The 288358-nt window shown below is 41.7% G+C and overlaps 2 protein-coding genes and 1 long non-coding RNA gene across 9 annotated transcripts in view; 1 reads left to right on the forward strand and 2 right to left on the reverse strand.

The window, feature by feature from the left end:
• Window positions 1–1573: 1573 nt before the first annotated feature.
• FBXW8 (F-box and WD repeat domain containing 8) lies at window positions 1574–190591 on the reverse strand. Of its 3 annotated transcripts, none has more exons than XM_029619164.1 (11): window positions 189923–190588; window positions 172278–172382; window positions 149355–149519; window positions 139005–139093; window positions 100765–100922; window positions 67432–67628; window positions 64819–65028; window positions 36609–36736; window positions 28975–29151; window positions 12876–12992; window positions 1574–2591 (listed from the first exon to the last, which is right to left on the reverse strand). In XM_029619164.1, the coding sequence occupies exons 1-11, from the start codon at window positions 190358–190360 to the stop codon at window positions 2447–2449; spliced, it is 1929 nt and encodes a 642-aa protein (XP_029475024.1). In that variant the 5' UTR covers window positions 190361–190588; the 3' UTR covers window positions 1574–2446. The 3 variants fall into 3 exon arrangements, with proteins under 3 accessions (XP_029475024.1, XP_029475025.1, XP_029475027.1); XM_029619165.1 differs by lacking the exon at window positions 1574–2591 and adding an exon at window positions 5830–6707 and having other exon boundaries at window positions 189923–190589; XM_029619167.1 differs by lacking the exons at window positions 1574–2591; window positions 12876–12992 and adding an exon at window positions 32938–32987 and having other exon boundaries at window positions 29015–29151; window positions 189923–190591.
• A 7943-nt stretch (window positions 190592–198534) lies between these two features.
• On the forward strand, window positions 198535–215505 carry LOC115100601. 2 transcript variants are annotated; one of them, XR_003859144.1, is made up of 2 exons: window positions 198535–198740; window positions 214913–215505. It is a non-coding gene; the product is annotated as an uncharacterized LOC115100601 (long non-coding RNA). The 2 variants fall into 2 exon arrangements; XR_003859145.1 differs by lacking the exon at window positions 198535–198740 and adding an exon at window positions 199181–199289.
• Window positions 215506–222870: 7365 nt separating this feature from the next.
• RNFT2 (ring finger protein, transmembrane 2) overlaps window positions 222871–288358 on the reverse strand; it is a 65687-nt gene continuing 199 nt past the window's right edge. Inside the window, exons 1-10 of one of the 4 annotated variants that reach the window (XM_029571145.1) lie at window positions 288260–288358; window positions 285190–285258; window positions 283056–283552; window positions 272851–272927; window positions 265599–265699; window positions 263299–263452; window positions 231423–231572; window positions 229525–229590; window positions 227266–227367; window positions 222871–224130 (exon numbers count right to left, since the gene is read on the reverse strand). The exon at window positions 288260–288358 is cut by the window's right edge and continues 162 nt beyond it. In XM_029571145.1, the coding sequence (XP_029427005.1) occupies window positions 223996–224130; window positions 227266–227367; window positions 229525–229590; window positions 231423–231572; window positions 263299–263452; window positions 265599–265699; window positions 272851–272927; window positions 283056–283552; window positions 285190–285258; window positions 288260–288358 (1450 nt within the window). In that variant the 3' untranslated portion in view covers window positions 222871–223995. Of the gene's footprint in view, window positions 224131–227265; window positions 228640–229524; window positions 229591–231422; window positions 231573–263298; window positions 263453–265598; window positions 265700–272850; window positions 272928–283055; window positions 283553–285189; window positions 285259–288259 lie in introns of all 4 variants that reach the window. The other 3 variants (XR_003851922.1, XR_003851921.1, XM_029571146.1) reach the window with 3 other exon arrangements.

Below are 288358 nucleotides of genomic sequence, written 5' to 3' on the forward strand. Positions count from 1 at the left end.
GCCAAATATGGGAATATTCAGCAGCATAGCCATGCTGTTTAATATCCCATGTAAGTAAGATGGATAAGTCTTACCCGGTTAATTTACCTAAATAAATTGCTTTGAATATTGAAGCCATAGTATACTTGCTATGATATTTTTATTTCATTAGACAATATTTTGAATGTCCTTATTTCATGTAAAATCTTATTACAAATGCATAATTTTTAAATTGTGTGTGGATAGTAGGGCTAGGGGATGCAAGCCTATAAGCTTTGCATTAGGTGTCTAATACCCTTGCAACAGCCCTAGCACCATGTGGGAAAGCTGTATATAATGATGCCGCAGTGCTGGCTTAGGAGGGCACTCACTGGATAAGCACAAGAGAAGCAGCATAACAGCAACTACCTTTGTGTGTGCTTGAGCCGCTGGCTGGCAGTGTGGCAGTCTCATTACTTGGCAACTAGTTCAAGAGCTGATTGGTTGGAAAAAGATTTTAACACCAGACCAGGAATCCAGACAGAGTTATAATCAAATTTGTAGGGAGCCCAACCAATTGCACGGATTGAAGGGAGGACTACAGCTCAGTTTGCTCACCCTTGGTCTAGGATGTGCTCTTCTTCATTTGTTAGGAAAAATGTGAAATTTATGTTGGAGATTTTTGTCTCAATTTTAGCAGATTCCAGGTCACATGATATACCTTTCAACAATTAGCTTGGTGTGCTTTTGGGGGCTGTTAAAGCACATGCACAGAGAGCACAGGAGTGACTCACAGATAGCACATGGGCCGGTTTTGAAAAAAAACCTCCTGGGCTGATATTTATCTGCAATCAGCCCCTAGTAATGATGCAGCCAGTAGTATGCTGCTCTATGGGTGAGGTGGGGAAAACATCTTTTGTATTTAATCTTACAAAAGAAACCAAGATTTGTCCACGAGGTATGTCAAAGTTATAACTTTCCTCTATTGTCTGACCTCCGACGACTTCTACCTCCAATTCAACAAGCATAAGCTTTCCCTTTTGACATTACATGATCTCAGTACTTAACATAAATAAAATTATCATGGATTTACTGAACAGGATTTTTTGGAAATATTTCAGGGGGTCAATCCTGCCCTAAGGATGTATATATAATACCTATGTACGTGGGCTGCCCTGGCATCTCAAGTGGTACATGCTCGCCCTTGCCATTTGGAAGGTCTCTGCTTCGATCCCCACGTTGGGTGTTCTACTCCCTGGGCCAGCTGAGGATGCTACAGAGATAGAATTCACCTCGCTAGGGGCAGAGGTGGCATTATGGCGATTGCTTAAGGGTAATAACTGGTGACCAGACTCAGAGCCCATGATTGGAAGGTTCCAGAAGTGGCCAGGGCCGTCACTACAATGACCAAACATCGATAAGTGGGAGGGAGGACGTGGTTAGAATATGCAATAAGGGAAAAACATCCTTGGCAGGGTTTTGACTGAACTGGAAATACTAAGGAAGGGGAGAAAACTGTCAGGTCAACCCCTCCCCCCCACACACAAAATATACCAATGAACACTGGCTGCCAGTGAATACCCACCTCAAAAAAAACAAAATCAAAACTAAAACATAGAATTTTGAGAATTTAAATTATTAAAAACTGCAGTAGTTGCCAGTGAAACAATGGCTCATTTCACTGATGCACAAAATACATCTCCATAAACAAACTATTTAAACAAAATAGTCTTCATATTAAATCTATTAGCAGCAGAACTCTTCGTGCATTCCACTTTATGAAAATATGCCTTTAGAAATAATATGGAGATGGCAATTGTTAGTTTGGTTTCTAAGCTTGGTTACAATTTAGAGTAACAAGTCAGACCTGTTGTATTTATGGTAGAACCAGATGTGCAGTACACAATTAGCAGTTCTTCCAGTGGTTCATTCCATTTGTTCTTCTTTCTTGGTTTATGGAGGCAGGAATGACGACTCTGAAGATATCAAGCGGTAGGTGACTTACCATCATTCATCCTTTGCAGGATATTATTTCTCTCCTCTCCTAAGCACACTGTTCACCATCTCTCAGGTACTCTGTGGTCTTTCTGCGACTCATCTTCTGCATTGCAGCACATTATACCGAATTCCTTCTCAGACGCATTTGCATACACTGCCTCAACTGCATGCAAATGCATCTCTTATGTTCATTATGGACATCCTGAAAACCTAACAGGCTGCAGCACTCAAGGACAGGAGTTGACTATCCCTGTTAACAATTCACACTGAGGTCCTTCCATAAGCCATGTGAATCTATATTTGCTTATCCAGTCTTATTCAGCAGCATCCATAAGCAAGCGTATAAATAGTAATTGACATATCCGGATATGTCTAGCCATTGTCAAACTGCACAAGTCTAACTTCTACATCCCATGACTCCTCTTCCACTGCTGCTATACATGTGCACAAAGATGCAAGGGAACATCTGCCATGTGTGGCAGAAGACGTTCTAAACGCTGTCATATGGAACCACCAAACCAATATTATAGTTGTAACCAGTCACGCCATTGTAAGTGGAACGACAGATCGGAAGGATGCTCTCCACAGTCAACTGGTCCACTGTAAACTCATAGGCATAGATTATTCCACGATGTCTGGGAAGATGCAGAAAAAAAATAGGTCATTAATATATTGCACAATGTCATGTCAGACAGTTCTAGTATATAATTATTTGTTTAAACTGGTATTGCTTTTCCAATACACAGTGGCTATAGAAAGTCTAACATTTGTCTCATTGTTTGTGTCAGTGTATCATACTTGCATGCATTTAAATGAGGATGGTTTTTTCAATTCCACAACTTTCAGCGCCAACAATTTTTTTTTTTTTTTTTTTTATTGAGGGACAAAGCATATACATATCAAAAAAGCAAACAAATCCAATAACTGCATAAGTTTCTACTCCCCTTAAGTCAATACTTGGTGGAAGCACCTTTGATAGCAATTACAGGTAACAGTCTGTAGGGATAGGTCTCTACCAACTTTGTACACCTAGATTTGTCAATATTAAATTACTCCTCTATAAAAAAAAAAAAAAAACTGTTCAAGCTCTGTCAAATTCTTTGGGGAGCCTTGGACAGTAATCCAAGTCAGGTCACAGATTTTCAATTGTATTGTGGTCAAGGCTCTTACAGGGCCACTCCAGGACATTTACCTTTTTATTCTATAGCCATTCCAGTGCAGCTCTGGCTGGGTGCTTCGGGTTACTGTCATACTGACTGGTGAACCTCTCTCCCATTTTCAGTTTTCTTGCAGACAGAAGTAGGTTTTCCTCAAGGACTTTCCTATACTTTTCTCCATTCATTGTACCTTCTATCCTGACAAATGCCCAGTCCCTTCTGATGAGAAATATCCCTATAACAGGCTGCTGCCACAACCATGTTTCATAGTAGAGATCGTGTTCCCTGAGTGTTGTGCTGGGTTTGCACCAAACATATTACTTTGTTTTCAAGTCTGTAAGGTTGCTGCAAGGGGTTTTCTATGGAGATGGGTCAATTGATGGCTGTGACGAAGCAGAAAGATCAAATCTGTGAACAAGGTGTTGAAATGCTAAAAGTATACTAAACTTTATCTAAAATATAAATATATGTCAAAAGTCAGCATTAATTTTTGCTTCTGCCTTCTGGGTGTCATCTTATAAGAAACCATATGACTTGCAAAACTGTAGTCTTATTAGCATATACGAGATAAAATAATACCAACCCATTGGAAAATGTTATGCAAAACAGACTAATCCATTGGTGTGTAGGCTTGGGGGAGGAGACATGTTAATTCACAAGTGGATTGTGATACATTACAGGACGACCTTATGAGACTGGAAGATTGGGCATCCAAATGGCAGATGAAATTTAATATGGGCAAGTGCAAGGTGTTGCATATAGGGAAAAATAACCCTTGCTGTAGTTACACGATGTTAGGTTCCATATTAGGAACTACCACCCAGGAAAAAGATCTAGGCATCATAGTGGATAATACTTTGAAATCATCAGCTCAGTGTGCTGAAGCAGTCAAAAAAGCAAACCGAATGTTAGGAATTATTAGGAAGGGAATGGTTAATAACATGGAAAATGTCATAATGCCTCTGTATCGCACCTTGAATACTGTGTACAATTCTTGTCTCCGCATCTCAAAAAAGATATAGTTGCAATGGAGAAGGTACAGAGAAGGGCAACCAAAATGATAAAGGGGATGGAACAGCTCCCCTATGAGGAAAGGCTAAAGAGGTTAGAGCTGTTCAGCTTGGAGAAGAGACGGCTGAGGGGGGATATGATAGAGAAACGGAAACAGAGAGTAGGATTAAATGGGCAATTTTCTCAGTGGAAGTGAGTGGACAGTGGAGTGCCTCAGGGATCTGTATTGGGACTCTTACTGTTCAATATATTTATAAATGATCTGGAAAGAAATACGACGAGTGAGATAATCAAATTTGCAGATGACACAAAATTGTTCAGAGTAGTTAAATCACAAGCAGATTGTGATAAATTGCAGGAAGACCTTGTGAGACTGGAAAATTGGGCATCCAAATGGCAGATGAAATTTAATGTGGATAAGTGCAAGGTAATGCATATAGGGAAAAATAACCCATGCTATAATTACATAATGTTGGGTTCCATATTAGGTGCTACAACCCAAGAAAGATCTAGGTGTCATAGTGGATAACACATTGAAATCGTCGGTGCAGTGTGCTGCGGCAGTCAAAAAAGCAAACAGAATGTTGGGAATTATTAGAAAAGGAATGGTGAATAAAACGGAAAATGTCATAATGCCTCTGTATCGCTCCATGGTGAGACCGCACCTTGAATACTGTGTACAATTCTGGTTGCCACATCTCAAAAAAGCTATAATTGCGATGGAGAAGGTACAGAGAAGGGCTACCAAAAAGATAAGGGGAATAGAACAACTCCCCTATGAGGAAAGACTAAAGAGGTTAGGACTTTTCAGCTTGGAGAAGAGACGACTGAGGGGGGATATGATAGAGGTGTTTAAAATCATGAGAGGTCTAGAACGGGTAGATGTGAATCGGTTATTTACTCTTTCGGATAGTAGAAAGACTAGGGGGCACTCCATGAAGTTAGCATGGGGCACATTTAAAACTAATCAGAGAAAGTTCTTTTTTACTCAACGCACAATTAAACTCTGGAATTTGTTGCCAGAGAATGTGGTTAGTGCAGTTAGTATAGCTGTGTTTAAAAAAGGATTGGATAAGTTCTTGGAGGAGAAGTCCATTACCTGCTATTAAGTTCACTTAGAGAATAGCCACTGCCATTAGCAATGGTTACATGGAATAGACTTAGTTTTTGGGTACTTGCCAGGTTCTTATGGCCTGGATTGGCCACTGTTGGAAACAGGATGCTGGGCTTGATGGACCCTTGGTCTGACCCAGTATGGCATTTTCTTATGTTCTTATGTTTTTGAGACATGCCACCTTATTTAGCCAACATGATCTTAGAGTATTATTCTAACTCATTGCCTGCATCCGGCTTATAAACAATTGTGGTTGTAACTTTCATCATCAAGGCCCATCTCCAGGAGACCCAGCACTGGGCTTTCTCTGTTGCACTCGTTTTATGGAACACCTTGCCAAGTGATCTTTAGCTAGTTAGTGACTATGGTCTTTTCTCTAAAAAGCTGAAATCATTACAGTTTTAGGATGCATTCCCCCAAACATAAGCAATGCAGCATTTCTATCCTGGTTAAGGTTCTTTGCTATAAGTAATTATTAGATCCCTGGGCTGATTTCTTGGTTTTTGTGTTTTAATTGTATTTGTTTTTATCTAATCCACCTAGCACAGCTGGTCTGGTATTGATGGAATATTAATATTTTGTAATAAATACATTCCCAATTTTATTCTGTATGTTTATCTTGATTAGATTATAAACTCTACTAAAAAGGGACTTTCTCTTCTGTGTGTTTGTACAGTGCTACATATGTCACATAGCATTGTAGAACTGATAAATTCCGGTAGTAGTAAGACTGATCAAACTGTGCAAATGACAGCAGTATCCTAAGCATTCCACAAATCTGGCCTGTATGGAAGGGTGGCAAGAAGGAAGCCATTACTGAAGATAACCTACCTTGAATCCCATTTTGAAGTATGCACAGGAATACTAGAGGGATACTCTAGCCTTGTTGTAAAACGTTTTGTCTGACAAAACTAAAATATAATTTAAAAAAAAATTTTAATCTGCTTCTTAGCCTAGTCCAGGGTTGCAGACTTTAATGTGTGATGTGTGGAATCAGGCTTACTCATAATAAAGATTTAACACAAGCAGAGCCAATTCACTTCTTGTGTGCTTTTGAAGGCAATTGGTTAGGACTGCTACAGAAGCACAAGGGGGAGGAGGGAGACACATAACAAGCTATTTCATGTTTTTATTTAGCTTTCCTTATATTCCGCAACCTCCATGATGTGTTTGGTGTAGGCTATATAACAAAACATACAAAATATCTTATATAATACATGAATAAAACATTACATACATTTACAGATTTTCTTTTATATTGCCTATAATCAGAAAAACTGTGTTAAGCAGTTTACAACAAAATATAAAATTTAATACAAATTGTAAAACAGTAAAAACCTGACTAGTTAAAAGCAGCATTAAAATAGAAGATGTTAACCTTATTTCTTCATCATTTTTTAAGGAATTCTAGAATATATTTTTCACTTGGAGTTGGTACAGATGTTGGTTTAATGCATGGTATTTCCAGGCTATAAAGCAAGCAACAAAAGGTGAACATTTGAAAGCTGATGTAGACTTTCTCTAGCCACTGTATATTTTATTCACTGAAATGTTTAATGAAATTCAATGTATAGGACTCTTATGGCTTCCACTGTTGTAAATATAAACATTTACATGTATCTTTCAAATAAAAGTAGCAATCACTTAACTTCTGCTTTTTTATATATCTCTTGAAATGTAACCCAAAAATACTGGACTTGCAACTTATTGAACATACAATTAGTAATGTGTGCAAGACTCCCAACATCTCTGAATCTATCTTTCCTGCTATGATTGCAAGCTTTAGACTATCATCTTTTCCTTCTAATATCACAATTTTCTAGCATTTTCCTTGTTTATTTTCCTCTGTTATATTCTGAGACGAATGCTGTCAAAAATCTCTAAAGATTCAGTCGGATTCTCAATTAGTAGAATTCTAAATACGTACAATGAGAAATACATCAGATAGCTAATTTAGAATATTACCCAGGGCTGGCTTGTCCCAATAGGCGAACAAGGCAGTCGCCTAGGGTGCCAGTCACTAGGGGCGGCAAAGAGCAGCCATGTGGGGCTGCGAGTGGAGCCCATCCCACTCACAGCCGAGAGACGAAGGAACTCTGTGGGCTGCAAGTAGTACCCATTAGGGATGTGAATCGTTTTTCAACGATTAAAATTATCGTCCGATAATGTTTATATCGTCTTAAATCGTTATAGAACACGATACAATAGAAATTCTAACGATTTATCGTTAAAAATCGTTAAATCGTGTTAGTGCGCACTAACTCGAGTTATTGCGCACTAACTCCCCGTTAGTGCGCACTAACTCGATTTAGTGCGCACTAACTGAAAATGATACAAATAAACACTTTCCAGGTCACTGAAGGTCAGTTAGGAATGAATATGTGTTCCTATTGGCTGGCTGCCCTCTTATCTATTGATGTTACCAAGGTTACCACTGAGGTGATGGTTGGGGGGATGGGAAATGGAACTGGAAACTAACGAACACCAACAGAAAATGAAACAAAGTGTTCACACTTCCCAGGTCAGTAAAGGTCACTTAGGAATGAATATGTATGTATGTATTCCTATTGGCTGGCTGTGCTCTTATCTATTGATGTTACCAATATGGTTGGGGGGATGTGAAATGGAAACAGTTGGAAGCTTGACAAAAAAAGTAATGTAATGATCAGCACTCACCTGACTAGAACTTGTTTGTTTATTATTTTTGTTAGCAGGCACCTGAAATGCTAGTGCATGTTGAATTTGCCAATCACTGTGCATTTTAGAAAGGTGGTCCTGGCTGGAACTGTAGACAGTTCAAATATATGTAATTGATTGTTGGTAAGTGTATTTTTTAAGTAGCCACACTGGCACCAGTATGTTTACTTTTCCTCCTACTTAACTCACTAGCTCAGCTTTGTAAGAAGGGCTTCTCTGCTTGTGTGTTGTTTTTGTTTGGTGTGAGGAGAGCAGAAACATCAGATCTTTATTCAATCTACTACAGTCATCTCTTACAGTGCCCTATCCCTATTAATACCAGGAGTGTTGTGATCTTCCTGCACACAGTGCCCTAACCCTGATACCAGTCTGAGACAGCTCCCTCCCTGCATTACTAGTGAGAGGCTGGCTTCACAGACAGGGGGGAGCTGCCTGACCCTCACTCCTGACTTCCCCCATGTCCCAGCTAGTGAATGGTGTGTGGGTGAGGGGGGGGGGAGGATGGTGAAGTCTGAGACAGCTCCCTCCCTGCATTACTAGTGAGAGGCTGGCTTCACAGACAGGGGGGGAGCTGCCTGACCCTCACTCCTGACTTCCCCCATGTCCCAGCTAGTGAATGGTGTGTGGGTGAGGGGGGGGGAGGATGGTGAAGTCTGAGACAGCTCCCTCCCTGCATTACTAGTGAGAGGCTGGCTTCACAGACAGGGGGGAGCTGCCTGACCCTCACTCCTGACTTCCCCCATGTCCCAGCTAGTGAATGGTGTGTGGGTGAGGGGGGGGGGGAGGATGGTGAAGTCTGAGACAGCTCCCTCCCTGCATTACTAGTGAGAGGCTGGCTTCACAGACAGGGGGGGAGCTGCCTGACCCTCACTCCTGACTTCCCCCATGTCCCAGCTAGTGAATGGTGTGTGGGTGAGGGGGGGGGGGGGTGGATGGTGAAGTCTGAGACAGCTCCCTCCCTGCATTACTAGTGAGAGGCTGGCTTCACAGACAGGGGGGAGCTGCCTGACCCTCACTCCTGACTTCCCCCATGTCCCAGCTAGTGAATGGTGTGTGGGTGAGGGGGGGGGGAGGATGGTGAAGTCTGAGACAGCTCCCTCCCTGCATTACTAGTGAGAGGCTGGCTTCACAGACAGGGGGGAGCTGCCTGACCCTCACTCCTGACTTCCCCCATGTCCCAGCTAGTGAATGGTGTGTGGGTGAGGGGGGGGGGAGGATGGTGAAGTCTGAGACAGCTCCCTCCCTGCATTACTAGTGAGAGGCTGGCTTCACAGACAGGGGGGAGCTGCCTGACCCTCACTCCTGACTTCCCCCATGTCCCAGCTAGTGAATGGTGTGTGGGTGAGGGGGGGAGAGGATGGTGAAGTCTGAGACAGCTCCCTCCCTGCATTACTAGTGAGAGGCTGGCTTCACAGACAGGGGGGAGCTGCCTGACCCTCACTCCTGACTTCCCCCATGTCCCAGCTAGTGAATGGTGTGTGGGTGAGGGGGGGGGGGGAGGATGGTGAAGTCTGAGACAGCTCCCTCCCTGCATTACTAGTGAGAGGCTGGCTTCACAGACAGGGGGGAGCTGCCTGACCCTCACTCCTGACTTCCCCCATGTCCCAGCTAGTGAATGGTGTGTGGGTGGGGGGGGGGGGGGGGGAGGATGGTGAAGTCTGAGACAGCTCCCTCCCTGCATTACTAGTGAGAGGCTGGCTTCACAGACAGGGGGGAGCTGCCTGACCCTCACTCCTGACTTCCCCCATGTCCCAGCTAGTGAATGGTGTGTGGGTGAGGGGGGGGGGGAGGATGGTGAAGTCTGAGACAGCTCCCTCCCTGCATTACTAGTGAGAGGCTGGCTTCACAGACAGGGGGGAGCTGCCTGACCCTCACTCCTGATTTCCCCCATGTCCCAGCTAGTGAATGGTGTGTGGGTGAGGGGGGGGGGGGGGGGGGAGGATGGTGAAGTCTGAGACAGCTCCCTCCCTGCATTACTAGTGAAAGGCTGGCTTCACAGACAGGGGGGAGCTGCCTGACCCTCACTCCTGACTTCCCCCATGTCCCAGCTAGTGAATGGTGTGTGGGTGAGGGGGGGGGGGAGGATGGTGAAGTCTGAGACAGCTCCCTCCCTGCATTACTAGTGAGAGGCTGGCTTCACAGACAGGGGGGAGCTGCCTGACCCTCACTCCTCCGGGGTATTGTGATCTTCCTGCACACAGTGCCCTATCCCTGATACCAGGGGTGTTGTGATCTTCCTGCATGCAGTGCCCTATCCCTATTAATACCAGGAGTGTTGTGATCTTCCTGCATGCAGTGCCCTATCCCTATTAATACCAGGAGTGTTGTGATCTTCCTGCATGCAGTGCCCTATCCCTGATACCGGGATGTGTGCAAGAAGATCACAACACCCCGGTATCAGGAATAGGGCACTGTGTGCAGGAAGATCACAACACCCCCAGTATCAGGAATAGGGCACTGTGTGCAGGAAGATCACAACACCCCTGGTATTAGGGATAGGGCACTGTGTGCAGGAAGATCACAACACTCCTGGTATTAATAGGGATAGGGCACTGTGTGCAGGAAGATCACAATACCCCTGGTATCAGGGTTAGGGCACAAGTTCTAGTCACATTGACTGATCACATTACTTGTTTTGTCAAGCTACCAACTGTTTCCATTTCCCATCCCCCATATACTGTCAGTAGGAAACTTGGTAACATGAATAAATAAGAGGGCAGCCAATAGGAATACATATTCATTCCTAAACTGACCTTAACTGACCTGAAAAGTGTCAAATTGTATCATTTTCAGTTAGTGCGCACTAACTCCTGTTAGTGCGCACTAACTCGAGTTAGTGCGCACTAATCGGAAAAAACGATTTTTAACGATTTTTTAACTAAAAAATCGTGCCTAAGACGATTTTCTTGCCCTGCCACACGATTTCTATCGTTAAGACGATATGGAAAACGATTCACATCCCTAGTACCCATCTTGCTTGTGGCCAAGAGAAGGGGTGTGTGTGTGTGTAGGGGTGTGTGTGTATGCGTATACGTATATGCGCGCGTGCGTGTGCGTGTGTGCGTGTGCGCGTGCGCGTGTAAGAGAATGGGCTAATCTGAGTGAATAAAGTTGGAGCCGGGGCCTGGACCTGGGGAGTGGGGTCGCAAGGCAGAAGGTTCGCCTAGGGCACCTAATACTCTTACACTAGCCCTGCTATTACCAAGGGAAGCAATTTAGATCTAAATAAGAACTGAGGGAGCAGAGGCTTCCTCTTCAGCAGGTAAACAAATGGAGCTCAGTAGTGACTGCCTGCTTTTACTACTGGATCTGAAGGAAAGACAGCACATGGGAACTTGGTAGTACAGGGTCACACACTAATCTATACCACTCACATTTTCATTAGCGTGCCTTGCTGTAAACCGTTGTGATGGTTATCTAACTTAACGACGGTATAGAAAAGTTTTTAAATAAAAATAAATAAATCCATACTGCCTCATTTAGTAAGTATTTCAAAAGCTAGTACAAGAGGAGCCAAATAATGTCCAAACTATTGTAAAACACGAAGAAATGCAGGCAGACTGATCTACTGCAATTCTGAAGCATCAGATTTCTAAGAAGGTTAGGCTAAGTTTCTGTTTATGGGCATAAGGGACCGAGCACAATGCTGGAGGCGCCGCACACCGAAGGAATGTAACAAAGGGGCATGCTCCTTTGTGCGCCCCTGCGTCTGCTTTTTTGTCATTTAGTAATATCTCTGGGCTTAATTTCTTTTCAATTTTTCAATACTCTCTTTCCCTATTATACCTCCTATTTATCAGTAACTTACTAACAATTCTTTTCACTACTTCTCATTATGTACATTCACATTGCTATAGGTAATGGTAAATATGGCGATCTTACTAACCATCGCTGCAGACCTCCTACAACTGGTAAATCTTCTTTGATTACTATCACACCCACCTTTCAAGGCTACCATATTAATGATTGCTTCTATCTCTTATAATTTCAATGCACAATCCATAAGAAAAAAAGGTACCAATTATGATTTAATCTCTTCTCATTCACCAGATGCTGTTATGATCACTGAAACATGGCTTTTTGAATATAATACAAGCCGTTAGGCCCGTTCAAACGGGCGAGATTCCGGTCAGAGTCTCTTCTTCTGCACAACTTTACCCTTCCCACTTACTCACTCACATCCTCTTCCCTTTGCCTTCCATCCCCTCTCATCTTCCCTTTCCTTCCCCTCTCCCCTCATCTACAACCCCTTCCCTCTCCCTCAGCCCTCCTCCACTCCCTCTTTCTCTTCTACAGGGCCGGCTGTTGTCCCTTTGCCTGACGGTTAAAGTGGGCAAGATTTAGCTCTGCTCCGGCCATCCCAACTCCCTCCCCAGTGGCGGACGGACAGGCTCGGCGACTTTGCTGCCCTTTCCTCCTCCTGTCCCTATGCGACGGTCCGGCTGTCCCTACTCCCTACCCCATTCCCCGGCGGCAGAGGGATGGGCTCAGGCTGTTTCTCGGAGCGCTGGCTCGTCTGCCCTTTCCGCCTCCCCTCTGCGACACCCTGGTCCGATCTCTCTTCCTTGCGCGTAACGTCAGCACGTCGCTCAGAGCTCTCTGTTCTGCGCATGCGCAGTAGAGCTGCTCTCTACTGCGCATTTGCGGGCCGTCGGTCAGAGCCCATTTTTATTTCTATTTCAATTGTATCTGCTGTTTCTTAATGAAAGGTAATGTTGTCTTTATTTTATTACATTATGTATGTTCTGCCTGTAAACTGCCTAGATCTCTACATAGTGTGTAAATGGTATACAAAAGCTCTTAAATAAATAAATAAGTTGAAATTGAAAGAAAGAAATCTAATTTGCCTTTAAGTTGCAAGCATTTGAGACTACCAAGATCCCATTTTAGGGTAAACATAAATGCATTTTCTGCATGATTGCTGGCCCTGATTAGTTTACCTGCAATGAGCAGTTAGGTCATCGTCCATGATGCTGGCACCACGGGGTTTTTTTTCATCTGGGACATTTGCTGTGATCAAGCTGTGCGCATTGAACCAGATGTGCCGAACAGGGTGTCTACAAAAGAGGAACACAAATGCTATAAAATGAATACTTTACAGTCATATCTTTCAGGTACAAGATAGACTTGTTCTTTAGCTCAAGAAACAAAAAACTATACTTATAAGCAAACTCTCAGTTAAATATTTAAGATGTATATGCTGCATTTCTTTACAATTAGCCAATCTGAAGTGGATCACAATAATCAAGGAGAAACTAACACATTCCAAAGAGCCTTGGTTCTATTTTATTTCATGTGTTGCTGGGACATGGCATGGAATCACTGTGTGTATATTTTTTGCCTCAATTAGGTGCCTACATGAGAGAGAGCATTTGGTTAATTGGTTGCCTCTCTCTCTCTCACCTTTTCATAACTTACAATACAATCTCTCATGCACACATTTTTTTTCCCACAAAGCTTCCCCATTAATTACTTTCAAACACTGCAAACTACAAAAGTGATATCCCTGCTGGAAGTCTCTCTGTGCTACCAAAATTTCAAACCATTATTTGTAGCCGTTTCTGAGTTATAAGAAAGGGGACACACACACAGACCCACCAAAACCACAACATACACAGATATTGTGTGTCTGATAGCCTCCCTTCTATCTGAACAGAGGCTTAACAAGCACATAAATACATCAAGAAACCAAAATAAAAAGCGCCCAAAAAACATTAATGTGCATTTTTTAAATTTCTACTTTACCCATAATCCATTCCTCCTTATAACACCTCTTGTTACACATCACAAGCCTGACAATACAAACCTTGAATAAACAGAGCCAAAATACAACTAAATAAAAAAAAACACATAGCAAATATCACAGATCCTCCCAGTAACTAATTAATATCAAAAACCCAAAGGACCACTCATGCCTCAAGTACTTCTTAGATCAAGGCTTTCCAATCTTTTAGCCAGTGTAACCCCATTTTAGCACTTAAAAATTCACATGACTCAAGTGGATGACTAAAGCAGTCCCCTGACAATCACTCAACTCACCCTCCATGCTGATTCCCTCTCAACCTCCACCCTCTCTCCCTCCGGAAGACCCCACTCTCTCAACCTCCAGCTGATCCCCTTTCACATCCCCCAGCTTCTCTCACTTTCCTATCCCATCCTCTCACCTCACCCCAGCCCTTTTCACGTCACCCAGTGAGCCCATCTCACCCACAAACACTTCTTATAACCCTAACTGATCCTTTGTCATTCCATCCTCCATTCAATCTCATCTCCATCCTCCCTCCAATTCTTCTATCACACACCTGTAGCTGATCCCCTCTCAAACCCAGGTCTTCTTTTGTGTCTCCCAGTCAACCTATCATTCCCCCTTCTCTCACTCTCCACAGCCAACACCTGTCGTCCTGGTTCCAACCCTCAAAACCCTCCTGCATCTGACCCTTTTCTTCAAACAGCCCATCCTCCGAACATCCCGCTGGCCAGGGTCAACAGCCACAATATAGCAACATAACAGAATTTGCAAAGTCAAGTACATAGCCTCAAAGGTCTGTTTGAGCATGGACTCTTATCTCCCGGTCCTGTGCCTCCTTAAGTACCGCTCAACCTTCCACCAGAATGGTGGTTCTCAGTCACTTAACACACCAAGGCATTCATCAGGGAAACCAGAATTTTTCTTTCACCCATGGCTTCAGCTAATCCAACTTGGCTAGAGAATGTGCCCTCTTTAAAATTAGCTTCAGAGATCCAGTCCAAGTCAATCAAATCTTGTACCATCTGGTGCAAATAAAAGAAACACCAAGACATCTCAGACCGATCATAATAGAGCCCTCCTTGGGAGCTCCTAATTCTTCCTCATCATCCGCAATTTACAAAGTGCGAAATGAATGGGAAATCAGGAACGTCAGCTCATCTCTATGAAAAAGACTCAACAAGGAGATGTGATCCTTCCCCTCTGAGGGAACCTCACCCTCCTCCAATTCCACTTCATTATCCCCTTGAGGAAAACTCTTAAAGCCCTCCAGGGAATCCTTTGAGGGAGAGCCATCCTCTGTGGGACTCCCTCCACTACCCGAGACCTCCTTTTACTATGGACTCCTTGCCCCGAGAGTGCTGGAAGGGCAAGAGTACGGTAGGCAAAAATGGTCATGATCCCCCACCCGCCCTCCCCCAGGGCTAGGGTTCTGCCCTTGCAGAAAACTGTATTCCCTTCAAAATCTCCTGGGAAATCACTGTCCATGGAAAAGAAGAGAAATCCAGGTAGCAGGAGCTGAGCCCAAAGCATCCTGCATGTGCACAACTCTAGGCCCTGCTGGGAGTTCCCTACCCTGTGTTCCAGGCTGCAAGAGGGGTGCCTGCCCTTCAATTCTGAGCTGCAAAATGGCTGCTGGGGCAGTCAGGGAGGATCGAGCTGCCTCTCCAAAGCCCGAGTCCCTGCCAAATCCAAACCCCTCTGCTGGTACAAAATCGCAGCTAGACAACTCTCCACGGGCCGAAGAACACTTGTGGCACACTGTAGGAACCGCTCCATTGGAAACTTTTGCAAGTGGCACACTGAGCAAATTGCAGTTTTCCCTGCCAGTGACATCTTATCCCACACGATGCTGTGTCCATAGGTGCAGGAAAACCCTGATGCCCAAAAATAACTCCCCCTCTCATCGCCACACTGCCTCCCGCAGCTAAACCCCAGTTCTCTTGCCCTGCTGCTGCGGCCCCTTTGCTGAACAGGTCCTCCATTGGCTGTTTGCTCACTATTTAATCTTTTTTATTTTGTTCAAAATAATTCAAAATCAGCCATAAACATAATGAGACATCCCCCTAAACAGCCCACAGGAACAAAAATCAGGGAGGAATGAAACGAGGGGAGGAGAAGGAGAGAGGGAGAAGGGGAAGACAGAGGAGTTCCAAAGCCTGCCCCCCCCCCCCCGGAAGCCCATTGAGAGAGCCATGGTTATCACTTCAGAAGCTCTGATACTTTCCCACTGTGTTGGCCCTTCAGAAAGGGGATAAGAGATAGGGCTCCTGCTCAGCTGAGGGAGGGAGAGACCAGTCTTTCACCTCAGGAGCCTGAACCATCATGTACAGCCTTCCACACAAGAGAATGCTTGCCTACCATCTGCTAGAGACAGAGAATACTGGCAGGCTGGTGTCAGCATGGTTGCATATAAAAGGGTGACCATCAGCGAGCCTCTTGATCTGTCTCCATCTGCTGGTTGGTGTGCATAACCTGTTGCAGAGGAACCTGTGGAAATGGTCTGCTTCAAAGTTACCTGTCCAGTATGTGGGTAAACTTATGCAAGTATGTCCTGTCTCCATGTAAGTTTACCAGGCCTAAGTGGAGGTGTTCCTGGGAGTGGAGCTGGGGAAGGGTTTGGACTTTATGTGCATAGTTTTAGATTTTCAAACGTATGCTGTTATTTTCCTGAAACTTTCCTGTGCAGGTCATTTTTGTGTGATAATTTTCAAAGGCAAAGTATTTTTCTTTTGAAAATTAGTGCAATTATGTGGCTGTTACAAAATTAACCCCTAAAAGCTCTGGCTCTTGTTTAAGATAAGCAAAGAATTTTAAAAAGGAAGCAGTTAACCACTTTTACTGCCTTGAACAAAGATTTCAAACAAGCCGGTACTAAGACAGCTTCTCTGCTAAGTAATCTTTTGATGGGGAAAAATTGTAAGTTTAATTCATGACAGAATTGTTAATCAATGCAGGAGCATCAGCTGAAGGGATGCCCTGTCCCATCTGCTGTAACTGTGGAATTTTGTACTAACTGCAATTTGGCAATAGTTTTCTTTGGCAACTCTCCATAGAGAGAATTAGAATAGTTTAGATGTGGTAATACTATAGATTGCATCATAATTTTAAAAATCAACAGGCTGGAGAACCTCCCTCTTCCCCTCCCTCCCCCAAGAACTAGGATTAGTGTACATAAAAAAAGGCCTAATTTTCTGTCTAGCTAGGTGCCGACATATAAGGGAGTGCTATGCATTAGAGGAGTCTGATGGACACCCATGTGGTCTAAGAGACAAGACCAAAGACCAAAAGCCTGCAGCACCACTGAAGTGCATGGAAAGCAAAGCTGCTTGCCTGTAACAGGTGTCCCTGAAGACAGCAGTTTACGAGCCACAAAGATGGGTGATGTCATCTAATGGTACCAACATGGAACATTTTTCCAAAAGCTTTCCACTGAAGACTTAAGACTCCTTTGAGCAGCAGTTCCCGTGGTGTGCCTCGGTTTTGCAATTAAGCTAATAAGCTCAATTCCAGAATGGGAGGAGGCAGGGTGTGTGTGACTGGTTAACAGCTGTCTTCAGAGAACACCCAAGACAGGCAAGCAGCTTTTTCTTCTCTAAGGACAAGTAGCTCACCTAGCCACACAGAAGGGACTCCCTAGCTAAGGGCTATCTTCAACAATAAAAGGAGAAACAACTAAACCATCAACAGCGCAGAACTGTTACTGGTAGAATGTAAACCTTTCCCCCCCCCCCCCCAACAGAAAAGAATCCAAAACAATATAAATGGGCCCTACAGGACTGGAGTAGGGTGAGTGAGAACTTCCTCTTCAATCAGCTCAGTCCCCCTTCTTTCTGGGAAGTTATCACTCACTCTCCTCTTCTTAGCGAAAAGAGAGGGAAGAAGGCTGAGCTGACAGAAGATATGTCACTGCATATGGAATACATAAAATACTTCACCACGGTGTTACCATGTGTAGCTGATCTGATGCCTGGTCACATGCTGCCTCACAAACCACAATGCTGGATATTTTTCAGCCAATTTGCATTATTTATAAGGCACACGCTGTTGAACAAGATAAGGGAGACAAAAGCAGATGATGTACACAATGTACAGGCAGAGAGGGTAGGAAGCCTGTACTCAAAAATAGTATGCAAAGTAGGCATACTACAATGCTTCCGAGAAATTCTCTTCTACAAGCTAATATGACTGCATGAATGATCATTAGATTATCCAGCATGGCACTAACAGATGGTAAAATAAAGCAGCTCTGCCTTTTTTCCACAGAAGTATGACGGGATCGTACATTCTTTGTTTTTCTCAGACTGGAAGATGCACCTTCATTTCCTACACAGTTCAAAAACATTGTCACTGACTGTACCACCATCTAGTGGAAAAACAGTACAGGAGCTGTGAAAGTCGTTTCAATCTTGCCAACTCAAAAAGCCATTTAGCCCAAGGGTTCTCGAACATTTTAACAGTGAACTCCCAATATTACAATCTAAATCTTTGAGCCCCCTACTCAGGTCTGTTGCTCACCTCTCAAGCTCTGTGTCAAAGGCAGGCAGGCTGCCATTCTCCCTCTGACAGGGGTCTCTCAACCTTCTGTCTGGCCCTCATGTCCATTTCCATAATCCTTTCATCTCCCCCTCTTCTCATAAAAACATCCATCTCTCCTGGGTGCTCAATGCAACACGCAAATGAGCTGCCACACTAAAAGGGACGCACAATGAATACATTTGTGCTGTGTGAGAAGTGGCTGTGTGTCCACAGCAGAATGGCCAGAGCTCACTCCCCATCCCCTGGCAGGGCTGGCAGTGAAAGGACCAATCCCCTTTCAGGACAGCCTTCTGAAGGGGGATTGGTCCATTCACTGACATGTGATCGTGAATGCACCAGTGGGCGGTAAGTGAAGCAGTGAATAAATTAATATTAAGTGCCCTGTGTGTGCAGGTTACCAAAAAGGATGCTCAATTTATGTTTCTGTTTTATCCTGCAGCAGCTAATTTACTGGCACAATATACACAGCCCTGAGTGAGTATATTGTGAGTGTATATTATGCATCCCAAATTTTTTTATTTTTATTTGTTTTTTTGTTGTTTTTTTTAAGGTCAAGACTTTTTTTTTTTTTTTTTGCACAGTGTTGCTTTCTGTTTTTGTTTTTAAGTTGAGTCCATGTCTTGTGGAAAGACTTTATGCCTGCTCTGGGCAGGTGTAAAATTTGATGGGTTAAAAAGGGCGCCTTGGGACACAGAGATTTTTTTTCATCGCGGGGTTATAGTTAATAGCCTCATCTACAAGGAATTTACAACATTTGATGAGCGCTATTAGCTACAAATGAGTTTGGACATGCTGATCCTCTTATTGCATCAGGGGTTATGGACACACGTCCAAGCGCTCGATAACCTATGCGATAGGCTCAGTGCACAATATTGCATCGGCCTGAAGAATTGCCATTCTAGATCAAGACCAAAGTCCCATCAAGCTGATCTGAATTTACAAAAATGTCAAATTAGAGAAGGGTTTTTTTTCTCTCTAAATACTGATAATGCAATGGGACATACCTTTTAAACATATTACTGTGTAATGTATGCTTGATTGGGCAGGATGAGTTAATGAAACAGAGAGGTAGTTGGTGGTATGTGTTTATATGTTGTATATAATGTTTGTGTAAAGGCTGTTTTATACAGATTAGTATTTTTATTACTCATCATAAATTATTGTGGAAATGAATACTGAAAACTGCCTTGGTGGCTTTGGCTGATTTGTGCAGTATAAACATTTTTTTAAAATAAATAAATAAAATAAAATAAGCATCCTGTTTCCAAAAGTGGTCAATCTAGGTCACCTGGCAGGATCACAAAAGTTTGATAGATTCCACGCTGCTTATCCCATGTCCTTCTCTGTAACTTGATTCTGCTATGTCTTTTTTGAGATGTGGTGACCACAACTGCACACATTACTCAAGGTGTGGTTGCACCATAGAGCAGATACAGAGGCATTATGATATGCTCTGTTTTTTTCTCCATTTTCCTAATTAATTCCTAGCATTCTATTTGCTTTCTTAGCTACTGCTACACACTGAGCAGAGGATTTCAACATATCCACGATGACACCTAGATCCTTTTCCTGGGTGGTGAGTCCCAATGTGGACCTTGCATTGTGTAGCTATAATATTTAGGTTGCTCTTCCCGTCATGCATCACTTTGCACTTGTCCACATTAAATGTCATCTGCCATTTGGATGCCCAGTCTCCCAGGCTTGCAAGATCCTCTTGAAATTTCTCACAATCCTGTTGTGATTTAACAACTTTGAATAATTTTGTATCATCAGCAAATTTGATCTCCCATCTCTTGGCCACTTATGAATATGTTAAAAAGCAGCAGCCTCTGTCTCGTTTACATGAAATAATTACATAAATCCTAGGTCCCAGTGGACAACAAGGATTTTGCCTTAATCTGTTTTTCCTGGTCAAATCACTGAAAACCAATCAAATAAATTAAATACCACTCCTCAACCTTTCAATTTCTGAGTGTTTTCATTAATGCCTCCTCTCTTGCTAACCCTTCCATCTCCCAAATCTCACAGCACTTCATTCTTCCATCACCACATCTTTCCCAGTTCTCTCTCATTCCAATTAATTGTTTCTACAGCCCTACTAAACGCACACTTCATTACCTCATTTCTTCTGCCCTGTATCGGTCTCATATACTCACTCATTCACTCCCATTTCCCATGCCTTTTGCCAACTATTTTAAGCCAGATCCAGAGAGAATGCACTGGATCCACTTTCAGCCACCTGGTAAAATGATTTCTACCAGGAACAGACTGACAGTAATCTGAGCCCCTGGGCATTAAGGGTCATTAGCCCCTAATCACTCATCTAAGACTAGGGATGAGTGGGCCCCCCACTACTGCTATGGGCCCTCAAGCACTGCTCTATTGTCTGACTGGTCAGCCTGCCCCTGAGCTTCTACTAATTGCCATGGAAACTCATTCAACTTTTGCCAGAGCCTGTGCCATCCCCATCCTTCCAGGAGTCCACTCTGTGCAGCAGTCCCCGGCTCTCAGGATGGTCTAGGGGTAGGTCTCCCAAAGAAATGCCACCCCCAACCACCAAAAAGCCCCAGGGAGGAAAAGGCCAATGAGGCACACAGTTTTAAAGGCTTCAAAAATTCACTCAAAAGTACTTGTCCAAGCAAGCCAGGCCAGGCCTCTGTACATAGTTCCTGTGCCAGCTAGATGGAAGACACCTGCTGGGCCCATCTTGACAACAGAGTTCCTGTTCTGGCTTGCTGATGTGGATGGTCTATTGTCTGTGTTATTCTGATGCTTACTTGTTATGCCATCCTCTATGCTCTGTCCATAGTCCTGCCTCCTAGATGTAGTCTCCAGTCACTGTACTGCTGGTGTCTCTTCTCATCTCATCCTGCTGCTGGTTCCATGCTGGTGGTCTCTTCTCATCCTGCTGCTGGCTCCATGCTAGTGGTCTCTTCTCATCTTGCTGCTGGCTCCATGCTGGTGGTCTCTTCTCATCTCATCCTGCTGCTGCTGCCTCCATGCTGTCTTCTCCGGCCCTGATCCTGCTGCCTCTATGCTGCGCTCTCCCATTCTTGGTCCTACTGAACTTTGCTGTCGTGGCCTTTAGGTTGTCCATTTGAATGCCCTCTTTCAACATGGACTGTCTGAGCCTTCTCTTGCCATCACATAGTTGTGCTGGTATCAGCTCTAACATTAGAACAGTACTGTTGCGATTGGGTTGCCACTTCCACTTTCTAGGTTCTTTGCAGTATTCATGATTTTGCAAAAGGATAGGATCCTAATACTGTATGTGTCATGTTGCTATTTGTAAAAATGAATGTACATGTCTCCACTAAATATGCTGGTCATTTCAATTACAATGTCATGTGCTATTTGATATCTTGTCCTTGCAGAATGTGATTACCAAAGATATTGAATTGCGTTGATTCTGGTGATTACAAATGTTTAATAAATTGGTCACATACTTTGAAACTTCAGTTTCTCGTTGTGTCGTTTCATTGTGTGGTTTTTGTCTTAAGGGTTTACTAAGTTAAAGGTTTGGGACCCACAAGACCTTGCGTGCTAGAGTGCCATTGGCCATTCCAACTAGGTACATTTCTCACATGCAAGACCATAAAACTGAAAGTTCATTGTATGCTCCCAAGGAAGACAGCAAGAGCAAAACAGGAAACTCCTTACTGTGGAGCTTCACAAGTGGCTCTGTTGCCTTTTCAAGAGATCATTCTCTTAGCTAACTCTTGGATACATGCACATGTATGTGAGATGGGCACGACCTAGCTATTGTTCACCTCCATATGCTGTCCAGTGGAAGAACTATGGCTATGGCTAGAGGTCCTACAATAATGTCTTTACTCTGTTGGTAACCAATTTGTTGTAAAGCTATGTTAATATCATAGTGCATCTATAACAAACCATTGACCTCTTCCATTGTGAATATCTATCACCTCTGACCAAACAATGGGCCTTCTCTCTCTGGGTCTAGCACTGAATGCTGTTATCACATAAGTCTTTAGTCAGATACTTACTTGAAAAGTACATAAAGCACAAGTCTTGTTCATTTCTAGGGAGCAGAAATGTGCAACTGCAGATGCCAGGCACAGAAAGTATATAGTGTAAAAGTAATTCTTGTGTGGTGTTAGGTGAAGTGACACTAATCACCCCACAAGAGATTACTTGGAGCCCCTTACTTGTGTCCTCAATTCCACTTAAAAGGCACTAAATAAAAAAGCTTTTTAGCTATGAGTTTAAAAAAAGATGTCATCTACTTGCAGCCTGCTAGAACACTGTGTCATCCCAGAAAGTAGCATCTATGTAAAGCTCATAGAGGCTGCTGTGTGACAACTGAGGAGCAGTCATGGAGGTGTGGAGGATAGAGAACCCCCCACTGCCCAAACGCAGACAGTGATGAAACCTGCTGTTGCTTGGGACCAGGTAGACTTCAACAGACTGGCTCCCACCCCTGCACTGCCTTGGGTTGTTGATCTGTACATATCTATTAGTTAAGGATGTTCTCACACAATTGTTGCAATAAAGGGGTTACATGTTCCCAAGGCAGAACACCAAGATAAGGCAGGCAGCAGAATTCTGAAGTACCCTTAAATAAGAAACAGGAAAACCAACATAAAGAGCATTACAATAATCAATTGTAGTAAGAACAAATGCTTGCACCACTGTGGAAATCTTTTTTTTTTTTTTTTTTTATCAAGAATGTATTTCAGGTGCTGAAATAAACGTAACTTAAAATAACCGGACCTTAATACCAATTGAATTGCTTTCATGTATTTATTTAGATTTATATTCCGCTTTTCGCACTTTTTTTTTTCAGCGCTTCAAAGTGGATTACATTCAGGTACTGTAGGTATTTCCCTATCCCCAGCAGGCCCACAATCCAAGCTTGCACCTGAGGCAATGAAGGGCAAAGTGACCTGGTCAGGACAGCAGGACTCGAACCCTGGTCTACTGGTTCGCAGCCCACTGCTCCAACCAATAGGCTACTCCTCCACTCCTAGGCAGTACATCTTTCAAAAAGGTACAGAAACCTCCAGATACCGCACAACAAGGCGCTTGCCATCCAAAGAGCGCAAGAGGCGATACTCCGGCGCATCCCTGACCAGTTCAGAGAGGACAAAGGAACTCCCTTTGTCAGATGATCACCCTGGAACCACCACCGGAGGTGGAAACAGATTTCCATCAGCAAGTGGAGCCGAACTGCATAGTCCTGAGATTGCGGGTTCCAACAAGATACCAGAGTGCGCTGAAGAGGACGCATATGCACCCTTGCTCACGTACCACTTAAAGAGTAGCCGCCCTCAAGCCGAACACCTGTAGGTAAGACCACACCATCGGTCGTATGGTGTTCATCAACTGACACTTGAGAAATCAATTTCTGGATCCAAACATCTGGTAGGAAAAACTCTGTCCTGTCCCATGTCGAACCGGACTCCCAGATATTCCAAGGACTGGGATTGCTGAAGATTGCTTTCGGTCAGGTTCACCACCCAGCTGAGTCCCTGCAATAAGGAGATTACCTTGTGTGTCACCAGGCGGCTCTCTGCCGGAGACTTGGCTCGAATCAGCCAGTCATCCAAATATGGGTGCAACAGCATTACTTCTTTTTGCAACGCCACCGCTACTACCACCATAACCTTGGAAAATGTTCTGAGAGCGGTGGCTAGACAAAACGGCAGCGCCCAAAACTGATAATGGCACCCCAACACCGCAAAGCATAGAAAGCGTATAGAAAGTGCTGGTGTTCCAATCAGATGGGAATATGAAAGTAAGCCTCTGACACATCCAAGGAGGTCAGAAATTCCCCCCGACTGCACTGCCATTATCACAGAGCACAAGGTTTCCATGCAAAAATGAGTTACCTTAAAATGACAGTTGACCCTCTTGAGATACAGGATGGGATGAAAGGAGCCTTCCTTCTTAGGCACAACAAAATAAATGGAATATTGCCCCATACTTTCTTGAGACGTGGGCACCAGAACAGCAGCCCTTAGTCTGAGAAGCCTTTGAAGCATGAACTCTTCTGCGGGGAGTGGCATGGGGACACCATGAACTTGTCCCGAGGAATACCGCGAAATTCCAGTGCATATCCTTCTCTTCCAGAACCCACTGGTCCAACATGATCTCAAACCACCTCTGATGAGAATGAGAAAGAGAAAGAGAAAGAGAAAGAGAAAGAGAAAGAGAAAGAGAGAGAGAGAGAGAGAGAGAGAGAGAGAGATATATCCCCCTATTTCCTGCTCCAGAAGGTGGGTCGGCAAACCTTCACTGGAAGGCTTGGGAAGGTCCGCCACCCGAGCCCGCTCCTCTCTTTGACTGCCAGGGATGAATGGACCTGAGACCTACCAAAAGGCCGAGGCCGCTGAAAAGTCATTCCTCTGTAAGGATGAAAATGCCTGGAACCCCAGCGACGACCCCTCATACCAATTGGTGCTTAAAAGAAAGGTGAGAATCAAAGTTTAGGTTTCTAACAATATCTGCAGATTGAAATGTATTCCCATTCATAGAAAAAGGATAATCTTTTAAAAATCCAAATCAAAGCTGTAATATTATGATAAACTTAAAATTTCAGTTTTTGAAAGATTCAATAAATTATTAGCGCACATCTAGGAGTTAATTAATAGATAAACTCTCTGTGATATTTTCTAATAAAAGTAGTAAATTATTCTTTATAGGAAAAAATAGCTGAATATCATCAGCTAGATTTTAAATTTGATTCAATGATGATCTAAGAGGAAACAGAGAGGGTTCAAACAGATATTAAACTGTGCAGTGGATAATACTGAACCCTGTGGAACATCAGACTGAGAGACAAACCAGACAGATGGATTGCCATCAAAACAAACCTGTTGGACCCTACCGCTTAAGCAGGATTCAATTTATTTATTTATTTATTTTAGTTTTTTCTATACCGGCATTCGTGAGGGTATCACATCAATACATATACAATACATAAACACCACCAGCAATTCGCACCAAAAACAATTGGTCCAGTAACAGTAGATGGCAACAGTATCAGACTGATAATATGCTCAAAAACACAGCTATAACCACTCTTCCTGAATCAAGTTACCGTAAGAGAAAATCTGTCACAGACACAAGCAAATTTTCTGTGCTTTTATTCTTGTAGAAACTACACTGATATGGATGAAATACCCTATTAGTGGTCAAAAAATCATCAAGCTGAGTATAGACAGCTTTTTCAAGCAGTTTCCCTTTTCAGTGTAGATTTTCCATCACTGATGTGATACTGACTAATGGACATGGAGACGTTGCTTTGAAGGTTGGAGAGCAGTCTCCAGAAGCCTCCTTTCATAGCCATGCACATAAGGCATTGATGACAATGCTTCAACTTCAATTGATCACAGGGCCATTGCCCCTTAGTTCCATGCTCAAGCACTCAGTCTAATGTTCAGTGTGAGCTGAAAGAGTGAGATCTCTTTTCTCTGGGGCCTTTCGTTTGGGTTTGACACCACAGGATTGATGCCTCTTCCTGCAATATCTTGCTACTCAATCATCCTGCTGTTATGGCCTTTGGACTTGTTTGGTGAATCCAATCTTCTTTTTCAGTTCAAGGTAAGACTGCAGCTCCCCTTGAGGATCCTGAGCAGGTTTGGTGATGGTATGTGATGGCCATCTTCTGTCTGAACTTGGGACAAGTGTTGAAGTTGCCGCTCTACTTTTTGAACATTGTGAAGAAAACTAACAAAGCAAAATTAAACTTAGCAGACAATCAAAGAAGAAAACCGGGCTGAGAGATCTGGCAGAGATCACAGTCTAAAGTGGGCCCAGTGACAGACTGATGAAAAACAAGAACATTTCAAAAGTGACAAAGACCTGTCTAGAGAACCAGAAGTGGTTCAAAAGAGTTATACTGTATGAGGCAAAATAAAGAAAAATGATGAAAAGTCAATAAAATACCTGAAAGGCTCAGCTAGCAGGGAACACCGCTCTGGTTTAAAAAACAATGTCTGTACTGCTATACAGAAAAAGATGAACTAAGGCAGGTTTGCAAGGACACAGCAAGATGAAAACTATTGCGCATGCCCAGGAGAATTTCTAAGAATTTTCCCCAAAAAATCCAGTTTAAAACAGTTTAATTTGAACAAGCCTATTGGTATGATATACTGATTTCAATGCCTTTTTCTTTAGGTTTATTATTAGATACCTTATTTTAAGTATTTCAATCATTTTATATTTTTAGGTCTCTTATTTTATTGTATTTTAATTGGGTATGTTTTATTGTGTGTATATTTATTTAGATATTTTATATACTGTCATTCCATGTAAAGATCACAATGGTTTACATCAGTAACATTCATAGCTATATAATCAACAAATAAAGACAGGCTACAGAGATAGTATTCATCAACAGGCATCAAATGAAATATTCCGTTACATATTAAAGGTCTAGGACATCAGGTGAGAAATACAGAACATTAATACAACAAATTTTATATATTAGTCAGTACGTTATGTTGAAGTTCTTACATTCACTCGTTACATTTATACTTCAAAAAAGTCATAGAATTAGAAAAGGCACAGAGAAGGATGATCACAATGATAAAGAAGATGGAATGATTCTCCTATGAGGAAAGGCTAATGGCTCTCCAGTTTGGAGAAGAGAAACCTGAGGAAGATGTGATAGAGGTCTGTAAAAAAAAAAAATAATAATAAGAGTGGAGTGGAATGGGTAAATGCGAATTGGTTGTTTACTCTTTCCAAAAGTACAAAGACTAGGAGACATTCAATGAAGTTACTAGGTGATACATTTAAGACAAATAGGAGAAAATATATTTTTACTGAAAACATAATTAAACTCTGGAATTCGCTGCCAGAGAATGTGGTGAAAGCTGTTACTGTAGCTAGTTTAAAAAAGTTTTAGATAAATTTCTAGAAGAAAAATCCATAAACCATTATTAATGTGGACATTGGGATAAGCAGTGGATTTCCCTATCAGCATGGAACCTATTGACCTTTTGGGATCCTGCCAGGTTCTTGTAAGATTGGCCACTGTTGGAAACAGGACACTAGGCTTGATGGACCTTTGGTCTGACCTAGCATGGCAAATCTTGTGTTCTTATTCTGTTTCTGAAAGTGGCTAATCCGGGTCATTAGGAAGTACCTATCAGATCCCAATAAGTAAATCAAGTTCTTTGCTGCAGGGATAAGTGGTGGCTTTCTGAGTCCACCTGGCTTTTAATTGTTTATGGACTGTTTGTTCAGAGACTTGCTCAAACTCTTATTATAATTAGCTCCGGCAACAAACTCAACAGATTAATTGTGCATTGAGTGAAAGAATATTTTTTCCAATTTTTTTTTTAAACCTGTGACCTACTAGTTCCATAAAGTGTCTCCTTAGGCCTAGTACTATATGGAAGAGTGAATAACCATTATCTATCTACCTATTTGGCCTCACGCATGATAACCTCTATCCTATTTATTTATTTAATAAACATATATATCACATAAAAAGTAAGAATACAATGAAAGAGGTTCACAACATAACATTTATAATTTAAAACAACAAAACACAAAGATTAAATACAAAATATCATAAAAATAAAATTAAAACTAAAATCTAAAATAACTATATAACTCCAAAACAAAAACACCTCATCTTCAAAGGAAATCTTCACTTACTCATAATATACCCAGGTATAAATCATCTCACCTTTGGAAACAAAAGTGTCTTCACGTGCTTCTAAATTTCAGAAAATTCAGTTCTGCTCTAACAGACCCTGGCATCACATTGCAAACCTGCAGAGCTACCTATGAAAAATGCTTGCGCTGCATACTGCTTCAGTCATACCTTTGGAGATAATGCTGCTATGAGGAAAAAAAATCACTCTGACAACCTTAATTCCCAACCTGGTCTATATCATATAAGCCTATCCTGAGGTATTTAGGATCATTGCCCTTCATCGATTGAAACACGATAATGAGCAGCTTAAATTTATGGAGTGGAGTTCTGAAAGCAGAGATGCTCTTTCCAGCTTAAATGTGGTAAAGAACACGCCGAGAAACGCCATGCTGTTTAAAAAAACGCACACATATAGCCCTTGATGAAGGACATGATTAAGTCCAAAACACGGTACGGTGTTGGGCAAGATTTGAGCGGACAACAAGTGAGCTTGCGTGTGTTATGAACAATGAAATGGAGAATATGAAATAAGATTACAACTTCAGATATATTTCGGCAGAATGGTGGATTTCTATTTACAAAACAGCATGCTTTGATGAGATAAGTATTATATTGAATATTAAGAAAAATTTTATGAAGAGAATTCACGTTAATATTATTTTTCACGATTATAATTTATACAAAAAAATCCTAAAAAATATATGGACTGACCGATGATTATATGTAAGGTTGAGTGATTATGGTTTAATTACCACACTATGACACCTAGTATGATGGTCAATATATTGTTGCTCAATTGCGTCAAATGTGATGTATGAAATAGGAAGGAGGTCAACTTAATCTATATTGTTCGGTTCCATGACCTTTTCCGAATTAGAATTGATCTTTGTTAAGCATTAATTTTGGTTCCCCTATTATATGCTGCCATATTATAATACACCAAATTCATTGGTTAGACTACCCAGCAACTTCACATACAACATATTGCAATAATCCAATACTAAAGAGCCCTACACTGTTTAGCTTTTCTTCATAAGGGAGCTTTCCCATCCCCTTTTATCATTTTTATTGCCCTTCTCTTAATGCCACATTGTTCAATGGTGCTTTAAAATAATATTACCTGGCATGTATCTCCCAGAGCTTGGTGCCCATTCGCTGATCCCATACACAGACAAGTCCTTCTTCTCCTCCGCTGACTATCTTCCAGTCGTCCATGTAAGCAGCTGAGACACCGAGCTGGTGGGCATAGAGGGAACACACAGGCTTGCTGCTGCTGCGTAAGTCATAAACTCTCACTCTGAATGGAGAAAAATTTGTCTGAATGATTAAGATAAGACAACGTACAAATTATTGACAAGGAAAAACAGTAACTTGCTTAGTTCCACAATGAGGAAATGTGATTTATCACTTGGGTCTTTGAACATCAAGGCTCTCCGCTATAAACATGAAGATATGTGATCATTTCATGTTGGCTAGTTTCCTTTTTTTTTTTTGACAGAAATCTTCACATGCTTATGACAATGGGGCCTATATAATAGCCCATGCTGAGCCTACCGTGGGTTTTTCGGTGCTAACCTTACTCAGGCATGTAATATGAGGTTTTAAAGTAAAAAAAATCCTGCTCTAAGGAACAGGTGGAATGCATAGTACAAGTGCATGCAAATCACATGTAAACAAAGCTATTATAGCTATTACAGGGCAATGCAGAAAGCAGGGATACATTTTAGAACGTGTTTTTTAATGTGAAAAAATTTAATGCCTGAGTCAGGCCAGGAGTAACATTTAAGTCACATTTCTGGTGGCCAGTTTAGTCTATTGTGTTGCTGTGTATAGGTGCTTCTCTGCAGCAAACATGGATTAAGTGTGTGTGTGGGGGTGGGGGTTGCTTTTTACTGGTTTGGTACATTTTACAGCTGAGTCAAAGAATTAGGCAGAAGCTATAGAACAAAGAGAGAGGGAAGAAAGAGAGAAAGACAACGCTTTATCGCCCAAGAATGAAATGAAAATCTGAGAGGAGCAGTTAGGGGCGGGGAATGTTGTATGGAAGAGATATTGTTTTAACTTCATTTGTCTCTTCTCAGATCAGTGTGAACCCCAAGGAAGATGAATGTCAGGAAAAATACACACTTGGCCATCTGTCTGTTTTTTTTTTAATTAATATGTTCAAATTTTATATGTGCTTTTAGTACACGCTATGGGCCATGTGCTTGGTTTTTAAAATGTTTTTAATATGTTCTGATTTTAAATATGGTTTTAATAAAGTGACATTTTATTGGCAGACAGGTCGCGTTTTTCATTTTATCACATATCTGTTAACCTTGGGGTACCTGTGTCAGGTTTTGCATCCTTGGAAGAGAGATCTGCAAAACCGGTCTTAGATATCTCTGTACAAGGATGCAGAACCCAGGCCGCCTGTGAAACACAGGCCTGGAAACCTCTTGTCTGAGGATGGGCCCATAATGCTTATCATGGGCTGACCATCTTCATGTCTGACGTTTCCAAACTGTCCTGCAAATTATAGGCCAAAAGGAAGAAAGAAAAAAATGACAAGTACAATTTTCATAATGTTTAGTTAACTTCAAAATTAATTGCACAAGTAAAAGTTCAAGATGGACTTTTTTAAATTTTTTTTTTATTTAAGGGTTTTATATACCGGCATTAGTGTGCAAACATCATGTCGGTTTACATTGGAACTAAGAAAGGACGGAAAGGAAATACAATGAACAGGGGTAAAAGGGAAGGGACATAGCAAAGGCTGTAGAGGAGATAAGGCAAAGATGCAAGAAAACGGTAAACAGTAAAACGGTAGTGAACTATGTACAGAATGGAGTAAAAAATATATACACTAGATACAGGGCCTCCTGACCCCCCCAAGCTGGCCAAAAGTTCCTTTTGGGCCCAACGAGGGTCCCGTAGTGAACCCGCGGGGAATCACGTGACGCCGCGTCACTCCGACGTGGCGCCGACGTCACGTGCTCCTCGCAAAGGAGTTCAGAAATGGCATCCTGACTCCCCGCTGGATCACCAGGGAGTTGTGGTAAGTCTTGGGGGGGGGATTAAGGAGGGTGAGGGGTTTAAATTTTTATTTAGGATCAACAATCGCGATTTCCAACGTATTCAACATAGCTATGTTGAATACGTTGGAAATCCGATCGTTTTCGCCTCATCCCTTTTTTAAGTTAAAAAAAAAAAAAAGTTGCGTTTTACATTAAGTTCAAAACGAATGCACACCCCTACTAACTGCCCCCTCTAGCTCCCGCACACCACTCAATGCCTGCCTTCATCTCCCCTCCCTGGCTACACTCCTCCTATCCTCTCGTCCGCCTGTCACACTCCATTCTCCCTACAGCCATGAACATCCACTCCACTCTTTCAGGAACCTAAACACAAAAGTGGACAAAAAGACAAACAATCAAAGACCAACAATTAGATCCACTCTAAAGATTCACTCAAGAACACAGACAAAGAAAAGGATGGGAATCAGCAAGTGAAAAACAAGCAGCATACAAGACACCACTCAGCAATTGCAAAGCACCAATACCAAGAAAATCTCCAATGACTAGTCCAGAGCCCGCCTAACACATCCTGCACTGACAAAATGGCCCTGGAAGAGGTTGCCTTTTACTTCCCTAAAAGGAGGAATATCCAAAAAAACAGATGGATATCTGTGTATCACCCAGTCATACCACAGGTCAGGCTAGGTCACTTCTGCCAACCAAAAGGGAACAACGTAGCATTTTTTAAACTAGCGCCAATTTTTACTGAATTTTTCTATATGTTGGTTTTAATGCCAGTTTTGGAGTGTTTTTTGGGATTATCATGGATTTTTAGCATCAGTTTGATTTGCATACTATTAGTTTACTACATCATTCAGGGCCATGTGTTTTTATTTTAGATTTATATTCCACTTTTTTCAGCACTTCAAAGTAGATTACATTCAGGTACTGTAGGTATTTCCCTATCCCCATAGGGCTTACAATCTAAGTCTGTAGGACTGAGGCAATGGAGGGTAAAGTAACTTGCCCAAGGTCACAAGGAGCGACAGTGGGACTCAAAACCCTGGTCTCCTTGTTTATAGCCCACTGCTCTAACCACTAGGCTATACCCCAGCACAAGGGAGAATGGTACCCCACAATCCCCCAATCAATTGAAGCAAATCCTGGGTGGAACGTCACTACTCACACCTATGCCAGCTCTTTAGCTTGTAGCAGGTCACATCCTCCCTCTGACTCCATCCTCTCCTCAAGTGTAGTAGGAAAGATTAGTACTAAAGTTTTGTGCTGATTCTGGCACAGGCTTGGTTTTTGTTTTTTTTACATTGTCCCTATCGTTAATTACGTGAATTTCTGTGTAATAGGTACATCATTAAGTACAGACTGTTTTTCCCTATTAAAAAAAACCCCCAAAAAACTAGTAAAGAAATCAAGTCAACAGTGACCGCAGGGCAGAGTTAAGATTATTCAGTCTTAACCAATGGCAGTGCATCTCTAAAAACACACTGACATCAGAGTGTGCTCTGACCTTCCTGAGACTTCAGATGACTAAGGAATGAAAAAAAAAAAAAAAAGGATTTTAAGGGTTAGTGGCATCAAGGGCACATGAAAAGCAAGGGTCGGGAGCACTGGGTACCTTACTATCTATGGCACACATTTAAATGAAACTGAACGATTAAAACGTTTCTTGGCAGGAGAGACACACAGACACGATGATGATCCTATAAAGTTAGTTTCCTATGGGCCTGAATTCATCATCTTCGCAACAGCTCCAAAACCTCTGGCTCTGACAGTCCGCAGCCATTATCCTTCGATCTCCTGAGCCAAACAGAGCCACTCCCTCGTGGTTTCCATTTTATTTTTCTAAACAAGTTTCTGTCATTTACAGAGGTATTTAAGAAGTCCTCATGGACCTTTTTCTCTAAGCATAGTCTAGACATATTATTAACCTTATCTCCCTTCCCCCTTTGATTATAACAGCATTTATTTCTGAAGGGAAAAAAGTTATGAAACTGTACCACCAAGCAGTACTGACTTCCACAACACAGTAATTAAGCAGGATACATTTTTTAATAGCTTCAAAAACTTACCTTTTCTTCTAAAAGTAACCAAAAAGGTTTCAGGTGTTGATAATTTTCTCCTAACAGGTGGATGACGGAAACAAAAAAAAAACAAAAAACCTACAAGTTTTTTTCGTATTGCCAACTTAGAAATTACTTTTTCCAAGGTGAAGTCACCAGTTCAGATTTTTAACATCTAAACGCATGCCTTTTTCCACTTACTCTTAAAAATAAAAAATAAAAAGCAGTGCTCCGTATTTTCTCCACTAAGTATCCTGCCTGCTTATACTGACTTTATGCTGGAAGGAAAGAAAGAAAGAAAAAAAAAAGAAGTCAATTATTTTTGCAACCTGCTCCACTGGTGGGACCGCGGCCTGGGATTTGGCAGTGTTAAGTGTCCGCCTCACAATCTGATAGTGCAGCACAGAACCAGACCAGCACCTGCAGCCTGATCCGAGGCATGGCTAAGGGACAGCTATTAGGAACTGGATTTGTGCCATATCACATGTCTCGGGGGGGGGCACTGGATCAGACATCACAGACTACTAGCCAAAAAAAAGGGCAAAAACTGGACTCTGCGGGCATGGCGGGCACTCTAAAGCGAAAGCTGCTAATCAGCTAAATGGAAGCTGGATTCTGTTCATCTGGAAGTACTTTTTTAGTTTTGTTGCCTGAGGGACACTATATTGTTCTGAAATACACTATCAGTATTATTTGGCATGTAGTCTCGACCCCCCCCCCCCCCACCCACACACACACACACACACACACACACACCCCCCTTTCTCGTTCGCCAAGATTTATCCCAGAGGTTGTTTTTATTTAATCCCAAAAAGTGAAGTCAGCAATGCCAAGCAAATTGTCAGGAAAAGAAAGTCCCCCACTGGCGTAAATACATTCAAAAGTAGTCTCCCTAGTTTGTGCACCAACTATGTCCAACGAATGGCAAAATAAAGTCTACCCAGAGAATGCTCCAAAAGCAAAGCAAAACCTGCAACTGTGCCCAGTTACTACCCAGTACCCTGCTTTTGTTGACAGACCACAAAGGTTGTATTGACAGGTCAGAAAAAGAGACCTTAAAGTTTATTTATAAAGCTTTCTTTCAGTCTGGGAGTTGGGGACCTGCAGAGTCAGCAAAAAAATCCAAGGATCATTTCCTACTCGGTACTGTCTTTCTAAAAGTAGATTTAATCAAAGAGTGCTAATATTAACCTAAATGGCTTCTTACAATGCTGAAATCTGGATTCCAATAAAAACGACAATCATTCTCCCTCAAAACAACTCCCTAGTTTTACAAAGCTCAAAATTTGAGGGCTTCCTTCTGGACAGGAATCAGACAGCACCAGTAAGAACAAACTACTCTCTGGCTGTTACCAGAACACAGCCCAGAAAGTAAAAAACTCCAGGGCTCTAACCCTGGCACTGCCTTTTAAGACTCAGTTCACAAAAGGAGGGTAATTTTCACAAGCTTTTCTGCAAGTAAATGATGCTTTACCAATGGGAAGGGTTTAGTATAAAACTGGCCACGTGATATGCAGGTAAACTTACTCATATGTCCTGTGTGTGTCAAAGTCTACCTGGATCAAGCAAAGGCATTCCTGTTGGGGAAGGGTTTGGACATATGTGCAATATTTTGGGATTTTCAAAAGTGTGGGCATACATTTTCCGAAATGTTTCTTGGGCACAAAGGACCAGATATAATCCTGTGTGGATAGTTTTAGTTGGATAATTTTCAAAGCAAACGTGTGTATATGTTGGCTATGAAAATTGATGTAACTCTTTCTTTAAACAGTCTTTTAGTCCGCTCCTTCCATTAATCAGATGCTTTGTATGCAAATGTATACAAAGCAGCTCATTATTAGCTGCCCATTTTCAAAATTCTCCCAGGTCATCCCGCCCACCCTTTTAATCACCCTGGACTTGTCGTGGTAGTCTAGTGGGGGCCCAGAGCATCCTCTAGGCTCCAAACCCAGAGGTGGCCATTTTCAAACGGTGCTGGGCCAGTTGATAGCTTGCGTTTGCCCCTATCACTTGACAGGCCAGTTGGCACCATTTTGAAAAATGGCCACCACCAGGTGTACTCCAGGCTCCCACTAGACCAGGGGTGGGCAATTCCGGTCCTCGAGGGCTGCAAACCAGTCGGGTTTTCAGGATATCCTTAATGAATATGCATGAGAGAGACCTGCATACACACTGCCTCAGTTGTATGCAAATCTATTTCATGCATATTCATTAGGAGTATCCTGAAAACCCGACTGGTTTGCAGCCCTCGAGGACCGGACTTGCCCACCCCTGCAGTAGACTATCAGGGCAAGTTTAGCAAGTCCAGAGGGTTCAGGAGTGTGGGCTAGAGTGGAAGGCAGTGGATAATATTGAAAAAAATGGATAGCTTTGGGGGTGGGGTCTATGCTACAAATTTAAGGTCTGTAAAGTTTATTTGATGGACTTTGGCTGCCTCATGGAGAGATAGGGAGGATGGGGAGCCAAGAGTAAGCAAGAGAGAGAGACACTTTATAAGGCTCTCATATAAGTCAAAATATTTATACCATTGTAGGAGGGTCAACTAGTAACTTGAGGTGAGGTTTTGGTGGTGGCCTAGAGTTTGGGGGTCAGTTTTACATGCACAGTCAGACGTACGAACGAGCACAGTACACATCAGTAAACATTTGATGTCATTTGGAATGAGGAAAGGTTCACAAAGATGAGATTTCTACAATGTACTCTTGCCCTTTATCAAGCAAGGGCAAATCCCGTTTCAGGCATAAATCACAGCTTAATGCCAGAAAAAGGTGTAATTATTTCCGGTGTTAAGACGTGCAAAAGCGTGTGTTATGCTATCGCATGAAACGTTAAAACACCCCTCTTTTTCATAAACCCCACCCAAACTCCTCCCCTTTGACTAAACTTTCAAAATTTGCATATGAACTGTGCGATGTGAAAAATAACACCCTAACGCAATTTGAAAAATGACCAGTTAGACTGTAAGCCCTCTGGGGATAAGGAAATAACTACAGTACCTGAATATAATCCAATTTGAAGGGCTATGAATTGTGGAACATAAAATTTTGTATTTTACCTTCAATTAGCCATTCATAGAAACAGAACAGGCAAATCTACATGGGCACTTTTAACACATGTATGTAGTAGGCGATTTTCAAATATGAAATCTGCATGCTAAAGAATCTATATATATTGAGAACACTGCAGGCTTTTCAAAATTACCCCTTCAAAGTGCTGTATGACTGGTGCGAATGCATCTTTAGGAGTCTGTACCATCATGTTCATTATATTCTAGATCCCAGAACGTGTTATGATGTTCATATATCAGCTCTAAGAGTCATAACTCCTACAGCTTCTACAAAATAATCCCATAACTATCACAGCCTTGTAAAGAATCACTGCCTTGTCCATTTGTGCTTTTAAACTCATGTTTACAGAGCAGTAATGTAACCGCGTGGTCCCAACACTGACAAAGCTCAGATGAGATCATCATACAACACCATTAACATGCTAACATTCGGGTGCAGATCAAATACAGAAGTACATTTTTTAAAATCATTTAGGAGAAATAAGTGCACCCTGAATACAGAGTGGGAAAGTACTAATTGATTAATGTCTTCATGATCTACGAACTGTCACGCAAGATTCATGAAGAGTGACCAACAATATGAAAAGCAGACTATCAGCTCGTTTGCACGCACCTCCTGTCCTTATTGCCAGTGACCAGCATGTTCGGAGGACTGTCCTTCAGGCTGATGCATGTGAAGTCTCCAGCCGAGTTGCCCAGTGTCACTGAACACTGACTGGTGTGTAGGTTGTACACTTGTATCTGAAATCAGAAGAAACAGATAAACGGGATACAGCAGCAGGTCCCCTCCTATCAGTGTGGATCTACTAATGGGTTCTGGAAGATTTCAAGTGGCTTACAAATAAAAGCACCATTTTGGTCATTGGGAGGACAGGTTTCAAAGCCATTTACCCAGGTAAATAATGATTTTCCCAAGCAAACCGGCTTCTAAACGTGTCCTCAATTCAAAGCAGCTGAAAGTACACGAGATTCTGAGGCACATGTACTTTAAAGCAGGACTGAGGCATGGCATTCCTGTGGTGTGTTTAGGGTGGAGGTTAGACAATAGAGTTCATAGATTGGCCTGTCAAAATATATGCACGCTGTTTTCTAACAAAATCTGCTCATCTCTTGAACCCATGGGCAATTTTCTAAGGGGAAGTATGCAAGTCTTTTCTCTTTGAAAATTAGGTACTAGGTTCAGAAGTACAAAAGTACCTGTTTGAAAATTGCCCCTAAACAAAAAAGAGATGCAATGCATAAAGCAGACCAAGGAACTTATAAATATATCTAAAGGTACATTGAAAAATATCTTTAAACACACATTTCATTCTGAAGCCACTATATTTTGTGGAACTGCATGTATTTTAATCTACAACAGGGTCCAAAATGAAGAAGTGGAATAAAGCAGTGCAGCTTTGAAGGCAGAGACTACACCCCAGATTACTATGAAGGAAGCCGTTTCTATTCTCTGTAAAAGGCCCAGGCAGGGAGGTAAGGCGATGTCTGTGGGCGTGGTGGCACAAAGGTGCAGGCACATCTGGCTCAGGCCGGTCATCACTGGAGGAAAGGATGTCTCATGGACTGCTATGACACAGGCACCTGCTGGCTGAGCTTAGCGTGGCACTGCAAATGTTATGCAAGAAACTCTCTTGGCCTCATCACCTTTGGCAGAGGAGATGAGGATGTACAGAGTAAAAAGTGCTGAATTCAAGAAGAAACATAACATGGTGCAACAGTAGTTACAGGCATTAATTAATATTGCTCTGGATATAGTACGAGATGCTTGGCTTTGAAGTCCTGAAAAGTCACTCATTATTCAAATTTTCAAGGCAAAATACGCTTCACAAGAAAAACAAAAATTTGGAGCTAATTTTTCACCTATAAAGTTTGAAAGTTTTATAAGTTTTGGTCAACAGAGGCTACGTCATGTCACAGAATACTATGCAGCATATTGTCATTATTCTAAGTCACATAAGAAGAAAAAGATCATGCTACATACAACTTGTCTTCCTAAATCCTATTAGCAAAAGAAAAGAAATAATACAAAGGGGCTCACTACAGGCTGTGATAAGAAAATCACCAAGGGCGCAATTTTCAAACGACCAGCACTGCTGTAAGGTCTGTGCAGACTTTCTCTTTGAAAAGCACCCCTAACATCTGCGCCTCCTTTTTCTGATCACAGCTGTGTGCAGTGTGGGTACAGGTGCAAGCCTTATGGTGCTAGGTGTGCACTTTTACCCGCATACAGGGTGGGCAATTTTCAGACAGGTGATTTATGCTTTCTCCCTGTGGAAACCCCTTTGAAAGTTTCCCTCCAAACGTGCAGCCATGTTAGGGATGAGAGCAGTACAATACTGTACATGTAGGCGTTTACATAAGTGTTATGAGATAAGACCAATGCTCACTCGAAAGTGTATGAGTGACTGCCAACACCTTTCTCCCCACTAGAAGTGCTCTTGCCTTTCCGTAGTTTGAACCACACAGGATTCTGTGGTCTCCTCGACAGGGAGAAAGGTGTCAGCAGCTATCCATGCATCTTGAGAGAACACAGAGTAAAGACCACAATTAATTATCTTGCTTCTTTCAAAAATTTAGTCACACTCTGCTTTGGTTGGCATAGTTTGTAGCAAGGATTGGTTCTTCCTATAATGCAGTGTTCCCATCTGTTAGCATTGGGTCTGAGTCCCAGTTCTGATGAAAGACTTGAACCCATTACTCAGTACTACTAAGTCAAACTGATACTTCAAGCCTAGAAACAGTTGCTTACATGTCCACTCTTAGGATAACCTGACTTACTTGGTGGTAATGATCCCAGAAATCCCCAAGAGAGTTTTGTTTTGGGAGGTTTTCTGGCCCAGCAGTTTTCTCCTCCTCCTTTGGACCTGCAGCTCAATCGAAACCAGCCTCTAATGCGGTGAGAGCCTTCATTCAATTGTACTTTGGGTTCTTCCCCTATTTTATACTCCCCTTTCAATTTTATCCAGCCAACGCAGCAATAATCTGGGACCAGAGGTTACAAAGCACAGTTCAATCCAGAACGCAGGTAAGGTGAACCTTAAGCTTGGCCACTAGGTGCCACCATTAAGTGATAGCCCAGACTCCTTCCCCGCAGGGGCTTCCATAGCATTTCCAGATCCAGCCAGCCTGGAGAACACGATCTGGGTCTGATAATCAAACCCCAAGCTCTTTATGCAGCAGTACACAGCACGTGCCATTGAGCCATAGGACTGGCCCAAGGGTTAGAACTGGTGAACGTTTAAAATGCTATAAATTACAGAATGTTTTGATTCTATAATATATTACTCAAGAGCAGTCACAACCCTCCCCCCCTATTTAGTATGAGCATTTTACTTCCATTATCTTCAGCTTATATCAGAAGGAAAACCAAAGAGTTGACATGACGGCTTGTGTTAAAGGGCAAGTAAGGCATGAAGTCTCGGGATGCTTTATAATCCTATAATGCACATAGAGAGGTGATGCCCCTGTTACATAACATTCTCGGGTCGTTGCCTGCAGTTATAATCTCATAATGGACACCAAAGGTTACTGACCTTATGGATACATAATTGGTCCTCCCAAATCCCTGGCTACCCAGCAGGCTACTGTTCCAATGAGGCAATCATGCTCGTCTCTACTGTGGTTTTTAATTTTAAGAAGGGAGGTGAAGGCGATACACAATACGTTTATGTATTATTCATAATATAATCTAACTTTAAAATACATTTTTTTTTTCTTTACAGAGCTAGTTTTATGGCCTCATCCAAAGCAGTTGAAATGAAGGGTTGTTGTGATGCAAAAGTTTCAGTCTCCTGTCCTAGAAGGTCTGTGTGATTCAAATCGATGCTTTCATGGTCCAGAAAGCAAAGGCCAACAAGCCCACAGAACACTCCCTGATGCTGGCAGACTGGTTGCCAATTTCCATACAGTCCTCTGTCAGTCTAAGGATTCTTGTTATTACCAGGAAATGGAGGGGAAGAAACTATATGACATTAAACAAATACTAGCCCCAAGGTGTGACCAACCAATCAGATCAGTAGGTTAGTAAACCCACCACCTGTTATGTTAGGTCACACCATGGAGCCAATAATTTTTAATCTTATATAGTTGTTATATGCGTGTGCATATATCGTTGCCTTGCACTTGGAAATGCCATCTGAACCATTCCAATATTCATCAAGAAATTTGCAGACTCCTCAGAACAAATTAATATGCTCTATTGGAGATGGTTCTAGCAGTATGAGTGCGATTTTTTTGTGCCCATTTTAGGCAAGCAAGATCAATCTTTTTGCTTTGCTCATCTTATAGTTCTTTCCTCCAAGCTTGTATGAGATTCTTGTAGCACAAAAAAAAGTTACCTTCAAATATTTAAATGAATAAAATAAGCTATCAACTATAGTTTCTCCTACATAAGTGGTCAAAGCTGCTGGATGGAAATCAAATGTTCTCTACAACATGTCACAATTCAATGAACCACAAATACCCTGCCATTCTATTTGGTTAAAGACCACAGAGATTACAGAAGACATTATCCATCCCAGAGGCATCACTTTGTATGTTACAAGTCCCTTAATGACCCTTCCCATTTTTCTCTCGCTCTGCCTTCACTCTTAATAAGACTGAGCAAATGGGACTTTGTTTTATTGGATTGCCCCAGACTAAAGATATTAATAATTCATGTAGCAAAGGTTTCTTTTGTTTAAGGCCGTGCATTACATTAATTTTTCTTTTTCGTGCACTGCTTGGCTGAATCTGGCAGCGTTCACTGATGATAGTGACATGTCAAAAGACAGAAAAAATGACTGCAGTCTAACATAAGGAACAAAAAGGCAGCTGTTGCCATCAGTCCATTTTTCAGAGGTTTCCAAAGTTTTTCTTTTTGGAACCTGATGAAGATCTGTGAAAAAAAAAAGGATCAGTGCAAATTAAAATTAAGCCCCCTGAAAAATTGCTTCTTTGAAGACTGTTATAAATATTTCAGGCTCTGCTTTCCATTTGGTTGTTCATTAGGATTTATATTCTGATGATGCTTGATAATCTTCCTCTGAGTCCTCTGTAGTCATACCACCTTAGGTACTAACCCTATGATCTCTTAGAAACTAAGCCGATTTGGACCTTGGATAAAAAAAAAAAAAAACCACATAAGGAACACTGAATAATGCAAGAAGGGGCAGGGGTTGAATCTAGTGATTGCCTGAGGTTATCTTGTGATGAATTGGCCAACATTATTTAAGAATCTGCTGGCCAGTGTCACACATTCTCTTGTTTCAGAGGCTACCCTGCTGCCAAGACATTGAACTGTATTACAGTGAATCCAGTTGCAGACATGGAAACTGACAGAGCATGGATCATGACTTAAAAAGAAGTGACTCAAGAAAATACCTGGATTGTGCCTCTCCCCATGTGATCATAGAAAACCATTCCCTTAGGTCAAAAAAAGAATCAGATAATGAAGCCAGATTGATATGGAATATTATTAAGAAGTTATGATTGCTTGATGCATTGAGCTTGTTAAACAAAGGGGCCAGTTATTGCACATTTTATTCTTTGATGTGGAAGTTCTATTTCTCAATAGATTTGTGGATTGTCTCAGATGCCTGAGTCAACCTGTTGAGATCTTGTTCATTTGGGAATAAATTATCTGACCACGCCATGGTGTTGCTTATTGCTCAAAGGCTGATATGATCCCAAAACAAAATAAAGCAATCAATAGAGCTTTATTAAAAGATTCCATGATTATTGAAAAACTAAATTGGCAGGAATATATAATTATACAGGTGAAATGAATATCTTTACAGTATGGGATGCTGAAAAAGCAGCGTTAATGAGTGTTATTGCATTAATCTCTGTTCCTAAGAAATAACAGAATAATAAAACTGCTCTTGAAAAGGAAGAAAGTCATTTTCAATGGTGTGCATTTCAAGTTATGCCTGGATGTTATACACTGTGCAGCAGGAGCCACACCGTTTATAAAGTACTGCATATGTCTGCCCTGAAAGTACATGTGTACATTTCAGTATGCATGCATTGTTTTGCTGCAGGAAACCACTAACAGGATCATTCATCAAAATGCATTATGGGGATAATGCATTAACACCATAACGCATGCAATAATAGCACTAGCGCACGTCACAAATGCAAATTTTGGGAAGGGGCAGGATTAGGGAGGAGTTTGGGCAGGATTTTTGAAAATGAGGGGCAATATCGCACCATGCAATAGCATAATGCAAGCTTTCGCACGGTTTTAACGCCAGAAATAACTACACTTTTTTTCCTGGCATTAAGCTGTGCAATATGACCAAAAAGGCCGTAACGTAATTGGTGATAAAATTTTCAGATTGCATTTTGGCCATTTCTGGGCTTGGGAGGGAAGAGGGGCGAGAGAGGAGATGAGAGAGAGAACCTCTGGGGAAGCCCATAGAAGGGGCAGCCAATAACTCGAGGTGAGGTGCTGGTGGTTTAGGATCCAGGTTTTCACGCATAGTGAGACATACAAACAGCACAGTAAACATCGGTGAAGATTTGACGTCATTTGGAGTGAGGAAAGTCTCACAAAGATTAAATTTTGTACTATGTTATCTCGCCCTAGTTTGATGGTACCCTGTTAGAGAGTCCATCAAGCTAGGGTGAGATAACATAGTACAAAAATGTGAAGCACTATGTTACCGCGTGGTGCGGTAACTAAAAAAAATTACCTTAAACATGCCTCTTTTCCTTATCGCAGGCGTTAGGCCTGCGATATTATAGCATTTTGATTAATCTAGGGGATAGTTTGTACACCTATTTATAAAAGTATGCATACAGTAATCTTGTGTACAAAATAATTGTATCGTGCACATTAAAACCCTCATTTTATGCACGGAGGCAGGTATTTTATTAAGTTAGCTGCTGTATGCTCATCTCTCTTATTAGAAAATTTACCTACACATGTACGTCTAAGCACAGGTTCACCGACCTCCTAAACTGGTAGCCTTCTGAATATTCACTTGGCTCACACAAAAGCTACTTCTATCCATATATGACAAATTTTTCCGGCATAAACCCCACATAAGTCTTTGAAAATTCACACTGAAATATGTAGCCTGGATATACAAGAGAAGTAAAGATATTACAAAGCCTAGTTTGTATTAAAAGTGATATTAGTACCATAGAATTCTTTCAGAGTCCATTAGAAGAAGCTAACCAAGAGATACTTCAATGAATATAACAATAAGGATAGCAAGTTATTTTGGCAACGTGAGAAAAAATGGAAAACAAAAAAAACAGAGGCTTATAAATCTGTTGAAGCTGCGGAGATTTTGCAGAATTTTGCACAGAATTATATAGTTCACGAAGTAAAAATCAGTGATTGGATAAATGTGATTTACCAGACAGGATAACTGAGCAAGGCAGAACATAAACTAGGCTTATTTATAGATTTGGAATTAAATTTAAAGACCCACATTACAAAAAAAGTTAATGAAGGCTTTGGTAAACTAAGGATGCTTAAAACATTTGAAGCCATTACTCTCTAGTGACAATTTTAGTATTGTACTTCAGGTCATGCTGTTTAGAGGAATTGATTATTATAACTCTACAATGCTACACCTCCCTAAAACATCGATTCAGCCATTACAGGTATTACAGAATGCCGCAGCCCGGGTTTTAACGAATACCAGTCGAAGAGAACACATTACCCCAGTTTTACAAAGCCTTCACTGGTTACCAGTAGAATTTAGAATAAAACATAAAATGTTGTGTATTATTCATAAAATTCTATATGGAAAGACAGACAGACTGATTAAATTCAACTATTAGACTCAATGTACCCCAACGGGAATTGAGATCTGCCAAAGGCTTGCTTACCATTTCTACTGTAAGATCCGCACATCTCAGCGAGGTTAGAGACCGTGCGATATCAATCGCTGGTCCAAAATTATGGAATACCTTACCACAAAAACTTGAGACTTCAGTCGAATCTGAGAACATTTAAAAAGGATTTAAAGATTTGGTGTTTTCAGCAAGCTTATGGGATTAATTCACAAGGTGCAGCTTAAATTTCAGACAGAGTCAAATGATCTGATATTGGGATACTTTGTTTTATTGCTTCTTTTTACTGTTTCTATTTAAGCAATGATTTTTAGCTACTTTTAGTCAGATTTTATTTGAATTGATTGATTTAATGTATTTTTTATTCTAATGTATTTTGATTTTTATTGTTTTTATAGTATTAATGTGTAAACCGTAGAGACAGAGACATGGTTCTCTCTATAACGGTATAAATAAATAAATAGCTCTTTAGACTAGAAGAATTGTATAAAGCAATATCTACCTTGAGCAATGGGAACACAATGGGATCAGAATTTCTTCTGGCTGAACTTTATAAGTTGCATGAAAAAAGTAGTATTAATTTGTTAGAAACTGTTGAATCATATATTGCGATGCCTGTTTGATTCCATTTATAGAGCTACTATTTCAATATTACTTAAAGAAGGCCGTGATTCTATGCAGTTTGCAACCTATCATCTGATACTGTTACTTAATATTGATATTGACATACTGCAACAATGGACAAACTCACTAGGGATATTAAGAAAAAGAGTTTATATCATATGGGATCCATTCTTTGCTTATTTCAAGTCATATGTCAAGCTAATTATCAATTAGTTGTATTCTCATTTGCTTTCTAACATGTAGGATCTGATCATGGCTGTGACCTAGGCATCGTAATTGACAGCAACCTGTCAATGAAAAAACATATTAAACAAAAAATGGTTATTTCAAGTTAAATATCTTAAAATATTTAAAAAGTCTCTTCTCCTACATGATGACTTTAGGACAGTGTTACAAACTTTAATTTTTAGCGATTTTGATTATTGCAATGCACTATTTTTAGGTTTACCCACAAGCATAATCCATCCACTTCAGCAGCTAAAATACTATCAGGTGATAAAAAAAATATGACCATATTACACCTATATTAAAGTCACTACACTGGCTACCAATTAAATTTAGGTCACAATACAAAGTACTTACCATCATTCACAACATGAATGGCCGAATGCATCATTACACCTATATGTTCCGACTAGGAATTTAAGATCTGCCAATAAAGGCCTACTCCTAGTTCCAAGAAAACAAACCGGTAACCGATCCAAGATGGCTGACAGCAACAAACACAAAAGGTGGAATCGGTATAAAATGGACTTTATTTTATTTATCTGCTGAAATTATCTCTTGTCATTGTTTCCTGAGTGGAGGGGATGCTGCCCTGCCCAGCCTAATTCCTGCTCTCCTTCTGGGCTCTGACGTCGGAGGGCGGAGCCTGCCAGACGCCTACAACAGCGGCGTCCTAAGGGGAGAAATCTATTGCTGAACTTGCTTTGTTGTGGGTAGCAGCAGTCCGCTGCTTGGAGGTACTTTATCTGCTGAAATGATCTCTTGTCATTGTTTCCTGAGCGGAGGGGACGCTGCCCTGCCCAGCCTAATTCCTGCTCTTCTTCCGGGCTCTGACGTCGGAGGGCGGAGCCTGCCAGACGCCTACAACAACAGCGTCTGTACGGCGCACTCGCCGTCGGCGCGCTGCCAAGACGCGTGCCTAAGAGGCGCACGGCTTTGCCGGGCTTCGACCGGGGTTCGATGAGGACTTTATTCAGTTCGGCAATCAACGGAACCTGGATTAAAGTGATGATGTCTCAAAAAGATCATAACAACTAAAGGTACCTGGTTTATGTTTTATATGTTGGCCCTAACCTATCTTGGTAATGCCACACACCAAGAGGAAGGGGAAAACAGTGACTTCCACTCCAGTTATTAACGAAAATCAGCCTCGTATCTCAGATCTTTTTGTGCGAGCCCTTGAATTAACACCAGGTGATGATGCCGCTGGAATATTAGCCCAGGAGCAGGGACTGAATTCCCTGGCATATGAGACATCCTTGAGCCCTGGTGCCCCAACAACACCAGAACCACCAACCGGGAAGGTTGGTGGAGAATTTGTTCTTGAAGAATCTAACTTGAACTTGGTCTCTTCCCTGGCTATTCAGAAGGGGGAGGGAAACATATACTCCCCCCCAGTTGAAACCTGATTTTTTGGTCATAAAAGACCAAGAGAGGGAACTTAGTACGGAAATGTTTGCTAAGGAGAAGGGGGTAGGAGGGAATAAGGAAAAAATTATGTTTAATGAACCTGTAATTGCATCTACTAAGTTTACATTGGAGGGTATAGGTAATATGATATTCACCATGCAGAAATCAATTAATGATCTGACCTCCCTAGTACAAGAAACTTTGAGTAATAATAAAGTGTTACAAACAAAAATTGAAAAATTGGATGGAGCAGTAGAAAATTTGGGAACTAAAACTACTGAATTAGAAAAAGTACAATTGAATTTAATCAAATCTGAGAAAATCCATTCTGACAAATTAGAACAACTTGAAAATCAGATTCGGAGAGTAAATTTGAGAATCTTGAATTTTCCAAAAACTCACTTACTATCACCTAAAGAATTGTTTAAAAGTTATTTTAAAAATATTCTAAAATTTACAGATTTAACAATCCCAATAATATCTAGGATATATTATATAACTCAAAAAGAAAAGCAAGTGAAAGATTCGGTAGAACAGAGTGAAGATATAAATTTATCAGAATTGTTGGAAAAATCTTCTGATATGCAGATAAATACCCGAGCTACTCTAATTGTCTCTTTTGCAGACATTTCTCAGAGGGACTCTATTCTTAGATTGTATTTTAGGCATCAAAACTCCAATTTTCATGGTCAACCAATTAGAGTGTTTCCTGACGTAGCTTATAATACACAATTAAGGAGGAAGGAATTTCTAACTTTAAGGGAGAAAGTCGTAGTGCGTGGTAATAAATTCATTTTACGGTTTCCTTGCCAATGTATTATAATACATCAGGACACGCGATATGTTTTTAATCAATCTGAACAATTGCGTGTGTTCCTTGATACTTGACCCCGTAGACCATGTAGACCACTATTGTACAATAGGGGAATTAAGGATAATTTTGGCTCATATTACTATAAGGTTAATATTTCTTGAAAATAACTGCTCTATATTATTAATCCAGGTTTTGTAATTACTAATAATGATGTTCTTTAGGTTTTTCACAGAATGTATTAATGTAAATCTTGTTAGGACTAGTCTTGAGAAGATGTATTATGTTTACAAACTGTGTAATATCCTTTATGAAAAATGAAAAGTTGAATAAACACATAAATTTAAAAAAAAATGGACTTTATTGAATCTTGCCCGACTCTGGCCGAGTTTCGCTCAACGAGCTGCCTCAGGGGCTTAAGAGCCACTTGAATTGGCTCAGATTAGCACGGACATCTCATATGTCATAATTAGAGAAGCATTTATCAGCGAACTATTGGATCTGTTTTAAAACAGATACTTTCAACAGCAGACCACTGTAAGAGCAATGATATCCCAATTCTACTCGCCGCTCTCTGCACAGCATTATGTTGAGCGGCGAGTAGAATTGGGATATCATTGCTCTTACAGTGGTCTGCTGTTGAAAGTATCTGTTTTAAAACAGATCCAATAGTTCGCTGATAAATGCTTCTCTAATTATGACATATGAGATGTCCGTGCTAATCTGAGCCAATTCAAGTGGCTCTTAAGCCCCTGAGGCAGCTCGTTGAGCGAAACTCGGCCAGAGTCGGGCAAGATTCAATAAAGTCCATTTTATACCGATTCCACCTTTTGTGTTTGTTGCCACTCCTAGTTCCAACAGTGCATGGCGCTCATTTAAGTAAAGTCAGAGAAAGGGCACTCTTAATTGCTGGACCAAAACTTTGGAACACAATACCAGTTGATCTACGTGTACAGAAAGATAGCAAGCAATTTAAGACATGGCAATTTACTTTAGCATATGCTAACCAAGACAAACAGAAAATGCAGTTCGGAAGAGACAACAGAAAATTTTTATTGTAGCTATTTTGTTTTAAATGTAAATTAATCATTTTGTATTTGAATGTATGCGATTTTATGTTTTATACAATGTTTTTATTGCAAACTACCATGATTTTTAGAACAACGGTATATATATATATATATATATATGACCGGGGGTCTACATATTCTGAACTATAGTTTATCATCTATGTAATTTTTTTTTTGTTTGCATGCAGGTTTACTGCTGAGGAGTTAAGAAAAGTTGACATTTGATTTAATTAAGGTGGAATGTATTAGAAAAATTAAAATCATTTCCATTTTATTTAAGCCTGGTAAAATAAATTTACTAGACAGCTTTTTTGTTGTAAGGCAAGTGCAATCTATGCTGTGAGGTGATTTTTTAACTGGTATGTTTTCCTGCATTTCTTCACCTCTTTCTTTATGTTACTGTGTGACACAATACCAATATTTTCTTGTTTGGAGAAAGATTTTAATTAAAAAGTATTGATAAAAAATTGGTCTGCCTCTAATGTGGATGGCTGTCCAGTGGGAATTAAATGAAGACCATCAACTCATTTCACACAGGCCAATGGACAGCTTACAGAAGTCAGTAATGACTTGCAGTCCGCTAACGATGGCACTCACTAGACTGTAGCAATATGGTAAATGTACTGCCCCTATCATTTTACAGATGAGCTAAGATTTAAAAGGAGTAAATGAGAAAGAATCAGAGTGATAGAAAGTAAAATGAGAAGTAAATCATACACAAAACAGCCAGTAAAAAAAAACAACAAAAAAGCAGTTTAATATACATGAATAATGGATGTTTGATTTAAAAGCAGTTTACTCCAATATGATGTAATTTTTGACAATAAGCCAGCGAGACTATCTTGCAAGCTCTTGCCAGATATAAGTCATTGTGAGGGACTGGGTAATAGAATTATGCCTGCAAACACTGGGCAAATTGACTTTCCTGCTTTCCCAAAGGTGAATGGATTCTGGCACAGGCAAACTTTCCATCTCAGGTATAAGAGTTATATTGCACAATGATTATACTACAACAGATCTTCAGACAATGAAAGAGCACAGGGAGAGTAATTTTCAAAGGGACTTCTGCAAGTAAAACAGTGTTTAATGCACAGAAATGACCATTTATAAACCTGCCCACCTGATGTGTGGGTAAAACTTAGGATATGTCATGGTCACATGTAAGCTTGGGTTGGGGCGGGGGGGGGATTTTAAAAAGTAGTGTGTAAAATTTCATTAAAAATTTCTGCAGACGATTTAGCAGTCTAACTTGTGAGATAGATTTGGTGGCATAATTTCCAAAGCAGACACATGTGATGAAGTCTGATTTAAAAACTAGTTTAATTTTTGTGTGTATTGTTTTTTTGTGTGTGATGTTACAAAATTATCACCGATAATAACCAGTGCAATTTAAATACTTTATTCCATTAACTATTTACACCAGCCAAATATTTACCCAAGAACTTAAGTACATAAGAATTGCCTTGCTGAGTAAGACCAAGATCCTTCAAGCTTAGTATCCTGTCTGTGACAGTGGCCAGTCCAGGTCAAATACCTGACAGATCCCATGAAGTAGATCTATTTCCTATTACTCGTTCCCTAAGATTAGCAATAGCTTTCTTTAGTCTACCTGGCTAACAATGTATTATGGACTTTTCCTCTAGAACTTGTCCAAATCTCTTTTAAACCTGCTATGCTAATTGCCTTGACTTCATCCTCTGGCAACAGATTTGCAGGTTGATTGTGCATTAAAGGCCTGATTTTAAAAGGGTTACGCATGTGGCTGGGCCTTTTGCATGTCGCGTGCATTTTAGAACAGGGCCGGCCACACGTGTAATCCCCGTTACACACCGACATGCCGGGTCAGGAGGTGGGCTGGGACAGCGTTATTAGCCGCTGTCCTGGGGAAGCATGCACCGGCAGCTGGCCAGCATGCAGAGATTACTTCTGCTCCTGGGGAGCAGTAAGAATTAAAATTAAAAAATTAGGGATAGGTAGGGTAGGGTTAGGGATAGGAAAGTTCCTTCCCGGTCTGCTCCTTAATTGGAGCGGACTGGCAGGGAACTGGTGGAGGCCCGATTGAGTCACCGTGCATAACATGCATGTGCATGTTATAAATTCGGCGCGTCCGTGTGCTCACGCCGGGACCCACGCGCATGCAGATCTTCAAATCGACCCAAGTGAAAAAATACTTTATACGATTTGTTTAAATCTGCTGGTTGTTAGTTTAATGGAGTGTTCCCGTGTTTTATTATTTGAAAGGGTAAATAGCCGTCCTTTATTCGCCTGTTCTACAGCACTCACAATTTAATAAACTTCTATCATGCCCCCTTCTCAGCTGATACTTTTCTAAGCTGAAGAGACCTAACCTGCATAGTCTCTCATCATTGGGAGACCATTCCATTACAATTTCTGTCTCCTTCCTCTGCACTTTTTATAGTTCTGCTGTCTTTATTTGAGATGGGGCAATCAGAATTGCACTCAATATTCAACGTGCAGTCTCACTATGGATAGATACAGAGGCAATATGATATTCTCAGTTTTATTTTCCATTCCCTTTCAGATCATTCCCTAATAATCTATTTGCTTTTTTGACTGTCGCTGCACACCAAGCTGAGGATTTCAATGTATTGTCTACAAGAACTCCAAGGTCCTTTCCATGGTTGGTGACTCCCAATACAGAACACAGCATTATGTACCTGTAGTTGGGATTATTTATGCCTATACAGTGGGCCCTCGGGTTACAAAAGGCTCAGGTACAACCAACATTTAAGGTTTCAGGTTACAAACAAATTTTGAGTTATGAACAGATTTCGAGTTACAACCAAAAATTCCACCGGGGGGGGGGGGGAGGGAGAAGAGAGAGAGAGACTAACCAAAATGCCCTCATGCTAGACAGGCATTTATATCTCTAAGGGAGGCCCACCTAGTAACTCGAGGTGAGGTTTAGGTATTAGTGTAGGGGTTAGGGGCCACTTTGACATTCAGAGTGAGATGTACAAACAGAACAATGTTCTCTTGTGAAGATTTGATGACCTTCGGAGTGAGGAAACTTAGCCAAAGATGAGATTTGTGCAATGTTCTCTCAACCTAACTTGATGTTACCCAGGTAGAGAGAGTCCATATGCAGATATCGTAAAGGAACTGGTGGAGGAGGTGAAATTGTTGTTTCTGGTAGGCTAGGCACATTTTATAGTTTTTTGGTGAGTACACTAGGAAATTATTGGTGTTTCTGGTAATTTATACAACCATTTTGTTATTATAGAAATGATTAGGGTAAGGGGTGCTTTTGGGAGGTTTGGAACGCATTATTGGGTTTCCCATCATTTCCTATGGAAAAAATAGTCTTGACTTACAACCAACTTGGGTTACAACCAGCCCTCTGGAAACCAATTGAGTTTGTAAGTCAAGGGACCACTGTATTTACTTTTCCACATTCAATCTTATCTGCCATTCAGATGCCCAGTCTTCCAAGGTCCTTCTTTAATTTCTCACAATCCACTGCTGTTTTAACAACTTTGAATAACTGTCTCATTGCAAATCGTTACCTTTTCCAGATTTTTTATGAATATGTTAAATAGCACAGGTCCAAGTAGCAATCCCTGAGGTACTCCATTAATGACCTTTCTCCATTTAAAAAACTGACCATTTAGTCCTACCCGCTAGTTTCTGTGTTTTGACCAGTTTCCAATCCACAGTAGGACACTGCTTCTATCCCATGACTTTGTAATTGCCTGAGGAGTCTCATGGGAAACTGGCAGATGCCTTCTGAAAAGCTAAATACATGATATCAACCAGATCATTTTTATCTACATGCTTTATTTACACCTTCAAAAAAATCTAAAAGATTGGTAAGAAAAGACTTACCTTTTCTAAAACCATGTTGACTGTTCCACATGAAGCCATGTCTATTTATGTGGCCAGTCATTTTGTTTTTAAGAATGGCTTCTAGTATTTTGCTTGGCACCAACGTCATGCTCACCAGTGAATGTTTCCTGGATCACCCCTGGAGCCCTTTTATCTCATTTGCCACCTTCCAGTCTTCGGGTAATGCGGCTGTTTTAAATAGGTTATAAACTACTAGTAATAGATTTGCGATTTCATGCTTTAGTTCTTTAAAACTGCGGTGAATGCATCCAGTCCTGGTTACTTGAAAGATTTAATTTTATTTTTGCTAATTCCATAGGTACTATTTTTATTTATTTATTTTAAGATAAACATATTATGAATACTTCTGAAAGATGTGCAAATGTACAGCAGGTAAGACATTGGCACTACGGCTCCCAAGTTTCTAATTTGTGCTAATTCAGCCAAGGGCTTCCAGGCATCCTGAATTCAAAGTAAATCTCAAAATTAGAACTTGCCAGCTTGACTAGATCATTGTCACTTCTCTGATCACAAGGTCTGTGTCCAAAAATCATGTATTTAAAAAATGGAAGTCAAAAAAATCTAATTTTTATAAACCAAAATTTTTTTTTTAGACTAAAGTAGGATTTCTATAACAAATACCATACTAGAAATACAGTAGGGGACACGATGGCAATTGCTAAAAACAGGTTTGATACAGGGGGCTTCACAGTATATTTTATATTATATATATATACATATACATATGTATATTTAGTTACTCCAATAATAATTAAGCAGTACACAAATTGTTTAAAGTGCTCAAGTAATTAATACATACTATTACAAAAAAAGAGCACTCATGAAGTTAATTATCAGTTATTAAAGAAGTTGATTTTGTACAAAGTGTTTCTATTAACTCATATCAGCATGATTTCACAACAAGTCAAAAAGTGATTTATACAAAACATCAGCACTCTAACACAGACACCATATAATATCTAATCAGGGTTACTTAAACATAGTGACCCTTATGTATGAAAAATACTCAAAACGTCTTTCAAAGTCTATCCCAATGAGGTCGAACAGACATCGGAAATGAGCCCAATGCACAGATGCTCTCATCTAGAGCTTGCCAACTAGCTGCCAAACCAGCCTTTTCCATATCCAACTATAATAAAGAGGAAGGTTGCCCTGCACCTGCATTGAGGGTATGCAAATTGAAGTCTACTCCTCTTGCTCTCTATACTCTTCATCTCAATCCCTCTCTCTCCATGTACTCTCCAGCTTCGCCCCTCTCTCTCTGTATTGTCCAATCCGTTGTCTACTACTATATAGGGAAATTGAGCATTGCCCTCTCTGGCTGTACTATCCAACTCTGCCCCCCCCCCCCCCCCCTCTCTCTGAATTTTCCAATACCCTCTCTCTACTTCCACACTGTATACCAAAGCTCAGCCTGCACTCTCTACTACCAAACATCTCAATTATCCACTTCCTATATTTCACAGTATTTCCCTGTTCTTGGACAGGCTTTTAAGACTAGTAAAAAAAAAAAATATATATATATATTTATTTATTAAATTTATATACCGGAAGTTCCTGTATAGTATACATATCACCCCGGTTTACAAGGAACCGTAACTATCGCTTCATTTAGCGATTTACATTGAACATAATTAATCTGAGAAACAGAATAGGATATAATCTTGCTAAACAGTTAACAAATAACATGCAGGTTAATAAGTAAATAAGTAATTAAATAAGAAAGTAAATAAATAACATTGAACTTAACATTGCATATATATATATATAAATCAAAAACTAAGGCAACGTATGATATATTATATGTGCTTACTGTATAACAAAAAATACACAAAACTAAAAGTATTTGGGAAAGAAAAGCACTATTGCTTCTTATTGAAGTAATTCAAAAAATTACATTATTCAATTAAAAATTATTTATGCTTTATTGAAAATATAACATTATGTTAATTTAAACTCCTCTTGTAAAATCTACGTATTTCTAATACAAAAGTTTTGGACTACTCAATTTAGATCACACTAGCAATATCCACAAACATACAATCTGAAGTTTGAGGGTGAACTTCAGATTGTATGTTTGTGGATATTGCTAGTGTATATATGTATGTATATATATATATATATATATATATATATATATATATATACACATCCATATATACACACACAAGTATATATGAATGTGTGTATATATGTATTAACTTTTTTTTTTTTTTTTTTTTTACTTAGGAGACCACTCTGTAAACAACTAATCACTTCATCTGAATATTCTTAATATAATCTTGCTTCTCCATCATTTCCATTTCTTCATACGGTTTCATGGTTTCCCGATAATGCCAAGCAATAGGCTCAGAGCAACATCAAAATGACCACGGTCAAAAAAAGGAAAACATGATGAAAGGCAGGAGTGAGCAGACTTTTTGAGCCCTGCTCAGGCCTGGATTTGCCAATAGGCATTCTAGGCCTGTGCCTAAGGTGGCAAAAATTCAAGGGGGGGGGGGGGCAGCAGGCCAGTTGAAGATTTGTTACCTACCATCTGTGTTTACATAGTAACATAGTAATGACGGCAGAAAACGACCACAATGGTCCATCTAGTCTGCCCAGCATGCTTCCCAGTAGTAGTAACTGCCGCTCCGTGCCGGTTTAGCTTTTTTATTTATTCCCATCCTCTAGCCTTTTAGGGATCCACAGTGTTTATCCCATGCCCCTTTGAAATCCTTCACAGTTTTAGTTTTCACCACTTCCTCCAGAAGGACATTCCAGGCATCTACCACCCTCTCAGTGAAGAAATATTTCCTTACACTGGTTCTAAGTCTTCCTCCCTGGAGTTTCAAATCTTGACCCCTAGTTCTACTAAATTGTTTGCAATGGAAAAGGTTTGTTTGTTGACAACCATGGATCGTTAAAACCTTTCAAGTATCTGAAGATCTGTATCATATCACCCCTGGCTCCTCCTCTCCTCCAGGGTATACATATTCAGGTTCTTCAACCTCTCCTCATAAGTAATTCGATGGAGACCACCCACCATTTTAGTCGCCCTTCTCTGAACCATCTCCATCCTGTCTCTGTCTCCTTTGAGATATGATCTCCAGAATTGAACACAGTACTCCAGGTGAGGCCTCACCAAGGACCTGTACAAGGGGATTATCACTTCCCTTTTCTTACCAGATATTCCTCTCTCTATGCAGCCCAGCATTCTTCTGGCTTTGGCTATCGCGGTGTCACACTGCTTCGTTGACTTCAGGTCCTTAGACACCATCACCCCAAGGTCTCTTTCCTGCTCTGTGCACTTAAGCCCTTCACCCCCCCATCGCATATAGTTCTTTTGGATTACCAAACCCCAGATGCATGACTGTATTTCTTGGCATTGAATCCCAGCTGCCATATGTTCGACCCCTGTTCCAGCTTCCTTAAATCCAATCTCATTTTCTGTACTCCTTCCGGCGTGTCCACTCTGTTGTAGATCTTAGTATCATCTGCAAATAGACAAACTTTACCTTCTAACCCTTCCGCAATGTTGCTCACGAAGATGTTGAACAGAAATGGTCCTAACACCGATCCCTGTGGCACTCCACTTAACACCATTCTCTCTTCAGAGTAGGTTCCATTTACCATCACCCGTTGTCTTCTGTCTGTCAACCAGTTTGTAATCCACACCAACACCTTGGAGCTGACTCCCAAGCTTCTCATTTTGTTGATGAGTCTTCCTTGTGCCAGCCAAAATTTTTTAAGAGCTGAGAAAAATGCCATCTGCCCAACTTTATTTTAGCTTTTTTACTCTTTTCACTCATCTTTTTTTATTTTATGTTTTTTATTTGCTTTTTTAATTTTTGTTCACTTTTTGCCTTCCCCTCATTCTCTCTGGCCTCTTTGTCCATTCCCCTTCCCTACCTCACCACTTCTTTTCCGCCGGGTGGGCAACGGGTGTGATCTCTCTCACCCTGATTAGGGACCCGGAAACAGCAAGTATCCCACCCGGGCTGAGCTCAGAGAGGCGGGTCTTCCTGAGTTGTGGAACATTGCAATGGCTGCTCCTATGTCCAGTTCTGCCAGCAAGTAAGCGACTCCCTGTCACAGCAGAAGCAGCTCCTCCCCCTGGCCCACTGAGAGAAGTGTGGCTAAGCTATGGCGAGCTTGCAACGATCTCGCGACGTTCTAGCGGTTCCCTCGCTCCTTAGCTTGCAGTACGCCCTCCACGGTACTGAGAACTGACAGCACAGCCATTTTTTTTCCTTGATCGGACAGTTAGTCGGCCCTCCTTCAGGATTGTTCAGCCCGTCAGTTTGCTCATCCCTATCCTAACTGGATCTTAGATTTATATTTTAAGAGGGAAGGGGAGTAGGAGGTGTTTAAAAAGCTAAAGGTAGTATTACATAGACTGAGGGAGCGAGGGAAACCTCTTGTGCTTTACTTGTTTTGTTGTTGCCATGTATTTGCCATTCCAAGGAGATTGTACTCTATCACCACTAATAAGCAGGCATTTAAGAGCAACACCCACTTAAGGTGATTTTACAATAATATATGAAATAAGCAGTAGTAGTAATGAAAATCATTAAAGCACCTACATGCAGTCTCGGTGCTCTCAAAAATGAGGAAAGGTGCATGGGGGATAGGAGACAGGGTTTTTGGATGTTCAAGGACTCTGTAATCTTAAACAAGGCACATTATCACCCTTTCCTTTGGCGGCAGTTATATAGAATGCAGACACAAATCCATGGATGCAACAATATTACTAGAAAGTATTCAGGTATTTTTGCTGAAAAAAGTGACAAATGCAACTTATTACAAACATTTAAAAAGAAAAGATATTTAGACTGCATTATAAATTAGCAGAATTAGATTTATGATTACAATAGGATTAGTTCTCATTTTGTGTACAGAAGGCATGAAAAAATGCTGGTGCAAACAAGGAGGAAGAAAAAGCCACCTATGAATTAACATTCACTAAGTACAGATCTCAGATTATAAATGCAAAAAACATTTATTCGCAAATCCATTCACTCTACAAGCACAAAAGAGGGTTTGGTTTTTTTCCGGTGACAAAACTGACAAATTAAGATATAAACACCTGAATTGCTACCTTCTGAATCAGTTATTCATCCAAATGCCCTTTGCATCCTTCTTTCAAAAAAAAAAAAAAAAAAAAAAAAAAAATCATGATTCTCTGCCTTACCTATGCCAGGAGATTTATCTATAGACAATGTTGATCACTCATGGTCTTTTTTTTTTTTTTTTTAAATCACATTTCAGTTGAAAACAAACCAAATTGTTAAAAAAAAAAAAATGAATCAAACAAATAACATGGGCACTCAGGGCTGTTGCCACTGCAGCTCCACATTTGCCACCCCCCCCCCCCACCCCCTTCCCATTCCCACCCAGAACCAGGTCTCTAGTAATAACAACTGAAACGTGAGTTTTATTTGGAATGAAAAGACTGCAGCTTTATTAAAAAAAACTTAGATGCAACACAACTGAAAATGTAGATGCTGAGCTTCAACTGGTATACCCCTCCCATCATGTCCTCCCCCCACCAAGTCAGCCCAAATTCACTTCTCAAGCCTACAGAGTTCCTACCAGGGCCATGCAGCTGAACTCTCATGGTTTGATCATCAACCCCTTGTTGTGTGATGGGGCCAAACCTGCCCCAGGCAGACATTACCCAAGGCCTGCCAGGGCAGCAAGCTTCTCCCAGGGGAGCTTGCATACCATGTGTTCTGAGTCAAACTCTAACCCTAGCAAAGTCAGTCTTGTGGAAGGGGGTTGCGATTAGTGTGCAGCTAGGGGGATGCCAAACTTGCGTGTCATCTGCTAAAAGAGAAAACAACATTGTTACAACTCTGAGAACCACTCTGGCCCATGAACAGAAATCCAAGTAATGGACAATATTGTCCATTCCTCTGTGGTGGGCCACTACCCAGTACAAGATCGAGCTAAACTTCTTGAAATATGTGCATGAGATGGAACAGCCCATTGGCACTGATTTGTCAAATTAGCAAGAACTGTTGAATTTAAAGCCCAGGAGAGGAAAACAGTTCGGGTAGACTGGGAGCAAGAGAAAGGCCAACTTGATGTTGGCCTTGGCCATCAGGAAACTAGTGCTGCACTCTCTCAAGATGAGCAATACACTGTTGAAGGAAGCAAACATCCCATTGGATTAAACTGTCATATAGATATTTAGGTCTTCAAGTCTCATCTCATGTGTCTTTCGATGCAGATTCCACACAATTTCAATTACATTTCTATGGACTGCTTCTATCCTGTCCCTATCTTTTTTGAAATACGGTCTCCAGAATGGAACACAGTACTCCAGGTGAGGTCTCACCACTGATCTGTACAGGGGGTGTGATCACTTCCCTATTCCTGTGGGTTATGCCTTTTTCTATGCAGCAGAGCATTCCTGTGGCCTAAGTCATTCGAATCAGCAGGCTATAACTATTTTCAAATAAATAAATCTGAAACTATCACCTCTAGGTCTCTCTCCCTTGTCCCAGATCATCTGAACTTGCACCCCATGTTCAACTGCTTTGGATAACTACTCCCCAAATGCATCACTCTGTACATCTTGTCAAACCTTTGACCATTCCTCAAGTTTTCACTTCTCATTCTCTTTCAAGTGTGTCAACTCTGTTGCAGATCTTCCAACCTCTCCACAATATCACTTACAAAGATGAACAGAACCAGACCCAGAACCAACCCTGGAGGAGAGTCCACTTATCACCTCTCAGAGTGAGTTCCATTTACACTACCTGCTGTTGTCTATCAGTCCACTAATTTTTAATTCATTCCACTACATTGTGACCCACTCTCAGGCTGCTAATTTTTTTTCATGAGTTTCCTATTTAAAAAATCTATAGCCTGCAAAAATCCAAAGTTCAAGTGGGGTATATCATAACATTCATAAATTCATAATGAAAAACAGACAACCAAGCTTTCTCAAAGCGAGCCCACCATTACTATATAGCAGCATAAGCATACCATTATGTATCTAATGATAATAGTTTTAAATGATTTAAAAGACCATAATAGAATTCGCATGAGGCGGCAGCACTGCACATACTTGGGACTTGCAATGTCAATTGCCTGTCTAAAACAGAATGTTTTAAGCTGCTTCTTAAAAGATTTTGTACAGGTAAATCAGCCATAAATTTTATGGAAGAGAATTCCATAAAAAAAAAAAAAAGGTTCTGCCACTGAACAAGGCTTCCCATGTCTCAGAAAAATGGGACAGATGAGGGGAAGAGACATCCAAAAGAGCATGATCAACAAACCTCGATACTCACTGCAGATAATAAATAAGTGAAATGGTGCAAATCCACAGGGAGGCAGAAATGCCCAACAGCTTGTGAATCAACAAGACTACTTTAACTTTTATCCCCTACTGTGTCAGGATCCAACAAAAGGAAACACAGAATAGGTTTCATATAATCTTTCAGTAAAGATTTGAGAGACAGAATTCTGCACAATCTGTAGGGCTTGTAGCACGTTTGCTGATAATCTTAGACAGATCAAATTACAATAGTCGAGGCCTGCTAAAACTAACGCTTTTATAACAGCTCAAAAATCATTCAGGTTAAGTAAAGGTTTCAAATTACCTAACAAACAATTTACAAAATGACTTGAGTCCAGGGAGATAAATCTGATTCAAGTGAAACGCCCAGATTCCTCATCTGAGTTGCAATATTTGAACCAATGCCCTCAAAAAAAGAAAGTAGAGGGACAGTCTCTGGGTGGAAGCTTAGCATGATCATCTCACTTTTTTTCAACATTCAAAGCTAGCCAATTATGAAAGAGCCATTGTTTGACTGCGAATACACAAATGGACAACATAGTGAAAGCTGATGACCAGTTTGTCATTGCTGGAAAATAGAACTGTATGTCACCCACATGCAGTCTGTATTCTATGCCTAGCCCCAATAGCAGCTTGCATATGGGAGTCATATAAATAGCAGGCAGAGCCATGGCTTGCCTATGGCCAATATGGCTTCAGCCTTAGGCACTGCTATCTACAGGGCACCATAGCGCCGCCAGGGCAGAAGAGAAGATGCTGCCAGCTGCAGCCATCAAAAGCAGCGTGGTCCCACCGAAATTGGAAACATGGCTGGCTGGGCCTAGGAAGAAAAGTAAACCTGCACAGTGAGGCCTTAGAAAAAAAAAAAAAAAAGAGTAGCAGCAGGGCTTAGGAAGAGGAGGAGCTGCACTGTGTTGTGCTGCCCAACCGAAGTGGCAGTGTGGCTAACGGGACCTAAGAAGAGGAGGAGATTCGCAGAAGGCCCTGCAGGAAAGAAAACATGGACACAGCAGGCTTGCCTTTCTTGGCCTGAAGTAGTAGTCCTGCCGGCTGCAAGGGAGGGGGGGGGGGGGGGTATTTGCTGAAGGAGACTACTGCTGCTGCATTGAGAGAATGACAGAAGGGGGGATGAGCAAAAGGGTGTGAGAGAGCGTGTGTGTGTGTGTGTGTGTGTGTGTGTGTATAAGAGTGCGAGATTGCATGCCTGTGTGAGAGTAAGAGTACACATGTGTGAGAGTACATGTGTGTGTGAAAGAGAGCAAGTAGCTCATTTAAAACAAATCAAAGATATTTCTTTTTCACTCAGCGCAAAGTTAAACTCTGGAATTCATTGCCAGGGGATGTGGTTTCAGCAGTTAGTGTTACTGGGTTTAAAAAAGGTTTGGATAAATCCTAGAGGTTACACCTATAAACTTCTTTGATGGTAATTAGTAAACAATAGTAGCTTGTGATCTATCTAATGTCTGGGTACTTGCCAGGTAGATTGTATTACACACGCCTCTCTCAGGATTGGCTATTGTTGGAAACAGGATACCGGGCTTGAAGGACCTTTGGTCTGACCCAGTGTGGCATTTCTTATGTTCTCAGATAATTCCATCTTTTCACACTTACCTCACTTGTCAGTAGGTTGGATTATAATGCTATTAACACTCTTCCACACCCTGCCCTGCCTAATTCAGTGCCTTCTCTTTGTTCTGTATCCCCCCCCCCCCCCAATACCTCCTGCATTACACTTCATCCTCATGCATCAATAAATTGGTTAGTCTATAACAGCGCTTCTCAATTGGTGTGTTGCGACACACCACTGCCTCGTTGCACTTTCCTTCTCCCTTTTTCCAGCCCCCGTGGGCCAATTGGAAGCCTCCTTTCTTCCTACCCCCACTGCCCAATGGGAAGCCTCCTTCATTTTGCCTGCCCATGCGCAGGCCAATCGGAAGCCTCCTCCCTTCTATCTGCCAGTGGGAGTAGGAAGAAGGGAGGAAGCCTTTGATTGGCCGGTGAGGTAAGCATCACATAGCCCGGGGGTGGGGGTGGGAGGAATGGCAGTGTTGAACCCCGACCAAGCAAGGCCGCCACGGGAGCCCATCCCCGTGGCAGCGAAGAGGAAAACCCGACCCCGACCGAGGCTACCATGGGAACCCATCCTCGTGGCAGCAAAAAAAGAAGGCCCGCCGGAGTAAAGCTGCGGCGGAACTGGAGCCCATCCCTGCAGTGAAGGAAGAAAACGTTTTTGGTGTGAAGGCGTGAATGGGTGAGAGCTTGTGCGATTGAGAGAGACGTGTGTGTGTGTGTGCGCAATTGAGAGAGACGTGTGTGTGTGAGTGTGTGAGATTGAGAGAGATGTGTGTGTGAGTGTGAGAGAGAGTGTGTGTGTGTGTGTGTGTCTGGTTGTGGGCGCTAAGGAAGAGGACTGTGAGGACAGAGCTTCAGCAGCCCTTGCTGCTTCTGGTGAGTGCTATTGGCCTGGAAGGGAAAGGAGTAGGAGAGTTGCTGGAGAGGGTAAGTAAAGGTGGCTTTTTAAAATTTATTTTTCTTGATTGACTGCCATTTTAATTATTGGGTATTATGCAATGTCTGCTGTTTTGAAATATTTTATTGACATTTGGACATGTTTTAATAATGTTTATGAGTTTTTAATTGTTGAATATTATTCTGTTCAGCAGCTGTTTTATAACATTTTTAGTATAGCTTTACAATTATTTCTGTGTGGGGCTCTATAGCAGCTTGGCTTATTCTGTTTTCCCAATAGGAAATGTATTAATGTTTAGGGCCTGGTTTAATAGTTGTATTTCTTAGATAGGGTTGTTACTGTGAGTGTGTTCCATAGTACAGGTGTAACTTTGTGCGGGTTAGTTTGTGTGCATTATTGCAAATCCTGAGAGTCTGCGAGGTGCTATATTTCTCTTTCCATTTCTCCAGGTTTGCACTGCATGCAGAGTGGCTTTTTTGGTTTTCCATTCCAGTTTCTGTCTCCATATTTATAATTTGTGGTTTTTCTGTTCTTGGTGAAGGGTGTGTGACCGAGGTGAGGTATTTAACTAGCATGTAGGCATTTGTATCAATCTTATTTGTTGTGTTTTCTTAATAGGATATGCATTAGTGGTAAATTACTGTCTTTTCCTAAGGAAGGCTATTGTGCCTGGTAGTAAAGGGAGTTTGTTTTGCTTTTACTGAGATGTCATCAGAACATCTTTTTTGTATGGTGAGTTGTATAGGGTAATGCCCTAGATCTGCTCTGCTCTCATTGCTGGGGGTTGAGGGCATTCCTGTGGATGCAGAGTGCATGTTTACATTTAGCCCCGTGATGGTCATATGTTCAGTGTGTCACGCATGTGAGAACCATCTGTCAGGTGTGTTCCGACCAAAAAAGGGTTGAGAACCACTGGTCTATAAGGTACACCCGCATCTTTTCATATAGTGCTGCAAAGTGGGGGTTGGAGGTACAGTCAAAATTAGAGGCTGAACACTTCCTTAAAGTGGTGCATTTTAAGCTGTTTCTTAAAGGGGGTAAAGTTGGGGTTTTTTCTGAGCTGTTCAGGTAAGGCAGGCCTGAAACTGCAAACATTTTCTCTTGAAGTTCTGCAAGCTGAATTGTTCATATGCTGACCAACAATTCTCTCTGATGGTCCTTGTTTCTTTTCTATATGAATTATGTTCCTTCTTTGTCTTTTTCCTTCAAAGTGGATATTTTAATACTTTCTCTTCCATCTCTTCTCCTTGTCTCCTCTTCAGAATCTAGCTACCTGCTCACCTATTCCTATTTCTCCTTCTCTCTCTCTCTTCTCTTTCATGTTTTCTATTCTATTCTTCTCCCCATATCTTCCTGGATCCCTTCCACCCATCAAATCTAAAATCTTCTCACCTTCTTTCCTCTCCCCCTTACTCCCACCAATTTCCTTTCTTTCCCCTCCATCCTCATTCTTTTCACATTTGCCCTAGCCAAAATACTTTATCCCTCAGTCCCTAATTCCCTATCCCTTTTCTTTCCATCGTGGACCATTTTCCCCCTCTCCTTAATCCCCATGTCCTCTCTCCCTCTCTCTGTCCCCTCAATTCCCAGAATGCTCTCCTCATATTCCTTCCACCTCTGGAAGGCGCTTCCCATTTTCTCACCCCACCCCACGAAGGCTCTCTCTGCATTCTCCTCCTCCCACTGAAAGTTCTCCCCTCGTTCCTATCCTCCTAAAGTTCTCCCTTCCCTAGTTCCCCCAATCCTCTCTGCCCTGCAATTCCCAATGCGGCCTGGCCTCATCCTGATCCTCTCCGCTTGTTAGAAGAAGCTGTGCTTAAGAGTGTTAACTTCCTGAGTTGTGTGGGTCCACTCTATTAATATGAGTTGCGTGAATCCCATAGATCTTATGCCTCATACCACGAGACTGGTCCCTCACAGCACAGGACGTTGATGCTGCATTAAGCACGACTTCTACTGACAGCTGGCTGGGGGTGGGATGGGGAGTGGAAAGGATAAGTCAGACTCTGCTTAGTCTCCATGGACCAGCTCAACTGCGAGATGTTGCCCTCTTCGAGCTGCTGCTGTACACAGTGGGTTGTGCCAAACCTTCTTTTATTACTAACGCGCTCTATCCCTTTCTTTATCTCTATATCTCTCTATATCTAGTACAGCACATAGCATGAATGACAGACGTACACGGAGGGTCATATTTAATTGACCTTTTCTGATAATTGGTGAGTGTAATGTTGAAGGCTACAGCAGAAAATAATGTGCTTTAAAGGGGTTAAAGACCTAAAATTAGTTTCACCCTTAAGATGACGAGATCTTTTATCCAAAATAAACTTAGTAAAATAAAAAAGCAAAATGCTATAAACAGATTATGATTTTCTGGGTTATATCAGAAATCAGCGTAGCACTGAAAAGAGAGGAGAATGATTTTTAACAGAGCAAAACTGTTTCCTTGGCATTTCCATGGAAATCATCTTCTGTGCATGAGCTTTGTTCCAAAGCAGCATTAAAGTAGTACAGGAGCTTAAGCAATATAGAGATGCAGGTACCTGGGCAGAAATCAGTAAAAACAGCATTGATCCTTGTTTAAAGAGCTTTACATCATATACAGAAATAGTGCTTTAAACTTGTGGCCAGCAGGACCAGCCAATCCCAAGCCACTTCCCATTTGCGTGTAGGGAATAATTATCTTAATAGACATTAGTAATTAATTTCTAGTGTGATGTCAGCTGGTAGAGCAATGCCAAGCAGCCATATTTGTCAAACACACCCTAGCCATCTGGATTACTTCACTCCCATCTCCCTGATTAGGATGCGTGCTTGATGTCCTGTGTAATACAATCTACCATCAAATGCAAATACTTCAGAACTAAATAAGGAAATGCAACTCTAAGCAATGAAGGATACCGATTGCTTTACGTGGATTCTAGAACTTACCCTATGGTTAACATAAAGTATACTAATAATGTACATAAAGCATGATTATCTGTATACCCTGAAACTCCACTGTAATGCATTCTCACATAAATTTCATGATTCTTACATCAGTAAACCGAGAGTTTATCAAAGAGGAACCTGAGCACTACAATCAATTGACCACTATCTGCAGTTATCACTAACCCAAGATTTAACTGTGTTAATGGGGCCTGTGAAGCAGTTTAATATGATAAGCAAGATAACTTTTTTAAATTATTTAATATAGCCACCCCAAACGTTTTTTTTCCCAGTGGAACGAGACGTGGAACCAAACTTCAATCTTTACAAATATATCTTAAATACCTTGTTTCCTTCGTTCATTAACCAGCCAAAGCTTTTGACGCCAAAGGCTGCTTGATTGGCCGAGACATCCAAACACGTGACTGGATGGCCATACACAGAGTGAAGAACCGTGTCCGACTCCCCTGCTTTCAGGACATACACGATTTCTTCAGCCGCAGCAACAGTGACAGGGTGCGTGCCTGTGTCTGGAACCACGTGAAGGAAATTCACCTACAGCAGCACACAAAACTATTATTCAAAGATGTTTTTGTTTTCATTTTAAATGCAAAGAACAATTATTTTCAAATCTTTCTAGAGGTGCGCTGATGAAACTTGGAGTTGTCATTTTGGGTTTGGAGCTCTCACTTACATAGTTAAAGTTTGGAGAGGAAGGTAGAAGCATGTATACAACTATCCAGCTCATCTTATACATCAGCATTTCTCAAATTTCTTATGCTGTGCGACCATTTTCCTTCTCAACAATACTTTTAACCCCCCTCTCCTCCATCCCCCCAAAATGGTAAAATTAACTAAATAAGTTTCAGGATAGCATGCTGCAATTAAAGTTATGCCAAATCAAACATCTCGCATTCCCCCCCCCCCCCCCCCCCTCCCCGACTACAATCCATCCTGTCCTTCACAGCCCAGTTTGACAACCAGTGCTGTACACAACCATCTGGCAGATCTGTGGAGAAGTGCAGAGGAATTAATGAATCTGTAAGGTGCTGGTGTAGTTGGCATTTGATACGTGTTATAATTACTGTGCTGCACTACAAACCCCGACTACCTGATGCTACCACTGGCTATACCAGTGACAGTATAACATGCCACTGACCACAGGGTGCTACATCATGGTCTGCATCCTGTTCATTACAGTACCAAACTCAGCACTGTCCTATGACCTGTTGGCACCTCCCAGCATGGTTGCTAGCATCCTGCTTCTCTCTCCTACATCCTGCTATTCTGACTAAAGGCCCACAGCAACTCACCAGCTTTATAGGCCCAACACCCAGGATTTCCTGTGCGGCAGACCGATGACATCAGCCCTGCTCTACCTTAAAAGGAAGCACACACTCTTCTGGGCAAGTTCCTGAGCAACAGGTTCTGTTTCTTCGTTCTCTTGCATCTGGCTGCTTCTGATTCTGACTACCGTTTGAAACCCGGCCTGGTTCCTGACCATGCTTCAGTCTGCTGCCTGCCCTGGTCCTTGCTTGTTTCCTGCTTCTGAATGGCTCCGCTTGCCTCTGTCTTGTCTGCCTGACCACGTCTCTGTCTCACAATTTTGTACTGTGCCTTGGCCCTGTCAGTCAGCAGTCCCAGGTCCACTCTTCCAAACCCATGATAGAAAGCAGCAGTGCTACAGCAGTGGAGTTGGGAATGTGTGAGATACAGATGTTATACAGTAACACTGTCTTTTGTGCGAACGCATGCATGTTGCTAAGAGTTCCTAAAGTATTAGTAGACAATTTAGTGCAATTAACAGGTACATTTGTGTGGGATGTTATGCGCAGAAATGTTATAAATAAGCTGCCTGTGATGTATCTGTGCATTTGAATTTATTAAAAACTTATATTCTGCACTTTAACAGGAGGAAACCATTGCAAGGCGATTTACTTAATAACTCATAAAAACCATCAGTAAAATCAAGGACAAAAACAAACATAAATATTGCCATAGTTTTACCTTCCAATGTTCAGGATACCACCTGGTGGCCACAGACATGACAATGTGACAACATTGTCATGTCTGTGGCCACCAGATGGTATCCTGAACATTGGAAGGTAAAACTATGGCAATATATTATGTTTGCTTTTGTCCTTGATTTTACTGATGGTTTATTATGTTGTTTGCTTTTGTCCTTGATTTTACTGATGGTTTTTATGAGTTATTAAGTGTTGGTCAGTCACATTGTCATGTCTGTGGCCACCAGGTAGCACCCTGAACATTGGAAGGCAGACTAGGGTGATTCTTTTTGAGTTGGGGAATTGTTCCTAGATGCATACCCCTCTTCCACCAACAGACAGCAGCATCATATTATACAGCAAATCACAACAGAGATATGTATACTGCCACCCAGTGAGAGCCTAAAATAGTCCTAATATAACCAGAATTTTCTGGCAGCATGGAGCAGCAGGTATAGGAGTAGCTTCTCTTTTCTCTTCTCTTCCACCCTCTTCGGTTGCTGCAGGACCTAGTAGACCCTGCAGTCCCATCCTGCGATGGGTGCTGGTGAGGCAACACAGTTCTAGAAAACAAATTAACCTCTTACTCACTTCTCTTTTCCTTCCTGCCTCCCTCCTCTAGCACCTCACAAAACCCACAAAACATTTCCTGAAGCCAGCTCCTTTAGTAGCATTTGCAACAAAACCACAAACATTCAAACTTTCTGAATCTCTGGAATTTGTCTGAAGGTTTGCCACACTCAGAAGTCTGTTGAAAGAACACGGATTGCGATGAGTATTATGTTCTTTGAAAGATTTGCACATCTCTGTTGGGCAGGCCACAAGTTTAGCATGGTACCAACACAGCTATAGCATTCTCTTCACTTGGTTGGCGTGCGCTACCATATTTATACTGAACTTGATCAATTAACCATGATTATGCTTGAAGTAGTTGTCTGGGTCAGTGACTAACCAGCTTTTGGACTTCAAAGTGTGCCAAGGATCGCCAGTATCCGTTATCATCAGGGCACTCCACTCTGACTTGGAAGCTGGATGCGCTTGCAACGGTGGCAGCATTACAGTCAAGTGCCAAAGCCTGTATTCTTTGGTTGTGCTGGTAGTGATGGATCGGTTCCCTCCCAACTAATAAACTCCATATGTCAATACTGCCTGCACAGAGAAACAGAAATAGTGATCGTTTATTTATTAATTTACAATCTTCATTGGGTAAGGTTACCCTTAGCACTTCAAAGTTAGCACATCGGCTCTCCCCTACTCCCTTTCAAAACTGGAGGGTGACAAGACACTTATGATAGCAGGCGCACATGAATGGGAATGACAGGAAACCAGAACAAATTATGATAGCAGAATGACTAACAGGAATACTAGAGGAATTTAACCGGGCCATCCTTAAAATCTTAAATTACAAATAAACAGGTGTTTCCAGAGTTGCTTGTCATCAGACAGGAGTATTACCTCATACAAATTTAGGTGGGAAAATTGCTTGCCCAAAACAACAATCAATGAAAGTGCTGAAGATTAAAGTGACACAGATAATGTTCACCCAATGGACCATTATGGTTGTTATCAGGTATTTAATGCTGCATTAAGATAATTCAAGTCAATACTCAAACAATTCACAAGCATCTATAAGAAGTGATAACCACTAATCTACTAAATGGTTCTAGAGTGAAACACTTGTGACATTATAAACCAAAACAATGAAGGCTGATTATTTTTGGTTACCAAAATAACCTGATAACCCTTTCATGGTTAGTCTTTAAAAGGTAATGGGGATGATAAAGAAAGTGAGCAGCAATACTGAGCATTCAGTGCTTTTCCATGGACAGCAGGATAATCAGCCACAAATTTGATGGTACAAATGCAGGGTCTCTTCGCAAGCTGTGGGAAAGCCTAGAAGCTTTACTTGAGCTGCACAGGACTTATCACCTTATCCTAGAAGCCTGGATATAGTAAGACACCTTTCACTTTCAACATCCAGGTTGTGAGAACTACATACAGATGTTGGGGTGAAAACTGAAATCTGTATAAACAAATTTAGGGAAACCGCAAAAACTTTCATCATACCCAAGTGCCAGTTCCCCGCAATCTCGTCATAGTGGCGCGTGATCAGATATTGGCAGGGGACCCTAGAAAAGTCTTCCTGCTGGACTAATAAATAATTGAGGTGAGATTGTATGTTATGTGCTCAGGATATACGAGTAAATTCCTTATCGAGAGGATGAAGGGCTCTCCAGGCATCTATCACAGCCAAACATTTACAAAGATAAGTTATACCTTTACATGGCCTTATGCCAGATTGAGGCGCTGGTGATGTTTTATCTAACTGGCTATCATGAATATAGTTAAAATGCCCCCTCCCAACTATCAAAGTATTATTGGTATAAGCCAATAATAACCTAGCAAGCTTCACAAAAAATGAATGTTCGTAATTGTTAGGAGCATACACCATACTAAGCACTATAGGCTTGCCATATAAAGTGCTTTCCACAACTAAATAATGCCCCTCTGCATCGGCTTTCAGGTTAGAGCATTGAAAAGCTACCCGGGCCTGAAGAAAGTTCCAAAACAAAAAAAAGTTTAGATAGGAAAGATTTAAGGGTCGGGGTGGAGAGGGGAAGAGGTAGGAAGAGTAGTGTTAGGGATAGGCAAGTTCCCTCCCGGTCCGCTCCTTAATTGGAGCGGACTGGGAGGGCAGGGGGGGAGGCCTGATTGCTTTGCCCCGGGTAATTTGCTAAAGTTCACACCCCCCCCCCCCGCACATGCTCGCAAGGCCAACAGATTTTATAACATGCGTGTGCCAGCGCGCACATAAGATTGGCGAGTCCATGTGCACGTGCCGGGAACTGCAAGCACATGGACGAGCGCACACTGCTTTGAAAATCTACCCCATGCTCTCTGATTCTGAAGAATGCATATACCCATATAGAGAGACTTCTCAGTCATCTGTTTTGCTGCCCTGCCCTCTTCATCTCCCAATCCCCAACACCCTAGTGTATTTAAATGGAGCTCTTCATGGGCTTCTCTTTTTTTCCCCCAACAATAACTGCGTGCCTGAACATCACTTACAAGAGACTGGTGTACTGAGGTTAAAATAAGGTTACCAGATTTCTGTTGAGTGGATCTGGGACACATGTTTCCTACAATACCTATGGCAGGCGAGCAGTTCATTTTAGGCATTCAGTAGACTGTCTCAATAGAACATTGTAGAAATCTACTCTCAAAATATACCCAGCAGCATATTCTTTAAGTTTTTTGTTAACACAAATTACAGTATTTCAGACCCAATACAAAAGCCTCAGGACTAGTGAATATGTCCTGCCTACAAGACAAGTAAGAACATAAGAAATTGCCATGCTGGGTCAGACCAAGGGTCCATCAAGCCCAGCATCCTGTTTCCAACAGAGGCCAAGCCAGGCCATAAGAACCTGGCAATTACCCAAACACTAAGAAGATCCCATGCTACTGATGCAATTAATAGCAGTGGCTATTCCAAGTAAACTTGATTAATAGCAGCTAATGGACTTCTCCTCCAAGAACTTATCCAAACCTTTTTTGAACCCAGCTACACTAACTGCACTAACCACATCCTCTGGCAACAAATTCCAGAGCTTTATTGTACGTTGCGTGAAAAATAATTTTCTTCGATTAGTCTTAAATGTGCTACTTGCTAACTTCATGGAATGCCCCCTAGTCCTTCTATTATTCAAAAGTGTAAATAACCTATTCAAATCTACCTGTTCAAGACCTCTCGTGTCTTGATGTTCAAGTCCTGATGTTACATTTACCCAATCAATATTGGGGTAATTGAAATCTCCCATTATTATTGCACTGCCAAATTGGTTAGCTTCCCTGATTTCTCTTAGCATTTCATCATCTGTCTGACCACTTTGTCCAGGTGGATGGTAGTATACTCCTATCACTGTACTCTTACTCAACACACATGGGATTTCTACCCATATAGATTCTACTGAGCATGTAGTCTCTTGTATGATCTTTATCCTATTGGACTCTATACCCTCCCGGACATAAAGTGCCACACCCCCACCAAGTTGATCCTCCCTATCTTTGCAATATAATTTGTACCCTGATATAGCACTGTCCCATTGATTATCCTCCTTCCACGAAGTCTCTGCGATGCCAATTATGTCAATCTCATCATTTGCTGCTATACACTAACTGTCCCGTCTTACTTCTTAGACTTCTGGCATACAGACATTTCAAAGTGTGTTTTTTGTTTGTATTAACAACCTGCTTTTCAGTTGTTAGGGATAATTTGGAAATCATTAGCTTCGGTGATTTTTTACATATAGGCACATGGACTATGTTTGCTTTTAATGGAACCTCTCAGTTGGGATGCCATAACTCTCCTGTTTCATTAGTATCCTTCAAGGATACATTTCTCCGAACCATGCACTGCTGAGTAACTGTCTGCTTTCCCCCTTGTTCTAGTTTAAAAACTGCTCTATCTCCTTTTTGAAAGCTAGTGTCAGCAGCTTAGTTCCACACTCTGGTTAAGGTGGAGCCCATCCTTTTGGAAAAGTCTCCCCTTTCCCCAAAAGTTTCCCCAGTTCCTTACAAAGCTGAATCCCTTTCTCTGCACCATAGTCTCATCCATGCATTGTAACTCTGGAGTTCTGCCTGCCTCTGGGGACCTGCACATGGAACAGGAAGCATTTCTGAGAATGCTACCCTGGAGGTTCTGGATTTCAGCTTCCTACCTAAAATCCTAAAATTTGGCTTCCAGAACCTCTCCCTCACATTTTCCTATGTCGTTGGTGCCCACATGTACCACGACAGCCGGCTCCTCCCCAGCACTGTCTATAATCCTATCTAGGTGATGCATGAGGTCTGCCACCTTTGCACCAGGCAGACAAGTTACCAGGCGGTCCTTATGTCCACCAGCCTCCCAGCTATCTATATTTCTAATAATCGAATCACCAACTATGATGGCCAGCCTAACCCTTCCCTCCTGGGCAGTAGCCCTGGGAGACTTGTCCTCAGTGCTAGAGGACAATACATCACCTGGAGAGCAGGTCCTTGCTACAGGATCACTTCCTGCTACACCAGGGTGATGTTCTCCTACTGGGAGACCTTTATGATCCAAGGCAGCACTGGGGCTGCCAGACTATGCACTAGAAAAAAGTCAGAATCACCAACAAAATCCCTCTGTTTCTAGCATGTAAATTATGTGTGAAAGAAATGTGCAGGTCCTGAAGCTTTATATTGGATTCCAGGATATTTTACACTAATCAATTATTCATATTTTCTATCAGACAGTAAGTTTAAAAACTTTGCTTCTGGCTTGGTTTTCTGGCTCAGTGTATCTTTTTATCGTTCTCTGGCCTTGGCTCTCATTTTTTGTTTTTTTTCTCTCTCTGGTGTCCTTTATTTTTTTTCCTTTTCTGTTTCAGTTCTCTTATCTTTCTTTGAACTTTTCCTTCAGAATAGATATTTTAATACTTTGTCTTCCTGCACTTTTCCTGTCTGTTCTCCTTTCCCTATTCCTCCTCTTTTCTCTCGTATTTCTCTTAAGCTCCATTTCTCATCCATTCCCTCCTATATACCTTCTTGGATTCATCTCTTGCTGCCCCCTCCCCCCCCCAATCATCTTCATCCCTGGTCCTCTCTACCTATATTTATCCATCTTGAGTCCTTTCTCCCTTTCCCTCCACCCAATAACCAGACCTCCCTCCTCATTTAAATAATAGTACAGAAAACGAAGACCCTTCACATTTTTCTCACTTAAGGCCAGATTCATTAAGGCATTTCTCCCATTTTGTGTCTGTGGGAAAAACCCTTAGTAAATCAGATACTTAGTGATTTCCTTCTGGCAGAAAGTATCAAACTGTACAGAAAATGTTTACCTTCTTCATTTGAGAATCAATTAGTCTCTCTCTCTGATTCACATGCAGTCTCATATACACTCACTCACTCTTCCACAATATGCAATTACACACATAGGTTCTAAGGCAGATACCAACCTACACCAGCTCACAACACACACGGGCTCACACACGGGCTCACACACTGTGTCCCAGGGCCTGGGCCTCTTCTTCAGCTGCCAGCAGGATGAGGTCCGCTGGCAGCCCCTGGATCCTCTCTCGCTCTACTTCGCAGTGGCAGTCTGCCAGATCGTGGCGTGTGCGGCAGCAGAAGTCATGTTTAACTGGGGCAAGTCTTGTGATAAGAGCTGCGAGACTGACCCCGTGGCAGCAGGAGATAACGTTTGATTGAACATGATTCCAGTTACCAGGTCCTACCCCTTCCCCTCTACTTACCCCTCCTTCTTCCTCCTTCCCCCTCCCTCTTCTCCTCCTCCTTCCCCCTCCTCTTTCCTTCCTCCTCCTGCTTTCTCCCCGTTTACAGCTGTTTATTCACCTCTTTCTCACAGCGCAGGAATAATATGCACTGATTGGGAAACAAACAGTGAAGTGCAATCTTCAAGTTGAGACCCAACTTACCTGGCAGGCTCGCGGAGCTCTGCAATAATCAGTGCTGTGCTGCCTCCCCCAAGCCTGTCACGTGCTGCACTGCCACCTGTGAACCTGGCCCATGCTTCCATGATCACGGAATCCTACAGTTAAAGCCTCTCCTCTTCTGGCAGGCTCACAGAGTCATTATTGCGGCAAAGCTGCCTGCGTTTGAGGTCGGAGCATCGGTGAGGCCCGGAAGCGAAAAATTCTGTGAGGTAAATATGAAAATCTGCACGAAGGGGGAAATGTGTGGAAATTCTGCATTCCACAGTAGCACAGAATTCCCCCAAGACTATCTTTATGGTCAGCACTCTCTCATCCAGTTATTAAATCACCCTCCCAATTCCTCTGGGAGTTGACCCCTTACTGCTGATGCAAGAACAAGGTAGTCTTATAACACCCGAATCTCCACTCTCGCAAACTGATGGCATAGATGTTAAACGCTCAGTAGTCTTCTCTTTAACTGTCCTTAGAGATTAAAGTAATCATTTTGACTAGGAAGCCATCTACCAGGAGGTTATATGGGTTTAAATAGAGGAGATTGTCATCCTGGCGCCAAGCGTGCTCTCTGGACTCTTAACCTGTTCTTTCAAAGATTTGTTTAAGTACTTATTTGCCCTCTCCACACTGGGTCTCTGCACTTCATCAGTGAAAGTGCACTATAATGCCATCGCCACTTTCCACTTCCAAGTAGTTGGGAAAACTGAAGTTGGTGTGGCATATAAAGCCTCCAGTTTTGAAACCTCCTGTGCCATAGATTCTCAATATTGTCCTAGTACAACTGATAACTGAGCTGTTGGAGTCAGCCTTCTTGAAGTTTCTTAGTTGATATTACTTTGACTAAAAGAGTCAAAGTATAAGTGTTAGTCTCATACTGTCTTTATCTGTAATTCTTTTAAAACAGAATAGTGCTCTGCACCCATCCTAAGTTTCTTCCTAAGATTGTTTCTGCTTTTTACCTTCATCAAGCCATTGTTTTGCTCATGTTTTTCCAAAAGCCATATGTGCATAAAAGACAGAAGGCCCTTTATTTGCTGGATTTTGAAAGACTTGGCCTATTACTTGATGAGAACGCAACCGTGTCATCTGGCTTCTCAACTGATCTCAATAGAATGGGAATAGCAGTTGCCAATATACTTTATCCAACTGGTTAGCCATCTGGCTGGACAATCTTTCAAGAAACGACTAACTTTGGGCAAGCAGTTTTGCACAGCCTGTTCACCCCGTAGAATGCTCTTCACAGGGGGAGCCAGGTTGCTTATATTGATTAGTGTCTCTGTTTGCAATGCTCAGTTTGAGATTCCCCATGTGTCATGGCTAATTCAGCCCTGCTTGTCGACAGAGAAAGCAAGTTTGCTTATCTTGTGCTTGCACAAGATAGGCTATGCCAACTTAACAGTGGCACAAGGGCTCACTACCTCACATCAGGACAGACTGTGAAGGCCATGAGCTCCTTTGACTCACTGGCACTTCAGCTTCTGCACCTACTGGCTGGCAAATCTAGTTTGCAGGCTCTGTACAAACTCTATGCCAATGGATGGACTCTGTTCGGTTGCAGAGCATAGCTCCTCAGCCTCTAGTTCTCATGCAGACTCCTTCTGTGCAGCAACTTCCATCTGGGGGCAGTTGGCATTCACCTTTCCCCTCTACCCCACTACAACGGTAACCCCTAGACCTGGAAGGGATTCCTGAACCAGTGTCAGATCATTTTTGAACCACAAGTGGCAAGTTTCCCCTCAGATTGGACAAGAGTCTCCTTCCTCAATGGATAGGCCTTGGCCTGGGCATCTGTGCTGTGGAAATGCAATGACTCCATGCTAAACAAACTGGCTGAGTTCCTGGTACACTTCCATTGAGGTTTTGAGGAATTGGAATGCTCTTTCTCTGCTTCAGCCGACCTTTTATGTCTCCGCCAGGGTTCACAAATGGTGGGCCAGTACGTTCTGGACTCTGGCGGCAGAACTGCGCTGGAATGAAGAAAATTTAACAGTGGTATTCTGTCAAGGCTTAACTACCCAAATCAAAGCAAAGCTTGCTGGGAGGGAGATTCCCAACATCTATGGATGCACTGATCAGCCTCTGCACGCAGATCGCAATCCATTTCCAGAAGAGATCGTGGGAGCAAGGCCAATCTCGATCAGCACTATACTTGGCTTCCAGGTTCTAGCACCCTCTACTGGTCCCAATCAAAGTGCCTAGTCCTTTGGCTACTCCAGACGAGCCCATGCAAAAAGGCCGTTCCCACCTGATAGAGGATGAGAGATGTCAATGCCAGAACCTGTGCCTATATTGCGCCACCTCTGGATCAAGTTTTTCAACTGTGTCAATGTGGGCTGTGCCCCTCTCTGACACCTTCGTGACAGGTCTCCTGCGTTCCAGCAGTGCTAGTTGCTTCAGTGTTTCTGCTTCCATTGCTTGTGTTCCTGCCAGGGCACCAGTTTGTGTCTGTGTTGCCCTGCTCTTGATATCATCTCCTGTCTCCCATATCTTACCTTCTCCTTGTCTGTGTCCCTATGTTCTCCCTATAGCTTGTCTCTCTCGCAACCTCGACATTGGACCAAATCTGGACTTTGCCTTTGTCTTCCGCCTTGGACCGGACTTTGGCCTCATTTGCCCTCAGTCTGCCCTGACTTTGGATGGAACCTCAACTTCACTCTGCTCACTGTGTACCTCGATCTCTACTTCGCCTACTCTGCTTGCCACCATCTTCACTTCAAACCAGGAAGGTCCTGCCAGCCACCAGAACCTGTGTGCTCAATCCAAGGTTGAGGTGGTTAGCTAGGCAGAAGACCTACTTCCATGGCATATCAGCCAACACCTGTTAAGATCTATCTTGTGCCAAGACAGAAGCAAATGGAGATTGCAAAAAATTCTACATTATAGTCCTGATGCAGCGGAATTTGCAAAACATGGCCATGTCAGCATTTGTTGGATAAGTTAAGTACTATCGCGGCTGCTCACTTGCTGCTCATTAGCGGAAACTATTCTGTAATTATAAGAGACAATAAGCATGTTTGAGGCACCTTAGTATGGCAGATGAACATTATAATGGAAACATTTTTATGAGCGATTTTGATAAAGCAATATTTTTGGCAATCAATTTGCAATACGAAAGGGGTTTTTTTTGCCATCATGTCAGCCTGCCTGCATGCTTGAAGCATAAACATTATGGAAGTTGTATTCCACAACTCTTCAAAAAAAGTTTAAAAACATGGCTCTTCAAAAAAGCTTTTCAAAGTGAGAGTGGGAAATAGGTGGTACTAATAAGAAAAGGATTCCTACAAACAGACAAAACAAAAAAAGTCACCAGATAACATTTATTTATTTAATTCTTTTCTATGCTGGCCTTCATGGTCATAACCATATCAGATCGGTTTACATAGAACAAGGGGGTATAACTTTAACAAATCATTTAACAACAGGGAGCAAAAATGTTACAATCAACAGGGTTGAATAACTTGGAGGCTAGAATAGCCGGAAAATAGGATAGGGGTACAGAGTTTAATAAAGAACAATTGAGAATTAGGAGATTAAACGTATTAGGTACTTATAAAATTCTGAGGGTTTCGGGACATATAAAATAAAAAGAACATATGCGTTTTTATTTTAACATACTTAAATATTAACTTAAAGAATTACAGTATATATCATGTATGGATATTCCATAAATGGATTTACAATCCACCTCATATCGCGTATATTTTTCGAATCGTGTAACTGAACAATTTTTGGCACCTACTAGTTAATTTATAATCCATTCCGAAATTATTTACGTGCCTATTTGTAAACCATTGTAACATAAGAACATAAGAAAATGCCATACTGGGTCAGACCAAGGGTCCATCAAGCCCAGCATCCTGTTTCCAACAGTGGCCAATCCAGGCCATAAGAACCTGGCAAGTACCCAAAAACTAAGTCTATTCCATGTTACCATTGCTAATGGCAGTGGCTATGGTATATCACTGAATGACAGTATAGAAAAGTTTTTAAATAAATAAAAAAATAAATAAACAAACAACAGCTGTTTGAGGTTTTCGCTTTCAGAAAAGTAACTGATAATTTAAACAATATATACAAATTCTAAAAATAAAGTTGAACAATTATTTATGAATACTAAGGTCTGCCCACTTTGTGAAAGAAAAAAAAAGACATTAGGTAAAAAGAGCACTGAAATAATTCACATTAACAATTATTTTTTGATTTATAAAGGTATAAACAACTACCAGTGTGTTGTGCTTGTTGGAAAAGCTAAAATATAAGGGTCAACTGAGAATCCTCAACAGGCCTCATCAGAATAAAACAGAAGGCTCCAGGAGCCCAGCACCTGCTGTAAAATAATAAAACTTAATAAAATGAAGAAAAAGTTATTTTAAGGATGTAAGGAAAATAATGGAAGATGACAACAACTGTAGCAAAAAATCTGAGAAGACATGAAACACATCCTATTAGGTCTGAGGACAAAAAAGGACAACTAAGGGCTGTACAGCAGCAACAGGGTGGCAAATCTCACAGAATTCAAGTAAAGCCTTCTGGGCTTTTCTATAGCTTGCCAAAAAAACATTCCACGACGGTACCCACTTGTGTAGCTGATTCATCCTGCTCGTCTACTGAGAATATGACATTCTGACTGTACAACAGTTGCATTGAACAAAATGCAATTAATATATTTAAATAAGATAAAGGTGGTGTCTGAAGTTGTCCCTTATTGTCTAAGGAATGGCACAATATGTCTTAACAGAGTTGCTTAACAGATTCACAGCATTTTCAAAACTTTTCCTTGGTTTGCAAGGATCTCTTTATCCCACATACCCAAAGCTAAGTGGCATGGTAACAGTTCTTTGATATAGATTGATTGTCAAAGCATTCAATTACATGCGCATTTGAATGTAAAACTATAGAAAATATTTCCAGACAGAAGTTAAGACGCTCAGATTGCATAATATATGAAAGGTCTTTTTTTTTTCTTTTTCTTTTTTTTTTTTTTTTTTAAGGGGCAGAGATATTTATTTTTAATTTATATACTGTGATCAGCATGGTTTTAGACTGATCATAAGAAATTTCCACGTCTCAATGTCTCATATTTCTCCCCCCTCTTTTTTTTTTTTTTTTAATTTATTGAATTTTGTGCCTGGAAAAGATGCTAGATTGGTAATACAGAAAACCAAAGCCCTGCAATTATGTACGGAACAGGCAGCAGCCGTGTACCTTTCCCTTCACACATTTCCCCGCCATTTAACAGGTCTAGCATGGGCAGCATCAAGCAATACAACCTTCCCCACATTGTCCTTCTGATATGCCTCAGCCCTGCCCTAGAGGGAACACATCTAAGAAGGAGAGGAATTCGGCCTTCCATGCTTGTGTAATCTTTGATCTCACTGCTAAGATATTATTGTTGTCTATTTAATATTTATGTTCTTATGTTCAGAAACCCTGTTTTATGTAACGCCTGTTTAATGTAACGCCTTAGCCGCGACAGTTTTGTTCTATGGAAACCGACTTGATTTGATATTTGTATCGAGAATGTCGGTATATAAAAATCCTAAATAAATAAATAAATAAGATACCTCATCCTTTTGGTTGCAAATTATAAATAACCTCACCACTGAGAGCCATGGCAGACTAATATTCTTAAAATAAAGATGGAACAGAAAGTGTGGAGGATTAATGGAGTAGCCTTTCAGGGAAGATGGAAAAAAATCATAAATGCAATTTAAAACTCCATGGGGTAAGCACAGAAGATCCCTAAATTGGGAAGAAGAGATGGGAAAAGGCAGATTAAGAGAAGTTTATGGCAAGAACTGTGGATTGTGCAGTTTATACATTTTTTAAATAAATGATATTGTAACAGGAAATAAAGTAGACAGACTGGACAGGCCTTTCGCTCTTGATTTCCCATCAGATACTGTTTCTATGAGCACTCTTAGGAATCCCCAGTTTCTTTTGACTCTTTGATAAGACTATTTGTTAACTTCAAAATACACAATTTGCTGAATCCTGAAAGCCATTTTATTTAGATAATACAAAGTCACATATTGCTTTAATGTCTTCATTTACAGATATTTCCCTTCAGATTCCTTGCTCCCATTTTTGCCTTATTCTAGGTTTTTTCTCTCCCTCGCACCACATTTACCCCGGCTCATCGAGTGTCATTCCTTTCCCTCGCTTTTAATGCACGACTGTTTTATTCCAATGTTTCTCCATATTTGCTGGTCTCTTTACCCCGCCATTTCTTTCATAATTTTTTCTTGGCCTCACTCTCCCTATTTACCACCGCCCCCTTATCTACGTCTTCTCCCCACACCTTCCTCCCCCTGTCCTTTTTCAGCGGTTCCAGATGTCCTCCATTAAAGGTGAATTTTAAAAGCCCAGTGCGCGCATCAATTGGGGGATGCGCACAAGCCGTGCCTCCTGAATTTTAAAAGCCACTCAGATACTCCAGCATCTCCCACGGTGCACACATCTCAAAACTTTTCAAAAAGGGGCGAGGCCATGAGCATGGTCTAGGCGTGACATGGGCATTCTGGGGCATGGCCAAGAGATATGCATGTAAATATTTATGCGCCTGGGCACATGCCCAGGTCCAGTGGCGCGTAAGTTTACTTCTGCTATGAAGGAGGTATAAGTTTAAAAAATAAATAAATAAAACCTAGCCATAATTGTGGTGATTTAAGGGTATAGGTTAACTGGGGGGGGGGGGGTAAGCTATTAAACCAGGGGGGGCTTTGGTGATGAACTGGTTGAACTGGCAATGGCGTGGCCGCACGCCCCTTTTAAAATTCCCCGACTTATGTGGTAGAGTTGGGATATATGCGCCTATGCACGCATCCACTTAAAATTTGGCGTGCATGGCTAGGCTATTTTAGAACATGCATGCATATGTTATAAAATGATCGCGTATCTTGACGAGTCCCTGCGTGCCTGTTTGAAAGTTACCGTCCTATTGAGTGGTGCCAGCAATAAAGGAGAGAGTCTTGAAAGTCTTGTGGGTCTATAAAAAGAGAAGACAGGAGGACAGAAACAGAGGTAGGGAAGGAGCATGCTAGCTACAAAGAGAGGAAACTGCGAGACACACAGTCAGATGAATAAACCAAGAAACACAGGGTCAAATCTAGCAAATTGCCAGTTATTTGGGAATATTTATGTTTAAAAATAATTTTCCTGTGATATTAAATCAAGAAACGGTACAAAACTTCTAGACCCTATTTAGCTGTACAAATCTACACATGTAACACTCAAATGCATTCTTTAAAGCTAGGACTCTAACCTGGATAAAATGAGTTTTATAAATTAAAATTATGGTTGCATTTCCAGAGACTTACCTTGATGCTAAATGTAAAAAATACAGATGTCAAGAACTCTAAGCCTTAAAAAGGTAATTTTTAAACAGCCTGGATAAGAAAGTTGGCTAAAATGCATGTAAAATAACCAATTTTCAAACTGGATTATACAAGTAAGTCTAATATTTTATTTATTTTATTTAGCACTTTTCTATACCGACCTTCATGGTTAAAATGACCATATCAGATCGGTTTACATCGAACTGGGAAAACTGTAACAGAAAACTTTTATATACACAGAAGAATCAAAGTTACATTCAACAAGGAGAGTAAACTTGTTTACTCTCCTTGTTGAATGTAATAATAATATAATAATAACATGATAATATGAAAATTATCCCACCAAACTTACTCTCAAACCTATTATGCATGTGGAAAATTTTGGGGAAACTGTACATGCATATTTTTGAAAATCAAAAAGTATGCATGGAAGTCCAAACCTTTCCCCAACTCCATTTCTGGAAACACCTTGACTCAATCCAGGTAACATTTATACACATTGTAATATTGGTTGCTTGTGGGGCATCCCACAACCGGCCGCACTGACCCCTAAGCACCGCAGCCTGGACACACTGCCATACTGCTCCTTTTCTGGGCTCTCCTAGGCATGCACTGCATGCCACCATTTAAAGGCTTCAAGGCGGGAAATCCTCTTCCTGGTGCTCAGTGATGACATCATGTGGCTGGGTATGTAAACCCCAGCCGCACTACAAGCCGATGTCTCAGCAATAGGTCCTCCTACAGCCTTGCTATCCTCTAGCCTCACCTTGTGGTGCCTAGTGATCGCCTCACCTTGCCTTATTTGCTCCCAGTGTGTTTTGGGTCCCTTTGTGCTTCTGCCCTTGTCTTGTCTAACTTCGGATTTTGACCTTGGTCCCTGACTACACTGCCTGATCTCCACCTGCCCTGACCTCTGCCTGGACCTCAATGCCGCTTGTTCATTGTCCACCTGATCTTGGCTTGATACCCAGCTTCATCTGATCACTCCTTATTGGACTCTCGCCTAAGCCTTATGGGCCCCTGGAGCTCAAGGTCTCAACCTGTGGGGAACAAGGTTCGTATATGTGAAGCCCTAGACTTAGTCCTAAGTAAGAGTATGTCCACCTGCCATTGGCCAGTGGATTTGCAAGCCACTCTGTGACAGACCATGAGACACATACAGCAGACGTGTGTGTGTATGTTTACCCACATACAAGGCAGACAATTTTGAAAAAGGTCATTTCTGTGGCTAAAAATGTTTAACTGCAGAAATGCCTTGACAACTATCCTCTAAAATATATAGGTAGGTTTTCAGATACACAGACTATTTAAGGTTTGAGAAGAGCACATAAAGGCAGCTTTGGAGGGACACCTAAACCAGCTGTAGCATGCTCCTCCCCCTTCCTCAAGAAGACTGAAAGCGTAGTAATGAAACAGTATACTGTGCAAATGGTATTTAAATGAGTTTAAACTGATTTATGTCCACTTTTGTAAAGGATTATTTGATATCTAGAAAGCACTGCCACTGCAAAGTAATGAACACGATTCTGGAGCCCTCTCTGCTTAATGGCACTCCCATGGAATATTTATATTCCTCAGCCTGGGAATGAGGCACATAATGGATACCATTTTCTTTTTATTAGCAATGCATATTTAAATTAATCTGCTATTTGCCTAAACAATTAGCTGCCTCAGTTTGTGTGCACAAAGCCAAAACTACAATTAGGCTTCCATCAAAAAGATAAGTCCTGAGAAAAGCTGTCCCAGTGGAGCCATCAGGGCTCGGAGCACAACTTTCCAAAATTACTTCTTTGCATAATGGTAATTATGTTAATAGCTTGAAAGGTAAATAACTGCTGAACTGGTTTCTAAAAACAGAAGGACAGCCCTCTCTATCTTCTCTCCACACGCATAATGCAGTGTATTCCACTTCTAAATACTCAGACACCCAAAGTACCAAAGATTTAATATGTTTGTTTAAAAAATAATGTTTTCCATTGTTTTCCTTCTCTTTTCTCTTATAAAAATGTAATTTTCTAGTGAATTCAGAGCTCATGAAAATGCCAGAATGACAGCGCTGAAAACCGTAAGGGTAGCAGTGTGGAAGGGTTTCCATATTGCTCTGCCAGGGTGCATCAACCTTGCCATGGAGAAAGTATCTCTAACAGTGGGAGGGTAATTGAATTTCCATGCCTATTCAATCTTTGGTACAACTGCCATCAAAAATGACAATTCATGATGGTGGTTTTAGGGATGTGAAAAGAAGAGATGACAAAGGGTAAAAAGCTCATGCTGTGGAAAGGTGAGTTATCAGTGGTGTGCCATAGGGATCAGTTCTTGATTCAGTTTGGTTCAACATTTTTGTAAATATCATCACAGAAGGACTTGTCAGGAAAGATTTGTGGATGATACCAAAAACTGCAACAGGGTAGATACCTGGAAGGTGTAGAAAACATGAGAAAGATCCAGTGAAGCTTGAGGAATGGTCTAGAGTCTAGCAGATAAAATGTAATGCTAAAAAAATGCAAAACCATGCATTTGTGTTGCAAAAAAAAAAAAAGTAAACAAACACAAGGACAGAGTACGCAGCGGTCTAAATGTAAGGTCTGCTAAGAAATCCAATACCAAATTAAAACTCCATAGGGGCACCGGAAACTGCAAAGGAGGACAAAGATGTTTCACTCCTTTCAGGAAACGGGCCACATCAGGATGAGCCGACAGGGAACCACCATTCACCTGACCACTGAAACAGGCAAGAGCCGCTACTTGTACCTTTTAGGAATTGAGGGCCACACCTTTATTCAAGCCATCCTGTACAAATTCCAAAATGAGCGGGATCTTGACCAAAGGAAGACAGACTACCTTGATCCTCACACCAGGCCTCAAACACTTGCCAAACCCACACACAGGCCAAAGAAGGTGGAGGACTTTCTAGCTCTTAGCAAGGTGGAAATCACTGCCACAGAGTATCCACATTTCAGCAAGCAAGTCCTTTCAAGGGCCCTACCGTAAGACAAAAGAGAGTCAGATATTCATGAAGAACAGGTCCTGCGGCAGCAGGTCCCTGTATGCTGGAAGATGAAGAGGAGAGTCCACCATAGATCCGCATACCACAGTCTCCTGGGCCAAAACTGGAGGGACCAAGAGCACCATCCCTCTGTGGCACTCCATCCTTTGAACCAATCTGCCCAACATAGGCCAAGGAGGAAAGGCGTACAGCAACTTGTCTTCTTGCCACTCCTGCACTAGGGAATCGATCTCCAATGACTTCAGATCTCTCCTGTGGCTGAAGAATCACTGAACTTTCACATTATGCAAAGTCACCAGCAGGTCTAGGAATGGGAGACTCAGAGATCCAGAATCAGCTGAAACACCTTGTCTGACAACGCCCACTCTCCTGGGTCTAGACTCTCCCTGCTAATAAAGTCTGCTCTTACATTGTCTTTTCCAGCTATGTGCAAGACAGATTATCTGAAGATGCACTTCTGTCCATTCCATAAATTGATCCATTTCCTGCAACACTTGTTGGCTCTTAGTATCTCCCTGCTGATTGATGCAAGCCACAGTCATTGCATTCTCAGACATAATCCAGACCGATCGACCCTGCAGCCTGTCGCTGAACTGTAAACATGCCAAATGAACCACCCTGGCTTCCAGCCTATTAATATTCCAGAGACACTCTTCTGCATTCCTGTGCCCTTGCATAGTCAGCTCCTGACAGTGAGCTCCCCAACCAAGGAGGCTCGCATCGGTTGTCAGTACTAGCCAGTCCGTTGGTGTTATGGAAATTCCCATAACACCACCTGCCAATGGACCATGCAGGATGGTCCATTGGCAGGTGGAGCTGAATCAAATAGTCCTGAGACTGCGGGTTCCACCAAGACAGAAGGGAGTGCTGAAGAGGACGCATATGTGCCCTTGCCCATGGTATCACTTCCAGGGTTGCCGCCATTAAGCAAGTACTCACAGGTAGGATCACACAGTCAGGCGCAGAGTGTTCAGCAACAGAAGGAGATGTGCCAGTAATTTCTGAATTCAAGCTTCCGGCAGGAAAACCTTGCCCTGCTTCATGTTGAACTAAACCCAGAGGTATTCCAATGACTGAGCAGGTTGAAGACTGCTCTTGGCCAGGTTCACCACTCAGCTGAGCTCCTGCAATAAGGAAATCACCTTGCAAGTAACCAGGCGGCTCTCTCCTCCAGCAACTTGGCTCAAATCAGTCAGTCATCCAAATATGGATGTAGTAGGATCCCATCCTCTCTCAACCCTGCTGCAACTACTACCATTACCTTGGAAAAGGTCCTGGGAGCGGTGGCAAGACCAATGGGCAGTGCCTGAAACTGAAAGTGGCATTCCAGAACTGAAAACCATAGAAAGCATTGATGTTCTAGTCTGATGGAAATGTGAAGATAAGCCTAGGACAGATCCAGAAAGGTCAGAAATTCCACCGACTGCATGGCCATTATCACCGAGCGCAAGGTTTCCATGTGAAAATGTTACACTCGCAGATGACAGTTGACACCTTTGAGATTCAGGATGGGACGAAAAGAGCTCTTGGGCACACAAAATAAATGGAATATCACCATATACTTTCTTGAGATGTGGGCACCACATGCCTCAGACTGAGGAGCCTTGCCAATGTATCCTGTACTATCTGCTTCTTCTGCTGGGAGTGGCAGGGAGACTCCATGAATACGTCCTGAGGAACACTGAGAAACTCCATCGCATATCCTTCTTGTATCACCTCCAGGACCCATTGATCCAATGTGATTTCGACCCACCTCTGATAAAAGAGAGAGAGAGGGGCATTCCCAGGAGTGGGTCAGCAAACCTTCATTGGGAGGCTTGGGAGGTTCCACTACCTGAGCCTGTGCCCCCTTCTGGGTTGTCTGAGACAAAAGGACTACGGCCTACCGAAGGGTAGAGTCCTCTGAAAAGGTCGCTCCTTTATAGGGTCAAAAACGCTACCTTTCAGCTGCTTAATCAGCTAAGTCCATGCAGGCTGAAAACCAGCTACCGGATTCAAGGCACTCATCTGAGGGACCACAGAAAACACCTCAGGAATTCTCAACTGGGGGAGGGACCATTTGGTAAATTAATTTTTTTTATTTTGCGATTTTTTTAAAATCCACATTGTTCATGTGTGGCCCACACACACACACACATATGGGGGCATTTTTGCATGAGCAACACTTTTAAAATCGACCTGTAAGTCAATTTGATTAATAGCAGTTTATGGCCTTTTCCCACCAGGAACTTATCCAAACCTTTTTTAAACCCAGCTACACTAACTGCCCTAACCACATCCTCTGAAAACGAATTCTAGAGCTTAATTGTGCATTGAATGAAAAATAATTTTCTCCCATTTGTTTTAAATGTGCAACTTGCTAACTTCTTGGAGTGCCCCCCTAGTCCTTCTATTATCTGAAAGAGCAAATAATAGATTCATATTTACTCATTCTAGTCCTCTCATGATTTCATAGATTTCTATCATATCCCCTTCTCAGCCATCGCTTCTCCAAGCTTAACAGCCCTAATCTCTTTAGCCTTTTCTCATATGGGAGCCATTGAATTCCCTTTATCAGTTTGGTCTCCTGGAGGAGACGTTTAAGGACTTCTCTAGGAACTTGTCCAAAACTTTTCTAAACCTAGCTATGCTAATTGCCTTAACCAATTCCTCCTGCAATGAATTCCAGAGTCAGAGAATTTTTACTCCGGTTTTGGCACAGGTTTTGCAGCACTAACCTTACTCAGGCATGTAATATGGGGTTTTAGGGCAGAAAAAAAATCCCACACTATGAAACCTGCAATACGCTTAGATGGGTGCACAGAAATTACATGTAAAAGATGGCATTAGCTATTACAGGGCAATGTAAATAGCTGTGTTAGTGGGGAGACATCTTAGTGCTTTGTTTTTTAGCAAGAGAAATTTAACACCTGTGTCAGGGCAGGTTTCAAAGTTATGACATGTTTCTGGTGGCCATTTTTGTCCATTGTGGTGCTGTATGTGGATGCTTCTTTGAGCTTTTCTGTGGCAAACATGGATTACCCTTTTTTTTTTTTTTTTTTTTTGGTTAATGCTTTGGTACATTTTGCAGGTGGGCCAAAGAATAAGAGCAACAGAAGCTTTACAGCAAAGAACAGAGAGGTAGGAAGACAGGCATGGCTACAAACTAGAAAAATCTAAGATGTGAACGGATGACCATATTTATATTGAAGCCTCAAAATTATTATAAAATGTTCAAGTCATTAGAAGCAAGAGATATATTTGTTACTTAAAGGAGACAGGCCATCACTAACTCAAATTTACCTAAAACTGGGTGAAGCATCATCACTGCTGTAAATTGATCTATTTACATAAACAATATTAAAGGAAGACTGAAAAATCAGAATTCTGAATCAAAATCACAAACATTTCCCATTAATCAAAGCAATATAACACAAACTGGTAGCTCACATGTGACTTGGACATAGTACAGCAGTGTCTGGGTGGACTGGGACCATTGGAACCTCAAAGTGTACTGGGTTTGCCTCGTATGAAAGCCTTGCCATGGGAGTAACTCCTACTGCTGCTGCTATTAGGCCTGGCATTCCCAGCATTGACAGTGCTGATGTCAGATGATTCTGAATTATTTCCCCTGCTGACGCCATGATGCCCCAGGCTTTCTGATTCAGAGAGACAGGCCTTTGCCCAACATAATGTGTAAGCACAGACATAATAAATGCTAATTGGAGCGATAAGCAGAGATGGAATTTAATCACAAAGCCAACTGACTTTAGCTCAGTAGTGATATTTGCTCACACTGTTCACATAACACAAAAAAAGCTGCAAAGAGCAGTTGAATACTCTCTCTCTCAAATGATGAACAAAATCAAAACAGAGAGGCAATTGGTCCGATGTCATGCAGATCCCTTCCCATGCATGCTCAAAAGCATTTTCTGGAAATTTCTTCAGATGTTACAACCCCATGTGCGTGCCTCCAAGGATGGCTTATCAAAAATGTATTCATCATCTTCCTTTTTTTCAGGCCGTCCTAAACCTGTACTGGTGACCCCACTCATTTGGGTTTTCAGAATATCCACAATGATTATATACATGACAAATGTGCATATTTTGGAGACCCATTATATACAAATTTATTTTATGCATATTCATTGTGTATATTCTAGAAGCCTGACTGACTGTGGGACTACCTGGGCATCCCTGCATAATGTTCAAACTGTGTATTAAAATGAGCAATACAAAGAAAACCATATGCAGCGGGCAGTAATCGATGCCTGCTGCACACGATATAAAAACAGTACATACGGTTTTCAATTTTTATTATTCCTCCCCTCCAAATTACAATACCCATCTAGTGGAAATGACAATACCCATCTCCCTTCCCCCCCCCAACCCAACCACAATATCAAACCAAGCAATTAACCAGACAGTCCTGCTTTACCTGCTCCATTCCCTACACTCACGTCGAGCTTCTGGTTCTTGTCTTCTGCGCTATTTGAAGACTTATCACTTAAACGCCAATGCCTACTGCTGTCAAATTTTCCTTTATGCCCATTCTAGTAAGAAACCCTTACACACAGGCGGTGCTGAAAAAGGGTAAAGTAATGCAGGTGTTCCCGATATTTCAGTTATCTTACAAGTATCATGCAAAAAAACAAACTATCACTGATTACAAAAACAACAAATCTATTTGGACTTGAGGTTGCCAAACTGTCAGGCCCAATGATCTTGAAGGTACTTTGCTTGTTAACAGCTTCAAATAAAATCTTCCATCAAGCCTTATCTGACAGCTCTTTACACTCAGTCTACCAACCTTGTGAAGTTGCTCTGAATCTAAACAAATGTTCTAGATATTTGCTATTACCAGTACTTGATTTAGGAAGTATGGCAATTTCTTATGTTCTTAAGCTGCTTTTGAATGGAATTTAATTCTCCAGTTTTAAGAATCCCTCTAGTACTAAACATTTTGTTGATCCCAAACTTTAAGAAGGCACGGAGAAGAGAGTTCTGGAAGAAGTAAACTTTTCACCCACACAATCAGGGAACATGGAGGGAGTTCAAATAAACTGCTCGTCCCAGTAGCTGTGGCTTATAGCCAATGTCATGCAAGCATGGAGCAGATGGAGTCCTGGCAAGGTCCATGCTATCCATGCATTAGTAGCATCTGCTCATTACACAGAATGCTCGCCTGCTTTATCTAATGCTTCAGGAAAAGCATTTTTGATTTGATTCATTTCTGTGTGGTAACAGGCAACACAATTAGTGGTAAAATCAAACTGGAGCCATGCCAGTGCTGACAACAGGCAAACAAGGCAGACGAAATATTAAGCCACTAGGTTGGAATTCAAAAAAAAAAAAAAATCACAACTGTGGATTAAGTTGCCAAATCTCACTGCCCCAGGTGTGTGCATGGTGTTCATACTGGGTTTGGAGGAGCAAAGAGGATGCTGCCTTTTTTCCCTTCCTGCCCAGAATAATTTTCACTTCGTCCGCCTTGTTTGCGATTCCTCTGTGGCGGTACCCATGCTGATATTTGCTAGCATTGGCAGCTGCAACTGTACAGCTGAAGTTTGCAAGGCCATTTCATTACTCTGATATCCCACAGATACACATAAACTATAATCTCCCAGTAAAATGACCCCTGGCCTGTCATATTGAGCCTTAGAAACCTGCTGTGCGATATTGATGGAGTGTGAAAGCCAGAATATTTCTCTCACCACCGTCTTAAAAAGAAATTCAGTTTTCTCAAGATAATAATCGAGCGTTTGTACTTTTTATTACATTTGTTTTTTTAAAACTTCAAAAAGATTCTATTAGTGAATCTGGAGATGATTATAGATTTAAACCTTTCCACTGAACTAAGAGGTGACTTCGGAGGTCAAAGTTGGTGATCAAGTAATGGGTGCTCTAAATGAGAGCACACTGAGGGCTGGGAGAGTGATTAACATCCAAATCTGATCTGAGACGGGGAGGGAGGAATCAGAACCAGGGATTAGACAGGTGAGCAATTAGGGTTGAGATCAGAGAGAGAAAAGGAAAGGGAAAGAAAACAAGTTAGGAGCCAGTCAGAATATAAATAGTTTTCTCTATTGCACTTATCAGGAATTTTTGATACTGGGAATTGAAATATTGTAAACTCCATCCACAAGCAGAACAAAAAAAAAAACAAAAAACACAGAAATGAAAACAATCAGAAACGTAAAGAAATAAAGCAAGCTCCACAAAGTTTGTAGAAAATTATAATCATATGGCATGAAATTCAGAAAATTAAGTGTCCAAAATTACTGGGATAGTCAGTATAATGTAGTGAAACCCATAATAAATAATGAATAGCAGTGAACTTATGGCTTGAGTCACCCAAAATATTTTTGGTTTGTAGACTGCGAACAGTGGGAGTCAATTGAGTTTTACAAAGTTTCAACTTGTGTAAAATTAGACATGTTACTCAAGCATCTCTCCCCAGCAAAAAAAAACCAAAAAAACACGACACCAAATCTGGAAAACACATGAAAGCTATTCAGACTGAGGAGAAAAGGCCACTACGGCCACTTTATTAATGCCCTCAATTTGAGCCACAAAACTGCGCCCTTATATTTGGACACGCATTTTTCCCCTGATCCAGTCATTTCTATGAAAGCAGTTTTGATCTTTATAAAGCCTTCCTCTAATTTTTCCTATTACTTTTCCCTTTCAGTGATCCGCTCTCGTTTCTTACTCTATCAGAAAGCCTATAGTTCAGATTGTTAACATATTCCGATATAACTAAATATTATTTTAACTCTCCCTCACCTACATGCCAACAATTCTTAATTGTGAAATGTTGCCGTTAGCCCTGCTTTTAAGGGACCTCTCCTTTCAAAACCTTTTAGAATGATGAAAAGCATATGAAAATGAAGTTAAGGATCACTTAACATAGGGCTTTTTGTAACTGCATTCTTCTTCTAAACTCTTCTTCGCCAACCTCATCTTCCTTAAGCAGCTAAGAAACGCCATGCTAGGTCAGACCAAAGTCCATGGAACCCAGCATCCTGTCTTCGACAGTGGCCGGTCTAGATTGCCATTACATGGCAGATCTCATAAAGGAGATCTATTTCCTGTTATTCACTCCCAGGGACAGCAAGAGCTATCCTAATACAGGACCCAGTATTATACACCTATACTTTTCCAAATTACAATGTCATCTGCCATTCAGTTGCCCAGTCCCCTAGTCTCACAAAGTCCTTCTGCAGTTCTTCATAATCTGTTGCTGTTTTACCAACTTTGAATAATTTGGTGTGATCTGAAAATTTGATCAACTCACTCATCGTTCCCTTTTCCAAATTATTTTTGAATATGTTAAACTTTCACATGAACCATGACATCTTCAACTACAACTTTACTTACACTACCTTGTAGCCATCTTGGTGATTTTCTTCCCTCTTATGTCCCATTGATGCATATTCTTTTCTCTACTGACACTATGTATCCCTTACCCTTTCAAGAATTACTTTTTACACTCCTTACATGCAAAATGCCAACAATAGTATTATATACTCTCCCAAGATCAAAATCATAATCCCTTTTTAATAATTAAAAACAATTCCTATAGACTGTATCTGTAGAACTTCAAGTTCCCATTCTTTATCAGTAACATGCATTCAAAGGCACACTTACTAGAAATAATTTACTTCACATATGTATAGAATATTCTTCCAAACACATACATAAGAAATCACAACGTAGTAACAATTCTAAACAAATATATATATTTTGATTTTGGAGGGAGGGAGGGAGGAAGGAGCTTGTGGTTCTGGAGTTGTGTAGCAGAGGTGAGAGATCCCAGTTTCCCACCCATTTCCTCATCCTCCACCCTACCTTCTGATAGCACAATTTGAACATAAGGGTATCAGTCCATAATATCATAGAAAAGAGTGAAGAACACACCTTTCAAATCCCATTTACTCAATACTATATAGCTATACATGCCCCCCACCAAGAACAATTTTGTTTTTTTAAACATGGGACACACTTTTTATTTGATTCACAGGAGCTATCAAATATTTCCTAAGTCTTGAATCTGGGTGAATTGAGCCCATACAGAATACAATGTTGAATAATATACATGTTAGGACTAAAAATATTATGTTTAACTATGACCCCAATTTCCCTAAAATTTATGAATGTTTTATTTTTTAAAAATTACAAAAACTGATGTAAATAAAATGACATCTCACTTGAGGAACAATATCATTTGTAATAAGATGTTTTCACTCTGTGCACATGGACTTTTTTTTTTTTTTAATGTGATTACTGCTCCATCACACCTTTAAGATGCTCGGGGCCAAGCACACCAGAGACATGGGAGCCTTTCTACTGGCAATCAAGAAGTGCAGCCAGTAGGAAATGTTTGCTTATTTTCCAATGATAAAAAAAAAATAGTATTATTCACAATTGAAAATAGTGTCACTATTTATCAGTATTCTCATAATGGTAGTAGTTGGAATGGAATCTTAAAGAAGAAACTTACATACCATAATTAATTTTCAGCACAAATTTTCCATTAACCATCATATATTTGGGCAGAATGTGTTTAGTAGGTACACATTATTCAGTGTGCTCCGCACATCTAATCGTTGCCACAATGTTTAATCATTGGTCATTTTTTGATTTTTTTTTAAGTGATGCAATATTGAAGTAATTGTGAGTAATAATAAAATATTTTTCACAAATTCATAAAATTGCTCCGCAGTCTTAATACTGATATCTTAACTTAACTTGCATGTTGTCAGCCCAAAGAACTGATTGTCAAGTTTGAGATGCAAAGACGCCCGACACGGTCCGTATTTTGGAAAGCGGGATTCCTTCTTCACGGGGCTAATTACTGTTCCGGTGTTCTTCCGGCTTTGTGAAAGTCAACTTCTAGACATGTTCACGTCTTACTGCAATGTACACTAAATACATTCTGCCCAAATATGATGGTCATTGGAAAATTTGTGCTGAAAATTAATGGTATGTAGGTTTCTTCTTTAAGATAAACAAAAATAGCATGCCATAAATAATAATCACAGGGGAATCGGCAACAAAACTTCACATTCGCTCTTCCGTCAAAACAAAAGATGTCTGTAAAAAGTGTTAAATCTGAAGAATTGTGTTCAAAAAACAGCGAGTTTTTTTGTAAGGTGCCGCATCAGCAAGCCTGATGACATGATTGTGATGTCTACTAGAACCATCCAGACTGTTAATCATTTGCAGCTAGATGACAAAACAGGAGTTGTCATCTAGCCGCAAATGATTAACAGTCTGGACGGTTCTAGACATCACAGAACATGTAGTCAGGCTTGCTGATGCGGCACCTTACAAAAAAACTCGCTGTTTTGACGGAAGAGCGAATGTGAAGTTTTGTTGCCGATTCCCCTGTTTGACATTGATTTGATTTATGGGATCGAGGTTATGTGCTCTTTTTGGTGTATATAAATAATAATTTAACGGAACAGTGTGTCAACTTGGGTATTTTTTTTCAGGCAATAGTAGATATAAACACAAAAAAGGAAAATTATCTCCCCTAATCTTTACCAAAAAGATTTTGAAATGTGTATTAAAGTATGTTCACTAGGATATAATGACCTTCATATATGGCATCATTGTAAAATGTGCTGTATGAAGACACAATATATTAACTCTGCTGTCATGTATAATCATTGGTCATTATTTTTTGTTTAAATAATATCCGTGCAACCAATGTGCTGAGCGAAACAATTCTGTGTAAATTCTTCAAAAATGAATGTGGCTACAAATGCTTAGTTCTTATTCTAAATTTTAAACATTTATAAAGTAATAAAGTTTATAAATAATAATCTGTCATGTATTTAAGTTTTTAGATCCCTTTGCTGCTGTCTCCTGATTTATATCGTTTACTTCTATGTACTTTGTGTACGACGCTTCTGTACTTATAATGGAAGACTTTTTCAATAAGAGAATTTTTAAAAAATGTTTAAAATGTAGTGAATCTTTCCAGTAATGCTAGATATTACTGGAGGGATTTTGAAGTTCACAATTTTAGATCTTTGCGAGTTGTCTCTTTACATGCTTTTAAAAATATTTAAAGTCTGCGAACTGCAAATACTTCTGCAGTTAAACTTAACTGCTACAGAATTATTTTCCTGACACATATACTTTCTCTCATCTGGCTGTAAGGAAAAATGGGAGAAAAATATTCTTTTCTGTTAGAAAAAAGAAGCTTAAAAAGTGTTTTCAATAAGAAATGTATTATCTTTATAGTTCAATATCTCTCTTTCCAGTGACTTCCTTTCTTATTTGAATACAAGGAAAGAGGAGCTCCAGACTCCCAACCATCCTTTTTTAATAATTGTTTTAAAACAAGTTGTTTTTAAGTCTAACTCCTGCTTAGTGCTGAAATAGTGACAGGCTGGTTTATAATTTGTGGAATAAAACAGGGCCACGTTTTGGTATTATAGGAAGCCTCAGGGGCAGATTTTCAAAGGGGTACTACCCCCCGAAAACCTGCCCCAAGTTCCCCCTGCGTGCGCCGAGCTTATGTTGAATAGGCTCAGCGGTGCGCGCAAGTCCCGGGGCAGTGGTTCCGGCCCGGGGGCATTTTGGGGGCGTGGCCGAGACATTCGAAACTGCTCCCGGGCTTGCGCAGGCGTAACTCTTCAAACAAAGGTGGGGGGGGGGGGGTGGAAGGAAAGTTCCCTCCGAGGCCGCTCCAATTTCAGAGCAGCCTCGGAGGGAATGGAGGCAGGCTGTGCGGCTCGGCGCGAAAAAAGGCTGCCGATTTTGCACAGCCTTGCGCGCACCGACCCCGGATTTTAAAGGCTACGCGTGCATCTATTAAAATCCGGCGTACTCTTGTTCGCGCCTGGTGTGCAAACAAAAGTACGCGCGGGCGTACTTTATTAAAATCTACCCCTCTGTGTATGACGAGAGCAGACATCAAAACCTAATGCAATGGAGCTGCCCTACCATGTGTATCCTGGCAGGCTGTAAGCATATCATACACCGGGACCTACACTAGTGCTAGAATCCAAATCAACGAATTAAAAATAAAAGGCAGATGCTTCTCATGGGCTCCTTTCCCTCTCTTAAAAGAAAAGGGTACAGAGGGCTGGAGTGGAGAGAGTCTTGACTGATAGAGACGCGCACACACACACACACACACACACACACACACACACACACACACATATACAACCGCCACAACCTCCACGGAACATCTCTTCCCAAGCTTTGTTCCAAAGTATATTTTCTCACTGCCTAGGCTTTCTATTATATGCATTTGATTTTCAATAAAGCTATAGCAACCATCTTCCCTCCACCCCCTCCACTTGTCAACCTCCCTATCCCAGATTGGCCTATTACCCCAAAAATCCAGTTCCGATTAGTTTGACACACTACATTTCCCCTTGCTTAAGTTGTATCTAAGTTTATCTCCTCCTTGTTCTATGTAAGACAATTTTTGTTACTGTCTGTTTATGGTTGTAATGTAAACCGGAGTGATAATTAACTCTGTTAATTGAACTTCAGTATAGAAAAGTTATAAATAAATAAATAAATACATATATGCACACACTTTAAATAGTTACATTTCCTAAGAATGCATGGGTACAAAAGTGCATATTAATTTTATTGATCATAAATAGCATAATACAGAGTTCTTTCTAGACATTTCCACACAATTGCATGAAAGTAGGTATTCATTCGCTAAAATACTATCAGCAATATTGGAATTAAATCCACCATGATTTGGAAAATCAAAGGCCCTCAAATTTTGCCCAGAATGACCACTGTATACACTATAGTATATGCACGACTCCAAACATTTTCCTTATATTATCAGCAACAGAGATATGATACAGGCCTTCAGATATCTGAAAGGTATTAACGATGCACAAACTTCAAACCTTTTCTGTTGGAAAGGAAACAGTAGTACTAGGTGGGGAAGACTCAGAACCAATATCGGCAAATATTTCTTCATGGAAAGGGTGGTGGATGCCTGGAATGCTCTCCCAGAAGAGGTGGTGAAGATGAGAATGAATTCAAAAGAGCATGAGAAAAACCACTGTGGATGTCTAAAGGCATACAGAAAGGGATGGTGTGACATTTATGCATGGAGGTAACCTGCACGAAGTGGCAGTTACTATCCTTAACAGAACACATGGTGTAGGAAATTATTTTAAGGAGTTATTTTTTTTAGTTTCCCCAAAAGACTTTGTACTGTGCAGGTGGTGTTAATAGCGGAACAAAGCAATCACCAATAAACTAATAAGTGTGGATCAATATATAGTTCACAGCTTAGTATAAGGATTGTTAAGACATTTTTAAACACTATACTGCTGCATATTGTTTTTTTCTTCTCTAGTCTGCCTAGTAATAACTAGCTCAGATAAGAACAATGGACATCTGTTCTTCTACCTGATAAGGCCAGTGAAGGACAGAGCTTGAAGAGTCAGGCACAGGATGTCTCTAATAAGACAGAGCCCAACTATAAATCTTGTTGAAACTGTGAGTTTTAATTAGAATGGCTTTGTAAAACCTGGATTAAAGCCTGAAAATGAGACTATAAGAAACTAGCAACTGACAATACTCTTTAGAAGAGAAGGGCCATCAGCCACATTGTGGCGTCTTCAGGCCTGTGTCCCTCGATCTGGTCACAGATACGTTGACTCACAACAGAGGGACTATGAGGGAGGTATCTTCTTGCACAAAATCTTTATCTTCTGTTATTATTATAACACTATTTGCTTTTTTACTGATTCATGCAATTTTGCTGTGATGCTGTGTGATTTTATTTGTCTTTGCTGATTTTTTACCATATATTACAATATTTAGTAAACTGAATATTTGCTTTTACATATCAGTGTTGTGTGTTCTATGATGTAATTACCGCTTACACATGGGGGTAACCTGCATGGAGCGGTATTTACTACCTTTAACAGAACACATGGGGTAACCTACACAGAGCAGCAGGTGCTACCATAAGCAAATTGCTGGGTGGACTGGATGGCCCACCTGGTTTTTATTTGCTATCATTACTATATTATGATGTTATAAATGTTAGAACTTTCAAGATTACTTTAGAACTTTTAGTGCACACTAATAAAGTACTATTCAAGTTACCAGTGTTTCTCCCAATAAAGGAGTCTGAACGCTTCAACCTGACAAAGGACTTCATGTACCAGAATTCCCTGCTTCATGACGGGTTTACTTACAGTCTGCAATACAGCTGTAATTAGGACATTGAGAAACTCTCTGTCAGCACATTGCACATTTTCATTTTTTGGCTTCGCTGTTCTTATTCTCTGATAAGCTTTCACTGCTGTAACCTAGATTAGAACAATGGATGTATTATGTGATGGGCTGTATTACTGCAGACTCGCAAATTCCTTTCCAGAACTGCAAGTCCCAGCAGCCTCTCCTGCAGAACATGGGAGAAGTTTCACGAAAGTTCCAGGGTGTCTAGGGAGGGGGTCAGTAGCCCCTTCAGCCGGAATATGCTTGCTCAGCAATGCTTAGAACGCATGTGTAAAAGATAAGAACTGTAAAGTGCATAAGAGTCTGCTCCTGGAGGGGAGGGGCATGCAGTTGTACTGAGCCTTTGTCTTAGCTGCATCTTGCTGGCAATAAAAGTCTATCTTTACGGATCAGTTGTCTGGACCTCCTTACTGACTAAAAAGAGACGGTTACATTTGGCGAGCCAGCCAGGAGGTGTGATGGTGTGATACTTTTCATAGAGAATGATAAGTATCAAAGGGAGGAATGAAGGAGTCTGAAAGCTTCAACCTGACAAAGGACTTCATGTACCAGAATTCCCTGCTTCATGATGGGTTTACTTACAGTCTGCAATACAGCTGTAATTAGGACATTGAGAAACTCTGTCAGCACATTGCACATTTTCATTTTTTTGGCTTTGCTGTTCTTATTCTCTGATAAGCTTTCACTGCTGTAACCTAGATTAGAACAATGGATGTATTATGTGATGGGCTGTATTACTGCAGACTCGCGAATTCCTTTCCAGAACTGCAAGTCCCAGCAGCCTCTCCTGCAGAACATGGGAGAAGTTTCACGAAAGTTCCAGGGTGTCTAGGGAGGGGGTCAGTAGCCCCTTCAGCCGGAATATGCTTGCTCAGCAATGCTTAGAACGCATGTGTAAAAGATAAGAACTGTAAAGTGCATAAAGGTTTGCTCCGAAGGGGGCGTGGCATGCAGTTGTACTAAGCCTTTGTCTTAGCTGCATCTTGCTGGCAATAAAAGTCTATCTTTACGGATCAGTTGTCTGGCGAGTTTTGACCTGGTAGTTTCCTCCTGCTCCTTTATACTTCAGTTGAATTGGAACCAGTGCTGGGATCTGCCACCATGAGTCTTCATTTGCAACTACAGTACCTGGAGATTTTTCCATATTTTATATTCCCTTCATATCAAAGGACACAGTCTGGCCACTGCAGCGACTATCCTGGGTCAGGGACCATACACCACAGCCCCTTTCGGAACCCTACAGCCATAAATCCTGAATCTGGCCACTAGGTGTCATCCACAGCCCATTCGGGGAGCAGAACACCTGGCTGGGGTTTGAACCAAAGACCTTCCCCACATGGCAGTGTACGGTACTTGGCCACTGAGCCACTGGCAGGGCTGACTCTTGTGAGGCATGGGGGCCCCATCCTCCCTAGGTTGAGGAGTAAGGAAAATTCTATACACAACGCCCCCAAAGATCAAGGAACAGGGGAAGGGGGAAACCTTTACATTGATAGCCAGTGCCTTAAAAACTGCCCTTTAATAGGCATGGTTGCTTTGGTAACTACTATGGCTACAATACTAGGTAGCTCTTTTTTCTTTTTTTTTACCTATTTCATTGGGGATGGTGCCTCTAAGAGGCAGAAGCTTGAGAGGGTTGGCAGGAGGAGCAGTGAGGAGAACATGCGGTCATTAGCAGTCATGAAACTCAGAACTGTTGGCTGGGTTGCCACACCCAGTGGGAGAGAGAAAGGCAGAGACACCGAGCTTTAGAGCTGACCATTGAATCTGGAAGCATGATGGACAGCTCCCACCACAATCAGTCCCATCCTGCTAGCTTTTTGGAAGTGATGATGGAGGTGGGGCTACTGTGGCAACAATTGCTCCAGTTTCCACCACCTTCCCAAGCACGGTTCTGGCCTTCAAGCCAACCTAGCATATGCAGATTTTGCTAATAGTGATACTTGCACAATTAAAAAAACAAACAAAAAAGGGCTTTAAAGGAGAAGAAACAAAAGTGCTTAAAAGGAGCACTTATTAAATACATTTAATATTCTGCCTTTTTCTAAAGTCATGTTATGTTCCAATACCCATATTTCAACAAACCATGTGTGTCCATCTTGCAGGATATAGACAAACACTTTAAAAACCTCCAGAAGGAGAAAAAGTAAATTGGTTTTACTAATATTTTTCAAGCAGGGCTGAAAGCACTGTGGCAGTAATTCGATCCAGCTATCTGTGGGCACAATATCGACAGTAAAAGATGATCAATCAACTTTAAACACTGAATGAATGTCAAAGGTCCTGAAACTCACACTACTGCAAATAGGTAGTACCGCATCAGTGGTACTAACATAAATGTTCAACAGCACCAAAAATTCAGGCATGTGCATGATTTTTTATTACCTTACATTGCATTTAATTAAATAAAAGCTATAAAACACTTCATAATCTATGTATTTCAGAAACCAATATGCTGCCATCTCTGGAATATCTAAACTGCTTGACAGCTTGCTTTTTTTTTTTTTTTTTTTTTTTTTTTTTTTAAATCGGAAAAAGAAATAATAAAAAGGAATACCCTTTCCTACTACCACCCACCAAATTCTGAGGAAACGGCCAGTTTACAGGACTGGGAAGCATATCTACAAAGCTTTTCACCTCTATGCTGCTGGTCTGCTTCTGGCTCAGACTGGTAGCAGAGTCTCTTATTTTTCTTGTCTCTACAACTTGATTAGATTGTAAGCTCCATGGAGATGGGACTGTCTCTTATGATGCCATGTGAATCTAACAGCGATAGTAGTGATCATTCATCATTACCACCAGATAGCTGTTCAGTGGCCCATGTGATTCTAACTGGTGCTCTCAGTTCAGCTTCTCTGAACAGGTATTCATTCATAGCAGCAGTATGGCTACATTTGGACCAAACAGCAATGTAGTTAGTAGTCTCATAGGTAAAATAAGGCTTAGGGAGGTAAAGAAGCTGGCCAAAAGTGATGTGAAGTTAGCAGCAGAGTTGGGACGACAGCCCATGAGTACAGATGTGCTATTTTTCACTTCTCCCTTGAATTCTCTCTCCCCTAATAAAAATCACTAAGACTGAAACCTATGGACTCCCCTGAGAGAGTTTGCCCTATGATCTTTAAATCATGTGGGCTCAGTTTTCTGATTAAAATGACTTTTTCTGTACACAAATCCTGAACAGTGAAAATAATACCAAGCTCAGCATGCATGCTTTCCTGTGTAGTCCTCATTAGATAATTAGCTGGTATCAAACTGAGCTTTGGAGTCTATTCTCACTAGGCAACATTCAACGGGGTAAAAAAAATGATCTTAGCCAGTAAACCATGCAGATAAGTCTTAAAATTCATAATGCTAACAGGTGCACACATAGGTAACCCAAAGATAGAATTTTAAGTGACAACTCTGATGGAGTACTAAAAACACCATTACTAGCAAAAAAATGTTCTTTATAAAAGTCTGTGAATTTAAGTAAACCTGAATGCTCCTGTGGTAACGTATCAGAAATCACAGGAATGGATGTAAACCACAAATAATTTGAACCAAACCAGAGTGAACTTAGTGAAGGAGATTTTTAACAGAAGATGAGAATAAAAAGCATGTTTTTTTCTTCTAGAAATGTACAAAGCACATGAAATCTAAAATAAGGCGATGCATGTGCAAGACATAAAAGAATCAATATAGTTAATACAGGTAATTTAATATTTTGAGCATTCTTTCTAGTATTTCTGCCTTAAATGGAAGTGAAAGACAAGAAGATTACAATAGTTTTCCTAGAAACAAAGTGGTAGCCTACAGTGGATATGACCATAAAAAGAGCTACCTTATTGCTCTTTTTATCCATGCCAGATTCTCACATTTTTCTCTATTCAGTTGCTTATTATGGCTTTAAGTGCCCTGAGAAAAAGAAAACTTAAGTGTATTAATATTTTACAGCAAACAATTTATTTGCTTAAGATGGTTCGGCTGGACTGGAGCCTGGCACTAAAATTCTGGGCAGCAAAGCTAGGGGAATTAAACACCAATTGTAATGGGTGCAATGTTCAAATGTCTGCTAATGTATTTAGGGTCACTGGCCAACTTTTTCACATAAAGGCAAGCAGGCGTGTGTATAGAGGATTACAGAAAGAAAAAAAAAAAAAAAGCCAGCCACAGCTGCTGCATCTTTGAAAAGCCCTGCATTTGTTTTGTTGGTTTTTTTTTTTTTTTTTTAAATAGGGAGAAGGGTTGTGGTTAGTTACCGTCCTCGTAAGCTGCTACGGCCAGAGAGCTGTTTATTCTCACAAAGGAAACATGTGGCCAGCATCCAAGCTCGACAGCGTCCCGTGTTGGTTCCAGGATGGGGGCAGTATAATTCCAGGTGCGAGTGTCCCACAGCCGCACATCCCCCGATGTATATCTGGAAGAGAAGCGCATTGCTCACTCGAAATGAACAAAAAAAAAACAGAGGTATCAGAAGAAAAATTTAAATATGCTTTGTTTAGATCTGTTTGCTACTAAAAATGAACAAAATAATGCTGACGTAAATGACAGCGGAGGCGTTTATATCCTAATGTTGGCTTGATTGGTAAACCCCTTGAAATTATGCTAGTTCAGGAGTAGTTCAATTCAGGTGACCTGAAACATCAACTTAACTGAAGAGCGCTTTCCTGCGTCCCGTTTGCCCATCTGCCCACTATTGTCCTGGTGGGTCTATCAGGAAGTTGCTACTGGAGGGCAAGCTCTGGCCCCAATATAATAAGGTGCATGTAGTGTGCACACAGTTTTTCTCTTGATGTAACAAGGCCAATATTCAAAATAATTCAGACAGATAACTCACAAGTTATCTATCTAAATGGCAAGTTTTGCAATATTCAGCCACTTATCTGGATTAAAAAAAAAAAATAAGATAAATTTAGCCAAATAAAAATTCAGACATTACCTGGCTATAATTTAGTTGGATTAAAAAAAAAAAGTGTTCTGGTGGCGTTTTAGGAAAGATTTGTGTCATCTGGCTAACAGCCAATTTTCATCTATAACCAGTTAAATTAGACAAATAACTTTAGATCTGTTCTGAAGCAAGTCGAAAGGTATTTGGCCTTGTGTGACTGGATAAGCTGCCACTTAATTGGATATCTTCAAAAGATGTCCAGTTAAATGGCGATCCTACAGTGTTTAAAAAAACCCACAAACCTCAGACCTCTGGCCCAATTCCCACACTAATCACCAATAAATCATTAAATCCCAACTTCCAGAACCCCCCCCCCCCCCCCCCCAACCTCAATTTCTCCAACATGGAAAACCTGTTTTAATACTGCTGGCCAAACAACCCCCCTCACAGTGGAATTAAAAAAAAAAAAGAAAAAAAAAAAAAGGGGCTCCTTGGTCCCCCATCCCCACGCTACTCACCCCTTCCCCTCTCCCCCACCCAGTACCTCAACTGCTTCATCGTTCTTAGCCACACAGCAGGATGCAATCTCGGGCTCTTCTAGCACAGGTCTCAACAAGCATGCTGAAAGCATAAGCTATCAGCATAACTGATCACCATTTAACTGGATATCTTTTTAAGATATCCGGTTAAGTGGAAAAACACAAGGCCGGATAATTTTAGACCTATGGGCATATTCAAAATCTGTCCAGTCATGTCTAAAAGTTATCTGGCTACATGTAGCCAGATAACTTTAGGCAAGTATATTCAGCGGGTCGTTCATCCCAATGAATATACAGGACAAGTTAGCCAGCTAACTTTAGCTGCATAACTTGTCTATTAACTGGCTTAATGAATATTGGCACACAAAGCATGATTTACAAACATGAGTAAAACTGTGGGCAGAGATTAGCATTCCTCCTTACAAATCCCATATTAATCAAGCCATTAGTTAGCACTCCCCAATACAGACAGGCTTTACATGTTTACTTAACACTAGAAATTTAACCCCTGGGTCAGAGGTGGAATAAAGTTTCTAGGGCTAGTGTTAGTCCATGGGGCTGAACCCAGAGTTCGTGCTATTAGGGCTTTCTATTTGGCCTGTATGCACATAACGTAGTACAGTCAAGTGGATGTCAACCCTCACATAGATATCCAAACATAGCAAATGAAGATGTGAGGAGCAGCTTTAAATCCAAACTATCAAGTTGAGATATCAGGTGCTCAAATATTAATCAAAGATCACAGTTTCCTTATTTCAGTATTGCATATTTATTGGTAATTTAATAAATTGTAATTCCAACGATGTCACTGTCAATTCAAACTTTCAAAAGCTGTGGTCCCCTGACACAGCCATGTTTTGCCTGTCGGCTTCTTCGGGAGGGATTAAGTGTAGATGACTGAATAAGCTACCTTTCTAGTGATATTCAGTCTGATTGCTCACACATAAGTTTGAAAATTGTATGTAGTAACCAACTGACAAGTCTTCAACCTTAGGTCATTGTTTAAACTAGTCATGTTAAGATAATTGGTTAAGAATAATTTTATGCCGATTTTAGCTTATATTAATGTAGGTAATTAATCTTAGCACTTATTTATATTGTTCTGATATTTTTAGCATTATCTTAGAATTATACATTGTTTATTTAATTGTTTTACTGTGTTTATTGAATGTGTTTTATTGTTTTATGTTTATTTATTGTAAACCGATGTGATGGATTTCTAATACATCAGTATATAAAAAGTAATAAATTATAAATAGAGAGTCATTCACACTACACAGTGCCTGAACGATGAAAATTGTTCAGTAATATGAAGTTATATCTTTTGGAAAAGTCCATATATCAAGGCCAATGAGATCCAGTATATGAGATAATTCGCCAACACTGAGTATGGCTTCTACCAGAGGGGCTAATTAAACCAAGCTGTCAGGGGAGCTACTAAAACATGCAAAAGCTGTTTATAATATTTACTAAAGAGTCCGTCTAACCTGGGAGATTTTCCCCCTTTTAAAGATTTAATAACCATTAATACTTCTGAGGTGGTTATAGGGCTATCTAGGTAGAATTGTTGATCCCAAGGTAGGGAAAGTAAGGTCAATGTGTTCAGCTACTCATCAATACTGTCCAGGCATATAGAATTAGTACTATACAGGGTTATATAAAAAGACAGGTAAAACTTTGGTGAATCTCTGTAGATTGGATAACTATCACACCCTGTTCATTTTTAATTTTAGTGATGGAGTTCTGTGTTTATAGAGCCTTTAACCATCTGGCTAAGTAGTGGCCCGCCCGGTTTCCCCCCTCAAAAAGCATCTTTTGAAGCATATTGAGCTTGTGAGCGATTAGGGAGTCATCTAGCTTTTGTAGTTTGGTTCGCACTTTCAATAACTTCTTATAGCAAGCATTGTATTGTGTCAGCATGTGGGTACTCACTAGCTGCTTTATCTCATTGCTTAACATAACTCATCTCTGGTCTTTGGCCTGCTTAATATGAGCTGCTTGGGATATAAATAAGCCTCTGGCTACTGCTTTAGAACATCCCCAAATTATCGCAGGTGAGATGTCAGAGTGACTGTATTTGTCAAAGTATTCTGTTAGTTGGGCAGTAATTAGCTGACCAAAGGATTTACCCGTTCCTCTCCACTCATTTTATAGACTTCTATCATATCTCCTTCAGCCATCTCTTCTCCAAATGTAAAAGCCCTAACCTCTTTAGCCTTTCCTTACACGGGAATCATTCCAGCCCATTTATCATTTTAGTCACTCTTCTCTGTACCTTTTTGAATTCTGCTATACCTTTTTAGAGATGAGGTGACCAGAACTGCACACAATACTAAAGATGTGTTCTCAACATGGAGCAATACAGAGGCATTATGACACCATCTATTTTATTCTTCATTCCGCTCTTAATTCCTAGCATTCTATTTGTCTTCTTGGCAACCGCCATACACGGAGCACAGGATTTCAACATATTATCCATGATGATGTGTAGATCTTTTTCCTGGATGGTAACACTCAATGTGGAACTTTGCATCATGTAGCTATAATTTGGGTTGCTCTTCCCTAAATGCATCATTTTTGCATGTCCACATTAAATGTTATCTGCCATTTGGATGTCCAGTCTTCTAGTCTTGCAAGATCATTTGATAATTAAATACAATCAACTTGTGAATTAACACTTTGAATACATTTGTATCAGTAAATTTGATCACATCATTTGTTGTTCCCACCTCTAGGTCATTTATACAGTAAATATGTTAAAAAGCAGTGGTCCCAATACAAATCCCTGAGCACTCCATTATTCAACTCTCTCATTGAGAAAATTGACCATTTAGCCCTACTCTCTGCTCTCTATCTTCTAACCAGTTCCCAGTCCTCAACAGGACATTGCGTCCTATCCCATTACTTTTTAAATTCCTTAAGAGTCTCTTGTGAGGTACTTTGTCAAACGCTTTTTGAAAATCCTGGTACACTGGTTCACCTTTACCCACATTTTATTTTATGTCTTCAAAAAAATGTAATACATTGGTAAGGCTAAAGCCTTGTTGGCTTTATCTCATTAAATTATGACTATCTATATAATTCAGTAATTTTGTTCTTTATAATAGTTTCAACTGTTTTCCCATCACTGGGGTTACATTAACCATCCTCCAATTTTCAGGTACTGTAGCTGATTTTAATGAGTTTATAGATTGCTACTAGTAGGTCTGCAATTTCATTATTTTTAGCACTCTGGGGTGAATACTTTCTTGTCCAGGTGATTTGCTACTCTTTGGTTTTTCAATTTGCCCATTTATCTCTTCCAGTCCCTCTGAAATATTACCTTCAAATATCACTTTTGGCATGGGTATCTGCCTCACATCTTCCTCATTAAAGACCAAAGCAAAGAATTCATTTAACTTCTCTACTATGGCCTTGTCCTCCCTAATTTCCCTTTTACCCAACAATAATATAATGGTCTGCGACTCCCTCGTATGCTTTTTGCTTTGAATATACCTGAAAAAGATTTTATTATGAGATTTTGCTTCCATGCCAAACTTCTTTTCAAATTCCCCCTTTGTCCTCCTTATCAATGCTTTGCTTCTAAGTTTGCCAGTGCTTATATTGTTTCCCGTTTTCTTCATTTGGATCCCTTTTCCATTTTTTGAAAGATTAGCTTTTGGCTAGAATAGCCTCTCACACCTCACCTTTTAACCATGCTGACAGCAATTTGGTCTTTTTTAATGCATTGAATACATTAGATCTGGGCTTTCAAAATGGTATTTTTAAACATCCATGCCAGATATAAACTCTTAACCGTTGTAGTTGACTCCTTTCAGCTTTTCTTAACTATTTTTCTCATAGTCTCCTTTTTGAAAGCTAAATATCACAGTAGATTTCCTTAGTGTTCTCTCTCCAGTTATCAAGTCAGATTTGATCATGTAATCATCATTAATGCCAAGTGGCCCCAATTTTGTTACATCTCATAACAAATCATGCATGCCACTAAAGGATTAAAACTAAAATAGTTCCCCCTCTTGTCAGCTCTTGTACCAGCTGCTCCATGTAGCAATCACTTATTTAAACTAGAAACTTTACTTGATATGAAATTTACCCAGTCAATACCAGCATAACAAATAAAATTAGCAACACAGTTATAATAAGTGATCATCCCTAATTTATGCTAACATTTGATTATCTGTCTGTTCATTCTGATCAGGTGGATGATAGTACATCCCCACTGCTACTGTATTCCCCTTCACAAATGGGAACTTCTAGCCAAAACGATTCTACAGTGTATTTTGTTTCTTGCAGAACTTTTATCCTATTTGACTCTATGCCCTCTAACATATAGTATCACTCTTCCACCAATTTAATCCATCTTATCCTTTGTACCCTAGTATCACAGTGTCGCACTGGTTATGCTTCTACTAGATCTCTGAAATGCCAATATTTAGCTCTTCATTCTAACTCCCTTTGTGCACCCCTTAGTGTTAACCATTCCCTTGTTTACAATTTCCATGTTTATTATTGTTCAATGTATTGACAAAGGAAAAGCTTGATTTCCTGCATTTTTTGTTGGAATGTAAACTGATGTGATATGTAAAATCAAACACCGGTATATAAAAATAGATAAATAACTCTCCCATCTTATTTTTCAGTTGTGCAGAATTTGTATACATACCTTTCAAAGTACGTTTTCTGTTTCTAACAACAACCTGATTATCAGTTGACAGAGGTCATTTGGAATCTTTCTGCTCTGTCTCTTTACTTAAAGGTACCCAGGCTACTTAGCATTTATTGCAACCTCCTTGTCAGGATGCCTTATTTTCCCTATTGTATTAGTAACCTTCAAATATACATCATTCCGAACCATGCACTTATGGGCAACTGTCGATTGGATGTTACCAAAATTCATTGGCACAGGATTGGTGGACTTCTGATATGGCTTCATCTTAGCTGGTAGTATATACATATTCTCAGGAAGATGCTGGCATGAGTCAGAAGACATGTATCAAACAATATTGAGTCTAATCGCTGGATACAAAGTTGATCAAGGCCACAGACTCAGCAAGCTGTGTTGGCTGTACCAGCAAAATTGTAAGGTTAAGACAGATAGCTTGATATGAAGAATAGCAGTTTCTTCTCCTCTGTGTAGTTTTTACAGGCATTAAAATTGCAGGGGCCATCACATGACTGGACTTCCATCTTGTGTTGCTCAGGCCTGCAAAGTTTGGTTCAGTTGCACACTCGCTTTTAGGGTGACATACAGTAGGTTGAAGTCAGAAAGAGGAAGTTTGGATGAAAGAGGTGGAGAGAGAAAGTCATGACTGGCCCTCCATTTCATGTTATTTAAACATTCTCTGTTGAATATAATTGAGGCCCACTAGCTTAGAGTATGGACTGGCAAACCTGGAGACCCCCCTTCTGGTCCCCTTTTTAGTACTGGGTGATCTTGAGGAAGTCATTTATCCTTGACACACTCAAACACAGACTATAGGCTCTTTACAGCTGTGACCTGATATTTATGGGGTAGACATTCAAAAGCCATTTAAATGAAAAACGTTATCCATCTAAATGGCTTAGCCACGATATTCGGCAATTTATCTGGCTAAATTCTAGCCAGATAACTTTACCCTACTAAAATTTAGCTGAAAATGTCAGGGGCATTTCTGGGGCGGGCAGTAGGCATTCCAGGGAGAAGCGGAGCGGAGTTAGCCAGTGAACCTAACCAGCTAACTCTGGCCATGCTGCAGGCAGGTCTAAAGTTAACTGCATATACCTAACGGGGGCTAACTTTTAAGACAGCTGAGTATATTCACAAATTGACGAATGATCCTTTTAAAAACGAAACTCTCTCAGAATCTCGTTGTGAAGAAGTCGTTCTATTCTTTCAGAACAAAGTTGATATTCTTATAAGGTCTTTGGATCAAACTCCAAAACAGAAAATTAATATGATCAAAAGAGAATTACCACCATGGTCAGATTTCAATACTGCCTCTGAAAAGGAAATAGAAAGCCTGCTAGGGAAACTAAATCCTGCCAATCTTCCCTTAGATGTAATTAATACAGTCACTCTTAAACAATGCTCTGAAATTATAACCCCGTTTCTAACTTTGGTAGTAAATCAATCCCATGTAAAAGGGAAACTGCACCCAATGTTAAAAAATGCAATTGTAAAACCAATATCGAAACAAAAGGATCTAGTAACACGACTTAAAAAATTACAGGCCAATCTCAAATCTGCCGTTCTTAGCTAAATTAATCGAAAAAGTAGTCAAACAATTAAGTGAATATCTAGAATCGAATGAGATTTTAGAGAAATTACATAGCACCGAAATTCTTTTACTTTCATTATCTGACAATATTCTCAGAGATTTCAACAACGGACAAAGTTATTTACTTGTCCTTTTAGATTTATCTGCCGCCTTTGATACAGTGGATCATCAAATTCTTCTTGATAGACTGCAGGATATAGGTTTAACTAAAACCACTTTGAAGTGGTTTACATCCTTTTTAGAGAATCGGAATTTTACAGTAAAAATTAATGATACCGTTTTTGAGAAAGTATACTAAAAACAGGAGTGCCAGAGGGCTCTGCATTATCAGCTACTTTTTACTATTTATTTACTCCCACTGTGTCATCTTTTATCTGGTCTTAGCCTAAATTATTTTTATTTATGCAGACAATATCCAGATTTTATTCCCAATAGAAAACGGTTTAGAATCTACTTTTAAACTAGTAGACATGTATCTTAAAATTATTAGACAACTACTAATCAAATGAAATTAACTTTAAACTTAGAGAAGTCTGTTTTTATGATTTTAGACTGGAAAAATGTGAAGTCAGAAAAGAAAGTTGTTACCCTCAATGATATAACCAGTTACAAATTAGTGGACACAACTAGGAATTTAGGAATAATCATGGATTATGAACTAAATTTTAGAGCTCATATCTCTAAGAAAGTTAAAGAAGGGTTTAGTAAATTGATGTTAAAACATTTGAAGCCATTCCTTTCAAATAAAAATTTCATAACAATACTCCAAGCTCTATTAACCGGATTAGACTATTGCAATTCCACAATGCTAGGACTCCCAAAAGTGACAATGCGCCCTTTACAAGTCCTACAAAATACTGCAGCTCGCATTCTTTCAAATACCAGAAAAAAGGATCACATCACTCCAATTTTAAAGGACTTACATTGGTTGCCAGTAGAAAGTAGAACAACATATAAAACCTTATGCATTATCCACAAAATATTATATGTGATATGTCTGCCTGGTTAAATTCTACAATAAAACTGCATATCCCTCAGCATAATCTCAGGTCCGCCAATAAAGCCCTTCTGACAGTACCAACAGTAAGGTCTGCACACTTAAGTGAAGTAAGGGCCCGTGCAATTTCTATCGCTGGGCCGTCCCTCTGGAACAAACTGCCTCAGGAACCATGACTACAAGATAATTTGAAGAGATTCAGGAAAGATCTAAAAACATGGCTTTTTAAACAAGCTTTTGAAATTGTCACTGAAGCATAATCCAGATTTTTACATGATCCATTCTTCCCCTTTTTAGTCTGTTCTTCTCTATTTTAATATTAATTTTAGTCCTATTTTAGAAAGTTTTGATAGAATTTTATTTCTGGATATTTTAAGATGTATTGTTATTTTCTTTTTATCATGTTCTTAAAATGTGATTATTGTAAACCGTAGAGATAGAACTTGTTTCTGTACAACGGTATATAAAAACTGTATAAATAAATTAAAACATTCAGCAGCATTGCCGTTCTGCTGAATATCCCAGTTAATTTAGCTGGATAGGTGCTCCGGCTAACTTATCTAGCCACTCAGTGGCTGAATATGGACCCCCATGTGAATTATTTGTACATGGAAATTATTGAAAAAAAAATTCCCTGTTCCCCCAGTTCTAGCTTTTTGATAACCACCTAACTCAAAACAAAAACTTATAAGTAGTAAGCTCCAAACCAAAACCAAATAGAATAAACTGGCACAAAATCCTGCAAAATACCACAATGCCGACTATTCTAGCATATAACACAGGACCCTACAGCTACCCCCATAAGGGAATGACATTATAAAAAATAAAAAAAATAAATAAATAAAAGTTCACATTCATGATTCTCTATGAATGCTGTAATCATAATCCAATACAAAAATGTGATGAAGGATAAACATTGGTAAAGCAAGCTACACATTAAGAACAGGAATCAATTTTCATAGGCATAAAACAGAACACTACTGAGAAAAACTAAAATCACAGCTCAATAGGTGAACACTTCTCAAAAAGGAAAAACATTCCCTTAACATGCTCACAATCAGGTTACTTATAAACTTCAGTAACAAGAATGAAAAACATTTGAAATTAGGATGATCCAATACTTTGAAACCTACCTACATAGGTAGTTTAAGAAAAAGAAACTTACGAAATTTGAATCAAAGGGGAGCTTGAGACCCCGACTACATTCTCCTAGTGGGGAGAAAGGAAAGAAAAGGCAGAAAAAGTAAATAAGGAAAGATGCGCTTCCTTCTGGAGGTTAATCCGGCCCTATTAATCCCTGTATTCCCAGGTGGGAATCTGGCCTGGTCTAGCAGGACTCAAAGAAAGGAAATTAACAGGTAAAATTTTATATTTCTTTGCTTCCTGCTAGATAAGTTTGGACCAACGGGAGGTACATAAGCTGTACTGTACCTAAGTTGGGCAGGCAGAAGACAAGATTGCCTTAAGGAACCCTGCCACCCATCCTCTTCTTTCTACCTTTGAAGGTAGGGAGAAAGATTGACTACTTCAAGTGAAAAGATGAAACAACCTTTGGTATAAAAGTTGGTACCAACCGTAGGGTAACAGCCTCTAGGAGGACAAGCATGGATTCCTGCATGAGAGTGCCTGAAGCTCTGAAATACGCTTAGCAGAATAGTTGGCTACAAGAAAACCTGTCTTTAGGGAAAGGTCCTTCAAAGAACAATGTCTTAATGATTCAAATGGGGATCTTACTAGGGCTTCCAACATCAGGTTAAGATACCACTGCAGGACTACCAGTCTGGAGGGTGAATCTGCTTCACTACCCATAGATATCTTACTACATCTGGGTGAACCACTATCTGCTCCCCCTTTGACTATTGTAACAAGAGAAGACTGCCACCTGTACTTTGAGGGAGTTAAGGGCTAGTCCCTTATCCAGCTTCTGCTGCAAGATTCTAGCAATGTCTGCCTTAAACAAAGATATCTTGAACTTGCAGCAAAAACTCTCAAACATGCACCAAATCCGTATATGTACTATGGAAATTGATGTATTACACAACCAAATTGTAATAGATATGACGAAGGGATCATAGCTTCTTCTACATAGGCACTCTTTTTCAAGGGCCAGGTCATAAGTGACAATGGACCAGGATTTTCCATCATGATCGGACCCTGTCGTAGGACCTCATACTCTCTGGGAAAGGGCAGGGGAAGGCCAGTCAGGAGTCTCACTAAGTTCACATACCAAGGTTGTCTCAGCCAGTCAGGAGCAATCAGGATCACTGTCAAGGGGTAATCTTATATCCTCTTTAAGGTCCTGCTTATGACTGACCCCGAGATGGAACTCATACAGGAGGGAGTCCTTTGCCCAGAGTCTGATCAGTGCATCTAGGCCCCTGGACTGTCTTTCCCTTTATCTGGTGAAGAATCTGCTGGCTTTGGCATTTGCCATCAGATTATGAACAGGGTTCCCTATCTGTCCACTACTAGTTAGAATGTTTCCTTGCTGAATTCCCATTCCCAGGGGTCCAACCTGTTTCTGCTGAAAAAGTCTACCTGAATATTCTCGCTTCCCGCAAAATGGGTCACAGTTGACACAGATTTCATTCTGTCTAGCTGAATAGGTGCTTCGCCTCCTCCAATAAGGTAATGCTATGGGTTACTCCCTGCTTGTTTATGCTTGTTACTGCTGTGGCATTGCCTGACAACAATCTGATGGCCATTCTCTGGATCATGGAGAGAAAGTGCTTCAGCCTGAATGCCTTGCTTTATAGACCAAGAAGATTCCTCTGGTATCCATTCTCCCTGAACTGATTCTGCCAGTGTGCCCTCCCACCACCACCACCTATGTAAGCCGACATCAGAGGTCACCGAGATCCACTCAAATGGATCTAGCTTTATCCCTTTGCAGGTTTTTGGGATCTTCTCATCAGACCAGCCCTTGCTGCACCAGACGAGGTAGAAAGAGACCCACCTTGTATTTCTATAGGATAGGGGACATTGGGAAAGGAAGGAATGATGCAGGGGGTTCATATGTGCCCCAGCCCTCGGGACTTGGGTCTACGATTAATGTCATCAGCCTCAGAAGCTGCAGATAATCCCAAACCCTGGCGACATCCTAGGCCCAGAAGACCTATGTTGAGGAGGTGACCTTGAATATTCTCGTGTGTCAATGACACCCTTCTTTACCCGATATTGAAAATGGCCTAGAAATCTAGGTCTTGCAAGGTAGATAAGATACTCTTCATGTAATTAATGACCCAACCTAGGTATTCCAAAAAGTGGATCAGGGGAAGGTCCTGTCAGGCAAATCTGATTGATTTTTTTTTTTGGTTGAGTGACTAAAGAATTAGCTCGAGGAAGAGCGCTCAATGTGATCTACTTGGATTTCAGCAAAGCTTTTGATAAGGTCCCATATAAGAGTCTTATGAATAAAATAAAAAGCTTAGGAATAAGCGCCAAGGTGTGACATGGATTACAAACTGGTTGAGGGATAGAAGACAGCATGTGATGGTAAATGGAACAAACTCTGAAGACAGAACAGTGTTAATTGGAGTGCTACAAGGATCGGTGTTGGGACCGGTTCTGTTCAATATCTTTGTGAGTGACATTGCGGAAGAAATAGAAGTTAAAGTTTGTCTATTTGTGAATGATACAAAGATCTGCAATAAAGTGGGCACACCAGAAGGAGTAGAAAGAATGAGATGTGATTTAAGGAAGCTTGAACAGTGGTCGAAGATAAGACAGCTGGGATTCAATGCCAAGAAGTGCAGAGTCCTGCATCTGGGGTGCAGTAATCCAAAAGAGCTGTATGTGATGGGGGGTGAAATGTTATTGTGCATAGACCAAGACCGACCTTGGAGTGATTGTATCTAGTGATCTGAAGACAGTAAAGCAATGTGACAAGGCAATAACTAAAGTCAAAGAATGCTGGTCTGAATAGAGAGGGATAACCAGTAAGAAAAAGGAGGTGATAATCCCCTTGTACAGGTCCTTGGTGAGGCCTGTATAAGGGCATTATCATCTCCTTGTACAGGCCTGGACATGTTCAAGGGAGTGATAATCCCTGGAGTACTGTGTTCAGTTCTGGAGACCATATCTTAAAAGGGACAGAGACAAGATGGAGGCTGTCCAGAAAAGGACAACCAAAATGGTGGGAGGGTCTCCATCAGATGACTTATGATGAGAGGTTGAAGGATTTAAATATGTATATCCTGGAGGAGAAGAGGTGCAGGGGAGATATGGTTCAGACCTTCAGATACTGGAAAGGTTTTAATGATGCATAATCAACAAACCTTTTCTGTTGGAAAGAAATCAGTAGAACTAGGGGTCACAAAATGGAAACTCCAGGGAGGACAACTCAGAACAGTCAGGAAATATTACTTCATGAAGAGGGTGGTGGATGCCTGGAATACCCTTCTGGAGGAGGAGGTGAAGACAAAAAGAGTGAAAGAATTCAAAGGGGCAAGGGATAAACTTTGTAGATCTCTAAAAGCTAGAGGATGGAAATGAAGAAAAAAGTGCATGGGGTAACTTGCTGTAGTAGCAATTACTACCCTTAACCAATAAGCCTTCATACTGTTGATATGGGGAATTGGATTCAGACAGCAACCAAAAAGATCCTGACTTTTACGGTCTGGGAAACAAATAAGCATGGGGGTAACTTGCTGATGTGGCTGTTACCACCCTTAACAAATAAGCCTGACACATTTGATCCAACTCCAACATTTCTTTCTGCTTCAACGGAGCAGTAAGCAATAAAACAAACACAAAAAAAATGAAAGGTAGGCAAAAGAGTTTAGGGGGTGAGGAGGAGAGGGAAAGAGGGAGGGAGTATGGGTAGGGTGGTAGGGAACTCAGGGAGGCCAGATTGTGTTGCCGCGTGTAATCTTACAAAATTGAGCCCCCCCCCCCCATGCGTGCCACCTGCACATACATGCGTGGACTATAAAATCTGGTGTGCATGTGTGCATGGTCATGGGATTTTATAAAATGTGTGCGCTGGCACACGCATATTATAAAATCGGCGCGTCCATGTGTGCGCGCTGGGAAGTGTGTGCACCTTTTAAAATCTACCCCTAAATGTTCAGTAGAATCTTTATGGATGGAAATTCCATGTGTGATGAGAAGAATATAGTGGTGGGGGGGGGTATACTACCATACACCTGGCCAAAATGAATAGATGTACAACGAAATAACAGAAATTAGGGAAGCTAATAAATTTGGCAGCTCAGTAATCGGCGATTCCAATTACTCAATATTAACTGAGTAAATCCCAACCAAAGTTTCTAGATGAAATAATTCACTGTTTCATGGAGCAGCTGGTCTGGGAAGCGAGAGGGGGAGCCATTTTAGATCTAATTCTTAGTGGAATACAGGATGTGATGCAAGAGGTAACAGTAGTGGGGACCACTCAGCAATAGTGATAACACGATCAAATTTGACTTAATGACCGGGAGGACTCAACTCCTTCCAGTTACACCCCTGAAATGCCCCTGACTCAGCCAAATTATAGCTGGATAAAATGTTATCTGGCTGAAATTTAGCCAGATAAGTGTCCAAATATTAATTTAGCCAGATAACTTCTGAGTAAACCAGCCAAATGCTTTAAAATATGGACCTTTGTCTGCTCATATTTGAAAACTGCCCCCATATTGGTTAAAACATAAGGGAATTTGGCACTCACTAACTTCATAGAGACACTGCATTCATAGCTAACATATCTTTTGGGCAAAACCATGGTTACCATCTTATGGCTTTTGGAAAAAAGTGCATTTGGATCTGGCCAATGGAGAAATGTGCATTCGTGGAAGCAATATCATGGAATATAATGCTAGCGATTAATTGCACTTATTCTTCAGGCATCTAAACTACATTCCAGCTGACAAATAAGTATTCACCTGAGCAGCAACATCATTTATAACATAAACATTGGTTTGGTTAAAAAATAAAAAGTATATTGCTCAAGTTTTGGCTTTAATTCAGAACATGCAGATTTGTTAGTTTGACATTTTTCCTAGACAAGTATGGAGATATGCCATTTATTAGAGGGAAGCTGACTGATCCAGGAAGAAGATTAATACTGAAATTATCAGTCATCAAGAACCTTAGGTGACTCTTAGGTATAAGCTGATTGAGGTTGAATGCATAAGATTCTTCAAGATGAATAGGTGAATTTCTCAGATGTCAGAGCTGACATCTGCAATAACAGTGACAAGCTGGATATGAGAATGTTCTACATGTTTAAGTCATGTATTTATCCTGTTTTATTGATTTTACTTTATTTGCTTTTAACACTTTTCTATACCGACCTTCATGAAAAAATTCACATCAGATCGGTTTACATATAACAGGGGGATAACATTGATCAACCATTTAACAAGAAGCAAAAGTTACATATAACAAGGAGGTAGAACTTGGTGTGTCTAATGATTGTTTATTTAATATTTGTTTTTTTTTAATTTCATGTTCTTTGATTTTATTGTGAATGGATTTTTTTATGCCGCTTAGGGTTTTGTATAAGAGGCTTAAAAGAGATCTTAAATAAAATATTACCATTGATATGAGTTTCTTTAAGGTTTCTAAGGGCCACAGCTAGTTGAAGAAGCAAGGTAATCTGCAATCTCTCAAGAATTAATCAGAACCCTGAACTGGCAAACTCTTCCACTTCTAACCCCCGTATTTTTAAGAAAAAATTAAAAAAAAAAAGACTTGGTTGTTCCAGCAAGCCTATACTTAATGGCTATTTTCATACCTTTTAATGTTACATATGATTATATACTATTCACAAAAGCAAAGCACCTTTCTACACAGCTCACATTTTTTATCTTTTTAGATTTTAGCATTCACTTTTTAGAAATTTTTATTGTATATTTTAGTTGAATGTTTTCTTAATTCTTGATGTAACTGATTGTTTGTCTTTTAACTGTCTCTTATGTATTACATTGTAAACCGATGTGATGTTCCTGATGAACGTCTGTATATAAAAGCAAATAAATAAAATAAAATATTCTGTCACATTGTTCCCCTTCCTACCTGAGGCAGAGGTATGTGAGTGCTGCTGAGGATAGCCAGAAAGCACAAGCACATTTGGATACAACCTTGAGAGTTTTCCTCACTGCTTCCCCCCCCCCCCCCATCCCATCCCCCATCTATGCCCTGCATGATATATGTTTAGGTATTCCTGAGATTTGCGGTGTAGTCAAATGGTAAGACATTTTCTGTACCTGGTACAACATGTTTTGGAGCTACTCATCCCTGTGCTTGTATGGCAAGTTTAATCTCCACATATAACTAGGTTTGTGGGAACTGTAGGGAGGGCTTTGGTTGGCTGTAAATGGCCAATCATGCAAGAGCTGGGCTTGGGTGGATCATCTGAAGACATCTGTCACCTTCTCTTGGACAGTTGTAAGTTAAAAGTACATGCTTTACCCAGAGATTGCGTAAGATGTAAAAATTTGTTTTAAGAATATATGTGACTTGTAATAAAGCTATAGTCAGACTTCCAACATAGTTCCAATACTTATTTTTAACTAAACATCTAGCATGCAGGACACAGATGAGGAGAAGCAGTAAGGGAAGGTCACACTATTGTGTCCAAATACCTTATTCTGTATTTATGCTCAAAGGGAGAATGCAAAATTGCATTCCACTTCAGCTGTCACCCTTCTGCTGCCTCAAAAGCTTTGCAGAAGTGATAGTAGATGTGGGAGTTGAACATTGCTCTAATGGAGTGATGCTGAAGAGGCATATAGCCCATATTATTACAAAGATGAGAATACTGGAAACTAGATGCTATGTAAATTCTAATCTCAAAAAGCACATTGGGTGACAGTAGCCAGAACAAATGTTGAATGGAGGGGAAAGACTGCTCTCTCTCTCCAGAGCCCCAGATGTCTTCATCGATGCCTAATGACAATTACACTCAACCAATTAAGAAATTGCTATGACAATTGCATTGTTAGTAAGCTTTTGGACTGCAATGTCAATGGCTGTATAAATTAGTGTTGTGCAAAATACAAATGACAAATATTCAAAGGAAAAACTGGAAGAGAAGCATTATTATTTATTTTTTAAGTGCTAGTGGTGTTGATTTAACCCTTTGAAACCTGCAAGTTCTGAGCTCTAACCAACCAGTTAAAAAAACTATATAAAGTATATAATTATTCTCATTTTATTTGGAGGATATCTTTCTGAATTAGACATAAATGAAACTCCAAAGACTGAATTAGATATAACTGAAGATAGTATCATTATACATACTCATATTTCTAATACAAATAAACCCCATATACCTATGTAAATCCATAACTTTAAAGATAGAGGAGGAACATCAAAAGTGGAATTATAACCAAATTATTATTTTAACATTCAATAACAGAGCTTAGACAAAACGTTTAAAACACAACTGACAAATTGTAACAAATTTTACCACCAATAACTACAGATAACAAGAAACATTCAAGCCTCTAACGAACGCCAGTATTGAAAGGTTAGAAGAGACAAGTAAAGTAGGAACATTCTCTGAAGAACATCTATTTAAATTATGAAAAACTGCATCAAAAAAATAAATGTCTATTACTTGCCTTACATTTTCCTGGGTAAACGGGAGAATTCTCTATCCATATGTACCATAATGATGAAAATAAATAAATGTCTTCTACAGGCATTAGTCAATTATCAGAATATACTCACACTTTCTAATAAAGAAATTATCTTTATTTTGAATTAATCTTAAAACCCAGTTTCAGTTGGGCTCCAACACAACACTGGCTAGCAAAGTGGCTTTCTTCATAAAGTTGCAATAAATCTGCAGATAAAAAGATCTTCTGGATTTTCTGCTCTCACAGGATTACATGTACTGTAGCCATCCATGACAAATCTTCTGTTACATGTATAAGTAAATAAAGCAAGTCAGCTTGCCTGAAAACAGATCTCCGAAGACAGGTGGATGACTTAGCCATAATGTGTGGGTGACACCATCCAACACCAACATGGCCCCAGTTCTCAGAGATCAGTAAAAGTCTTCTGAGCAAGCGCAGGATCTCCCTCACTACATTGTAAGCCTCTCAGTCTCTTCCAGACCTTAAGTTTTAGCAAAATAGCCAACTCTTCAGGGCGGCAGGTGGATATTAAATAAAGCTAATTTGCTGTCTACGAAGAACCCTATTTACAGGTAAGCAAATTTGCTTTCTCCATCAACAAGCAGGGATGAATTAGCCATAATGCACGGGGAGTCCAAAGCTGAGGGTTTAATTGCAAAACAATTACTGAAATAGAACAGAGTTTGGTAATTCGCTGGATTTAAATTTTGCACATAAATAAATAGGTAACCCAGATCCCATCATGGAAAGTAGGCTACCGGGTGATCAGGCTGCACAAAATTGCTTGTCAAAAGTTACTGTTCCTTCAAGACATGTTGTCAAGACAATAGTGGGATATACAGGCGTGAATTAAAGACAGCATCTTTATTTAAAAACCTTGTAGCCTGCAACTTCCCACATCCTTCAGCATGGAGTACATAAAAACAATTATAATTTCATTAGTAACAAATTAAACTAGTTATATATACACTGGCAATATAAAATCCTGATTAGTTAAAATACTCTCTAAAAAAACAAGGTTTTAACTCCCTTCCTAAATGCCTTCTGATCAATCTTAGTTTTAAGATTCCCCTGGGCAACTGTTCCACAGTGTAGGTGACACAAAAAAAAAAAAGCCTTACCGCGTTATTTGGAGATGATAATCACAAGTTGGAACTGATAACAGTTTTCTTCCTGCAGATCTTAATGAACACTCAGGTTCATACCAATGAAGTTTATTAAGAATTGTACACTTATTCTCAGAATACAATAATTTGTATTACATAACTAATAATTCAAACAGACCTATATTTTACTGGAAACCAATGTAGACCCCACAGAATAGGGGAAATATCACCCCAGCCACACAGTAGCCTGGCTGCAGCATATTTTACTAAATGTAAATTAGTAAATTAATGTAAATTAATTTATTATGTCTCAATATTTTATACATTAATAGTTATTTTATTTAGCAATTTATATATTGTTTTTTACCTTTATTTTGATATTATTGCTTATTGTATTTTCTTACTGTTAATATATTGTACACCGTTATGATGGTTTTACTAATGTGACTGTATTTAAAAAACCAATAAACCATAAAAAAACCATAAACCATCTGCATAAATGAAATAAACAATCCCCTGGAACTTAAGGAGAAAACCCAAAGAAGCTAAATAAACATTAAATAAAACGGGGGAAATGCAGAATCCTGAAGAACCCCAGAACAAAGGGATCTTCAGGATGAACATGTACTCCCCAGCTGCACCCATTGTCTTCTCCCAAAATGAACGATTCAAACCACTTTAAAATCACCCCTCCGACACCAATCTGGTGTGTCTGATGGTGTTGAAGGCTGTAGAAATATCTAACTGTACTAATATTCCAGAGCCCCCCTTTTCAAAGCTACTGTACAGGAAATATAATAAAGATAACAATTCAGTACTGCATCCCCTATGAAAACTGTCATACAAAATGGTCTTATCTTCTAAGTAATCATTCAGTTGAGATAAGATGAATTTCTCAAGCACCTTTGCCAATGTGGGGTAGTTAGATATTCAGCAAAAGTAAGCTAATACATCGGGTGGTAAATTTCTATCTTTCTGAAATGGTCTTTCAGTGTCTAATTTCAATTGATCAGAAACCACCCCCTCCAATAAATTCTTATTCACTGTTCGAATTATAGAAAAAGAGGTTATATCCATACCATTAATAATCGTAAAATGACAAGGGTTCAGCTGACAGTATAGTGAAAGCAATTGCCCCACCACTGCAGCCAGTTCTTTTAAGGATACTGGCCTAAATATACTCCACTTAGGGGCGGATTTTAAAAGGCCCACGCGCGCCGGCGCGCCTAAAGCCCCGGGACACGCGTAAGTCCCGGGGCTTTCGAAAAGGGGAGGGAGGGGGCGTGTCCGGGGTGTTCCCGAAATGATGTGGTGTTTCGGGGGCGGGCCCTGGGGTGTGGTGCCGGCCCGGGGGCGTGGTCGAGGCCTCCGGACCAGCCCCCGGGACCGGAGGACGGAGCGGGGCTGCCGGCCGACACGCGCAAAGGTGGGGGGTGGGCGAAGAAAAGTTCCCTCCGAGGCCGCTCCGAAATCGGAGCGGCCTCGGAGGGAACAGGCAGGCCGCGCTGGGCTCGGCGTGCGCAGGTTGCACAAATGTACACCCCCTTGCGCGTGCCGACCCCGGATTTTATAAGGTACGCGCTCACGCAAGTATTTAAAATCTGCCCCTTAGTGTCTACTACCCCCCTCCAAAATGTTTTCACAAAACCCATTAACTAGAGCTACAATGTGTGTATCTTCAATGAAAGTGGCCCCAAGAATGAGCTACTGGAGTCGCCATGGCTCTCACTTTCAGGCCGATACAGTACAGTGTGCTCCGACGGAGCGCACTGTTAACCTGCCCTTGGACGCACGTTTTCCCTTACCCCTTATTCAGTAAGAGGAGGAAAACGCGTGTCCAACCCGCGGCACCTAATAGCGCCCTCAACATGCAAATGCATGTTGATGGCCCTATTAGGTATGCCCACGCGATACAATAAGTAAAATGTGCAGCCAAGCCACACATTTTACTTTAAGAAATTAGCGTCTACCCAAAGGTAGGTGCTAGTTTCTGCCGGCACCGGGAAAGTGCACAGAAAAGCAGTAAAAACTGCTTTTCTGTGCACCCTCCGACTTAATATCATGGCGATATTAAGTCTGAGGTCCCGAAGAGTAAAAAAAAGTTGAAAAAGAAAAAAAGAAAAAAAATTTTTTAATGGGCCAGCGGCTGTCAGGCGGAAAACCGGATGCTCAATTTTGCCGGCATCCGGTTTCCAAGCCCGTGGCTGTCAGCGGGCTCGAGAACAGACGCCAGCAAAATTGAGCGTCGGCTGTCAAACCCGCTGACAGCCGCCGCTCCAGGCTAAAAGGAGGCGCTAGGGACGCGCTGGTGTCCCTAGCACCTCATTTTGCCCGTTTCTACCGCGCCACCTAATTTAAATACTGTATCGCACGCACAGGCCACTTGCCTGTGCGCGCGCCTGGAGAGCGGGCATTCGTCCGCTCTCCCGCTGACTTTAGTGAATCGGCCCATTAATGAGCTTTAATAGAGCCTGTAATCTCCAAGCCAGCCAGCATGTAAGTGCACTATAAAATCAACCGGCCAATTAGAGTTCTTTAGGCAACCGCCCTTCCCAATCTATTGAGATCATAGGATTTGGAAAGTTGATAAGCTCAGTTGAAGCTGTCCTTCTCATTTATTTAAAACTAGCCGTTAAGCCTGTAACAACGGGCTACATTTAAAAAAAATTTCTGTCCATTTCCTTCCCACTCCCTCTCACCTCCCCCCTCCCTCCCCTCAGTCACTCCCCCCTCCCCTCAGTCACTCCCCTCGCCTCACACCCCCCCCCCCTCTCAATCCCCTCCCCTTTCAGCTAATCCACAACCTCTTCCCTCGGATGGCGCAGACGGAAGATCTCCGGGGGGGGGGGGGGGGGGGGGGGTGGTCCATCCCTCGCACGCGCTGCCGCCACTACCACTGCTCCTCCCAGCGCCATTTTTTTCAGGCACGCTCGGCTCTGACAGACGTGCGCGGTAGAGCTGCTCTCTACTGCGCATTTGCGGCACGTCGGTCAGGGCTCCCTTATCTAGTAGATTACTTATGAACTGCTTTCCCCTGCTCCAATCAGCACATATGTTAATGATCGATTTAGCTATTCCCTCCGATACAGTAACATGGGCCCAGATTATCGCCTTTTTAACCAGCTTATTTGCCGCATCTTTAACCTGCAAATTTACCGCCTACCCTGACCCTGGTGTTAGTGTGGTGTTCGGTCAGCTTCGTACCAGACAGCGCCATGGACAACATATATATTATTGCTCTGGCGCTATTTTTCATTCAGTTGAGAAGCAGAATGAGAAATGCTCGGCAGATTGGAGAGGCGAACAGGGGAGCCCAGCAGCAAGGAGAACCCAGCAGCAAGACCGGAGGAGGTATGTGATATGTTTCAGTTGAACTGTACCATCCATCCATCCATCTCTGGGCGCCTCTGAGGCTCCGGACATGGACGCCTTTATGGACGCTGGAGAGCTGGGCGTCCACTAGGCGCCTTGAGCGCCCGGCTGGACGTCCAAGCCGCCACTTTGGATGTCCGGCTGGGCGCTCAAGGTCCATGAACGGACGCCGCGACCTCGGACGTTCATGGACCTTGAGCGCCCGGCCGGATGTCCAAAGGCAGCAGGAAGGTCCACCAACGGCATCCAAGCCACGAGAAAAGAACCATCCACTACCTGATGGAATGACATTTCAAATGACATTTGAAATGACAGGTACCGGCGCACCCGGGATACTGTATAGGCGCTGTATACCGCTCTATACAGTAAAATGGATTGCACAAGCCTACCGCTTCATGGACGCGCTTTGGACGCCGCTTGCATTTGCATCTCATTTGAATACTGAATCGAGCGGCTTGTGAACCAAATTGTGCGTGCGGCAAACGAGCGGGCGCCTGGCACTGCTGCACTGTTTCTTACGTGTCCTTACTGTTTCGGCCCGTTAGCTGGATAAGGCTAAATATTTCCTCTTAGCGAGTTAAAGGAGAGATTTACCAAGCTGCAATATTTTATTGCTGGGTGGAGTACCTGCAATATAGGGCCTATCCCTGACAAAATATGATGCCATGATTTTTACTGCAGGACAAATATGAGACCAAAAAAAAAAAAAATAGTGCCACAGTATGGGGCCTGCCTGCACAATGGTGGCCCACCTCAGCCGGGCCGCTATTGTGTTAATCAGGAAGAGTAATTCGTAAAGCTCTCAGCTCCTGCAGTTTGCATGAGCTCTGAAACTGCATGACCTCATCCCCCCCCTCAATACCCCCTCCTTACAGGGGGGATGCGTGCAAAGGGCAAAAGTTCTGCACTTCGCACAGAACTCTCTACACTGAGTGAACCCTGGACAGCAGGAACCATCCAGACAGCTTTAGAGCCTAGTAGCCCTGGGTAGGGTTACATAAGGAAAAGATTTTAAATTGTTGACTTGATTATGGTAGAGATTACGATTATACTTTTGCATTCTGTTTCAAGATTAATTTAGCTGTTCTGCAGTGTCAAACACTCATTTTAGTTAAAACAGCCTCTTTGTAACCCAAATTGAATCTGTTACGTCCCTCCCCAGTCTCCCCTCACTCATCAACCTCATGCTCAGTTTTTCTGAAAGAGATTGCTTCTGGGGCAAAGATTTAATTTCTGGCTCATTCACCAGATAAACTGGTATCTCTTTGTTTGTGTCTCTGTCTGTCTTGATGTAAGCTCCAAGGAGCAGGGACAGTCTTTTATAGATGTCTGTAAAGCACTGTATATGCCTGGTAACACTTTACAAATATAATAACTGTGAAGGAAATGGCAGGAAAGAGTATCACTACTGAGGAGTGTGGAGAATTTGGGGGAGCAAGGGTTCTAGTTGTCAGTGAGGATGGAGTTTAGGGAAAGTGCATCTAGAGACTCAGTCCCTATTGTGGTGATAAATGAACAGAAACAGGCAGCTCAGAATAAGGGTTCAAAGCTTTTTCTAGAAAAAAAGTGAACAAACAGAATTAAAAGCAGCTGTTGATTTAAATTACATTCTTTCAAAAGCTGTGGATTTGATATTTGCATTTAACAACTAACAATTGTTAGTAGAGGCTAGCACAGCTTTAGATACCTCTGTGAATAAAAAGCATCTACTCCTGGGTATTTCATAAAAGCTTTTTGTAAACTAATAGCTTAATGGTCAGACAAGTTGATATGCTGGGTCTCCCAGTGAGAAAAGGAGTCAAGTTTCTCCTCGGTTTTACCTGAGAATTTTCTTCTTCACAGGTGGCAGTGACAGTAAAGCGAGTGTGCCGTGTAACTGGACCCTCCTCCGTTTTTGTAACTTGATCTTTTTGAACATTATGATGTCACGGTTCTCTTTCTCTCTCATTTGACACCCAAGTTTCATCCTGCTCCGTTAGGCTTTCAGATCAATCAGAACCAGGGCTGGGATCTGGTGCCATGAGCTTTTCCTTGACACTACCCAGGGATTCCCCTCCTCCACTTCATATCCCCTCACTGAAGCAACAAGTCTTTGGTTGAGGATCAGCAGTAGGGCTCACTCTGGAACCTGCTATCACGGGCCCTAAAGCCAGCCACTAGGTGTCACCATTGCACTATGTTTATGATTCCCACCCATAGGCTGTGAACTCTGCCTCTGAATGATGCCATGTTTCTAATATAAACAAGCTAAGAGGTGACAAGAGCAAGATGATCTTCATATAAGATTAGCAAGTCCAAAAAGAATACAATGCTGCAGGTATTTTAAGAGACAAGTTTTCATAATTTGTTTTATCTGTAAAGTCTATATTTCCTTGCCAAGGGTGCTCTCTGGGATGAGCCCTATCGTTCTTCTTTTGCTGGCAGGACCTGGCCTCCCTATTAGCAACTATTCTTCAAGGCAGGACCTATAGATCTTCTTTCACCAACAGGGCTTGACCTCCCCATCAGTGGCTGCTCTATGTGATAGTGCCAAGCAATTCTGGGGTGAGAAGCACAATCGGTGAGAGGTGTTCAGCTTGGAGGTGTTCAGCTTGGAGAAGAGACGGCTGAGGGGGGATATGATAGAGGTCTTTAAGATCATGAGAGGTCTTGAACAAGTAGATGTGACTCAGTTATTTACACTTTCAAGTAATAGAAGGACTAGGGGGCACTCCATGAAGTTAGCAAGTAACACATTTAAGACTAATCGGAGAAAATTCTTTTTCACTCAACGCACAATAAAGCTCTGGAATTTGTTGCCAGAGGATGTGGTTAGTGCAGTTAGTGTAGCTGGGTTCAAAAAAGGTTTGGATAAGTTCTTGGAGGAGAAGTCCATTAATGGCTATTAATCAATTATACTTAGGGAATAGCCACTGCTATTAATTGCATCAGTAGCATGGGATCTTCTTAGTGTTTGGGTAATTGCCAGGTTCTTATGGCCTGGTTTGGCCTCTGTTGGAAACAGGATGCTGGGCTTGATGGACCCTTGGTCTGACCCAGCATGGCAATTTCTTATGTTCTTATGGGAATCCCACAGTCATGTGAATAAATGCACCATGCAACTCACTTCCTGCCAGGAGACAAGCTTGCTGGGCAGAGAAATATTGCAATTACTGCAGGGGTTTTTTGTTTTAATTGGGGGGGGGGGCACTTTCTGCCACCTCAAAATTTTGCTGCCTGAGGAGACTGCATCACCCTGCCTCATTGTACAGCCGCCACTGCATGAGAAAGTGCATGAAAATCTCTCATATGCATATTCATTGTGGATATCCTGAAAACCAGCCCTGTTTGTAGCTCTTGAGGATCAGAGTTGGCCACCCCTGACCTAAACCTTTAGGTCATTTGCAACTTGATGCATACAGTTTACTCATTGATATATATTTATTTTTTTTATTTTATTTACTTTTTTTTTTTTTTTTTTACTGAACTTGGAAGGAAGATATTTCAAATAAAATGTTAGCAATACAATCTTCCATAGATAATGGTTCCCTGTGCCATTACCAGAACAAAGAGCATTATAATTTCAAAATCTGCTTTGTAGTTATTCAAAATAAGGATATCAGCAGAACCACCTATATATCATTTACCAGTTCAAAATCTTTCAACACTGAACATTTTTAGAGATATATTTAAAGATGTTATTTATACCCTGTGGGAAGAAACTATTAAAGGTTCCTGATTAGATATGGATTATAAACATCCAATTTAAAAAATGAAAGTGTTTTAGGACATGTACACCTGAACTGTGGCTTTTCATATTAATATAAACTGTTACCATTTTATGTTCATTAAAGTACACACATTTCTATTGCAAAGCAAGTTTATAACAGTGTTTTGTTTTATAACTCATACCTTTCTCATTTATTTTTTTCCCTTGCTGGCAGAAAATTTCCTGAGACTGAACCCCCTTAACACCCTCTTTGTACCAGCAGGGGTCATCACAGTACCAACCATTACCCTCTTTAACCCCCAGGACCTGATCAAATCATTTCCTTAATATCAATGAGCCCCACCAGACAGGATCAAGTCAACTGCACTGGGGCCCAGCTACATAGCCGACTCAATTGGATTGTATAAAAATCACCTTTATAAGTCAAATGGCCCTGCCAAAGCAGTGTACATTTCAGCATTTAAGTCATTTTTATTTTTTTATTGAACATATTATATTCCGCAAAACCAACATGTTCAGCAAGGATTACAACTTTACAATCATAAAATAAGCTCATAAAACATATACAAATATTTTACCTATAAATATTTAGGGAAACCAAACAAAATTATAATAGCTTTAATTTCAATGTAAGCATATCCCTTCCCATATTCCACCGCCTAGGACTCACCTGGTCCAGTGGAGAACAGATTGTATAATTCAGGATTAAAACATTACCAAGGGAAAACTATGGGGAAAAAATCTTCTGTTCTCTGCTCAGGCTTTGAATAGTTTCTGGATACAGACAAATCACTGAGATAGGATTTTAGAGAGTGCTCAGAAGGGGCCAGTAATCGTGGTTCATGTGGTTACCAATGGCATACAAAGGTACAAGGAAATGATTATGGAGGTTAAGGGGAAATTAATACTTACCTGAATTTCCTTTTCTTTAGTATAGACAGGCGATTCCAAAACCAGTGGGATGCACCTCTACCAGCAGATGGCGACAGAGCAAAGCTGACATCACGGTATATATACCCTTGCGGTGACATCAGCCTGCCAGTATTCTCTGTAAAAGCCAACTGTAGACAAACTAACAAAACTTGATTATTAACAAATAACCATTCTAGCACACACAAAATTTTCAAATGACTACAAAACAGCTAATGCATGGTTAATCCTATTCAAATAAAATAATGCGGCTTGTCATAAAAAAAAAAACCAACCAGCAAGCTGCGTTATTTTATCAAACATTTAGGAGTTACAGCTAAATGATCCCGGGGGTATTGGGGAACTAACACATTCTGATGTCCCCAGGATGCTTCTTAAAAAGCATGCAGCAGCCCTAATCGCCTCACCCCCCCCCCCCCTTTCCCAATGTGGCAAACGCACCTGGGGGTCTGTAGAGGCAGCTTAGAAGTAGTCGCACAATAATGCCCCATCCACTTTCCAAACCCCTCCCTTTAGTCAACATTTGTCCCCCAAACAAAGACCCCCACTCCCTGGATACAAACACCCTCTGCCCCCCCCCCCCCCCTTACATCCTGATAGTCTAGTGGACCACTTCCACCATGCTCCCATACATAGAAAATTGACCCTGGTGCTCTACTTGGCCCCTTACCTAAGAAATTTAGTCCCCAATATTCCAGCAATGGCCCGGAGCACCTCTTAGGCTCTGGGCCGGTCGATAGCGTTTTCTAAAATGATAGAGGCAAAAGCCAGCCAGTACCCATGTGATACTTTGCCACCCCCCCCCCCCCCCCCAGTGGGATAAAAAACCTGCTATTGTTCTCCATAGACAGCAATCATTTTCACCTTATAATCTAGATAGCAACGCCGGACACAAATTTGTGGTCTTGACAAACATTGTATCCAGCCATGAGGCCTAACACAGGTCACCAAATGTCTTCCAGCCCACGTTATTATCCACCCGAGAATCTGCATACTTATGCCAACTAATAAAATCATTGCATCTGAACCCCACCAATCCTATTCCAGTGGACTGTGGTGATATCCAATCAGTATCAACTTTTGGAGTCCATGCATATACATAAAGAAAAGACTTTGGACTTACAGATTCTGTGCAAACTATACACACACACACCTTCGCACCCAAGACTTTTCACGAGATTGAGCTCAAGCCTAAGCTTCGAATCCAAGCTCTTAGCTCAGCCCAGTCTAACTCCATTAACTCTGGAGTACTTGTCAATCTCATCCTTTGACAGGCCTTTGCAGGCTAAGCCACTCTTCACTTCTGTCCTCTGCTTGCACAACTTACAGAGCTTGTTGTAAGATTCAGGTCTGCTGCCCTGAAGCTCTGGTGTTAAACTATATGCCCGCCAGGTTCCAGCTTGCTTTCCCTCCCCATTCTAAGACCAGTCTCTGGTCCTGATTCTCCAGAAGGATGACCCGATTGCAGTGGAGAGTGGGAGAACCTGAGATTGTCCATGAGACATCTCCATGTATTCTTGATCAGTATAAAATTAACTAGCTAAATTACTACTTAGATAACCACAACTACTGCAGAACTCAGCTGCTACAATCTTAACCAGTCATTCATACTTTGATTATATCACACATGTATTTAAGCAACTACACTGGTTACCAACTGCATATAGAGTTCAATATAAAATTTTGATAGTAAATTATAAAACTATCAATACTGGTGCTTTATGGTCCTTTATTGTGGAATATCATGCCAGAACAACTGCAAGTTGCAGCCAACAAAAAAATATTTTTTAAACATCTTAAAACTTGTTTGTTTTTTTTTCAAAAGGTCTTTTGTTTAGAAACTAATGAGTAGGAAAGGTCAAACATTTTTTTGAAGGTAAAGATACTATGAGCTATTCTTAATGTGTGCTTTGGATGCATCATCTTGTATATAAAAACATTTGAAACTTTATGTATTCTGTGCCGATTTTAATTCGTTGTATATTTTAATTCTGTGAACCTCTGCAACCTTTGGAGCATGTGGTACATAAATAAGTTTTCAATAAATACTTTAATTCTATAGTTAATTAGAAACCCGACTGAGATGTGCAAGTTAACTTTGGGCTAAACATAAGGTCTATTTCAGACTCCTCCAACAAGAATGATTTATTTTGTTTAAACCACAAAATTTAAAACAATCTCTCTCATATATAAAACCACTGTATATTTTGTGTTGCTATACTAAAAATTATCTATCAAGAAAGAGGTAGGCCTTCTGCTTTCTTAACATGAACTTGGACCCTATTTTATCTGATTTAAATGTCAGATAACCATGTCAGACTAAAATGATCAATGGTCTTTGCTCTAAAACATATTGGAACAGATTTAAGATTTATACATGTATACCTTAGAACAGCAGCTCTCAACCAGTGTGTCTCCAAGCACACGCAGGTATGTCTTCACACTTCCCGGTGCCTTGCTGGCCCAGCTGCTCCCCCACATCCCCCCACAGTGAGAGGCAAACTTTTCCTCCGCGCAGGTGGAACATGGCAGGAGAGCTGGAGCCTGCAGCACTAGCAGCATGGTCTCTTCTTCCCGCCCCCGCCGCCTGGAAGAGAAAGTGGTATGCAGTGGCTGTGCGCATGGGAAGAAGAGACCATGCTAAGGTACAAGCGCGGGCTGCATCAGTGCGGCCCAGAGCAATGTCAGCCCCCACAGCCAATGGGACTTATTTCTCGAGGCCGCGAGGGTTGTAAGAAGAGGAGGCTGTTGCTGCCGCTAGCTGCTCTTCGGTGGTGGGGGAGGGGAGAGAGAGTGAGAGTGAGTATGTGTGTGTGAGACTAAGAACCTGTTTGTGTGAAAAAGCATGTATATGTAATTGACATCCTTTGTGAGTGAGAGAGACAGCATATATGTAAGTGTGTGATTGAGAATGTGTAAATGAGAGAGAATGTGTGTGTGTGATCAAGAGCCTATGTAAGTGAGAGAGAGAGAGACCTTGTGTGTGACAGAAAGAGAAGAAAGTTGCTAGCAAACCCCCACCCCTTTCCCCTCCTGTTAATTCACAACAATTTCAGGGCACCTGCAAATCCAATGTTCCCAGGTATGGAGAGCAGAGCATTTTGTTATCCTTATTTTTAATTATTGGGTCTTTATGTCTATTTTGAAATACTGTATTGGGGTCTATAAATGTTTATATAAGAACATAAGAAATTGCCATGCTGGGTCAGACTAAGGGTCCATCAAGCCCAGCATCCTGTTTCCAACAGAGGCCAAACCAGGCCACAAGAACCTGGCAATTACCCAAACACTAAGAAGATCCCATGCCAATGATGCAATTAATAGCAGTGGCTATTCCCTAAGTAAAATTGATTAATAGCCATTAATGGACTTCTCCTCCAAGAACTTATCCAAACCTTTTTTGAACCCATCTACACTAACTGCACTAACCACATCCTCTGGCAACAAATTCCAGAGCTTTATTGTGCGTTGAGTGAAAAAGAATTTTCTCCGATTAGTCTTAAATGTGCTAATTGGGTATTCCATTCATCAGCTGTTTTGAAATAATCTGCTCTTTTTATTATGGTTTTACTGCTATTGATTTTATATTTCTTGATTTGTTTTATGAGAACTGGTACTGTTTCTCTTTTTCCTTTGTTACACTGCATACAGTCTCTGGCTTATTGTGGTTTCCAGTTCAGTTTTGGTCTGCATGTTTCTAGTTATGCTTTATAGTCTCTTTATTTTTTGTTAGGTGAGGGTCTGCACATGTGATTCAGGTGAGGTTTTCTGCTGGCATGTAATTTCTATATAGGGCACTACTACAGCAGTCTGGTTTGTTCCATTTTCCTAATAGGAGGGATATTGCAGTTTTAAGGCCTGGTGTAATATTTTCAGTGTTGCTTTTTTTTTTTTTTTTAAGGTAAGGTAGTTACTATTTGAATGCTGGAAGTTGGTACTGTTCTGGTATGGTAGGTTTACTATTTATGTAATTTCAGTTCAGAGAGAGTACTTATCTTACCCTTTATTTATTTAATTTTTTTCTATACCAAATTTATGACAAAAATCATATCATGTCGGTTTACATCGAACATGGGTGAGTTACATCGAACAGGGGGTAAATAAAAACTTAATCATTAAGCAGAGAGGAGATTAACAAGGGAAAAGGGTTACCAGGGCAAGGAAGATATGGGAGGTAGGGGAGTGGAAGGAACGAACAACTAAATGACAAAGGTTACAAAATTGATATACTTATGTGATAATTACTGTAAAGGAGGGTGACTAGAGCTAGGGAAATAAGAAGAAGGGGTGGAGTGAGAAGGGAGGAACACAAGAATGATAATAATTACAGCAATATACTTAAATGATAACTACATTGTGATTCAATGAATGAATGTACCGCAACATTTTAAGGAAAGACTTATTTGAATAGCAAGGTCTTAAGTTTTTTCTTAAAGGTCAGAGGGCAGTGTTCCTGGCGTAGATCTGGAGGTAAGGCGTTCCACTGAGATGGCCCAGCTGTGGAGAAGGCACGTTTCCTTGTGGAGGAGTGAAGAGTGGATTTGGTGGGGGTAGCTTGGCGAGTATTTTTATAGGCAGCTCTAACTGGTCTATTAGAGGTGTAGAGACGAAGCGGGATTTTTAGCTCGAGCAAGTGCTGATTATGTATGGTCTTGTGGATAATAATGAGGGACTTATGAAGGATTCTGAACCTTATGGGAAGCCAATGGAGATTCCCTTGTGTCCTTAACAATAAAAGTAATAAAGGGCCTTTTTTTTTTTTTTTTTTTTTTTTAATTTCCGCTGTGGATGGTAATGGCTAGTGTGTCTCACAGGTTGTGTGTCTCAAGTTGTCTGTCAGGTGGGTCACAATGAGAAACAGGTGTGATGGGGGAGATAGACATTTAAATACCTATAGGGTACCAATACACAGAGGTGGGCCTCTTTCAACAGAAAGAAGGCTCTGAAAAAAGGGATCATGGGAAGAGAGTGAAAGGAGCAATCTCAGGAAATAGTTCTTTACAGAGAGGGTAGCGGATGCATGAACAGTCTTCCAGTGGAGGTGTGGAAATAAAAAAAAAAAAAGCTATCTGAAAGCATGGCATAAGCACAGGCAATTTCTGAGGAACAGGTAGGAATTATAGAGGAGAGTAGTTGGCATACATGAGCACATTTCTATGTTTCTATGTGAAAGTACAATACATCAAACTCAGAATAAATCAGTTAAATACAATTACCGAAACACAATCATAAGTTAATACACAATTACAAAATAATAAACACTATCCTAAAACCCAACAAGATGCTACTCCCTATTCACAGACTAAGGAAGGGAAAAGGTGAGTTCACAATAAAATTAATTTAAGAAAAACTTATAAATTATGAAACTAACAGATTTAAAACAAATTGAAGAAAGTATTTTTTCACTTCATGCACCATCAAGCTGTGGAATTTGTTCCCAGAGGATGTGGCCAAGGCATCTAGCATAGCTGGGTTTTAAAAAGGTGTAGATAAGTTCCTGGTGGAAATGGCCAGCCAGGTAGATCTACGAAAGTGCAACAAGAAGGGGTCATGGGATGAGGGTGAAAGGGGGTAGGACTCGGGAGTAATCTTAGAAAATATTTCTTTACAGAGATGGTAGTAGATGCATGGAATGGCCTTCCCAGCAGAGGTGGCGGAGGCAAAAATGGTATCTGAATTCAAGAAAAGCATGGGATGTAAACACAGGGGATCTCCGAGAGAGTGATGGGAATTGTAAAGACTAGATAAAATAGACTGATGGGCAGACTAAATGGGCCATATGGTCTCTCTCTGCCATCACGTTTCTATGGTTCAGAAATGAATGTACTCTTTTTTTGGCTCGATGAAATAAGCCATATGTTAAAACTGTGCGCTGAAAGTCAGCACAGTTTCTTATTGCATATAATAAAATGATCTTAAATTACTGATGCACTAAGTTAATGTATGCTAATGTATCAGGAGTTTAAAAAAAGAAAAAAGTAATAACTAGAAAATGTGCTCAGAAGACATACTTAGCAAGCATAAATTACTTATGCATATAAAATATGTTTTCTCCAGACAAATAAGTACCTTCTGTGTGTAAAACATGGGTAGGCAATTCCGGTCATGGAGGGCCATAAATAGGTTGGGTTTTCAGGATATCCCCAATGAATATGCATAAGAGATTTGCATGCACGTTGTCTCAGTTGTATGCAAATCTATTTCATGTGTGCTCATTAAGGATATCCTGAAAACCTGACCAGTTTGTAGCCTACGAGGACCACCCAGGCTATAAAAGCATGCTTTATATGCATAAAACAATTTGTGCAGATAAAATAAATTCTGTGCACAAAGCATTTTCTGTGTGCATAAAATGTGCTTTATGCACATAAATTCCAAATACAGGACCTCAGCACCATGAACTCAGACTTCAGCCCCTCAGCCTAACATTAGCCAGAGTAACTTCTCCAGCACTGACCAACAGTTAAATTTCCAGCAGTAAAATACTATGCAGTAAGACTATACGTCTCTCTGTATCAGACGGTAATAGCCAACGTCTTCATTAACATGGGATTTAAATGGAGGCATATACAGTTTTACACTGACTTAACATGCATTTTTTTTATATGCAAACATCCTTTCTGAATAGAGTGTACACACAATCTAAGGTACCTTATTACATCGAGCCCCTTGGGATCTGCCAGGTACTCGTGGCCTGGGGTGGCTCCTGTCAGAGATAGGATGTTGGGCTCAACGGACCTTTGGTCTGACTCAGCACAGCATGTCTTTTGTTCTTATGAATCATTACAGACTATCAACCCCATCAGACTACCGACAAAAAAAAAAAAAAAAAAGAAAATCACAGTTGTAAGCAATTGAGTACATGCCAGTTTTGACACAAAATGCATGCTTAAGAAGAAAAGTAAACGGTCATATGTCTTTAAGAAGATCCTTGGAGAGAGGTAACTGTAGAAAGGCTGCTGTATACAACATTGATTGGGAATGAGGTAACCACAGACACCGCTGTCTCAAATGAAAAGGGATTCAAGGTCTAACCCAGAAAACAAGCATCGTAACTGCGTGATAAAACTTTAATGATAAATAGAAGATGCTCCACACACAGCCAAGGCTCAATTAGCTAATCTCTGGCCATAAATGTACAGCGCTCACAGAAAGCAGAGATGTTAGGAGCCTGCTCTGACACAGCTCAGGTTGCACTGGATCAATACTTGAGATTGATTCATCTTCAGGGAGTCTCAAAAGGCAGATGCAGAGAGGCATATCTGTGATATAGTGATAGTATATATTAACTGGCTTGAATCCAAACTATTTGAGACTGCCAGTAAGCATGTACAGTACCATCAAGTAACTCTATACACTTTCTCTGAAGAAAAACAATTGGTAAGCTCAGCAGTTAGAGGAGGAATAAGCATGTCCGGGTATGCACAGGTGAGGCAGGTGGAGGAAGAGGGGATAGGAGAAGGGAGGGAGAAGAACATTCAAGCCTTTCCTTTTAACTAGCTACAATATTGGTTGACATAAATAGCAGCAAATCATTTGCTGGGAAAAGTTTTCCAGTTGTTAGGTACTGTTGCTTCAAGTAACTGAATCTCATAGAAAGATGACTCCGTTTTTCATAGCTTTTGATAGAAATAAAAGGAAACTCAATAACAAACTTTACCCAGACGGCTTTCCCAATGTCTCTCTCATTGTTATAGGATACAAGATTGTCAAATACTGCATAAGATCAAATCCCATCAGCTAAAAGCTGTCTCCACAATATTAATGGATCTAAACTTATCATCTAATCCATGCAAGATATCTGCAAAGCAGCAACATAGCCTTCAATACACACTTTTACTCAATATTGCTGTCTTGAGCAGGAGCCTCATGAAGGCAATAAATGTTGACAACATCTGTTTATAACATTATTAAATAATTGCCCCACTTCCCATGTAATAGCCATGGGATGCAAAAAAAAAAAGGGGCAAAACATTAAGTAACCTGGTGAGCCCCCTTTTGTGTGGCTAGTTTGTTATGCTTGTCCATTGAAAAAGCAAAGTTGCTTACCTGTAACAAGTGTTCTCCATGGACCTTAGAACAACCAACCACACAATCCCTCCCTCCTCAGAAAGTTAAACACAAGCTAGAAGAAAGACTGAGGGAGGGTGAGTGGCAACGCTGGCACAGGGAACACATGCACATGCCCAGCACGAACTCAAAGTAGTTTCTGGGTGGGAGAAAATGGAGGCCGACTTGGATGATGTCACCCACTGTTTGCTCTGCTGTCCATGGAGAACACCTGCTATAAGTAAGCAACTTTGCTATATCAAATTGGTTAGTTATGTTACAATACTAAACTTTTGAGTTTAAAATGCATTTTTGTTCTATTTTCTTCTAAGCACAATAACAAAAACTGCCATAGTGGCTCAGATCAAGGGTCCAGTATCCTGTTTCCAGCAACGACCAAATCCAGGGCACAAGCACTTGGGCAGATCCCAAAGAGTTCCCCAAATCTACCTGCTTAATAACTTTTTATGGGCTTTTCCTCCAGGAACTTGTAGCATTTTGTAACCCAGCCACATTGTTTATCATATCTTCCAGCAATAAATAAATTTCCAGCAAAAGGCTAGCTCAAAATGTTTTTAAGGGGGTGTTGTAATACAGCCATCCAAGATGGATGCTTGAGGATCGTGCTCCTCACCCCGGGTTCTCGGCCTTCCACCCAGAGTAGCAAAAGTGCATTTTTTCTGGTCAAGACAGGAGCCCAACATCACATTAACCATCGTGATGACCTCCAAGTGGAAAATGACAGACTCGAAACATTATGGCTTCAGCAAGCAACCGCTTGAGTTTGTTCACCCCGACGACGGACAGGCTGAAGAACTCACTGCGAGCCCCAGACCACCGATGGCACACAGACCACATCCGCCGAATCAGGTTTACCTGATTTTCCCCAACAGACACGAGATTCGGGGGTGGTTCATGGAATTCAGAGCAGATCTGAAACAGCACAAATCTGAAATCATGGATTCCATTGCTGAAATCCACGAAGATTTGGCAGCCATGGACGGCAGAACTGATGACCTGGACTCGCACTTAGAGAGCAACTCGGCATTCATTTCTAACTTGGCGGCCCAGCAGCATAAACTGCAAAAAACTAACACTGAAACACAAGAGAAAATTAAGGACCTTGAAAACCGGTCTCGCCGGTGCAACATAAGAGTGCGCAGGGTTCCAGACACAGAAGCATACAAGGATGCACTGAGCGTGGCAGAAAGGATGTGTCTATTTTTTCTTAATGACAGCCCTTTAGGAGGAGATGACACCACAGCACGGCTACAGACCATTAAAATTGTGTGCGCCCATATGGCCTTAGGCCCGAGATCCAAAAGCAGACCCAGAGACATTGTGATTTGCCTGCACAACTTCCAGCAAAAGGCTCAAACAACTGAAACAGCAAGAAAGCAACCCGACTGGTCCTGGGAGGGCCACAAGATTGCGATATCAAGATCTCGCTCCTTCTACTATTCGCAAACGCAACGAGCTGACAGAGGTCAATTGTACATTGTGCTCTACCAACATTAAGTATCGCTGGACATTCCCTTTAGATGGAGTATCCCACAAGGTGAAAACAGTGAAGGAAGTAGCAGACTCCTTTAGATAAGCAGGCGTGCCGGTGAATTTCAGTATACCTAAGGCTACGGAACCTGCGCTGACCTTCGAGAATCTTCCAAAATGGCAACAAGCAACTAAAGGAGGCCGAAGGTTGTAACGCCATTCTGAAGATCAGCGATCCATTCTTTCCAGCCAAGGAGGTCATTTTTCCAGCACTGTGTGTGTCAAGTTCCAGTTAACTCCTATAGTCGCAGTGAGTTTATGACCATTGGGAGCGAGACATTTCTGTTTTAGATCTTATCAGCACTTAAATATGCTTTTATGTTTTAAGTCACATAGGTTATCTATGATTTTTCTTTTGAAGTCTGATACACTTTGGCTGTTTTTGACCGATGGAAGCTCTTTGTATTCAGATGCATGCTTCAGTATATTTTTATTTTCTACAATATTGCACTCTTGGAACAGCAGATTACGGTTAACTTCTGTGCTTCCCATACCTTTCCGGTTACGAGCTTATGGCAAGGCATGGCGATGGTGGTATCAGTCTATTGGGCGCAGTAGTCACATATCCCCCCTGCCTATCTCTTGTAGGCAAATAATGGCTTTTTGCCTGGTCGGGAGAGTGGTGTCTTTAAAACATGGGCCAGTAAAGGCTTTCATATTCTCTCCCAGTGGGTAGATGATGAGACTAAGGTTTTTTACTCTTTTCAGCAGCTACAAACACGCTGAGAGATTCCCCAAAAACAGTTTTTCGCATATTTACAAGGTCATCACTATTGCTCTCAAATCTGCAAGGGTGAGTTGAGCTCATTATCTATGACTGATGCGGAAGACTCCTTTTTTGACACCCCTCCAAAGTTTAATAAAATTGCAGTCTAGATCATGCAACTGAAGCCCACTCTCCCTGACCCACATCTTATTTGCCTGACCGACGGGTAGAAGACCGATCCAGAAGAACCCATCTCAGTTGAAATATTAAAGAGAGCCTTTTTAGGAATTTGGCGGCAACTGCCATCAGCAGCTATGCGAGAGATTAAATTCAAATTGCTACATAATTTGTCTATAACACATGCAACTTTGGGACTTGGATCACTGTCTTAAATGTAATGTTCATGTGGGGACTGTCACATGTTTACCGGCTGTCCCAAGTTGAATAGTTACTGGACACAAATCCAGGGACTTGTAGAAAAAATACTTGGTAGACCAGTTTCCTGGTCGGGGGCTTTATTTTATTTACATCTGCCCAGCGATGGTGCTGCACTCCCTAGAGGGTGTGGACAATTCCCCTCTATTGCATTGACACTGGCTAAGAAACAGATCCTACTTCAGTGGAATTCAGACTCTCTGCCTTTGGTCTATAACTGGTGACTGTCTATGCAACAAGTCCAGCTGGAATTACTACGACAAAAGTCAATAAAGCACCTTAAGCGCCTGCTACTGTTGAAGGACTACTTTCTCATGTGGAAGAAAGTTACCAGTTCATTAAAAAAAAAAAAAAAAAAAAAAAAGTTCTATTATCTCAGCCCAGAATGAATGTGCCTATGTATGGTGTGTGATGTGTGTGTGTGTGTGTGGGGGGGGGGGAGGAAGAGATGCATATTAACTTATTAGAAAATGAAACCCAAGAGACGATTGTCATTTTTACACTCAGTCCTGTCTTTAATGATGACTTTTCTATTTTATCATGTTCATCACTTGCCATTGTTCAATATTCTCTCTGGTTTCAACAAAAAAAAAAAAAAAAAAGTTTTAAATAAATAAATAAAAATAAGATGACACCAAAATCAGAGGGTTTTTTTTTTTGGTATTGCGAGTTGTATGGGGAAATATTCTCATTCTGCTCTGCACCCACTGTTGGAGGGTGGGAGATTCCTGTAGATGCAGAATATGTTTACATTTACCCCCATGTTTTCAGAGTGTCATGCATCAGATGTGTCCTGATAGAAAAAAAGGTTGAAAATCACTGGTCTAGTCAACTATCCCTGGAGTCAAGTATACCAGTTAAGCAGCAGCCTCTACTTCAAGCAGGCCAACAAGTAGGATTTAAGCTCAAGGATTTAACTTGAGTCTTCAGCTGATATCACTACCAGTGTATAAGAAAGAAATTCATTCCTATCACAGTATTTGTATAACAAAAATTCATTTGGAGACTCTGTCCTGGTGATGCCAATCAACTTTTCAGAAAATCCATCATGAATATTTATGAAATACATTTTCATACTGGCTTTGGGAAAACCAGAACAGGTTTGGGAAGCCCTGCACAAACCAAAAAGAAAAAACTCCGGAGAGGCAACATCCTGTAATTTATCAAGCAACTGATCTACAATCTATTGACTCCCATCACTGAAAAGCTAAACGAACTGTAAATAGACAAGAGAAACAGTAACTTTGCATTAACACATTTCTCTATCATGTAATTATATTAAAAGCACGATGCACACATGCCTTACAGCAAGCTGCTGCATCCAAACAAGGTCACAATAAAAAAAAAAAAGTGTTACTTATGCCACATTACTTACCCAGCAATAACAACGCCATCAAAAGAATGGACATCACAGAGAACTTTCCCCAATTCATACTGCAGCTGGCTCACAGCACCAATTCGGTTCTGCATAAACACACAAGCAACATGTTGAGTTATTAGGGGCACCTCACAGTACCACATTGCAGACACTTCTTTCTCTGCATCCTTCTGTGTTTACCCCAAAGATCTTCTGCTTTTTCACAGAATGAATTTTAACTTTTATAGTGGAAACTAATGGTGAAGTGAGGCTTCAAACAAACCTGCATCTAGTTTTTACAGTATTTTTCTAACATTAACATCCTATTATGTATAGCAAATACTGCTGGCATATTCAGTCAAAGATCTTACATGACTTCTGGTCCTCATTTTACATATGTGCAGTACATAAACATATTTTTAAATTGTAGTAATGCAAATTGTAACACTGTACATATGAAAAACTGTCTCATGGCATTCTATTACAACGAGGGTAGCAATGCTTTTACGTTCAAGATCTCTGTGGCACGTGAGATGCAGAAATCCAAAGGCCAGTATATATTTGGAGGTGAAGAACTAGCAGCCACTAGACCTGGGTGGATATTCAGCATGTATAACCTTTAAGCAGTGTGTCAAAACAGTTGGGAAAGCTAGCAGGTTAGTGCAATGTTTCTAGCTAGTATCGATGATACTTTCTTTATCCCTCAGATACTGCTGATTATGTCAGACATGTCCCTATTCCCCCCTTCTCCTTCCCCAATCACTGTCTCCCACAAAGCCACTGATGCTGCCATGGCTTTATCAGAGTGAGCCTTGACATAAGCTGCCAGATTCAAATCCACCTCGGCATAACAGAAGGAGATGCAATCTTCTAGCCAGTTAAAATCATCTGTTTGTTTCCTTAGATGGGGATTGTTATTGCCAAAGAGTTGGGTGGACTTTAAGAGCTTCAGTCTTTTCCAGGTAGAAGGCCAAGAAAAACTGTGCAGTGCTTCTTCATCTAAGTTGACATGCGGCCTGGGAAAAATGTTGGAAAGAACCGACCGATTAAGATGAAAATTCCAATACCACCTTAGGCAGAAACTTAGGATGAACATAAGAACATAAGAAATTGCCATGCTGGGTCAGACCAAGGGTCCATCAAGCCCAGCATCCTGTTTCCAACAGAGGCCAAACCAGGCCACAAGAACCTGGCAATTACCCAGACACCTAGAAGTTCCCATGCTACTGATGCAATTAATAGCAGTGACTATTCCCTAAGTAAACTTGATTAATAGCAGTTAATAGCAGTTAATGGACTTCTCTTCCAAGGAGCACCCTATCATGACAAAACTTAATATAAGGTAGATAAGTTACTAAAGCCTGAAGCTCACTGTCCCCATGCATCCAAGTGACCACCACCAAACACACAAACTTCCACGTAAGGTTCTTCAGATCACAGGAATGCAATGGTTCAAAGGGAGCTTTCATCAGCTGGGACAAAACCAGATTCAGGTCCCAAGACTCAGTGGGAGGCCAGATGGAAGGCTTCAAATGAAACAGACCCCGCATAATCCACACAACCAAAAGCTGTACAGAGATGAGGTTACTTTCTACATGGAGATGAAGAGCGCCAATTGCACCAAGGTGGATCCTAACAGAGTTCATCTTGACACCAGACTCAGACAAATGTAGAAGGTAAATCGAGCAGCTTTGCAGAAGAAGAGATCTAGGGCCTTTTGCTCATACCATTATGGCAAACCTCCTTGATTTAAATCCAAAGGCTTTTCTGCTGCAGTGGGGAAACTCATTTGCTTGCTATTGGACTGGAGGCCAAAGCTATGTTGAGCAGCTGGGCTGAGGATCTTATGACTTTAAGCTAACACCCATTTTGTTTAGTGTTCCACATTTGGAAAGTGATAACGCTAAGTGCAGCTAAATTTGCATATTCTAGCCATTGTGCTGCAGTGTTTAGTTCTGGGTCCTCTTTCTTTTTATTTTTTAAAGTTTGTTCTGCACAGTGATAAGTGTTGCACAAGAGCGTGCTGTTATGATCGCTCATAAGGGACAAAGTTATCTATAAGCAATAGCGATTGAGAACTCAGATGTGCAGAGCTGTGCTGGAAAGTATTTGCTGTTTGATAGTACAATATTCTTCCAAGACATTAGGGAATTTGCTGCTTTTCCCCTAGTGCTTTCCTGGGGACTAGAATGCAAGCGATATGGCCGATAGTCCGCTCCTCTTCGTGGCTACAGTGCTCCGCTGGAGATTGTATAAGCTGGAGACACAAAAAAATATTTAGAGTATCCAGATTGTGGAGGTTACAGCTCCCAACAACTCGCCATTGATCTTGGGAGACTTCGAGAGTTGGACAGACAGGGCTGTGTCTGGCGTGGAGGAAAGAGAGTCCACCTCAGTGCTGGAGTACACAGATGTCTGTTCATCCTGGAAGTCAGAGATTGTTGCTATGAAGTTGATTTGGGGGGTGGTGGGGAATTCTTTGGGTATTGTGGCTAGCTGAGGGTGTGAGAGTGTGTATGAATGGGGTTGAATGTTGGAAAGTATGAAAATGGTGTTCTAAAGGGGATTGATGAGCTGAGTGGTGTACAGATCTGACTATGCTATTGTCTTCTTGAATTCCCAAATGTACTGTCTGTGTGGAGATTACTTCTTTTGCTGCCCAATGAGGGGGGGGGGACGGGGACTTAAGCCTGGGGAGTCCTCCCAACAAGAGCTAATATTCGTTGTAAATGGAGATGTTCTTTTTTGCACTCTGGCTGAGGTTAATATAAGCTCTTTAAATATTAATGTACTGCATTCGCCAATTAAGAGGAAGAAGGTCCTTATGGAATTTTAAAAGTGTAAAACATATCGCTTTTTTGCAGGAGACCCACTTGGAAGATAGTGAACATGTCAAACTGAGAAGAGAGTGGGTGGGACAGTGTTACTTTGCTTTGTTTTCTGCTAGACAAAGGGGGGTGGCTATTCTAATTCATAAAAACCTTCCTTTTGTGCTAGACCATCAGATTAAAGATTTGGGGGGTAGGTATATAGTTCTAGCTGGGACTTTGTATGGGAAAAGAGTACTATTAGTAAATGTGTATGCACTGAATGTGTATGTTCATAAGTTTTTCCTCTTCCTTAATCACCATTTTGTTTTTCTTCCAGGGATGTTTGGTGTATATGGGGAATGATTTTACCATCGTTAGTAACTCCTTAGACTGTCAACCAGCTATTAAAAAATCTGATATAGGAATAGGTTTTTTATGCCAGGAATTACGCTTATTGATGTTCTGCGCATGTTACATCTAGAAGATAAAGACTTTTTTACTCGCAATCTCATAATGTATATTCTAGGCTGAATTATTTGTTGTTCACTGAAACGGGGTTTGATAAACTGCAATCATGTGACATGGTGGAAGTCCCATTCTCAGATCATTCTACGGTAACAGCTAAATTTCTCTTTTCTGAGAGGGGTGGGGACTCCACCTCTGTGGAAAATGTTTGATGATATTTTTACAAAGAATTTGCCACCTTCTTGAGGGGGCAGTGGAAGGAGAGCAGAGGGTTTAATTACTCAGAGGACATCAGTCCTGTTTTATTTTAGAATGCAGTAAAGGTGGTCCTGCGGGGGCAGATAATTGCATATCAGGTGAAAAAAAAAAGAAGGAAAGAGTCAAGTGGATATTAGAACTCTCAAAACAGTTATTGGGGCTTAAATCTGTTCATATTCAGCAAACGACTCGAACTATTAAGCAGCAGTTATATAGGGTGCATAGAGACTTGAATGTGTTTCTAGAATCTAAAGTTAAGCAAAATCTTTTGTTTTTTCAGTATAAACTGTTTCAGTGGGAAAGTAAGACGGGAAGGCAGTTGGCTAATTTAGTGCATAATGCTAAGGCTAATACATTTATTAATCTATTATCCTATCAAGGTCAGCAATGTAAAGATACACTTGCCAATCTGGCAGGATTTAAATCTTTATGAATAGCTCTATACGAGTGCACAACATTTGGTGGATACCCAGCTGTCCTTTTTTCAGGGCTTGGAATTCCCAAAGTTGTCTCAATAGATAAAATGGGTCTAGAGGCTCCTATTCAAGAGGTGGAAATTCATGAGGTTATTAGGCTTCCGAAATTGAGTACACTGGGCCCAGATGGTTTTGGTGAGGGAATGTTATAATATTTTGGGGGGGGGGGGGGGGGGGAGATTGTATCTGTGCAGATATAGAGATAGTCTGGTTTGCCGACTCTACAACACGCAACATATACCGTATTTTTCGCTCCATAAGACGCACCTATGATTCAGAGGGGGAAAATTAAAAAAAAAAAAAAATTTGTGCTAAACCGGCTCTGTCCCCTGGCGTCTGTGCATCTTATGGAGCAAATTAGGGGAGTGCATAACATTTTTTTTTCTCCCCATTTTGTTTTCGGGTCTGGGGAGGGCCATTTCAGTCCGTTTCCCAGATCAGAAAACTTTTGTCTTTCTATTTCTGTGGGACCCACCCCCAAAAAAAAAAACCCATCCCAACCCTTTAAATTAATTAACACCCCCCACCCTCCAAGACCTGCCAAAAGTCCCTGGTGGTTCAGCGGGGGTCCAGGAGCGATCTCCTGGACTTGGGCCGTTGGCTGCCAGTAATCAAAATGGTGCAGAGGGCCCTTTGCCCTTACTATGTCACAGGGGCTACCGCTGCCATTGGTCGACCCCAGTGACATAGTAAGGGCAAAGGGCCGTCGGCGCCATTTTGATTAATGGCAGCCGACGGCCCAAATCCAGGAGATCGCTCCCGGACCCCCGCTGGACCACCAGGGACTTTTGGCAGGTCTTGGGGGGTGTAGTAAATTAATTTGCAGGTCGGGGAGGGGGGGTAGATTTTTATTTTATTTTTTTTTTTATATTCGCTCCATAAGAGACACAGACATTTTCCCCCCACTTTTGGGGGGAAAAAGTGCTTCTTATGGAGCAAAAAAATACGGTAATTGTCCATGTGAGAAGCAATCCGTGTCTAGATGTAAACCGCATAATTCTAGAAATGAAAAAAGAAAAAACAAACTATACGCACTAAATGAACGGTATGGTAAGCGACACAGCTCAATTCCAACGCAATGTCACACGAAATAATTAAATCGAAATGAAAATAAATCGAAATCTATGAAAATTCAATTTAACAATGCAATCAGAAACATTGAAATGGAATCGTAAAATATTTAGTCCAAGCCAGTAAGCCCGTTAAAACGGGCGAGATTTTGTGTCCCCTCTCCTCCTACGTCTTTGCTCTGCTCCGCTCCCCCCCCCCACCCCAGCACACAAAGGGCCAGAGGCGGTGGCAGGAGCTGCAGCGGTAGCCGAGGGGGATCTCGTGAGGCGTAATGGTCCTGCCATCCCAACTCCCTCCCCCCTTCTCTGGTGGCGGAGGGACAGGCTCAGACCCCTTTCGCTCTATCCTTACAGGCCCCAACTCCTTTGCTCTCCCATTCCCCTCTACATTGAACCCCTTCCACTGTAACCTATAAGTGGAGAGCTGTTGGGGGGGGGGGGGGGGGGGTGTAAGAGAATCTCTGGCATTCATACAGCACTGGCATTGCTGTATGAATGCATCAGAGGCACCACAATGCTCATCAGAGCCCCTAACATTGTTTTTTTTACAGTATAGAGACATGCCACTATAATGACTGTCTATTGTCAGGTAAAATGAGAAAGCTTCTCTTAATCATCCATTCTTCCTAGCAGTGTCTCATTACAAGTCCCTTTGTGTTATATCTCTTGTACTCATTTGAAGTTGGTTGCTGTCCCATTTTCATACCCATAACTTCTTGCCAACCAGAATTTTAATCAGAAAATAGAGGTAAAAGAAAAAGACACTTACTGTTAACTGATTAACAATAAGCATATGATTTTAATTCCTTTACTCTTTTTTTCTCTCTGTTCCACATTTTACAGGTCAGTACCCTAGAAAAACAGAACTTAGCAGGTTATGAATAGGGCTGTACAGGGAAAAATGTTTCTTTTTTTTTTTGTTTGCTTTGTTTTAGCATGCATTAAATTTTGAAATAATATGCACTAAAACGAAACAAAACGAACAAAAATGCATATCCCTAATTATGAGTAGTGGCCATCATGGTTCCAGAATCAGTATGAGACACGCACAGGCACACTAACAAAGCCCTGAAGAATCCGTAATCCGCAGCCCCTTGAGAGCAATGCTACTTTTGTTCAGTGAGCTAAAGTCAGTTTTCAGACAAATAAATAGCATCTGTCACTAATCAGATTAAGAAACTACTGGGGGAAAAAAACCAAAAAAAAAAACAGGTTCACAAATTCACTGCTGGCAAGTAAAAACTGCAAACCAATTACACTAACACCTGTCTTGTTTATCAATCTAGAACAACCTTGCTAAGCAAGAAATGTCGCTCTCTCTACCATAAATCCTTTAAACAGATAAAGTAGTTCTAAAGCAGTATACATGTACGTAGACTCCGGTAATCTACCCTTATTCTGACCATGAGACAAATGAAGAACTCGAAACTCACTTAGGAAGTATTAATCATATCTCTGTCACTCACTCTGTAATTTTTGACAAGACAAAATCATCCTGTGTGCTCAATTTACCTGCTCCATGCAAGACTGTTGTTCACTGTGCAGATAAACCAATTCCACCTCAAAAGGTGGCTGACCTTCATCTTCCTAGGAGGCCAAAGTAATAAGATATTACGGCGTTAGCGCACATTTTTGGTGCACTAAAATTACTATCTGGTAATGAGCATGCAATGTCTGGAACCCAGGTATGTGTTATGGATGAAGTTTTACATTTGAATTTTCATTGAAAGCAAATAAGCCAATTTTATTTTTTTTTTCCCAACTTTTATTGCATAGCATTGATGAGCCAATACAATCATCGATCTTCAAGACACTGGATGTAAATTCTTTATATACATCTATTCCACAAGAGAGTGCCTTGATTATAAAAGTTGTAATATGCTCAAAGCCTGCACCAAGTTCCATCAGAATTCAAAGTACAGATTGCATCTGTAACCCTTTAGAGGAACTATTTTCTTTTTCAGGTTACTTATTACCAACAAGTTTCTGGAACAGCAATGTGCACCTTCATTTATACATGGCCCAATATGAAGCCAGCTGGGTTCACCTTTCATTAATCATATGTGTTTTTGGAAATGTTTTACAGATTTTATTTATTTTTATACTGGCAGGTACAGTGACAGAACTGAGTTTTCATAAATGATTCAATAACTGTAATAAGAACACTCTATTCACTCTCAACTATAATTTTTCTAGCATTTCATTTTTAGACATCTTTGTGACCAAAACATTAGAAGGAGATTCTATGACTAAAGGTTTATCATTAGCCTACTGAATTTTTTATTTTTTTTATTTTTCGAGTTTGCATCCATTGCCTTTGAAAAAAAGTTTGCCTTTTCCACAATTCTTAAGATGTATTTATAAACAATAAGAAAGAATCATGAGTGAAGTGAGAAATTAATAGCTAGGGGTTATCCCTATGCCTGTGTAAAAGCAGCTTATAAGAGAGCATTATTTAGTGACAGATCAGTGTTGTTAACTCCACTAATGAAGAAAATTTCAGATACAGTTATGAACCCTGCCCGCGGGTCTCCCCGCGAGCAGGCACTCACCCGTTGCTGTTTGCTGCTTCACCCGACGCGGCATGGACGCCGCCGTCGGGCCTGCCCACTTCCTGCGGCCCAGAGGCCGCCCATCAAGCCGCCCTTCGCCGCTGTCGGAGCCGCGGACTTGTCTGTCTTCCTCTTCGCAGCCAATGCCGCTCCAGACGTCATTGTGGTCTTCGCGGCACAGAGGCCGCATCCCCGGGATGGAGTGGCAGCTGGAGCCGCCCCCGGAGCCTCCCGCACTGGCTGGAGCCGCTGCCGTCATCAGGCCTGCTCCTCAGGCCCAGCCCTGCATCTCTCACGCTGTACGTCTGTGCAGGCCGCTGTCTGCAGTCCTGCACAGCTCTCCTACTGCTTCCCTTAGGCGCCAGCGAGCGTCTCTTCATGTCATTTATAGGGCCAGATGCAGGAAGTGTGCTGGCTCCACCTAAGGATGGATTTCCTGCCTAGCCCTATAAAAGGGCTGTCTTCACAGTATGTCTTGCCTTGTATCGGCGTTACCTCACTCTGGAGGCTCTTGCCTGCCAGAACTCAGTCAGGTCTTCTTTGTGGAGCTCCTCTTCGTTTCGTCTCGCCATGTCAAGTTATGTCTTCATGCTATGTCTTCGTGCCTGAGGTCCTCGTCCAGGTGTCCTGCCCTCTTTGGTGTTCACGTCTGTGCTCCTGAGCCTTTTGGTCCTGCTCCCTCGGACGACGTCTTTCCCGGGTTGAAGAGGCCTGCAGGTGGACTGGTGTCCTGAGCTCCTGAGCAGTCTTGTCCTGCCAGAGGTGTTGGTGCTTCGGATGACATCGGCTCCGGAGTCCCACCTCGATTGGATCCTTCCTGCGCTTGTCCTGCTCCCAGCGTGGTCCGGGACCAGCCTCCTCGGGCTGTGTAGGGCGCCCTGAAAGACAGTGCCAATGTCCTCCTGCCTTGCGTCTTGTCTTGTTTGGATTTCAAGTTCCTCGTCATGTTTGTGATGCCGTCGCATCAATCCTAGTCTGCTATGTCTTCGTGTCAAGGCCCGTCTGCCCTCGACCTCAGGCCAGGCCTGCTGCTCCATGCCGATTTAAGCGGCAGGTCCAAAAGGGCTCGGAATGGTCGGAGGACCATTCACATTCCAACATCATTCTGTTGTTGGCCTTGGGAGCTTGCAGGCCTGGCAAAGGGTCAGACCGTCTGCCATAGCGGAACACGCTGTCACCCCTCGGTTCGGTCCTGGAGCCATCTGGGGCCGGGCTGAGGCCCATGGGCACACTAAACACCCCGCTACGTAACAGTGATGTGTTATACAGTATTCAATATCAAATGATTAATAAATGTATTTGTCGACATTAGGAAATTGTTTCTTTACGTCCGTGTTTTGAAAATAAAGAAAGAATGACCTATTCTCATTCTAAAAATATGAGTGTGTGTCTCCTCCTTTATCATCAGTAATTGAAAAATCATTTTGAACATTGTCAGGAATAAAAAAAAAAAATTGGCCATCACAAATGGACATTGACACATAATTAAACAATTTACACAATTAAAAGTGTTTGTTCATCCAGTGACTTCAAGAGAACAAGCTATGGTTTTATACTTCATGTTATTCTATGTTCGTCATATATGTGATCATTTGTCCATATGATATGGTTTACGTAGGCAAAACTAAAAGAAAGTTAGGGACCCATTTCTACGAGCACAGAAGTTGCTTAAAAAAACAAGTTAGATGCACCTTTAACACCACACCACACCTTTGAGATGTTTTGTTGTTGATCACATCCCTCTTAATCAGAGGTGGTGACAGAGAAAAATTATTGTATCAGTTTGAGCAAAAATGGCTATACGAACGCAGTACAATGGAACCTTGGGTTTAAAAGCTAGTGTGGATTGGATTATCTTTTTATGACATTCGTGTAAGACAAGACTCCTTGATTGAACATCTTACCAATCAATCAAGCGTTTTTGAATTTTGATTTAACAAGCTAGTCTCTTACACATTCAAATTTTGGTCAATTCATTGGTTCTTTCTTTTATATATATATATATATATATATATATATATATATATATATATATATATATATATATATATATATATATATATATATAAAATAGTACATCCAGATTTGTGCCTTTATATTAGTAAAATTTAGTAGGCCAAGTTAAGTCATCATGGAAGCTTTTGGTGTTTTGAATTTAAATCAATCTAGTATTTTAATAATTTGTAGCAATGATTATTGAGCATAAACCACTCACCGAAGTCCTCAATACTCATCTATCCACAGAGCAGGAATTCACTTTTATGTCTGTACAGTGCTATCTAAACCTTGTAGCACTACATAAATGCTTAGTAATAGTATATAAGTTGGTGTAACCAATGAAAGCAAAATGTGTGGAACAGAAAGATGTCCTGCTCTTTGTGACCTTGGGCAAATCACTTCATCCTCCAGAGAGTCTCAGGTATAAATTTAGGTACTCATTTCCTAAGCATTTTTTTCCCATAGACACAGAATGGGAGAAAGCCTTTGTAAATCATGCACTTAGATAGTGAACCCTCTGGGAATATAGAAATACCTATGGTACCTGAATCTTATCCACTATGAAGTATCTGAAAGGCAGAATATAAACCAAATAAATTGAAAACTGAATGTCCAGAGTAGAAAGAATATTAACTCAAAAAGCATCAATGACATGTACAGATATGTCAAAGTATAAGACAGAAAAATAGGGTTAATATTTTTCTAACACACGATATAGGTCCATTCAACTGTGCTTTACCTTCCAGTTTGTTCGTAAAGTGTTCTCTTTTACCCGGCAGTCCTGAAGCACATGCTTCCAGCAAGGATAATCTGAGATAATGGCATCACGCAAGTATCCCTCCTGTTGGCACACCCGGTACCAAAGTACTTCATCTTCTGCAAGAACTTTCCAAGTTTTGCTCACCTAAAACAGTAGCAGGAGATGAAAACAACAACATGATAGAGGAACAGACAGCTTTCCTGAAGTGTAAAATTAAACACAGAAACATTTATTTTGTTTTATCATCAACTGAACACTCTTGTTTGCTCAATATGAACGATAAGGATATTTACCAGACACACACATAAGGCTCTCCATCACAAAACCTACATTCTAGTATGTATGTAATCCAGACAATGTGTACCAAAAGTTATCACTTGATGAGGATCATATTTCAGGGACATAAGGATTGGAAAATGGAAATGACTAAATTTGTTTACAACCATGGTAAAGCAGCAAAGATATGCACATTGAACTAACAAAGTAAAACCTCAACATATATTTGCTGCTCTACCACAGAGGAGAAAAAACTATTATAGAAGAGTCAAGCAGAAGTCTACAAGAATAAGATCCCCTCACCAGCATCAAAATAAAAATGCACAATAATTTGCATTGCAAATAGGATCCTCAATATTTAGTTTTATTTTTATCTTACTTGAAGTATTTTTAAATACTGTTATACTGCCTAGTCAGTGAATTAAAAGCAGTATACAGAGGTAAAAAAAATTAATGGTTAATTAAAGGGTAGATTTTTAAATATACACGTGCGTCCATTCTATAACATGTGGTCCCCTTGTCCTGCTGGAGCTTCAAGAGAGTCTTCATTACTAGCGGAAGATACACATACAGAAGACCCTTGCCCCAATGGCAGGCAAAGGCATCCAAGGCTGGTAGTCCGTCTGCCCTGAATGGGGAACAGAAGTGGCTCACTTTGCTGTTGCAAGGGGAGGCAAAGAGGTCCATGTCCAGGGTTCCCCACAGGTGGAAGATCCAGTCCGCTGTTGGATCCAGAGCCCACTCGTGCCATCGGAACACACGGCTTAGGTGGTCCACAATCACATTCTCTGTCCCTGCTAGGTGCACTGCTCGTAGGAGCATACCTTGTGAGAGCGCCCAGGCCCATATCTGCACCGCCTCTTGACAAAGCAGGAGCAAGCCTTTGCCCCCCTCTTTATGTACCACATCGCCATCTGATTGTCTGTTGGCATCAGGACTGATTTAAGAAACAAGCAATCCCAAAACACCCAAAGAGAGCACAGCAGATCGCCCAAAGCTCCAGAAAGTTGATCTGGCATTGAGATTCTTGAGCAGACCAGTGACCTTACATATGGAGGCTGTCCAAATGCGCCCCCCAACCCAGGGGGGATGCATCAGTGGTTAGTATAACCTGGGGCGGGGGAACTTCAAATGGGACTCCCTACTCCAGATAGGACAGGACAGGTCCTCCCACCAAGACAGGGAGACTTGGTGAGGCCGCGTAATGCGGACACACGCACTGAGGTAATGGGTCACTTGCGCACACTGCGCTCTGCACATGCACAGAAGCAGCAAGAGGCGAGCCAAAACCTGCTGGCATCGACAGACCAACCTCAAGGGACAACAGAGCAAGTGTTCGATCATGGGGCAGAAACGCCCTGGCTCAAACTGTGTCCAGTCTGGCCCCGATGAATCCCACTCATGGCGTTGGGATGAGATGGGACTTAGGGTAATTGATGACAAACCCCAGATACTGCAGCACCCCAATGCTGAGTGGCGCTTTCGTCCAGCCAGTCATCAAGGTAGGGGAACACATGAACTCCCTTGGACCACGGAGGTGCGCCCCAACTGCCAGGCACTTGGTGAAAACCCAAGGGGCTGATGCAAGGCCGAAAGGAAACACTCTGTACTGGAAGTATTCCCTGCCCATAGCGAACCAGAGATATTTCCTGTGACCAGGGAAGATCTCACTGTGGGCGTAAGCGACTTTCAAGACGAGGGAGCACAGCCAGTCTTCTCTTTGCAGGAGTGGGATGAGGATGCTCAAAGAGATCTTAAACTTTTCTCTTTGAAGAAACTTATTCAAGGCTCTTAGGATGAGAATAGGGTAGAGGCCCCCTGTTGTCTTTGGTATCAGGAAATACAGAGAGTAGAAACCCAGTCCCCACTGGTGCAGAGGAACAGGCTCACCCTCTGCCATTATAAGGGTAGAGAGCTCTGTCAAAAGTATTTTCTGAAGAGCACACGAGGCCCACAATGGACATGGTGGGGGCAGGGAGGGGTATCCCTGAAGTTTAGCAGGTATCCTTGGTGAACAATGGGGAGAATCCACTGGTCTCAGGTAACATGGGGCCAATGACCTGCAAAAAGTCACAGCCTGCCCCCCCAACTGGAGGGCAGGGCGCAGAGTATGGCTGTCTGGCTTATGCTCCCCCACTCCCAGTCAAAATCCCATAGTGGTGCTCTGCTGGAGGGCTGGCTGGGTTCTGGGGCTTTGTTGCCTGGAATGATCCCAGGCAGCCGCACGTGGCATGCATTCCCTTGAGGCAGGAAGGTAATATTTCCTCTGGCAATAAAAGGACTTCCTAGAGCCCTGTCGCGAAGATTTTCTGTCAGAGGATGGCGGGTCAGAAGTACTGGCCGAAAGGTGCTGAAGGGTTTCATAGTGGTCCTTCAACTGGGCCACCACATCCCTAACCTTATCTCTGAAAAGATTCTCCCGCGTGCAGGGCAATCTGCCAGTTTCTCCTGGACTTCCGGTCAAAGGTCCAAGGCACGGAGCCAGGCCATCCTGAGGGTGCCAATGCCCACTGCAGCCACTCTGGCCGCCATCTCAAAAACATTGAAGGTAGTTCTCACCTCATGTTTACCCGCCTCCGGACCCTGCTGACCACCGCCGCAAAAGCGTCCTGCTACTGTTGAGACAGGTGCTCCAACAGTTCCTGGACTTGCTTCCACAAGTTCTGGTTGTACTGGGTCACATAAAGTAGGGTAGGAGGCAATGCAGGCGTTGACATGTCGTGACGTCATGCCTTGAGCGGCCCAATTGCACGCACAGGGGCCGCTTTCGCCCGTGGAGGCATCCATCTTCGCCTCTGGGAGGCAGGGGAGCCGCGATCCATCTCCGCCGATGTCAGTCTCCAGAAGAGGGCTATGAAAAAAGTAAGTCGTTGCTTTACACTGCCAGTCCTCGCTCCCCTCCTCCCGAAGCAAGGCTGCTTTTCGCACCTTGCTTCGGGAGGAGGGGAGAGAGGACTGGCAATCCCGAGCGTAGGAGAACCGTCCACTTCGTTGCTACTTTTTTTTTTTGGCTTTTTCGATTTTTTCCACTTTCGTTGCTTCGGGAGGAGGGGGGAAAGAGGACTGGCGCTGCCCCGGAGACCAGCACCCATTGACGCGGCCAGGGCAGGTGAGCGGGGGCTGGGGGTAAATTTGCTGCCTACCCTTACCCCTGCCTCTAACGCAGGGGTAAGGGTAGGCAGTAAGTTAGCAGGTTAAACGCGCGGCAAAACGGCAGGGTAAAAAAGCGATAGTCTGGGCACGCGTTACTGTACGGGAGGGAATAGCTAATTCGATCGTTTACATCTAATATACATGCTGCGGGCGGAAGGGGTTACCCGGTGATTTAAAGAGGCGGTAAGAATCGGTTAAAGGGGATTGTGTATCGCAGGAAGGGCTAACGCGGCCGGAAAGTAAGTAGAAAGCGGGTTAGGAGCGGGGTAACCACGGCCGCACTTTACTGAATTGACCTGTATGTTGGTTTTAGCTGATGCTCTTCCTAGTACTCTCCCACTACTGCTGCCAACCTATTACCAAATTTATTTTCTGCTGATTTCCCAAGAAATCACCTAGACAGTGTACAATGAACTAAAACATAAAAGCATAACCTGGAGAAAGTCACTGCATTTCTCAGAGATACCTTAGCTAGATATGAGAAAATCTGGGCTCCCTTTGACAAATGGCTTCAGGTCAATTGGTACACAGGTTGATCAATGGCATGTCAGTTTACTTTTTCATCACATCATATACTTTAAGAACGAGCCGAGACAATGGTTTGTCATATTTTGAGTTCAAGAGAGCTGTCAGGCGCACTATACTTTATTTCTGTATAATGCAGATGTTACATATCTACATACTTTGTTACTGTTCATGTGGGGTATGCTGTTTCATTGCAACAACTATACTAGAAAAGATATTTGCTGTATACTAGGTAGGGGGTAGGGGAGTATAAAAATGTTTGGATAATCTGACTGTCTCTGTGGAGATGTAGCTGTATGAAAATTACTGGCATGTATATTGTTTGTCCAAATAAAAAGTTAAATTATATAAAAAAACAAAAAAAACAAAACACACAACCTAGCAAACCAATAACAGACAAATATTTGTGACATCAAGAAATCCAATCCCCACTGGGCCAATTTTCAACCATCCTTTCCCCAATAGCAGAATAAAAACACCATCCTTAATACATTACTCTTCCTCCCATCCCATCCTAACTCCTAATATATTCAGTTTATTTCTAATCTATCAGTCTAATAATCTGGAAAAACCCAAATCTTCAAAAATTTTCTGAAACCAGGTATGATCCACTTTTAACCTCAAATCTGCTGGAAGCGCATTCTACAGTGATGGAACCATTACAGAGAAAGTTCTTGCCTTCTCCTGAGCTTTCTTCACTTCCCAAAAAGATAGGATCTCAAGTAATACTGTTTGGCTGAAGTTTAGGGCCTATCCCAATCAGTACCATCTTAAATTTATCCCCAAAGATAATCTGGGGTATTACCTCTCATCACTTGATGAACTAATTCTAACATTTTATACTCCGCGCTGCCTTAATTGGTAGCTAATGCTGCTTATGGAGTAGTGGGAATGCTCTTACCTGGTGTGCCTTCCGTTAAATCACGCAGGCCGCAATGTTCTGAACAACTGAAGCCTATGGGTGAGCTTATCAGATAGGCCCCATCCATAAGACTGTTACAATAATCCAGGACAGATAAATATTGCATGTGCCATCATCTTAACTGAATATATGTCCAAAAAAAGGCTGCAGCCTATCGACATCTAGAGCTTAAAAAGCATGCCATTAACAGTACATGATGCTCAAGACTTAGCAGCGCATCCACTTGCATTCCCTGATCTTTAGTCACCTCCAAGAAAAGTTCCACATTACCCCTCAACACTATTTTCAAAAAGGGAAACTCTAGATCAGGAGGACCAATCCTTATAATTTCCATTTTTTTCTAATACGCATCAAGTGATTCCTTGCCAACCTGCAAGCTGTTTTTCAGCTCCTTTTCTGACATCCCTCCTACTCCCCTCACAGAAACCACCAGCTGTATATCATCTGTACAGATATAACTCTTCATCCTAAAGCTCGAATCACCTGTCCCAGAGGATGCATAAAGATAATAAACAGTAATGCCAAGAGGATTGATCTTTGGGGGATGCTACACTAACTAGTAAAAAATAAATAAAGCACGAGTTCCCTACTCTAACTGCAAATTATCTCTTCTGTAAAAAGGAAAAATCCAACTCTAAATCTCTCCATCCAACTCAAGTTTCCTTACACATAAAAACTAAACTATCATGATGCACCAAATCAAAAGGCACAAGACAGGTCCAACAAGATAAGGGGCCACAGTCCCACCTAGCTGTCTGTCTCAGAATATCAGACAGAGCAAGCAGCAATCTCCATACTGAGATCTCTCCTGAATCCTGCTTGACTCCCATCTAATGTCTGAATATCTTCCACAAACAAAAATCACCTGGTCAGTCACCATCTTTTCTATTACCTTTGCTGCAAAGGAAATATTTGCCTACAAACCTCCCCATCTAAGGAAGGGATCAAAATAGGAATTACTATAGCATGTATTAAACTTCCTGGTAACAACCCCTCACTCAGACAAGAGTTTACCCAAGTTAAAAATGTCATCCCTATAATCAGAGAGAAATTTCGCCAGGCCTGCTGTACATGGATCTAAAACAAAAGAGTACTCAGAATCCTGTTCAATGTTTGTCTCAAAATCTCTACTGATAATGGAGTCAAAATCTTCCAGAAGAGCCCCACTCACTACCAACTTTGCCTTAACAGAAGATCCCAGACTCATTCCCTGAATCTTGGACTGAACCAAATCTTGAAATCCCTTAATCTTCCCACAAAAGATATCTTGAAATTCCTCACAGCTTGAATTCTCTCTTCTCCTCGGAGACAACTTACCAAACAGATTATTCACTATACGAAAAACCGCCATAGGCATATTCCATGCATTAATTGCATTTAAGTATACTTCCTTTTTTGCTCTAAACAACTGCAGCAAGGGAAGAGTTGGAGATGGGCAGCGAATAAGTACTCTCTTCTACATTCTGCGACTTCTCCAACTTCCCTCTTCAACTTTCTTAAAGATTCTGAAAACCATGGTATCCCCCTTAATCCTCTTCTTGGTTTGCTCTTTCCAAGGAGCAATTTCATCTACCATTCGAACAATATTCCTATACCACTCATCCACTAAACTTCCCACATAATCAGCTACCACATCAACTAATTTATTCTCTGCCTCCTCCCAAAATATATCCACATGAATTCTCTCTAATACTTCCCAGATCATTTTCTCTAGCTCCCCTCTCTGCTTTCCCTAAGAAATCACAACACATAAAGCTTATCAGGGAGTGGTCTGACCATGAAATACTCTGTATTCCAAAAAAAAAAAAAAAAAGTCTTTTATCCACATGCACATTGAAATCAACCACTACTAAAAATCAATCATGATAATAATATACATCAACACCTCCACACTAGCCATTAGGCTATATAAAGACTTTCAAACCAAGCTTAAAATATCACATATTACAATAAGATAAATTTTCATTTTTTCCTTCCTCTATTATGTTCCAAGTTTTCCCCACATATTCTGTCCCAAGTTTTAATGCCCTGTTCTATGTAATTTGCATTCTTCATGCTTGTTTTTCAGTTACAATGTAAACCGAGACTATATGCAAATTTTGCATGAATCCCGGTATATAAAAATGTTAAATAAATAAATAAATAGAAATGGGAACCTCAATAAATGCTGCTAATCCCTCCAAGTCCCCAAGAAGATTATCTTGGTGGGCTATAAGTCACCATGATCCAATTAGTTTGAAAAGATTCCAAACATACCAAAATCCACCCTAACCTAGATGGTAATAAAAACTACCACCACTCCTCCCCCCCCATATCCAATGGATCATCTCATATCCTGAAGGACAACTGAGATAGTGCTATCCCGCTCTTTACTGATTACTGAAACTTGGTTATCAGCAAATCTGGCTTCTCGGACTCAACAAATCATTAAAAAAAAATGGGGTGGATTTTCAGAGCCCTGCTCGCGTAAATCCGCCCAAAACCCGGCGGATTTACGCGAGCAGGGCCCTGCGCGCCGGGAAGCCTATTTTACATAGGCCTCCCGGCGCGCGCAGAGCCCCGGGACTCGCGTAAGTCCCGGGGTTCTCCGAGTGGGGCGTGTCGGGGGGCGGGCCCGGTCGTCGCGGCGTTTCGGGGGAGTGTCGGCAGCATTTTGGGGGCGGGTACGGGGGCGTGGCTACGGCCCGGGGGCGTGGCCGCGCCCTCCGTACCCGCCCCCAGGTCGCGGACCGGCGCGCAGGAGGCCCGCTGGCGCGCGGGGATTTACGCCTCCCTCTGGGAGGCGTAAATCCCCCGACAAAGGTAGGATGGGGGTTTAGACAGGGCCGGGCGGGTGGGTTAGGTAGGGGAAGGGAGGGGAAGGTGAGGGGAGGGCAAAGGAAAAGTTCCCTTCTAGGCCGCTCCGATTTCGGAGCGGCCTAGGAGGGAACGGGGGTAGGCTGCGCGGCTCGGCGCGCGCAGGCTATACGAAATAGATAGCCTTGCGCGCGCCGATCCAGGATTTTAGCCGATACGCGCGACTACGCGCGTATCTACTAAAATCCAGCGTACTTTTGTTTGCGCCTGGAGCGCAAAAAAAAGTAGGCTGTTTGCGCTCCTCTGAAAATCTACCCCAATAAACTTATTCATAAAGCCAACCTTAACCAAAAACCCTTCCATTCAAACTTTCCTATCATATTCCTATACCCCAACCTACCCTGCCCCACTCTAACTGGAAAAAATACATTCCTTCTATGACCCACTTCACCCCTCTTCCACCTAAAATAACTACTCCATCTTATCTTACTAGAAATAAACTGATCTCCTCCATCCACTGCTACTCTACTGAATCTGACTCTTCCTGCCCATGCACCATGCTAACCTGGGTATAGGAGCAGGCAGCTGCTGTTCCATCTCATCAGTCAAATGCCTCACTAACTGGTTTCTCCACTTTAAACAAATCCCTTCTGAGCATGACAGAAGGGCTCCAGGTCCTTAATCCTATGCCTCTCGCTACTTGTTCTGGCTCCCAGTCTGTCTGAAGAAAAAAAAACTTCTCTCCTTCTCCCACTGCCATGCTTGCCTCTTGATGCTAATGACATGGTGGAATTTATTTAAAAAGATCATTTGTGGGTAATTGCTTTTAGTGCCACAATGTTTGTATATCCTAGCGTACACAGACAGACAATAGACCAGTTAATCACTTGTACCACAAACAGAGCACAATGAGTTAACTGATAATGCTTGCTGAATAACTATGTACACAAAGAAAATAATTCAAACTTACTGCAAGTGTCACACACACAAGAATCAATACACGGCTACACTGATTTACACAGAGAGAGTGGGAGGCTGCTTCTAATTTACTGCAGTGCACATACTGCAAGCAACAGTGGCAGTGTGTTAGCTGTAGTAGTGATCTTACCCTGATGATGCACACTGTAACCGTCACAGAGTACAAATTTTCTCCTGCTACTAGGCAGCACCCTAAACCACAGCTAGGCATGGTATCAGTGCGTGAACACCACACTTTGCTTTCTCCCATAAAATGTCATTTTTCTAATCTATTGTTCAATCTAAGTTTTCAAGCTTTGAAGCAAGGAGCCTCACAATCTCTGCCTTCTCTCTCTAAGATCCAATAGAGCTATAACTGAACTAAACCATGATTGCTCAGTGCTCTTAGTTTCACTTTCACCTTAAAAAAAAAAAAAATGAAGTTATGACATACAGCTACCAGCTGGGATAAACTGGTTGAAAAAGTGCTGAAACATGAATGGCTTTGCTCCTTTTTTATCCCATCTCCAACTGGCTTCACGCTACCTTGATTCAAATCCATAAAATGCACAGCTTTTCTTCCCCCACAGTCGAAAGGAGTTGGATTTTTTGGGGGGATGGCAGCCATTTGGTTCGGTTGACTCAAAAACATTTACTTGCCATATTTTTACATTCAGATTGAAACTAAAAGCACATCCCTAGAATTATCTTAAAAAAAAAAAAAAAAAAAAAAAGTCTTCCCAGTTCTGCGGCTCAAAAAAATACCTCTTTTCTTTAATTGATCATATTACACTGGCTAATCAGAGCCTTCAGTTCCATAAAGACAAATATTCAAGATGTAAAAAGAAATCGTATTAAGAATCTTTTGGAGGGTTCTTAATCAAATTAGATTAAAAAAATTCTGCAACACCAGCTACTAGCTTCAATTTTCCAAAGGATCTTTAATGCAGATATCTCTTAATGTACTAGAATTGGCAAGAAGAGAGCCAGTAAAAGCCCCACTGAGTGAGCCGCAGCTGCAAGAAGTCTCTAATAAAACCATTTCCAGCATTTCACTTTACAGCACCACTGTGAGATGGTGTGTAAAAATCAGTCATTGGCTTTCAATCAACTATCATCTCTGCTAGAGTTTACAAGTTCAAAAAAGGTGCAAAATCTGAGCTAGAATTATGTTTCCTAAAACCTGCTTTGCTAAGGAATATACAAATCTCAAAAATGGAAGATACAATTTTTACACTATTTTCTGTACTAGGGCTTCACAGCTCATGGCACTTCAGTTTACAGCATATGTATCAGAACCTTTTCTTTTTGGCTCTTTAATGTTCATGAAAGTAACTGACTAGCACCAGTGAAAGTGAAGCACAGCATGAGTACAAGTCAGATAAGATTCCCCAGCCAGAATATCTTTAATGCAGCTCAACCTTGACTTATAAGAACATTATTCCAGTACTATACTTACATGCCAATGCATCTCAGTCCTAATCCCATAGTACCCTCTTATTCCTTTATTGGGACCTACGCAGAATTTTGACCTGTATTACCCCATCAATTCAATAGCATGCTTCCACACGGAATTTAGGGACTGCATCTCAGTCTTAAGGAACAACTGCCTTGTTCCTCCATTACCGACATCATTCCCCACCAAACAATTTTTATATGCCTTACACATATCCCAGCTCAGCTACTGCTATGCAACTACATCATGTCTTGATCTCCCACTATTTCTGACAAACCACAATTCTTCTAAAACACTTTAGTCCTAACCTGCATTATGCTCTGCTACTGCAGATTTGAGCTATCGTACAGCTCGAGTATTTCTCAAGCCTGCCTGACATTTATTAGACTAAAATCACTAGACAGCCTAAGTTAAACTATGTTTGGTCCACTCTACAGGGATTTATTTCAGTTTTCTTGCTGCCATAATTCAATGGGATGGGAGTTTAAAATCAAAGCTAGTTCAGCCTCCTTCTTACATCCTGCAAACATCATGACCTAGATCATAAGTGACTGGCTGCAGCACATCATGATGGAGACAAAAAGCAGAATAGATAAAAACTTAATAGTTAAAATAATTTTTTTTAATTAGATTTTTAAAAATGTTTACTACAGAAAGCAATTTATATTCTTGAATGGTGTTTAAAAGCATAGTAATGTCCCTCCCAATGAAACCACATGGTGAAACATGGCCATGTCAGGGGACCTAGTCTGTTTGCATCTTGACTGACTGAATTCCATTATAGAACTTCGAATTTCTGCTGCTGGGGGACCATCAGATTATATTGTGACTTGTTGGAATTATTATGGGACCTTAATGCTGAAAAATGTGCTGTATGAAGCAATGAATGTTTGTACAACTCACTGGAGACTTGTTGCACCACTTCTTGATTGGAATTAACAGGGATTTCCCTCATTGAAATGTTTTTGATCAGCCTTCTTCATACTACTATTTTGTGGATTAATGTATTATTTTAACATAATGAAGCTATATGGTGATAAATTTATGTTAAAGCTCAAAGATATTATAATGGAATAGGGATTATGGAGAAATTTTTACCTTTTAAAATTTCCTTTCTATGAGTCCTGCTACACCAATCCAGGTCAGTCCATACCAGTAGGCTTTTTCCATCTACCAGAAGATGGAGGCAGAGCACACAATTCTTCTATTCCCTCGGAGCCATTACTAATAGGTGGTGCATAATAGAAAGAGTCAGTATTCCCTTGACAAAGCACTGTAATAAACCACAGCTTGCAATCACAACATTACATTTCCAACAGAATAAGGGAGTGGTCTTACCTTGGAAAAAACACCTGTTCTTAAACTGCAACAAGAAAAAACACTCAAGAACGGACAGGAACGAGAACTGCTCCCTGCTCAACACAAGCGAGACAGAAATCCAACACACCCAAGTTCACTACCAAAACGAGGCACAACTTACCAGGATAAGTATAGTAGAATTCATGGAAAGGAAATTAAACAGATAAAAATTTCTCCATCCATCTCAACCTGCTACACCAGTCCAGATCAGTCTACATATGAGAAGTACCAAAGCCCAATTAATTAGGGAGAGAGGAAGCAAGGGCCGCCTCAAGATCCCCAGGTCCAAAAGTTGCGTCCTCTTTGGCCAGAAGGTCCAATCTGTAATGCTTTGAAAAAGAACGCAAAGATAACCAATCTGCCGCCTTGCAAATAAATGTCAGCGGGAGTCACCTCTACAGCCTCTGCTGCCCTAAACAGACTGTGCTCTAGTGGAATGAGCACTGACAAACTCCAGGGCCCTCCAGCCCTTGAGCAAATACACTGAAGAAATGGCTTCCTTGGTCCATCTAGCCAAAGCTGCCTTAGAAGCAACCTCTTCTTTAAGTGGCCCTCCACCACCACAAAAGAAACCTGGGAAACTTACGAAAGGAATTTGTAGTCTCAAGGTATCTGATGACCGCCTGGCAAACATCAAGCAGCTGCATAGAACCAATGATGCTCTACGCTCTTCCTGAGAAAAAATGCTGGAAGAACCACCGATTAATATGAAAATCTGACAAAACTTATGGCATAAAGGAAGGAACCAGATGAAAGGACACCGAAGCCGATGAAATAACAAGAACGTGATCCCTATAAGACAAAGCCTGGATCTCTGAATTGCAGCAAGCCGAGCAGCAGCAACCAGAAAACATGTTTTCAAGAAAGATCCTTGAGCAAAGCTCACTTGAGAGGATCAAAGAGGTTAAACAAAGCCTGTAGAACTAGACTGAGGTCCCACTGTGGTACTAAAGATTAAAAGGGGTCCTCAGTTTCTTAACAGCTCGAAGAAACAGGGACACAACTGGATGAGCCGCAATCAAAATACCATTCAGCTTGACTATAGCAGGAAACTGCCCCTACCTGTACTTTATGGAAATTCAGAGCAAATCCCTTGTCCTGACCCTTCTAAAGAAAGACCAGGACACAAGATATATCCTCTCACTAGGGGGAAATTCTACAATCTGAACAGAAAGATTCAAAGACTCATCAAACTCAAATATAGGCCAGAGAGGTGGAAGTCCTCCACACATTGAGAAAAGTAGAGATAACAGATGTAGCGTAGTCCTCCTTCCTCAAGCATGTCCTTTCAAGAGAGACAAGCCATAATATAAAAAAATAGAGCTGGATCCTCTATGAGAATCGTACCCTTTGCCAAGAGCCCGAGACTGGCAAACTCAGTCAATGGTCAACCTGAAGCTTTTTAGGCACTACAAACCAAGGTCTCCAAGGCCAATCTGGAGCTACAGAATGTAGTGGGTGGAAGGATGGGGGGTTTTGTCTTGCAGTCTGGTTCACACAAACACACTAAGAAAATGACACTGGACTATGGCTTTCATGAAAATATGAAAAGCTATATTTTTCTGTATAATATATGCACAAACTGATGCTTATAAGAACATCTGTAACTACGAACTTCTGTCTAAACATTTCTTTGCATATCTACAAACCCGCCATTACCTCCAGTCGTTTAAGGGGACAGCGGACAGCTTTCGCAGGGAGTCCAACTTCGCCCAACGTTTCTTCGATACTGCTCTTCTTCAAAACTCTATAAAGGGATGGAGCATTCTGGGGCAAAGATAGAGAGATCCTCAACATCTTCGTTCCATGGCAAGTTATTGGACGGAGGCTTGGGGGTGGACTACCTCTCCTGCTGACATACTTACTTGTTTCAAAACCCTGTCTCGTTCTGTGCCGGACCTTACCCTGCGGGAACTTCAATTCCGGATTTTACGTCATGTCATCTGTGATGATGTTCGCCACTACCGTATGGGTCGCCTATCCTCACCTCAGTGCATTAAATGCGGTGGCGGGCTTGGCACGCTGGCTCACAGGTTGTTTCAGTGCCCTACTCTTCAGGGGTTCTGGGACAGTGTTCTTGCTCATATAGCCCGATGCCTCACTTCTACCATCTCGCGGACGGGCAGACTGCTTCTGTCTGGGCTGCGAGGCAACATGTCTCACTACAATGCTGCTGCTGATCGATTTGGTCATACCGCAATCCTCTTGGCCTGCCGAACGATACTGGCTTCTTGGATTGAGCCCACGACACAGCCCGCCTTGCAGGCTTGGTATTATAGACTTGCGTCTTCTATGCAATTGGAACGATTGGATGCTCTTACGAATGTACGCACTTTGGATGCCTCCTATTGTGCATGCTGGGCTGCCTGTTTTGCTCTACTACCTCTGGATATACAAACTCAACTCTTAAATACTGGATATTGTCCCACATGGAAATGATAGTGACATTTAACTAACTTAGCGCCATAGTGTTCACTTGGACTGGAATATATCTCTCTTTTGAGTAACTGTCGAATTCTGTACAAACTCTGGTCGCTCTCAGTGCAATATCCCTTGGGGGGAGAACCGTATGGGGGATTGTATGGCTGGGTATGCTTGCGCGTGTATGGGGCGAGTGATTGGGGAATTTTGCAGTATAAACTTTGTAAAATGGAGGCGTGTGTGCGGTTACAGCACTTACATGGCTGTTTATACAACAGATTTTTGACGTGTCTGGCATTCTGTCCCTGTTTTCTGTTTTCATTGTTGCCCTCTTTAAGGGGCTGCTGTGTTTGTATTCACACGTTCCTTTAATAAAAATGATTTTGACAAAAAAAACAAAAACGAACATCTGTAACAAAACAGGTTATATATCAGCACAATGAGCAAGGGTAAATAACCTTTACCAGCTAACAGGGAAATAGATATATATAAAGGCCAACAACAAAGCTGCCACTTTCCTGGATGAGTGCCCTCTATCGCATCAATCAATGGATGTAAGGGTTCTCTCTTTTGAGGGCTGAAACAGCGCCAGGAACTCCAGGTCTTTGCAGAGTTTGTTGTGCTAACCTCACTTGGTTCAGCCCTCAGCAGAAGCTCACCCCTCCCATCGTGTGTTAAGGTTTTATATCTTATGGATGGCACATGTACTAAACAGGTTTTTTGTCTACTAGCCCTCCTCGAAAAACTGCAAAATTAACTGATGATAAAAAACTTCTGCATGTATCAGGACAACTCTGAAATGGTGGGTTCTTGTGTTTTGTACTCACTTCTTGTAAGCGCCATTTTGTCCAGGCATTCTCTAACATATATGGGATCATTAGCTCTGATCATGTAAATAAAAACAGTCGTATAATAATTCAGATAGAAACACTATTGTAAAACAATATAAAAGGTTATGTAAATACAGTGTGCAGTTTATATTGTGTCTATAATCCATTTCTTAATAAAGATGTTTTACCATAAACTAAACCTGGGCAGATGCCAAGTGTTTTCAGTCTCCGCACTAGAGGAGCTACTTGGTTCTACTTTTCATTGCACACCAAGGACAAGATTTAACTCCCTAACTACCAGCTGGCTCTATATGGTATTCTCATCCTTTAAGTCTTGTCTCCATTTTGTATTTTGCTCTGTGTGTGACCTTGAAGCTTCTAGGCTACTTCTATCAAAGGGGGAGAAGAGAGTGCTGTGGAGGGAGGGCTATCTAACTGCCCAGAATCCTGTGATTTCTTCTTTATGCTATCAATAGTACTGTGTTTCTGTTATCTTTTTTGGCAAAATATTCAGTACTTCCCAAGCAAAGTACATTCTGCCCTTGTATTATAATAATGGAGTAAATTTTACAGTGAATTCAAGCAAGCACAAAGCTGCAACCTATCATTATAGCTGTATCTCTCTCATAAGGAGCTAAATTAACCCTTCCCATGATACATCAGAGTGACTTCCGCAAGACTGTCCCATTACCGCTAATTCACAGAATCACCAGATTGTGCTCGACATGATGTAGCACCTTGCTGATTAGAGGTTACAGGGGAAACTTTTCACTAGACTACATATGTGCCAGAAGCAATTCAGCTGCATTGGAGCCATAGGAAGTATTTTAGGAGCATGGAAACAGTGCTGGCCAGCAGTGAAAGCCAAAGGAACAGAAACATGTGCAGCTATCATGATTGCCCTTGTAGTAATGATGCAGGAGGAGACGACAAAAGGGTTGATAAATAAAAGGTGAAATGGGCGTTTCAAAAGAAATACTCATTTGACCATACCTTTTGTGGGTTTCAGTTAGTCCAAATTATATGCTGACCCAGGTCACCATAAGTAGGGTTATGAAGTTACGAAACTAAATAGAAAACTGTACTCTGGCCATGTGGCAGATATATGACATGTTCATAGAACCTGATATATGCATGCATTCAGCCAGACAGAGCGATGCTATTAGGTACATTTATGCCACTATAAAACTACCTATAAAAATTAAACCCAAAAAGTAAAACTCTGTCCTGGATTAATTCTGAGCAATAGTGTGCCTGAATTTCCAGGGGCCAATCCTGATGATCAAGATAGAGATAGTGCTTCTGCCTAGTTTAGTGAACATATATGAAACTTTCCAAAATGTCATGCTGTAAAGGAGCATACATGAAAAACCCTCAGAACTCTGTAAAGGACCGGTCCCAGCTGTCTGGTTCTGGTCTACCTTAAGACAGAGAATTATGGGTACCGGGTAGCTCCCAGAGCAAAGATATAACGTAGGCTCTGAAGAGAGCAGGGGACAGGCTCAGGAACCTAAAAAAGAAGACAGTAATCATGAACAGAGAGTGATACATGTTTGTGGGTATGAAAGGCTGTGTGAAACGTTGAAGGTTTGAAACATTGTAAATAAAAAGCTCTGAGAAAAGCCTTGACCGCTCATGTGTTGTGCCAAACATGCCTTCCATAATAGAAAAAAAGCACTCTAGAATTTGTATCATTATGAACTGGCCCATGTAGTGTGCATGAGGTCATAAAGAACTTCACTGCCAACTTGGACAAACCAGATCCAGCGGGTGATATCATCTGTGACACTTCTGCCAACATGGCTGCTCTCCCAGGAAATAAGGAAGTTGTAAGGGAGCAGCTGAAAATGTTTAAAGAAAAAAAAACTTAAAATTCAGAATGCTATTCAGAAGACTGATATTAGTATTTAATGTGAGCTTTTCAAGTGTAATAAGTAGAGTTTTCATCAACAAATACTAAGGTAGTATTATCTCCATAATTCCAACAAAATAAGTGTGGAAGATGAGAAAGAATTAATAGCATCAAGAGCCAAATGAATCAATGGAGCTCTGTAGAATAATTAAAAGCTGTACATTCAAAACCTCACTGTGGACCTAGCTTTGCCTTAGTAAAGATGCAACTGGGGCACCAATTCTTAGACTAAAGAGCAGAGAACGCACAATCACATGGCACAACTACCATATAATGAAAACCCAAAAGTTTCCTTGCAGCCTTTTTCACTTTCTTCCACTCCGTATCTTAGTGTCTCCGCAAAATGCTGGGCCATAATTCAGAACAAGAATAAAAAAGCATGCTTCATGAAAATAGTCTATGGCATCCATAGCACCATGCACTAAGATATCTGATAATGAGCAAGCTGAGATCAAGGGGAAAGAAGGGTGAATCATGCTAAAATTCTCCAGAGGTGTTTGAGGTGTGATTGAATCTGAAAGGAACCCTAAAGTCTGCCTAGTCTACTGTTTGTCAAATAGCAATTTGGCAGGATGAGTGAGCAAGCAGGTTTTCTCCAAGGGCACTTACATAGTACACCATGCCAACGCCACATAACTGGCCCAATCTCACTGAAATCCCAAGGTCTCTTCACATTGAATTTTTTTTTACAATAGAATGCTGTGCTGCTTCAAAGTTTATTTAGTACAAGTAGTTTTCCAGCCCCCTCAAGAAATATGAAATTTCATGCGCTTTATGTATTTGACTTTGCATCAAAATTTAGAAATTCGGCTGGTTCAGAAAGCATAGTCCAGCTATATAATGTGAGTCACAGCTATATCATTTTGTCTCTGCATGATACTATGACAGTTTTAAAAAGCATCCTTTAACTCAAATCATACTTTTTTCTACAATGTAAACTAATTCATATTCTTTTCACCCAACTACTGGGAAAAGGATGAGACAATCAAAAAATGTTTCCTATAGTTTCTTCTCAAATGTTCTTTTTTATTAGAAGAAAGAGAAAAGGAAAGTTAAATATTATAAGCAAAATAAGAATATTCCTTTTGGTTACAAACAATTTGTTGGAAACTCAGAACATTAATTTCATGAGTATACTCCATTTCACCAACTCTGGCTATTCGGAATGCCCCAATCATATGCTTGTTTTTAAAACTCACTGAGAAAAAAAACAAACACTCTAACAAAGTATAATCTCTAAACAGGCTTACAGTACAAGCACTTCCTTTCTGGCCTCTGTAAGAAGTATTTATTGTTAGTTAAAGTCACAACCTGCTGCTTCAGGCTAGGCAGTAACTGCCAGAAAATGCTCTGTGTATTGGGGATGCAGAGTCATTGGAAAATGCTAGGATTATGCTAGCCTATTAGTGGGAAAATCCTGTAAGCATTATGAAAGATGCCTATTAGATCTCATCGCTAATGAGGCAGTTTAAAGAAAAAGAACATTCAAAATTGTGTTTTGTTTTGCTTTACAACACAACACGTTTTCTAAAAGCAAGAGTCTCTGTCAGTGAGCTCTACGACCAGTGTAACTGCCTTTTCCTTGATGTCTTACTTGGGACATCTAACTTCTTGCACAGGCTATTATCTAATAGGAGAGCCAGCTGCCACGGGGACTGTGACTTCAAAATGGATAGCAGTATGCACCAATGACAAATTTAGACTCATTTTAAATCATCTAATTCTAGTCTCTCATCTAAAAAATCTCAACTAGTTTTACAATTATACTGTTTTAGAAACAGTCACAAGTGGTTGAAAAATCTGGCTAGCAGTTTTGATGACTATGACAACATTCATAATGGAGAAAAAGAACTGCAGTCCTAATATTATTCACTTACAGCTGGGAAAACTGGGGTAGAAGGAGCAAGAGTAACATGCTCAAGTTAACAGTTGGTGATTTAGCATTTTAACTTCGGGATCTTCTGAACAGGAGTTCACTGCTCTAACTACTAGATATGACTCTTCTATATCAAGCAAAATAAATCAAATTAGTAAAAAAAAAAAAAAAAAAAAAATCTATTCTGTGAACAAGGGGGAATGCATCAGAAGCATGGATTCAGGCATGCCTAACAGATTTGTAGAAAGGGTGATGGCGTTCTTACATATATCAAGTACATGCTATGCTTCAGTATGTGCATGTAGGTCTTAGTGGTTTAGCGGTGCTTATGGGAAGCACAAAGATGCTGTAAAAAGTTGGCAAATTATCTCTTCCAAAAGCCACTCTCCATCACCTCCAGCAGCTTTGGCCATGGGTAAACCAACAGTAATATTCCAGTTTACTCAGTTACCACAAAACATTCAGGTGTGAATTCAAACTTAAAAAAAACTAGCATGGAAGAGCGATCTACATATACAAATATATATAACAATACACACACACACACAGTGATAAATCTAAGATATAGCTGTGAGTGTATCTTTGGGGAGGGGATGTGCATGAGGAGATGTGTGAGTGAGGAGGCACATGAGTGGGAGATTCTGTGTGGATGGGAGTCATGCTACCTTAAGTTCAAGAAAAAAAAAGAATTAAGGCATGATTTTTCAGTCAGGCTTTCCCAGATCGTCAGCCCAAGTTCCTGAACTGTTATATACAACTGGATCTTGAAACTATTCACAAATGGGTTTTTCTAGGCTGGATCACAATGCTACATTAATTGCAAATTCTGATTCAACTGTAAGATGTTCTAATGCTTCTATTCATTAGAAATTTATTGCACTCTCTCCTGAGACCAACTTTGGGGAAAGGTGAAATATCAAATGTTCATAAATAAATAGATCCCGTCAAGTTTTTGCCCCATTCATGCATGAAGCTGTAGTTCTGATCGTTTAAGGGAAATCCATGGGGTAATCAGAACTGCAATTCCTTGCCTGTGAATGGGTTAAAACCAAGACTAGATTCAACTGTTTAGTTGCCCTGGTTATTCCTCTCTCTGCAGCCCAGCATTCTTCTGGCTTTAGCTATTGCCTTGTCACATTGCATCACCATCTTCAGATCACCAGAAACTATCAAACTATCACTCCAAGATCCCGCTCTTGGTCTGAGCACATCAGCCTTTCCCCCCCCACATCTCATACTGCTCTTTTGGATTACTGCATCCCAGATGCATGACTCTGCATTTCTTGGCATTGAATCCCAGCTGCCAAATCTTCAACCACTCTTCAAGCCTTCGTAAATCACTTTTCATTCTTTCTACTCTTTCTGGCGTGTCCACCCTGTTGCAGATCTTGGTATCATCTGCAAACAGACAAACTTTACCTTCTATCCCTTCCACAATGTCACTCAAAGATATTGAACAGAACCAATCCCAATACCTATCCCTGTGGCACTCCACTTAACACGGCTCAGTCTTCTAAGTAGGCTCCATTTACCATTACACGCTATCAGTCAACCAGTTTGTAATCCATGCCACCACCTTGGCACTCACTCCAAAACTTCTCATTTTGCTCACAAGCCTCCTATGTGAAACGGTATCAAAAGCTTTGCTGAAATGCAAATAGATGACATCGAGCTTTCTTCCTCGATCCAATTCTTTAGTCACCCCATAAAAAAAAAAAAAAAAAAAAAGACAAAACTAACTTTTTTTTTGTTTTAACAGGAGCTTCCTCTGGTGAATCCATGCTGCCTTGGGTCCAGCAACTTACCAGATTGTAGATAGTTCAGTATTGTTTCTTTCAGCAGTGTCTCCATTAAATATTCCCACCACCGAAGTGAGGCTAACCAGCTTATAGTCTCCAGCCTCTTCTCTGCTACCACTCTTATGAAGCAGGACCACAACCGCTCTTCTCCAATCCGTTTCCAAGATCTATTGAACAGGTCATTTAGCAGACCTGCCAGGACATCTCTGAGTTCTCATAGTATCCTGGGTTGTACCTCATCTGGCCCCATGGACTTGTGCACATTCAGTTTTCCTAGCTCTTCCCATACCTACTCTTCTGTAAAAGCAGTTATATCTAGCCCATCCCTTCTATGGTATTGTCAACCAGCAACAGTCCTTCTCCAGGATTTCTTTAGTGCACACAGAACTGAAGTATTTTTGTTTAATATTTCTGCCATTTTCTTGTTTGTCTCAGCACATTGCTCTTCATTCCATTTCAAGTTCATTATATCACTTCGGGCTTTCCTTCTCTCTCTTATATGTCTGAAAAATGTGTTGTTACCTCTCAATCTCTTGAGCAATCCTGTCTTCCACTTGACCTTTTGCTTTTCTGATTTTTTTCTTCATCTCCCTCATTTTCACCAGGTATTTTTTCCCTGTGTTCCTCTTTTTGGGATTCTTTATACTTCTTGAATGCTGATCTTTTTGCCTTTATTTTTGCAGCTACCTCCATTGAGAACCAAGTTTGTTTCTTCTTCCTTGAACTTTTGTTTACTTTTCTAACATATAGATTTGTTGCCATAGCAATAGCTCCTTTTAATTTAGCCCACTGTTCCACCTTGCCCATTTTCTCCCAGTCTTCTGGTTCTTCCTCCAGTTACAACCCCATTTTATCAAAGTCCACATATTTGAAATTCAAATCTCAGGTTTTTGTGTGATGCCTTCGTATCTTATTTGCAATATCAAACCATACCGTCTGATAATCACTTGTACTCAGGTGGGCACCTGTCCGGACATTATAGACATTATCCCCATTTGTGAGCACTAGGTCCAGGATTACACCATCCCTCATGGGACCCATTACCATTTATTTGAGCAGAGCCCCTTGGAGGAGGGTATCTACTATCTCTCTACTTCTCGAAGATTCCGCAGAAGGGATACTCCAGTCTACATCCGGCAGATTAAAATCTCCAACAAGCAACACTTCTCCCTTCTTTCCCATCTTTTCGATGTCTTCGATCAGATCTCTGTCCAGATCTTTTGTCTGAACTGGACGCCTATAGACCACACCAATGTAAATGGAAGCATCATCATCATTTTTTTTTAGGCTAGCCCATAATGCTTCTTCCCTACCCCACGACCCTTGCATTTCAATTGGTTGGATATTGCTTCTGACAAAGTGCTACTCCTCCTCCTTTTCTGTCCTCTCTGACCTTCTTTAATATGTTATAGCCAGGGATGGCTATATCCCAGTCAGTTGAGTGGGTGGGACTCGTCTAAGTCTTTCTCAAAAAGACTGAACAATACTATACTGAACCTAAAATTAACAACTTTACAAAGAACAAAAAAAAAAAAAAAAAGTTATTCACCAACATCAATTTTAAAATGAACTATCGTTTTTTCCTAAACAAGTGTATCGACTTTATACCTCAGTGGCAAGTGCTTTGCACCGCTATACTGAAGACCTAGGTTAAATTCCTAGGTCAGACTTCTGCTCCCCAAGCTGGCCAGGTTGGGCACTGCTGCAGAGGCAAGAAACCCCAGTCATTGCTTCACAGAAACACAGACTTAGAGTCCACATTAGCTGAGTTCTGGAAGCAGCTATAGGACCTGATTTACTTTAGGCCAAATTTTCAAAGGCCTACGAGCATAAAATCCAGGGTTTACGTGCACGGCTGGGTCTTGCACGCATTTTACAACGGACCCGGCCACAAGTGTAAACCACGGGTCGACAAGTGCCAGGCCCTGAAAAAGGGGCAAGCTGGGACGGAGGAAATTAGTCGCTGTTCCAGGGAAGCACACACCAGCAGCTGGCCAGCACGCATAACTTGCTTCTGCTCCAGAGGAGCAGTAAGTAATAAAATAAAAACTTAAGGGAAAGTTAGGGTAGGTTTGAGGGTGGGAGGGAAAAAAGGAGGCAGTGTAGGTAGGGAAGTTCCTTCCCAGTCCACTTCTTAATTGGAAATGGACTGGGAGGGAACTGGGGAAGGCCTGATTATGTCGCTGCGCATATTTTTCAAAAATTTGCCCTCTGCCCGCCCCCGCACATGCGCGCCAGATTTTAAAATCCGGCATACGTTTTCCGCGGCCATCCGATTTTAACACATGTGTGCACGCGCTGCTTTGAAAATCTACCCCTAAGGGGTTTTCCCATGGAAACAAAATGGGAGAAAAGCCTTAAGGAATTTGACCCATGGTTTGTGAGCCCTGACCAAAAAGAGTGTCACAGTTGTGACTGGACTGAAATGGGGGGGGGGGGGGGAAACACAACAAGAGTTGAAAAAACCCCAGGTAGCTGTAATTGAGCAAATAAGCAGAAGGAAAAAACTGTCAAACCAAAACAAATTAAAGTAATATGATCTCGCAACTAGATTGGGATGAACTTCATATCTTGGAACGCTTCCACTTCAACTGCTGGAGCCTGGGATGCCAGTACTTACTTGTGCACATCTTCCCAGTTCTATCCTGCCCAGGTACTGAAAAATCTGTAGTGCCAATTCATAAGGTAGCTGGATGTCAAAGAAGGGGATCTCATTTATTTCATTCTGAAGAAAAAGAAAAATTAAACCAAATTATAACAAACGGCATTAATCAAAATTATAATGCAGAAGAAACAGAACATTACTCTAATTAGAATCATTAAATACATTCTTCAGAGTAATGATGTAACAGACTGCTCCAAATAAGTGTCCTGACTTTTTTTCTCCAGTCAGCGTCCTAATCAAACAAGCATTGGGCAATTTTTTAAAATCATGAGGTCCATATTCTAAACCATTTAGCCAGCTGAGAAGTTAATCGGTTAAATGAATATTTAGGCACATAATCGGGCTAAATTCTAGTCAACTAATAGGTTAGGTGGCTAGAATTTAGCCAGATAAGTTAGAGGCATTTCAGGGGCATAACTGGGAGGAATTGAGTTAGCCAGCTAAGTTAAATGATTAACTCTGATATTCAGAGTTAGCTGGCTAACACCATATTCAAACAGTGCAGCTGTACTTTTTGAATATGCCTCCAAAGTGGGCCATCTGGTAGTTTATCTAGTTTAAAAGGATAGCCAGCACTGTCGCATGCTGCCAGATGTTAAGAATTTTCAGACTATTTAGAAAAGAAAATGCTGAAGTCAGAAAAATCTAAATAAAGAATTCGAGCTGGATATTATCTGGTCTTTGTCTGTTACTATTGTTATGTTACTTCTTGAAATTGGAAATTGATGCAAAGGTCTGAATCCAGAAAAAAGTAATTCCAGGCATTTTTGAGCTTAGAAATAACAAATGAGACATCACAGTCTGGAAATGAGAATATACCATTATCCTTAAGACATTTTGCAATGCTGTCGGCCTTAATTGGAGATGGTCAATGTTGATAGTAAACCTGAATGCTAGACCAGCATTTCCTCCTGGAATGAATAAGGCTGACAGTCAATGTTTTTAAACCATTTTTGTCTCTGTCAAAATTTTCATGAAGTGAGGTAGCACTGTGAATTTCCTATAATGAGGATAGAAAATGGCATATATGTCACCGATTTATCTCATTCAGTATCCTACCTGGGGATGTAGGATTTTTTAAAAACTGCAGAAAATATTGTTTGTCAAAGACTATATTTCCAGAATTTATACCCAATCTTTCTGAAAAACAATTAAATATGGCTGACAAGTGCCACCTAGTAACAGTGTTCTGTCCCCAGCAGTGGGTACATGCTGGCATCTGTATATACATTGCAGTTTAACTGTCTAGTGCAGTCCTTACTTTGTAACCCATGAGAAAAGCCTGTGAGCCTTGCCTTTAAGGGGAACTTTGCCCTTAAGAGAAGTTCCATCCCCCCTTTGCCTTCTCTCTCTGGGAAGATCTTGTATGCCCTCTCATTCTAACTTGAGTCTTCTTAAGTGCCTTATTGGCTCAAGGGACTGCCCTTCATGCTCCCCCCACTGTGTCACATGGATCCTAGGCTTGCTACCATTAGATCTCGCCCTCTAGCCCCAGCTTGTGGGGATGTTTCCTGTAATCACTCTCCAAGACTGTTAGTCAGTCTAAGCCATGCTGCTTCAAAGCTAGAAGTGCCTGCGACCTCTGTAATACAATTAGCTTTTTTACATTTCTTCTTACTGCTTTAGTTCTAAAGATTAATCAGCTTCAGAACCCTTTGTCTTCTCACCCTGAATCCTAAGAAACTCCATCTCCTTTCTCCTGCGTATCTCCAGCTACAAAGATCTCTCCCTGGGGCATATATACGTTTGGAAGCAACAATTGTAAGTAATGGAAAATTATCTGTACAATAAATAATTTCAAACTTAAAAGATCTTTGCCTGAAGACTGATTGGGCAGAAAAGTTAGCTGTGTGGAAGAGGGAAACCCGGGTGTTTCTTACTGAGCCAGCACAAACAGTAAGACCTAGTTGTGGCTAAATCAATTTTCTTCCATTTACAACAGCTATGGCATCTCCACTAATTCCTCAAGGATCTTGTCTTTTCCAAAGTCATACAGACCAGCGTGATTCCCTGCCTAGATTACTGCCACTCATGCTACATGCTACAGTGTTTACAACTTGTACAGAATACTACTGTGCAATTGTTGATAAATGTAAGAAAATCTACAAGGCCTTCAAAGCTAATGCTCCATTCTACCTCATTTACCTCACCTCATATAGGCCCTCCCATCCCCTTATGCTCAGTATCTCAAGCCCACTAGTTCTGCCAGGCCTCAGGGAACTATGTCTTGTGAATACCAGATAAAAGATTTTCCGAGGCATAGCCCCAACAATTATGGCACTCTCTACCACCGCATATCAGACAAGCTACAGCCCTTCTAACCTTCACAAAACTAGTAAAAACAGCTCTTTCTGGCTGCCTTTGGTCCCCGGACATATTTGGAATCATAATATAACATTACACTTTATCAGATATTCACCAATATTCCCCAGCCCTCTTCTCTGAAACCCGATGTATTGATGCTCCCCATACCTGTTGTTCTTTAGAAATATTAGACCCTCTGAATACCAACCTGTTGTAAGGCTCTGCCTCCTCTTCATCTTTGTGTGATCAAAAATGTTATTCCTTCTACCTGCTTCTTAAGCCAATTTTTTAGTACATTTTTTATATTGACTCAATCTATTGACACTAAATAGACCTATGCCTCTAATCCTATCCTGTATTATGACTGTATTCTGACTTGTCTATTATTTTGTAATACTGATTGGAAACACTAGTCACTGTAACATGGTTTGAACTCTCTAGTTGCAAAAAGCATGAAGTGATAATGCTGAATAACAATGTACAAAATAAAGAACAGATGCTTCAAATAAAATAACTGACAATAATATAATCCACTCTTAATGATAAAAGCACAATTTTAGAGTATGTACTGTCACTATCAGAGCTCACCCGTTCAGGCAACTTGGTCATGAATTTAGCGGAGTCTGATTCCAATTTATTCCAGTTTGCATTTATGAAGTTTCAGCATGCGACAGGAAAACTGCTCGTAAGACTAAAATACTAGATGCTAATCACAGATGGTTGATGCTGCGAGTGAAAAATTGTTGATAACAATTCTAGTGGAAAGAGAGATAGAAATGGAAGTTCTGCTGACAGCATACTATCTAGCAGAAAAGAAAGCAATGACTTCTGGTGATGGCTACCTATAGGAAAGGACACACAATGAACTCCCAGGCCCTCCTTGCATCATCATCAATGGCTGATCTACTTGCCATACTAACTCTATATCTTGATGCAGGGTGATGATTGTGATCAACTATTTAGGGACAATCTTGTGGCAAGGAAACAATTTATGCTAAGAACACTGCCAGTTTATAATCGTGCTGAAAATAAAAGTGAATTGATGGCAGCATATTGATTTCTCTCTTTACTGCATCATATCCATGCCGATCATTTTGAGTTGGTCAAGTGTGTGCACAATGCATAAAGATTTAATTCCATATTGTGCACCTTTTTTTGATTTATTTCCGCAAGTGTTATGATTCTTACAAGTTTTTCATTATCGTGGCAGTTCTATCTTTCTTGGTTTACTATAATTCTGGAAGTTATATGCAACATGCAGAACATAGGTAGGTACCTCTAATTCTGGAGTGCCACAAACAAGTATGGTTTTCAGGACATCTGCAATGAATATTCATGAAGTATACTTGCATACACTAAAATTGTATGCAAATATCTCATGCATATTCATTGAAAAGGTCCTGAAACCAGAACTGTTTGTGGCTCTCCAGGATTGAAATGGTCTACCACCAATACAAAAGAATTTAAATGAGTGTAGGAAGTGTCAATTTGGTGGACATGGTTTTTCTTTCCCTGCTGCACTACACTTCTGAAGATTGATTAGTGCTGAACGTGTGGCTGTACTATGCATATCTTCAAATTTTTGTTGCTAATTACTGATATTGTACCACAGATATAGAAAGCACTCATCTTCAATAATTGTTAATTCCAGAAGACTGTAATAGAGGATTACTGGTTTATACTGCGATTTGGGATCGTGTGAATGTTTTAATAGTTTATAATTACAATCATTCTTTATATAATTTGACATTAGTTGGGAATTAATTCAGCCTTTTTCTCAAATGTGTTGCATCTGCAGAGAGGGTTTAGGACCCATCAAAAATGAACTGTGATGGGCAAACAAAGATGTAAGGAAGCACTGGATAGTAAGGGGTGCAGGAAGGGAAGGGTTGTGGGTACGGATGGTGTAGGTATGGATGTGGTTAAGGTAGTAATCCAAAAGATCTCAAAATAAAAGAACAGGAAAAATTAGAAGATTTGGCTTCCTAGGCTGGGAAAGGGAGAGCCATAGCTATTATACAAAAGGTTTGCAATACATGATTTCAAAGTGAACTACTTATATGTTTAATAATGTTTGATTTGGTTTTGTGTACATGAAATGTTCATGAGATTAACTCCCCAGTTAAGATGAAAAAGATGACTTCTTTAGGGAACTTAATACTCATGTAGCTTTCCTGCAAGAGACATTTAGAAAATAAAAAGAGCATAAGAAACTTCATACCAATCAGGTGGGAATTTCTGAATTTTCATCTTTCAATGTGACAAGCAGTGGTAAAGCTGCTGCGGGTTTGTGTGCATGTTTTTCCATGCAATGCCCTAATACAGGTACGCAATAAGGATTTTTGCGCAGAAAATACGTGCATACAAACCTGCTTACAGACCCACAGCATTTTTTGCACGCATGCATGCAAAAAATTCATGTTTTACTCATTGTGTTATTTGTTATCTGACGACCTGTTTCAATGTAACGCCATAGCCGCGATAGTTCTGTTACAATGGAAACCGATATGATTTGATATTTTTTTTCAAGAATGTCGGTATATAAAAATTCCAAATAAATAAATAATGGCATGCAAAGGAGACAATTAATTTTGGCTGAGCAGCACCATTCCCTCTCTGTTTTCAACTGTGCCAGAAAGGAATATGTTTGAAGCCCTAGAACTGTTTTAAAGGCCCTGATTTCTATTGTTCTATACACTGTTTACTAAATGGTAAATAAATGTTTATTTCTTTACGAGGTACTTCTCTTTTAAATGTTCTCTATCTTTGTTGGATACTACCTTTGGTATGGGTGGTCTTTGGGGTTACCAACCTAGTGTCCCAAGATCCACAGGCTTTCAGAGCTGGGCAGGCAACACACATATCTCACGCTACTGCTTATTAATTAAATAGCAGTTTATGGATTTCTCCTCTAGGAACTTATCCAAACCTTTTTTAAACCCAGTTATACTAACTGCCGTAACCACATCATCTGACAATGAATTTCAGAGCTTAACTATGCGTTGAGTGAAAAAAAAAATTCTCCCAGATTTGTTTTCAATAAGCTACTTGCTAACTTCAAGGAGTGCCCTCTAGTCCTATTATCTGAGAGAGTAAAGAACCGATTTACATTAACTTTTTGAAGTCCTTTCATGATCTTGTAGACCTCTATCAGATCCCCCTCAGTCATCTCTTCTCCAAACTGAACAGCCCTAACTTCCTTAGCCTTACACCTCATAGAGCAGCCTTTCCATGCCACTTATTTTGGTCTCCCCTTCTCTGCATTTTCTCCAGTGCAGCTATATCCTTTTTGAGATGCAATGACCAGAATTGCACACTATTCAAGATGTGGTCTCACGATGGAGCGACACAGAGGCATTATGACATCCATCGTTTTATTTGCCATTCCCTTCGTAATAATTCCTAACATTTTGTTTGTTTTTTTGATTGCTACAGCAAACTGAGCAGATGACTTCAGTGTATTATCCACTATGACGCCTCGATCTCTTTCCTGGGTGATAACTCCTAAGACAGAATCTAACACTGTATAACTACAGCAAGGGTTATTTTTCCCTATATGCATCACTTTGCACTTATCCACGTTAAATTTCATCTGCCATTTGGATCTCCTTTCTTTAGAAGCAAGGAGATCCTGAATTATCTGCAAGGAGAACTCTTCTGTCAACTCATAACGGAACCTACACGGTAGGGTGCAATACTAGACCTGCTGCTTACCAATGGGGACAGTATTTCTGATGTTGTAATGGATGACCATCTGGGACCCAGTGACCACTGGATAATATGGTTCAGTATTAGGACAAGAGATGAAGGTTAATTCTACGGCAAGGGTCCTAGACTTCAGGAAAACTAACTCTCAAAATGGGGGGGGGGGGGGGGGGGGGAGGAATACCTCAAGGAGTCTGGCAGTAAGCAAAACTAAAAAGGAGATATAAGGGCAACTAATCTTTTTGTTAGAAATGTGTATAAAGGGAAGAGGAAAGAGGTTGTTATGATTTTCTAAAAAAAAGTAGCTGAAAACGTAAGGGAGAAAAAGGTTAGCATTCTTAAATAAGAATTTGCTAAAAAAGGAAGATAAGCAACCATGTCTGGAAAAATTAAGAGAAGCTGGGAAAGTAGTCAGGAATGTAAAAATTCAAACAAATAAAAATAGCAAATATGGTATCACAAGGAACAAGACTTTCCTTCTATCACCAACATCTCTTTAAAAAAAAAAAAGAAAGAAAGAAAGAAAGAAATGCAAAGCTAGTATTGTGAGAGACTCAAAGGTGATGGGGAGGAATATGTAGTGGCTGAGGAGGAAAAAGCAAAAATTGCTTAACATATTTCTGTTCAGCGATCACTGTGGAAGGGCCTGGAAAAAGACCACATAAAACAAACACAAATAGATTGGAAGTGAAGTAAGCCTCAATCAGTTTTCAGATTAGTGTGTTTGTGAAGAGCTAATTAAACAAAGTAGATAAGGTAATGGAGCCGGATGAGATGCATCCGAGGGTACTAAGGGAACTTAGAGATGTCCTGGCAGCTCCATTGGCTGACCTTTTCAATGCTTCCTTGAGAGTCAGGAATAGTTCTGGAGGATTGGAAAAGGGCAGATGTAGTTCCTATTCAGAAAAGTGAAAGTAAGGAGAAGTCTGAGAACTACAGGCCAGTTAGTCTGATCTCTGTGGTGAGCAGACTAATAGAATCACTGCTAAAATAGACAATAGGACAATTTTGGGAATCCAATAGATTGCAAGATCTGAAGCAGCATGTTTTCCAGAGGTAAATCTTGTCACACAAATCTGATCAACTTATTTGATTGGGTGACTAGAGTTGGATCAAGGAAGAGCACTTTAATTTCAGCAAGGCCTTTGACACTGTTCCGCACAGAAAACAAATTGTGCACCCTTGAAATGGATCTTCTAGTGACTGACTGGGCTAGAAACTGGCTGCGTGGGAGGTGACAAAGGGTAATAAAACATGGAGTTTTCTCTCAAAGGGGCTATTACAAGCGCTGGACCTCAGGGATCGATCCTTGGACTGGTTCTTTTCAACATTTTTGTAAGCGACGGGACAGAAGGATTGTCGGGAAAGGTTTGTCTTTTTGCCAAGGATACCAAACTCTAACAGGGTGGAGAGGCAGGAAGGTGTGGAAAACATGAAGAGAGATCTAGCAAAGCTCGAGGAATGGTCTAGAGTCTGGAGGCTAAGATTTAATGTTAAAAAATGCTGAATAATGCATTTAGGATGCAAAAACCCAAGGAACAGGTACAGTATTAGAGATGAAACTCTTTAAAGCACAAAGGAAGAGCAAGATCTAGGGGTAATTCTATATGATGATCTTAAAGTGGCCAAACGGATAAAGCAACAGTAAAAGCCAAAAAGATGCTTGGCTGCATAGGATGAGGAATGGTCAACAGAAAAAAGAGGTGATATGCCCCTCTATAGGTCCCTGGTGAGACCTCACTTGAAATACTGTGTAGAATTCTGAAGATCGCATCTTCTAAAGGACATAAACAGGATGCAGTCAGTCCAGCGGGTGGTTATTAAGATGGTCAGTGGATCTTCATTCTAAAGTGTATGGGCATAGACTTAGAGATCTAAACATGTATACTCTAGAGGAAAGGCGAGATAGGGGACATATGACAGATATTCAAATATTTCAAAGGTTTCCTTGCACTAGAGTTGAGTCTTTTTCAGTGGCAAAGAGGATCTAGAACAAGGAGTCATGTAATGAGGTTGAAAAGGGATAGATTTTGTAAAGAAATATTTCCTGAGAAGGTGGTAGCTAATTGGAACAGCCTCCCAGTGGAAGGGTGAAGACAAAAACAGTATATGAATTCAAGAAAGCATGGGATAAATACAGGGAATCTCTAAGGAAGTGACGAGAATTATAATGCTAAACTAATTGGACAGATGGGCCATACAGTCTTTTTCTGCCATCATGTTTCTATACATCTATGTATGATGATACAATACAAACACAACAACATCTGAAACATTTCAGCACAACACACACAAGCAAAACTATTTATGAAAAGGTGGAGCTAGAAGGATGGAAGAAGCAAGAGGTTTAGAAAAGGATGAATGACATGAAGGGATCATCCTCCAGGGATCATAGGGTTCTTCATCCTCACCATAAGCCACAGGGGATAGGTGCCTAGGTGCTCGGTCCTTGTCCAGAGGTGCAGGCACTGGTAGAACTGGACGGGAGCAGCAGGGCTCGGTGCCTCTGCCAGCCTCAGTGAAGCCTCCTCCTCTGAGGAACAGCAATAACCACCTACCGGTAGGGGGAGGCCTCTGTGCCCCACCGGGCACCAAAGCCATCCCAGGAACTGGCGACAGCTGGGTTGGTAATGCACCGATAAGCACATTTAGCTTCTCCAGAAGTGGCACGAGGATGGGCGGCACCACTAGCTGGACTCTGCGCTCCAGCACCTCCCCTCAAATGTTGCCAATGTCAACACTGACTGGGAGGAAGGAGAGGTGGTCAGATCCACAAGGTGGATCGGTGAATGGCATCTGAACTGGTGGAGACTGGTAGCAGACTCCCGGCACAGATGGGAGAATTGGTACTCCTCGCCTGAGTCGCTTCAGGGCATGGGGGATGCACCACGGCAAAAGCTGGTGCATCCCCGTGCCTGGCATCATGCATTGACAGGAACTGGTGTCAATGCTTCTTGGGCTTCCCTCAATGCTTAGCCTGGTCTTTCCTAGGTGCAGAGGCCAATGACGAGAAACCAGGCATCCTCGGCCTGCAGGAGTCAAACAATGGCTGTTATCTGGCGCCCCTGTCCGCCAGCAGCATCAACAGAGCTGAGGATCCCGCTGATGTTGATAGCTCAATGTCCATCAGTGCAGCTCCTTGGTCCTTTGATGCCGATGGCTTGGACCTCTTCGTCCCGAAGAACTGCTCCATCTTCGGGGTCATCCGAGCACATATAAGCGACAACCCTGGACATCATGCGATGCCCCCAGGCAGAAAAGACATCTCTTGTGAATCTGTGATGACATAGTCCTCTAGTACCGGGGCCATCACCGAAAGCTGGACATGGCCATAACAGACAAAACAAAGGGGCAAAAACAGAAGGTGATAACAGCTGGGTGTCCATGGCCAGCAGGCACTGATGCAGCACTGCCATGGGGAATCAACCACAAAAGGAAACTTATCCAAATCGCCGAAACCCCTGACTAGGAGACGCTACGGGAGGGCACTGAGAGGGACCTGATGACAGAACAGCAATAAAAAAAGCCATGAAAAGACGCAAGAAAACCAAAGTTTTCAACAAGGCCCAAAACAGCCAAAGTGAGCTCACTCACACCGCAAGGCTTACAGCTCCATGGAAAAAAAAGACTGGAGAGGGATTCGTGGACACATGGTGTGGGGCATGCTCAGTGTGCCTAGTTAAAGTTCTAGAAACTTTGACTTAAGTTTTTCACACTGGGGCTCTATCTGATGATGTCACCCACGTGCGAGGACTATATCCTGCTTGTCCTAAGAGAACAAATTAAATTGATTATACATGGATGTGGATATGACAATGAAAGGGTTGGACAATTTGGCTTATGGCTGACTTACTTGATAACAGAGTACTGCACACAATCTGAGATTATAAATCTTTTGTTCTTAAATTTGCAGTTTCTCCAAATATCACTGCTATACATTATTCATTTACAGTAGACAACCTAAAAATATTCTATTTATATTTTTTAAATATGCAGGATTTTATTAAAATAAAAATTACTTTATAAATACTGATGTAATAATATGAGATGCTCATGTCTAGTTTTATAAAATAAGTTAGTTTTGCTTCCTGCTGTCAGATATTTGATTTATATTTAAGGACTCACTGGCAGCCACAGACAATGTTCAGGAAACAGACATTTCTTCAGGTTTCTTAAATTTACTACAGAATCACCAAGGCAACCAGAACTCAGCAAGCAGTACCTTTCAGGTGTTTAATGGGTTAAGAAGCAAGCAGCACAGTGTTCAGATTACCTGCTTAATTTGTGTAATCAAAATCTGTTTAAAGTGATTAAACATGTAATGTTACATCTTAAAGTGGCGAACATCTTAAGTAATTGCTGGCAAACTAATTATGACCACATTATCTAGAGCGGTAATAATTCAGACTGTTTAATCATACAGGATGCAGAAAAGTCATGTTCGATTTCAACACTGTTGGGAGTTCATCATTTAAATGCTACAAAGAAAAAAAAGATGATGATCTGAGGTAAGATCTAGAGGAGGGGTTCCCATCCTTTTTGGAAGCATGGACCCCTTTTCCAACCTCTAAAATTTTCATGGACCCCCCCACAAGCTTTTTGTTAAGTTTTACCTGCAGTTATGTCCATATATAGAAAAGTGATTAATGTAATAACAGAAATAATTATATGCACTCAAGGCTCATTCATAATATATAACATTAAAAATAATTCTTACCTATATAAATGGAATACATATCATTGCAAAACTCAGCAGTAAATGTGCAAAAATCTATCTATATTCAATAACTTACGTAGTGAAACTACAGGCAGCCACATCTAGAGCAACTAGGGGGGGGGGGGGGGGATGGACAGATTGGTAAAAAATGTATTGAGAGAGAGACAAACTTGGTGGAAATGGACTGAAGGAAGAGAGGGAGACTAGTGGGGGAAGGAGGGATGTTTGAGAGAGGCCCACATCACTATTTTTTATTTAAAAAAAAAAAAAATCCTCTGCGACAGTTAGTTCAATCTTGGCAGGGGTCCGATGGCGCCACAACTGCCTGTTACCAAATTCCAAACAGACAGAGGTAGGACAACTCCATTCCTAAAGCCAGAAGCACCACTGAAAAACATTTTGTGCCATTGTCACAAAGTGCTGGGCATGTACGTCAGTGGCATCTCTAGACAGAGGAAACTTCTAAACAACAAAGAAATCCCTGGCCAGTTTCAATTGTGTAAGAAAACTACTACCAACATTATTCAAGTGCATTAATCAATGAATATAAAACCTTCACTTCAAAGTATTACAATACCCTGCATTCACAGAAACTTCCCCAAGAAGTGTGCAGAGCAGAACAAGAGCACTTCCCTTTACCATACACTATTTAAAAAAAAAAAAAACAAAAAAAATGTTGGTGTCACCTCATTAAAACAGCAACACAGGCTCCCTCCATTACCAAGAAAATTGTATAATACAAAATCCTGCAAAAAAAAAAAAAAAAAGTACTTGGGTCAAAAGGAAGCCTACCATACCATAACACCCTGTCAGACTCAAACAGTAACAATCCTACATATGAAAAGGCAAAAAACTGCAACTATTACAACAGGCCCTAAAACACCAATACATCTCCTATTAGGAAACCTGAATAAGTCCAGCTGCTGTAGGTCCCTTTATAGAAACTACAAGGTCACATATGCAAAACATGGACAGACTTTTGCCAATTGCAAAATAAAGAGACCATAAAATATAAATATGCAGACAAAAACTGAACTGGAAACTGTAGTGCAATAATGAAAAAACAAAACATCGCAATCCTCATAAAACAAACAAACAATACAATTAAGAAATAAAATGCCAGTAACAGTAAAACCATACTAATAAAAAGAATATTTCAAAACTGATATACAGAACATCCAATAATTAAAATCTAATAAATTTGTAAATTTCCCCAATCACCAATAAAATATTTCAAAACAGACATCAAACAAACAATTAAAACTAACAAGGATTAAAAAAAAAAAAAAAAACCCCTCCCTACTCAGGAACTTGATTTTCAGTTGCCCTGTGGATTAGGAGGGGGGGACACACAATCTCTCTCCTCTCTTTCATACACAAGTTCATTCTCACTCACACACACATGCATTCTCACTTATACACACTGTCCCTTTCTCTCTCTCACATATGCACATGCTTTCTCTTATTTAATCCTTATAAAAATTACAAAAGAGAAGATTTTTATATGTTTAAATTAAAAACAACACTGGTATGCCAAATGATGCCTACATCACATTGTAGACAGTGTTGAGTGCTGTGTTGTCATCATTCACTAACAGCAGACCAGCATTAGCAGCCCTTGGGGATGGGAGAGGGAGTCAAGCTCCTCATTAAGGGTCCATGAGACAGAATTCCAGGAGGAACCCTGGAACATGGCTTCCAGCCTCACAAAGATTAGGAGTCTATTAAGATAGGGGAAAAAATCACCATAAAATTATGAATAAAGGCTCATGGTGCTAGAAACTCAGTACTGGTTCCAACTGAGCTGAAAGCAAAGGGATACAGGAGGGCCTTAAAAAAAAAAAATTTAAAAACTGAAGCACACAAGACCTATCCAGTCTGCTTCTTTTCCCCTCCAATTACAATTCTTCAGACCCTACTTGATTACCAGTTTTATCACCATGACACTGAGAAACTATGCACCTACCACCCTTTCTGTAAAGAAATATTATTTATGTTGATCCTGATGGCCCCCTTTCAGTCTCATACCATGACTTTGTACTAGAATTTCCTTTCCACTGAAAAATGCTTGCTTTGCAGGCTTTATTCACACATCTGAGATGATATTTGAAAGTCAATATCAAATGCCTCAGTCTTCTCTCCTCTACAATAAGGCTGGAAAAATCCCAGATGCCTAAGATTTGGCACCACAAACCTACCCCAGGGATTTGAGCTTTATACAGCAGGCAGGAGAGAACATGGCCCATTTGGGCAAGGAGCCGTAATTGCACAGCAGGGAGAGCAGCTGCCACCGACTGGCCAAGTGAGAGAAGGTAGAGGAGCAGGAGAAAATCTGTGGGTAGAAAGTTAAAAAGAAGAAAAAAAAAAAAAAAAAAACAAAGAGCAAAATAAGCAGAGTAAAAAAAAAAAAAAAAAAAAGATTTTTTTTTTTTTTTTTAAGATCTATAAAGAAAGTATTTTACTTTACCCAAAGTTAAAAAATATTTCCACCACTGTTCCAGAATACATATATATATTTAGGTCCTTAACTTTTGTTGTGTGAGGCACCATTATGGAGGCCCTTCTGCATCTTTTTAGAGATAGCCTTATATTTTATATATTTGCCAAAAAGGTTGAGGCATAAGCTGAGGATGGCCCCTTCTTGGCCTTTTGGCTTAGGACTGGATGGCTCAAGGGTACCAACACAGCATTATGAGCCTTTTACCTTTAGATCACCAAATCCTGCTCAGCTCCAAATGCGAAATGAGTTGGTGGTCTCAGTCTCTATTTCTGGGGCAACAGCAGTGGGGTTCACATTGCAGTCCATCAGATTCTGCAGTATACCTTGTCACCGATTTGAGAGTACACCAGAAATAGACTGAAAGCCTACATAAGGTGGGAAAGATCTGCTGCCCTGCCACACAAATGCACCAGGGACAAAACAGTTTGAACTCTGGCCAAACCAGGGGGCCAATATAATAAGGTGAACTAGGCTGAGCACACAGCTTTAGGTGGATAACTTTACTCACCATTTACTACAAATTTTAATGCAATAAAAATGTGCATACAGATTAGTACTCCTATACGTAAATTCCATGTTAATGAAAGCATCATTTATTACTCCCCAATGCAGGGCTGTGTGTAGGTTTAACCTTTTTTTTTTAAAACACTTAAAATTTAACTCCAAAGTCAGAGTAAAATGTATTCACATGTCAGAGGCTAGCATTAATCAACATATCCCTCCCTGGACATAGTAAAGGCAGGCATGAATTTAGGAAAAGGCAATTGCCTAGGGTGCCAAGTTTAGAAGGCACCAAATATCCAGGCCTGAGAAGCCTGCTTGCTTTAGGACCATGTACTGGCACAGCTTCAAAGGAGCCCTAAAATCTTAAATCCAGTCATGAGTAAAGGAATTTGCTCAATATTGAAGGCACAGGCATCAGATGGGGTGGGCCACAGCAGTCATGCCCATGCCCCCTTCCTCCCTCCCAAAATGTCAGAAATGACAAGCAAAAAAGCCTGCGCCAGGCTCAGACCACAACCACTGTTTCCTGTAAGCTGCACACATGTGCAACCATGCACAAACTACATTTTGCCCCACACAATAGGAAAGCAATCATCTGTACCACAACCAATGAAAGACCAGCAGGATTGCTACAGGAACAGCAGAAGCCTTTTTCCCTTGGCTGCAACCAGTGTATTCCATCTCTGCCATCCAGCACAGAGTATGTTCAGATCTCGTGACCGGCACATCCCATATGCCGATCTGTGTGCTGAACTTGTGCATCAAAAGGACAGGCCAGCCGCAAGATCTGAACATGCTTGCAGTGCTGGGCAGCAGAGACAGAACACAGCAGCTGCAGCTACAAGAAAGTCTTTTACTGCTCAGCATCACTACCCTGGCTCCAACCTCTTTTTTTTTTTTTTTTTTTTTACACCATCCCCAATAGCTCATTAGGGCAAATGGGGTCAACCTGACCTAATGAGGGGCCATTAGGTCAGGTTGACCCCTATCCTGGACCACTCACTGTGTCCTTTTCACAAGCCTGCAATTTAAAGGGGCAGCATGCCAAGTAACTAGATGAATAGCTTGAGCCACTGGCTCCCATACATATATTTCTGAGGATAGACAGGGGGGGGTTGACAGAGAGGGTGAGGAGAGTAAGAGGCTGATGCTGGGGACAGGGAAAAAAGTAGAGGGCCAGATACTGGGATTTGGGGGGGGGGGAGGAGAGAAGAGGGGGCAAAAAGGAGACGGAGTACAGGAGGCTGGGGAAGGGGGGACAAGAGGCAGTGAGTAGCTGCTCCAGAAAGGTTAGAAGGAATTTTGATGCCAACTCTACATTCTTTGGTGCCCCAGGTTCCTGCCCTCTCCTCCCCAGTACATGTTCCTATCTCTGGCTGCCCCAGTTCATGTCCTAGCAATGATGGATCTCAGTTCTGCTCCTCTAAACCAGTTGCTTCTCTAGCTGATGGCACATCTCCTATTACACTTGTCTCAGAAATGGAGAGACTCTGTCATCACACAGCACCCTGAGGAAAGCAACCCCCCTCTTCTCTGAAACACACACAGCTCACTCTTCACCTCAAACAGCTTTTGCACAGGTCCTCCAGTTCAGGCTGCCTGTCAGTCCTTGAATGGAAACCAAATGTTTGTAGGTACCTTTTACCCAAGCCCTGGCCCCTCCCACTGCTGGCCTTACAATAACAATAGTGTTTTACCCTCCTCTTCAGGAGGACCTTGCAAGACTGGAAAATTGGGCATCCAAATGGCACATGAAATTTAATGTGGACAAGTGCAAGGTGATGCATATAGGGAAAAATAACCCTTGCTGTAGTTAAACGGTTAGGTTCCATATTAGGAGCTACCACCCAAGAAAGAGATCTAGGCGTCATAGTGGATAACACATTGAAATCGTCAGGTTCAGTGTGCTGCGGCAGTCAAAAAAGCAAACAGAATGTTGGGAATTATTAAAAAGGGAATGGTGAATAAAACGGAAAATGTCATAATGCCTCTCTATCGCTCCATGGTGAGACCACACCTGGAATACTGTGTACAATTCTGGTCACCGCATCTCAAAAAAGATATAGTTGCAATGGAGAAGGTACAAAGAAGGGCAACCAAAATGATAAAGGGAATGGAACAGCTCCCCTATGAGGAAAGGCTGAAGAGGTTAGAGCTGTTGACTTGGAGAAGAGACGGCTGAGGGGGGGGGGGGGGGAGATATGATAGAGGTCTTTAACGAGTAGATGTGAATCTGTTATTTACACTTTCGAATAATAGAAGGACTAGGGGGCATTCCATGAAGTTAGCAAGTAGCACATTTAAGACTAATCGGAGAAAATTCTTTTTCACTCAACATACAATAAAGCTCTGGAATTTGTTGCCAGAGGATGTAGTTAGTGCAGTTAGTGTAGCTGGGTTCAAAAAAGGTTTGGATAAGTTCTTGGAGGAGAAGTCCATTAACAGCTATTAATCAAATTTACTTAGGGAATAGCCAGTGCTATTAATTTCATCAGTGGCATGGGATCTTCTTAATGTTTGGGTAATTGCCAGGTTCTTGTGGCCTGGTTTGGCCTCTGTTGGAAACAGGATGCTGGGCTTGATGGACCCTTGGTCTGACCCAGCATGGCAATTTCTTATGTTCTTATGAGGGCAAATTAAAGGATTGTGGTAGTGCCGGAAGCCACCAGGGGGGGCAGGGGATGTTGATAGGAAATAATATGCCATCCCACTTGCTACCAATGAGGCTTCTCTTCCAGGGGGGGAAGAAAGAGTGAGGGGATAGTGGGGATGAGAGTGAAGAGATGAGGGGATCATGGGGAGGGAGAGTTAAGTAGTGAGGAGCTGTTTGTAAAGGATGATGAGTGAGGGGATTGTTGGGGGTGGAGGTGAAGGATGAGTCAGGGGATTGTTAGAGAGGGAGGGCATGAATAAGAGGATTAGGGGAAAAGGGAAGTAAATTCAGGAGGATCAGGTGGGTGGATAGATGGGTGAGGAAGAGTAAGGGGATGGGGGGAGGGAAGAGTATAAGGGAGAGAGAGGGGATGAGGTGCAACTAGGGCTTCCTTCCTTTTATACCAATCTTCCCTCCTTTTACTCCACCACTTTCCCTAGTCCTCCCTCTTTTTCACACTCACTCATGGACATCCCCTTTCTTCCTATCTCCTCCTCCACATTCCTGATTCCTCTTGCCTTCCCTTATTCTCGCTGATTCCCCCATCCTTTCTAAAGCGAGTTAAGGTGTTATATATACAGGCAACATATTGAGGTGAACTTAAATGTTTTTAATCAGGTAAGCAGTGCCCAAAATAGGGCTACTTCTGTACATTTAGGTCATATTTTCTTGATTTCAGATTACATCTCTTGGTACCCAATGATCTTCTCTGTACATTAGGTCTAGTTTTCTAGCATCAAGTATTTATTTGGTCTAAAGATTATTATTATACTTTATGATTTATGCAAGGAATGTACGCAAGACAGAATGACTAACTGTAAACAAAGTAAGAAATGATCGTGAGAAAATGGGTGGAGCCCCAAAAGGGCGTTCTGCTGCACCTGACTGGATGTGTACAAGCGCCCAGCTGCCGGCACTAATGCCTGGGGAGTTTTCTTTATTCCTTCCCTGAAAGAAGTTAACAGGTGCAGAAATTCAGCATACTTCATTTTTTCTTACATCTTATTACATTGGCCCTTGCAGGTTTAACCCAAACAATACAAAAAAAAAAAGACGTTTTGAAGATGTGATATCCAGACTTGGCCACAATACTCCAGAGAAAAGTATTACTCTCTCCTCTCTGCTGTTTATAGGGGAACTGGCGCTGTTGGTAAGGGATCTTCCACAACAGAAACTTGGACAGAACAGTTAATAAGGAATTCAGAGGAGCGACATACCAGATCGCTGATGAGTTGCTCGACCAAGCTGCCTGGCCCTTGCGTCGGGATCGCATTCTTCCCGGTCTCTGGACTCCTGCAGCCTCTCCCCGGGCCGGCCCGTCTCTTCGCCCGGGGTCGGCAGGCACGCACTGGGCTGCAGCTGCCCTCCAAAAGGCTCTCCGCCAGCTCGAAGAATCCGGGGGAATCCTGCGGGGACTCCGCGCTCCCTGCTCGCCGCTCCTCCTGGTCAGAGCTACTGCGCAAACTGCTCCCTACGTGCTCGGAGTGGCGCCGGCTGCCGGGGATTCCGGGCCCGCTGCGTCCTTCTTCTTGCGCCGCCGGCCTCCTCCGCTTCAGGTGCCTCCGCTGCTCCTCCGTTCCACTCCTGCCGGCCCCGGCGCTTAGCTCTGCCCGCCAGCGCCTGCGGAACTCCTCCAGGGGGCCCTCCTCGGCCATCACCTCCGCACCCTCAGCCAGCAGCTCACGAAAGGAGGAAGCACATCAGTCCCGTCCCGGCCCCGCAGGTGAACTGATCCATAAAGCGGAAACCCAAGAGCTCTGCGCCCGCTGTAGCTTCGAAGATCATTTCAAGAACCCGCACCGAGAACGCGTCACTGTGTCACCTTCTTTCCCGTCCGCCTGGAAAAGCCTCGTTACGGCGCTCGCGTACCGCTCTCTAAAAGTTCCGGCAGTCCTTTCTTATATGCCTGTGCTAAAGTACAGATAAGAGCCCTTCTTCTCCGGTTCTTTGCTTAGTGTACTGTGTGCTAATCTTTACATTTTATACTAATGTTATAAAAAAAAAAAAAGAGACGTATTTGATTCCAGTCGCTATCCTGCTACGATAAGGATCTACCATATGAACTACAAATGCATCCTTACTGGGGTTAGTTGAATTGCGTAGCTTATACTCGGTCAAGTGGTGCTTTATTTTGTCATTTATTTGATAAGTGCGGACGAACATTTACAAAAATAAAACAAACCCTTCCTATTTTATATCTAAGCAAAAACAAAGGTAGAAAACAAATTTGAAATATAACCATTCATAAAACATTAATGGAAAGGCTAAAAACATTAATGGAAAGGCTAAAAACATTCATAGGCATGAGACATAAAAGTAGAGCTAGAGCGTTAGATCCTTATATGGACTATACTGCCCACATATTTTAGTTTAACATAGTGCTGAAAACATAAACTAGTGTTTTCTTGCCTCACAAATCTGCTTCACTTTTTTGAAGGAGTTAATAAACATGTGGCTAAAGGTGAACCGGTAGATGTAGTTTACTTGGATTTTCAGAAGGCGTTTGACAAAGTTCCTCATGAGAGGCTTCTAGGAAAAGTAAAAAGTCATGGGATAGGTGGCGATGTCCTTTCATGGATTACAAACTGGCTAAAAGACAGGAAACAGAGAGTAGGATTAAATGGACAATTTTCTCAGTGGAAGGGAGTGGGCAGTGGAGTGCCTCAGGGATCTGTATTGGGACCCTTACTTTCCAATATATTTATAAATGATCTGGAAAGAAATACAACGAGTGAGGTAATCAAATTTGCAGATGATACAAAATTGTTCAGAGTAGTTAAATCACAAGCAGATTGTGATAAATTGCAGGAAGACCTTATGAGACTGGAAAATTGGGCATCGAAATGGCAGATGAAATTTAACGTGGATGTGCAAGGTAATGCATATAGGGAAAAATAACCCATGCTATAGTTACACAATGTTGGGTTCCATATTAGGTGCTACCACCCAAGAAAGAGATCTAGGCATCATAGTGGATAACACATTGACATTGTCAGTTCAGTGTTCTGCGGCAGTCAAAAAAGCAAACAGAATGTTGGGAATTATTAGAAAGGGAATGGTGAATAAAATGGAAAATGTCATAATGCCTCCTTATCGCTCCATGGTGAGACCGCACCTTGAATACTGTGTACAATTCTGGTCGCTGCATCTCAAAAAAGATATAATTGCGATGGAGAAGGTACAGAGAAGGGCGACCAAAATGATAAGGGGAATGGAACTGCTCCCCTATGAGGAAAGACTAAAGAGGTTAGGACTTTTCAGCTTGGAGAAGAGACAGCTGAGGGGGGATATGATAGAGGTGTTTAAAATCATGAGAGGTCTAGAACGGATAGATATGAATCGGTTATTTACTCTTTCAGATAATAGAAAGACTAGGGGGCATTCCATGAAGTTAGCATGTGACACATTTAAAACTAATCAGAGAATGTTCTTTTTCACTCAACGCACAATTAAACTCTGGAATTTGTTGTCAGAGGATGTGGTTAGGGTAGTTAGTATAGCTGTGTTTAAAAAAGGGTTGGATAAGTTCTTGGACGAGAAGTACATTACCTGCTATTAATTAAGTTGACTAAGAAAATAACCACTGCTATTACTAGCAACGGTAACATGGAATATACTTAGTTTTTGGGTACTTAACAGGTTCTTGTGGCCTGGATTGGCCACTGTTGGAAACAGGATGCTGGGCTTGATGGACCCTTGGTCTGACCCAGTATGGCATGTTCTTATGTTTTCCAATTTTTCAAGCCCAAGGCACACCTACATTATATAAATGTTGTGTGACAACCAAGCTCCATGGAGCAGATAGAGCGGAAGACATAAGGAAGATTCATATAACCAGAAGAGCTAGGAAAGCACTGAAAGCCCCATCAGTCTCTTTTCCAAATTTTAAAACAAAAGGAGAGAGGGAAGCAAAGACACATATGAACCAGTCAGAATTAATCAGTTCTCTTTATATACAAATGCAGGAGAAAGAAGAAGTTGAAGTGGTGCAGACAACTATTTTGGGGCCCGAAGTAGTAAACCGTGTGCCCAGTTTCTTAATCCACACACTAAAAAAAAGTTTAACTTCTGATGCAGTAATCAAATGGTATGCTAATACATCAAGAGTTTTACAAATGTGCTAACACAAAATATGTGCAAAAAAACAGGTTAAAATGTGCGCTCAGCCTTTTACATAGGCTGACCTGCACCACAGACTCCAGTGGTCAAAGAAACAGAAGTAGGAGCGCTCCATGCACCACTTGTCCCACTGGACTGCAGCTCATTCTGCTGTCTCCTACTCCAGATGATCTGGGAGGGAGGGGGAGAGGGAGAGCTATCAAATTACTGCAGTTTATTTTTGTTTTACCTTTTCCTCCTGGAACTCTTTTTATACTGTACCCCTTGATTTATGTGCACAAAACATATGAGCACAAATCATATTTTCTGTGTACAAAAGATGATTTATGTGCAGAGAATATGCTTTTCCCACAATTGTGTTTTATGCACTCAAAACATGTTTTGTGCAGAAAACATATTTTCGGCACATATATCATGTTTTATGCACAGAAGACATGATTTTATACACAAATCTTGTTTTCTGCATATACATTCCAGCACCAGCTTCTGTCCATAGACTAACACTAGCCCCAGAAACTTTACTCCACCTTTACTAGGCGTTACGTTTCCAAACTAACACAAATTAAGCAGGCACACCTCTCTGCATTGGAAAGTAATAGGTAATCCCTTCATTAGCATAGGATTTGCATAAAGAAATGCTAATTTGTACATAAATGTTAGCCCTTGGGTTGAGTGCACATTTTGTGTGAGAAACTCCTTGCAAATCAGGAGTAATGTTTTCCCACAAAAGATGTGCACACAATCAGGTGCTAACATGAACACCTAGCTAAATGTACTTTATTAGGTTTTGTTAGTTAATTTAGCTGCCACATCTGGCTGCCAGAGTTCCTCCATTGCTGCTGCTGCTTCCAACACTCTGTGAGTTACATCTAGCACTCCCCATCTCACCCAGTCTGAGAATAAGGCAGGGTCTGGAAAGACTCAAAGGAGGAGGTGCAGCTCAAAAAAGATATAGTTGCACTGGAGAAAGTGCAGAGAAGGGTATCCAAAATGATAAAGGGCACGGGATGGCTCCCCTATGAGGAAAGGCTAAGGAAGTTAGGGTTGTTCAGTTTGGAGAAGAGACGACTGAGGGGGGATATGATAGAGGTCTACAAAAAGGACTTGAACAAGTTAATGTAAATTGGTTATTTACTCTCTCAGATAATAGAAGGACTATGGGGCACTCCATGAAGTTAGCAAGTAGCTCATTTAAAACAAATCGAAGACAATTATTTTTCATTCAGTGCTTAGTTAAGCTCTGGAATTCATTGTCAGAGGATGTGGTTACAGCAGTTAGTATAACTGTGTTTAAAAAAGTTTTGGATAAATTCCTAGGAAAAATCCATAAACTATTAATAAGCAATAGTAGCTTGAGATTTAATGTTTGGGTACTTGCCAGGAACTTGTGACTTGGATTAGCCATTGTTGGAAACAGGATGCTGGGCTTGATGGACCCTTGGTCTGACCCAGTATGGCATATCTTATGTTCTAATGTGCATGGTGCACAAATCAGGGCTCAGCAATTTCTGCCCTGCATGCTGCCAGTTTATTCCCACACTCTGGGGCTCAGGCTGTATCTAAGAAGGAGAGACATGCCTCACTCCACATGTTCTCAGTTTAGTACAGATAGCAGAGCCCAGGTGTTGGCCTGGATCTGAGCATCAGGCAGTGGTGATTTTTCTATGGTGACCCGGTTCAGGTCTGATGGCACACCAGTTGAGAAACTCTGGTGTAAAAGAGTAGTGGGCTAACTAAACCCTATAGGAATACTTAATATAGAATAAATAGGGAGATGAGGATGGGAACAGTTGGCTGAGTGATGGGGTAGATTGCAGTGAGATAATGGAGTTTATGGAGACAGGTGGAATGACGACTTAAGAAAGCCTGCTTAGAGCAAGGGGGTAACTTTTCCTTACCCAATATATTTCCTATTGTTAAAAGAATCTGTAGAATAAAAAAAACGTTGTAATTGACCTGAAGTTTGGTGGAGTATTATGAATGTCTACATTGTGACAGACTTAAATTATATTTATTTAATTGCCAATCAAATTAAATCCCTAGTTATTCCTGTAAGTAAAGCTAGAAAATAACATTAACGTATCCTAATTAGTGTATCTTTAGCTATGGGGCGTTCCTAATAAGTGGGATCTTATCTTATCTTAGAGGTACAGTAATGAGGGATAATATCTGAAACAAGCTCCTGCTTGAAATCTTCACTTTTGTAAAGATTTTTAGTTACTGCTCTTTGCATTAAAAAAAAGACAATTTTTATCTAGATGGCACTACTAAAATATCTAAAAAAAACGACTAACATGGTCGTCTTTAGTTCAAAGAGAATATCTGTCAATATTTACAAGTCACTATGAGAGAGGGAAATTGATATCTTAATGCCCCACGTGAAAAGCAGGAATGCAAAAAATAATCCATAGTAAAAGTCGCTTAGATCCTGAAAACTCACTGTTCAGTTGAAAAGGATTTTGGATTTTCTAATTGGCATTATTCTCCAATTTAATACTAATAGATTTTAAATCCACCAACAATCTAAACACTCTTTTGTTCACAATGTCCATTGTGAGCACAAAAGAACAGCGCAGGTGCTTAATCACAAAATGTGGAGTACAATACTAGAATTTTCCCACTTTGGCTGCATCAAAACAATCCACATATTTTTCAGTTACTGTACAAACATCTCAGCTGCTATCAGCTGGGAATATACCCCACTCACTACTAAATCCACACCTCCATTTAGCAGGTAGGAAATCGCCCGAATAATATATATTTCTCTATGTATTCATTATCACCTGAGTGATATATTTCATGCAATATTTACAGATAATATTGGAGAAAATGTTCATGAGTAAATCTTTTTCGCTCGTTTCTTTGTGTTAAAAGCAGATTTTCAGATGTAACTACTTAAAATGGAAGTAAATAGTACATGCCAGTGAACGCAGAAAAATGAAACGTAACGATAGTTCAAGAGACTAGTTTTAACTTGGTTGTCAGAGTAGCAACTGTTTGCATTTAGAGAAATCAATTGTTTCTTTACCATGGGCAATCTTTTGTTTGTTTAATGTTAAGAGGGTGTGGGCAGAGACAAAGATTTAAAAGCGAAGTAATATGTTTTTCAGTGCAAGAAAACACTATCCTTGTATCAGAAATATAAGGGATTGCTAAAAATACCCTTGGGATTGGCCACCTATGTTGAAATAAATGGAATATTCTAATAACAGAAATTAATTGAATGAACGAGTGGACATTTTGAAATGACCTTATATTAGAAATTCTATGAGGACTACTTTAAGACTTTGAATACTAATCATAAACTAAACACTCTTTTGCTCTTATCGAAAGAGCTCTCTGCAACCCATTTCTTTTAGTTTCATTTTTTAAAGTTAGCATTCATTAAAGTTACATCACTTAATTGTACTTATTGCAAACTAGGACACCTTGTGTATCATCAAAGTTAGGAGTCAAAATTTAAGAATAGATACATCAAAAGTAAGCTGTTTCTTTAGGAAATAGCAATGCAATTCAAAAGCCTTATCTCCTCTCCTCATTGTGCTTCTTAGCATAATTTCTCTCGCGTTATATAAAAGCAGGTGTGACTGGAAACAACATTTTCGCTTGAGGTGTACTAGCATTTAGGTTTTGGAATAAACCGCTGCCATTCTAAGTCTCGAACGCTTTTCTGTTTGTAGAAAATAAAATAGGAACCCCCTTATTGACGCCACAGCCTTAGAAACCTTCCTAGCGGAGTATCAGAAAATCTGGCCAGCAGTCCTCTCATCCTCCTCCACTGTGCCTCTATTCCGCTACCCTCCAATTCAGAGCACCAACCATCGGTACATATCGGAGGATACATTAAAATAACCGTAAAGTGTGATGAGGAATAACAAACTGAAAGCTGGTGGGTTGAAATGTGATCCCGAACTGAAGGAATTAAGGACTGGCTCTCTCCACTGCACCCTTTCATGGAAATGATGTTAGATTATATAAACTCCTGTACTACTACTACTACTACTACTTTTGCTTTTGAAATGCTTCCATAACTGTGACGTCATAGTTCTTCATTTCAGCTTCTCCCTCCTAAACTCTCTGCTTGGGTCTCAGTGTAGGGTAGGGAGCGGAATCAAGTGACTGTCACACCCCATCCTTCAGGAGGTCCACAAAGCAAACCGCTCTCGAACCTGACTCCCCAGGCCTTCTAGTACCTTGGCAGGGTGAAAGGATGCTTAACACCCTGCCTGCTTTTTGTGAGCTTAGCATACTGAACTTCTGGAAAATATAGTGAGATAATGTACCGAATGACCCAGTTTATAGAATGATAAACTAAACCTGACCTCCTCCGCCGGAGGAGGAAATCGAGAAAAAAAACCCCCCCCCCACAAGGAGCGAAGGTGTTTGAATCGGCGCTTTATGGTTGTCTCCCTTTGGATTGAAGTTGATGAGTTTTAAAATACTTTACCTTCTTGGAAGGAGGCTAAACAATACCGCACCTTCAAAATGAATCACCAGAGAGCAAAGACGGGACAGGGCTAACTGCAGGCAGGCAGGTGAAGTGCGACCTAACGGGAGGTGACGGCCTTTCCCTGCATGCCTAGGTCTGGGCAGTAAAAGCTGACACAACCTTCCAAGAGTCATTACAGTATTGCTTCCAGGAAATATCCAAGACAAAGCATTCAGAAAAGTTGCTAATTCAAGTCTATAAGAAAAGTTTGGGTTTTTTTTATCTAAGGGAACTTGATAAAATGAAAGATAATTAGAATTTCAACTGAACTATAGCGTTATTTGCAGCCCCTTAGGCAGCACCACATCGTTTCTGACTGGAATATGAACGTTTAGAAACCATGGGAAGAGAGTGTATAAAACAGATAGTTTGTTTTTCCTTCACCTTTCTGATTATGACTGTGTAAAAGTGAAATGCAGCCCTAAAAGAGAACTAGGTGCAAATGAATGCAATCAGACTGCTTTTCCCCACTGTGGAATACATAGTGTGCTCTTTGAGTTAGCAACCAAAGGTCCGGATCTTCAAGAAAGCCAACGTGTAAAGGCTGATATTTGGAGGAGAAATGAGATGACTCTTTCACTGACTCCTCGAAATCCTGCATTGCATGGATAGGGGGGGGGGGGGGGGGAGAAGAATTATTTTTTTTTTCACTGAATGATTGTTTCAACTCTGGGTAAAAGACTTACAGTCAGGAAAACTATAACCAGAAAAAGCGCACAGCACAGGTGGTTGGGGGCCAACGGGGAAACGCTATTGACAAAAAGGTGAGGGGAGACTGTAAACCTTTTCCCCTTTCCGAACATTTTCATCTGCAAAGGCAGTCTGGGCAGTCGGGTATTTTTTCTCGGCCCGGCACGAAATCTGGAATCTTTGGAGGCTGGGATACCTGCAAAGACTTCAGATTTGCGAGTGGCGATGGCTGAAGACACCTTGGCTACCCACACGAAGCCTCCGTCGCACCTTTCCGCTTCGCTTTTCCGATGCAAGTCTCCAGCAAATTAAAAACCACGGGGTAACTCCCCAGGCCAAACAACTGTATCCGATCTAAGATCGTTTAACACGAGTCCTGGCAAATCTGCTTTCCGCAGAAACAAGGACAGAACTGCAGCCTCCTCTTTCCGATCCCGGATCGTCCCGTCAGACTCCCTGGCAGATGTGAGACAGAAGTGAAATGCAGGGCACTATAATAATAACAACCGGGCTGGCTCTCTGCGCTCGGCTATCGACGGAGCCTTGGGCTGCCTGATGAAAAACAAAACCAATCCATAGAAGGGTTGACGTTACCTTTCAGCGTCGGGTCCCTGATGTCTCCGCGGTACAGAAAAGAGATGATGTCAAGGCTCTCCTGGCAGCGCCCTCCTCCCCGTCCACCATGTGACACTCGAATTCATAATGGTGGTGAGCAGCGCCGGCAGAGCACAGCACAAGTTAGTGAACCCGATGTCTGACGCTCCCCGCCTCGGCCGGGGAAAGAAGGCGAGAAGCAGCAGCAGCAGCATGTGCCCCTCCCCCCCGCCCGCCGGCCCCCCAGCGCTGGGCGTCTGCAGCTCGGCCCGGCCCGGGGGGCCCTGCTCCGGCGCGCAGCTCACGGCCGCCCGCCTCAGGCTGGTGGGCGACCAGCTGCAGGAGCTGACGCTGCGGCGGCGGCGGAATCGGCTCCGGCGGCTCTCGGGCGGGAGAAGGCTGCGCTCCTACCTGCGCCTGCTCTGCGCCGTGACCCCGATCGCGGCCCTGGCGCTGCTGCTCCGCCGGAGGATCCTGTAAGGGGAGGACGCAGAAGGGGGGGCGGCGGCGGCTTCAGGAGCTGAGAGGCGAGCGCAGGTGAGGCGACGGTCACAGCGGCAGCACCCACCCCTCCTTTCCACCCCCCATATCCCCCATCCGGCCTTCTCTTGGGCAGAATTTCCTCACAGCTGACCACATCTGTTTACATGGGACGCGATTGCAATTTCAAACAATATCGGTCTTGGTTTATGGTAAGACCTTTCTGAGAAGACAAATGCATTCAGATTTAGTTATTTTTGCAGGAAATGTAGTTTTACACTACCACTGATCTTTATTACAATATCTGTATTCTATGTGTCCCATTGTAAAAAAAAAAGTTATAACTGAACCGTAGTAATTACTATAAGCAGTATACTAGTTTGTGTTTCAGTCTCTTCTTTTATACGGTTATAATACTTCAGTTAAGGACCTACAGGTAGTTGAAAAGCTACTTAGTTTTCTTAGAAGATCAATCTGCCTAAATTTTGGGCTTGATTCCTCCCTGTGTGGGTTTGCTTATAGAGCTTGCATTCTTTTTTATTTTGGTGTTACTGTATTGCAATGTGTATATTTTAGTGCTTTTGTGGAACTTATACAGATTTTATTTTTGATACACATTCTCTTACTCTGGAAGTCAGCTTTAGTTACTCAGCTGTTGCAGCTGAAGTCATGCCTGAGGCTGAAGTATGGGTATGGGCAGGGAATATTTTAAGATCCCCATTGTGCAGTAGCTGGAGTGATTCCAGCTATTTACTGTGAGTTTAATTAGTTACACTTGAACAGGTAAGAAGCTGAAGCTAGACCTGGGCAGGTAAAAAAAAAAAATCAGGTGTGCCTAATTAAGCTCACAGTAGTACCTGAAATGGCTCAACCTGATACACAGGGGGAGCCTTAGAATACTCCCTGGATGTAAGGCCTGCACAGAGCAACAGAATCCTTAATTACTTAGATTCATAATAATAGCAGTAAATTAGTAGATTTATTTAAAAATAAACTTTGAACACATCTCTGCAACAATGTGAAAGAAATCAGGATGGCTGTGGGACAATGGATTGATTGGAATTTCAGGCGAGGGGTAGTTAAATGAAACTAAGATTGTATTTGCATCAGCCAGGTATATGGCATGCATATACAAATTGTGTGGCTGATGCTGAAGGAACTAAGTGTGGCACACAACAACATTTAATAACTCTTTTAGTTCTGCAAATGTTGCCACTAAAAGGGAATACTGAAAAGGAAATTGGGAGAAAAGGAATAATTCTAAAGATTTTTTTTTTCCTTATGTTAACAGCTTTTTTAAAGATACATTTGTTGTTTTAAAGTGCTTATAGAGAGGTGATGTAAATCAGAAGGATGCTACTGAGGTTTACATTCCTAGCAATCAAGACAGAGGAGGCACTCTATCCCTGAGTGTAAACTACTACAGGGATATATAGAGAGAGATATTTAGATACAATATGGCAAGAGGGAGAATGTGTTTGTCCCTGGTATGGCTACACCAGTGGTCTGAGAAAAGATTGGACAAAATAAAAACACTTTTAAAATATATTCTCAGAGAAGTAAAATGAGAGGGAAAAGACAATTTGCAATCTATGACAATTTCAGAGATTTTGGAGAATTTTAAACCCTCAAAATTTTGTAAAAACCTAAAAAGGGATGGAGGAATTTTGAGATGTTCTCATTTTTTTGTTACTTCTTCTTATCTGGAACCTAGAAGTGTTTAGATTTAATTTTAGATTGACATTTTGAAGTTTAACTTGCAAACAGAAAGGGGTAGAGGTATGGAACTGTAATGCTGCTGGTAGACAGGAGCACTAGAATTTCATAAATGGATTTCTGAAATTGTTAGATTTCAATGTAAGCTTTTTCCAAGAGGGAAACAAGAATTGGGCCATGGCATATAGCCAATGGAGGGTAGCGAGAGGGACATGATCCTCCTGGATCACATGCATATGATCAGCTTATATGTTGGTATGGAAGTGTCCTTGCCAGGTTATCTATAAATTGTAAAGTCTGTAAACTAAGTTATAGAATTCAACTTTTTGAGGCTAAATAATCTTATTTATTTATTTATTTTTAATTTCTTATATACCGGTGATCCTGTATACAATACATATCGCACCTGTTTACATGGAACTAAACAATCACCTCATGGGTGAAATACATGTAACTGTTAGTCATGAATTCTGAAGTCTTTGACTAGGAGTTCAGTTATGGAATTCAACATTTAAAAGCCAAAGAATTGTAGGTATCCATATTTGAAAATATTATTGCATTTTATTCCCTTATCCCTCACCCCAAAAATAATGATTCTTTGAAAGCATTTTTACTTTGGAAGCTTTTGTTGTAAGTTAAAAAAAACAAAAACCCTCCAAATAACTTAACTGAAGCCCCATCTGCGAGTGCTGAAGAAATAGTGACTGGATGAGGGTCTTTGTAGACTGTTTGAATAGTCTGTGACTACAGAAAGTAAAGTGTGCTTCCTGTGTGCAACATGCCAACTGCATGCTTTAAAGGTGTAGAACATGCAGGTGCCATGGAGGCAACAAATAGTCATTTATGGTGCGGATGGGTCTGTGATTGCTGGAGGAGTTTGTTGTTGTTAGATTCCCCATGGAACATGCAAACAGGCTACAGATGTGCAGTATGAAGGCTGCATGCCTTTAAAGTGTGCGATACCATGCTTTAGGTGGGCTTTTTAATTGGAAACAGATCTGTTAGAGCTGGACAGCTCCATCTCTGTTAGAAGAGCTTGTGGCTCTTGGAGGGATCCATGGCTTCTGGAAAAGGATCTATACAGCAGTGAAACATGGTAAGATACACTGTGGCAAGATCTAAAGAAAGAGGGGTAGTGGGCCACAGAGTTTCAGGTATAGTTCTAACATTAGTATATTGCTTTAATTTAGTTAACCAAGCTGTTGAATTATTTTTTCCTCAAACTGCCTCATAATGACCCTTCTCTGTTGCCTTGTTAGTCAACTTTTTATTTCATAGATACTTGCAACTTCTTTCTGACTACATTTTTTAGTTTTGTAAATGTTCCTTAAAAAAACACTTAGTGTATTTTAAAATGTTCATAACTTTGTATTATAAAATGTTGAAATGGAACAGTTGGCAACAAAATTCTGTTTGCGATATACCAGCACCTTTTTTATAGTCCCAACATGTTCCTTTCTAGAGGTAATTTCTGTTAAAAGAACATGCCCTTTACTAGGACATTTTGTATCTGGTCTTTTGGGGTCATTATACAGACCTCTGCCAGAATAAAGACAATTCGGGTGAGTTGTCAAATATCACTGAAGAATTTGGGAGAGAGTCTGATATGTCATATGGCTAAAAAGTTATCATTTTAAATAGAGACATACAGAGAGTGGCAACAGATAAACATTGGTTTGGCAATCTAGCTTCCTTACTATTCCAACCTGTAGCAATACTGCTTTTTCCCCACCAAAAAATTGATTGATTCCAAATCTGACCCTGTATCAGGTTTTATCCTTTAATAGTATTTGTATGAGCTTCAGTTGTTACCCCGAACTGCCTTTTGTAGAGAACATTTTGTAAAACAATTTCTATAATGACCTCTCATAAATAGAATAAATTAAAAAAATAACATACACTGCCAGAACCTAGGGAGTTGGATATGCTCATCTCTCTGCATGTAACATGGTCACAGAATATTCTTTCAAGTGCGGTCTTCCTAATAGCCATACACTAATAGCAAACTCAGATTCACAGTATATGTGTGCGCTGTTGTAGGACTCCTGCCTTTGCTGAGGTAAGATTGAGGTATCACATGAAAGTATAGAACAAGTAGATTTGTGGACAAATAGTTTTCCCAAAATTGTCATGGAAACAAAAAATGAAGATACATTAAATAAGGACTGTTAACTGTCCAGGAGAGAAAGTCAATCCAACCTAGGTACCCTGAGGTGGGGGGGGGGGGGGGGGGGGGGGAGAGAGATCTAAGCTGAGAATTCCAAGGTCCTAAGAGAAGAAAGAGATTTGACCTGGGTGCTTTGAGTTCCCAGAGAGGGACAAGACATAGGAGTGAGAGATCCTGAGGTCCTGATAGGGGACAATGACCTGAAACTGGTGTCCCCCTGACATCCAAAGTAGTTGACCTGAGGTTCAGTTACAGGGAAAGATCTGAGCTCTTTATGTGGTGGGGCTACGTCTGTCTGGACTATGGAAGCAGCAGCTACACTAAGGATTCAGAGGACATTACAGAACCCTTAGATCCCACTGATATCCAGGTTCTTTGTAGATTTAGGGCTGTTTCTTAAACTATAAATGAATTTAATTACATATTTCTATTGCCTCTACAGTCCTAAAACTCTATCAAAGTAGATTACAAATTCAGTAAAAACACCATACACAATATACAGTGGAAATAAACCTCCAATTAACATTCCAAAATGTTTCGCTTTGCCTTGCTTTAAATCTGCAGGCTTGGAAATGCTTTCAGTAGTTATCTGTGTAATTGTTTCTGTTACTTGCTCTATTATTTTACTTTCAGTAGGCTCCCTGCCCCATGCTATCTCTTGGATCAAAGGTGGCTAAAGGACATTTTGCTTTAATCTGATTTTCCCAGGCAACATATGTAAATCAATAAAAAAAACCCAAAACCAACAGTTTACTACTTGGAGTGAGGCTAGAGAAATGGACTGGATAAGACTCAATTTATAATGCACCAGCGAAAAGTTCCCAGTGTTGCTCAGGTAGTCTGGTCTATAACAGCCTGTGTGAGTGAGTGTGGATACATTTGCTTATCTGAATGGGGAGCCTGTGTGTGTTTGGAGGAGCCTGTGTGTGGCTGTACCTTTGCCTGTATATGTGGCGGTTGAAAAACAAGGTACATATATTGGGTCTTGAAACCAGCACATGTTGTTTTCCAGGAAAAATATGTATATTTGTAATTTCCCTTTTGAAAATTAAGCATGAGGTTGGCAGGGACAAAGGATCCTCGGACTTGGCACTCTCACCAGTATGCACAAGAGTGAAACTTGTAGTGTGGAAACAACTTGGTCTTACGCACATCCCCTAAAGCCAGGACAGTCCAAGTATGACAAATCGGCATGCCATAGAGGACCTGATTCTCTTCCAATTAAAGTGCCACTGAGGGAACTACATTTTCTTTTTAATACTCCAAAATCCTTTTCCTGGGCAATATCTCTTAATATCGAACCTAGCATTCTATACATATAGTTGGGATTATTTTTCCCTATGTGCATCACTGCACTTGTCCACATTAAATTTCATCTGCCATTAAGGTGTCCAGTTCCCTAGTCTCAAAAGGTCCTCCTGTAATTTCTTCACAACCAGCTTGTATTTTTATTGCTTTGAATAATTTTATATCATCTGCAATTTGACCGCCTCGCTTTTTCCCCTTGTTTCTAGATAGTACTGGATTTAAGTTTGGTGCATCCATAGGAAATGGAGGGAGGAGGAAGGTTGGTCCTTCCTCTCTCCAGAGGACAACCCCCCCCCCCGTCCTACTTGTACCTGCTCAAATCTTCCCCTCTCAGGGTGACTACCCCCCTCCCTCCCTCACCACTTAGTCTGTACCAGCCCCACACAAGCAGCAACCGGAGAAATTCAGTATGGGGCTTTCTGCAGCTATTGTGCACTCACAAGCCCTGAAGAATCCCAACTCCTCCTCTCTATTACCATAGTGTTATGCCTGTTGGTCGCAGATGACTGTGACCTCTCATGCTCACCTCTTTTTTTTTCCCCACTTCATCAAGTCTGGGAAGAATGGCAGTCACTGCCAGTCCCCGCCGACCTCTCCGGCATTCCCAGGACAGCGTGGACGCTGCCGACCGCCATCTTGGACCCGGAATTACCTAGGTGCGTGCACGCAAGGGCCTCCTTTGAACATGTCATGGCGGGAACCTCGGGGGTGTCCCCTCCAGATGACATCAACCCGCTAGTGTATTTAATCTGACCAGCCCTTGCCTTCCTTGAGTTAGCAAGGAGTTCCATCTTGCTGAATCCTCCACATTCAAGGACTTCCTGTTCCTGACTTGGTCTTGACATCTGGACGCTCTGAGTAACCGCTCCTCGGGAGCTCCCCTGCGTTCCCGGCTATCCACGCCTCAGAGGGCCTACCTGCCTGACTGCTACTAGACCTGCTTCTCTGGTCTCTCTCTCGTTCCAGGAACCATCTACTGTGAGTACCTCTACTGACTTCTACTATATGAACTGTATTGTGGATTCCACACGGTGTACCCCGACCCTTGGGCCACTACCACCTTTCTTCAGTAAAAGCCTTTCAGCTTTCCTGCACTACAGAATATCTACACACCAGCTATAGGAGTCACTTCCAGGTTCCGGTATCTCTACCAGTTCTTCAACATCTACTGTCAGACATCCTCCGCATACCCTGCTCTGCGGGCCACTACCGGATCTGTATTCCTGAGGTACCTAAACTCATCAGAGAGGACCCCCGGCGAACCCCACTCCACGGGCCACTACTGGATCTTCTCAGCCGTGGTCTCACTCTGGGTAATTCCCATTGCTCAAGACTGTATTACTCCATCTCCAATTCTGTGGACATTACTTTTCCTTCCTTTATAATAAAGTCTCTAATTCTAGCTGTGTCCCACGCCACTGAGACTGCGCCTGCTGATGGTGAGGCTCATGGGGCTCCTCACTGTGGGTGGAGACACCTCTCATCTTGGCCCAGGGTTCACATTCTTACAAAAAACATAACACAGAGGGGCAGATTTTAAAACCTGCGCGCGGGCGCAGATTTGTTTGCTCAAACCAGCGCGAACAAATCTACACCCGATTTTATAACATGTGCACACAGCCGCGCGCATGTTATAAAATCCAGGGTCTGCACGTGTAAGGGGGTGCACAATTGTGCAACTTGCGCGCGCCGAGCCACGCAGCCTGCCTCCGTTCCCTCCGAGGCCGCTCCGAAATCGGAGCAGCCTCAGAGGAAACTTTCCTTTCACCTCCCCTTACCTTTGTTGAAGTTACACCGGCCGCGGCCGGGCCATGATCCGGGCACAGCGGCAAATGGCCGCTGTGTCTGGAGGCTCAGGCCATGCCTTGCCATGCCCCGCCCCTTTTTGCAAGCCCCAGGCCATGCCTTGCCATGCCCCGCCCCTTTTTGCAAGCCCCAGGCCATACGCACGTCCCGGGGCTTGCGCGCACCGCCGAGCCTATGCAAGATAGGCTCGGCGCGCGCAGGGGCAGCTTTTCGGGGGTTGCGCACGTATCTTATCCGGCTAAATTCTGGCGTTCTAACTTCTGAGATAGCTGGCTAACTCCTTTGGAATGTGGACTTCCAAATAAATAAAGGGCACTGCAAGGCCTGTCAGTGTGCAATAGCTGCAGGAGGACCCGTGCTGAATTTTTCTGGTTGGTGCTGAGGGGCTGGCGCTGCATTACCAGGCCCACATACCAGCAATGCAGCATCAGTGACACTCCAATGTCTACAAAAATCTGGTGCTAGAGGTAGTTGCTATGTTACCTAAGCCTAAATCCAGTTTCTAGGTCATTAATGAATACTGTATGTCAAACAACACTGATCTCAGCTCTGATCCCTAGGTACTCCTCTATTTATCTCTCTTCTTATGGAAAACTGATCATTTCATCCTACTTTGTCTTTCTTATTTTTGACCAGTTTCCAGGCTACATTAGGATACTGCTTCCTATCACATAGAAACAGAAATGACGGCAGAAAAGGACCAGTGGTCCATCCAGTCTGCCCAGCAAGCTTCCTATGGTAGCACGTGCCCGCTGTGTAGGTTACCCCCATGTATCAGTCAGTTTTCCTTGACGTACTTGGCTTATGAACTTGGCCTTAGAAGCACTGCAGTCCTGTTTTTTTTCATTAATATTTGAGCATCAGTACCCCAAACTGTGGAAAAAGTCATGGCTCATGTTGGTTGTCCCTGAATCCAAATCTCTCTTTCCTTTCAGCCCCCCCCCCCTCCTTCGAAGCAGGGAGTGATGTTGCAGTTGCATCAAAATGGATTTTTAATTACCTGAGGAATCTCCCATAAGGGACTTCTGAAAATCCAGTCTTCCCTTTACTGTCATGACACTCGATTAGACAGTAAGCACACCTCTGACCTCTCCCTTTCTACAGTGGTGCTCACTGCTGTACAGTTCACCCCACAATCCTTCCCTACAGGGTCAATTCTCCTGCTTAACAGCACTTTTATCGCTGCTTTCTGGACCTGGACCCGGACCCCTTCTCTTTACAGCCAGACCCGTTTGCTTTGCTTGACATCCCTATCTCTTTGCATGCCTCGTGCCATTTACTGCAGCTTTATAGCCATGCTGCTTCATTTGCAGCTACCGTGAAACAGCCGTGTGCAATCTGGTTGCTTTGCAAATGCCACGCGGCTCCCTATGCAGCCACCCTGTTTTATAAAGGTACGCGATTTCATGTTATAACCTGGCCTCTGGGCTTTTCACTCAGCACATCGTTGCCTTGCTTTCATATTACTCCCCTTTCCCGCCACACCACTTCATTTTAGATGCACGCTTCACGTTTTTTGTCAAGCAATGGGTTTAGTAAGGCTTGGATACATTGCTTTTCCATGTTTTCTAGCTTAAGTGAAAAAGTACAGCAGACAGGGCCCTGCAGTTGTCAGCAGATGAGGAGCATTTGACCCATCCAGTTTGCATAGTTGTCCATTCTCAGTTTCCATCATCTCCTTCCCATGGTTCTCATGCTCCATTTCTCTTAGAGAACAGGTTTTATTCTAAACCTGGAGCTCAGCTCCTTGCATTCTGAACTGTTTTCACTGATGCATGAATAGATAAAACAAAACTATGAGTTTTCTCATTTTAAAGATAACTTTGTGCTTTAGCTGCTATTTTACTCTCCCCCCGGCAACCTCTTTTTGGCTCTGATTGGAACACACTTAGGCTCTCAGACTCCATATTGAGGCTCTGAGAATTTTCTCTGCACTTAAAATGCTCCGATCCCACTGGGTTTCTCCCATCGAGGAAAAACAGAGGTTTCTATTCTCTGAACATGGTTGTTTTTTTAAATTTCTTTTGTGCTCCTGAGCTTTAACTCCTAGTGGACTTACTTAAAAGGACAGTTTATAGACACTGCAGTCTCAGAAGAGCGGCTCACCGCAGGCTGATTTCAAAGAATCCAATGAGCCAAGAGGATTCTTACCTTTTATCTCTTCAATAATCAAATGTTTATGACCAAGAAGTTACAGCGCTGCCAATGATCCTGCTCCTTGGTTTTCAACTTCCATCACAGTGCATTCTGGTATTTGTAGTCCTGCTTCTTCCATTTGACAGGAGCACTACAGGTACCAAAACAAAAGAGGTTGAGGAAGGGGCAGTCAGGAAGCTTGGGTCTTCCACTTGAAACTGCATCATTTGGCAGCCCTGAAATCCTAGATGGCAAATAGCAGAGCTGTAAATTCCAAGCTGCAGGGACACTGAACGCGCTCTGGTTTTTTAACCAATTTTTTTTTTTCAAACAGCATGAATGTTCTCCTGCTTTTCAATGCACATGCTAAGAGAAGGCAGATTGAAAAGATGGGGTGACTTGTGGCATGGGGTTAGTTGGCCGCTCAAGAACAAAAATTTGAACCAGCTCACAAGCACTGAAATAACTTGTAGCTTCTTGACTTTTGTGGAGACTGCAACAACCTGAACTGTTTCAACAGCAGCACTGCCTCTTTAATCCTGCTGCTAAACGAGCAGAAGCCGTTTCTTGCCTGTCAGTGTATTTGACCTTCGCACTGCATCAAAATAATGCATCAGTGGGTCTAAACTAGCCCAGCAGGTGGGTAGCCCTCCACACATTAAACTTTAGGTGTGTTCAAGGAGACTTTTACCTACTTTTTTCTTTTCAGATTAATGAATATCTGTTTATTCTCTTTCTACTTTTTATTTCGGAACTGCATTTTTGGCAGGTAAATGAAATAAACCTTGTTTATGAGACTGAAATGCTGTCACCTCTATAAGTGAGGGAATCATTTGGTTTCTAGTAGGATTAAATGAAACAGAGAGTAGGATTAAATGGGCAATTTTCTCAGTGGAAGGGAGTGGACAGTGGAGTGCCTCAGGGATCTGTATTGGGACCCTTACTGTTCAATATATTTATAAATGATCTGGAAAGAAATACGACGAGTGAGATAATCAAATTTGCAGATGACACAAAATTGTTCAGAGTAGTTAAATCACAAGCAGATTGTGATAAATTGCAGGAAGACCTTGTGAGACTGGAAAATTGGGCATCCAAATGGCAGATGAAATTTAATGTGGATAAGTGCAAGGTGATGCATATAGGGAAAAATAACCCATGCTATAATTACACAATGTTGGGTTCCATATTAGGTGCTACAACCCAAGAAAGAGTTCTAGGTGTCATAGTGGATAACACATTGAAATCGTCGGTGCAGTGTGCTGCGGCAGTCAAAAAAGCAAACAGAATGTTGGGAATTATTAGAAAAGGAATGGTGAATAAAACGGAAAATGTCATAATGCCTCTGTATCGCTCCATGGTGAGAACGCACCTTGAATACTGTGTTCAATTCTGGTCGCCGCATCTCAAAAAAGATATAATTGCGATGGAGAAGGTACAGAGAAGGGCTACCAAAATGATAAGGGGAATGGAACAACTCCCCTATGAGGAAAGACTAAAGAGGTTAGGACTTTTCAGCTTGGAGAAGAGACGACTGAGGGGGGATATGATAGAGGTGTTTAAAATCATGAGAGGTCTAGAACGGGTAGATGTGAATCGGTTATTTACTCTTTCGGATAGTAGAAAGACTAGGGGGCACTCCATGAAGTTAGCATGGGGCACATTTAAAACTAATCGGAGAAAGTTCTTTTTTTACTCAACGCACAATTAAACTCTGGAATTTGTTGCCAGAGAATGTGGTTAGTGCAGTTAGTATAGCTGTGTTTAAAAAAGGATTGGACAAGTTCTTGGAGGAGAAGTCCATTACCTGCTATTAAGTTCACTTAGAGAATAGCCACTGCCATTAGCAATGGTTACATGGAATAGACTTAGTTTTTGGGTACTTGCCAGGTTCTTATGGCCTGGATTGGCCACTGTTGGAAACAGGATGCTGGGCTTGATGGACCCTTGGTCTGACCCAGTATGGCATTTTCTTATGTTCTTATGTTCTTACCCTTAGATATTCAATATGAACGGAACTAACTACCTGAAATGTAAGAAACTGGTTTAAGTCCTGTGATTAGGCTGTTTGTTTCAATGGTTTTTACTATCTAGGGATGTGAATCGGGCTTCGGACGATTTGAAAATATCGTCGATATTTTCAAAATCATCAGAAATCGGGGGCTCCCCCGAAACGATAGGAAAACCCCACGATATTGATCGTGGGGTTCTCTTATCATTTTGGGGGAGGGTGGGAAAAATGGCACACAAAAATAACCCCTAAACCCACCCCGACCCTTTAAAACTAATCCCTTTGCTTCCCCCCCCCCCCCCAAAAAAACATTTTACAGGTACCTGGTGGTCCAGTGGGGGTCCCGGGAGCGATCTCCTGCTCCCGGGCCGTCAGCTGCCACTAATCAAAATGGCGCCGATGGCCCTTTGCCCTTACCATGTGACAGGGTATCCGTGCCATTTGCCGGCCCCTGTCACATGGAGGGAGCACTGGATGGCCGGCGCCATCTTTAAAAATGGCGCGGGCCATCTAGTGCTCCTACCAAGTGACCTTAACTCCAGAAGCTTAGCTTCTGGAGTTAAGGGCAGATTGATGGGAACCGCCCCCTCTCCTCAGCCTCCTTGGATTGGTGGTAGAAGGCAAAAGCATGCTCTGCCCTTTTCCTCCTCAGGGAAGACAGGAAGGGAGTAGCACTGCATGTTCTCCTCACTCACCCCTTCACTGCCCCTCTTTCACTCTTTTCCTGACCTAATCACTGCGCTCTCTGCCCTCCAACCTTCCCTCCCCCCCCCTCACACACACAGAACAGGAGAGAAAGCAGAAACAAGAAACGGGGGAGAGAGGTAGGGGGAAGGGGAGCTGGATTAGGAATCAGACTTTGCTCTGTCTACTTCATGTTCACCTTCTCCTCTCCTCTTCCTTGCATGCTGTCTGGATGGGAGAGACCAGAACATCACTGTAGCTCAGCCTCTTAAGCCTGAAAAGAAGTGCTGGAATTCCAGGCAAACTGCAAGAAAGAACCACTGAGCCTCTGTGATATAAACCACAGGCATTTATATGATCTTTTGGGGGTGGGATGTGCTAAATGTGGGACTATCCTATCCAATCTCAACAAATAGCATAACATTTCTTATCATTACCAACAATATGAACCATGAGGTAAGTGAAATGCCGATTCTGTTTATCTTTAGTGTATAGCATTATTGACTTTCATTACCCTCAATGGATTACTGCTTCCTAAGGGAGAAGTGAGTCACTTTGCGTGTCAGATGTGTAAAAGGTAATAGCCTTTTCTCATCTGTTACATAACGTAAATATTACAAGTAGGTGCACCTGCTATTCAAACTGAAGAGGTAGGGGAAGGGAGATGAACTATATCAGTCAAGGAGTCATGATCTAATGGTTAAAACAGGGAGTGGAGGCCAAGAACTCGGACGTTTTACCACATATATTCTATAGAATCTGAAGAAAGTAATTTGCCTCCCCATGATTCTGCTCACCCAGTTGTAATCAGTTATTAATGTTTATCTGAAATGTGGTAAAACATTTTTAGGTTCACCCAACAATAAATACAGATTCTAATTCAACTAACAAAACACTTTACATCGTTCACTACTTATTGCTCTCTCCACTAACATTATCTCTGGTAAACAGGGACACACTGTTGAGGACGTTTGTTTTTTGGTTTTTGTTTTTTTGTGCTACAATGAGTCATTAGTAAATGTGGAGGTAACATCAATAGCCTTCTCTTGTGTAGAGAACAGCTAAATACGGCTTTCCATTTGATTTGAATGAGAAGGTGCAATGGTCTGTGTTTTTGTGATTGTAGCATTTTGATTGGTGCTGTATTTGAATGGATTCTCCCCACTAACCATCCCACACTAAACCAGCTGACACTGAAACCCCAGGAATTAATGGTAACAGAACTGAGTGTCTGTTTCATCATTATATACTAAGTCCCTTGGTTCTCTGATTTCCTCTCATAACTTTCAATACCATTTTTATGGCGACTCCCCCCATATTTACTTTTCTACACCAGGGATCCAGTCCCAGAGATCGGCCTGCTTGTCTGACATTGCTGCCTGGATGTCCCACTGCCACCTTAAACTCAATATGACCATGTTGCGCTTGCCGGCCAGGGAGCCCCACGGCTGGCCTCACAACCCTGGACCCTCTCTTGGCATAGAGGACCTGCCGCCCTTCCTTCTCTTTGTGGCCCAGAGTCACAGACTTCCAGTTCCCACCAGCATTTCCTTAGGTGCGCACCTCTCTGCTTTATTTAAAGGGCCCACAGCAGGAAATGCCCCATGGCCCTCACAGATGACATCATCACTCAGGGACTATAAGGCCGGTTCCTGCCTTCAGTCCTTGCCTCAGCAACAGGCCGAACTCCTAGAGAGTAGTTGGTTGCCTGACTCCATGCTCCTGACTTCTGGCCTTTGTCTTGTCTTCCCATGGATTGCTTCTTGGCCTTGGCCTTCCTCTGGACTTTGTTTGATTGCCACCTGCTTCAACCCTTGGTACGTCTTCTGGATTCCTCTGTTAGCTGCCTGCCCCGACCCTTGGAACATCTTGACTCTGTTTCCACCTGCCATCCATCGTAGGATTCCTAGTCATCAGAGACCTACACCTAAGTCCATCCGGCCCCGACACCCAAGGGTTCAACCTGCGGAGAATGAGGGCTAGTATTGGTGAAGATTCTGGTGGGTCTCTGCACCAGCTGGTTCTGCCTGCCAACAATGAGGACCTGCATAGCTTCCCCCTACAGGTGGCATGGACCTTGTCTCGGTCCAAGGGTCCTCAGTTACAACAGACCAAACTCAACTCCTCATCTTTGCCCACAAGCTCACCTCCCCTCTTCCTCCTTTCTTTGTTTCTGTGGATAACAGTCATCAACCTGGTCCCCCCAATCCATAATCTAGAAGTCATCTTTGACTCCTTTCTCTCCTTCTCTATGCATATCCAAACTCTGCTAAAATGTGCCATTTCTTTCTTTATAACATTGCCAAAATTCATCCCTTCCTTTCTGAATACAGTACCAGAACCCTTATCCACTCTTTTATCTTTTCCCACTTAGACTATTGCAGCCTGCTCCTCACAGGTCTCCCAGCAAGCTATCTCTCCCCACTGCAATCTCCCCTAAATTCAGCAGTGCGACTTATCTTTTGCCACTCACATAACCCCTCTTATAAAGTCACTGCATTGGCTCCTTATCCACTCCCGCATACAATTCAAGCTCCTCTTTCTCACCTACAAATGCCTTCACTCTGCAGCTCCTCACTACCTCTCCTCTCTTATCTCTCTCTATAATCCTTCTCGTGCACGCCGCTCATCAGATAAATCACTTCTATCTGTGCCCTTCTCCTCTACCACCAATCCCCGTCTCCATGCTTTCCTCCTGGCTGTGCCGTGTGCTTGGAATAGTCTTCCTGAACTTGTGCGTCATGCTCCCTCTCTCGCTGTATTTAAATCCCTACTAAAGATCCACATTTTAAAACCACTTTTAAATCTTAGAATTAATTGTCTGTCTGTTTTTTGCCTCATTAACTTTCTTTTCTTTTTTAACCATTGTCTTGCTTTATGAAATGCTCCCTCTTATATTTATCTTATTAGATTGTAAACTCTATTGAGGAGAGGCTGTCGTTTTTTTTTGTCTGTTGGTACAGTGCTGCGTATATCGTGTAGCACCATAGAAATGCTTAGGAGTAGTAGCAGTACTACTTCAGATGTGCCCAGCCTTGGAGCTTATGCAAAATGTCTAAACTGTGTCCTGAGAATCACTTAAACCCCCCCTCTCTCCACACACACAAATAACCTTACTGGGACCACCTGCAGCCTCTATTCTGTACTGCAAGGTCTCTACTTCTCCCTAGCTCCCCTTTTGGTTTAGCAAACTGGATAACATTTCAAAATGAAAATACTCTCCCCCTTGCCCCTGTTATTGAAGCTGACAGCTAATGCTTGGATGCCTTGATGGGATCCCTGTTAAAATTATAATTGACTTGACAAGTTTTTCAATGCGCTTCCTTTGGCACTTTCTAAGTTCCCATTTGCAGATTTCTTGATGATACCTTGATGGGTCCCTCATTTAAATGTTGTCACAAGTCTTTTAAGGGGTTTGGAGATGCCGCTTGTTTTGGATATACTATTTTTCTTCACACTGATTGATTGATTGGCTTGGGCTTCTGTCCCTCCCGACACAGCCGGAGTGGCAAAACATGATCTGAGTTGGGGTACCGAAATCAGCTCTTGATACTATTAATAAAAATGAAATTACCTGGCAATCTTGTCTAATTGACTGAATCCTCTTGTTATCTTGTGGATTCTAATGTGCTTAGTGCTACACCATTTCCATTTGGACAAAATGAAAATACTGACATTCACTTTAATATGACATACAAGAGGTACACTTTCTCTGTATTGCAGACAATTATGTTTTTAAACCTGCAGCTTTATCTCAGTAATTTAAATAATGCGTTGATATGATTAATACAGGAGTATGAAATCCATAAGTGGTCTCCTTTTAAGCCTCTTGTCTTCAAGATTTGCTTTTGCTGAAGTTTGTACAATACCTGCCATGTTCACTAATGGACAGATTCATTACATATTTACTCTCACTTCCTTCCGCCTGCCCTCTCCCCCTCACCCTGTGCATAGAGCTGATAGAATTTCCTGTTTCTTTTCCCCTAAATTTTGCATTCCTTTTTCAGGTGAGAAGAAAGCTTCAGTCCTTGCAGAGTGTGAGAAGCTGCTGCAAGGTAGAAAGATGGGACCCACGAGTGGAAGCTGACTGAGAGGGCATGAGCAATGACAAGCAAGCCTTGCATTCAATCAATGTCTGCAAGCAAAATGGACACGTGGGTCTCTATCCCTACTCTCAGCATCAGCACATCTTAGGAAATGTATGCATGACTTGTCGGTGACGCAGAAGTATCGCTTTGGTACAGCTGCAAGTTAAGAAATGCAGTCCAGGAAAGGAAAAGAGGAAAATTGGATGTTTTCTGTGTTGTACTGTACACATTTCCTGCAGCATATGGGGACAGGGAAGGGGTGCATGCCAGGTGCTGGGGTGAAAACACCCCTTTAAGCAGCATAAAACCATGAACATCCCTAGAGGTTAAACTGCTACAGCAAAAACAATACCTGCTTCATTTGAAATCTGTGGGGCATTTTGTTTTCTTAACTGGGGGGGAATGTTCAGAAGTCTTTAACACAGAGAATTCTGTGTATGTCTGTATATATTAGGGTCATTCATTTATGTATATAGAGTGGGCTCTATGTCATAAACAATACATGAGCCATTCTTGAATATGGAATTATTTTTAACATTATTCCATTTCCTTTCTCCTCATGGTTGAATGGGGCGCACTGGGATTGACTGGTGAAAGGGAACGTGATGAAGTCTCCTCCCAGACTGGATCCTCCAATGCCTCTTTCAGCCAGCAGGGTTTGCTCATGGAGCATGTGGTCATGTGTACTTTATTTTGGGCTAGAACTTCACTGGCCTCTTGGACTCGAGATCCAAACCAGGTATTTCTGGATCAACTGCCTACTGTTGGATTTTTAATTTTCATCCAATGGTATACCAGTACAGGTAGTTCTAGGTTTCATAAGAGAAACATCAGGTCCACAAGTACCACAATTCATTGGAGTGGTAACTCCCTTTAAAGCAGGGTGAGATGCTAATTTTTCTGGTGCTATCTTTTAAAATGGACTGGTGCTAACTTGCCTCTTTATGGTGCTACAATTTAATAAGGTAGCTACCTGATCTGACTAGTAAAAAGAAATATATTTTGGTCCTTAATGTCTAGAGGGAAAACATAATGTGCTGTTTTATAGTAGCATAATATGCTTGTGAATTCAGAAGTCTCAGCCCAGGCACCATGGTCTCTGGAAAACATTGGATTCCATGGTTAACACGAGGTCACAGTACAAATAGAAAGGTATCTGAAGTTGCATATAAGTGCTTAAAGGAGGTTTGTCTCTTCCTGATCTGAATGAGGTACCGGAGCTATCCTTAAGCCTAAGGGCTAGTAGTGCAGAGAAAGCAAAGTCTTTCTGAAAAATATACAAAACCGCAGCCATTTTTGTAGCATCTGAGCCACAGTATGACATCAAGGCTGGTTAGTTGGTGCATCAAACCTGAACAGTACAGGCCCTATTGCAACATCATCTTCTCTCTCAAGCATTTGTAAAAATGTTTGCTGCATCGTACAGTGCAAGGCTGCACCCCCTCTCCTTTTGTAGAGTGGTTTTGCTTAGGAAGTAGATGATTTAGGAATCTCTAGATTGATGCACCCTACCAACCTTTGCTTACAAGAGCTCCTCGGGGTGCTTTTTCAGACCAGGCACACCTTGCTGTGTCACTGGATAAAACAATTATAAGCTTTGATAAATCATGTACAGTTTCATTTTACATTTTACCACGTGAAGCCTTGGGCCGATGCAAGTGTTTACCAAGGGCTAAGCCGCAGAAAGCGGGGATTGCTGACCTTGTTATACAGAGCCTTAAAGCTAGGAGGCTTGCTCGGGTTCAGGAATATTTAATAATGGCAGAAGGTGTCTTTTCCAAGTACTTGAAATATCTGTTTCTATGATGCCCCTTCATTTATGCATTAGGGGTATTATTTTTCCCCACAGGATTACTAGCTGTGAACATTTTTTTCTAGCAAGGAAAAGGACTGACACATCACTGCACACTGGCCCCCATCCTCATTGCAATATAGCACTGTTAGGAGCTGGCATGGCCTGATGAGCAAGCAGCCATAAGCACTGCTCAGTTTTGTAGTCAATGTCAAGGCTGAGGTGAAGCCTAAGTATAGCAAGCTTCTCTCAGATCCGAGGGAACAGGAGAGTGAGATCACAGTCTTTATGTATCACTTTGGCAACGTGTCAGTAAAAAAACTGTCACACCACTAAAATTATTTGAATTGGATATTACAGGTTACACAATGGCACAGTGAGGAGAGACCCTAGTAACCAGAGAAGCAGAGCTCCAAGGATACCACATGTTGTCCTCCCACCATTCAGGTTAAAGAAACAATGGCATGGTCAGCAGATGGCTGGAGGCCACTGGGAAAAGGTGTCCCCAATCAGCTTTTCATTTTTTTTTTTTTTTTTTTTTTTTTTACTACTTACATCCCCCTGCATGATGGGATTTGTAGTCCTGACTTTCATGGAAGCAGTGAAACTGCAACCTTCAGACTCTAATCAAAAGGAAGATTAAAAAAAAAAAATTTAATTCAGCTGTAGCTAACTAAGCATTAGAACATTTCCCCTCATCTTCATAGTTATATTTTATTTACAGCAAAAATAGAGTGTTTTGCACAAAGGCTCTAGCTCTGTATCAAAGCACCAAAAAATGCAGACAAAGGCCATGACTTTTATTTACTACATTCATGCCCAATGGATTCCTAGAGTCAAGTGATCATAAAAATAAACTACAGTGCTGAATGTGCGCAAGAGCTTGCAAGAGTAAAGTTCCCACACTAGTTTTAAGCAGAAACCCTTCCTTTTAAAGAAAACTGTTAGTAAGCACCTACAAAGCCATTAGCATAAGACTCAGAAGCAGAGGATTAAAGAATGCTTAGAGAAAGGCAAGTTTGAGATCCTTCTGTGTTAGCCCTTGCTGCACGTCAGCTTCACTGTTGGCTCTTCAGTCACCTTAATGTGAAAGGCATGGGATAGAGCAACTGGAAGTACACACAATACTTAAGGCATGATTGTAGCATTATGATATTCACAGTTTTATTCCTAATGTTCTGTTTGCTTCTGTTGACCATCGCTGCTCACTGAGTATTTCAACATATTGTCCCCAATGACTGTGAGAACCTTTTTCTGGGTGATTTCTCCTACTACAAAATCTAGCATTGTGTACCTATAATTTGGATCATTTTTCCTTTGTGTGTATCAGTTTTCACTGGTCTACATTATATTTCATCTGCCAGGTAGATGTCACATTCCCTAGTCTTGCAAGGCCCTTCTGCAGTTCCTCAGTCTGCTTTTGTTATGACTACTTTGAATAGTTTTGCATCATCTGAAAATGTAATCGCTTTGGGACTCAGCATATGTGGAGATGCTGGATATGGAGGTGATTACAATATCTTCAGAACAGCCCATGCCGCAAAGAATTGCAAGTGTGCATCCTGTATCCTGCATATGTATGTCATAACAAGGGATGGGTACTGTTCCTTATAAGCAGTGATTATAATCACACACAACTTTGCTTTTTAGAAAGGACTCCTGTCTGCTATCTCCCTTCTATAATGTAATCCAGTACACTGCTTAGAATGCTAAATTGAAATATCTGCCATGACACAGCAGTGACTTTGAAAAAGGGATTATTTCTTTTATCATGGCAAAGTGACACTGTAAAAAGGTTGAGTGCTTCTCTAACGGATCAGCCATAACACAGCAATGACTTTGTAAAAGGTCTAACTATTGCTTTGAGAGTTATGAGGTCTGGTACGGCTTCAGATTTACTCACCACAAGAGCACAGGGTACACAACCTTTTCACTCCCTTGCCCCAGCTATGCTTACTTACACATGAACTGTTTCATGTCCATTTGCATACAGGGCTCCTTTCTCAGTTATTATACTAATAATTATATACAGAAGCTATTTGAACAAACTGCTGAAACTGTACTGTATAATGAATGTGGGTCATTTTGTAACAATTTAAAGAACAGGATTTTCAAGACATATCAGTCTTAAGGATTTACAACCTGGGCATAAAATGTAAGAGACTTTTGGAGAAAGCTGATCCCAAGTATTTTGTATGTTTGGACATGGCCAACCTAACCTAACCAAAGTTTCTATTTATGAAAGTCCCCTTGTACCCACCAGCAGCAAAAGTTACGGGAACTCATCTCCTTAAGTGAGGCTTTCAGGGTTACATGATCCTTAGTTGCAGCAGTCAAAATTCTGTTTTTAACCACCATCCCTACCAGAGTAGTGCTGCTAACAATTGCTCTTCTCTGCTTCCAAGCATTAAATTCCTCAGCTCGCTAATGAGCCATCTCTCCAGCTCTGTAAGAGGCACCAGACAAAGTTCTGTGACCTAAGGCTCCAGAATACTTCCGTACTAGCCAGACAGTCCAGTAATATCTTGCAGTGCTAATTAAGTAGTGTATCACAGTGCCATGAATGCAGCTCAGCAAAGCATGGCAGTAGCAGTTGCTGTCCAGCAAGGCATAGCTGTGAATTGCATAAATACAGCCCAGGAATGCCAGCTGTACCATCCAGTAACATACTGCATTACCAGTTATGCAACAGTAGTGAATTGCAAGCCCAGTCACGCAGGGTCTGAACTGCTGAGCACTGCAATAACAACCCTGTTGCCAAAATATGAATTACCAACACTGCAACCTAGAAAAAACACTAGTAATAATGGAGGCAAAACAGTGCTGGAATTCAGGAAAATCTGGGATAAGCCCAAAAGAGTAGATGGGAAGTATGGATGCATCTGGAGATCACGTAGGACCTTTGGTACTGCAACAGAAAGGAAAAAGGGACAGATGCCATGGAACTTGCAGTCTATGAACTGCCATCATAGTCTAGGTTTCTGTACAACCCAGCAGTGCAACTGGCAATACGTTCTGCTAGAAGCCATGCAGCACCTTATAGAACTTGCGACCTGCATCAAAATTCTGCATCTGAGCCAGCAGGGAAGAACTTTCAGTTCTGCTTTGATGACAGCAGGAAGCCTAGCAATACAGAAAACCAGTGGTTTTGGTGTGCAAAATGAAATCTCTTGAAAATGCTGCCTGAGCACTACTTCTGTACTCTTGGGTCCTTAAAGATAGTTCAGGTGTAGGTTTACCTCTCCAGGGCTTCCCTGCTTTTATTCCTCCTCTCTTCCTCCAAGCTCAAGCAATACAGGTCATGCTCACAGTAACATTACTTCAGTTTAGGTGCTGTATATCCCTAACCCATCCCCCAACAGAACAGCTTTACATTCAACAGAGCAGATTAGCAAAGATGGGTTTTTTTTCCATTTTATGCCTATGGTAGAAATCCTTAACCAATAAGCATAGGACAGCAAGGCCTACCAATTTCCTTACTAAGCTCGCTCACAATTTGATTGAAATAAGCTACAGCTCGTTTTGAATTGAACATTACCTTTCTGCCTCTTTTGTACAACAATTTCATACTTTGGAGATTCTCTGTAAATATTTATAAAGTTTATTAAAGAGAAAAAGTGATTGTGTACTGGTCAGTAAAGTCTTTTTTTTTTTTTTGCTGTGCTGTATATTTTTGTAAAACAGGAGTAGCCTCAGTAGCCTCTTAGGTATCCAACACCACTGAGACTTGCCACAGTTCTGCTCTCTTCTATTTATACAGGGGCAGATGCAATAAAAATGCACCAAAAGGCAGCGCTCGGTGTTGAGTGCCCGCTTTCCTAATACGTGCCAAGCCATCTCCCCTGGGAGCGCCAGGCAATATTTAAATTAGGGGTCATGCTGCCAAGGAGAGGTCAGAGGTCCGTGGCTTAGGAAAGCGGATGCTGAATTTTACGAGCATCTGTTTCCCTAACTTGACCACCGACACTTTTATTTTATTTTTTTTTTACTTTTGGCTCCTCTGACTTAATATTGCCACGATTAGTAAGTCGGAGAATGTTCAGAAAAGCAGTATTTTTTGCTTTTCTGTACAACTTTTTGGGGTGCTCAGAAATTAATGCCTGCTCTGGGCAGGCGTTAATTTCTAACCGTAAAAATGCACAGGTCTGGCGCACATTTTTTTTCTTCATATGTGAATAACAGCCTCATCAACATGCATTTGCATGTGCTGAGCGCTATTAGTTTTGCAGCACATTGGACGCACTAATCCCCTTATAGCGTAAGGGGCTGTGCAATGTGCATGTGCCTCCAAAACATGCGTCCAACCGCAGGTTAAACACTGTACTCGGCATTGTTTTGCATCAGCCCTAAAGCATGGAAGGGGGGGGGGGAGGGGCAGGTAGAGAGCAGAAATAGGTTCAAAGCTAAGGAACTAAGGGTCCTTCATTCATTCCAGCGAACTTCTCTTCGATTAAGCCCTATCACTGTGTCATTCCTCCAGGTGAGACACACAGATCACGGTTCCCACAAACAGCCTGGTACAAATGTGCACCTGAGTTGATTAGCAGGTGTCACTGTAGTGTAATATGTGGGAGAATCTTGTTCCCATTCTCCAGCAGCACAAGGAGCAAGTGCAGAGTCGAAGTCTTAAATGGATGTCTTCTATATGCAGGTGCTTGATAATCAAATAAACAACGCAAATAAGTTTGCATCAAAAATGGGAAAAAACAGAGGGAAGGCAACATACCAAAATGAGTACACATACATCGCACTTGGTATCATGCTATGTACAAAGTTAATAATATGCAAAAATATTGTGCAGTTACATAGTTACCATGACTGCTTACCTTAGGTAATATGAGGTACTGCAAAGAGGCTTTGCAAATGTGGGAGTCACATTATTTTGTCCTCAATTGAGAGGAAGTTGGGAAGGGTCTGCAACCCTAAGGCACTCTTATGGGGGAAGGCCACACCCCTGAGTGAACATTTACTGCTGTCTTCCTTGGCATTACTTGGAGCCCCTACTGTTACTTACTTATAGTTACTCATTGATGTTTAACCTTCACCATGTTGCCTTCATAGGAGTTACCTGGATTTCCTGACTCATCATGCTATTGCCTTCCCTACTGAGGACCCCATGTTTCAAGAGCCACCAAGCTGTGTATTGCCACTTACAACTTTTGAAACGTCCATGCTTTTTCTGCAGCAATTGTTCCCTACAATTAATTGTGCCTTGAAATTGTATTTCTACATCTATATCTATCTATGTATATCCCGTAACAGTGAGACATGCAAAGACAATATGCTCTGTCTGCAAAGCACTGTCACAAAAACACACAGGCACATTCCCCCACACAAGCAGATGCACCAGCACCCAGAGACTCACACAGATAGTTACACACACACACACACACACACACAGGCTGTTATTGACCAGACAACCCATGCAATGCAGAGTAATGTTTGATAATATGCTCTGACTGCAAACCCGTTTCTCATGCTTCCAAACCCAAGAACAGGCAGGCATAGGCACACACAAGGGCGCATGCAAAGTCCTACAACCTTGCACACACACAAGCTAATCTTAGTGCATGCAGGTGCTCAGAAGCAGACGGAAGTGCACACAAGTTCACAAAACCACACACAGGCTCCCACATGCACGCGCACATACAAACAGACACAGACACCCTCCCAGACCAGCAAGGCTGTGAATGGACCTGTCACAGCTCTCGCCTATGTTTAGAATGGGTCCAGACAGGGGAACATCTGGGGAAGATGGTGCAATTCTAAAGAGAGAGAGAGAGAGAGTTGCCTGTCCTAGCTTTGCAGTGGAGATAAATCACATGCTAAGAGAATACAACAGGCCTAACATATGCCAAGTTGCTGTTCTCATATAGACTGCAGTTTGAAAAGGAATCTGCTGAATGCAATTGCTCCAAACTGGCTGGTAATTACTGATTGATTTTTAAGCTGGAGGTTGTTTCAGTATCTGCTGTGGGCTTTCTGGGGCAGAGGCAAGTTATAAGCAGCACAAAACACCCCATCTTTTGCAAATCTGAATACAAGAAAGCACAAGTAGAAGAAGCAGCATTCTATCTAGCTTCGGTTCTAGTTGCAATGCATTTCTTATTGATTTATTTATTTAGGCACTTATAGCCTGCAGTATCCACAGATCTACATGGGTTACAAGAAAAAAACATTCATAAAAAACAAGGAACAATAGACAAGTACATAATATGAAACTCTTCAAGACAAGGCATTCTCAACTTTGACCCATTCCTGTGCCCTCCAAGTTTGAAAACTGAAACTGTATAATGCAGATGAATTAGCTGCAGCTGTTCACAAGTTACAAGGAGCAACATACACATCAGTATGATCTGACAAGTGTCTTCATATGAAACGGAGGATAAAAAAAATAAAAAAGCTAAATTCCAGCACAGATCTGTAGTAACAAAACGTTTTTACCATCTGAAAGTCATTTGGTAGATGGTGGTCTCTGTCCAGTTTCCAGGGCTTAGAAATTTATATCATAAAATTCCAACATCACATTTGGCACTAATAGGAATTCCCAGCAGAGGCCAAAGGCTGAGTGGACATGCTAAATAAATAACAGCGAGACATGGCATCACTCTGTTAAAGGATGATTTCTTCAACACTTCATTTATTGGTAAAATCATCCTGAGTATACAGGACAGGTTTTCAGCATAATCAAGATGAAAATCAGAAAAGGAAGCCAAGACAGTTATTACAAAGTCAACTGCTGGAGATCTGAAGGTGGACCTTATATGCCCCCATGACAGATTAGATGAAGAATACTGCAGAGGGGCACAAAAAAAATGCCAATTTATAAAAGGGACTTTTCAGACTCTCTTTCATCAGCTTCCCTAATAAATGCATGTCAAAAGTGCTGACATTTGCACTGGATGAAAAGGTGCACATATGCCAAAGGTACTCACACCACTAAACTTCTGAGGCTGTCCTCACTATTCAAGGGGGTCCTCTCTTTGTGGTAAGAATTTAGGTCCAAAGCAAAAACTATTCTGCTAAGGCAGCAACAACCTGTGCTGCCCATGGTGTTGGTGAAGGGAGGACTACGGCTGACCTGTCACTCCTCCAATCCAGATAAAAAAAAGAAAAGAAATAAAAAAGACTTTCATGGTCTCTCATAACCCGCCTTCCTCTCTTGGGGGTCCCCCCCCCAGGCAAATCCTTTCGTTTTGTGCTTGGGGGGTTAATAAACCTGAAAGTGGGCTGAGGTGGTGCCGTCCCTCCAGAGGCGCAACGATTCCACGGCAACGGCACGGCAGAGTGGACAGGTCCTCTCCCTGTCGAACCACAGGCACAAGCACTCTTCACAGAACACGTGCTGTGGGGACAAAGAAAGAGTCTGGTTACACCTAGAACAATGATGTCACGGGAAGCAGGAGACACCCAACAAGCTGATTAAACATATCCTCCATACAGCTGCATGATTGGGATCTCTTGCAGGGACAATGGATTACTCCACTGTGCAAAGGGGGACTTATTTTCTCCCCATATTTTATTTTCATACATTCCGAAGGGGTTTTTTTCCCCCCCTTTCTATATCCAGGGGAAAAAAACACTCAGGTAAATCAGTTCCTCAGCTGCAAAGATCCTATAGATGTTTTATTTTATTTCGGGTTTATAGAGAGCCTGAAACTAGCATACTTTACGACAGATTTAAGAACATAAGAAATTGCCATGCTGGGTCAGACCAAGGATCCATCAAGCCCAGCATCCTGTTTCCAACAGAGGCCAAACAAGAACCTGGCAATTACCCAAACACCAAGAAGATCCCATGCTACTGATGCAATTAATAGCAGTGGCTATTCCCTAAGTAAACTTGATTAATAGCAGTTAATGAACTTCTCCCTCCAAGAACTTATCCAAACCTTTTTTGAACCCATCTACACTAACTGCACTAACCACATCCTCTGGCAACAAATTCCAGAGCTTAATTGTGCGTTGAGATACAAAACCCTAGTGTCCATATTCAGCCACTGAATTGCTGGGCTAGTTAGCTGGATATATGTGCTGAATATAGCTGGGTAAGCCATTTAGATGGACAACTATTGTGTTATCCGTCTAGATGGCATTTGAATATGGACCTCCACCAATCAAAATCGGTGCCTGAAGCAAAGGTTAAGATTATTTGCCCAAGGTCAAAAAGAGAAGTCAGATTTGACCCCTGGTCTCCTGATTGAGCCCATTACTCTAACCAGTGAGCCAACTCTACTCCCATGTGTGTTATACGACAAGTCCAGTGCTAGGAATATCACCTCTTGTGGACATACCTAAGACTATGAGAAGTTTTAACAAACCAAACGTGCAGGTCAAACTATACAACGGAAAATAAAAAGGAATATTTTTTTTTTTAATGTAATAGGTACTCCGGGTAAACAAACCAAAAGCTTAGTAAGAAAACCAGATTCTAACCCTGAGTGTACAATCTTATTTTAAAAAAGGGTTTATTAAGCCTCTCGCATTGTCCTTGCCAGAACCCGTGACAAGGGGTTCAGCAGAATTTACACATTTGCAGGAATCTGACATGGGCTGTGATTCGAACAATTCTGCTTAGTTTGCTGGAGCTGGATGGAGAGCACAGACTCGTTTCACTTGGGCCACCTTTGGTTTCCAGTCTGAGACCTTCAGCATTCTGTAATGGATTGATAAACTTTTTCTTTTTTTTTTAATATTACTATATGTCTTCAATCCCAGAATCTGTTTACAATGCAGGACGAGACATTTTATTTCACAGTGGGTGGAAATTCATCAGTTCTAACAGCTCTGCATGCAGACTGCCTTCGTATGGTTGTTATGTGGCCTGCGTGGACCATCTGCTCAGTTAACTGGTCCAAATGATTTTTTTTTAAAACTCTATTTCAGCCATGTAACCCAGTGACTAGGACACTCAGAATGTGCTTTCCTTTCTCTGATATCGCCAAGATAGCAAAGGCTTTTTCTTATTGTATGCCCACCACCACCACCATCACCTCTGGATGAACAACAACTACAAAAGCCTTGAAATGCTATAGAAATGGTAAGAAGTTACATTAAGGGAACACAGCAGGAACTTTGGCACTGTATGTCCCTCTGTACAAGAGCAAAGTGTATAAAAACAGAGATGTTTTTCAAAAAGATTTGAATAGCCACACAGGCAAATCAAAGGTTTCAGTTGTACCAGGCAACTTGCATCACCTGAAAACGCCTTTCATGAAAGCAGAAAGCATTAGAAGCAATGCTTTAAAAAAATTTATTATTTTTTTTTTATTACTGGAACAAAGTATACTGTACATTCAGTACAGAAACAGTACATCCAGACAGCAGCAAGATTAGACCAGACACAAAAATAGATTCCCAGGATGCACATTTTTGTCCCCAGGTTGAAATTTGAAGTGTACAGTAAAGGAAAGTGCAATGTGACAGGCAACACTGTGTGTTATGGATACTAGCACTCCTGGGGCTTGTATGGATTAAGGCCAAGGACTAGCAGAGTAACGGTAAAGACTCTTAAGATAACCCTAGACAGCCTTCTAGATATTCTGAAATGTATTTAGTTATTTATTTTAAATTTATTTAAAAGATGTATTACCCACTCACAGCCATATTCATTTCTGAAACTCTGATTTTTCTTTATATATTTGTTAGTACAAGAGGCTACAAGCCGGAAAGTGCTGATTAGCTACACTTCAAACATGTTCAGGAATGGTTACAATATCAGGAATACTGAGGGATCTCTCCCACTTTATATCAATAGAAGAAAGGTGCAGAACAGCACAAGGTAACAGGCTGCAAGCAATTCTACCCAAAGTGATGGGGGAGAGACAGGGGTTCCTGTGGGAATGTGCAGAATGCCGAGGAATAAGGGACGTTCTGATTGGCTAGCAGTGCCCTCGGAATGCTGAGGAATGGAAAGGGTTGATTGGCTGGCACTGCACTCCGAGCAGCGAGTTCAACAATCAAAACTACTTAACATGCTGTTATCAGTGCCTCCAAACTCACTGCAAAATTAAAAGTTTACCACAAGGATACCCTCGCCTACAGGAAGAGATTAGAACCTCTTAGGCTGCTTTTTCTAATGTGATCTTTTATAATGAAATTACAATAAACTGACAGGCCTCTTCTTTCTCCTCCCTCACCTCCCCCACTCCTAGTGTCCCTGAACACCAACGGCCCTGCTTATGGCGAGGCGGAGAACAGAGGCTATTATCTCAGATCACAAGAAATTACATTGTAGCTATTTTTTTTTTTTAAGAAAAGTAGACCACTTTAGAAAAAGGCATGCGTGTGGTTCTCCTTCTTTACTCTGTATGCTCTATTTTCCAACTCACTATAAATTTCAATTTTGACACATGGGCGGCCCTACTGCTTCACACTTACCAAAAGAGACAAGTGAGAAGTCATAAAATTCACCTCAAAACATGCCTCCTGCCACCATCCCATCCTGCTTCAGACAACATCTTCTGATCTGGGCTCTTACCTGGCACATCAGGGCCAAAGGCTCCTTGAAGTCCGCCTGGCATATGGCACAGATATCACCTGCTTCAGCACACTGCTGGCTGGTAGCACGAACACCATAGCTCTGTCCAGGAGTGGCAATCACACAGGAGGCAAGAGACAGAGACACAAACACACATGTACAAGTGGCTCCAGAGACATGGGCTGCACAAACTGTAACAAATCACTGAGCTGTTTCTCACATGGGAGAAACCAACATTTATATTCAACAAGATATTCCTACACACCGGATTCATTCTGTGAGATGTTAAATTGACACCATAGGAGTTGCATGGACATCAAAAAAATGTCTCATGAGATTAAGAGGAAAGGGCCCTTCCTAGCACTTCCCCCTCACCATGCACAGGGCTAGGCTTACTGTTCTCTACACGCAATACAATATTTTGCATGCTAAATCCATATTTCTCTGGCCATCCCCTCCCCAGTCTCTTCCTTTCCCCAAAGGGCCCTCTGGAAGAAAGGCAATATGAGCTTGCACGAGAGGATGTGTGGATTAGAAAGGAAGGAGTTTAATATAGTAGGGAAGGAGCTGGATCGGTCCCTGGCCGTTAAAACACAAGAATAGGACCTACAGATCCAGTCCTGACTCTGCTACTGCCTCCCTGTCTGACTTTAGGAAAATCATAAACTGTATTTCCATACGTCTCAGTTCACCTAAAAGTGACAGTGTGTCAAAATAACAAGGATTTAGATGATAATCTCTCTGGGGCAGATACATACAGAGAAGTTCATTTTCAGCCACCACTCAAGCTTGCGTATTTATCCGGCTAATTTTACTTACATATTCAGCGGATACATTTATATGGCTAACTTTAGAACTGCTCTCTGGCAGTGCTAATGTTATCTAGACATGTCAGTGTTTATCTGGCTAACTTGGTCAGATAACTGGTCCTACCCTGGATTTATCTTGCTAACTTTTTAGCCAGATAAAATGTTAGCTGGCTAAGTCCAGCGTGGCCCGAATGGTGGGATTTTAAAACCTGCGGTTTGTCTGGCTAAGTCCAGTACTTAATCAGATAAACCATTTTCAATGCTGTCCTCAATGTTTGTAGCCAAAAAAAATTATTTTTTTCAACACGTTCAGCTTTCTCCTGAATGTCTTAGACACTCATTTTGCAAATCCCTGCAACCATTGATGGTTTTAGCAGTTGTGAATATTTACGTTACTACTGGAAGTTACTGCTCTGTGTGGCATGGATATGATAACTCCTTGTCAATCACAAATATTATTGATCAGTAACATTTCAGCTTCTTCAACCTCTTCTAGTAATTCATGCCTGCGATCATCACTGCATCATCCTCTTGAGGGCGCTCTCCAGCACACCCTTGCATCCTTCTGGAAACACAAACATTTATAGCCTTTCAACGGCTAACTACCTGTCTGCAGGAAGTCAGGATTTCAAGTTTTATTTATTTTATTTATTTATTTATTTAACGTTTCTTTTATACCGATGACCGTTCGCACATCGCATCGGTTTACAGTGAACACAAAACCATACATAAGTTTCATACTTAAAACCAGTAAGAAGAAACATGGGTAGAGAGTAGGTCTGCAGAGTGAAAGGATCATCTACTGAAACAGAGTGATGCCTGCAAATATCTTCTAGCTTAACAACAATGAAGATGGAAACAAGTATCTTGTGAAGCTCTCTCAGTGCTGTGGAATCTGCCCAGGATACCAAAGTCAAGCAGATCTGTGCTGCTCCAGCACCTTTGGGATCTGAGAAGGCGGGGCACAATGCGCACCCTATTTAGTATCTCTGCATAAATAAAGAAACAAAGCTGCGGGGCTCCTTCTGTCACTTCAACCTTTTTAAAACTATACAAGTTTGGGTGATTATTTCTTCAAGGTGATCCAGTGATCAGGAAAAAAAAATCTGAAGAACTTCAGTCCATTATGTTCTAAGGAATGGAAAGGATGGGACATGGAATTCACTGGACTTCACTTACTGCCACCTTCTCCTTCCTAGCACATATTTGTGGACGGTGTCTAGGAACCCCCCTTCCACACACACACACACACACACACTTTCTCTCCTAATCCATGCTCAGAAAACCCGCTGAAAAAGATGTAGGATGTAAAGCAGCAGGTGAATAAGCAGGACATGATTCTAAACATGGTCCATCTCCAGTCAATCTCCATAATCTGCTTGGTTGATTCCTGCACCTTCCAGCCGACTGCATGATCTTACTCTCCACTGAGGCTTCGCCCCCAACTCACCTGAGAACTGCAGATGATCTTCAGGGCTTTCCTCACACCTCCAATGCGACCGCAAATATCAAAAGACTGCAATGAGAAGACAGGCGCATTGCAAAACAGAATCAATGGGCACAAAAGAACGGTCAAGCAAGATGCAATGGAACTGTCTCTAGTTCTTCAAGCAATGGAGCCAACAGGCATATCAGACAATGGAGTCAGCAAAAGGAACTCTTTTAGAAGTATTTTTAAATCATTTTTAAATGAGGTTTTTCTCAATCTTTCCGACTATCACCACATTAGCCAAATCTCAAAGAGCCATTTTCTGGTAATATATTCTTTTTATATCATTTTAATGTTTATGTATCAATAAAACTACACCCGTGCTTTTAAGACGTTAAGCTACAGGACAGCAATACACCGAGGACCCTCAAACCCTACACGTGACTCCTGAGCCTCAGGCTATGTATCGTTACCTTATCAGGTCATGATGAAAAAAAGGATGGGTTTCAAAATAAGTCGTCCCTCTATGTCACACATCTGCTGCTGCCGCCTTGGATAGGGCAAAGCTAATTTCAGATCAGTACCTTCTCTCCTCTGCCCTCATTAGTTATGGGCCCCAGAGAAGGTGGGCAACGGGGCTAGTGAAGGCAGAAAAGCCCAGTTAGCCTGCCCAGTTTGCACTGCTTTAGCTAAGGATATCTCCCATGCTGTACAAGCTCGGCCGGCCTGCAGAAGATCGCTGTTTTTTCCAAGTCAGTTTTATAATCTTCTCTAGTTGGTCCACTATCATTCTGGGTAGACTGGCATAAAAGTTCCCATACATAAAGCACCACCCAGACTCTGCATGTCTTTTAGCAGACCTCTCACCCCTGCGTTTACCCTCTCTATCTGTCCCAAGCATGCTGCGATTGCGTTACTGCACAAGATATTCTAGGAATCTCATATTCCTACTGAGCCTCCTTCCCTCCCTCTTCATTTCTTTGTCCTTTATAGGTCCACGTTCTAAGCATTTTACTCTCATTAATTGGCTGTCTAAACAAACATTGCCCTACCTCAATGAGGCTAAAAGTCTTTTATCATTGAGAGGAGGCATTTACAGTTAGGGAGAGAAAAAGCATGCATGCAGATGGCATTTTCAAATCTTCATGCATACTTTTCTAAAATGAGCATACCCACACAAAATGTAGGCCCAAGTGACCGAGTGTACTTTGTAGCCACAACAAGATTCAAAGTGACACTTTCCCTTTGAAAACTGGGGTAAAAAGTGCATGTGGTCTTTTTCCAAATGTGCATAGCTTGAAAGTTGCCGTCTTAAAGATGCCACTATGTCAAGGACACGTCTGCTCACTGATGCTAATTTCCATTTGTAGATCCTCTTTTCCCCACACTTTATCTTAATATACTGAATAAAACATCTGAAACATACATGCAGCCACCTTTGGTGTCAAGGATCTGGCAGCGCAGAAGATGACAAAGTAAAACATTACCATTAGTTGCTATTATCCTGTTACAGTCTGACAAGTGAAGCGCAAGGAGGGAAAGTGATTGGCCCACGGTCAAAAAGAGTATCAATATTGAACTTCTATCCCAGGAGTTCATCTGACTCTTAGGTCAATGCTCTAACCCTGGGGTGGCCAACTCCAGTCCACAAGAGCCACAAACAGATCTGGTTTTCATGCTATCCATAACAAATATGCATGCACTGCCTGAGATAAATGTGCATGCAAATGTATCTCATGTATATTTGTTATGGATATCTTAAAAACCAGACCCACTTGAGGACAGGAGTCTGCCACCACTCTAACCACTATATCTCAGCTTGCCCCATCTAGAATGCCGTGGTATTAACAGAAAAATGCCTGTTCTCATTACAAAAGTTGTGCAAAGCTTTCTCCACTGTCCTGAAGACAAAGACTCACCTTGCAGAGACTGTATAGTATGATCAGAATCCCACCCAGAAAATAGCTGCTGGAGGGGTCATCCCCCACAATGTACTTATACCACAGCCGAATTGGGACAAGGGTGCGAAACAGCTGACTCAGCTCTTCAACCAACAGGTAAAATTTTCCCTGAAAAACACAATCATCTTGAAAAATATTTTCCAGTTTATACACATTTAAAAATGTGAACTTACTTCATTCTTGATAATTTCCTTTCCTTGAATACAGTAAGACCAGTCCAGACCAACAGGTTAAGCATTCCAACCAGCAGATGGAGACAAAGTTCAACGGGGTCGCTGATATCACTCATATACCTCCGTGCTGACATCAGCCTGCCAGTATTTCTGTTACAAGCTGTCGACAACTTTAACACAATCTACAATTAAACAATATTACCGGTTCTATCCTTTATTTTTTTTTCAAACAATGAACTTCCAGAAGAATCAGAAAGTAGAAGCAAAGGAAGCATTTCGAACAGTAAAATAAGAAAACACTTATCAGTAGTGAAGTATCTAAATGCAATCTGCTTTAAAGTGCCTGAAAAGTGGAACATAAATAAAATAAAAATTATATATATTCATCAAGCTTCTAATTCTGCTTATGTGCCTGCAAAAAACATCTTCAGCAAGACATACAAGGTAGGAAGATAGTGAGGATACCAGCAGCATAATTTAACCTTCCTCTTCATCCAGTCAAACCAGTCCAGACCAATGGGATTTTAGGATGCTGCTCGAACCCCTCACAACTGCCAAGGTGAGAATGTCTTCCTCTTTAACCCTGATATCCAGATGGTAATGCTCAGAGAAGTCTGCAAGGAAAACCAAATTGCCGTTTTACAGATCTGCAAAGAAGAGACGAACCACAACTCTGCCATGAAGTAGCCTATGCCCTTGTGGAATGAGCCTGCATCTGCCTTGGCAATGGGGTACTGGAGTCCATACAAGCTGCTGTAATCACCCATTTAATCCTTTATTCCCCTTTAAAAAGCCCATGAAGGCATGTATTTGCTGGTAGAGTCTATTAGGAGGTCTTAATGTATTTCCAGCCTTTTTAAGATAATGCCTAGTGTTTAAAGAAAGTGTTTATAATTGTATAATCAGAGGATGTTATTTTGTAATTGTTTCTATGTTTCTATCGGCTTTGAGAAAGACCCTTGGGGCTGTTGCTAACCTGAAACAGAAAATGCTGCCCCAGCACTGCAAATCGAAGGAAGTGCTGGTGATTTTTCTGGACTGGAATGTTAAGATAAATATCCATTAAGTCCGAAGAGGTCAGAAATTCTCCTTTCTGCACCACTATAATTACTGATTGTAAGGTTTCCATCCTGAAGTGGGCAACTTTCAAGACGTCATTGACCTACTTCAGGTCCAGAATGGAGTGAAGGACCCTTCTTTCTTTGGGACCACAAAGTAAATGCAGTAGCATCCTAGGCTTTCCTGACCTTTTAGTGCCAGAATTACAGTTTCAAGTTGAGAAATCTCTGTAGACTCCACAGCCTCCCTTCCAGACTCAGTGACAAAAGGGAAACCATTAAAGTGTCAGAAACGGAACGCGCTAATTCCAGGGAGTAGTCTTTTTTTTTTTTTTTAAATAATTTCCAGTCATAATCTGGGCCCATCTCTGATAAAATAGAGAAGACTGTTGCCTGTCTCTGGTACCGGAGATAGGCCCTCCCTCCCTCCCCAAGTACTCATTACGCTGTTCTAAAGGAGATAGAACCTGTGGATTGGTCCTTATTCCCTTCTTGGAACAAAAAGGACTGGATCTTGGAATATATACGAGACCTCTAGGCCTCAGTCCAACAGCACAGGAACCTTGCCTACCATCTGCTGGAAAAAGAGAATACTGGCAGGCTGCTGCTAGCTCGGAAGGAATGACATCAGCGAACCTGTTGTTCTCTATTTCCCTCTGCTGGCTGGTGTGCATAACCCGTTGGTCTGGACTGGTCTGACTAGTTGAAAAGTGGGATCATGGGTATGTTCAAACTTTCTCTTTTTTTTTTTCTGCACCTGAATTAGGCTCCATTGTTTTTTTTTTTTATAAGGAAAAGTGAAACTCGGAGGACAATTTCCAAAGAATTTCACGCAGATAAAGCAATTAACAGAGTAAAACTGGTGTCTGAAAATTGTCGTGCCCCTCCGTGGGTACTTTTACTTGTGTCACAAACAGGAGAGGCTGGCAAGCAGTGCATGGGGGAATTCATTTTGAAATTCCAGTGTGAGCTTTATGGCATGGACTTTGCAAAGTCCATGTATACAAAAGGCCCCATGGCGCTGGCCAGCCCTCGAATTTCAAAAGGAAAACTCTGCGGGAAGTTTCCCTTTGAAAAGCTGTTTGCAAGCCCATGGGTACAAAGCCACAAGCACATTTTTTAAAAATTGCCTCCTTGACATATTGATGCAGTGTTACTAGTCTGTCTTGTGCTGAATTGCATTGCCCTCTGTTTTCTGCTACTATAGATGTATTTTGTAATTTGGACCCCTCCTGCCTGTTGCTTGATTTATTTATCCACTCTTATTTGTAGCCTTCCTTTCCAAAAAAATATGCTTAAGATGGGGATCATCATACCTGCACTCGCTGCAATAAATACAATTTACTTAAAAAGCACATGTAAAAAAATAATTCCTCCAGCCCCCCCATCTTCACTCCTCTCCGCTATCTCCTACTGCCCACCAATTACTGAACAAGGACTAAACATTGCATTGATAACACTGAAAAAGCAAGCATTTGCCAAAGGAATGCATCCGGCATTGATAACACTTAAAAGGTCAGAATGTAGTAGCAATTTTTGTAACTTATAATGTTATATTTGTATAGCTATTCTATATGTTATTAGGCCCAATGTAATATGCATTGGGTGTGGCCTTTGCCTGCAGACTGGCATTAAGTAAACTAAAATTAAACTAGGGTCAAAAAGGGAGACTTCATACAAAATACTCACAGTATAGCATTTTTATAATCATTTGTCTTTCTTATTTTTTTAAATTCACTTTTGAAGCCAATGTTTTAATATTTTTTCTATATTGCAAATAAAATCTTTTTTTTTAATTTTTTATTTATCAGCTTTTTAACCAATATACAAACAAACATTTGTATTAGAAATTACAGAGATATTATAATCACATAATCTAAGGCTAAACTAGCCCATTTAACTCAAGAAAATCCATTCATTCCTATTTCAAAAATCTCTTATTACATAGGAAATCAGGAGAGAAAAGAAACTTTATGAGGAGTATATAATAGGAAACATTTACAAATATAGGAGCCCTTAGCCATCCCCTTTATTACATCAACCCCTTATTCCTCATCGGGAGGTCTCCTGCCAGTTAAGAAACCCCTCAACTGGTCTGGTAAAAAGAAAACATAAGTATTTCTGGCCAGTTGAATAATGCATTTACAGGGATAGCGTAATTTAAAGCTACCCCCTAATGCTAAGGTCTCAGCTCTCATAAGTAGGAATTCTTTTCTACGCTGCTGCGTAGACTTAGCTAGGTCTGGGTATACACGAACAAGACCCCCACAAAATAAGACATTTATATTTTTAAAATAATTCTTCATAATCAGAGAAACAGCTGCTTCATCAAAAAAAGAAACAAAGAGCACCACACGATCCATTATTTCATCATTTGAATTTTCCAAATAATCAGTCAGATTCTGAAGATCTGGTCAGGAAGGAAATACTAACAGTGTGCTGCTTCTTTTAGGCAGGAAAAAGAGGTTTGTTTTTTTTTATAGCTGGTACCTCTTCCTGGGGAATCTTTAAGACCTCCACTGCATACTTTTTGAAAGATAAGAAGGGTATTTCCCCCGATACAATAGGAAAGTTTAAAAGTCTTAGATTTAAGTGTCTCATGTAATTTTCAATTGACTCCAGCCTTCTTAAAGATGAAATTCTTTCTAAGACCATTGTAGCATTGGCATTTTGGAGGCTTTTTATATCTTCCTTAATTTTCTTTAAAGAATTATCTTGCTGTGCAAATGGGCTCAGGGGAGGAGCCAAGATGGCCGCCGGCATGAGACGCTGAACAGAGTTGCTCCGCAGATCGCTTGTTTTTTTCCCTATTAAACTGTTTCTGAATTCTATTAAAACTTTTAAAATGCCACACAAGCGTAAAGGCAGGGTAAGGGTATACCCTCCAAGCCTTCCCAGCCCGGCGGGGCAACGATATATCACCGAGTTCGCGTCGGTGTCCCCGAATGTGGAAGCTCGTAACGCCGCTGCGGTGAAGCCGAGAGAAGCGGCAATATCGCCTGGCGAGATATCTCTGAGCCCACCAGAACCCCGGGGACTTCTGAGCAGCTCTCCCTTCCGACCGGACAGAGGAGTTGAAAACCCGGACGCTGAGGGTGCCGCGGGAGATCAACGTGAGGGATTTTCTGACCGGATTGGAACAGGGTTCCCCTCCCCCCACCTGTTGGAGGTATGTGAAGGCTTCTCGAGGATATTGGGGGACGAGGATAAGAATGGAGATTCTCTGGGAACAGCTAGAGAAAACCAACAGGAGCAATTGGGGGGAAATATCCTGCAACCCCTGGAGTTTAAAAAGCCAGAAGTCATTACTCTTGAAGCCATTTGGGAACTTATGGCTACTATGGCCCGGACTCTGAATACTCAGTCCCAGTTGATCAGCAAATTTGAAAATAAAATGGGAACTGTGGAAAAAGAACACTTGCAATTGAAACAAGACCACTTAACATGCACTCAAGATTTAACTACTAAAATCAATCAAACTCAGTCCCTTAATTCCTCAATAATGAAGGATTGTATAACTTCTCAAAGGAGGCTGGAGTCTGTTGAAAATTATTTGCGTTGTGCAAATGTTAAGATTGGTCAATTTCCCAAGAGTTATGGGGGAGCCAAGTTTGGTGACTTTCAAGCGTTTTGCAACGGAGACCCTCAAGATTGAATCAACTAAGATTCCTACAGTGAAAAAACTCTTCTTTTTCAGAAGTAGTTCTCAGATTGCCATAGGAGAGAGAGGAGAAGTTTCCAATAACTTGACACAATTTTTGGAGAATTCTGAAATGGAAATCATTGAAAGGGCTACCCTTTTTGTTCAATTCTATACAGAGGAAGAAAAAAATTTCCTAATGAAAGCTTTTTTCCAGAATATGAATAATGATTTCATGGGGGGGGCAGTGAGGGTTTATCCTGATCTCTCACGTCCCACCCAACAACGTCGGTCTTTTTTAGCTATGCGCCCGGAGGTTTTGGCCAAAGGGGCTAGCTTTGCCCTTCGTTTTCCATGTAGATGTATTGTAAAATATTCTGGAAATCTATATGTTTTCTTTATGCCAGACCAACTGAGAAAGTTTTTAGATGGAAGGGCCATAACATGAGTATTAGGAGGTAAAGATATGTGAGAACACCTAATGCCGGTTTAAATATATAATGTGTATTTCAATAATGTCTTCTCTTATTTTCCTTTGGGTATCTCCCCCCCCCCTTTAATTTCCTATGAAAGAACTAATGAATGTTAGGTTATCCATTATATATGATATATGTATTATGGAAAAATATTTTTCTTTGTTGACATTTTCTGTAATTTCAGTCAAGATATATTCTTGTAATTATTTTGAAAACCCATAAATAAAGAATTAAAAAAAAAAAATAAATTTTAATGCTCATCAAATTTTTGATTTGTGTCCCGTTCCAATACCCCAAGCTTAGCGGCTATTTCATCCAGCTTCAGGGTTTGATTATCTAGCTTTGAAGACATCCTCGCCATAAGTTCCCAGATGTTATCGAGAGTTATTACCGCCGGTTTGGTTAATTGCTGGGAGAGGTTTCTTACCCCAATCCGGTGACATCGCCTGGTTCTCCCGTTGTTCTGGGGATGTCTGCTGCTGTTTCTCCTCCTTCTCTCGGCACTTCAGACCCTTGAGGTTTCAGAGTACCTCCTTCCTCTCCACCTGCTCTGTCGGCGTCTGGGCCACCCAGTAGATTTCGCCCGATGATGTCATTGGAATGCGACTCATCTCCTCCGTCGACTGTTAGGGGCAAAGTTCTCACCGGCGTTCTGGGGTCAGGAGGGCTCAGAGAAAGTTCCCCAGGAGAGTATGGCTCTCCTCTCGCCTGCTCTCCAGCGGGGACTGAAGCCCTCGATTGCGGTGGTTGAAGGGCGAAGTCGGATATCAATCGCTGTCCGGCAGCAATGTCCGGGTCGGGTGGAAAGACCCGGACTTTACTTTTCCTCTTATGAGGCATAAAGAATGAAGAAATATCGCACTAAGGCTTCAAAAGAAATCTTGGAACTGGAGCAAACGAAGGTACACCCTCTCAGGGCGCCATCTTGTTTTCTCACCTCTCCTAAAATCTTTTAGAACAGTACAGCTGAGCTACATTAAAACAAGGGATGATGTTTCTATTGCTCAAGTTCATTCAGATGCTCGCTGGCATCTTGGAATGACGTAATTTGTAGTCGTGAATTACCTAGAAACAAGCCAATCCGGACTAAGCTTGTGTATAGACTTAACTCAAAAATTTACCATCCATTATACCACATGATGCATACCAAGAACACAAAATCAATTAAAGAACATAAAAGCACAATGTGAATTGTTTCAAATGAAGCTACTGTACATCTAAATTAGTGAATACCAGCCCAATTCCTCATTAAGTCCATGTTACCGTGGTAGCTTATATATCCAAAATTGCAACTTTCGTGCTCTATTAGATGGGTCCGGATGGATCTGGTTATTCTTCCGATATAAATCTTCAGAAGAGGCAAACGATAGCATAAATGATGAAATTTGTTGTACAATCTGTGGTAGTGCGATGTGATACCTTAAAATGCATCACCGGCTTCTGCCAGACTTAGCCAGACACACCGTAGGACCTGAAAATCCTGCCAGTTTCAGCACCCCTGATTTATCCGACTAAATAGTTAGCTGGCTAAGTCTGGGACAATCTGGAAGTGTTCAAGAATGGAGCAAAGTTATCTGGATTCATTTTATATTATCAACAGTGGATTACTTTAATTCTCTCTCTGTTTGCCTACCTAAATTACACTTACAAGTCATCCAAGTATTACAAAATTCTGTGGCCAGCTTTTTGTCATGGAGTCATCAGTGGGATCATGTCATGTGCTTACTGAAGGCTCTGCATTGGCTTCCCATACAACAGAGAGTGAAATTTAAGATTTTAAATCTGGTTCATAAATTAGTTTATGGGATTACGCCTTTTAGTCTGTCAAAAGTATGTATCCCTTATGTTTCCTCATGAACACTGTGGGCTGCTAGCCAAGGACGGCTAATTATTCCAACGGTAAAATGGGCCCACTTGGCTAAAACTTGAAGCAGAGCCTTTTCAGTTATTGGGCCAGTTTTATGGAACGATTTATCCCCTGACCTTAAAACTTATTCTGTTTTAAAGACCTTTCATAAAGACCTAAAAACATATCTTTTTAATGAAGCTTTTCATTGATGAAAATTATAGGTTTGTGTTACAAGAGAGGTATATATTGTGTGTGTCAATTGTGTGTTTGTCTGTTTTTAATTTATGATTGTTTATTTGGAACCTGCCCAGCACAAGGCTCTTTGTTATGAGCAGGCTAGAAATATTTAAAATAAATAAATAAATACATTCAACATTATCCAATTAAGTTCCTGGCTAATTTTAGGACTGCATGAGAGCAATCAAAAAGTAATCAGATAAACTTACTTAGATAACTTTGAGATAGCCAGTTATGCTCCGTGGCTGCCTTGCACCGTTGAATACTTGGTACAAGTTAACCAGATACGCTGAATATGGACGCCATTACATGTACCAAAGCATATATATTGCATTGATAACACACTGAAAGGCGCTGTTCTCCCACTTTAGTTTGTGCTGGATATGTGAGACAGCCAGAGAAGATTAAAAGCCCTGCAGGTACAGATACAATTAAACAGACTGCTAAAGAATCCTGCTCTTGAGGATTTTGCAAGGTGGAAGGGAGATTAATTCTACTTGGAGCCCCCTCATCATCAGTAATGACCCTCCTCTATAAGGTCCATTAAATCTGATCCCCCTGCTCAGTCACTAACCCCCTTTGTAAGCTTCTTATGCTCAGATGACTGATACAATAATAAAAGCCATCACGGCTTGGCAGTGCATTGCCATGGTAACATTCAGTGATGCCATCACAGACTGTGTTCGCTAATCACCTCTGGCCAGGAGTCGGAGATGGGCCCTTCGCAGCCACCCAAGACAATCTGCTCCTCCTGCCCCTCCCTCCCTCCCCCCCCCCCCCCAATCCCAGCCCTGCGAGGATGAGATCATTCCACAGGCTCTCATGCCTCTATTCTGGTTGCCTGGGAAAAAAAAAATACCTAATCGTTCAGAGCTTTGGCATTCTTATGATCTCATGTTCCCCTCGGGACGAGGAGTGAGGTCACACTCTTAGTGCTAGAAGGCCTGTTTTCCTCCTTTTTCTCTCTCTCTCTCAGTCTCTCCACCCCCCCCCCCCCTTCCTTTTAATCCCTCGAGGCAGCACATCACAAAAAAAAAAAACTGTAGCAGCAAACAATTTGGAATGCTAAATGCACACAATTTACTAAATCAGCATTTCTGCCTTTCAAGCCCAGATCCACACTTCATTACAATAAGAACCTGCATCTCTGGCACCAGTGCCAAAGGTTCAGGGATTGTTAATGAATGGACTGTCACTTACTTTCTCAGCCAGCCGCCTCCCATCCAGCCCCGCTAATCACATACTGCTCTTCCTCCTCATCACCCTGAAAAGGTCTTCCATACAAGCAGGAGCTTGACTACAGCTTGTATTAATGTCTACGGACAAAATGTTTCTATCATAAAGGGTGAAGAGAGGGGAACGGGGCAGAAACTTATCCCTGATGTGCCCTATTCATGGTCATCAGTGTCCATAGCGACCCGGTACCTGTTGAAAAATGACCTCCTCCCCCCGCCTCTGTGCTCAAAGCTGTAAACAATCTAACTGCACACAGAAAAGCGATGGTAAACATGAGACCAAGACACAAACCCCAGGTTTTCTATTATTAACTCCCTCCACCTTGTGATCTGCCTTCTGCTCTACAGGAATGCACGCGTGCTACATACATGAAGCATGCACTCCATGCCCTCTACGTATTGCTGCAAGTGGCATTCATGAATTTCTATTTAAAAGACTCCCCTGCCCACTCTCTCATAGTCAAACAGGACTCCTCTGAAGTCCGCTTGACTGGGAGAGAGCTGGATGGGAAGCCTTATCCAAAACAGACTTCTTTCAATAGCTCAGAAGGCAATCACATGAGGAACGGTGGTAGCCACAGCCTCAGGCCGCGATGCGGACTGGGCATGTCACGCTAGCAGCACCCTTGCTTTCCAAGGACACAGAAATCAGGAACTCTAATGCTGCCGCCGCCACCACACATCTGGTCCAGCAGTGCGGGTTTTTCCTCCTCCAGCAACCATCAAAGGGCTGCAGAAAAGCAGGGAAAGCTTAGGGCATACAGCAAGTATCTCCCCATGTTAGATTTATAAACCTAGTCCTGACAATGCTTAGAAAAAAAATTTTTTGAAAATCAGTGTTCAAGGACAACAGGAAAAAAACCAAAAAAAAAACAACCAATTGACTCATCCAATTTGCCCAGTTAGTACTGTTCACAGAGCTGCCAGCAATAAAGCTTGACCACTCACAGGATATCACTCCTCATCTGTCTTGCTGAAGAGTATACACACCACCACTGACCTAGCTGGTATCTATCGAGTTGTAGCCTGTTGACACCAACCTGGCTATCCCATGGCCTAAGGTACCGTTGATTTGCACTTCCTATCACCTCTCCCCCTTCTGCTCTCGAGGCTGACCCCCAGCCTTCTTCCTAGTACTGCAATGGATAAGGATGAGGAGGCTCATGAAGCACTGCAGGTACCCTGTGGTAATAAAGCACCGAGGTAACCTGCATGGAGCGAAGGTTGGTCCCAAAACAGCAGTGGAATGACTTCACTGTGCTTTCCAGAATGCCCATGGCAGAGGTGGGGGTTAAGTAACTTACATAGGTTGGCAATTACAACCCTGAACAGGAGGCATGAGGTAAGCCGCACAGAGCGGCAAGCTTACTTTTCCTTGCTGGGCAGATTGGATGGGCCATTTTGGTCTTTATTTGCCATCATTTACTATGTAGCTACTCCGTCCAGTTTCATTCCCAGTGCAATGCCACAGTCCCCAGCTGGAGTCTGGCTTTCCCCCCCCCAATCTGCACCTCAAGGTCCTAAAAAAAAACCAAACAAACAAAAAAAAAACCCACACACAACAAATAGCCCCTCAGTCCCTTCTTTTCCTTTTCTGTGAGGAGTCCGAGCGCTACAGTTTTTCAACCTCGCCTGACCCATGACAAGAAGAATGAGAGCTGCAGTGACCCGCTACCCCAAACTGTAAGTATTTGCAGAGTAAGGTATGACAAGGTAAGGCTGGAAGAGGGTGAGACTGCAGCATCCACTAGGGAGAGAGTTTCTCCACAGAAAAAGTGGTAGTTTCATTCCAACTGGCAAATGATTTCTCTAAAGAACTTTGCTAGCACTGGTGTTTGACATAACACAACCACTTCTTGTGCCAGAGGGCAGGTATTTAAATAGACCTCACTTGTTCAACTGCACGAGGAATCGCCGATAACTGAAGATTTCTATAATCTAACAAAAAAACTCTCCCAGGCCAGCCTTTCCCATCCCCTGCCCAGCTCCTCTAGCGATGTCACAATCTTTCTTACACAGACGCCGATCAAGAATCAGATCATAGAGAGTGTTGCTCAGCGATGCAGCAGATGACGGCCGACGAGGACCCCACTGCCCAGCCGATCCAATCTACACTGCTCAAAAAGCTAAGGCTGCACACGCCATACATGCTTGACCATACAGACACTTTAGCCAAGTTGGGTAGTTTTGTCCTCTCTCCCCTCTTTTAAGATTCTGTTACTTAAACCAACTCTTAGGCACCTGCCTCCATGTCCTTTTACTCAGCCTCTCACTCTGCTCCGAGCACTGCCCTTTAAATTTGCCCCCACCGGTAGGTCATCCCCGGCCTCTATTGCCCTCTCAGTGGGGGAACTTGCAAGAGACAACAATGATGGGAAAAGAAAATAGAAAAGAGGGGCATGGATAGGCATATAATAGACAGGGACCCTTGTTTTCAGTTATTTTGGTTTTTCCCCAGGGATTTATCAGCATTTATTACTCAAAAGCAAAAATATTTACCCAGAAAAATGACAAATGAGTTTTCTCCCACTGATTTCTCCCATTTTAGATCTTGTTGAAATAAACAGTGATAAATTCCTAGGGGAAATAAACTAAAAACTGAAAACAAAAGTCCCTAATACGGTAATAGTTAAAGGGGGGCCTGTAGTAATATATATTTAAGAACTGCCATATCTATTTCTTTGTACTATAACCATTCAAGCAGAAAACGTATTAAAAATAAAGAAGAATCAGGAAAAGGTACTGTCAGGTCCCAGCAGAGGTGGCACACGTATTTTATAGCAGCTGTGACCTTAATTTTCTCCTGGCTGGGGGGAAGGTGGCAGGATTCAGCCTTCCTCGGCCCCCTCCCCCCTCCAGCACTGCATTTTCTTCATTCTGCTGCACTAACGAAGGAATCAGTTTCCGCGGAAAATAAATTAGGGTAAATTAAAGCACAGCGGCCATGTGGTGCTCCAGAGGCTGGCAGCCTCTCCTGCCCGGGCACTGACAGATTCCTTCCTTTCCTGAGGCAACAGCTTGGTGGGTGTGGAATTCAGAAGCACAAAAATAAACACACATACACACACACACACACACACCCACACCCCTACATTAAGAAACTGCGCTTTGGGAGGTCCTGGGGGGTACTTAAGGCCACAGTGCAGCTTGCCAAGGAGGGAATGCGAGAAAAACAAAACAAGAAAAGAAAAAAAAAGAAAAAAAAAAGTGCGCTCTGCCAGAGCCCCGGGGAACGAGGCAGGGGACCGTGCTGGAGCCTGGGGACCAACGCCAGGCACGGAATATTGAAAACAAAAGCTGTGGAGGGAATTCTCCCCTTCATGTGAATGTTAGCAGCCTGGAAAACTTACTAGTATAAGATCCTTATATGGCACAGGTGTGGCGCATGGCTGTGAAACAGAGAAAAAAAAAAAAAGAGAGGCACGCGACGCTCAACAGATACACAGAAATTGCAGGCTTCTCAAATCGGTTTGGTCTACATCTTTCTAAGCCCATGATGAAAAAATATCAAGTGATGTCCCTTCGAGGTTCGTTTATGATAAGCCATACATTTTTCTGAGCAGATGAATACATAGGGAATCTTCTAGCAAGTTGCCCGCTCTGTATTTTCCGTGAAACAAGGAGATTGGTATTCTAATCCCATCTCCCACCCTAATCAAGTCACTTAGAGCAAATTAAAAAAAAAAAAAAAGAGCATCTTTTGCCCAAGAACACAATATCCTGCAACTACTTGAAGGGGAAAATAATTCTACAGAGAAAATTACACAAGGAAAAAAAGAATAAACCCTGTATAAAAAAAAAAAAAAAGGAGTTGCCTGGCCCTTGCTCCAAGGACTAATGCTTGAACAAAAGCACAAGCCTTTCCTTGCACGTTTACCTTCTGTGGAAATTTTTTCTCTCCCAGAATTTGCAAGAAATTAAAGCCTGGATTAAAAGATGGGCTGTTTCTAAACCATGCAAGTTGATTTACAGGTATTTGCCCTGCCCTTTAAAAGGACAAGATTTTACACAGATTAAACGCATTCATCCATATAAAACATCTTTTGGAAACTGCCTCCGGTGAATGCAGGCGTACTTTTAGCTGTGCTCAAAAACCACGTGCAACCATTTTATTTGGAAATCCCCACCAGTACTTTACAAAAGTATCCACATGCCCCTGAATCTTTAAAGGGAAACTCCATGGAGAGATTTCCTTCATAAAGTCCACTTGCAGACCCACAGGTACAAAGTGTCCTTGGGCCTGCAAGCAAGGCGCGCATCGCTTACAAATTATCCCTTAAATAGGGCACTTAACCTCGCTGTGCTCATACCTTGATTCCAGGATCTTCCTGTGTAAGCGCCCTGTCAACAGGTGCAGCATCCTGCACACTGACAACTGTACAAGAGCAATATGGGAGTCCACCTTTATAGTAAACCCCTTTATAAGAAAGCTGTTTTACAACAACCTGGGGTCACAGCCCATCAAAGAACTCTTATCCAGTGACTGGACAGGAAGGTTACAGTGAATAATTACCATCCCGGGGACGATAGCATGACCACCAGGAGCCTTGTTGTCAACCCAAAGGGTAAAAATTCTCAAATCGGTCCAAGAAACTTTGGTCAACATCTATTTCATCACACTCTGGATTGAAAAGCGTGGGGTATTACAGCTACCAAGAGTGGCGTATTTTCTAAACACAAAACTTATGTAACCCTTCTTTGTATATTGTGGTATTCCAAGGGCACACAAAAGAATTTCTCATGGGACGATCTCCTTTTGCCATTTCTCCAATTTTTAAAAGACCCAAGGGAGTGGATTTTTTCTGTGGGGGAAAGGCTTAGGGGTGGATTTTAACAGGGTTACGTGCGTATATTATGCGTGTAACCGCAAAAACCCGTTCCTGCTCACGCCTAGCCTATTTTGCATAAGCCCGGGGATGCGCGCAAGCCCCGGGACGTGTATATGTCCCGGGGCTTGAAAAAAGGGGCAGGGCATTGGCATGGGCGGGGACGGAGTCTCCAGGCACAACGGCCATTTGCCGCTGTGTCCAGGATCGCGGGCTGGCTGTTGGCCGGCGTGCGCAACCTACACCTGTCCAGAGGCAGGCACAACTTATAAGATAAAAGTAAGGGGGGGGGGAGTTTAGGTAGGGCTGGGGGACGGGTTAGGGAAGGGAAGGGAGGGGAAGGTGGGGGGGGGGGTGGAGGGAACGGAGGAAGGCTGCACGGTTCGGCGCGCGCAAGTTGCACAATTGTGCACCCCCTTGTGCGCGCCGGCCCTGGATTTTATAACATGCGCGCGGCCGTGCCTGCATGTTATAAAAATCGGGCATACATTTGTGTGCACCGGGTTGCGCGCACAAATGTTCGCCTGTGTGTACCTCTTAAAATCCGGCCCTTAACCTTTTAGGCCTAGGTGGTGAACGGGAATCCTCTCTGAGGTGCGTTACTATCCCCTTTGGTGATGTTAGTGTTGTATAAACAGGCAGGACATTATGTGAGTGTTCAAAAGAAATTTTACTTTGTTTTACAGAAATTAAATAAAATGTCCAATTGATGGGTTACTTGTCCTACTTCACATCTCTGTTTAATCTGGGACATATCTAAGAATGCTCTCTTCTTCACTCTGTGCAGGTGTCCTTAGTACTACTCTCTGGAAGCAGCTCATCCACTTTTCCTTGTCTGCAGGGTAAGGGTCTCAGCCAGGAAGGGAGTCCCCTAAATCCACAAAAAAGTCTCGTATCTGCAATGCAACAGAGTCCCAGATGTTCCCAGCTTATGTCCTGCGTTCCCTGGGGTGGAGATTCGGTTAAGGTCTCCAATTTGATCTTGAAACTCTTCTCCTCTGGATTCTTTTTGTAGTGTGACCTCTTAAGGGAAATGGTTTTTCCGTATACCAGCAGAGCTTTTACAGTCCAGCCACACAGTGAGGAAAGGCGGTACAAAAACCTCCTCACTAAAAGGCAACTCTCAAAAATCCAAAGAGGCTTCACCGCTGGGTGAGGAATCACTGAAGTCCTCTCACCAGATGGAAAGGAATAACCAGGTCTTCTCCCTCTTGTCTTTCGGTTATGGGGATTGCCTCACCAGCAGGAACAGGATTACACCCAGGCACAACCAAATTTGGACAAACTCCTTCCTATCAGGAAGGGATAGCCCCTACCAGGCAAGGGGTGCACTGGAATTGGGGAGTCTCCCAAGCAAAAACTGCACAGGAATAAAAAACCAGCTCCTTTCTCAACAAAACCCAAACTACACTGACCACACTCACTAAGGCTCCGACCCCCCCCCCCCCCCCTTCTGGACAAGGACTGAACCATTGCAGGCATCCTTCAGGGGAAGGAGCTGCAAGGAATGGTCTGTCCCTCCTAGCTGTTACCTACCAGGCAGGGATCTAGGGCCAGCAAGTGGGGGACCAAAGGCTTCTCCACACTTACACAACAGCAGCAGCTATTATTTATGATTGATATACATAACTTTCTTCTTATCTGTGCACTTGGTCCAGCTGTACCTCTTCCATCGGCTTTTGGCTGATTGAGGTGAATGATACCTCATTTAAAGCTCTTTCCCTGGGGGAATGCCACTCTAGCCACATTTCACAGGTTTATCTCTCTCTCTCGCTCTCTCTCCAGTGGCAGTTTTGGGCCTCGGGTCCATGCCAGGTTTCCTGAAGGACAAGTCCATAAACAGTTATAAAACCTCCATGAGACCCATCACTTATTCCAGGGAGCAAGCACCAAGAAACTGGATCTACTCTTTGGGCCTGGCCACTGTCAAAGACAGGATGCTGGGTTTGATGGATCTTGAGTCTCACCTAGCACGGCACTTCTTAGGCTCACTGAAACGTCAAAAGAGCTAGCATGGCAGATACATACAGGAATTTTAAAATGTAATAATTTAGTGATTTGTAATATAAGGATCATAGAATGTGTCCCCTTGTTTGTCTCTCCCCTTTTAATTTCTAGACAGCTAGACCAAAATGAACCAGGCCATTAGGAGGACATCTGAACTTTTCAAAATATGCAAATGATTTTGCTGGGGGCAGGGTGGAGAAGGGAAGATACAGGTGAGGGACCAAGTCAATAATTTCCCCAAAAGAAATGCATGGGAGTGCAAATTCCACTTATTACTTCTTAATAGCCACTAGGACAAAACTTGATATATGGACATAGGGAATTTTGTTTGAATGGAATGAAATTTTGGTCAGTCCTTGGCCAGCGATGATTTATAAGGCAATAAAATATTATTTCCTCTAGTGCGTATTTACAAAACAATATGATTTTGCTGACAAATTTTACGGAAAGTTAGTTTCCTGGGAGGGAGGGGTATCTGACTTTTGTACTGCTCAAAAGTCACAATGATTGGGGTGGAGGAGGAGGAAAATTTGGAAATTTCTCTGTAAATGCATCAGAGAGAAATTCAATATATCCTATTTTGAGAATCACTGGATTGATTTTCATGAAAATTTGTAACTGGTGATTGGGTGGTCTTTAATTGGGACGAGTGGACTGTCAGCAGCAGCTCCTAACTTACTAGCTGCTTAAATGACAATACAGCGATTTCTCAATATCAACATAATGACAGCGTCAATTCATAATACCTTCAAAATTAGGGACTATGAAATTGTAATTATCATTAGCCTAAGCCTGATTAGTCTTGACTATGTGCAGTGGAAGATCAGTTAAGTATGCAAAAATGAATAGAAATAAGAAGGTTGTTTTTCCAGAACGATGAACTGTGCTGTTTGGTATTATAGAATATATTTTGAAATGGGTTACACACTGAAAGCTTCTAATATGTCTTGACAGATAAATTCATTTTTATATCCATGGGTAATATTGCATACAAATGGAACCAAGGCTATCTAGAATGTCCCATTTTCCACTGGTTAATTCCCAACTTGAACATCACTGCATGCATGCTATATTTAAACGGAGTTCATTGTTTTATTTTAATTACAGATATTTTTCATCCTGTTCAACAAGCGCATTCTCCTACCAGCATTAATCTGTGATCAACATGGATTGTATTGCTTGGATTGTACTGCTCTGCACATATCTAAAACAAATTCAATAATTACTACGAAGGAATGCCTGTAACAATTATTATCCTATTGGGCTTTTTTGATGTTGTGTTTTTTGGTGCTGGGATGAAAGACAATTTAGTTATTAAATACATTCTTGCTACATTAAATAAGAGTCCCTCACTAGCATTGTGTTTGGGTTTTTTTTAGACCTTGTGGTCTGGAAAATAAAACTTGCAGTAGTGCAAGTTAGACAACTATAAAGGTTGTCCTTTCCGACCAGCCCATCGGCCTGTGTACAAGGCCAGTCTGGGAAGAAAGGGAAGGAAGCTACAGCAATAGAAAGTGTTTGAAAAACGTAGAGCGTGGGAGCTTTAAACCAGGGGGACAGGAAAACTTTCTAGGCAGGAATCCGGAATAAAACTCAGGGATGTTTCAGATCAGCTACAGCAGGGGTGGCCAATCCTTCACATACCAAGAGCCACTGAATAAAAATGCACAGTGCCAAAGAGCCTCGTGTTTTTAAGAGGGGGTCCCAAATAGGACACCTCATCCCCACACCAGTCTCCTCTCTCAATCCCCCCCTATCCTCTTCCCACCAGTCTCTCTCTCTCTCTCTCAGTTCCAGCCAGGCTCTCTCTCAATACCATCCTCTCCCTGCTCCACCACCCTGTTCCCACCACTCGCGCTCTCTCTTTTCTCAATTTCCCCACCCCATCCCCACTAATTTCTTTCAATCTCTCTACCCTGTACCCAACAGTCTCAATCTTAAATTCAAATCCATACATAAATCCTCCCACCTTGTGCTCACCACTTCCCTCTCTACAGTCCTAGCATAGCACCCTCAACCCCCATAACAATATCGGGGGTTTAGAAGCCCCAGTATAACACCTCCCCTTATGCTATTTTGCCCTCTCTCTCTGAACTTCTGCCCAGTGCCAGTCTGCCCCTCGCCCTCTTTTCCCCCCTGCCAGGTACCAGTACCCTCTAACTCCACCTCTTTTTTCTCTTCCCCTATCTCCTATCCCCACCCCTTCTCTCTCACTCCCCTACACCCATAGCCATCAGCCCTCCTAGATCTCACACACACCCCTCCGCTCACCCCTCTGTGGTATTTCTCTCTCTCATGTAAACCCTCCCTCTTCCCAGATCACACCTCTGGCTCTAACTCCTCCGCCCTCATCATGCCTCTGGCTCTATCGTTCACTCCTCCACCCCCATCATACTTTGGCTCTCTTTCTTTCCCTCCCTCCCTCCCATCACAGTTTCTAGCTCTATTCTTACCACCCCTCTCTCCCTTCATTACCCATGGCTTTCTCTTACCCATCCTCGCCTCCCTCTGCTTCTGGCTCTGTCACTCTCCCTACCCCTTCACTACTTCTATCTTTCGCAGAAATACCATCCTCATCACCTGCATCCTGAAACTGCTCCGACACTTTCACCCTCCCCCCTCCATCACCAGTTCTGCTTACTTTGATATCTACCCTCCCACTCTGGCTCTCTCACACCTCTCTAATGCCTTTTCCCCCAGTTCTTTCAAACCCCTTCTACTCCAATTCCTAGCTCTTTCATTTCCCCTTGACCCCCTCCACACTATTTCACATGTAGCCCCCCTTCCCACACGGCTCTCGTGCAACTCTCTACGCCAGGCCTCCTCCCTCCCTCCTTCCGTTCCCTTTATCCTGGCCATGGTCCTTTTGACATTTGCTGCAGAACATGTGGCAGCGTGGACTTTAGAAACGGATTCCTTCCCAGACAGTTTAATTTGCACTGCTGACTTCCGGGAGCTGGGGGAGGAGATGACACTCACCCTCCCCCCCCCCCTTCCTCATTTTGGTGCCCGGTCAGCAGATGTGGAGATAAATACTTATGCGCCCTGACGCGCCCCGAGGTCCCTCTGCCGCGTATCTTTACTTCTGCTGTGGATGAGATGCAAGTTATAAAATAAAAGGATTAAGCCATTTCTGAGGGGTTTAAAGGCTCTGGGGAAACTGGGGGGGGGGTGGGGGGAGAGAATGTAGGGGGGTTTGAAGGACCTAGCTGTTAACTGGGCGAACTGGTAAACTGGCAATGGTGTGGGCGTGCAGCCCTTTTAAAATCCGATTTACGCAGCAGAAGCAAGTTCTGCGCACGCCCTCTTAAAATTTGGCACACACACGTGCGCAGCCAAGTTGTTGGTTTTTTTTTTTTAATAAAAGGTGATTGCTGACCCAAAAAATGTGATCATTAACCATGAATATGCATGCGGATCTTGTAAACCGTTGTGATCTAATTTTGGAACGGTATATAAAACGCTTACATAAATAAATAAATAAGTGTTATAAAACAGCTGCATCCTTGTGTACTTGTGCGCTGGTTTGAAAGTTACTGTTAAGTATGTGGCTGGCTGTGTGTGCATACTTTTACCTGCATTTGGAGGGGATGGGGCATTTAGGTTGGGGAAGAAAAAGCATGCATACCGAATGCATTTTCAAACCGACCTGCATTATTTTCCCATAAACATTTCCTGCACATAAAGGCAGGTAGGAATACCGGCGTCTCTGCAGACTCTGTCATTGACACAGTTAGGGGCAATTTTCCCAAGGTCCATCTTGCAGCAAAGTCCTTGGGTGTTTTCCACTTTTGCGCAGCTAGATTTCTCATGGAAAGTAGTGCGCATTAATGCAAACGTGCAATTTACGCGGGTTATAGTCCAATCCTGCCCAGGACATGACTCCTGGGACCGCCCTCCCCCAAATGCGGCTAAAAGTCCCCATGTTGTGGGACACCGCACGCACCTATAGGTAGCCTGAGAGCTATTTACAGGCCACCAGTTTATATGGCTAAATCATGATTTACCCATGTTAACGGCTTTCAAAGCCCAGGAATTTACTACCTCAAACACCCCCACCAAATAACTTCAAACCTTGTCTTCTGCAACACTTGAAATCTAGTGGAACTTTTCAGAAAAGCTGAAAAACATTTCCATTGCTCTTCTGGGAAATTTGTGCAGACTTTCACCTACTGTAGTTTTGGGGTTTTATACTTTTAGGAATGGACTCATTCAGCTGCTGGAAGCCCTTACTGACCTCCTAGACTGCCCCAAGAAAGGAAAAGAAGCCGCACAAGCCAGTGCTTTAAGAAATAGTAGCAGGAAAAGAAGTTTGGGTTTATTGGGATGGCAGCAACTAGACCATCTTCTGCCAAGACTCAAAAATAAAATTAAATAAGAGATATAAAAGATTTAACAAAACGCAATAGCTACTGCATATATCATCAATAACCATCAGTCCTTGTTCTCCTGGCCCCGTCTGCTGCCTTCATTATTATTATTGTTTTTGGGTTTTTTTTTTACTTTTCATTTAATCAGCCAGACATAAGCATATAAACACACACAGAAACCATCTGCTGCCTTTGACATGGTCAATCACAATATCCTTCCATCAACTCTCACTACTCTTGGCTTTTCTGACTCAGTCTTTACCTGGTTTATTTCCAATCTATCCAACCGCTCTCATTGTCCTTGTGAATAACTCTTTGTCCGTGTGAGCTCTCTCAGCTGGAGCTCTGTTCCAAGGCCCTTGCTTTTTTTTTCTGTCTACACTCTCTCTCCAATGGCTTTCTTATTTCTTTGTTCAGCCATTCGCAATTGCTCCTGCACTGATATTTTTCTCTCCTCCTCTCTAGTTGTTCCTTCTTAACTCTCTGCCCGCCTCTCTGTTGTACAGTCCTGGATGCGCTGCCACTTCCTCTCTACAACTCAGGTACTCTTCTTCGGTCCCCTGCTATTCACTACCTTCCTACTCCATCGACTCAGCCTATTTCTCTATGTCCAGCTCTGTGAAGCCAGGGGGCCACCCCAGACCTGTCTCTTCCTCCCCACACCTACATCAATTTCTCTTTGCTCTTCTCTCCACTAACAACCATTTGATTTTCACAAAGTACTTTTTCCTCTGTCTTTTGACACTCGCCAGGTCTTGCTTCATGCTGTTTTTTTCTCCTATTTGGACTATTGCAACATCCTCCTCTGATCTTCCTGACACATCATGCAGCCCACTCTAAGTTGTATAAAACTCAGGAGCTCATTCACTCTCCTGTTTCCCATGTCACTACCTTGCTCCATTTGTGCCTTGACTTTAGATATCAGATGCATATTTGCAGCCTTAACCTGGATTACTTCTCCTCTCTCTTTCCTTCCCTGGTTTCAACCACACACTCTCTCTCTCTCTTCTCTGAGTTCCCTGCATTAAACAAGCAAGCCATGTGTTGTTTAGAGGCTCACATCTGGGGCCGACCCTGTGCAATTAGCAGGGACTTCTCTCCCTTGCATGGCCAAGGACCAGTGACCTGGTCCACAGGATGCCTCTTCTCTAGCCCTGCTTTCCAAACAAAACTAAAATCCTCTCTATTCCATCTTGCTTATTCTGAATCTCTCAATCTGATTATTTTTCCATTTACTAAGTAACCTTGCACTGTTTCATAGTTTACTCTCATTACTGCTTGAAATATCAATTTACTATTATTGAAATGTATTTCATTTATAGTGTATTAAGAAGTCAAGTTTCAAAGTGATTTATTTCGGTAAAAAGCATTTTGACCTGTGTTAATCGACTACCTGGAAATGCGACCAAAAGTTTATGCATTCTTCCACAACACGTGTACGTTTAGCCGCATTGAGAGGTGACTTTCCCAGGACTGTGACGCGGCCGGGGAAGGACAAGTATATGCACAGATTGCATTTTCAGATCTCTGTGTGGATTTTTAAAAAATAAAATAAAATTCAACTCACTGACAAAAAACAGGTTCAAGTTGCTGTGTGAAGTCTGCACTATGGCCAGTTTCAAAGAGAAAGTACATATGCACTTCTGCTTTGAGAACTGATGCAAAGCCTCTGGTATGAAATACATGCTTGCCTTTGTTCCAATGCACACTTTAAATATGACCCCCCACCCCCTTAAAAATTTAGGGTTGAATTTTCAAAAGGATTTATGCACATAAATGGGTTTCTGATAATTGGCAGAGAGGGAGTGTGCTTAAAAGTCCATGCAAAAATGATTTTGTGCTTACTTTTATGCACCTTAGAAAGATATGTTCCAGGAGAAGTTTTGGGTTAGGGAAACCATTTTCACACACATTTTCCATCTTCCAAAGCATGCGTTGAAAACTCCATGCACACATTTACACAGACTAAGAAGGATGATTTTCAAAGAGGGCCGACGATGTCCGTAAGTCCGCTTTGAAAATTCGAGCTGAAGCCTGCGGACACTTTCTACACGTAGATTTTAGCCTGACGCGTGCTGTTAGAAAATTCCCCTTCCTAACCTTTAAGAAGAATAGGTAAAATTAAAAAAAAAAAAAAAGAGACCCCATTAGCCAGGAAAGAATCGCCCAGGATGGCTTGTCTAGTGTCCAGCTGCTTACAGAGAAATTCTATTTTAAGAAATCTTAAACTGAAATAACCTTGAAGCCTGAAGAAAGACCAAGTACTAGCGTTTCTCCTTTCACATTTCGGCCCCCTTTTCACTAAAGATTTTTTTCCCCGTTGTGTGTTCATGGGAAATTGCCCAGTACATCTGCCCACTGTATCCAAATTTGTGTCTCTGTTATCCTCTCCCTGACACACTTACCTCCTCCCTATTTTAATATATTCCTCAGTGTACCTGTCATATATTTTAATTTATCACATCTAGCACATGACAAGAATAAAAAAAAAAAAAAAAAGAGAGAGGCCAAAAATGAGATGCAACACAAAAAAAGGCAAACAAGAAAGCGGGGTATCTAACAACCGGGATGAAACATCACTGCGTAGCAAGACAGCTGTGATAGGAGCCATTACCGTTCCCCCGCCAGCTCCCCACAGTAGTTGTATATAAAGATGAATATTGCTTCCCCCTCCTCTTTTCTCCCACCCCAGACAAGGATTAATGACCCACTCCGCAGCGCTCCCAGACAGGCAGGGAAAGGCTGCGCACCTCTTCCACAGCTGCAATTCATCTTGGGAAGGCTGTCCCCTTAGCTCAGAGCAGGCTGGGTGTGCTCTGCCCCCTGGCACATTAATCTCCCCCAAAGATAAATAAATATATAAATGATGCAGCCACCAAGGGCTGGAAGCAAGCCAGTGAGAAATGAATAACTCTCTCCAGCGAATCTCTCAAACGTGTCAGGGTCCAAATGTGAGACCCAAGCGAAAAAAAAAAATATATATGTAAATGTCCCATCCATTGGTCTAATCCTAAGTGAATTTTTTTTAAAGACTCCCAAGGTAAAACAGCCAGAGTCAGTCTAGCTTTTACACCGATCTGAAGTAGCCACACGTTGACAAAGAAGAAGCCCTTGCAAATACCTTGGCAGCAGGTAAGAAACTTAAGTGTTCCCAATTGAGCTCATGGTAAAAACTGGAATAGCTCAAACTGCTTCATACTGGGAGGCTTAAAATATCCTCTACAAATGATTCAGTGGCAGAACTGCTAAGCATAAAGTCCAGATCTAAGACTTAACTACACTCTCGTTGAGGAGGCTGACTGGAACTGAGAGACAGTTTGAGGCTATTTGTATAAGAACATAAGAAGTTGACATACAGGAACAGACCGAGGGGTCCATTTGTCTATCCTCAGAAATCCAAAAACATAGCTTCTCCATTTCAGGATATCCACAATGAATATTTATGACAGATTTGCATACGATAGAGGCAGCACATGCAAATCTATCTCATGCATATTCATTGTAGATATCCTGAAAACCAGACCTGTTTGTGGCTCTCAAGGACTGGAGTTGGACAATCCTGGCTTATATATTCAATACTTTCTCTGACTTGTTTTAAATCTGCTACCTGTTAAGTTTCAAAGAATGTTCCTTAGTTGTTGTATTATTTGAAAGGGTAAATAACTGTCTCCCTCTTTACTTGTTCCACCCCACTCATGATTTTTTAAATTTCTATTATATCCCCTCTCGGTTGTCTCTTCTCCAAGCTGAAGAGCTCTAACCTGCATAGCCTTTCATCAGAAGGGAATCATTTCATTCCCTTTATCATTTTTGTTGCCTTTCTCTGCACCCTTTCTAGTTCTTCTATATCTTTTTCGAGAGGGGGCAACAAGACCTGAACACAACAGTCTCACTATACAGAAACATTATGATATTTTCTGTGCTATTTTCCAATCTATCTACCCCTTGGGATCCTGCCAGGTACTTATGACCTGAACTGGCCACTGTTGGAAACAGGATACCGGGCTTGATGGACCTTTGCTCTGACCCAATATGGCAATTCTTATGTAACATTCTAGTTGCTTCTCAGATTACTGTGGCACACTGAGCTGAGGATCTCCTGATATGTGCAAATTTCTCAGGTTAGAAGGAAGACATTTCTGGAGATGAGGGGTGGATTTAGGATGTCTGGCAGTATTTTTAGATTACACTTTTGCTATAAATATTACATTGTATATCAAGGTGTGCAATATTGGTTTTGGTTCCTGTGTAGCTTCTGAGAAATAAGTTTTCAGCTTTGGTTTATCCCAAGGAGGGACCTCATTTGGTGATATCGCTTATGCTGAACGAGGAGAAGACGACTGCGCCTTTTAAAGTAGGCGTGGAGAAGTACCTTACTGGTTGGAGCAGCAGGTCGAGAACCAGGGAAACCAGAGTTCAAGTCCTGCTGCCATTCCTAGTGTTCTTAATCACTTCACCCTCCATTGTCTCAGGTACAAACTTAAAAGGTGACTTCTCAAAGGGATTCCGTGCAGATATGCTATTTTATCATTGTTGAGACTACACGTGTATTTTTTGGTTTCATGCCTATAAAAGGGGCAGTCAGTGTATTCTGGGGCGGGGTTCAGAAGTACGTGCGGTAGTTGCTATTTTGTACAAGATATATGCATAAACATTGCAAAACTTATTTGTACAATTTTACACCTGCTAATTGATTCCTGAAGTGAAATTGGAATTGACTGTTCTGCAATTTTTGGGTGGGAGGGCTTGGTGCACTGGTAGGTTCAGGGTGAAGTGCTAGAGGGTCTAGGTAAAGTAGAGGAGGAGGATTGGGTAAACTGGTGATTCCAAGTACACACGCAAGAATTTTCAACACATTACATGTGCATATGTTATAAGACACCTGCCTCTGCATACAATTATGGGTGTTTATTCACACAGTATCATGACTATTTCATGTGTAAAATATACTTACATATTTCTAAAATGAGTAGAGAAAATATGCATTTTCTAGTGTTAGAAATATTTATGCATACTAAAATATATGCAGGTACTTTCAGAGCAGATATACATGGTATTTTATAAACTGTGCAACTCCTCCGCACAGTTTATAAAATACTAGCATGAATCTCCATGCATCCACTTCTACGTGGAAATGGTGTTCCACGGATAGGTTTGAAAAGTTGGACTCCCTCACTGTAAGCCTATGGGAACAGAAAAATACTTATGGCAACTGAATGTAACTCACCTTGAGCTGCAAATGAAAAAAGTGTGAATAAAATAAGTAACTCACTAGTGCTGCTGTTCCCCCCTTTTTTTTTTTTTTTTTAATATAAACGTGGGCCTCAATTTTTGAGCTAACGTATATTCATTTGGGATTTTCAGATCTTATTTGGGCTGTTGGTTTGGATTTTTTTTTGCTATATGTTATATTTTGTTTCTAGTCACATTGTTTGGAATTGTGAAATTATTACAATAATTTTCAACAGTCCGTATAGCAATAAAGTCTGCTTGAACACTGCACACATAGACTTTGATAAGGATTTTCAAAGGGAACTCACGCACGTAAATTTGCTTAGAAACTACTCAGGTGATTGTCTGAGTATGCGCCTACATTCACTCGCATCTCGTGTGTGTGTGTGTGGGAATGTAATTTACGCATGTACACCTGTGTGCGGTTTCCAACCCCTGAATGCCTCCACTTAGTGTACATATTTATTTATTTTAGATTTATATTCCGTTTTTTGCACTTTTTTCAGCACTTCAAAGTGGATTACATTCAGGTACTGTAGGTATTTCCCTATCTCCAGAGGCCTATATTTTCTAAAACACCGCAGCGTCGTGAATCGAGCGGTGCAGGGGGGCGAAGCGGGGGGGGCGGGCTGGCTTTCGCACCCAATAGCGCCATCGTAAAAGGTGGTGCTATTGGGCGCGAAATGGGCAGCGAAAAGGCTCCTTACCTTTTCGCAGTCCACGCGGTGTCCACCCCAACTCCTCCCGACTCCGCCCCTTTTTAGCTATTGCACGCGAAAAGGGACTTTTCACGTGCGCTAGCTTTACAAAAATGATCCCCTTAGTTTGTACCTGAGGCAAGAGAGGGTAAAGTGACTTTCCCAAGGTCACAGGAGCGACAGCAGGACTTGAACCCTGGTCTCCTGGTTCATAGCCCACTGCTCTGATCACCAAGCTACTCCTCCACTCCTACATAAAAGTGTTTATGTACTTTTATATGCACTCAGGCTGTTTTAGTATAGCTATTTATGCATCTAAAACCAGGTTTTATGTGCATAAATGGTTTTAAAAATTACTCTTTAACTACTACTACTATTATTTATTTAAACCAATTTATAATAAATAATTTGCTAATCTAAGGAAATAAAATGAAGATATCCTTTTAGTTTCAGATCTCTGTTTCCTTATCTAAAGTGAAATAAAGGTTTACAGACTTAAAAGCTCCATCTCTGTAACCAAGCCCACCACTAGTAACCAATCTGGACAGTGCTGTGCTGACATTCATTAGAGCCCCCTACAGGCATCACACAGATATACATAGAGGGTAGTTTTCAGGTAAAAACTGTTTACTCGCGTGTATTGTCTGACTGATATAATTTCCCACCATGTATGAAGATAAAAGTAAGCGCGTAGTTCTATAAGGCAAATACTTTTACTTGCAAATACTTTTAGTGGAGGCATTCCTGAGCTGGAGTTAGGGCAGGGAAGAAATGTATCATTCAGTACAGAGTAAGGTGAACAGCTGCAAAATGGCACGTACCTTCGCTTTGAAAAACCTTTGCAGGAAAGAAGTATACATGGACTCTGCACTGATGCAGGCAGTCTGAAGACTGCCCTCAGGCAGCCCAATTTTCACGGTCTGCACATGTAAATTGAGCTTCATAGTTTATAAAACAGTACGTATCTCTGTTCAGAAAGTCCATTCGCGCGTTTGTATTGCAGGGAAATACATTTCCCCTACTATTTCATAAAAGCATGTGCACATATTTGTAAAATATGCACATAACTGCTACATACACGGAAGCAGGTATTTTAGAAAGTATGTACGCGCTGCGCTTTTAGAAATACTTGTGCGCGTACTTGGAATCACCAGTTCACCAATCCTTTCACCAGTTCACCCAGGCCTCCCACCCAAGAACTACAAAAAAAAAAAAAGATAAGTGCAATACCAATTGCGTGAGTCAATTATCACTTGTAAACGTATGCAGACAAGTTCTGAAATGTATGCGTGTATACCACTTACAAAAGTAGCAACTTGTGCACAAACTTCCAAACCCCACCTGGAATGCCCTGAAACTGCCCCTTTTTTCCTCTTTAACATTCGTGCGCAATACTGCCAGTAGGCGCACGTCAGGCTTTTGCAAAATATTACTTACAAGTGTACGTGTAACTTCCAATTTTACACACGTAAACCTTTTGAACAGTTCACCCCATGAAGCATACATACAGGCCAGACAGCTAAAAAGCACAACACCATCAGAGTCTTGGGCAGGCGTCACTCTAATACAGGTAAAGCACGAATACAGCACGGATAGCTGAAGAGCAGATCTTCAGAATCCCATTCAGGCTCACACTATTACACAGAGTGCAATATTCAAAGCCTTTCCTGTGGGTAAAACTCATTTTAACTCATGAAAGTAGGGGCTTTGAATATTGCCCAACCTGTCTCTGCATAAAGTATATTTCTACTCATGGATTCTGGAGGAGAGAAACTACACATGTAGGTATCATTGCGCAAATATACCCAGCGTAGTTTCCAACAGAACAATTAATTACAGGCAGAGAAAGCAGGTGCAATTGCAGTGGGTCATTTTTGCATGGGCAATAATCAAAGCAAAATCTTGTGCAAGCATTTGCTTTGACTATGGTTGTAAAGCTCGCGGAGTTTCCAACAACCCTGACAGTTTTGATTATTGACCCCCATAAAGCATAAATAGATGGCTGGTCTGGACATACATTGCTATGTAAAAGGTCTCTGCTTCGATCCCCACGTCCTGGCTGGAGATGGGGATACTGTGGAGGCAGCGTTCACAGTCTCTGGCAGGGGTAAGGTGGGAGACAGCTGTCATCATTAAGGATGACAGCTAGTGGCCAGATTCGGGGCCCATAATTGCAGGGCTCCAGCAGCAGCCTTGGTACATGGCATCCAACCCGGTATCATCACTGCAATGGCCAGACTAGATATATTGGGGGATCAGGGAGAAAAATCCCCAGGGTAGTTGTGAATGAGGGTTCATTGTGCCAGATGCCAGCCCTGGTTCCAATTGAATTGAAGGTACAAAGGAACAGGAGGAAATTGCCAGGTCAAAAAAAAAAAAAAGCATAAATACAGCATAGACAGCTGAAGACCAGATCTGCATCAGAGCCCCAGTGATATATTGAGAGGCTAATATTTAAAGCCATTTTTGCAAGTAAAACAATGCTTTACCCATGGAAATGGGCTTTTATAAAAATTGCTCAGTCGATATGTAAGTAAAAGCAAGTGCATAGGGTCTGTATGCATATACTTTTTCCTGCAGGGTGAAGAGACAACCTTGTGGGTAGGTTTGGAATTCTGTGCATATTTTTGCATTTTCAAACATATGCATGTATTTTCCCCTGAAAAATATCAGCACACAAATTAGTAGCTGTAATTGTGTGTGAGTAGTTTTGGTGGGATAACTTTCAAAGGGAAAAGTGCAAGCAGAGTTTTCACCAATGTGGGCAGCTACACAATAACCCTCTTAAAACACAAATACAGCACCGACAGCTAAAAAAGCATGAATACAGCACTGACAACTAAAAAAAAAAAAAAAAAAAATGATACTTGGAGATTTTTATAGAAGAACAACATAAAAAGTTCCATGTTGGGGGGAGGCGTCAAGATGGCTGCTCGACTCTAGGGGTTGTCCGGATCTTCTGCTTGATTTTCTGGTTACCTGTTTTGCTGATTATTACCACTTATGTAATAACCCTTTAAAACATTAGGATAAAGTCAGGATTTATCCTGGTGTGTCCTTGACTTCATCGACTCAGCAGAAGATTGTAGGATTCCTAGAGCCTGATATGGGACCCTCAGAGGAGTGATTCGTTGCTGAGGTTGGTGTGGGACAGCCTTCTTCAGATAGAGAAGTTTCTTCTCCCAGCACCCATGAGACCATTACATCTGGGTGCCATCACTGACCAGTGATGATGCTATTGAAGCTGAGACTCAGACTGCTGCAGATGCAGAGAAACAGGTTGGAGGATCTGAAAGATCAACACCTGTGAATTTTTCAGGTGATCTGGGTGCTCTGAACAACGTTTTACGGAGGATGGATAGAGAAGATGCCGCCGTTAGGGTGGATGCCTGCACCTCTTTGGTACTACAGAAGCGAGAGTTACCTTCTCCTGTTGGTGAACCCCCGCCCCCGTTGGTTTCCTTAGATGCAATTTGGACAGTACTGGCAAAGTTGAATTCAGCTATTACCTTTTCTTTTTGAGATACTATTAAGCTCAATGATTCCGGTAACGCTCTTGTTGGAAAACGAGAGGCCCGATTTAGGGAGATGACGGGGAAGATTAAGGAGCTGGAAGATGAACTTAAGGAAGTTAAGTGTATTAATACCTCCTTGGTCAAAGACAAGCTTTAGGTTCATAGGCGCCCTAGAATGAATCTATGGTGTCTTAAATTTTCCAAAGGTTGCTACTACTTCCTCCTCGGACCTTTTAGAAAAATATCCAAAAGAAGTTCTCCTAACGACGCCAGAGGAATTTCCTCCAATTAATACAATTTTTTATTTATCAATGAAAGAAATCCTCGGTTAGGGTGGATACTTCTGAGACTCCAGTAGGGGCTGATGTAGACATGAATGATGATGCTCTTGAGAATTCTGTGAATGCTGAGCCCAGCAAGGCCACCTTTTTAGTATCATTCATGTTCAAACAGGACTTACATAATGTTCTTCATTTATATTTTCAAAATGCTACAGAAGATTTTATGGGGCAAAGTATATGGATTTATTCTGATGTTATTAAATCCACTCAAGATAACTAGTTATCCAACAAGAAGGTAGCGGGATAAAGAGGGACATTTTGGGGAGAAGCGGAGTTAGGGGGTAAATTATCCGGCTTACTACGATATTTAGAGTTAGACAAATAATATATTCGGATAACTCTAGTGCCGCTGACCTGTCCTAAAGTTAGCTGAATAAACTTTTAAATACACCCCATTAGTTAGCTGGCTAAGTTTATTCGGTTAACTAGCCGAGCTGCACAGTGGCTGAAAATGGACCTCAAAATACACATCCCTACTGACATACCTTTGAGGTGTTTGAATGTCTCTATTTTATCCCATCCCCCTCTCTATGCTCTCCTCTAGGGTATACATATTTAGGTCCTAAAGTCTCATCTAATATTACTTTTGGTATAGACCCTGCAGCATTTTGGTAGACCTTCTTCGGCCTTCCTCCAACCTTTCTAAATCCTTTCAGAGGTATAGCCTCAAGAACTGAACACAATATTCTAGGGGAGGTCTTGCCAATTACCTTTTTTTTTTACTGCTGTTCTGCATCTTCCTATGCACACCAGCTCTGGCCACCACTTTATCACTCTGTTTTGCTGCTTTGAGATCATCAGACACTATCACCTCAAGCCTCTCTCCTGGCTGATGCATGTCACTATCTTATCCCCTACTCCCTTGGATTTCTGTATCCCAAACACATGTTGCTGCACTTTTTCCACTTAATTGTAATTACCAGGCATTTGACCACTCCTCGGGTTCTCTTTGATCACTTCTCATTCACTATGCTCCCTCAGGGGCATTCACTCTATTGCAGATCTTAGTGTCAACTGCAGAAAGGCAACCTTTTCCTTTCAACCCCATCAAAATAAAATTGCTCACAATGATGCCAAACAGAACCAGCCTCAAGAATGATCCCTGAGGCAAGCCACTAATCACCCTTCTTTCCTCATTTATTGCCACCTTCTGTCATCTGTCACTCAACCAGTTTCTAATCCAATCTACCGCCTTGGGGCCCACTCCCAGACTGCTCATCTTATTAATGAGCCTCCTATGTAGGACAGTATCAAAACCTTTGCTGAAATTCAGCTAAACCACACGCAGTGCATACCTTTGATCTAATTCTCTATTCACCCAATCAAAGAAATTGAGCAGATCTGACACAATTTCTTTCTGTAATTGACAACAGCCATCTATACTGACTCAGGTGGCGTGACCATACTGATCTATGCTGCATTCATTATTCTGTTCATTTATACCAATTTATGTTGCAAAAACACAGAGCACTAGTTTGATGTAGCAGTATATGAAAATAAATAGATTAAAACCATGCTGCCTCAGATCTTGCAACCCACTGGATTTCAGATACATCACTGTCCTTTCTTTCAGTTTTCCCCACCACCAAAGGTAAGCCTAAATGGCCAGTAATTTCCAATCTCCTCTCTGTTACCACGTATAAGAAAGTTCATCGGCCTTCTCTAGCCCTGCAAGACCATTGCCATCTCCAAAGACCTACTGAACACATCCTTCGGTGAACTCGCCAGAACCTCTCTGAGCTCCTAGGGAGTATGTCCCATAGGTCTGTCCACTTGTATGTTAGTTCCACACAAACTCTCTTCTCCTGCATCTACCCCATTCCCATATGTACCCTGCCAACAATCGGCAATTCTTCACTAAATACTGAACAAAAGTATTCGTTTAGCATTTTCACTACTCTCCATACATGCCTCCTTTTCTCGCCGTAAAAATTCCACCTCTGTCCTTCCCCTTTTCTCGGACATATCTGAAATACTGTCTTAGCAGTTCTACGTTCCCTGTTTCTATCTGCTTATGAATGTATTTATCTTAAACCGCATAGAAATTTTGATATGCGGGATACAAATCATTTCAAATAAATAAATAAAATACTATTTTCATTGTACTTTTTTGAATATAACAAACCCTATTGTTACCACTGCTGTTTTAAGGAGGGCAAGCCCAGAAAGTGTTTTACCTTCGATTTGACAGCCAGAACTATCCTGGGCAAGGCGAGGATCAGGCACTTTGATGCCACAGTGATGTACTTCAACACAAAGTCTGCAATACCCACGATCCACATCAACTGAAAGAAATCCAGGCTCTTCAGGCTGGGTTTCAGGAATATGAGGCTGGAGAAGTATCAGCAGATCAGGATAGGAAAGAAAAGAAAAGAAAACCACAGCACGTCAGAGACAAATCCTAGAACTTAAAAACAAGTGAAGATCCATTGAAAGCACTAAACCTGTCCAAGCCTAGGCAGAGCAGTCTACTATTGGAAATATATAATGAAAATGATTTTCAGAACTTCAGTATTACTATGTCTATTTTGGAGGGCCTCTCATTTAGAAAGGAAACGTGAGCCAGAATCATCTTCGTGGAGAATAAGCAGTGCCAGCTCTCATGCAGCAAGCAGGATATCAGATTAAGGAAAGCCATAACCCTGTGCACTCTGCAGCGCTTCGAAAGCGCACACAACAAGCAGTACAAGTTATCCTTCACCACCACCGGCGCACCACAACTTACCAAACACTCTGGCGATGACTGACCTATTTTAGCTATGATGTTAAAATTATACTACATGAGTAAACCTACTGGATAGCAGCAAATGTGATGTAACCTGTGACCCTTTTTCAAGCATGGCTGCTCCTGGAAAGCTAGGGAATACTGCGAGAGCAGCTAAAATGATTTAAAACCATTTTTATTTGGCCCAAGGTAGATATTACTGCTTGCCAGATACACTTTTGCAACACTGCTACTTCTCTAAGAGTACAGATCTCTTGTAAAGTAGGTACAAAAACTTAGATTGTAAGCCCTCTGGGGATAGAGAAATACCTACAGTACCTGAATGTAAACCGGTGTGATATCTCAATTGAGATGAATGTTGGTATATAAAAATAATAAATAAATAAAAAATAAAAATAAAATAAATGTATTTCATGAAAGATATGCGATTTGTTAACTCCTTTCATGTTTGTGTAACTTTTCACAACCCAGCTGCTGGACTATAGTACCTGTCCATTTCACATGATGCTCTAGGGCATAAGCCATTCTGCAACCTCTCATGCAACCTAAAGCCTGGATACAGAGTTATTGCCGCTCATGCCATGTTATTTTGTTTTACGTTATTTTTTTAGTTATTGCGTTTTTATTGTTAATATTTATCCTACTTTTCCATTTTGTTTTTCATCATCTTATGTAGCCTGCAGTAGTGTTCCCATTAACAAATAAGGAGGCCAGAGAATTGAGCATGGGATTGTGATTCAGGAGAAGTTCTGGGATATAAGTTCAAGACATATCTCTGCCAACAACTCCTAGAGTTACTTTGGGTAAGTCACTTTGGGGCCTGTATATTAAAGGTTTTCTCCCATTTTGTGTCTATGGGGAAAATGCACAATACAGAGGGCTCTGTTTCTTAGCAGTAAACAAGGTGTTTGTTCAAATTCGACTCTCCTGATTAACAAATATATCTATATATCTATGCACTACAATGCCATTCTGTGGCAACAAGTGTAGGGTGCAGCCACCCACAAAGCTAACTTTTGTGCTGCTGGTCAGTGTCATGGCACACTATAAACACACACTGCAGTATGACACAGAAGGGAATAGCAATAGTCTCCACTGTGAATGCAACACAAGATTATTTAGGGTAAAAATAAAATAAAAATAATCATGAAATGAAATACTCACACAACATAACTCAAGGAGACAAATCAAAACCTAAAAACAGAAAAAGGAGCTTTAAGTTCTATTTGACTACCAGAAATAAAATGAAAAAGTGAAAATAAATTCCAAAATAAAAATACATTCTTGCTCGCCCTGCTTCTTTTGCTATAATGAACTTCTTTAACAGAGTGTTTTTTCCATTGTTTTATTTTACTTTTACAAGAAAGTGCTTCATTTTCAACAGAGCAAACCCAGTTATTCAGTGTAAAGCTCCCGCCTGCCTGTATGAAGGGAGCATGATACAGGGTGCACCATGTAGCCACCATTCAAGGTAATCAAAGTCCTTTATAAAATAGGGGACTTGAGGGAGTTTCCTGATTGGCTGCACAGTATGAAGCTCATTAGATGCTATCACCAACCCTAACAATCAAAACAGCCCCAAGTCTGATTCATCACAATCTACTCTGGTCTAAGAACTGTGACATCAGTGCCGGAGACCTGTGCAGGAAGGAACAAACCTGCAATAAACTGGGCTCTGAAAGAATAGCAAACATCCTGTAACATCAGAGCTTGAAGAGGAGTGAAGAGGAGAAGGCGATAAGTGCTGCTCACCTGTTATATAGCTGTTGGGAACTGAAAGTGTAAAACAAATACAGAGTGTTCCCAGTCAGGAAAGCCAAAATCCAAAGAACAACCAGCAAAGACCGTTTCTCCTGACAGAGAAAGACAAAAGAGATACACAGAATTACAGAGGTGAATAGAATTATACAGTCTGGAGTTGTAGTCCCAAAAGAACATAAGAAGTGCCATGCTGGGTCAGGCCAATGATCCACTGTGCCCTTCATCCTTCTTCTGACAGTGGCCAGTCTGGGTCACCTGCAAGTACCCAGCAGATTCTAAATGGGATGATTCCTTCCCTGCTGCACTTCAATCTGTCTGGCTAATAATTAATGGCCCTGTCCTTCAGAAACGTGTCCAAACCTTTTTTGAAAAACTCAAGCTATAATATTAGATTTGACCACATTCCCTGGCAACAAATTCCACAGTTTAATTGTGTGCTGACTGAAAAAATATATTTTCTTAAATTTATTTTAAACCTGTTAGCACTAGGGCAATGTTTCTCAACCTTTTCACGCCCAAGGCACACCTACATTAACCAAAAAGTAGCGTGGCACACCAAACTCCATGGAGCAAGAGAGCAGACAGGGAGAGGACTCATATGGCCAAAAGAAGAGCTGGGGGAGCACGGAAAGCCCCCCCCCCCTCGGTCTCTCTTCCAAATATTAAAACAAAGGGCGGGAGAGGCTGAATACACATATGAAACCATCACAATGGACCAGTTTTCCCATATATATATATATATACACACACACACACACACACACGCAAGTGTAGTAAAAGGGACAAATCAGTATGATGCAGGCAGCTGGCTCTGTTAGTAACCTTGGCTGCTATGTTCAACTGTCCTTTACTGCTCCAACACTCAGTCACATCCAGTGCTCAGTGCATGCTCTCCCTGTTTCACTCAGCCTGGGGATAAGACAGGACTCAGATGGAGAAATGAGGAGATGCCGTGTACAATAAGTGTGCTGCACAAAGCAGATGCCAGCAGGTCCGTGCTCCGCATGCTGCCCATTAATTACCACACTCCAGGGCTCATGCTGGAGCTGGGAAGAGGAGGCACGCATGATTATGCATGCTGTCAGAAAGAAGCTCCTGCAGGTTTAAGAGCCACTACCATTGTCTTGTGTTGCTGCAAAGAGCTCAGAGCAGAGACCAAGTGCTGTTCTGGACCGGAGCATTAAGCAGTAGTGACTTTTCTGAAGCACATCTAATTAGGTCTGAAGGCACACTTGTTAGGAATCACTGGACTAAATAATACGGCATGAAACTATCTGAAAGAGTAAATAACTGTTCCCTATTTAATTTTTCCACATCACTCTTTATTTTATAAATCTCTGTTATATCTCCTCTCAGTTGACTCTTCTCTACACTAACATGTTTAGCCTTTCTTCATAAAAAGGAACCATTTGAACCTTTACATTTTTGTTGTCCTTCTCTGCACCTTTTCTAGTTTTCCTACAGCTTTTTTGATATGTGGGAAAGCCGAGATGCTTACCTGTAACAGGTGTTCTCTGAGGACAGCAGGATGTCAGTCCTCACACATGGGTGACATTATCCGATGGAACCCAGCACAGAAAACTTATGTCAAGGTTTCTAGAGCTTTGACTGAACTTCTTTTGAGCATGCCCTATACCATGCATCCATGTGGGGTCCCCTCAGTCTTATAACAAAGAATTGAGGATTAAGATAATAAAATAAGAACCCAACTCTGCGGGGTGGTGGACGGATTTCATGAGGACTGACAGCCTGCTGTCCTTGGAGAACTCCTGTTATAGGTAAGCAACTCTGCTTTCTCTGAGAAGAAGCAAAATGGTAGTCCTCTCACACGGATGAATCCTTAGCTACAGCAACCCCCAAACAAAAAAGGGGACCAATGGGCAGAACAAAAACAAATGTTTTGTAGGTAACAGGAAGGGGGCTCTAGAAGGGAACAGAGTTGGATTCTACACCTCAAACAAGTTCTGAAGGACAGATTGGCTAAAACTGCTGTTGCACTGGCCAACCATATCCAGACAGCAATGAGATGTGAATGAGTGGATCTCCTCCATGGGGACTGCTTGCAAGTGGGTCACTGACACTGCCATGGCTCGAACAGAGTGAGCCTTGACACGGCCATCAAGATGCAATTCCCACGTGGGCATAACAGGAGGAGATGCAGTCTGCTAGCCAATTGGAAAGCACCTGCTTGGTAATGGCAATCCACAACTTGTTCTGATCGAAAGAAACAAAACGTTGGGTGGACTGTCTATGGGCTTCTGTCTGCTACAGACAGAAGGCTACGGCTCTTTTGCAGTCCAATCTGTGCAGAACTTGTTCGCCTTGGTGCGAATGGTGCATAGTTAAAAATGTTGGCAGGTTCATGGAGTGGTTAAGATGGAAGTCTGACACCACCTTAGCCAGGAAGAGTGCATACACAGGACCACCCTATCGTGAAAAAACTTAGTGTAAGGTGGATAAGGCACTAAGGCCTGGAGCTCACTGATCCTGCATGCTAAAGTGACCCCTACCAAAAACATGACCTTCCAGGTCATCAGTTCACAGGAGCACACAGTGCCTTGAAAGTAGCTTTCATCAGCTGAGCTAAAACCACATTGAGAGCTTAGGGAAGGTTTTAACTGGAGCAGACGCACATGAACCATACAACTATAGGCTGTACAGAGATGGGTTTACCTTCCACACCAAGGTGATATGCGCCAATCGCATTCAGGTGAACCCTAAATGAATTGATCTTCAGATCAGCTTCCAAAAGATGTAGAAGGTAGTCAAGCAGTTTTTGTGGAGAACAGGAGAAAGGATCTAAGGCCTTTCACTCACACCACACGGAAAACCTCCTCCATTTCAGTGCATAGGACTTTCTAGTGGAAGGCTTTCTGGAAACTACAAAGACTTGAGACACATCCTCCGAGAGACTGAGTGCTTGTAGGACCAAAATCTCAACATAAGAAATTGTCATGCTGGGTCAGACCAAATGTCCATCAAGCCCAGCATCCTGTTTCCAACAGTGGCCAATTCAGGCCATAAGAACCTGGCAATTGCCCAAACACTAAGAAGATCCCATGCCACTGATGCAATTAAAAGCAGTGGCTATTCCCTGCGTAAATTTGATTAATAGCCGTTAATGGACTTCCAAGAACTTATCCAAACCTTTTTTGAACCCAGCTACACTAACTGCACTAACCACATCCTCTGGTAACAAATTCCAGAGCTTAATTGTGTGTTGAGTGAAAAAGAATTTTCTCTGATTAGTCTTACATGTGCTACTTGCTAACTTCATGGAGTACCCCCTAGTCCTTCTATTATCCAAAAGTGCAAATATCCGATTCACATCTACTCATTAAAAACCTCTATCATATCGCCCCCCTCAGCCGTCTCTTATCCAAGCTGAACAGACCTAACTTCTTCAGCCTTTCCTCATAGGGGAGCTTTCCATCCCCTTTATCATTTTGGTCGCCCTTCTCTGTACCTTCTCCGGTGCAACTATATCTTTTTAAGAACATAAGAACATGCCATACTGGGTCAGACCAAGGGTCCATCAAGTCCAGCATCCTGTTTCCAACAGTGGCCAATCTAGGCCATAAGAACCTGGCAAGTAACCAAAAACTAAGTCTATTTCATGTTACCGTTGCTAGTAATAGCAGTGGCTATTTTCTAAGTCAACTTAATTAATAGCAGGTAATGGACTTCTCCTCCAAGAACTTATCCAACCCTTTTTTAAACACAGCTATACTAACTGCACTAACCACATCCTCTGGCAACAAATTCCAGAGTTTAATTGTGCGTTGAGTGAAGAAGAACTTTCTCAGATTAGTTTTAAATGTGCCACATGCTAACTTCATGGAGTGCCCCCTAGTCTTTCTATTATCTGAAAGAGTAAATAACCGATTCACATCTACCTGTATTTTCAGACGCGGTGACCAGAACTATACACAGTACTCAAGGTGCGGTCTCACCATGGAGCGATACAGAGGCATTATAACTCCGTCCCATCCTGGATCTGAGGCCTTGAACAAGTTTCTAAGAAAAGAAAAGTTCAAGATGGTTTCCCTGAGCACCTTGATCACCTTCTTGCAAAAAGGGGCCCTGCTATGCTCCCTCGATCCATTGTTCTGGGTATAGCAGACAAAGCTATGCTCCCTGCGATCCAGTCAAAACCCCATCCCCGGAGTTGACTGAGGTGCTGACTGTGGCTTTGGGGCCCTCTGTTGCCTGGGGTGGTAACAAGGGGTCTGCTATTGTCGATGAGGTCAAGGAGGTGGAGGATAGTATTTCCTCAGGTGGAAGAAAGACTTCCTGTGGCCAGACCTCAAGGACCTCCTGGCAGAGGAGGTGCTAGCGGAGAGCTGGACTGTTGTATGGTGGTCCCACATTTGGGCCTCCACATCCTTCACTTTACCTCTGAAGAGATTTTCTCCAGTGCATGGCATGTCAGCGAGTCACTCCTGTACTTCCTGATGGAGATCCAAAGCCTGCAGCCATGCGAGTCTATGGACACCAATCTATGTGGCCTTTTTGAGAGTGGATTCAACTACCACCATCCATCATTAGGCATGGCTCCCAATAGAAGAAGTATAAAAGGAAGACCAATTGGCCACACCTGAATTCACTCCATGTATCTTGTTGCCTGGCCCCATTCCTGTGTTTCTGCCTTCAGTGGTCTTGATTCCTGGTTCCGGTTTCCCGCTCCTGATCTGGTCCTCCCCTGACCTTCTGCTCTGGTCCTGCCTTGGTTCTCCAATGCTCTCCGGACCTCTGCCCTGCCAAGCACCTCAAAACTCCTGGCGGCCGCCTGAACCCAAGGGCTCAACCCACAGAGAATAGAGACTGCTTCAGGTGAAAACTCTTTCTCCAGAACACCCACCCTGTCCTAAAGTATGTCTACTCACTATTACACCCATGTTCCAGACACCTAGCAGAGTGAGCCATGACACCAATCAGTCCTACTCTCTGTTTCCTTTTAACCAGTTACCGATCGCAGTATGACATTGCCTCCAAAGCCATGACTTTTTAATTTCCTGAGTAATCTCTCATGAAGGACTTTATCACATAATCTCTGAAAATTCAGATATACTACATTGAATAGCATACCCTTATCCATATGTTTAGAAAGAAAGTGAAGGCATAGTTGTACATGCAAGCATTTAGTGCATAGGATGGGACCTTGACAGCATTATTAAGTTCTTGGTTGGGAAATGAAGCCCTATTATACAAGGTTGATAGTACATGTAAATTGTTTTATAACTATATTATTTGCTTTTAAATTCTGTTGTATTTTGATCGTTCCTCGCTTTGATGCTTTTGAGAAAGGCGAGTCATGAAGTTAAAATGAAAAATGAGATATCCATTTGAATTTCAAAGAATTGTAATAGATTAGCAAGGCATGGCTTTCCTTTGCTAAATCCAAGTTGGTTCTTTCCCATTAAGTCATTCAGCCAGCAATTCCAGTCTTAACAATAGCTTCCACCATTTTGCCTGCAAATGACATCAGGCACACTGATCTGTAGTTTCCTGGATCATCAATGGAGCACTTTTAAAAAAACTGGTATTACATTAGATACCTTTCAGTCCTCAGGTACAGAGGCAGATTTTAGTCATTTTTTTTGCCAGTAGCAAGTAGCAAGTCTGCAATTTCGTACTTGAGTTCTCAAGGTGAATATCATCAGATCCTGATGATTTGCTACTATTTAGCTTGTCTATATACTCCAGTACATCTTCCAGTTCCTCAGTGATTTGCTCCAGTTCTTCTGAATCACCTCAGATCCAGTGTTGGTATCTCCCCAACATCCTCTTTAATAAAAGCTCAAGCAAAAAAAAAATGAATTTAGTTTTTCTACAACGACCTTATTTTCCCTTAATACCCTTTTTCCTTCAGGTCATCTAATGGCCCAACTGACTCCCCTCACATACATTTTGCTTTTGATGTTCTTCAATAAGGTTTTATTAGTTTTGGCACCTATGTCGATTTTCTCCTAATTTACTCTCTTGGCCTGCCATATCAATGATTAACATCTAACTTGCCTTTCCTATTTTCCTCATTTGGCCTTATTTTCTAGTTTTTAAAAGACACCTTTTTTTTTCACTTTAATGGTCTCTTTCACAGCACCTTAATCATACTGGCAATCATTTGATCATTTTCTAACCTTTATAAATTTGTGGAATACATTTTATCTGGGCTTCCAAGATGGTATTTTTATACAATTCTCTTGACTCATGCTCACTGAATGAGGTTCCTAAAATGGGCACACAGCACATATTCAGAGCTACGGGCCAGAAATGCTCACAGTTACTACTACTCCAGTCTCTTACCAGCTTTCTCCTATACAGAAACCTACATTTTCAGTGAAGAACTTAACATATCTAAGTGGAATTTTATGCATACAAGATTATATACAAAGAAAATAGGAGAGATCCTAAATATTCAGAACTTAAGAAATCGAACTCCTAAGTGCTAGGCGTCTAATGATAGACAATATATGCAATTAGTATAAATGGCCTACTCGATTTTCAGACTTTTGGCTCCTAAGTCATTATTCATGAGAATTTTGAGACATTATACTGAAATCTAAAAATGAACAATTTAACATCAAAGGACAACTATTGCCCATATGAACACCAGCGGGAGTTTAGAAGAGTCACTGGGAAACCCGAGCAGCAGCAAGGGGGTGTGTCATTTGGAAACCCAATCAGTAACTATACCAGCATTTCTAGAAAATTACTCACATGCCTAGATAAACAACATACTTCAAGAATGTAAAGTGCAATTATCTCAAAAAATGGTATAAAAAATACACCTGGGCTCTGCCATCTATCCACAAGACAGAAGCTAGCAATAAAGACCTCAAAGAATCAAACTAACATGAGGTCTCCAGATACAGAAATCATAGAGGAGGAGATCTGAAGATATGCAAAGCAGATCTCAGGAAATCAATATTCTGCTTTAATATAGAAAACAAAAATATGGTAAATCATTGTTGGAAAAAGCAGAAGAAGGGTTGCATTATAGAGAAACTGAAGAAATGTAAAAATCCTGGCAAGATCTCAGAAGGAAAGATAAAAAGAAAACAGCAAGAGCAGACAGTATTACTTTCTGAAAGTGTATTACGGAAGCAGAAAGAAAGTGGTATAGAGTACAATCTACTGCCATCAAATCTGAGAGGCAATGAGCTATTTACTAATTTATTTCACAGAATTTTTATGGCACAAGAGAAACACAAAATCAAACGTTTAATAGTGCTACAGTTACCTTCAGAGAAACCTGCTGCTTTAGAGTCGAGTTTGCATAGGCAAACGTGCTGGCCATGCCCAGGCAAACAGCAATACCTGCAGGGATAAAATTGCAGAAAACTATGAATACAGCAGCCGGGCCTGAGAAGAGTGATGTGAACATGTACTTCTGTTGGGACTGAGTTATCTCCCAAGCAAGCAGATACCTCACATTGGCCATTGCGGGGGTAATTTTGTAACATTGCTCTTTCATTAAACCAAATTTTATAATGGACTTACATGCATAAGACAGCTTTAAAGTTATCCTTAAAAATGTAGAGAGAGTGGTATAATGGCAAAGGGGTAAAACAATCACTAAAAAATAAATTTATAAAATTTATATAATGAAATATAAAAATATAATAAAAAGAATATAAACATTACATTGTAAATGTAAGAATGAAAAATGTTTAAATACATAAAAGCCTAAAAACATAAATGATTAAAATAAACAAACCCCAAGTTATATAATCAAATAAGAGCCCACATGGCCATGTTTCAGCTAACGCCTGCATTAGGAGCTGGACATAAAATTAATAAAAAATAACAACCAATTAATACAATACTCCTATAATAGTATATTATATTAATCATACCATTTAGAATACCATCATATCGTGTACATGAAAAAGGAAGAGACACAGCCAACAATAATAAAAGCTTTATGGCACCTGTATCTAAAAAATGCATTGATTTTGGACCTGGAGTTTGAATTTGGAGAAAAGCATTCAAGTGGAGTCATGATTAGGATTTCAGAGCCGACCCATCAGAGATTGCGGATGCCCAAGACCACCTCTGTTTTGACAGGTACCGCCTATTATTAATCTAAGGCCCCACTTACAAGAGCTGAGAAAAGTTGCTTTTAGGGAAAGGGCTCTCCTATTTTCCAACAGAAAAATATAATGTTTTCTAAACAAGGATTGACCTTTTTAAATTCATTAGGAAATTACATATACAACATTTTTTCTTCAAAGATATAGCAAGGGCATCAGATTTCGCTCTTGTTCAGAGGAATTCAAAATAGAACCCACCAGGTCAATTAGACCTTTTGATTCATACATTCCATCAATTGGTACGCAAATATATTGAGAAGCTTGAGAGCAGTAAATCGAGGGTCTATTATAATTTAACTAAAGAAGAAAATTTGGCCTTTAAAACACTTAAGGAAAAAAAAGATATTGTTATAAAACCTGAAGACAAAGGGGCACCAATTGACATCTTAAATAGGTCTGATTATATGGAGATTAATCACCCGTTTAGTGATACATCATGTTATCTGCCTTTACAAGGCGATCCCACCTCAGTTATTAAACAAGTAGTTAGGTTTTTGGTTTGTTTTTTTTTTTAAATGTGACACATCCCATTGTTCCTACTATTTATATCCTCCCAACAAATACACAAGTCCCTATATAACCCCCCTGGTCATCCAAATGTATCAGGAATAGGATCAGTCTGGAATCACACTCCATCTTTACAGATGGTTTTATAAGACCATTTGTTAAAGAAGCTCCTTCCTATGTTAGAGATTCCTCTCACATCATTAACATTTTCGGGTCCACTAAAATGATATACCCACAAAAATATTAGTCACATTAGATATAGAGTCATTGGGGTAATTTTCAAAAGGATTTACAGATAAAAGTAGTATATTGTAGGAGTTTTCAAACGCGCATTTAAGCGCATAAATCTCAGTTTTAAGTGCATATATCCTTTGGAAAATTACCTTCAAAATACACAAATATCTCACAAAAAGAAGCCATAAATGTAGTAAAAGACAACATTGAGTAAAAGACAGACCAACTTGATACTCACAGAGTTTATCTGCATATTGGCAGAAACTGCACTTGCAAAGAATTATTGTAAATTTTTTAATACATTTTATCAACAAAATAGGGATAGCAATGGGTACAATGATGGTTCCAGATATACCCAAACCTTTGTGTGGCTAATTTTAAGAGACTTTTCTTGACTCATAGATGACGTTCTGTTATTATGGATTGGTAATGTAGATGACCTTTCAGTGTTTTATGACTGACTTAACTCTAGAGATGAAAATGTGACATTTCAGATTAATAGTAGTTTGGATGAGATTTCAATTTTAAATATTTCTAATTAAAAAGGAGAAAGCAGAGTTGCTTACCTGTAATAGGTGTTCTCCGAGGACAGCAGGATGTTAGTCCTCAAACATGGGTGACATCATCAGATGGAGCCCTGATGTGAAAATGACTAGGCACACTGAGCATGCCCAGCATGCACTATAGCAGGTGTCCATGTGGGGTCCCTCTCCAGTCTTGTAACATAGAATTATGATTAAAATACAATATAGGAAAAACCCAACTCCACGGGGTGGCTGGTGCTGTCTTCGAAGAACACCTGTTACAGACAAGCAACTCTTTCTCAGAGGACAAGCAGGATATTATTCCTCACACATGGGTGAATCCCTAGCTACAGGCTGCTCCCCAACACAAAAGGGGGCCTAGGAGAAGGGCATTACAGTAGTTGGTGCTTGCAAATATTAGTGCTTGTAAGACTGTTCTGAAGTTTGTCAGTGTTAGTAAAGGTTTTAATTTCCTGAGAACCATAAGTTTGGTGTAGCCTTCTTTGACTTTTAGTGATATGTGGTGTTTGAGGCTGAGTTCCGTGTCAATTATTACACCAAGGTTTCCTACTTTTTCAGTTAATTCTATTTTCTGATTATTTTTGAGCAGTATCGGGGTTTGAACAATGAGGAAAAATCCACGAAAAACAGGAGAAAAAGCAAAGTTTTCCACAAGGCCAAAAAACAGCCAAAGTGAGCTCACTCACACCGTGAGGGTTACAGCTCTGAGGAAAAAGAGAAACTGAAGCAGGACCATGCGTGTACTCTTAGTATAGGGCATGCTGAGCATGCTCAGGTTGCCTAGTCAAAGTTCTAGAAACTTTGGCCTAAGTTTTCCGAACGGGCTCCATTTGATGTCATCATCCATGTGTGAGGACTTCCATCCTGCTTGTCCTTGGAGAAAAAAAAGTTTTTCCATCTACAATATATTGGAAACCTACTGATTGAAATAAATTATTGCATTTCCAGAGCCAACATAGTCGAAGTTTAAAAGAAAATTTACCAGTTAGTCAATTTTTTTAAATTGAGAAGGTTGTGCATTTTAATGACAAGTTTGAGGAACAAGCAGTTGAAATGAAGAAAATATTTTTAGCTAGAGGCTATCCCAATAGGTGTGTCATGCAGGGGTATAAGAGCTATTTAATCACTGATCTCTATGCGATAGAGATCAGTGATTAAATAGCTCAAAAAAAAAAAAGTGGAGATCAGAAATTGATAAGTCCAATGCATTTTTCCCATTTAGCAACAAGCATTAGAAAATTTTAAGAAAACACTCCTACAAGCAGATGGAGACAGAGACAACTGATTCGTTGATGTCACCGACATATAGCCCTGCCCTGACATCAGCCTGCCAGTATCTCTAGAAAAGCAAACTGTGGATAAACTGATTATACCTTACATATGACTTAACAGTCAACGACTTGTGACCTCCACCTAACGGAAGTACTGAGCCCAGGTAAAATATTAATTGCCACTGATTACGAAAGCTTGTTCTCACATACCAGTCCTTCAACTGACCCCTAACAAGGAACAATCTGCATCGTCCCTGAAGGGAAGGATGAACTGAAAACAAAACCACAAGTTGGCAGCCCAGGGTGGGTTGTGGATTGGCCTGCCTTCCTTAGAGGAAAGAAAATTATCAGGTGTTATAATTAATGAGGTTTGGGTGGACCCTTGGACACTGTGGCAGCTGACCACGCCCACGGGGGGCAGTCCCGTGAGGGGCCACAGGTCAGGCTCAGCTCTGGACACACAAACACAGATATTTCTTTATTTAGACAGTTTGAGAAGCCACCAGAGGTGGCAGTAGTGAGTAGAAGATGTAGCCTGGCTGGGCTAGTATTCCCCAGGGCGCTGGAACAGCAGTTTCTCCGGTAGCAGTGCTGTAGTGGAGAGAACTGAGAAAATGAGTACAATAGAATATTTACAGAGTCCCAAGTATGGAGAAGCACCGAGACAGGGAGAGCTGGCCCTCGAGGCGCGAGTACCTGGTTCCAGGGAGACAGCTCTGAGGAGTGGATGGTAGTAGTACTCACCGATGGTGTCTGTAGCAAATTCTTCCAAGTAGAAGAGGAGGTAGATGCAGGCAGCAGGTCAGGGAACATGGGCCCTCGAGGAGCGAGTACTGGTTACCTGATAGCGACCTGAAAGAAGCAAAAGAGGCCCCCGAGGAGCAGGTACCCCATTAGAAAGAGTCCAATGGAAGTTGAAAAGGCAGAGTAGCTGGGTACGGAGAGCGAATCCCATTCGCAAGAATCACCCTTGCTAACTCAATGGTTAGCAATAACCTGTAGGCTTATATATCCGGGCAGCGTGACGTCATCACAGGGGGACGCCCCTGAGGAACGCGCCAATGAGGAAATAAGAATGAGGGCCGCGTGCGCCCTAAGGTACCTGTAGAACATGGCGGGAGGCAGCGCCCAAGCCAGTCCGGGGACACCGGAGAGGTCGGCGGGCGGACGCTGCGGCAGCCAGGCGACCGTGAAGAGCAGGAGGAGCCACAAGAAAGGAAAGGTAGGTGGAGTGAAGCCGTTGGGAAGTGACGGTCGCAACATCAGGTAAGCAGTAATTTCTCCTTCCTCTGCACTCAGGCAGGCCAATCCACACTGGTGGGATGTACCAAAGCTACTCCCGAAAAGGATGAGAGGCTGCCCATGCCCCTGTCAACAATGCACATGCAAAGGCCACATCCTTCTGCGCTTCAACATCCAAGTGGTAATGCTTGGAGAAAGTACGTAAGAGGGAGCACATTTCTTTCCAACAATTCTCGGAAGGAGACCACAGTTGAGTCTCCACCACCAAGTCTGCCTGACTTGCCCAGGGGCAGATTATAGGAAAATATCAGCCCGGGGGATTTTTTCCAAACCGGCCCACAGAGTATCTGACTCCCTTGTGCACTTTCTCTGCAGCACATGCATCAACATGCCAAGTCGACTCTGAAACCTTGCAGAATTCAGCCCAAATATCTCCAAAATTAAAGTTCACATTTTTCCTAACTAACTAAGAAATAGAGTATACTCTAGACCAGCAGCGAATGAACAAAGCTGCTGACCCCCATTCTATCCATGCAAACCGTCGGGGGCCACCCCACAAGTCTGCTTAGTCACACATGTAGAACACAGACAAACCCTCACCAAATACAAAATGAAGAGATGATAAAATATAAACATTTTCTGTTTGCACATCGTATCTGATTGGCTAATGCCTCTTTGAAAAATAGCGCGAAAGCGGCCCCTCTGGTAGAGGAGAAACATTACTGCTTCAATATGCTGCTATCGCATGTTCATGTCAGTACTCATGTTGTCTACAAGCTTGTATATTTAAACTGTTGGAATTGCTTTGCGCTAAACATTTTGTTTGAATCTGCAGATATCACTGGCCCTTGATGAAGGCTTTTGAAGCCGAAACGTGGTCCGTGTCGGGCTTGGCGCTACATATGATCTCACGACCATGTCTTAGGCGTTTCTCCGATTACATGAAAGTTAAGTGCAATTTTGAAAATTCCAATAAGGGTCTAAAATGGGCCATGTAAATTCTTCACTTGAGCATAAAGAAAATCCAAAAAAAAGTAGAGCCTGATATTATAAGACCTATGATTATACTGTTGGTATACTGTGTGCTAACTAGCAGTGTAAACGTATGCCTTGTATGAGGTTTTCTGCCAATATAACTCTAACACTATGTCATGTACTTACACTGTTGAAATTGACTAATTATTTGGGATAATAGCATTTTGACTTGGACCTTAGGTGTTGCTATTCCCTCTCCTATATAGTGTGCTACAGGATAGATTCTTTCAAAATATAAACAGAAACAGGCAGACAAAAATTGAACTTGAAAACCACAACCATCCAGACTCTGTATGAAATGGAAAAAACAAATATCATTCCTCACCAAATAATAAAATCAAGACATATTGTTTATAGTCCCGAGGGCGGCTGTCTCGGACATAAAGCATCAATCATAACAGTAAAACTAAACTCGAATAAATATTTCAAAATAGCCAATGAAAGAACATCCAGCGATTACAAACGTATAACACTTTTTTTTTTTAATTTCCAAAACATCGATAAAATATTTTAAAAAAGCAGACACAGCAAACACCCAATATTTAAAATTAATCCCCTGCTCTCAGTACCTGGAAACTTTAAATTCTCACACAAACTCCCTTATATTCTCTCTCACATATGTTCACTAGATCACACGCTGTTTCACATACATGCTCACTGGCTCAATTGCTCTCTTTTATACTCACACAGGACCACTGGCTTAAAATAGTTCTCTTGTTAAACATATGCTCATTGGCTCAATCTCTTTCTCGCTCACAAACATGCTCTGGTAACCACAACAAGCCCGACAGTGCGACAATGGAAAAACAATCATTCCACACAAAACATCAAGCAATAAAATCAAGAGATATAAGACAACATTCATAGCATTAAAACCATGAAAAGAATGAATATATCAAAGAAGCTGGCAAACATAGGGGGCCCAATATTTAAAGTGCGTTCAGCACTACTTAGCCAGATTAAGTAGGTCTTATGTGGTTAAGTAGCAGCCGCCCTTATATGGATAAAATGTTAGCTGCATAAGTTGTGGGTGAGCAGTGGGTAGCTGCATAATTTATGCAACTAAGTAGGAATAATCGGTCTTAGCTGCATAAGTTTACCAGCTATGTTAGACGGTTATAACTGATATGGCTAAGTACAAATATATATGCGTATAATCAGAGACATAGCCGATCCGCTAAATATACCGTGTAATTTAGCTGGATAAATTAAATCTGTCTAAGTTACTTAAACGGCCATCTTTCAATATTGGGCCCCTAATGATTTAAAAAGTCACATAAATTTGTTCTAATATTTCCCAAACACGAATAAAATATTTTAAAACAGCAGACACATGAACACCCCCAAAATTTAAAATAATAAAATATTAAATCATTAAAAAATCTCCAGCTCTCCATACCATCAAATAAATAAATAAATAAATACCTGGCATCTTTTGATTTCCCAGAGTTTGTTGTGGATTTGGGTGAAGGTGGCTCACAATCTTTATCCTTTCTCTCTCTCCTTCACACACAGGCACTCTCTCATATATATTCAGGCTCTCACACACAAGAGCAGGCTCTCACTTTCTCATGCACACATGTAGGTACTCATATAGACATGTAGGCGCACTCTCATACACATGTAGGTGTTCATGCATGCACATATTCAGGCTCTTTCATACACACATGCTGGTGCTTTCTCTCATATACACACACATCTCTCAGGCGTCCTCCTTTCTTCTTGGCCTTGGCTGTGCCCGTGCTGCTCATTTACTGCCAGAGGGGAAGAGGGAGAAAGCAGCACTGCAACCGCCAGATGCATCCTTCTGCCGAGCCTGTAGCCTTTTCTTTGGGCCATGTCGGGATGGGCTCCGTTGCAGCCCCGCCGAGACCTTCCACGGGCCAAGTCACTTGTTGCGGCCCCACAAAAGACCTTGTTCTGCAGCAATCCTTCCGCAGCAGCTGAGATGAAGACCACGTGAACAGTGCAACCGGTCCATCGGGGGATGCCAGTCAGGGGATGCCATCGGATACTGATCAAGTTTTAGGCTTCCTGGAGGTCCAGTTTGGTAAAGACTTATGCGCTCCCACAAGCAGCCAAGATTACGGGAAACAAGTAATGCTTCTTTTTTATTATGGTGTTTAGGACCTGGTAATCTATGGAGGGGTGCAGTGATACGATTTTCTTACCCTCAAAAGAGAATCTGGCCATGGCAGGTGGAATGAAAAAGGGCCGATAAATCCTCTGTCAAGGTACTCTTTAATGTTCTTGATCATAGCCTTCATCTCTGGGACTGTAAGGGGGTAGGCTCAAACCTTGGGTGGAAATTTGCCAGGTCAATAGGGCAGTCATAAACTCGGTGGGGAGGCAAGGTCTTGGCCTGCCACTTGCTGAAGATATCCACATTAGAAAAGGCGGTCAAATCCATCTCTGGATCCATGGGGCCAACCACAGCACTTTCCAGGCCACCCCCTCCACTAGGGACTCCACAATCCTAGGGTACCGGGGAGAGGAGGGGGAGGGGGAAAGAGCGGGAGGAACTGTCACTAACCAGTGCATCACCTTCTGCTCTCCCCTTTACCAAGCCGCCTTGGTCAAGAGGATGCTTGCACAACAGTTAAATCCTGTTTGGACAAATCCCCATGAGCCACCAATCAACTTTAGACTGGACAAAGAGAGCGACTGCTGTATTGCCTCTATTTGGCCAGCTGCAGCATGGGAGATCTCACAGTCTAACTCCCAGAGCCTTTATCCTTCTCAAAAGCGCTGGTTCCTGTAGAGCAGTCTCCTGCACACTGTGAAAACACCGCCAGTGATGCACTAAGGCGCATGGCCATTCAGGTATCGTGCACATACCCGTGTGGGTGGAACCAGACTATGGCCTTACAGCGCATGCACAGGAAACAAACCCAGCTGCGGCCTTACCTCATGTTGCAGCGGGCTAGCCTCTCCACACGTGGCTGACCTACATAACCAGTGGTGCAGGAACCCAGAAGCACATCTGCCGACTGAGCTAACAGCATCATTGGTTCGCTATCCTGCTCCATCTCTCATAGATCGATCAGAGGTGAGAGGAGGAGGAATTAATCGCTGGTGGGGAATCATCCAGCTAGGGAAGAAAGAACCCCCTTTTTATTTACTGATCTGAGATCTCTACAGAAATCACGACTGGGCCAGTGGCTACGGGGAGAGAGGGGCACACGTCTTCACCACCAAGCGCCTCCATTCTTCTTATTTTGAGCCTAAATCTGGCAACGGCACAGAGGCTCGAACACTGAACTGAGAGAGAGTCCCAGATGGAGTTCACTGCAGGAACTCAAATCTGGTTCTTTATATTTCAAGCCTAAACTGCCAACAGCACATCTGAGAGAGAGCCCCAGATTGGGGTCACATCAGGAGCTCAAATCTGTTTTTTCTATCTCCTTTTTTCTCCCCAGTAAGCAAGCCCCACTAGGAAGATGCATGTACACCATCTCCTGGAGACGGAGAATTCTGGCAGGCTGATATCAGGGCAGGGCTAAATGTTAGTGACATCAGTGAATCAGCTGTTTCCGTCTCCATCTGTTGGAAGGAGTATATAACTCACTGGTGTGGACTGGCCTGAGTACAGAGGAAGGTTGTATTACATAGTAACATAGCAAGTGTCAGTAGAAATAGACCAAATGGTCCATTCAGTCTGACCAGTAAGTTGCTTGTGGTAGTGACTGCCTCTCCATGTAGAGTACTCCCATACCTTCTGTTAAGGTAATGTAGAATACTCCCATACTTTCTGTTAAGGCCGCTCTATGCAGATTAAGCCCAAAACTTAAGGGTAGTACATAAGAACTTGATGTACTGGGTCAGATCGAGGGTCCATCAAGCCCAGCATTCTGTTTCCAGCGGTTGCCAATCCAGGTTACAAGTACCTGATAAGTATCCAAACATTAATTAGATCCCATACTACTAATGCCAGTAATACCAGTGGCTATTTTACCTAATAAAAGCATAAAGGAAACCTGAAGACCCAGCCGTTAGAGCTTGCTGGGGCCCAGCAGGAAACTCAGGTCCAAATTCTTTCATTTTCCATGTAGGGGTGCCAGGACAGCATTTGCCACACCTAGAGGGAAGGTAAAGCAAGCAGTACTCTGACACCTAGTGACCAATCAAAGAACTGCAAATGGCAACTGGCATCAGCTGTGACCCTTGAAGGTGCTGCATCCTTTGCCTATCTCTGAGACACTACTGCTGTGCTTTTCCTTTATATGGGAAGAGATTTTGTTCAATTTGTACTTTGTTTTATAGTCATATGTAAAGCCCCTCCCTTTTGGGCATCTCACTGTTTTATGTAAACCGGAGTGATTTGTATCTGATACAAGAACCTCAGTATATAAAATTTAAAAATAAATAAATAAATAAAATTTGGGAGAACACAAGGATACTATTGCAGGCTGCACCTGAGGTTTACCTATGGAGAAACCAAGGAGGAGGAAGAAGAGTGGGTGCTTCAGGAAAATGCAAACCAAATTCCTGAAAGAAAGATCCATATCAGCTGCTTACCAAGCTTATGCTGGAAACACAGTTTAGCCAAAAGGATTAGAATGAAAGGCAGCCCTTTCTGCAGCCAGGAAATGATTGCCCTAAGCTCTGAGAGAGCTGGGGCTGGGGTTCCCAACTCCTCGCTGCTTTCCTCGGCATGGCTGTGGTGCTCCCCGGCAACGTGCAGCAGGCTCGAGCGATGGTGGCTGTGGTGGAAGTGCGGGTGCTGTGGCTGCTGCTGCTGCTGCCGGTGATTGTGGTGGTGATGGTAAGTCCCCCCTTCCGAGCGGTGGGCCCCATCTTCCCTTGGGGCCGGCATCTGAATGAACACTTCTCCGGTTCTGGCCGAGGAGCCCAGGACTAAACCAGGTTGGAACGGAGTGGCTGTGATGGGGCCTGACTGGAGCCCCGTCAGGCTGGAAAAGATCTGTTGAGGAGAGGGCGCGTCAGATTTCAAGACTTCAAACACGGCACCTTCATCAACACTGGCCTCAGAGCTGAGCGTCTGACTTCTGCTTCTAAAGTCGGGAGAAAGACATTCCAGATTATTAAAGTTCACTTGTCAACCAGGAAAACCAGATTAAGAATACACTTTATTTTCAGCTGGGTCACAGAGGCACAAAAAGACAAAGTGATTTGCCTAGTCATGGGCAATGTTACTTATTGTTGATTGGCTTAAGGTTTCTCAAATAGGAAATTGGGTTAAAAAAAAAGGGGCCTTGGTTCAAGGTGTCAGAGTCAGCAACGGAGGTGAAGCTTGAGCTCATTTCCCAGGACTTCCCCTGATTCACAAACCAGTCCTCTGACCACTAAGCCCTTACTTGCCCCTCCCCCCAACCTCTGTTAATCATTTACTCACTGTTAAACATTTACAATAAATATGCATGAGTTCTATTTGCATGCCCTGCCTCCACCGTATGCAAATAGATCTCTCACATATTCATTGTGGAAATCCAGAAAACCTGACTGGGTTGTGGCCCAAAAGGACCAAGTTTGGGGACCCCTGCTATAGAAAATGCTAAATATCAAAGAGAATAACTACCTACTATAGGTCCCTGGAGAGACTGTTTCTAGATAGAAGCACAGCTCCTAGACTAAGGTTTATCTGCTAAATCATTCTATACTCGGAAAGAGTGTAGGCTCAATAAAAGGAGGTCCAACAGCCCAGCATGGCTGATTGCTGTGAAGCGTGTTTAGAGACCACAACTAAGAACAACAAATCCCAAATAATCCTGTGTCAAAGAATATCAGAACAAACTCAAGCAGGATTCCAAATCACCATATATAGAAAGTGCAAGATTTGTGTATCTAATCAGGGTGTCAGCAAGCCGGGAAGTCCATCTCTAGGGTGGTCGCCCGGTCCTCTCAATCATCCACCCAATAAAAAAAAATTCTAGAAATGTGCAACAGAAAGTATTCTCTTTTTATATTTTAACTTGCATGTAAAAACAAATGCATCGGGGAAACCGAAACATCAGCTGACATCGGGGTTTGCTCTGTTCACCACAGAGCGTTTCTTGTTATAACAACGCGGGGCATGGTTACAAATGCTGTAGCTTCTCTATTAAATAATTCCCTATTATTCCCTCCATACCACAGCATGAGAAATGCACAGTTTCCTCTAGGACCTTCCCTAACTCCCAGCATGCTGCTCCCACAATTTTCCTGAATGATGCCAACACATTGCTCACCCCACCTTCCCTAACCAGGTCATCACAGCCTGCTTCTTCTACAATTTTTCCAAACATCACTTGTCAACATGCGTTCTCCGCAACCTGCCCTAGTCCCGCCTTCATATCATGCTCCTCCCACAACACAGAGAAAGTCTCAGGGCTTCACCTGATTCTCTAAGTATCAGATCACATCATTTCCATGTATGAAGAACAATGAGAGTGCACAGTATTACTGAAAGTACTAATGGTAATACAGGCTCAACAGCTTTTATATGCAGTGACTTTCCCCAAAGGTACCTCAAAATGCATGGTAAAGCCAGGACTAGAAACCACTAAGCTCTGACCAAAATCCTCCATCTCAAAAATCAGGCACTTGTAAAGATGTGCTCTGAATTTGTTAGGAATTACAGTAAATTAAAGCAACTGATCTCTTAAATAAACTACAGAAAGCAAGGGCAAGGCACAGCTGGTGGAAAGCTTACCTTTCAGGGGGAAGGCTGTCTGTGTTGCTACTGTGGCGTCTTTGCATTTTCTTTAAAACCTTAAAGAAACTGAAAAGTAATATCTCATTAGCAGAACAAAATTGAGAAGCTCAGGAGGTTACACGGAGGGAAACTCCTCTAGTGTTATGGTATAGGGATGAGAGAGAAGCAGGGCCCACAAGGTTACAGGGGACCTTGTGAAATGTTACAGTATGGGAATAAGAAAGGAGCAGAGCCCAGGAGTACACTGGAACATGGCTGAACTCCTCTACAGTATAGGAGTGTGAAGGAAGGAAAGCTCAGGCGGTTACACAGATAGGGGGAACCTCTACTGTTACAGTTAAGGACGTAAACATCATTTAAAAAATTTACCATTTAAACTATGGAAATTTAAGCCATTAACCCTCCCCTTCCTCATCCCACACTTCCCAGAGCACCCCTGCCCTACTCTGCCTCATTTCCCACTCCTCAGAACTCCAACTCCTGTGATCTCCCTCCTCACCTCACAATCCCTAGAGCTGCTGGCTGACTCATCTGCAACCAACAGAAGGTGCAAACTGCTGACTGTCACTCACCCTTGCACTGGGCAATCGCTTTTGCCTGAGCCTGGCAGAAGGGACACAGCCAGCATCTGGAGGAGAGAGGCCCTCCCTGACATACCCACATGTCACCCTACTCTACAGGCTAGCTAACAGCAGTCCAACTCACCCCATCATGGGAAGCTGCACAGCACAATAAGAGGGGGGAACCCGAAGGCAGTCATGAGCCAATTTGTCCCTAAGCCCATACAGCAGCGCCAGAAAGTTTTAAATGGTTAAATGACTAAACAGTAGGTTTTACTTAACTGTTTACTGCAGTGTTTCCCAACCAGATGTGCCACAGAAAGTCACCACTGCCTGTTGCTCAAATCCAGACTAGCACCTCGGCTCTGCTCTTAGCACCTCACAGTAACAAGAGACACTAGTGCTAGCTCTTAAATATGAAGAAGCTCCTTTCTGAGAACATATAGCTAGGAGGAAGAGGCATGCATGATTACAAGGCATGAGCCCCGGAGGGTGGCAATTAATGGGCAGCATGCAGGCCATGGCTAGCTGGGTGCTGGTGTGTGCAGTACAAAGTACCTCATCTACCCTCTTGAGCAGGGGTGGGCACTTCCAGTCCTCGAGGGCCACAAACCAGCCTGGTTTTCAGGATATCCCTAATGAATATGCATGAGAGAGATTTGCATGCAAATCTATGTCATGCATATTCATTAGGATATCCTAAAACCTCGACAGGTTTGTGGCCCTCGAGGACTGGAATTGCCCACCCCTGCTCTTGAGCCTCCTTCTTTTAGTCCTTCCCGCCTCTGTCTTATCCCCAGGCTGAGCGAAATGGAGAGGGTATACAATGAGCATTGGATGTGACTCACTCTGAGTGCTGGGCGGCAATGGAGGAGCTCTGCCAGCCACATCCAGCAGCCAAGGTAACTGAGTCAACTGCTCTCACCACACTAACTTCTTCCTTCTGCACAAACATATACCGAGGCAGCTATTCCACTCTGATGATTTCATGTGTGTTTCTGTCCCTCTCGCTCTCTGTTTTAAAATTTAGAAGACAATGTTGAGGCTTTTAGTGTTTCCGTAGCTCTTTTTTTGGCTAGGAATCCTTTTCATGTCCACGCTGCATACAGACTGGTGTGCCACACAACATTTTTGTTAATGTAGGTGTGCCTCGGGCTTGAAAAGGTAGGAAAACATTGGTTTACTATCTTACATCTTTAGATACAGTATAAGAGAGAGAGGGGGATCAGAGCCCAGGAGGGTTCTGAAATAAAGGGGGGAACTCCTTTGGTGTTAGAGGGGAGCAGATTTCAGGAAGTTATGGGAACATGGGGAAACACCTCTATTGCTACAATATATGGGTAAGTGAGAAGCAGAGCCCAGGAGGATACTGAGACATAGGGGAATGCTTTTAGTGTTATAGTACAGGGGTGAGAGGGGAGCAGAGCTCAGGTTAAAAGGGATATAGAGGAATGCCTCTAGTGTTAAGCGTACAGAGGTAAAAGCAGAGCAGAGGTTTGCATGTCAGGACAACCTGTATGTTAGCTACACTGCTACAGCATGAGTTGAGGAAATTTTGACTTTATTTTATGTTACGGTGGCTTGCTAAATGCATTTGATGGTACAAAAAAAACTTTACCCCAATACAGTCTCATGCTGGACAATATATGAAAATTGGGGCTTGTGAGTTTAACTTTCACTATGGGCATGAAACCACTTAGCCTCAAGAATTTTGTTGTGCACTAGTATTGCTGGACATTTTGTGCACACCTGAAGAACATACTATTTTAAGATACATAGGGGTGGAAACATCTCAGATGTTGAGTTGCCCAAAACTAAATTCCTGGCACCTGCTGCATGGATAAGAAAAGCTGACTCTGTAGCCCAAGGAGACTGGGAGAAGAAGTTAATTAAGAAAAGGGAGGGAGAGGAAGTGAGGAGGATGGGAGGGGAGGAAAGTTAGAAGAGGTGGCAGTGGTGGCAGAGACTTTTTGGAGGATTTGTTTTAGCTATGCTTTCAACAATTTCTCCCTCTCCTCGCCCCCTCATGGCAAAAAAGAGAATTAAGCCAAAATAAAAAAAACACACACACAAAAGCAAAAACATTTTAAGTATATATAAACAAATATATTTACCCCTGACATTTTAAAGTTTTGGCTGGTGCACAAGTTTTGAAAATTTTTTTTCCAGGCCTACAGCCAGTATACATATATATAGTTTGATAATACATGTATTGCTATATAAATAGGCCATATAGCAGAACACATTATTTTATCATGCCCAATAGACCTCTTGCTATGGACAGAATAAAATAAACATGCATTATAAAATAAACATACATTATAAAATACATCATGAAACAAATGTATAACAATCTGTGTTAAATGGCAATGCACAAATGTTACAAGCTGTTTGCACTACATGTATTACTGCACTAGATGGTTGCTGTGAACAATTTTATGGGATTTCCATTTCTGTATTACAAATTAGAGTATAAAAAATAATTAGGATTACGGTGAAGAACTTACCATTTAGTTGGGTTATAAGAGGCTTTAAGAGCATTACCGTATTTGTGTAAAATACAAGCAGGGTATACCATATATAAATTGCTAACCGGCCCTATTACT

Source organism: Rhinatrema bivittatum, chromosome 11 (assembly GCF_901001135.1).
Source record: "Rhinatrema bivittatum chromosome 11, aRhiBiv1.1, whole genome shotgun sequence".
Taxonomy (NCBI): domain Eukaryota; kingdom Metazoa; phylum Chordata; class Amphibia; order Gymnophiona; family Rhinatrematidae; genus Rhinatrema; species Rhinatrema bivittatum.

Bases quoted from the DNA above. Each gene is read 5' to 3' on its own strand.
- FBXW8 (XM_029619164.1), bottom strand. From the start codon at position 190,360: ATGGCCGAGGAGGGCCCCCTGGAGGAGTTCCGCAGGCGCTGGCGGGCA. The intron at 36,737-64,818 runs GTATTTAAGATA...TTCTGATTTCAG, and splicing joins TAATGAACGAAGGAAACAAG to ATACAAGTGTACAACCTACA. The intron at 12,993-28,974 runs GTAATATTATTT...CCTCTTTTGTAG, and splicing joins CTCTGGGAGATACATGCCAG to ACACCCTGTTCGGCACATCT.